Genomic DNA, 242,480 nt, shown 5'->3' on the forward strand with positions numbered 1-242,480 from the left:
TTTGGTGTTCGCTATGAGTGAAAGGAATATATGGCATGGTAGAACGTTTCATCAAAATGTCCTGGTCGTTGGTAGGTCCCTGTAGCGCAGGGGATAACTCGCTGGACTTCTAATCCAGAGGCCGTGGGTTCGTATCCCACCAGGGATGCAGCAACGTTTCAAGCACTTTATTTTGGAAACGGATTTCTTGACCAAATGCCTTCACTTTGTGTTTTAATGACCATCCTCTTTATATCATCACTGACACTGAGAAATGAGGGTCCCCTGCCATTTCCTCCTACGGCCTTTACCTACTTACTGCTGTAACATCAGTATCCACAAGTGTTTTGGTGTTCACTATGAGTGAAAGGAATATATGGCATTGTAGAACGTTTCATCAAAATGTCCTGGTCGTTGGTAGGTCCCTGTAGCGCAGGGGATAGCGCGCTGGACTTCTAGTCCAGAGGCCGTGGGTTCGAATCCCACCAGGGATGCAGCAACGTTTTTAGCACTTTATTTTGGAAACGGATTTCTTGACCAAATGCCTTCACTTTGTGTTTTAATGACCATCCTCTTTATATCATCACTGACACTGAGAAATGAGGGTCCCCTGCCATTTCCTCCTACGGCCTTTACCTACTTTGTGGTATAATATCACTATCCACAAGTGTTTTGGTGTTCGCTATGAGTGAAAGGAATATATGGCATTGTAGAACGTTTCATCAAAATGTCCTGTTCGTTGGTAGGTCCCTGTAGCGCAGGGGATAGCGCGCTGGACTTCTAATCCAGAGGCCGTGGGTTCGAATCCCACCAGGGATGCAGCAACGTTTTTAGCACTTTATTTTGGAAACGGATTTCTTGACCAAATGCCTTCACTTTGTGTTTTAATGACCATCCTCTTTATATCATTACTGACACTGAGAAATGAGGGTCCCCTGCCATTTCCTCCTACGGCCTTTACCTACTTTGTGGTATAATATCACTATCCACAAGTGTTTTGGTGTTCGCTATGAGTGAAAGGAATATATGGCATTGTAGAACGTTTCATCAAAATGTCCTGGTCGTTGGTAGGTCCCTGTAGCGCAGGGGATAGCGCGCTGGACTTCTAATCCAGATGCCGTGGGTTCGAATCCCACCAGGGATGCAGCAACGTTTTTAGCACTTTATTTTGGAAACGGATTTCTTGACCAAATGCCTTCACTTTGTGTTTTAATGACCATCCTCTTTATATCATCACTGACACTGACAAATGAGGGTCCCCTGCCATTTCCTCCTACGGCTTCTACCTACTTTGTGGTATAATATCACTATCCACAAGTGTTTTGGTGTTCGCTATGAGTGAAAGGAATATATGGCATGGTAGAACGTTTCATCAAAATGTCCTGGTCGTTGGTAGGTCCCTGTAGCGCAGGGGATAGCGCGCTGGACTTCTGTTCCAGAAGCCGTGGGTTCGAATCCCACCAGGGATGCAGCAACGTTTTTAGCACTTTATTTTGGAAACGGATTTCTTGACCAAATGCCTTCACTTTGTGTTTTAATGACCATCCTCTTTATATCATCACTGACACTGAGAAATGAGGGTCCCCTGCCATTTCCTCCTACGGCCTTTACCTACTTTGTGGTATAATATCACTATCCACATGTGTTTTGGTGTTCGCTATGAGTGAAAGGAATATATGGCATGGTAGAACGTTTCATCAAAATGTCCTGGTCGTTGGTAGGTCCCTGTAGCGCAGGGGATAGCGCGCTGGACTTCTAATCCAGAGGCCGTGGGTTCGAATCCCACCAGGGATGCAGCAACGTTTTTAGCACTTTATTTTGGAAACGGATTTCTTGACCAAATGCCTTCACTTTGTGTTTTAATGACCATCCTCTTTATATCATCACTGACACTGAGAAATGGGGGTCCCCTGCCATTTCCTCCTACGGCTTTTACCTACTTTGTGATATAATATCACTATCCACAAGTGTTTTGGTGTTCGCTATGAGTGAAAGGAATATATGGCATGGTAGAACGTTTCATCAAAATGTCCTGGTCGTTGGTAGGTCCCTGTAGCGCAGGGGATAGCGCGCTGGACTTCTAATCCAGAGGCCGTGGGTTCGAATCCCACCAGGGATGCAGCAACGTTTTTAGCACTTTATTTTGGAAACGGATTTCTTGACCAAATGCCTTCACTTTGTGTTTTAATGACCATCCTCTTTATATCATCACTGACACTGAGAAATGAGGGTCCCCTGCCATTTCCTCCTACGGCCTTTACCTACTTTGTGGTATAATATCACTATCCACAAGTGTTTTGGTGTTCGCTATGAGTGAAAGGAATATATGGCATTGTAGAACGTTTCATCAAAATGTCCTGGTCGTTGGTAGGTCCCTGTAGCGCAGGGGATAGCGCGCTGGACTTCTAATCCAGAGGCCGTGGGTTCGAATCCCACCAGGGATGCAGCAACGTTTTTAGCACTTTATTTTGGAAACGGATTTCTTGACCAAATGCCTTCACTTTGTGTTTTAATGACCATCCTCTTTATATCATCACTGACACTGAGAAATGAGGGTCCCCTGCCATTTCCTCCTACGGCCTTTACCTACTTTGTGGTATAATATCACTATCCACAAGTGTTTTGGTGTTCGCTATGAGTGAAAGGAATATATGGCATTGTAGAACGTTTCATCAAAATGTCCTGTTCGTTGGTAGGTCCCTGTAGCGCAGGGGATAGCGCGCTGGACTTCTAATCCAGAGGCCGTGGGTTCGAATCCCACCAGGGATGCAGCAACGTTTTTAGCACTTTATTTTGGAAACGGATTTCTTGACCAAATGCCTTCACTTTGTGTTTTAATGACCATCCTCTTTATATCATCACTGACACTGAGAAATGAGGGTCCCCTGCCATTTCCTCCTACGGCCTTTACCTACTTTGTGGTATAATATCACTATCCACAAGTGTTTTGGTGTTCGCTATGAGTGAAAGGAATATATGGCATTGTAGAACGTTTCATCAAAATGTCCTGGTCGTTGGTAGGTCCCTGTAGCGCAGGGGATAGCGCGCTGGACTTCTAATCCAGAGGCCGTGGGTTCGAATCCCACCAGGGATGCAGCAACGTTTTTAGCACTTTATTTTGGAAACGGATTTCTTGACCAAATGCCTTCACTTTGTGTTTTAATGACCATCCTCTTTATATCATCACTGACACTGAGAAATGAGGGTCCCCTGCCATTTCCTCCTACGGCTTCTACCTACTTTGTGGTATAATATCACTATCCAGAAGTGTTTTGGTGTTCGCTATGAGTGAAAGGAATATATGGCATGGTAGAACGTTTCATCAAAATGTCCTGGTCGTTGGTAGGTCCCTGTAGCGCAGGGGATAGCGCGCTGGACTTCTGTTCCAGAGGCCGTGGGTTCGAATCCCACCAGGGATGCAGCAACGTTTTTAGCACTTTATTTTGGAAACGGATTTCTTGACCAAATGCCTTCACTTTGTGTTTTAATGACCATCCTCTTTATATCATCACTGACACTGAGAAATGAGGGTCCCCTGCCATTTCCTCCTACGGCCTTTACCTACTTTGTGGTATAATATCACTATCCACATGTGTTTTGGTGTTCGCTATGAGTGAAAGGAATATATGGCATGGTAGAATGTTTCATCAAAATGTCCTGGTCGTTGGTAGGTCCCTGTAGCGCAGGGGATAGCGCGCTGGACTTCTAATCCAGAGGCCGTGGGTTCGAATCCCACCAGGGATGCAGCAACGTTTATAGCACTTTATTTTGGAAACGGATTTCTTGACCAAATGCCTTCACTTTGTGTTTTAATGACCATCCTCTTTATATCATCACTGACACTGAGAAATGGGGGTCCCCTGCCATTTCCTCCTACGGCTTTTACCTACTTTGTGATATAATATCACTATCCACAAGTGTTTTGGTGTTCGCTATGAGTGAAAGGAATATATGGCATGGTAGAACGTTTCATCAAAATGTCCTGGTCGTTGGTAGGTCCCTGTAGCGCAGGGGATAGCGCGCTGGACTTCTAATCCAGAGGCCGTGGGTTCGAATCCCACCAGGGATGCAGCAACGTTTTTAGCACTTTATTTTGGAAACGGATTTCTTGACCAAATGCCTTCACTTTGTGTTTTAATGACCATCCTCTTTATATCATCACTGACACTGAGAAATGAGGGTCCCCTGCCATTTCCTCCTACGGCCTTTACCTACTTTGTGGTATAATATCACTATCCACAAGTGTTTTGGTGTTCGCTATGAGTGAAAGGAATATATGGCATGGTAGAACGTTTCATCAAAATGTCCTGGTCGTTGGTAGGTCCCTGTAGCGCAGGGGATAGCGCGCTGGACTTCTAATCCAGAGGCCGTGGGTTCGAATCCCACCAGGGATGCAGCAACGTTTTTAGCACTTTATTTTGGAAACGGATTTCTTGACCAAATGCCTTCACTTTGTGTTTTAATGACCATCCTCTTTATATCATCACTGACACTGAGAAATGAGGGTCCCCTGCCATTTCCTCCTACGGCCTTTACCTACTTTGTGGTATAATATCACTATCCACAAGTGTTTTGGTGTTCGCTATGAGTGAAAGGAATATATGGCATTGTAGAACGTTTCATCAAAACAGATTTTTTGACCAAATGCCTTCACTTTGTGTTTTAATGACCATCCTCTTCATATCATCACTTAAACTGACAAATGAGGGTCCCCTGCCATTTCGTTATGAGTGAAAGGAATATATGACATGGTAGAACGTTTCATCAAAATGTCCTGGTCGTTGGTAGGTCCCTGTAGCGCAGGGGATAGCGCGCTGGACTTCTGTTCCAGAGGCCGTGGGTTCGAATCCCACCAGGGATGCAGCAACGTTTTTAGCACTTTATTTTGGAAACGGATTTCTTGACCAAATGCCTTCACTTTGTGTTTTAATGACCATCCTCTTTATATCATCACTGACACTGAGAAATGAGGGTCCCCTGCCATTTCCTCCTACGGCTTCTACCTACTTTGTGGTATAATATCACTATCCACAAGTGTTTTGGTGTTCGCTATGAGTGAAAGGAATATATGGCATGGTAGAACGTTTCATCAAAATGTCCTGGTCGTTGGTAGGTCCCTGTAGCGCAGGGGATAGCGCGCTGGACTTCTGTTCCAGAGGCCGTGGGTTCGAATCCCACCAGGGATGCAGCAACGTTTTTAGCACTTTATTTTGGAAACGGATTTCTTGACCAAATGCCTTCACTTTGTGTTTTAATGACCATCCTCTTTATATCATCACTGACACTGAGAAATGAGGGTCCCCTGCCATTTCCTCCTACGGCCTTTACCTACTTTGTGGTATAATATCACTATCCACATGTGTTTTGGTGTTCGCTATGAGTGAAAGGAATATATGGCATGGTAGAACGTTTCATCAAAATGTCCTGGTCGTTGGTAGGTCCCTGTAGCGCAGGGGATAGCGCGCTGGACTTCTAATCCAGAGGCCGTGGGTTCGAATCCCACCAGGGATGCAGCAACGTTTTTAGCACTTTATTTTGGAAACGGATTTCTTGACCAAATGCCTTCACTTTGTGTTTTAATGACCATCCTCTTTATATCATCACTGACACTGAGAAATGGGGGTCCCCTGCCATTTCCTCCTACGGCTTTTACCTACTTTGTGATATAATATCACTATCCACAAGTGTTTTGGTGTTCGCTATGAGTGAAAGGAATATATGGCATGGTAGAACGTTTCATCAAAATGTCCTGGTCGTTGGTAGGTCCCTGTAGCGCAGGGGATAGCGCGCTGGACTTCTAATCCAGAGGCCGTGGGTTCGAATCCCACCAGGGATGCAGCAACGTTTTTAGCACTTTATTTTGGAAACGGATTTCTTGACCAAATGCCTTCACTTTGTGTTTTAATGACCATCCTCTTTATATCATCACTGACACTGACAAATGAGGGTCCCCTGCCATTTCCTCCTACGGCCTTTACCTACTTTGTGGTATAATATCACTATCCACAAGTGTTTTGGTGTTCGCTATGAGTGAAAGGAATATATGGCATGGTAGAACGTTTCATCAAAATGTCCTGGTCGTTGGTAGGTCCCTGTAGCGCAGGGGATAGCGCGCTGGACTTCTAATCCAGAGGCCGTGGGTTCGAATCCCACCAGGGATGCAGCAACGTTTTTAGCACTTTATTTTGGAAACGGATTTTTTGACCAAATGCCTTCACTTTGTGTTTTAATGACCATCCTCTTTATATCATCACTGACACTGAGAAATGAGGGTCCCCTGCCATTTCCTCCTACGGCCTTTACCTACTTTGTGGTATAATATCACTATCCACATGTGTTTTGGTGTTCGCTATGAGTGAAAGGAATATATGGCATGGTAGAACGTTTCATCAAAATGTCCTGGTCGTTGGTAGGTCCCTGTAGCGCAGGGGATAGCGCGCTGGACTTCTAATCCAGAGGCCGTGGGTTCGAATCCCACCAGGGATGCAGCAACGTTTTTAGCACTTTATTTTGGAAACGGATTTCTTGACCAAATGCCTTCACTTTGTGTTTTAATGACCATCCTCTTTATATCATCACTGACACTGAGAAATGGGGGTCCCCTGCCATTTCCTCCTACGGCTTTTACCTACTTTGTGATATAATATCACTATCCACAAGTGTTTTGGTGTTCGCTATGAGTGAAAGGAATATATGGCATTGTAGAACGTTTCATCAAAATGTCCTGTTCGTTGGTAGGTCCCTGTAGCGCAGGGGATAGCGCGCTGGACTTCTAATCCAGAGGCCGTGGGTTCGAATCCCACCAGGGATGCAGCAACGTTTATAGCACTTTATTTTGGAAACGGATTTCTTGACCAAATGCCTTCACTTTGTGTTTTAATGACCATCCTCTTTATATCATCACTGACACTGAGAAATGGGGGTCCCCTGCCATTTCCTCCTACGGCTTTTACCTACTTTGTGATATAATATCACTATCCACAAGTGTTTTGGTGTTCGCTATGAGTGAAAGGAATATATGGCATGGTAGAACGTTTCATCAAAATGTCCTGGTCGTTGGTAGGTCCCTGTAGCGCAGGGGATAGCGCGCTGGACTTCTAATCCAGAGGCCGTGGGTTCGAATCCCACCAGGGATGCAGCAACGTTTTTAGCACTTTATTTTGGAAACGGATTTCTTGACCAAATGCCTTCACTTTGTGTTTTAATGACCATCCTCTTTATATCATCACTGACACTGAGAAATGAGGGTCCCCTGCCATTTCCTCCTACGGCCTTTACCTACTTTGTGGTATAATATCACTATCCACAAGTGTTTTGGTGTTCGCTATGAGTGAAAGGAATATATGGCATGGTAGAACGTTTCATCAAAATGTCCTGGTCGTTGGTAGGTCCCTGTAGCGCAGGGGATAGCGCGCTGGACTTCTAATCCAGAGGCCGTGGGTTCGAATCCCACCAGGGATGCAGCAACGTTTTTAGCACTTTATTTTGGAAACGGATTTCTTGACCAAATGCCTTCACTTTGTGTTTTAATGACCATCCTCTTTATATCATCACTGACACTGAGAAATGAGGGTCCCCTGCCATTTCCTCCTACGGCCTTTACCTACTTTGTGGTATAATATCACTATCCACAAGTGTTTTGGTGTTCGCTATGAGTGAAAGGAATATATGGCATTGTAGAACGTTTCATCAAAACAGATTTTTTGACCAAATGCCTTCACTTTGTGTTTTAATGACCATCCTCTTCATATCATCACTTAAACTGACAAATGAGGGTAGCCTGCCATTTCGTTATGAGTGAAAGGAATATATGACATGGTTGAACGTTTCATCAAAATGTCCTGGTCGTTGGTAGGTCCCTGTAGCGCAGGGGATAGCGCGCTGGACTTCTAATCCAGAGGCCGTGGGTTCGAATCCCACCAGGGATGCAGCAACGTTTTTAGCACTTTATTTTGGAAACGGATTTCTTGACCAAATGCCTTCACTTTGTGTTTTAATGACCATCCTCTTTATATCATCACTGACACTGAGAAATGAGGGTCCCCTGCCATTTCCTCCTACGGCTTCTACCTACTTTGTGGTATAATATCACTATCCACAAGTGTTTTGGTGTTCGCTATGAGTGAAAGGAATATATGGCATGGTAGAACGTTTCATCAAAATGTCCTGGTCGTTGGTAGGTCCCTGTAGCGCAGGGGATAGCGCGCTGGACTTCTGTTCCAGAGGCCGTGGGTTCGAATCCCACCAGGGATGCAGCAACGTTTTTAGCACTTTATTTTGGAAACGGATTTCTTGACCAAATGCCTTCACTTTGTGTTTTAATGACCATCCTCTTTATATCATCACTGACACTGAGAAATGAGGGTCCCCTGCCATTTCCTCCTACGGCCTTTACCTACTTTGTGGTATAATATCACTATCCACATGTGTTTTGGTGTTCGCTATGAGTGAAAGGAATATATGGCATGGTAGAACGTTTCATCAAAATGTCCTGGTCGTTGGTAGGTCCCTGTAGCGCAGGGGATAGCGCGCTGGACTTCTAATCCAGAGGCCGTGGGTTCGAATCCCACCAGGGATGCAGCAACGTTTTTAGCACTTTATTTTGGAAACGGATTTCTTGACCAAATGCCTTCACTTTGTGTTTTAATGACCATCCTCTTTATATCATCACTGACACTGAGAAATGGGGGTCCCCTGCCATTTCCTCCTACGGCTTTTACCTACTTTGTGATATAATATCACTATCCACAAGTGTTTTGGTGTTCGCTATGAGTGAAAGGAATATATGGCATGGTAGAACGTTTCATCAAAATGTCCTGGTCGTTGGTAGGTCCCTGTAGCGCAGGGGATAGCGCGCTGGACTTCTAATCCAGAGGCCGTGGGTTCGAATCCCACCAGGGATGCAGCAACGTTTTTAGCACTTTATTTTGGAAACGGATTTCTTGACCAAATGCCTTCACTTTGTGTTTTAATGACCATCCTCTTTATATCATCACTGACACTGAGAAATGAGGGTCCCCTGCCATTTCCTCCTACGGCCTTTACCTACTTTGTGGTATAATATCACTATCCACAAGTGTTTTGGTGTTCGCTATGAGTGAAAGGAATATATGGCATGGTAGAACGTTTCATCAAAATGTCCTGGTCGTTGGTAGGTCCCTGTAGCGCAGGGGATAGCGCGCTGGACTTCTAATCCAGAGGCCGTGGGTTCGAATCCCACCAGGGATGCAGCAACGTTTTTAGCACTTTATTTTGGAAACGGATTTTTTGACCAAATGCCTTCACTTTGTGTTTTAATGACCATCCTCTTTATATCATCACTGACACTGAGAAATGAGGGTCCCCTGCCATTTCCTCCTACGGCCTTTACCTACTTTGTGGTATAATATCACTATCCACATGTGTTTTGGTGTTCGCTATGAGTGAAAGGAATATATGGCATGGTAGAACGTTTCATCAAAATGTCCTGGTCGTTGGTAGGTCCCTGTAGCGCAGGGGATAGCGCGCTGGACTTCTAATCCAGAGGCCGTGGGTTCGAATCCCACCAGGGATGCAGCAACGTTTTTAGCACTTTATTTTGGAAACGGATTTCTTGACCAAATGCCTTCACTTTGTGTTTTAATGACCATCCTCTTTATATCATCACTGACACTGAGAAATGAGGGTCCCCTGCCATTTCCTCCTACGGCCTTTACCTACTTTGTGGTATAATATCACTATCCACAAGTGTTTTGGTGTTCGCTATGAGTGAAAGGAATATATGGCATGGTAGAACGTTTCATCAAAATGTCCTGGTCGTTGGTAGGTCCCTGTAGCGCAGGGGATAGCGCGCTGGACTTCTAATCCAGAGGCCGTGGGTTCGAATCCCACCAGGGATGCAGCAACGTTTTTAGCACTTTATTTTGGAAACGGATTTCTTGACCAAATGCCTTCACTTTGTGTTTTAATGACCATCCTCTTTATATCATCACTGACACTGACAAATGAGGGTCCCCTGCCATTTCCTCCTACGGCTTCTACCTACTTTGTGGTATAATATCACTATCCACAAGTGTTTTGGTGTTCGCTATGAGTGAAAGGAATATATGGCATGGTAGAACGTTTCATCAAAATGTCCTGGTCGTTGGTAGGTCCCTGTAGCGCAGGGGATAGCGCGCTGGACTTCTGTTCCAGAGGCCGTGGGTTCGAATCCCACCAGGGATGCAGCAACGTTTTTAGCACTTTATTTTGGAAACGGATTTCTTGACCAAATGCCTTCACTTTGTGTTTTAATGACCATCCTCTTTATATCATCACTGACACTGAGAAATGAAGGTCCCCTGCCATTTCCTCCTACGGCCTTTACCTACTTTGTGGTATAATATCACTATCCACATGTGTTTTGGTGTTCGCTATGAGTGAAAGGAATATATGGCATGGTAGAATGTTTCATCAAAATGTCCTGGTCGTTGGTAGGTCCCTGTAGCGCAGGGGATAGCGCGCTGGACTTCTAATCCAGAGGCCGTGGGTTCGAATCCCACCAGGGATGCAGCAACGTTTTTAGCACTTTATTTTGGAAACGGATTTCTTGACCAAATGCCTTCACTTTGTGTTTTAATGACCATCCTCTTCATATCATCACTTAAACTGACAAATGAGGGTAGCCTGCCATTTCGTTATGAGTGAAAGGAATATATGACATGGTTGAACGTTTCATCAAAATGTCCTGGTCGTTGGTAGGTCCCTGTAGCGCAGGGGATAGCGCGCTGGACTTCTAATCCAGAGGCCGTGGGTTCGAATCCCACCAGGGATGCAGCAACGTTTTTAGCACTTTATTTTGGAAACGGATTTCTTGACCAAATGCCTTCACTTTGTGTTTTAATGACCATCCTCTTTATATCATCACTGACACTGACAAATGAGGGTCCCCTGCCATTTCCTCCTACGGCTTCTACCTACTTTGTGGTATAATATCACTATCCACAAGTGTTTTGGTGTTCGCTATGAGTGAAAGGAATATATGGCATGGTAGAACGTTTCATCAAAATGTCCTGGTCGTTGGTAGGTCCCTGTAGCGCAGGGGATAGCGCGCTGGACTTCTGTTCCAGAGGCCGTGGGTTCGAATCCCACCAGGGATGCAGCAACGTTTTTAGCACTTTATTTTGGAAACGGATTTCTTGACCAAATGCCTTCACTTTGTGTTTTAATGACCATCCTCTTTATATCATCACTGACACTGAGAAATGAGGGTCCCCTGCCATTTCCTCCTACGGCCTTTACCTACTTTGTGGTATAATATCACTATCCACATGTGTTTTGGTGTTCGCTATGAGTGAAAGGAATATATGGCATGGTAGAACGTTTCATCAAAATGTCCTGGTCGTTGGTAGGTCCCTGTAGCGCAGGGGATAGCGCGCTGGACTTCTAATCCAGAGGCCGTGGGTTCGAATCCCACCAGGGATGCAGCAACGTTTTTAGCACTTTATTTTGGAAACGGATTTCTTGACCAAATGCCTTCACTTTGTGTTTTAATGACCATCCTCTTTATATCATCACTGACACTGAGAAATGGGGGTCCCCTGCCATTTCCTCCTACGGCTTTTACCTACTTTGTGATATAATATCACTATCCACAAGTGTTTTGGTGTTCGCTATGAGTGAAAGGAATATATGGCATGGTAGAACGTTTCATCAAAATGTCCTGGTCGTTGGTAGGTCCCTGTAGCGCAGGGGATAGCGCGCTGGACTTCTAATCCAGAGGCCGTGGGTTCGAATCCCACCAGGGATGCAGCAACGTTTTTAGCACTTTATTTTGGAAACGGATTTCTTGACCAAATGCCTTCACTTTGTGTTTTAATGACCATCCTCTTTATATCATCACTGACACTGAGAAATGAGGGTCCCCTGCCATTTCCTCCTACGGCCTTTACCTACTTTGTGGTATAATATCACTATCCACAAGTGTTTTGGTGTTCGCTATGAGTGAAAGGAATATATGGCATGGTAGAACGTTTCATCAAAATGTCCTGGTCGTTGGTAGGTCCCTGTAGCGCAGGGGATAGCGCGCTGGACTTCTAATCCAGAGGCCGTGGGTTCGAATCCCACCAGGGATGCAGCAACGTTTTTAGCACTTTATTTTGGAAACGGATTTTTTGACCAAATGCCTTCACTTTGTGTTTTAATGACCATCCTCTTTATATCATCACTGACACTGAGAAATGAGGGTCCCCTGCCATTTCCTCCTACGGCCTTTACCTACTTTGTGGTATAATATCACTATCCACATGTGTTTTGGTGTTCGCTATGAGTGAAAGGAATATATGGCATGGTAGAACGTTTCATCAAAATGTCCTGGTCGTTGGTAGGTCCCTGTAGCGCAGGGGATAGCGCGCTGGACTTCTAATCCAGAGGCCGTGGGTTCGAATCCCACCAGGGATGCAGCAACGTTTTTAGCACTTTATTTTGGAAACGGATTTCTTGACCAAATGCCTTCACTTTGTGTTTTAATGACCATCCTCTTTATATCATCACTGACACTGAGAAATGAGGGTCCCCTGCCATTTCCTCCTACGGCCTTTACCTACTTTGTGGTATAATATCACTATCCACAAGTGTTTTGGTGTTCGCTATGAGTGAAAGGAATATATGGCATGGTAGAACGTTTCATCAAAATGTCCTGGTCGTTGGTAGGTCCCTGTAGCGCAGGGGATAGCGCGCTGGACTTCTAATCCAGAGGCCGTGGGTTCGAATCCCACCAGGGATGCAGCAACGTTTTTAGCACTTTATTTTGGAAACGGATTTCTTGACCAAATGCCTTCACTTTGTGTTTTAATGACCATCCTCTTTATATCATCACTGACACTGACAAATGAGGGTCCCCTGCCATTTCCTCCTACGGCTTCTACCTACTTTGTGGTATAATATCACTATCCACAAGTGTTTTGGTGTTCGCTATGAGTGAAAGGAATATATGGCATGGTAGAACGTTTCATCAAAATGTCCTGGTCGTTGGTAGGTCCCTGTAGCGCAGGGGATAGCGCGCTGGACTTCTGTTCCAGAGGCCGTGGGTTCGAATCCCACCAGGGATGCAGCAACGTTTTTAGCACTTTATTTTGGAAACGGATTTCTTGACCAAATGCCTTCACTTTGTGTTTTAATGACCATCCTCTTTATATCATCACTGACACTGAGAAATGAAGGTCCCCTGCCATTTCCTCCTACGGCCTTTACCTACTTTGTGGTATAATATCACTATCCACATGTGTTTTGGTGTTCGCTATGAGTGAAAGGAATATATGGCATGGTAGAATGTTTCATCAAAATGTCCTGGTCGTTGGTAGGTCCCTGTAGCGCAGGGGATAGCGCGCTGGACTTCTAATCCAGAGGCCGTGGGTTCGAATCCCACCAGGGATGCAGCAACGTTTTTAGCACTTTATTTTGGAAACGGATTTCTTGACCAAATGCCTTCACTTTGTGTTTTAATGACCATCCTCTTTATATCATCACTGACACTGAGAAATGAGGGTCCCCTGCCATTTCCTCCTACGGCCTTTACCTACTTTGTGGTATAATATCACTATCCACATGTGTTTTGGTGTTCGCTATGAGTGAAAGGAATATATGGCATGGTAGAATGTTTCATCAAAATGTCCTGGTCGTTGGTAGGTCCCTGTAGCGCAGGGGATAGCGCGCTGGACTTCTAATCCAGAGGCCGTGGGTTCGAATCCCACCAGGGATGCAGCAACGTTTATAGCACTTTATTTTGGAAACGGATTTCTTGACCAAATGCCTTCACTTTGTGTTTTAATGACCATCCTCTTTATATCATCACTGACACTGAGAAATGGGGGTCCCCTGCCATTTCCTCCTACGGCTTTTACCTACTTTGTGATATAATATCACTATCCACAAGTGTTTTGGTGTTCGCTATGAGTGAAAGGAATATATGGCATGGTAGAACGTTTCATCAAAATGTCCTGGTCGTTGGTAGGTCCCTGTAGCGCAGGGGATAGCGCGCTGGACTTCTAATCCAGAGGCCGTGGGTTCGAATCCCACCAGGGATGCAGCAACGTTTTTAGCACTTTATTTTGGAAACGGATTTCTTGACCAAATGCCTTCACTTTGTGTTTTAATGACCATCCTCTTTATATCATCACTGACACTGAGAAATGAGGGTCCCCTGCCATTTCCTCCTACGGCCTTTACCTACTTTGTGGTATAATATCACTATCCACAAGTGTTTTGGTGTTCGCTATGAGTGAAAGGAATATATGGCATGGTAGAACGTTTCATCAAAATGTCCTGGTCGTTGGTAGGTCCCTGTAGCGCAGGGGATAGCGCGCTGGACTTCTAATCCAGAGGCCGTGGGTTCGAATCCCACCAGGGATGCAGCAACGTTTTTAGCACTTTATTTTGGAAACGGATTTCTTGACCAAATGCCTTCACTTTGTGTTTTAATGACCATCCTCTTTATATCATCACTGACACTGACAAATGAGGGTCCCCTGCCATTTCCTCCTACGGCCTTTACCTACTTTGTGGTATAATATCACTATCCACAAGTGTTTTGGTGTTCGCTATGAGTGAAAGGAATATATGGCATTGTAGAACGTTTCATCAAAACAGATTTTTTGACCAAATGCCTTCACTTTGTGTTTTAATGACCATCCTCTTCATATCATCACTTAAACTGACAAATGAGGGTAGCCTGCCATTTCGTTATGAGTGAAAGGAATATATGACATGGTAGAACGTTTCATCAAAATGTCCTGGTCGTTGGTAGGTCCCTGTAGCGCAGGGGATAGCGCGCTGGACTTCTGTTCCAGAGGCCGTGGGTTCGAATCCCACCAGGGATGCAGCAACGTTTTTAGCACTTTATTTTGGAAACGGATTTCTTGACCAAATGCCTTCACTTTGTGTTTTAATGACCATCCTCTTTATATCATCACTGACACTGAGAAATGAGGGTCCCCTGCCATTTCCTCCTACGGCTTCTACCTACTTTGTGGTATAATATCACTATCCACAAGTGTTTTGGTGTTCGCTATGAGTGAAAGGAATATATGGCATGGTAGAACGTTTCATCAAAATGTCCTGGTCGTTGGTAGGTCCCTGTAGCGCAGGGGATAGCGCGCTGGACTTCTGTTCCAGAGGCCGTGGGTTCGAATCCCACCAGGGATGCAGCAACGTTTTTAGCACTTTATTTTGGAAACGGATTTCTTGACCAAATGCCTTCACTTTGTGTTTTAATGACCATCCTCTTTATATCATCACTGACACTGACAAATGAGGGTCCCCTGCCATTTCCTCCTACGGCCTTTACCTACTTTGTGGTATAATATCACTATCCACATGTGTTTTGGTGTTCGCTATGAGTGAAAGGAATATATGGCATGGTAGAACGTTTCATCAAAATGTCCTGGTCGTTGGTAGGTCCCTGTAGCGCAGGGGATAGCGCGCTGGACTTCTAATCCAGAGGCCGTGGGTTCGAATCCCACCAGGGATGCAGCAACGTTTTTAGCACTTTATTTTGGAAACGGATTTCTTGACCAAATGCCTTCACTTTGTGTTTTAATGACCATCCTCTTTATATCATCACTGACACTGAGAAATGGGGGTCCCCTGCCATTTCCTCCTACGGCTTTTACCTACTTTGTGATATAATATCACTATCCACAAGTGTTTTGGTGTTCGCTATGAGTGAAAGGAATATATGGCATGGTAGAACGTTTCATCAAAATGTCCTGGTCGTTGGTAGGTCCCTGTAGCGCAGGGGATAGCGCGCTGGACTTCTAATCCAGAGGCCGTGGGTTCGAATCCCACCAGGGATGCAGCAACGTTTTTAGCACTTTATTTTGGAAACGGATTTCTTGACCAAATGCCTTCACTTTGTGTTTTAATGACCATCCTCTTTATATCATCACTGACACTGAGAAATGAGGGTCCCCTGCCATTTCCTCCTACGGCCTTTACCTACTTTGTGGTATAATATCACTATCCACAAGTGTTTTGGTGTTCGCTATGAGTGAAAGGAATATATGGCATGGTAGAACGTTTCATCAAAATGTCCTGGTCGTTGGTAGGTCCCTGTAGCGCAGGGGATAGCGCGCTGGACTTCTAATCCAGAGGCCGTGGGTTCGAATCCCACCAGGGATGCAGCAACGTTTTTAGCACTTTATTTTGGAAACGGATTTCTTGACCAAATGCCTTCACTTTGTGTTTTAATGACCATCCTCTTTATATCATCACTGACACTGACAAATGAGGGTCCCCTGCCATTTCCTCCTACGGCCTTTACCTACTTTGTGGTATAATATCACTATCCACAAGTGTTTTGGTGTTCGCTATGAGTGAAAGGAATATATGGCATTGTAGAACGTTTCATCAAAACAGATTTTTTGACCAAATGCCTTCACTTTGTGTTTTAATGACCATCCTCTTCATATCATCACTTAAACTGACAAATGAGGGTAGCCTGCCATTTCGTTATGAGTGAAAGGAATATATGACATGGTAGAACGTTTCATCAAAATGTCCTGGTCGTTGGTAGGTCCCTGTAGCGCAGGGGATAGCGCGCTGGACTTCTGTTCCAGAGGCCGTGGGTTCGAATCCCACCAGGGATGCAGCAACGTTTTTAGCACTTTATTTTGGAAACGGATTTCTTGACCAAATGCCTTCACTTTGTGTTTTAATGACCATCCTCTTTATATCATCACTGACACTGAGAAATGAGGGTCCCCTGCCATTTCCTCCTACGGCTTCTACCTACTTTGTGGTATAATATCACTATCCACAAGTGTTTTGGTGTTCGCTATGAGTGAAAGGAATATATGGCATGGTAGAACGTTTCATCAAAATGTCCTGGTCGTTGGTAGGTCCCTGTAGCGCAGGGGATAGCGCGCTGGACTTCTGTTCCAGAGGCCGTGGGTTCGAATCCCACCAGGGATGCAGCAACGTTTTTAGCACTTTATTTTGGAAACGGATTTCTTGACCAAATGCCTTCACTTTGTGTTTTAATGACCATCCTCTTTATATCATCACTGACACTGACAAATGAGGGTCCCCTGCCATTTCCTCCTACGGCCTTTACCTACTTTGTGGTATAATATCACTATCCACATGTGTTTTGGTGTTCGCTATGAGTGAAAGGAATATATGGCATGGTAGAACGTTTCATCAAAATGTCCTGGTCGTTGGTAGGTCCCTGTAGCGCAGGGGATAGCGCGCTGGACTTCTAATCCAGAGGCCGTGGGTTCGAATCCCACCAGGGATGCAGCAACGTTTTTAGCACTTTATTTTGGAAACGGATTTCTTGACCAAATGCCTTCACTTTGTGTTTTAATGACCATCCTCTTTATATCATCACTGACACTGAGAAATGGGGGTCCCCTGCCATTTCCTCCTACGGCTTTTACCTACTTTGTGATATAATATCACTATCCACAAGTGTTTTGGTGTTCGCTATGAGTGAAAGGAATATATGGCATGGTAGAACGTTTCATCAAAATGTCCTGGTCGTTGGTAGGTCCCTGTAGCGCAGGGGATAGCGCGCTGGACTTCTAATCCAGAGGCCGTGGGTTCGAATCCCACCAGGGATGCAGCAACGTTTTTAGCACTTTATTTTGGAAACGGATTTCTTGACCAAATGCCTTCACTTTGTGTTTTAATGACCATCCTCTTTATATCATCACTGACACTGAGAAATGAGGGTCCCCTGCCATTTCCTCCTACTGCCTTTACCTACTTTGTGGTATAATATCACTATCCACAAGTGTTTTGGTGTTCGCTATGAGTGAAAGGAATATATGGCATGGTAGAACGTTTCATCAAAATGTCCTGGTCGTTGGTAGGTCCCTGTAGCGCAGGGGATAGCGCGCTGGACTTCTAATCCAGAGGCCGTGGGTTCGAATCCCACCAGGGATGCAGCAACGTTTTTAGCACTTTATTTTGGAAACGGATTTTTTGACCAAATGCCTTCACTTTGTGTTTTAATGACCATCCTCTTTATATCATCACTGACACTGAGAAATGAGGGTCCCCTGCCATTTCCTCCTACGGCCTTTACCTACTTTGTGGTATAATATCACTATCCACATGTGTTTTGGTGTTCGCTATGAGTGAAAGGAATATATGGCATGGTAGAACGTTTCATCAAAATGTCCTGGTCGTTGGTAGGTCCCTGTAGCGCAGGGGATAGCGCGCTGGACTTCTAATCCAGAGGCCGTGGGTTCGAATCCCACCAGGGATGCAGCAACGTTTTTAGCACTTTATTTTGGAAACGGATTTCTTGACCAAATGCCTTCACTTTGTGTTTTAATGACCATCCTCTTTATATCATCACTGACACTGAGAAATGGGGGTCCCCTGCCATTTCCTCCTACGGCTTTTACCTACTTTGTGATATAATATCACTATCCACAAGTGTTTTGGTGTTCGCTATGAGTGAAAGGAATATATGGCATGGTAGAACGTTTCATCAAAATGTCCTGGTCGTTGGTAGGTCCCTGTAGCGCAGGGGATAGCGCGCTGGACTTCTAATCCAGAGGCCGTGGGTTCGAATCCCACCAGGGATGCAGCAACGTTTTTAGCACTTTATTTTGGAAACGGATTTCTTGACCAAATGCCTTCACTTTGTGTTTTAATGACCATCCTCTTTATATCATCACTGACACTGAGAAATGAGGGTCCCCTGCCATTTCCTCCTACGGCCTTTACCTACTTTGTGGTATAATATCACTATCCACAAGTGTTTTGGTGTTCGCTATGAGTGAAAGGAATATATGGCATGGTAGAACGTTTCATCAAAATGTCCTGGTCGTTGGTAGGTCCCTGTAGCGCAGGGGATAGCGCGCTGGACTTCTAATCCAGAGGCCGTGGGTTCGAATCCCACCAGGGATGCAGCAACGTTTTTAGCACTTTATTTTGGAAACGGATTTCTTGACCAAATGCCTTCACTTTGTGTTTTAATGACCATCCTCTTTATATCATCACTGACACTGACAAATGAGGGTCCCCTGCCATTTCCTCCTACGGCCTTTACCTACTTTGTGGTATAATATCACTATCCACAAGTGTTTTGGTGTTCGCTATGAGTGAAAGGAATATATGGCATGGTAGAACGTTTCATCAAAATGTCCTGGTCGTTGGTAGGTCCCTGTAGCGCAGGGGATAGCGCGCTGGACTTCTAATCCAGAGGCCGTGGGTTCGAATCCCACCAGGGATGCAGCAACGTTTTTAGCACTTTATTTTGGAAACGGATTTCTTGACCAAATGCCTTCACTTTGTGTTTTAATGACCATCCTCTTTATATCATCACTGACACTGACAAATGAGGGTCCCCTGCCATTTCCTCCTACGGCTTCTACCTACTTTGTGGTATAATATCACTATCCACAAGTGTTTTGGTGTTCGCTATGAGTGAAAGGAATATATGGCATGGTAGAACGTTTCATCAAAATGTCCTGGTCGTTGGTAGGTCCCTGTAGCGCAGGGGATAGCGCGCTGGACTTCTGTTCCAGAGGCCGTGGGTTCGAATCCCACCAGGGATGCAGCAACGTTTTTAGCACTTTATTTTGGAAACGGATTTCTTGACCAAATGCCTTCACTTTGTGTTTTAATGACCATCCTCTTTATATCATCACTGACACTGAGAAATGAGGGTCCCCTGCCATTTCCTCCTACGGCCTTTACCTACTTTGTGGTATAATATCACTATCCACATGTGTTTTGGTGTTCGCTATGAGTGAAAGGAATATATGGCATGGTAGAATGTTTCATCAAAATGTCCTGGTCGTTGGTAGGTCCCTGTAGCGCAGGGGATAGCGCGCTGGACTTCTAATCCAGAGGCCGTGGGTTCGAATCCCACCAGGGATGCAGCAACGTTTTTAGCACTTTATTTTGGAAACGGATTTTTTGACCAAATGCCTTCACTTTGTGTTTTAATGACCATCCTCTTTATATCATCACTGACACTGAGAAATGAGGGTCCCCTGCCATTTCCTCCTACGGCCTTTACCTACTTTGTGGTATAATATCACTATCCACATGTGTTTTGGTGTTCGCTATGAGTGAAAGGAATATATGGCATGGTAGAACGTTTCATCAAAATGTCCTGGTCGTTGGTAGGTCCCTGTAGCGCAGGGGATAGCGCGCTGGACTTCTAATCCAGAGGCCGTGGGTTCGAATCCCACCAGGGATGCAGCAACGTTTTTAGCACTTTATTTTGGAAACGGATTTCTTGACCAAATGCCTTCACTTTGTGTTTTAATGACCATCCTCTTTATATCATCACTGACACTGAGAAATGGGGGTCCCCTGCCATTTCCTCCTACGGCTTTTACCTACTTTGTGATATAATATCACTATCCACAAGTGTTTTGGTGTTCGCTATGAGTGAAAGGAATATATGGCATGGTAGAACGTTTCATCAAAATGTCCTGGTCGTTGGTAGGTCCCTGTAGCGCAGGGGATAGCGCGCTGGACTTCTAATCCAGAGGCCGTGGGTTCGAATCCCACCAGGGATGCAGCAACGTTTTTAGCACTTTATTTTGGAAACGGATTTCTTGACCAAATGCCTTCACTTTGTGTTTTAATGACCATCCTCTTTATATCATCACTGACACTGAGAAATGAGGGTCCCCTGCCATTTCCTCCTACGGCCTTTACCTACTTTGTGGTATAATATCACTATCCACAAGTGTTTTGGTGTTCGCTATGAGTGAAAGGAATATATGGCATGGTAGAACGTTTCATCAAAATGTCCTGGTCGTTGGTAGGTCCCTGTAGCGCAGGGGATAGCGCGCTGGACTTCTAATCCAGAGGCCGTGGGTTCGAATCCCACCAGGGATGCAGCAACGTTTTTAGCACTTTATTTTGGAAACGGATTTCTTGACCAAATGCCTTCACTTTGTGTTTTAATGACCATCCTCTTTATATCATCACTGACACTGAGAAATGAGGGTCCCCTGCCATTTCCTCCTACGGCCTTTACCTACTTTGTGGTATAATATCACTATCCACAAGTGTTTTGGTGTTCGCTATGAGTGAAAGGAATATATGGCATGGTAGAACGTTTCATCAAAATGTCCTGGTCGTTGGTAGGTCCCTGTAGCGCAGGGGATAGCGCGCTGGACTTCTAATCCAGAGGCCGTGGGTTCGAATCCCACCAGGGATGCAGCAACGTTTTTAGCACTTTATTTTGGAAACGGATTTCTTGACCAAATGCCTTCACTTTGTGTTTTAATGACCATCCTCTTTATATCATCACTGACACTGACAAATGAGGGTCCCCTGCCATTTCCTCCTACGGCTTCTACCTACTTTGTGGTATAATATCACTATCCACAAGTGTTTTGGTGTTCGCTATGAGTGAAAGGAATATATGGCATGGTAGAACGTTTCATCAAAATGTCCTGGTCGTTGGTAGGTCCCTGTAGCGCAGGGGATAGCGCGCTGGACTTCTGTTCCAGAGGCCGTGGGTTCGAATCCCACCAGGGATGCAGCAACGTTTTTAGCACTTTATTTTGGAAACGGATTTCTTGACCAAATGCCTTCACTTTGTGTTTTAATGACCATCCTCTTTATATCATCACTGACACTGAGAAATGAGGGTCCCCTGCCATTTCCTCCTACGGCCTTTACCTACTTTGTGGTATAATATCACTATCCACATGTGTTTTGGTGTTCGCTATGAGTGAAAGGAATATATGGCATGGTAGAATGTTTCATCAAAATGTCCTGGTCGTTGGTAGGTCCCTGTAGCGCAGGGGATAGCGCGCTGGACTTCTAATCCAGAGGCCGTGGGTTCGAATCCCACCAGGGATGCAGCAACGTTTTTAGCACTTTATTTTGGAAACGGATTTCTTGACCAAATGCCTTCACTTTGTGTTTTAATGACCATCCTCTTTATATCATCACTGACACTGAGAAATGGGGGTCCCCTGCCATTTCCTCCTACGGCCTTTACCTACTTTGTGATATAATATCACTATCCACAAGTGTTTTGGTGTTCGCTATGAGTGAAAGGAATATATGGCATGGTAGAACGTTTCATCAAAATGTCCTGGTCGTTGGTAGGTCCCTGTAGCGCAGGGGATAGCGCGCTGGACTTCTAATCCAGAGGCCGTGGGTTCGAATCCCACCAGGGATGCAGCAACGTTTTTAGCACTTTATTTTGGAAACGGATTTCTTGACCAAATGCCTTCACTTTGTGTTTTAATGACCATCCTCTTTATATCATCACTGACACTGAGAAATGAGGGTCCCCTGCCATTTCCTCCTACGGCCTTTACCTACTTTGTGGTATAATATCACTATCCACAAGTGTTTTGGTGTTCGCTATGAGTGAAAGGAATATATGGCATGGTAGAACGTTTCATCAAAATGTCCTGGTCGTTGGTAGGTCCCTGTAGCGCAGGGGATAGCGCGCTGGACTTCTAATCCAGAGGCCGTGGGTTCGAATCCCACCAGGGATGCAGCAACGTTTTTAGCACTTTATTTTGGAAACGGATTTCTTGACCAAATGCCTTCACTTTGTGTTTTAATGACCATCCTCTTTATATCATCACTGACACTGAGAAATGAGGGTCCCCTGCCATTTCCTCCTACGGCCTTTACCTACTTTGTGGTATAATATCACTATCCACAAGTGTTTTGGTGTTCGCTATGAGTGAAAGGAATATATGGCATTGTAGAACGTTTCATCAAAACAGATTTTTTGACCAAATGCCTTCACTTTGTGTTTTAATGACCATCCTCCTCATATCATCACTTAAACTGACAAATGAGGGTCCCCTGCCATTTCGTTATGAGTGAAAGGAATATATGACATGGTAGAACGTTTCATCAAAATGTCCTGGTCGTTGGTAGGTCCCTGTAGCGCAGGGGATAGCGCGCTGGACTTCTAATCCAGAGGCCGTGGGTTCGAATCCCACCAGGGATGCAGCAAGGTTTTTAGCACTTTATTTTGGAAACGGATTTCTTGACCAAATGCCTTCACTTTGTGTTTTAATGACCATCCTCTTTATATCATCACTGACACTGACAAATGAGGGTCCCCTGCCATTTCCTCCTACGGCTTCTACCTACTTTGTGGTATAATATCACTATCCACAAGTGTTTTGGTGTTCGCTATGAGTGAAAGGAATATATGGCATGGTAGAACGTTTCATCAAAATGTCCTGGTCGTTGGTAGGTCCCTGTAGCGCAGGGGATAGCGCGCTGGACTTCTGTTCCAGAGGCCGTGGGTTCGAATCCCACCAGGGATGCAGCAACGTTTTTAGCACTTTATTTTGGAAACGGATTTCTTGACCAAATGCCTTCACTTTGTGTTTTAATGACCATCCTCTTTATATCATCACTGACACTGAGAAATGAGGGTCCCCTGCCATTTCCTCCTACGGCCTTTACCTACTTTGTGGTATAATATCACTATCCACATGTGTTTTGGTGTTCGCTATGAGTGAAAGGAATATATGGCATGGTAGAACGTTTCATCAAAATGTCCTGGTCGTTGGTAGGTCCCTGTAGCGCAGGGGATAGCGCGCTGGACTTCTAATCCAGAGGCCGTGGGTTCGAATCCCACCAGGGATGCAGCAACGTTTTTAGCACTTTATTTTGGAAACGGATTTCTTGACCAAATGCCTTCACTTTGTGTTTTAATGACCATCCTCTTTATATCATCACTGACACTGAGAAATGGGGGTCCCCTGCCATTTCCTCCTACGGCTTTTACCTACTTTGTGATATAATATCACTATCCACAAGTGTTTTGGTGTTCGCTATGAGTGAAAGGAATATATGGCATGGTAGAACGTTTCATCAAAATGTCCTGGTCGTTGGTAGGTCCCTGTAGCGCAGGGGATAGCGCGCTGGACTTCTAATCCAGAGGCCGTGGGTTCGAATCCCACCAGGGATGCAGCAACGTTTTTAGCACTTTATTTTGGAAACGGATTTCTTGACCAAATGCCTTCACTTTGTGTTTTAATGACCATCCTCTTTATATCATCACTGACACTGAGAAATGAGGGTCCCCTGCCATTTCCTCCTACGGCCTTTACCTACTTTGTGGTATAATATCACTATCCACAAGTGTTTTGGTGTTCGCTATGAGTGAAAGGAATATATGGCATGGTAGAACGTTTCATCAAAATGTCCTGGTCGTTGGTAGGTCCCTGTAGCGCAGGGGATAGCGCGCTGGACTTCTAATCCAGAGGCCGTGGGTTCGAATCCCACCAGGGATGCAGCAACGTTTTTAGCACTTTATTTTGGAAACGGATTTTTTGACCAAATGCCTTCACTTTGTGTTTTAATGACCATCCTCTTCATATCATCACTGACACTGAGAAATGAGGGTCCCCTGCCATTTCCTCCTACGGCCTTTACCTACTTTGTGGTATAATATCACTATCCACAAGTGTTTTGGTGTTCGCTATGAGTGAAAGGAATATATGGCATTGTAGAACGTTTCATCAAAACAGATTTTTTGACCAAATGCCTTCACTTTGTGTTTTAATGACCATCCTCTTCATATCATCACTTAAACTGACAAATGAGGGTCCCCCGCCATTTCGTTATGAGTGAAAGGAATATATGACATGGTAGAACGTTTCATCAAAATGTCCTGGTCGTTGGTAGGTCCCTGTAGCGCAGGGGATAGCGCGCTGGACTTCTAATCCAGAGGCCGTGGGTTCGAATCCCACCAGGGATGCAGCAACGTTTTTAGCACTTTATTTTGGAAACGGATTTTTTTACCAAATGCCTTCACTTTGTGTTTTAATGACCATCCTCTTTATATCATCACTGACACTGAGAAATGAGGGTCCCCTGCCATTTCCTCCTACGGCCTTTACCTACTTTGTGGTATAATATCACTATCCACAAGTGTTTTGGTGTTCGCTATGAGTGAAAGGAATATATGGCATGGTAGAACGTTTCATCAAAATGTCCTGTTCGTTGGTAGGTCCCTGTAGCGCAGGGGATAGCGCGCTGGACTTCTAATCCAGAGGCCGTGGGTTCGAATCCCACCAGGGATGCAGCAACGTTTTTAGCACTTTATTTTGGAAACGGATTTCTTGACCAAATGCCTTCACTTTGTGTTTTAATGACCATCCTCTTTATATCATCACTGACACTGAGAAATGAGGGTCCCCTGCCATTTCCTCCTACGGCTTTTACGTACTTTGTGGTATAATATCACTATCCACAAGTGTTTTGGTGTTCGCTATGAGTGAAAGGAATATATGGCATGGTAGAACGTTTCATCAAAATGTCCTGGTCGTTGGTAGGTCCCTGTAGCGCAGGGGATAGCTCGCTGGACTTCTAATCCAGAGGCCGTGGGTTCGAATCCCACCAGGGATGCAGCAACGTTTTTAGCACTTTATTTTGGAAACGGATTTCTTGACCAAATGCCTTCACTTTGTGTTTTAATGACCATCCTCTTTATATCATCACTGACACTGAGAAATGAGGGTCCCCTGCCATTTCCTCCTACGGCCTTTACCTACTTTGTGGTATAATATCACTATCCACAAGTGTTTTGGTGTTCGCTATGAGTGAAAGGAATATATGGCATGGTAGAACGTTTCATCAAAATGTCCTGGTCGTTGGTAGGTCCCTGTAGCGCAGGGGATAGCGCGCTGGACTTCTAATCCAGAGGCCGTGGGTTCGAATCCCACCAGGGATGCAGCAACGTTTATAGCACTTTATTTTCGAAACGGATTTCTTGACCAAATGCCTTCACTTTGTGTTTTAATGACCATCCTCTTTATATCATCACTGACACTGAGAAATGAGGGTCCCCTGCCATTTCCTCCTACGGCCTTTACCTACTTTGTGGTATAATATCACTACCCACAAGTGTTTTGGTGTTCGCTATGAGTGAAAGGAATATATGGCATGGTAGAACGTTTCATCAAAATGTCCTGGTCGTTGGTAGGTCCCTGTAGCGCAGGGGATAGCGCGCTGGACTTCTAATCCAGAGGCCGTGGGTTCGAATCCCACCAGGGATGCAGCAACGTTTTTAGCACTTTATTTTGGAAACGGATTTCTTGACCAAATGCCTTCACTTTGTGTTTTAATGACCATCCTCTTTATATCATCACTGACACTGAGAAATGAGGGTCCCCTGCCATTTCCTCCTACGGCTTTTACGTACTTTGTGGTATAATATCACTATCCACAAGTGTTTTGGTGTTCGCTATGAGTGAAAGGAATATATGGCATGGTAGAACGTTTCATCAAAATGTCCTGGTCGTTGGTAGGTCCCTGTAGCGCAGGGGATAGCTCGCTGGACTTCTAATCCAGAGGCCGTGGGTTCGAATCCCACCAGGGATGCAGCAACGTTTTTAGCACTTTATTTTGGAAACGGATTTCTTGACCAAATGCCTTCACTTTGTGTTTTAATGACCATCCTCTTTATATCATCACTGACACTGAGAAATGAGGGTCCCCTGCCATTTCCTCCTACGGCCTTTACCTACTTTGTGGTATAATATCACTATCCACAAGTGTTTTGGTGTTCGCTATGAGTGAAAGGAATATATGGCATGGTAGAACGTTTCATCAAAATGTCCTGGTCGTTGGTAGGTCCCTGTAGCGCAGGGGATAGCGCGCTGGACTTCTAATCCAGAGGCCGTGGGTTCGAATCCCACCAGGGATGCAGCAACGTTTATAGCACTTTATTTTCGAAACGGATTTCTTGACCAAATGCCTTCACTTTGTGTTTTAATGACCATCCTCTTTATATCATCACTGACACTGAGAAATGAGGGTCCCCTGCCATTTCCTCCTACGGCCTTTACCTACTTTGTGGTATAATATCACTACCCACAAGTGTTTTGGTGTTCGCTATGAGTGAAAGGAATATATGGCATGGTAGAACGTTTCATCAAAATGTCCTGGTCGTTGGTAGGTCCCTGTAGCGCAGGGGATAGCGCGCTGGACTTCTAATCCAGAGGCCGTGGGTTCGAATCCCACCAGGGATGCAGCAACGTTTTTAGCACTTTATTTTGGAAACGGATTTCTTGACCAAATGCCTTCACTTTGTGTTTTAATGACCATCCTCTTTATATCATCACTGACACTGAGAAATGAGGGTCCCCTGCCATTTCCTCCTACGGCCTTTACCTACTTTGTGGTATAATATCACTATCCACAAGTGTTTTGGTGTTCGCTATGAGTGAAAGGAATATATGGCATTGTAGAACGTTTCATCAAAATGTCCTGGTCGTTGGTAGGTCCCTGTAGCGCAGGGGATAGCGCGCTGGACTTCTAATCCAGAGGCCGTGGGTTCGAATCCCACCAGGGATGCAGCAACGTTTTTAGCACTTTATTTTGGAAACGGATTTCTTGACCAAATGCCTTCACTTTGTGTTTTAATGACCATCCTCTTTATATCATCACTGACACTGAGAAATGAGGGTCCCCTGCCATTTCCTCCTACGGCCTTTACCTACTTTGTGGTATAATATCACTATCCACAAGTGTTTTGGTGTTCGCTATGAGTGAAAGGAATATATGGCATTGTAGAACGTTTCATCAAAACAGATTTTTTGACCAAATGCCTTCACTTTGTGTTTTAATGACCATCCTACTCATATCATCACTTAAACTGACAAATGAGGGTCCCCTGCCATTTCGTTATGAGTGAAAGGAATATATGACATGGTAGAACGTTTCATCAAAATGTCCTGGTCGTTGGTAGGTCCCTGTAGCGCAGGGGATAGCGCGCTGGACTTCTAATCCAGAGGCCGTGGGTTCGAATCCCACCAGGGATGCAGCAACGTTTTTAGCACTTTATTTTGGAAACGGATTTCTTGACCAAATGCCTTCACTTTGTGTTTTAATGACCATCCTCTTTATATCATCACTGACACTGACAAATGAGGGTCCCCTGCCATTTCCTCCTACGGCTTCTACCTACTTTGTGGTATAATATCACTATCCACAAGTGTTTTGGTGTTCGCTATGAGTGAAAGGAATATATGGCATGGTAGAACGTTTCATCAAAATGTCCTGGTCGTTGGTAGGTCCCTGTAGCGCAGGGGATAGCGCGCTGGACTTCTGTTCCAGAGGCCGTGGGTTCGAATCCCACCAGGGATGCAGCAACGTTTTTAGCACTTTATTTTGGAAACGGATTTCTTGACCAAATGCCTTCACTTTGTGTTTTAATGACCATCCTCTTTATATCATCACTGACACTGAGAAATGAGGGTCCCCTGCCATTTCCTCCTACGGCCTTTACCTACTTTGTGGTATAATATCACTATCCACATGTGTTTTGGTGTTCGCTATGAGTGAAAGGAATATATGGCATGGTAGAACGTTTCATCAAAATGTCCTGGTCGTTGGTAGGTCCCTGTAGCGCAGGGGATAGCGCGCTGGACTTCTAATCCAGAGGCCGTGGGTTCGAATCCCACCAGGGATGCAGCAACGTTTTTAGCACTTTATTTTGGAAACGGATTTCTTGACCAAATGCTTTCACTTTGTGTTTTAATGACCATCCTCTTTATATCATCACTGACACTGAGAAATGGGGGTCCCCTGCCATTTCCTCCTACGGCTTTTACCTACTTTGTGATATAATATCACTATCCACAAGTGTTTTGGTGTTCGCTATGAGTGAAAGGAATATATGGCATGGTAGAACGTTTCATCAAAATGTCCTGGTCGTTGGTAGGTCCCTGTAGCGCAGGGGATAGCGCGCTGGACTTCTAATCCAGAGGCCGTGGGTTCGAATCCCACCAGGGATGCAGCAACGTTTTTAGCACTTTATTTTGGAAACGGATTTCTTGACCAAATGCCTTCACTTTGTGTTTTAATGACCATCCTCTTTATATCATCACTGACACTGAGAAATGAGGGTCCCCTGCCATTTCCTCCTACGGCCTTTACCTACTTTGTGGTATAATATCACTATCCACAAGTGTTTTGGTGTTCGCTATGAGTGAAAGGAATATATGGCATGGTAGAACGTTTCATCAAAATGTCCTGGTCGTTGGTAGGTCCCTGTAGCGCAGGGGATAGCGCGCTGGACTTCTAATCCAGAGGCCGTGGGTTCGAATCCCACCAGGGATGCAGCAACGTTTTTAGCACTTTATTTTGGAAACGGATTTTTTGACCAAATGCCTTCACTTTGTGTTTTAATGACCATCCTCTTTATATCATCACTGACACTGAGAAATGAGGGTCCCCTGCCATTTCCTCCTACGGCCTTTACCTACTTTGTGGTATAATATCACTATCCACAAGTGTTTTGGTGTTCGCTATGAGTGAAAGGAATATATGGCATTGTAGAACGTTTCATCAAAACAGATTTTTTGACCAAATGCCTTCACTTTGTGTTTTAATGACCATCCTCTTCATATCATCACTTAAACTGACAAATGAGGGTCCCCCGCCATTTCGTTATGAGTGAAAGGAATATATGACATGGTAGAACGTTTCATCAAAATGTCCTGGTCGTTGGTAGGTCCCTGTAGCGCAGGGGATAGCGCGCTGGACTTCTAATCCAGAGGCCGTGGGTTCGAATCCCACCAGGGATGCAGCAACGTTTTTAGCACTTTATTTTGGAAACGGATTTTTTTACCAAATGCCTTCACTTTGTGTTTTAATGACCATCCTCTTTATATCATCACTGACACTGAGAAATGAGGGTCCCCTGCCATTTCCTCCTACGGCCTTTACCTACTTTGTGGTATAATATCACTATCCACAAGTGTTTTGGTGTTCGCTATGAGTGAAAGGAATATATGGCATGGTAGAACGTTTCATCAAAATGTCCTGTTCGTTGGTAGGTCCCTGTAGCGCAGGGGATAGCGCGCTGGACTTCTAATCCAGAGGCCGTGGGTTCGAATCCCACCAGGGATGCAGCAACGTTTTTAGCACTTTATTTTGGAAACGGATTTCTTGACCAAATGCCTTCACTTTGTGTTTTAATGACCATCCTCTTTATATCATCACTGACACTGAGAAATGAGGGTCCCCTGCCATTTCCTCCTACGGCTTTTACGTACTTTGTGGTATAATATCACTATCCACAAGTGTTTTGGTGTTCGCTATGAGTGAAAGGAATATATGGCATGGCAGAACGTTTCATCAAAATGTCCTGGTCGTTGGTAGGTCCCTGTAGCGCAGGGGATAGCGCGCTGGACTTCTGATCCAGATGCCGTGGGTTCGAATCCCACCAGGGATGCAGCAACGTTTTTAGCACTTTATTTTGGAAACGGATTTCTTGACCAAATGTCTTCACTTTGTGTTTTAATGACCATCCTCTTTATATCATCACTGACACTGAGAAATGAGGGTCCCCTGCCATTTCCTCCTACGACCTTTACCTACTTTGTGGTATAATATCACTATCCACAAGTGTTTTGGTGTTCGCTATGAGTGAAAGGAATATATGGCATGGTAGAACGTTTCATCAAAATGTCCTGGTCGTTGGTAGGTCCCTGTAGCGCAGGGGATAGCTCGCTGGACTTCTAATCCAGAGGCCGTGGGTTCGAATCCCACCAGGGATGCAGCAACGTTTTTAGCACTTTATTTTGGAAACGGATTTCTTGACCAAATGCCTTCACTTTGTGTTTTAATGACCATCCTCTTTATATCATCACTGACACTGAGAAATGAGGGTCCTCTGCCATTTCCTCCTATGGCTTCTACCTACTTTGTGGTATAATATCACTATCCACAAGTGTTTTGGTGTTCGCTATGAGTGAAAGGAATATATGGCATGGTAGAACGTTTCATCAAAATGTCCTGGTCGTTGGTAGGTCCCTGTAGCGCAGGGGATAGCGCGCTGGACTTCTAATCCAGAGGCCGTGGGTTCGAATCCCACCAGGGATGCAGCAACGTTTATAGCACTTTATTTTCGAAACGGATTTCTTGACCAAATGCCTTCACTTTGTGTTTTAATGACCATCCTCTTTATATCATCACTGACACTGAGAAATGAGGGTCCCCTGCCATTTCCTCCTACGGCCTTTACCTACTTTGTGGTATAATATCACTACCCACAAGTGTTTTGGTGTTCGCTATGAGTGAAAGGAATATATGGCATGGTAGAACGTTTCATCAAAATGTCCTGGTCGTTGGTAGGTCCCTGTAGCGCAGGGGATAGCGCGCTGGACTTCTAATCCAGAGGCCGTGGGTTCGAATCCCACCAGGGATGCAGCAACGTTTTTAGCACTTTATTTTGGAAACGGATTTCTTGACCAAATGCCTTCACTTTGTGTTTTAATGACCATCCTCTTTATATCATCACTGACACTGAGAAATGAGGGTCCCCTGCCATTTCCTCCTACGGCCTTTACCTACTTTGTGGTATAATATCACTATCCACAAGTGTTTTGGTGTTCGCTATGAGTGAAAGGAATATATGGCATGGTAGAACGTTTCATCAAAATGTCCTGGTCGTTGGTAGGTCCCTGTAGCGCAGGGGATAGCGCGCTGGACTTCTAATCCAGAGGCCGTGGGTTCGAATCCCACCAGGGATGCAGCAACGTTTTTAGCACTTTATTTTGGAAACGGATTTCTTGACCAAATGCCTTCACTTTGTGTTTTAATGACCATCCTCTTTATATAATCACTGACACTGAGAAATGAGGGTCCCCTGCCATTTCCTCCTACGGCCTTTACCTACTTTGTGGTATAATATCACTATCCACAAGTGTTTTGGTGTTCGCTATGAGTGAAAGGAATATATGGCATTGTAGAACGTTTCATCAAAACAGATTTTTTGACCAAATGCCTTCACTTTGTGTTTTAATGACCATCCTCTTCATATCATCACTTAAACTGACAAATGAGGGTCCCCTGCCATTTCGTTATGAGTGAAAGGAATATATGACATGGTAGAACGTTTCATCAAAATGTCCTGGTCGTTGGTAGGTCCCTGTAGCGCAGGGGATAGCGCGCTGGACTTCTAATCCAGAGGCCGTGGGTTCGAATCCCACCAGGGATGCAGCAACGTTTTTAGCACTTTATTTTAGAAACGGATTTTTTTACCAAATGCCTTCACTTTGTGTTTTAATGACCATCCTCTTTATATCATCACTGACACTGAGAAATGAGGGTCCCCTGCCATTTCCTCCTACGGCCTTTACCTACTTTGTGGTATAATATCACTATCCACAAGTGTTTTGGTGTTCGCTATGAGTGAAAGGAATATATGGCATGGTAGAACGTTTCATCAAAATGTCCTGTTCGTTGGTAGGTCCCTGTAGCGCATGGGATAGCGCGCTGGACTTCTAATCCAGAGGCCGTGGGTTCGAATCCCACCAGGGATGCAGCAACGTTTTTAGCACTTTATTTTGGAAACGGATTTCTTGACCAAATGCCTTCACTTTGTGTTTTAATGACCATCCTCTTTATATCATCACTGACACTGAGAAATGAGGGTCCCCTGCCATTTCCTCCTACGGCTTTTACGTACTTTGTGGTATAATATCACTATCCACAAGTGTTTTGGTGTTCGCTATGAGTGAAAGGAATATATGGCATGGCAGAACGTTTCATCAAAATGTCCTGGTCGTTGGTAGGTCCCTGTAGCGCAGGGGATAGCGCGCTGGACTTCTGATCCAGATGCCGTGGGTTCGAATCCCACCAGGGATGCAGCAACGTTTTTAGCACTTTATTTTGGAAACGGATTTCTTGACCAAATGCCTTCACTTTGTGTTTTAATGACCATCCTCTTTATATCATCACTGACACTGAGAAATGATGGTCCCCTGCCACTTCCTCCTACGACCTTTACCTACTTTGTGGTATAATATCACTATCCACAAGTGTTTTGGTGTTCGCTATGAGTGAAAGGAATATATGGCATGGTAGAACGTTTCATCAAAATGTCCTGGTCGTTGGTAGGTCCCTGTAGCGCAGGGGATAGCGCGCTGGACTTCTAATCCAGAGGCCGTGGGTTCGAATCCCACCAGGGATGCAGCAACGTTTTTAGCACTTTATTTTGGAAACGGATTTCTTGGCCAAATGCCTTCACTTTGTGTTTTAATGACCATCCTCTTTATATCATCACTGACACTGAGAAATGAGGGTCCCCTGCCATTTCCTCCTACGGCTTTTACCTACTTTGTGGTATAATATCACTATCCACAAGTGTTTTGGTGTTCGCTATGAGTGAAAGGAATATATGGCATGGTAGAACGTTTCATCAAAATGTCCTGGTCGTTGGTAGGTCCCTGTAGCGCAGGGGATAGCGCGCTGGACTTCTAATCCAGAGGCCGTGGGTTCGAATCCCACCTGGGATGCAGCAACGTTTATAGCACTTTATTTTCCAAACGGATTTCTTGACCAAATGCCTTCACTTTGTGTTTTAATGACCATCCTCTTTATATCATCACTGACACTGAGAAATGAGGGTCCCCTGCCATTTCCTCCTACGGCCTTTACCTACTTTGTGGTATAATATCACTATCCACAAGTGTTTTGGTGTTCGCTATGAGTGAAAGGAATATATGGCATGGTAGAACGTTTCATCAAAATGTCCTGGTCGTTGGTAGGTCCCTGTAGCGCAGGGGATAGCGCGCTGGACTTCTAATCCAGAGGCCGTGGGTTCGAATCCCACCAGGGATGCAGCAACGTTTTTAGCACTTTATTTTGGAAACGGATTTTTTGACCAAATGCCTTCACTTTGTGTTTTAATGACCATCCTCTTTATATCATCACTGACACTGACAAATGAGGGTCCCCTGCCATTTCCTCCTACGGCTTTTACCTACTTTGTGGTATAATATCACTATCCACAAGTGTTTTGGTGTTCGCTATGAGTGAAAGGAATATATGGTATGGCAAAACGTTTCATCAAAATGTCCTGGTCGTTGGTAGGTCCCTGTAGCGCAGGGGATAGGGCGCTGGACTTCTGATCCAGATGCCGTGGGTTCGAATCCCACCAGGGATGCAGCAACGTTTTTAGCACTTTATTTTGGAAACGGATTTCTTGACCAAATGCCTTCACTTTGTGTTTTAATGACCATCCTCTTTATATCATCACTGACACTGAGAAATGAGGGTCCCCTGCCATTTGCTCCTACGACCTTTACCTACTTTGTGGTATAATATCACTATCCACAAGTGTTTTGGTGTTCGCTATGAGTGAAAGGAATATATGGCATGGTAGAACGTTTCATCAAAATGTCCTGGTCGTTGGTAGGTCCCTGTAGCGCAGGGGATAGCGCGCTGGACTTCTAATCCAGAGGCCGTGGGTTCGAATCCCACCAGGGATGCAGCAACGTTTTTAGCACTTTATTTTGGAAACGGATTTCTTGACCAAATGCCTTCACTTTGTGTTTTAATGACCATCCTCTTTATATCATCACTGACACTGAGAAATGAGGGTCCCCTGCCATTTCCTCCTACGGCTTTTACCTACTTTGTGGTATAATATCACTATCCACAAGTGTTTTGGTGTTCGCTATGAGTGAAAGGAATATATGGCATGGTAGAACGTTTCATCAAAATGTCCTGGTCGTTGGTAGGTCCCTGTAGCGCAGGGGATAGCGCGCTGGACTTCTAATCCAGAGGCCGTGGGTTCGAATCCCACCAGGGATGCAGCAACGTTTTTAGCACTTTATTTTGGAAACGGATTTTTTGACCAAATGCCTTCACTTTGTGTTTTAATGACCATCCTCTTCATATCATCACTTAAACTGACAAATGAGGGTCCCCTGCCATTTCCTCCTACGGCCGTTACCTACTTTGTGGTATAATATCACTATCCACAAGTGTTTTGGTGTTCGCTATGAGTGAAAGGAATATATGGCATGGTAGAACGTTTCATCAAAATGTCCTGGTCGTTGGTAGGTCCCTGTAGCGCAGGGGATAGCGCGCTGGACTTCTAATCCAGAGGCCGTGGGTTCGAATCCCACCACGGATGCAGCAACGTTTTTAGCACTTTATTTTGGAAACGGATTTTTTGACCAAATGCCTTCACTTTGTGTTTTAATGACCATCCTCTTTATATCATCACTGACACTGACAAATGAGGGTCCCCTGCCATTTCCTCCTACGGCCTTTTACATACATTGTGGTATAATATCACTATCCACAAGTGTTTTGGTGTTCGCTATGAGTGAAAGGAATATATGGCATGGTAGAACGTTTCATCAAAATGTCCTGGTCGTTGGTAGGTCCCTGTAGCGCAGGGGATAGCGCGCTGGACTTCTAATCCAGAGGCCGTGGGTTCGAATCCCACCAGGGATGCAGCAACGTTTTTAGCACTTTATTTTGGAAACGGATTTCTTGACCAAATGCCTTCACTTTGTGTTTTAATGACCATCCTCTTTATATCATCACTGACACTGACAAATGATGGTCCCCTGCCATTTCCTCCTAAGGCCTTTACCTACTTTGTGGTATAATATCACTATCCACAAGTGATTTGGTGTTCGCTATGAGTGAAAGGAATATATGGCATGGTAGAACGTTTCATCAAAATGTCCTGGTCGTTGGTAGGTCCCTGTAGCGCAGGGGATAGCTCGCTGGACTTCTAATCCAGAGGCCGTGGGTTCGAATCCCACCAGAGATGCAGCAACGTTTTTAGCACTTTATTTTGGAAACGGATTTCTTGACCAAATGCCTTCACTTTGTGTTTTAATGACCATCCTCTTTATATCATCACTGACACTGAGAAATGAGGGTCCCCTGCCATTTCCTCCTACGGCCTTTACCTACTTTGTGGTATAATATCACTATCCACAAGTGTTTTGGTGTTCGCTATGAGTGAAAGGAATATATGGCATGGTAGAACGTTTCATCAAAATGTCCTGGTCGTTGGTAGGTCCCTGTAGCGCAGGGGATAGCGCGCTGGACTTCTAATCCAGAGGCCGTGGGTTCGAATCCCACCAGGGATGCAGCAACGATTTTAGCACTTTATTTTGGAAACGGATTTCTTGATCAAATGCCTTCACTTTGTGTTTTTTTGACCATCCTCTTTATATCATCACTGACACTGAGAAATGAGGGTCCCCTGCCATTTCCTCCTACGGCCTTTACCTACTTTGTGGTATAATATCACTATCCACAAGTGTTTTGGTGTTCGCTATGAGTGAAAGGAATATATGGCATGGTAGAACGTTTCATCAAAATGTCCTGGTCGTTGGTAGGTCCCTGTAGCGCAGGGGATAGCTCGCTGGACTTCTAATCCAGAGGCCGTGGGTTCGAATCCCACCAGAGATGCAGCAACGTTTTTAGGACTTTATTTTGGAAACGGATTTCTTGACCAAATGCCTTCACTTTGTGTTTTAATGACCATCCTCTTTATATCATCACTGACACTGAGAAATGAGGGTTCCCTGCCATTTCCTCCTACGGCCTTTACCTACTTACTGCTGTAACATCAGTATCCACAAGTGTTTTGGTGTTCGCTATGAGTGAAAGGAATATATGGCATGGTAGAACGTTTCATCAAAATGTCCTAGTCGTTGGTAGGTCCCTGTAGCGCAGGGGATAGCGCGCTGGACTTCTAGTCCAGAGGCCGTGGGTTCGAATCCCACCAGGGATGCAGCAACGTTTTTAGCACTTTATTTTGGAAACGGATTTCTTGACCAAATGCCTTCACTTTGTGTTTTAATGACCATCCTCTTTATATCATCACTGACACTGAGAAATGAGGGTCCCCTGCCATTTCCTCCTACGGCCTTTACCTACTTTGTGGTATAATATCACTATCCACAAGTGTTTTGGTGTTCGCTATGAGTGAAAGGAATATATGGCATTGTAGAACGTTTCATCAAAATGTCCTGGTCGTTGGTAGGTCCCTGTAGCGCAGGGGATAGCGCGCTGGACTTCTAATCCAGAGGCCGTGGGTTCGAATCCCACCAGGGATGCAGCAACGTTTTTAGCACTTTATTTTGGAAACGGATTTCTTGACCAAATGCCTTCACTTTGTGTTTTAATGACCATCCTCTTTATATCATCACTGACACTGAGAAATGAGGGTCCCCTGCCATTTCCTCCTACGGCCTTTACCTACTTTGTGGTATAATATCACTATCCACAAGTGTTTTGGTGTTCGCTATGAGTGAAAGGAATATATGGCATGGTAGAACGTTTCATCAAAATGTCCTGGTCGTTGGTAGGTCCCTGTAGCGCAGGGGATAGCGCGCTGGACTTCTAATCCAGAGGCCGTGGGTTCGAATCCCACCAGGGATGCAGCAACGTTTTTAGCACTTTATTTTGGAAACGGATTTTTTGATCAAATGCCTTCACTTTGTGTTTTAATGACCATCCTCTTTATATCATCACTGACACTGAGAAATGAGGGTCCCCTGCCATTTCCTCCTACGGCCTTTACCTACTTTGTGGTATAATATCACTATCCACAAGTGTTTTGGTGTTCGCTATGAGTGAAAGGAATATATGGCATTGTAGAACGTTTCATCAAAATGTCCTGGTCGTTGGTAGGTCCCTGTAGCGCAGGGGATAGCTCGCTGGACTTCTAATCCAGAGGCCGTGGGTTCGAATCCTACCAGGGATGCAGCAACGTTTATAGCACTTTATTTTGGAAACGGATTTCCAAATGCCTTCACTTTGTGTTTTAATGACCATCCTCTTTATATCATCACTGACACTGAGAAATGAGGGTCCCTGCCATTTCCTCCTACGGCCTTTACCTACTTACTGCTGTAACATCACTATCCACAAGTGTTTTGGTGTTCGCTATGAGTGAAAGGAATATATCGCATTGTAGAACGTTTCATCAAAATGTCCTGGTCGTTGGTAGGTCCCTGTAGCGCAGGGGATAGCGCGCTGGACTTCTAATCCAGAGGCCGTGGGTTCGAATCCCACCAGGGATGCAGCAACGTTTTTAGCACTTTATTTTGGAAACGGATTTCTTGACCAAATGCCTTCACTTTGTGTTTTAATGACCATCCTCTTTATATCATGACTGACACTGGGAAATGAGGGTCCCCTGCCATTTCCTCCTACGGCCTTTACCTACTTTGTGGTATAATATCACTATCCACAAGTGTTTTGGTGTTCGCTATGAGTGAAAGGAATATATGGCATGGTAGAACGTTTCATCAAAATGTCCTGGTCGTTGGTAGGTCCCTGTAGCGCAGGGGATAGCGCGCTGGACTTCTAATCCAGAGGCCGTGGGTTCGAATCCCACCAGGGATGCAGCAACGTTTTTAGGACTTTATTTTGGAAACGGATTTCTTGACCAAATGCCTTCACTTTGTGTTTTAATGACCATCCTCTTTATATCATCACTGACACTGACAAATGAGGGTCCCCTGCCATTTCCTCCTACGGCCTTTACCTACTTTGTGGTATAATATCACTATCCACAAGTGATTTGGTGTTCGCTATGAGTGAAAGGAATATATGGCATGGTAGAACGTTTCATCAAAATGTCCTGGTCGTTGGTAGGTCCCTGTAGCGCAGGGGATAGCTCGCTGGACTTCTAATCCAGAGGCCGTGGGTTCGAATACCACCAGGGATGCAACAACGTTTTTACCACTTTATTTTGGAAACGGATTTCTTGACCAAATGCCTTCACTTTCTGTTTTAATGACCATCCTCTTTATATCATCACTGACACTGAGAAATGAGGGTCCCCTGCCATTTCCTCCTACGGCCTTTACCTACTTTGTGGTATAATATCACTATCCACAAGTGTTTTGGTGTTCGCTATGAGTGAAAGGAATATATGGCATGGTAGAACGTTTCATCAAAATGTCCTGGTCGTTGGTAGGTCCCTGTAGCGCAGGGGATAGCGCGCTGGACTTCTAGTCCAGAGGCCGTGGGTTCGAATCCCACCAGGGATGCAGCAACGTTTTTAGCACTTTATTTTGGAAACGGATTTCTTGACCAAATGCCTTCACTTTGTGTTTTAATGACCATCCTCTTTATATCATCACTGACACTGACAAATGAGGGTCCCCTGCCATTTCCTCCTACGGCCTTTACCTACTTTGTGGTATAATATCACTATCCACAAGTGTTTTGGTGTTCGCTATGAGTGAAAGGAATATATGGCATGGTAGAACGTTTCATCAAAATGTCCTGGTCGTTGGTAGGTCCCTGTAGCGCAGGGGATAGCGCGCTGGACTTCTAGTCCAGAGGCCGTGGGTTCGAATCCCACCAGGGATGCAGCAACGTTTTTAGCACTTTATTTTGGAAACGGATTTCTTGACCAAATGCCTTCACTTTGTGTTTTAATGACCATCCTCTTTATATCATCACTGACACTGACAAATGAGGGTCCCCTGCCATTTCCTCCTACGGCCTTTACCTACTTTGTGGTATAATATCACTATCCACAAGTGTTTTGGTGTTCGCTATGAGTGAAAGGAATATATGGCATTGTAGAACGTTTCATCAAAATGTCCTGTTCGTTGGTAGGTCCCTGTAGCGCAGGGGATAGCGCGCTGGACTTCTAATCCAGAGGCCGTGGGTTCGAATCCCACCAGGGATGCAGCAACGTTTTTAGCACTTTATTTTGGAAACGGATTTCTTGACCAAATGCCTTCACTTTGTGTTTTAATGACCATCCTCTTTATATCATCACTGACACTGAGAAATGAGGGTCCCCTGCCATTTCCTCCTACGGCCTTTACCTACTTTGTGGTATAATATCACTATCCACAAGTGTTTTGGTGTTCGCTATGAGTGAAAGGAATATATGGCATGGTAGAACGTTTCATCAAAATGTCCTGGTCGTTGGTAGGTCCCTGTAGCGCAGGGGATAGCGCGCTGGACTTCTAATCCAGAGGCCGTGGGTTCGAATCCCACCAGGGATGCAGCAACGTTTTTAGCACTTTATTTTGGAAACGGATTTCTTGACCAAATGCCTTCACTTTGTGTTTTAATGACCATCCTCTTTATATCATCACTGACACTGACAAATGAGGGTCCCCTGCCATTTCCTCCTACGGCTTCTACCTACTTTGTGGTATAATATCACTATCCACAAGTGTTTTGGTGTTCGCTATGAGTGAAAGGAATATATGGCATGGTAGAACGTTTCATCAAAATGTCCTGGTCGTTGGTAGGTCCCTGTAGCGCAGGGGATAACTCGCTGGACTTCTAATCCAGAGGCCGTGGGTTCGTATCCCACCAGGGATGCAGCAACGTTTTAAGCACTTTATTTTGGAAACGGATTTCTTGACCAAATGCCTTCACTTTGTGTTTTAATGACCATCCTCTTTATATCATCACTGACACTGAGAAATGAGGGTTCCCTGCCATTTCCTCCTACGGCCTCTACCTACTTACTGCTGTAACATCAGTATCCACAAGTGTTTTGGTGTTCGCTATGAGTGAAAGGAATATATGGCATGGTAGAACGTTTCATCAAAATGTCCTAGTCGTTGGTAGGTCCCTGTAGCGCAGGGGATAGCGCGCTGGACTTCTAGTCCAGAGGCCGTGGGTTCGAATCCCACCAGGGATGCAGCAACGTTTTTAGCACTTTATTTTGGAAACGGATTTCTTGACCAAATGCCTTCACTTTGTGTTTTAATGACCATCCTCTTTATATCATCACTGACACTGAGAAATGAGGGTCCCCTGCCATTTCCTCCTACGGCCTTTACCTACTTTGTGGTATAATATCACTATCCACAAGTGTTTTGGTGTTCGCTATGAGTGAAAGGAATATATGGCATTGTAGAACGTTTCATCAAAATGTCCTGGTCGTTGGTAGGTCCCTGTAGCGCAGGGGATAGCGCGCTGGACTTCTAATCCAGAGGCCGTGGGTTCGAATCCCACCAGGGATGCAGCAACGTTTTTAGCACTTTATTTTGGAAACGGATTTCTTGACCAAATGCCTTCACTTTGTGTTTTAATGACCATCCTCTTTATATCATCACTGACACTGAGAAATGAGGGTCCCCTGCCATTTCCTCCTACGGCCTTTACCTACTTTGTGGTATAATATCACTATCCACAAGTGTTTTGGTGTTCGCTATGAGTGAAAGGAATATATGGCATGGTAGAACGTTTCATCAAAATGTCCTGGTCGTTGGTAGGTCCCTGTAGCGCAGGGGATAGCGCGCTGGACTTCTAGTCCAGAGGCCGTGGGTTCGAATCCCACCAGGGATGCAGCAACGTTTTTAGCACTTTATTTTGGAAACGGATTTCTTGACCAAATGCCTTCACTTTGTGTTTTAATGACCATCCTCTTTATATCATCACTGACACTGAGAAATGAGGGTCCCCTGCCATTTCCTCCTACGGCCTTTACCTACTTTGTGGTATAATATCACTATCCACAAGTGTTTTGGTGTTCGCTATGAGTGAAAGGAATATATGGCATTGTAGAACGTTTCATCAAAATGTCCTGTTCGTTGGTAGGTCCCTGTAGCGCAGGGGATAGCGCGCTGGACTTCTAGTCCAGAGGCCGTGGGTTCGAATCCCACCAGGGATGCAGCAACGTTTTTAGCACTTTATTTTGGAAACGGATTTCTTGACCAAATGCCTTCACTTTGTGTTTTAATGACCATCCTCTTTATATCATCACTGACACTGAGAAATGAGGGTCCCCTGCCATTTCCTCCTACGGCCTTTACCTACTTTGTGGTATAATATCACTATCCACAAGTGTTTTGGTGTTCGCTATGAGTGAAAGGAATATATGGCATGGTAGAACGTTTCATCAAAATGTCCTGGTCGTTGGTAGGTCCCTGTAGCGCAGGGGATAGCGCGCTGGACTTCTAATCCAGAGGCCGTGGGTTCGAATCCCACCAGGGATGCAGCAACGTTTTTAGCACTTTATTTTGGAAACGGATTTTTTTACCAAATGCCTTCACTTTGCGTTTTAATGACCATCCTCTTTATATCATCACTGACACTGACAAATGAGGGTCCCCTGCCATTTCCTCCTACGGCTTCTACCTACTTTGTGGTATAACATCACTATCCACAAGTGTTTTGGTGTTCGCTATGAGTGAAAGGAATATATGGCATGGTAGAACGTTTCATCAAAATGTCCTGGTCGTTGGTAGGTCCCTGTAGCGCAGGGGATAGCTCGCTGGACTTCTAATCCAGAGGCCGTGGATTCGTATCCCACCAGGGATGCAGCAACGTTTTAAGCACTTTATTTTGGAAACGGATTTCTTGACCAAATGCCTTCACTTTGTGTTTTAATGACCATCCTCTTTATATCATCACTGACACTGAGAAATGAGGGTCCCCTGCCATTTCCTCCTACGGCCTTTACCTACTTTGTGGTATAATATCACTATCCACAAGTGTTTTGGTGTTCGCTATGAGTGAAAGGAATATATGGCATTGTAGAACGTTTCATCAAAACAGATTTTTTGACCAAATGCCTTCACTTTGTGTTTTAATGACCATTCTCTTCATATCATCACTTAAACTGACAAATGAGGGTCCCCTGCCATTTCGTTATGAGTGAAAGGAATATATGACATAGTAGAACGTTTCATCAAAATGTCCTGGTCGTTGGTAGGTCCCTGTAGCGCAGGGGATAGCGCGCTGGACTTCTAATCCAGATGCCGTGGGTTCGAATCCCACCAGGGATGCAGCAACGTTTTTAGCACTTTATTTTAGAAACGGATTTTTTTACCAAATGCCTTCACTTTGTGTTTTAATGACCATCCTCTTTATATCATCACTGACACTGAGAAATGAGGGTCCCCTGCCATTTCCTCCTACGGCCTTTACCTACTTTGTGGTATAATATCACTATCCACAAGTGTTTTGGTGTTCGCTATGAGTGAAAGGAATATATGGCATGGTAGAACGTTTCATCAAAATGTCCTGTTCGTTGGTAGGTCCCTGTAGCGCATGGGATAGCGCGCTGGACTTCTAATCCAGAGGCCGTGGGTTCGAATCCCACCAGGGATGCAGCAACGTTTTTAGCACTTTATTTTGGAAACGGATTTCTTGACCAAATGCCTTCACTTTGTGTTTTAATGACCATCCTCTTTATATCATCACTGACACTGAGAAATGAGGGTCCCCTGCCATTTCCTCCTACGGCTTTTACCTACTTTGTGGTATAATATCACTATCCACAAGTGTTTTGGTGTTCGCTATGAGTGAAAGGAATATATGGCATGGTAGAACGTTTCATCAAAATGTCCTGGTCGTTGGTAGGTCCCTGTAGCGCAGGGGATAGCGCGCTGGACTTCTGATCCAGATGCCGTGGGTTCGAATCCCACCAGGGATGCAGCAACGTTTTTAGCACTTTATTTTGGAAACGGATTTCTTGACCAAATGCCTTCACTTTGTGTTTTAATGACCATCCTCTTTATATCATCACTGACACTGAGAAATGAGGGTCCCCTGCCATTTCCTCCTACGGCTTTTACCTACTTTGTGGTATAATATCACTATCCACAAGTGTTTTGGTGTTCGCTATGAGTGAAAGGAATATATGGCATTGTAGAACGTTTCATCAAAATGTCCTGGTCGTTGGTAGGTCCCTGTAGCGCAGGGGATAGCGCGCTGGACTTCTAATCCAGAGGCCGTGGGTTCGAATCCCACCAGGGATGCAGCAACGTTTTTAGCACTTTATTTTGGAAACAGATTTTTTGACCAAATGCCTTCACTTTGTGTTTTAATGACCATCCTCTTCATATCATCACTGACACTGACAAATGAGGGTCCCCTGCCATTTCCTCCTACGGCCTTTACCTACATTGTGGTATAATATCACTATCCACAAGTGTTTTGGTATTCGCTATGAGTGAAAGGAATATATGGCATGGTAGAAAGTTTCATCAAAATGTCCTGGTCGTTGGTAGGTCCCTGTAGCGCAGGGGATAGCGCGCTGGACTTCTAATCCAGAGGCCGTGGGTTCGAATCCCACCAGGGATGCAGCAACGTTTTTAGCACTTTATTTTGGAAACGGATTTTTTGACCAAATGCCTTCACTTTGTGTTTTAATGACCATCCTCTTCATATCATCACTTAAACTGACAAATGAGGGTCCCCTGCCATTTCCTCCTACGGCCGTTACCTACTTTGTGGTATAATATCACTATCCACAAGTGTTTTGGTGTTCGCTATGAGTGAAAGGAATATATGGCATGGTAGAACGTTTCATCAAAATGTCCTGGTCGTTGGTAGGTCCCTGTAGCGCAGGGGATAGCGCGCTGGACTTCTAATCCAGAGGCCGTGGGTTCGAATCCCACCAGGGATGCAGCAACGTTTTTAGCACTTTATTTTGGAAACGGATTTTTTGACCAAATGCCTTCACTTTGTGTTTTAATGACCATCCTCTTCATATCATCACTTAGACTGACAAATGATGGTCCCCTGCCATTTCCTCCTACGGCCTTTTACCTATTTTGTGGTATAATATCACTATCCACAAGTGTTTTGGTGTTCGCTATGAGTGAAAGGAATATTTGACATGGTAGAACGTTTCATCAAAATGTCCTGGTCGTTGGTAGGTCCCTGTAGCGCAGGGGATAGCGCGCTGGACTTCTAATCCAGAGGCCGTGGGTTCGTATCCCACCAGGGATGCAGCAACGTTTTTAGCACTTTATTTTGGAAACGGATTTTTTGACCAAATGTCTTCACTTTGTGTTTTAATGACCATCCTCTTCACATCATCACTTAAACTGACAAATGAGGGTCCCCTGCCATTTCCTCCTACGGCCTTTACCTACTTTGTGGTATAATATCACTATCCAGAAGTGTTTTGGTGTTCGCTATGAGTGAAAGGAATATATGGCATGGTAGAACGTTTCATCAAAATGTCCTGGTCGTTGGTAGGTCCCTGTAGCGCAGGGGATAGCGCGCTGGACTTCTAATCCAGAGGCCGTGGGTTCGAATCCCACCACGGATGCAGCAACGTTTTTAGCACTTTATTTTGGAAACGGATTTTTTGACCAAATGCCTTCACTTTGTGTTTCAATGACCATCCTCTTTATATCATCACTGACACTGACAAATGAGGGTCCCCTGCCATTTCCTCCTACGGCCTTTTACATACATTGTGGTATAATATCACTATCCACAAGTGTTTTGGTGTTCGCTATGAGTGAAAGGAATATATGGCATGGTAGAACGTTTCATCAAAATGTCCTGGTCGTTGGTAGGTCCCTGTAGCGCAGGGGATAGCGCGCTGGACTTCTAATCCAGAGGCCGTGGGTTCGAATCCCACCAGGGATGCAGCAACGTTTTTAGCACTTTATTTTGGAAACGGATTTTTTGACCAAATGCCTTCACTTTGTGTTTTAATGACCATCCTCTTCACATCATCACTTAAACTGACAAATGAGGGTCCCCTGCCATTTCCTCCTACGGCCTTTACCTACTTTGTGGTATAATATCACTATCCACAAGTGTTTTGGTGTTCGCTATGAGTGAAAGGAATATATGGCATGGTAGAACGTTTCATCAAAATGTCCTGTTCGTTGGTAGGTCCCTGTAGCGCAGGGGATAGCGCGCTGGACTTCTAATCCAGAGGCCGTGGGTTCGAATCCCACCAGGGATGCAGCAACGTTTTTAGCACTTTATTTTGGAAACAGATTTCTTGACCAAATGCCTTCACTTTGTGTTTTAATGACCATCCTCTTTTTATGATCACTGACACTGACAAATGAGGGTCCCCTGCCATTTCCTCCTACGGCCTTTTACCTACTTTGTGGTATAATATCACTATCCACAAGTGTTTTGGTGTTCGCTATGAGTGAAAGGAATATATGGCATTTTAGAACGTTTCATCAAAATGTCCTGGTCGTTGGTAGGTCCCTGTAGCGCAGGGGATAGCGCGCTGGACTTCTAATCCAGAGGCCGTGGGTTCGAATCCCACCAGGGATGCAGCAACGTTTTTAGCACTTTATTTTGGAAACGGATTTTTTGACCAAATGCCTTCACTTTGTGTTTTAATGACCATCCTCTTCATATCATCACTTAAACTGACAAATGAGGGTCCCCTGCCATTTCCTCCTACGGCCTTTACCTACTTTGTGGTATAATATCACTATCCACAAGTGTTTTGGTGTTCGCTATGAGTGAAAGGAATATATGGCATGGTAGAACGTTTCATCAAAATGTCCTGGTCGTTGGTAGGTCCCTGTAGCGCAGGGGATAGCGCGCTGGACTTCTAATCCAGAGACCGTGGGTTCGAATCCCACCAGGGATGCAGCAACTTTTTTAGCACTTTATTTTGGAAACGGATTTTTTGACCAAATGCCTTCACTTTGTGTTTTAATGACCATCCTCTTCATATCATCACTTAAACTGACAAATGAGAGTCCCCTGCCATTTCCTCCTACGGCTTTTTACCTATTATGTGGTATAATATCACTATCCACAAGTGTTTTGGTGTTCGCTATGAGTGAAAGGAATATATGACATGGTAGAACGTTTCATCAAAATGTCCTGGTCGTTGGTAGGTCCCTGTAGCGCAGGGGATAGCGCGCTGGACTTCTAATCCAGAGGCCGTGGGTTCGAGTCCCACCAGGGATGCAGCAACGTTTCTAGCACTTTATTTTGGAAACGGATTTTTTGACCAAATGGCTTCACTTTGTGTTTTAATGACCATCCTCTTCATATCATCACTTAAACTGACAAATGAGGGTCCCCTGCCATTTCCTCCTACGGCCTTTACCTACTTTGTGGTATAATGTCACTATCCACAAGTGTTTTGGTGTTCGCTATGAGTGAAAGGAATATATGTCATGGTAGAACGTTTAATCAAAATGTCCTGGTCGTTGGTAGGTCCCTGTAGCGCAGGGGATAGCGCGCTGGACTTCTAATCCAGAGGCCGTGGGTTCGAATCCCACCAGGGATGCAGCAACGTTTTTAGCACTTTATTTTGGAAACGGATTTTTTTACCAAATGCCTTCACTTTGCGTTTTAATGACCATCCTCTTTATATCATCACAGACACTGACAAATGAGGGTCCCCTGCCATTTCCTCCTACGGCTTTTACATACATTGTGGTATAATATCACTATCCACAAGTGTTTTGGTGTTCGCTATGAGTGAAAGGAATATATGGCATGGTAGAACTTTTCATCAAAATGTCCTGGTCGTTGGTAGGTCCCTGTAGCGCAGGGGATAGCGCGCTGGACTTCTAATCCAGAGGCCGTGGGTTCGAATCCCACCAGGGATGCAGCAACATTTTTAGCACTTTATTTTGGAAACAGATTTTTTGACCAAATGCCTTCACTTTGTGTTTTAATGACCATCCTCTTCATATCATCACTGACACTGACAAATGAGGGTCCCCTGCCATTTCCTCCTACGGCCTTTACCTACATTGTCGTATAATATCACTATCCACAAGTGTTTTGGTGTTCGCTATGAGTGAAAGGAATATATGACATGGTAGAAAGTTTCATCAAAATGTCCTGGTCGTTGGTAGGTCCCTGTAGCGCAGGGGATAGCGCGCTGGACTTCTAATCCAGAGGCCGTGGGTTCGAATCCCACCAGGGATGCAGCAACGTTTTTAGCACTTTATTTTGGAAACGGATTTTTTGACCAAATGCCTTCACTTTGTGTTTTAATGACCATCCTCTTCATATCATCACTGACACTGACAAATGAGGGTCCCCTGCCATTTCCTCCTACGGCCTTTACCTACTTTGTGGTATAATATCACTATCCACAAGTGTTTTGGTGTTCGCTATGAGTGAAAGGAATATATGACATGGTAGAACGTTTCATCAAAATGTCCTGGTCGTTGGTAGGTTCCTGTAGCGCAGGGGATAGCGCGCTGGACTTCTAATCCAGACACAGTGGGTTCGAATCCCACCAGGGATGCACCAACGTTTTTAGCACTTTATTTTGGAAACGGATTTTTTGACCAAATGCCTTCACTTTGTGTTTTAATGACTATCCTCTTCATATCATCACTTAAGCTGACAAATGAGGGTCCCCTGCCATTTCCTCCTACGGCCTTTTACCTACTTTGTGGTATAATATCACTATCCAGAAGTGTTTTGGTGTTCGCTATGAGTGAAAGGAATATATGGCATGGTAGAACGTTTCATCAAAATGTCCTGGTCGTTGGTAGGTCCCTGTAGCGCAGTGCATAGGGCGCTGGACTTCTAATCCAGAGGCCGTGGGTTCGAGTCCCACCACGGATGCAGCAACGTTTTTAGCACTTTATTTTGGAAACGGATGTTTTGACCAAATGCCTTCACTTTGCGTTTTAATGACCATCCTCTTTATATCATCACTTCAACTGAGAAATGAGGGTCCCCTGCCATTTCCTCCTACGGCTTTTACCTACTTTGTGGTATAATATCACTATCCACAAGTGTTTTGGTGTTCGCTATGAGTGAAAGGAATATATGTCATGGTAGAACGTTTCATCAAAATGTCCTAGTCGTTGTTAGGTCCCTGTAGCGCAGGGGATAGCGCGCTGGACTTCTAATCCAGAGGCCATGGGTTCGAATCCCACCAGGGATGCAGCAACGTTTTTAGCACTTTATTTTGGAAACAGATTTTTTGACCAAATGCCTTCACTTTGTGTTTTAATGACCATCCTCTTCATATCATCACTTAAACTGACAAATGTGGGTCCCCTGCCATTTCCTCCTACGGCCTTTTACCTACTTTGTGGTATAATATCACTATCCACAAGTGTTTTGGTGTTCGCTATGAGTGAAAGGAATATATGGCATTTTAGAACGTTTCATCAAAATGTCCTGGTCGTTGGTAGGTCCCTGTAGCGCAGGGGATAGCGCGCTGGACTTCTAATCCAGAGGCCGTGGGTTCGAATCCCACCAGGGATGCAGCAACGTTTTTAGCACTTTATTTTGGAAACGGATTTTTTGACCAAATGCCTTCACTTTGTGTTTTAATGACCATCCTCTTCATATCATCACTTAAACTGACAAATGAGAGTCCCCTGCCATTTCCTCCTACGGCTTTTTACCTATTATGTGGTATAATATCACTATCCACAAGTGTTTTGGTGTTCGCTATGAGTGAAAGGAATATATGACATGGTAGAACGTTTCATCAAAATGTCCTGGTCGTTGGTAGGTCCCTGTAGCGCAGGGGATAGCGCGCTGGACTTCTAATCCAGAGGCCGTGGGTTCGAGTCCCACCAGGGATGCAGCAACGTTTCTAGCACTTTATTTTGGAAACGGATTTTTTGACCAAATGCCTTCACTTTGTGTTTTAATGACCATCCTCTTCATATCATCACTTAAACTGACAAATGAGGGTCCCCTGCCATTTCCTCCTACGGCCTTTACCTACTTTGTGGTATAATGTCACTATCCACAAGTGTTTTGGTGTTCGCTATGAGTGAAAGGAATATATGTCATGGTAGAACGTTTAATCAAAATGTCCTGGTCGTTGGTAGGTCCCTGTAGCGCAGGGGATAGCGCGCTGGACTTCTAATCCAGAGGCCGTGGGTTCGAATCCCACCAGGGATGCAGCAACGTTTTTAGCACTTTATTTTGGAAACGGATTTTTTTACCAAATGCCTTCACTTTGCGTTTTAATGACCATCCTCTTTATATCATCACAGACACTGACAAATGAGGGTCCCCTGCCATTTCCTCCTACGGCTTTTACATACATTGTGGTATAATATCACTATCCACAAGTGTTTTGGTGTTCGCTATGAGTGAAAGGAATATATGACATGGTAGAACGTTTCATCAAAATGTCCTGGTCGTTGGTAGGTTCCTGTAGCGCAGGGGATAGCGCGCTGGACTTCTAATCCAGACACAGTGGGTTCGAATCCCACCAGGGATGCAGCAACGTTTTTAGCACTTTATTTTGGAAACGGATTTTTTGACCAAATGCCTTCACTTTGTGTTTTAATGACTATCCTCTTCATATCATCACTTAAGCTGACAAATGAGGGTCCCCTGCCATTTCCTCCTACGGCCTTTTACCTACTTTGTGGTATAATATCACTATCCAGAAGTGTTTTGGTGTTCGCTATGAGTGAAAGGAATATATGGCATGGTAGAACGTTTCATCAAAATGTCCTGGTCGTTGGTAGGTCCCTGTAGCGCAGTGCATAGGGCGCTGGACTTCTAATCCAGAGGCCGTGGGTTCGAGTCCCACCACGGATGCACCAACGTTTTTAGCACTTTATTTTGGAAACGGATGTTTTGACCAAATGCCTTCACTTTGCGTTTTAATGACCATCCTCTTTATATCATCACTTCAACTGAGAAATGAGGGTCCCCTGCCATTTCCTCCTACGGCTTTTACCTACTTTGTGGTATAATATCACTATCCACAAGTGTTTTGGTGTTCGCTATGAGTGAAAGGAATATATGTCATGGTAGAACGTTTCATCAAAATGTCCTAGTCCTTGTTAGGTCCCTGTAGCGCAGGGGATAGCGCGCTGGACTTCTAATCCAGAGGCCATGGGTTCGAATCCCACCAGGGATGCAGCAACGTTTTTAGCACTTTATTTTGGAAACAGATTTTTTGACCAAATGCCTTCACTTTGTGTTTTAATGACCATCCTCTTCATATCATCACTTAAACTGACAAATGTGGGTCCCCTGCCATTTCCTCCTACGGCCTTTTACCTACTTTGTGGTATAATATCACTATCCACAAGTGTTTTGGTGTTCGCTATGAGTGAAAGGAATATATGGCATTTTAGAACGTTTCATCAAAATGTCCTGGTCGTTGGTAGGTCCCTGTAGCGCAGGGGATAGCGCGCTGGACTTCTAATCCAGAGGCCGTGGGTTCGAATCCCACCAGGGATGCAGCAACGTTTTTAGCACTTTATTTTGGAAACGGATTTTTTGACCAAATGCCTTCACTTTGTGTTTTAATGACCATCCTCTTCATATCATCACTTAAACTGACAAATGAGAGTCCCCTGCCATTTCCTCCTACGGCTTTTTACCTATTATGTGGTATAATATCACTATCCACAAGTGTTTTGGTGTTCGCTATGAGTGAAAGGAATATATGACATGGTAGAACGTTTCATCAAAATGTCCTGGTCGTTGGTAGGTCCCTGTAGCGCAGGGGATAGCGCGCTGGACTTCTAATCCAGAGGCCGTGGGTTCGAGTCCCACCAGGGATGCAGCAACGTTTCTAGCACTTTATTTTGGAAACGGATTTTTTGACCAAATGCCTTCACTTTGTGTTTTAATGACCATCCTCTTCATATCATCACTTAAACTGACAAATGAGGGTCCCCTGCCATTTCCTCCTACGGCCTTTACCTACTTTGTGGTATAATGTCACTATCCACAAGTGTTTTGGTGTTCGCTATGAGTGAAAGGAATATATGTCATGGTAGAACGTTTAATCAAAATGTCCTGGTCGTTGGTAGGTCCCTGTAGCGCAGGGGATAGCGCGCTGGACTTCTAATCCAGAGGCCGTGGGTTCGAATCCCACCAGGGATGCAGCAACGTTTTTAGCACTTTATTTTGGAAACGGATTTTTTTACCAAATGCCTTCACTTTGCGTTTTAATGACCATCCTCTTTATATCATCACAGACACTGACAAATGAGGGTCCCCTGCCATTTCCTCCTACGGCTTTTACATACATTGTGGTATAATATCACTATCCACAAGTGTTTTGGTGTTCGCTATGAGTGAAAGGAATATATGGCATGGTAGAACGTTTCATCAAAATGTCCTGGTCGTTGGTAGGTCCCTGTAGCGCAGGGGATAGCGCGCTGGACTTCTAATCCAGAGGCCGTGGGTTCGAATCCCACCAGGGATGCAGCAACATTTTTAGCACTTTATTTTGGAAACAGATTTTTTGACCAAATGCCTTCACTTTGTGTTTTAATGACCATCCTCTTCATATCATCACTGACACTGACAAATGAGGGTCCCCTGCCATTTCCTCCTACGGCCTTTACCTACATTGTCGTATAATATCACTATCCACAAGTGTTTTGGTGTTCGCTATGAGTGAAAGGAATATATGACATGGTAGAAAGTTTCATCAAAATGTCCTGGTCGTTGGTAGGTCCCTGTAGCGCAGGGGATAGCGCGCTGGACTTCTAATCCAGAGGCCGTGGGTTCGAATCCCACCAGGGATGCAGCAACGTTTTTAGCACTTTATTTTGGAAACGGATTTTTTGACCAAATGCCTTCACTTTGTGTTTTAATGACCATCCTCTTCATATCATCACTGACACTGACAAATGAGGGTCCCCTGCCATTTCCTCCTACGGCCTTTACCTACTTTGTGGTATAATATCACTATCCACAAGTGTTTTGGTGTTCGCTATGAGTGAAAGGAATATATGACATGGTAGAACGTTTCATCAAAATGTCCTGGTCGTTGGTAGGTTCCTGTAGCGCAGGGGATAGCGCGCTGGACTTCTAATCCAGACACAGTGGGTTCGAATCCCACCAGGGATGCAGCAACGTTTTTAGCACTTTATTTTGGAAACGGATTTTTTGACCAAATGCCTTCACTTTGTGTTTTAATGACTATCCTCTTCATATCATCACTTAAGCTGACAAATGAGGGTCCCCTGCCATTTCCTCCTACGGCCTTTTACCTACTTTGTGGTATAATATCACTATCCACAAGTGTTTTGGTGTTCGCTATGAGTGAAAGGAATATATGGCATGGTAGAACGTTTCATCAAAATGTCCTGGTCGTTGGTAGGTCCCTGTAGCGCAGTGCATAGGGCGCTGGACTTCTAATCCAGAGGCCGTGGGTTCGAGTCCCACCACGGATGCAGCAACGTTTTTAGCACTTTATTTTGGAAACGGATGTTTTGACCAAATGCCTTCACTTTGCGTTTTAATGACCATCCTCTTTATATCATCACTTCAACTGAGAAATGAGGGTCCCCTGCCATTTCCTCCTACGGCTTTTACCTACTTTGTGGTATAATATCACTATCCACAAGTGTTTTGGTGTTCGCTATGAGTGAAAGGAATATATGTCATGGTAGAACGTTTCATCAAAATGTCCTAGTCGTTGTTAGGTCCCTGTAGCGCAGGGGATAGCGCGCTGGACTTCTAATCCAGAGGCCATGGGTTCGAATCCCACCAGGGATGCAGCAACGTTTTTAGCACTTTATTTTGGAAACAGATTTTTTGACCAAATGCCTTCACTTTGTGTTTTAATGACCATCCTCTTCATATCATCACTTAAACTGACAAATGTGGGTCCCCTGCCATTTCCTCCTACGGCCTTTTACCTACTTTGTGGTATAATATCACTATCCACAAGTGTTTTGGTGTTCGCTATGAGTGAAAGGAATATATGACATGGTAGAACGTTTCATCAAAATGTCCTGGTCGTTGGTAGGTTCCTGTAGCGCAGGGGATAGCGCGCTGGACTTCTAATCCAGACACAGTGGGTTCGAATCCCACCAGGGATGCAGCAACGTTTTTAGCACTTTATTTTGGAAACGGATTTTTTGACCAAATGCCTTCACTTTGTGTTTTAATGACTATCCTCTTCATATCATCACTTAAGCTGACAAATGAGGGTCCCCTGCCATTTCCTCCTACGGCCTTTTACCTACTTTGTGGTATAATATCACTATCCACAAGTGTTTTGGTGTTCGCTATGAGTGAAAGGAATATATGGCATGGTAGAACGTTTCATCAAAATGTCCTGGTCGTTGGTAGGTCCCTGTAGCGCAGGGCATAGCGCGCTGGACTTCTAATCCAGAGGCCGTGGGTTCGAGTCCCACCACGGATGCAGCAACGTTTTTAGCACTTTATTTTGGAAACGGATGTTTTGACCAAATGCCTTCACTTTGCGTTTTAATGACCATCCTCTTTATATCATCACTTCAACTGAGAAATGAGGGTCCCCTGCCATTTCCTCCTACGGCTTTTACCTACTTTGTGGTATAATATCACTATCCACAAGTGTTTTGGTGTTCGCTATGAGTGAAAGGAATATATGTCATGGTATAACGTTTCATCAAAATGTCCTAGTCGTTGGTAGGTCCCTGTAGCGCAGGGGATAGCGCGCTGGACTTCTAATCCAGAGGCCATGGGTTCGAATCCCACCAGGGATGCAGCAACGTTTTTAGCACTTTATTTTGGAAACAGATTTTTTGACCAAATGCCTTCACTTTGTGTTTTAATGACCATCCTCTTCATATCATCACTGACACTGACAAATGAGGGTCCCCTGCCATTTCCTCCTACGGCCTTTACCTACTTTGTGGTATAATATCACTATCCACAAGTGTTTTGGTGTTCGCTATGAGTGAAAGGAATATATGGCATGGTAGAACGTTTCATCAAAATGTCCTGGTCGTTGGTAGGTCCCTGTAGCGCAGGGAATAGCGCGCTGGACTTCTAATCCAGACGCCGTGGGTTCGAATCCCACCAGGGATGCAGCAACGTTTTTAGCACTTTACTTTGGAAACGGATTTTTTGACCAAATGCCTTCACTTTGTGTTTTAATGACCATCCTCTTCATATCATCACTTAAACTGACAAATGAGGGTCCCCTGCCATTTCCTCCTACGGCCTTTACCTACTTTGTGGTATAATATCACTATCCACAGGTGTTTTGGTGTTCGCTATGAGTGAAAGGAATATATGCCATGGAAGACCGTTTCATCAAAATGTCCTGGTCGTTGGTAGGTCCCTGTAGCGCAGGGGATAGCGCGCTGGACTTCTAATCCAGAGGCCGTGGGTTCGAATCCCACCAGGGATGCAGCAACTTTTTTGGCACTTTATTTTGGAAACGGATTTTTTGACCAAATGCCTTCACTTTGTGTTTTAATGACCATCCTCTTCATATCATCACTTAAACTGACAAATGAGGGTCCCCTGCCATTTCCTCCTACGGCCTTTTACCTATTATGTGGTATAATATCACTATCCACAAGTGTTTTGGTGTTCGCTATGAGTGAAAGGAATATATGACATGGTAGAACGTTTCATCAAAATGTCCTGGTCGTTGGTAGGTCCCTGTAGCGCAGGGCATAGCGCGCTGGACTTCTAATCCAGAGGCCGTGGGTTCGAGTCCCACCAGGGATGCAGCAACGTTTCTAGCACTTTATTTTGGAAACGGATTTTTTGACCAAATGCCTTCACTTTGTGTTTTAATGACCATCCTCTTCATATCATCACTTAAACTGACAAATGAGGGTCCCCTGCCATTTCCTCCTACGGCCTTTACCTACTTTGTGGTATAATATCACTATCCACAAGTGTTTTGGTGTTCGCTATGAGTGAAAGGAATATATGTCATGGTAGAACGTTTCATCAAAATGTCCTAGTCGTTGTTAGGTCCCTGTAGCGCAGGGGATAGCGCGCTGGACTTCTAATCCAGAGGCCATGGGTTCGAATCCCACCAGGGATGCAGCAACGTTTTTAGCACTTTACTTTGGAAACGGATTTTTTGACCAAATGCCTTCACTTTGTGTTTTAATGACCATCCTCTTCATATCATCACTTAAACTGACAAATGAGGGTCCCCTGCCATTTCCTCCTACGGCCTTTACCTACTTTGTGGTATAATATCACTATCCACAGGTGTTTTGGTGTTCGCTATGAGTGAAAGGAATATATGCCATGGAAGACCGTTTCATCAAAATGTCCTGGTCGTTGGTAGGTCCCTGTAGCGCAGGGGATAGCGCGCTGGACTTCTAATCCAGAGGCCGTGGGTTCGAATCCCACCAGGGATGCAGCAACTTTTTTGGCACTTTATTTTGGAAACGGATTTTTTGACCAAATGCCTTCACTTTGTGTTTTAATGACCATCCTCTTCATATCATCACTTAAACTGACAAATGAGGGTCCCCTGCCATTTCCTCCTACGGCCTTTTACCTATTATGTGGTATAATATCACTATCCACAAGTGTTTTGGTGTTCGCTATGAGTGAAAGGAATATATGACATGGTAGAACGTTTCATCAAAATGTCCTGGTCGTTGGTAGGTCCCTGTAGCGCAGGGCATAGCGCGCTGGACTTCTAATCCAGAGGCCGTGGGTTCGAGTCCCACCAGGGATGCAGCAACGTTTCTAGCACTTTATTTTGGAAACGGATTTTTTGACCAAATGCCTTCACTTTGTGTTTTAATGACCATCCTCTTCATATCATCACTTAAACTGACAAATGAGGGTCCCCTGCCATTTCCTCCTACGGCCTTTACCTACTTTGTGGTATAATATCACTATCCACAAGTGTTTTGGTGTTCGCTATGAGTGAAAGGAATATATGTCATGGTAGAACGTTTCATCAAAATGTCCTAGTCGTTGTTAGGTCCCTGTAGCGCAGGGGATAGCGCGCTGGACTTCTAATCCAGAGGCCATGGGTTCGAATCCCACCAGGGATGCAGCAACGTTTTTAGCACTTTATTTTGGAAACAGATTTTTTGACCAAATGCCTTCACTTTGTGTTTTAATGACCATCCTCTTCATATCATCACTTAAACTGACAAATGTGGGTCCCCTGCCATTTCCTCCTACGGCCTTTTACCTATTTTGTGGTATAATATCACTATCCACAAGTGTTTTGGTGTTCGCTATGAGTGAAAGGAATATATGACATGGTAGAACGTTTCATCAAAATGTCCTGGTCGTTGGTAGGTTCCTGTAGCGCAGGGGATAGCGCGCTGGACTTCTAATCCAGACACAGTGGGTTCGAATCCCACCAGGGATGCAGCAACGTTTTTAGCACTTTATTTTGGAAACGGACTTTTTGACCAAATGCCTTCACTTTGTGTTTTAATGACTATCCTCTTCATATCATCACTTAAGCTGACAAATGAGGGTCCCCTGCCATTTCCTCCTACGGCCTTTTACCTACTTTGTGGTATAATATCACTATCCACAAGTGTTTTGGTGTTCGCTATGAGTGAAAGGAATATATGGCATGGTAGAACGTTTCATCAAAATGTCCTGGTCGTTGGTAGGTCCCTGTAGCGCAGGGCATAGCGCGCTGGACTTCTAATCCAGAGGCCGTGGGTTCGAGTCCCACCAGGGATGCAGCAACGTTTTTAGCACTTTATTTTGGAAACGGATGTTTTGACCAAATGCCTTCACTTTGCGTTTTAATGACCATCCTCTTTATATCATCACTTCAACTGAGAAATGAGGGTCCCCTGCCATTTCCTCCTACGGCTTTTACCTACTTTGTGGTATAATATCACTATCCACAAGTGTTTTGGTGTTCGCTATGAGTGAAAGGAATATATGTCATGGTATAACGTTTCATCAAAATGTCCTAGTCGTTGGTAGGTCCCTGTAGCGCAGGGGATAGCGCGCTGGACTTCTAATCCAGAGGCCATGGGTTCGAATCCCACCAGGGATGCAGCAACGTTTTTAGCACTTTATTTTGGAAACAGATTTTTTGACCAAATGCCTTCACTTTGTGTTTTAATGACCATCCTCTTCATATCATCACTGACACTGACAAATGAGGGTCCCCTGCCATTTCCTCCTACGGCCTTTACCTACTTTGTGGTATAATATCACTATCCACAAGTGTTTTGGTGTTCGCTATGAGTGAAAGGAATATATGGCATGGTAGAACGTTTCATCAAAATGTCCTGGTCGTTGGTAGGTCCCTGTAGCGCAGGGAATAGCGCGCTGGACTTCTAATCCAGAGGCCGTGGGTTCGAATCCCACCAGGGATGCAGCAACGTTTTTAGCACTTTACTTTGGAAACGGATTTTTTGACCAAATGCCTTCACTTTGTGTTTTAATGACCATCCTCTTCATATCATCACTTAAACTGACAAATGTGGGTCCCCTGCCATTTCCTCCTACGGCCTTTACCTACTTTGTGGTATAATATCACTATCCACAGGTGTTTTGGTGTTCGCTATGAGTGAAAGGAATATATGGCATGGAAGACCGTTTCATCAAAATGTCCTGGTCGTTGGTAGGTCCCTGTAGCGCAGGGGATAGCGCGCTGGACTTCTAATCCAGAGGCCGTGGGTTCGAATCCCACCAGGGATGCAGCAACTTTTTTGGCACTTTATTTTGGAAACGGATTTTTTGACCAAATGCCTTCACTTTGTGTTTTAATGACCATCCTCTTCATATCATCACTTAAACTGACAAATGAGGGTCCCCTGCCATTTCCTCCTACGGCCTTTTACCTATTATGTGGTATAATATCACTATCCACAAGTGTTTTGGTGTTCGCTATGAGTGAAAGGAATATATGACATGGTAGAACGTTTCATCAAAATGTCCTGGTCGTTGGTAGGTCCCTGTAGCGCAGGGCATAGCGCGCTGGACTTCTAATCCAGAGGCCGTGGGTTCGAGTCCCACCAGGGATGCAGCAACGTTTCTAGCACTTTATTTTGGAAACGGATTTTTTGACCAAATGCCTTCACTTTGTGTTTTAATGACCATCCTCTTCATATCATCACTTAAACTGACAAATGAGGGTCCCCTGCCATTTCCTCCTACGGCCTTTACCTACTTTGTGGTATAATGTCACTATCCACAAGTGTTTTGGTGTTCGCTATGAGTGAAAGGAATATATGTCATGGTAGAACGTTTCATCAAAATGTCCTGGTCGTTGGTAGGTCCCTGTAGCGCAGGGCATAGCGCGCTGGACTTCTAATCCAGAGGCCGTGGGTTCGAATCTCACCAGGGATGCAGCAACGTTTTTAGCACTTTATTTTGGAAACGGATTTTTTGACCAAATGCCTTCACTTTGTGTTTTAATGACCATCCTCTTTATATCATCACTGACACTGACAAATGAGGGTCCCCTGCCATTTCCTCCTACGGCCTTTACCTACTTTGTGGCATAATATCACTATCCACAAGTGTTTTGGTGTTCGCTATGAGTGACAGGAATATATGGCATGGTAGAACGTTTCATCAAAATGTCCTGGTCGTTGGTAGGTCCCTGTAGCGCAGGGGATAGCGCGCTGGACTTCTAATCCAGAGGCCGTGGGTTCGAATCCCACCAGGGATGCAGCAACGTTTTTAGCACTTTATTTTGGAAACGGATTTTTTGACCAAATGCCTTCACTTTGTGTTTTAATGACCATCCTCTTTATATCATCACTGACACTGACAAATGAGGGTCCCCTGCCATTTCCTCCTACGGCCTCTACCTACATTGTGGTATAATATCACTATCCACAAGTGTTTTGGTGTTCACTATGAGTGAAAGGAATATATGTCATGGTAGAACGTTTCATCAAAATGTCCTAGTCGTTGTTAGGTCCCTGTAGCGCAGGGGATAGCGCGCTGGACTTCTAATCCAGAGGCCATGGGTTCGAATCCCACCAGGGATGCAGCAACGTTTTTAGCACTTTATTTTGGAAACAGATTTTTTGACCAAATGCCTTCACTTTGTGTTTTAATGACCATCCTCTTCATATCATCACTTAAACTGACAAATGTGGGTCCCCTGCCATTTCCTCCTACGGCCTTTTACCTATTTTGTGGTATAATATCACTATCCACAAGTGTTTTGGTGTTCGCTATGAGTGAAAGGAATATATGACATGGTAGAACGTTTCATCAAAATGTCCTGGTCGTTGGTAGGTTCCTGTAGCGCAGGGGATAGCGCGCTGGACTTCTAATCCAGACACAGTGGGTTCGAATCCCACCAGGGATGCAGCAACGTTTTTAGCACTTTATTTTGGAAACGGATTTTTTGACCAAATGCCTTCACTTTGTGTTTTAATGACCATCCTCTTTATATCATCACTGACACTGACAAATGAGGGTCCCCTGCCATTTCCTCCTACGGCCTCTACCTACATTGTGGTATAATATCACTATCCACAAGTGTTTTGGTGTTCACTATGAGTGAAAGGAATATATGTCATGGTAGAACGTTTCATCAAAATGTCCTGGTCGTTGGTAGGTCCCTGTAGCGCAGAGGATAGCGCGCTGGACTTCTAATCCAGAGGCCGTGGGTTCGAATCCCACCAGGGATGCAGCAACGTTTTTAGCACTTTGTTTTGGAAACGGATTTTTTGACCAAATGCCTTCACTTTGTGTTTTAATGACCATCCTCTTTATATCATCACTGACACTGACAAATGAGGGTCCCCTGCCATTTCCTCCTACGGCCTCTACCTACATTGTGGTATAATATCACTATCCACAAGTGTTTTGGTGTTCGCTATGAGTGAAAGGAATATATGTCATGGAAGAACTTTTCATCAAAATGTCCTGGTCGTTGGTAGGTCCCTGTAGCGCAGGGGATAGTGCGCTGGACTTCTAATCCAGAGGCCGTGGGTTCGAATCCCACCAGGGATGCAGCAACGTTTTTAGCACTTTATTTTGGAAACGGATTTTTTGACCAAATGCCTTCACTTTGTGTTTTAATGACCATCCTCTTTATATCATCACTGACACTGACAAATGAGGGTCCCCTGCCATTTCCTCCTACGGCCTCTACCTACACTGTGGTATAATATCACTATCCACAAGTGTTTTGGTGTTCACTATGAGTGACAGGAATATATGGCATGGTAGAACGTTTCATCAAAATGTCCTGGTCGTTGGTAGGTCCCTGTAGCGCAGGGGATAGCGCGCTGGACTTCTAATCCAGAGGCCGTGGGTTCGAATCCCACCAGGGATGCAGCAACGTTTTTAGCACTTTATTTTGGAAACGGATTTTTTGACCAAATGCCTTCACTTTGTGTTTTAATGACCATCCTCTTTATATCATCACTGACACTGACAAATGAGGGTCCCCTGCCATTTCCTCCTACGGCCTTTACCTACTTTGTGGTATAATATCAGTATCCACAAGTGTTTTGGTGTTCACTATGAGTGAAAGGAATATATGGCATGGTAGAACGTTTCATCAAAATGTCCTGGTCGTTGGTAGGTCCCTGTAGAGAAGAGGATAGCGCGCTGGACTTCTAATCCAGAGGCCGTGGGTTCGAATCCCACCAGGGATTCAGCAACGTTTTTAGCACTTTATTTTGGAAACGGATTTTTTGACCAAATGCCTTCACTCTGTGTTTTAATGACCATCCTCTTTATGTCATCACTGACACTGACAAATGATGGTCCCCTGCCATTTCCTCCTACGGCCTTTACCTACTTTGTGGTATAATATCACTATCCACAAGTGTTTTGGTGTTCGCTATGAGTGACAGGAATATATGGCATGGTAGAACGTTTCATCAAAATGTCCTGGTCGTTGGTAGGTCCCTGTAGCGCAGAGGATAGCGCGCTGGACTTTTAATCCAGAGGCCGTGGGTTCGAATCCCACCAGGGATGCAGCAACGTTTTTAGCACTTTGTTTTGGAAACGGATTTTTTGACCAAATGCCTTCACTTTGTGTTTTAATGACCATCCTCTTTATATCATCACTGACACTGACAAATGATGGTCCCCTGCCATTTCCTCCTACGGCCTCTACCTACATTCTGGTATAACATCAGTGTCCACAAGTGTTTTGGTGTTCACTATGAGTGAAAGGAATATATGGCATGGTAGAACGTTTCATCAAAATGTCCTGGTCGTTGGTAGGTCCCTGTAGCGCAGGGGATAGCGCGCTGGACTTCTAATCCAGAGGCCGTGGGTTCGAATCCCACCAGGGATGCAGCAACGTTTTTAGCACTTTATTTTGGAAACGGACTTTTCGACCAAATGCCTTCACTTTACGTTTTAATGACCATCCTATTTATATCATCACTTAAACTGACAAATGAGGGTCCCCTGCCATTTCCTCCTACGGCTTTTACCTACTTTGTGGTATAATATCACTATCCACAAGTGTTTTGGTGTTCGCTATGAGTGAAAGGAATATATGTCATGGAAGAACTTTTCATCAAAATGTCCTGGTCGTTGGTAGGTCCCTGTAGCGCAGGGGATAGTGCGCTGGACTTCTAATCCAGAGGCCGTGGGTTCGAATCCCACCAGGGATGCAGCAACGTTTTTAGCACTTTATTTTGGAAACGGATTTTTTGACCAAATGCCTTCACTTTGTGTTTTAATGACCATCCTCTTTATATCATCACTGACACTGACAAATGAGGGTCCCCTGCCATTTCCTCCTACGGCCTCTACCTACATTGTGGTATAATATCACTATCCACAAGTGTTTTGGTGTTCACTATGAGTGACAGGAATATATGGCATGGTAGAACGTTTCATCAAAATGTCCTGGTCGTTGGTAGGTCCCTGTAGCGCAGGGGATAGCGCGCTGGACTTCTAATCCAGAGGCCGTGGGTTCGAATCCCACCAGGGATGCAGCAACGTTTTTAGCACTTTATTTTGGAAACGGATTTTTTGACCAAATGCCTTCACTTTGTGTTTTAATGACCATCCTCTTTATATCATCACTGACACTGACAAATGAGGGTCCCCTGCCATTTCCTCCTACGGCCTTTACCTACTTTGTGGTATAATATCAGTATCCACAAGTGTTTTGGTGTTCACTATGAGTGAAAGGAATATATGGCATGGTAGAACGTTTCATCAAAATGTCCTGGTCGTTGGTAGGTCCCTGTAGAGAAGAGGATAGCGCGCTGGACTTCTAATCCAGAGGCCGTGGGTTCGAATCCCACCAGGGATGCAGCAACGTTTTTAGCACTTTATTTTGGAAACGGATTTTTTGACCAAATGCCTTCACTCTGTGTTTTAATGACCATCCTCTTTATGTCATCACTGACACTGACAAATGATGGTCCCCTGCCATTTCCTCCTACGGCCTTTACCTACTTTGTGGTATAATATCACTATCCACAAGTGTTTTGGTGTTCGCTATGAGTGACAGGAATATATGGCATGGTAGAACGTTTCATCAAAATGTCCTGGTCGTTGGTAGGTCCCTGTAGCGCAGGGGATAGCGCGCTGGCCTTCTAATCCAGAGGCCGTGGGTTCGAATCCCACCAGGGATGCAGCAACGTTTTTAGCACTTTATTTTGGAAACGGATTTTTTGACCAAATGCCTTCACTTTACGTTTTAATGACCATCCTATTTATATCATCACTTAAACTGACAAATGAGGGTCCCCTGCCATTTCCTCCTACGGCCTTTACCTACTTTGTGGTATAATATCAGTATCCACCAGTGTTTTGGTGTTCACTATGAGTGAAAGGAATATATGGCATGGTAGAACGTTTCATCAAAATGTCCTGGTCGTTGGTAGGTCCCTGTAGAGAAGAGGATAGCGCGCTGGACTTCTAATCCAGAGGCCGTGGGTTCGAATCCCACCAGGGATGCAGCAACGTTTTTAGCACTTTATTTTGGAAACGGATTTTTTGACCAAATGCCTTCACTTTGTGTTTTAATGACCATCCTCTTTATATCATCACTGACACTGACAAATGATGGTCCCCTGCCATTTCCTCCTACGGCCTTTACCTACTTTGTGGTATAATATCACTATCCACAAGTGTTTTGGTGTTCGCTATGAGTGACAGGAATATATGGCATGGTAGAACGTTTCATCAAAATGTCCTGGTCGTTGGTAGGTCCCTGTAGCGCAGGGGATAGCGCGCTGGCCTTCTAATCCAGAGGCCGTGGGTTCGAATCCCACCAGGGATGCAGCAACGTTTTTAGCACTTTGTTTTGGAAACGGATTTTTTGACCAAATGCCTTCACTTTGTGTTTTAATGACCATCCTCTTTATGTCATCACTGACACTGACAAATGATGGTCCCCTGCCATTTCCTCCTACGGCCTTTACCTACTTTGTGGTATAATATCACTATCCACAAGTGTTTTGGTGTTCGCTATGAGTGACAGGAATATATGGCATGGTAGAACGTTTCATCAAAATGTCCTGGTCGTTGGTAGGTCCCTGTAGCGCAGGGGATAGCGCCCTGGCCTTCTAATCCAGAGGCCGTGGGTTCGAATCCCACCAGGGATGCAGCAACGTTTTTAGCACTTTATTTTGGAAACGGATTTTTTGACCAAATGCCTTCACTTTGTGTTTTAATGACCATCCTCTTTATATCATCACTGACACTGACAAATGAGGGTCCCCTGCCATTTCCTCCTACGGCCTTTACCTACTTTGTGGTATAATATCAGTATCCACAAGTGTTTTGGTGTTCACTATGAGTGAAAGGAATATATGGCATGGTAGAACGTTTCATCAAAATGTCCTGGTCGTTGGTAGGTCCCTGTAGAGAAGAGGATAGCGCGCTGGACTTCTAATCCAGAGGCCGTGGGTTCGAATCCCACCAGGGATGCAGCAACGTTTTTAGCACTTTATTTTGGAAACGGATTTTTTGACCAAATGCCTTCACTCTGTGTTTTAATGACCATCCTCTTTATGTCATCACTGACACTGACAAATGATGGTCCCCTGCCATTTCCTCCTACGGCCTTTACCTACTTTGTGGTATAATATCACTATCCACAAGTGTTTTGGTGTTCGCTATGAGTGACAGGAATATATGGCATGGTAGAACGTTTCATCAAAATGTCCTGGTCGTTGGTAGGTCCCTGTAGCGCAGGGGATAGCGCGCTGGCCTTCTAATCCAGAGGCCGTGGGTTCGAATCCCACCAGGGATGCAGCAACGTTTTTAGCACTTTATTTTGGAAACGGATTTTTTGACCAAATGCCTTCACTTTACGTTTTAATGACCATCCTATTTATATCATCACTTAAACTGACAAATGAGGGTCCCCTGCCATTTCCTCCTACGGCCTTTACCTACTTTGTGGTATAATATCAGTATCCACCAGTGTTTTGGTGTTCACTATGAGTGAAAGGAATATATGGCATGGTAGAACGTTTCATCAAAATGTCCTGGTCGTTGGTAGGTCCCTGTAGAGAAGAGGATAGCGCGCTGGACTTCTAATCCAGAGGCCGTGGGTTCGAATCCCACCAGGGATGCAGCAACGTTTTTAGCACTTTATTTTGGAAACGGATTTTTTGACCAAATGCCTTCACTTTGTGTTTTAATGACCATCCTCTTTATATCATCACTGACACTGACAAATGATGGTCCCCTGCCATTTCCTCCTACGGCCTTTACCTACTTTGTGGTATAATATCACTATCCACAAGTGTTTTGGTGTTCGCTATGAGTGACAGGAATATATGGCATGGTAGAACGTTTCATCAAAATGTCCTGGTCGTTGGTAGGTCCCTGTAGCGCAGGGGATAGCGCGCTGGCCTTCTAATCCAGAGGCCGTGGGTTCGAATCCCACCAGGGATGCAGCAACGTTTTTAGCACTTTGTTTTGGAAACGGATTTTTTGACCAAATGCCTTCACTTTGTGTTTTAATGACCATCCTCTTTATGTCATCACTGACACTGACAAATGATGGTCCCCTGCCATTTCCTCCTACGGCCTTTACCTACTTTGTGGTATAATATCACTATCCACAAGTGTTTTGGTGTTCGCTATGAGTGACAGGAATATATGGCATGGTAGAACGTTTCATCAAAATGTCCTGGTCGTTGGTAGGTCCCTGTAGCGCAGGGGATAGCGCCCTGGCCTTCTAATCCAGAGGCCGTGGGTTCGAATCCCACCAGGGATGCAGCAACGTTTTTAGCACTTTATTTTGGAAACGGATTTTTTGACCAAATGCCTTCACTTTGTGTTTTAATGACCATCCTCTTTATATCATCACTGACACTGACAAATGAGGGTCCCCTGCCATTTCCTCCTACGGCCTTTACCTACTTTGTGGTATAATATCAGTATCCACAAGTGTTTTGGTGTTCACTATGAGTGAAAGGAATATATGGCATGGTAGAACGTTTCATCAAAATGTCCTGGTCGTTGGTAGGTCCCTGTAGAGAAGAGGATAGCGCGCTGGACTTCTAATCCAGAGGCCGTGGGTTCGAATCCCACCAGGGATGCAGCAACGTTTTTAGCACTTTATTTTGGAAACGGATTTTTTGACCAAATGCCTTCACTCTGTGTTTTAATGACCATCCTCTTTATGTCATCACTGACACTGACAAATGATGGTCCCCTGCCATTTCCTCCTACGGCCTTTACCTACTTTGTGGTATAATATCACTATCCACAAGTGTTTTGGTGTTCGCTATGAGTGACAGGAATATATGGCATGGTAGAACGTTTCATCAAAATGTCCTGGTCGTTGGTAGGTCCCTGTAGCGCAGGGGATAGCGCGCTGGCCTTCTAATCCAGAGGCCGTGGGTTCGAATCCCACCAGGGATGCAGCAACGTTTTTAGCACTTTATTTTGGAAACGGATTTTTTGACCAAATGCCTTCACTTTACGTTTTAATGACCATCCTATTTATATCATCACTTAAACTGACAAATGAGGGTCCCCTGCCATTTCCTCCTACGGCCTTTACCTACTTTGTGGTATAATATCACTATCCACAAGTGTTTTGGTGTTCGCTATGAGTGAAAGGAATATATGGCATGGTAGAACTTTTCATCAAAATGTCCTGGTCGTTGGTAGGTCCCTGTAGCGCAGGGGATAGCGCGCTGGGACTTCTAATCCAGAGGCCGTGGGTTCGAATCCCACCAGGGATGCAGCAACGTTTTTAGCACTTTATTTTGGAAACGGATTTTTTGACCAAATGCCTTCACTTTGTGTTTTAATGACCATCCTATTTATATCATCACTTAAACTGACAAATGAGGGTCGCTTGCCATTTCCTCCTACGGCTTTTACCTACTTTGTGGTATAATATCACTATCCACAAGTATTTTGGTGTTCGCTATGAGTGAAAGGAATATATGTCATGGTAGAACTTTTCATCAAAATGTCCTGGTCGTTGGTAGGTCCCTGTAACGCAGGGGATAGCGCGCTGGACTTCTAATCCAGAGGCCGTGGGTTCGAATCCCACCAGGGATGCAGCAACGTTTTTAGCACTTTATTTTGGAAACGGATTTTTTGACCAAATGCCTTCACTTTGTGTTTTAATGACCATCCTCTTTATATCATCACTGACACTGACAAATGATGGTCCCCTGCCATTTCCTCCTACGGCCTTTACCTACTTTGTGGTATAATATCACTATCCACAAGTGTTTTGGTGTTCGCTATGAGTGACAGGAATATATGGCATGGTAGAACGTTTCATCAAAATGTCCTGGTCGTTGGTAGGTCCCTGTAGCGCAGGGGATAGCGCGCTGGCCTTCTAATCCAGAGGCCGTGGGTTCGAATCCCACCAGGGATGCAGCAACGTTTTTAGCACTTTGTTTTGGAAACGGATTTTTTGACCAAATGCCTTCACTTTGTGTTTTAATGAGCATCCTCTTTATATCATCACTGACACTGACAAATGATGGTCCCCTGCCATTTCCTCCTACGGCCTTTACCTACTTTGTGGTATAATATCACTATCCACAAGTGTTTTGGTGTTCGCTATGAGTGACAGGAATATATGGCATGGTAGAACGTTTCATCAAAATGTCCTGGTCGTTGGTAGGTCCCTGTAGCGCAGGGGATAGCGCCCTGGCCTTCTAATCCAGAGGCCGTGGGTTCGAATCCCACCAGGGATGCAGCAACGTTTTTAGCACTTTATTTTGGAAACGGATTTTTTGACCAAATGCCTTCACTTTACGTTTTAATGACCATCCTCTTTATGTCATCACTGACACTGACAAATGATGGTCCCCGGCCATTTCCTCCTACGGCTTCTACCTACTTTGTGGTATAATATCACTATCCACAAGTGTTTTGGTGTTCGCTATGAGTGAAAGGAATATATGTCATGGTAGAACTTTTCATCAAAATGTCCTGGTCGTTGGTAGGTCCCTGTAGCGCAGGGGATAGCGCGCTGGACTTCTAATCCAGAGGCCGTGGGTTCGAATCCCACCAGGGATGCAGCAACGTTTTTAGCACTTTATTTTGGAAACGGATTTTTTGACCAAATGCCTTCACTCTGTGTTTTAATGACCATCCTCTTTATGTCATCACTGACACTGACAAATGATGGTCCCCTGCCATTTCCTCCTACGGCCTTTACCTACTTTGTGGTATAATATCACTATCCACAAGTGTTTTGGTGTTCGCTATGAGTGACAGGAATATATGGCATGGTAGAACGTTTCATCAAAATGTCCTGGTGGTTGGTAGGTCCCTGTAGCGCAGGGGATAGCCCGCTGGACTTCTAATCCAGAGGCCGTGGATTCGAATCCCACCAGGGATGCAGCAACGTTTTTAGCACTTTATTTTGGAAACGGATTTTTTGACCAAATGCCTTCACTTTACGTTTTAATGACCATCCTATTTATATCATCACCTAAACTGACAAATGAGGGTCCCCTGCCATTTCCTCCTACGGCCTTTACCTACTTTGTGGCATAATATCACTATCCACAAGTGTTTTGGTGTTCGCTATGAGTGACAGGAATATATGGCATGGTAGAACGTTTCATCAAAATGTCCTGGTCGTTGGTAGGTCCCTGTAGCGCAGGGGATAGCGCGCTGGACTTCTAATCCAGAGGCCGTGTGTTCGAATCCCACCAGGGATGCAGCAACCTTTTTAGCACTGTATTTTGGAAACGGATTTTTTGACCAAATGCCTTCACTTTACGTTTTAATGACCATCCTATTTATATCATCACTTAAACTGACAAATGAGGGTCCCCTGCCATTTCCTCCTACGGCCTTTACCTACTTTGTGGTATAATATCACTATCCACAAGTGTTTTGGTGTTCGCTATGAGTGAAAGGAATATATGTCATGGTAGAACTTTTCATCAAAATGTCCTGGTCGTTGGTAGGTCCCTGTAGCGCAGGGGATAGCGCGCTGGGACTTCTAATCCAGAGGCCGTGGGTTCGAATCCCACCAGGGATGCAGCAACGTTTTTAGCACTTTATTTTGGAAACGGATTTTTTGACCAAATGCCTTCACTTTGTGTTTTAATGACCATCCTATTTATATCATCACTTAAACTGACAAATGAGGGTCGCTTGCCATTTCCTCCTACGGCTTTTACCTACTTTGTGGTATAATATCACTATCCACAAGTATTTTGGTGTTCGCTATGAGTGAAAGGAATATATGTCATGGTAGAACTTTTCATCAAAATGTCCTGGTCGTTGGTAGGTCCCTGTAACGCAGGGGATAGCGCGCTGGACTTCTAATCCAGAGGCCGTGGGTTCGAATCCCACCAGGGATGCAGCAACGTTTTTAGCACTTTATTTTGGAAACGGATTTTTTGACCAAATGCCTTCACTTTGTGTTTTAATGACCATCCTCTTTATATCATCACTGACACTGACAAATGATGGTCCCCTGCCATTTCCTCCTACGGCCTTTACCTACTTTGTGGTATAATATCACTATCCACAAGTGTTTTGGTGTTCGCTATGAGTGACAGGAATATATGGCATGGTAGAACGTTTCATCAAAATGTCCTGGTCGTTGGTAGGTCCCTGTAGCGCAGGGGATAGCGCGCTGGCCTTCTAATCCAGAGGCCGTGGGTTCGAATCCCACCAGGGATGCAGCAACGTTTTTAGCACTTTATTTTGGAAACGGATTTTTTGACCAAATGCCTTCACTTTACGTTTTAATGACCATCCTATTTATATCATCACTTAAACTGACAAATGAGGGTCCCCTGCCATTTCCTCCTACGGCTTTTACCTACTTTGTGGTATAATATCACTATCCACAAGTGTTTTGGTGTTCGCTATGAGTGACAGGAATATATGGCATGGTAGAACGTTTCATCAAAATGTCCTGGTCGTTGGTAGGTCCCTGTAGCGCAGGGGATAGCGCGCTGGACTTCTAATCCAGAGGCCGTGGGTTCGAATCCCACCAGGGATGCAGCAACGTTTTTAGCACTTTGTTTTGGAAACGGATTTTTTGACCAAATGCCTTCACTTTGTGTTTTAATGACCATCCTCTTTATATCATCACTGACACTGACAAATGATGGTCCCCTGCCATTTCCTCCTACGGCCTTTACCTACTTTGTGGTATAATATCACTATCCACAAGTGTTTTGGTGTTCGCTATGAGTGACAGGAATATATGGCATGGTAGAACGTTTCATCAAAATGTCCTGGTCGTTGGTAGGTCCCTGTAGCGCAGGGGATAGCGCCCTGGCCTTCTAATCCAGAGGCCGTGGGTTCGAATCCCACCAGGGATGCAGCAACGTTTTTAGCACTTTATTTTGAAAACGGATTTTTTGACCAAATGCCTTCACTTTACGTTTTAATGACCATCCTCTTTATATCATCACTGACACTGACAAATGATGGTCCCCGGCCATTTCCTCCTACGGCCTTTACCTACTTTGTGGTATAATATCACTATCCACAAGTGTCTTGGTGTTCGCTATGAGTGAAAGGAATATATGTCATGGTAGAACTTTTCATCAAAATGTCCTGGTCGTTGGTAGGTCCCTGTAGCGCAGGGGATAGCGCGCTGGACTTCTAATCCAGAGGCCGTGGGTTCGAATCCCACCAGGGATGCAGCAACGTTTTTAGCACTTTATTTTGGAAACGGATTTTTTGACCAAATGCCTTCACTCTGTGTTTTAATGACCATCCTCTTTATGTCATCACTGACACTGACAAATGATGGTCCCCTGCCATTTCCTCCTACGGCCTTTACCTACTTTGTGGTATAATATCACTATCCACAAGTGTTTTGGTGTTCGCTATGAGTGACAGGAATATATGGCATGGTAGAACGTTTCATCAAAATGTCATGGTGGTTGGTAGGTCCCTGTGGCGCAGGGGATAGCCCGCTGGACTTCTAATCCAGAGGCCGTGGATTCGAATCCCACCAGGGATGCAGCAACGTTTTTAGCACTTTATTTTGGAAACGGATTTTTTTACCAAATGCCTTCACTTTACGTTTTAATGACCATCCTATTTATATCATCACCTAAACTGACAAATGAGGGTCCCCTGCCATTTCCTCCTACGGCCTTTACCTACTTTGTGGTATAATATCACTATCCACAAGTGTTTTGGTGTTCGCTATGAGTGACAGGAATATATGGCATGGTAGAACGTTTCATCAAAATGTCCTGGTCGTTGGTAGGTCCCTGTAGCGCAGGGGATAGCGCGCTGGACTTCTAATCCAGAGGCCGTGGGTTCGAATCCCACCAGGGATGCAGCAACGTTTTTAGCACTTTATTTTGGAAACGGATTTTTTGACCAAATGCCTTCACTTTACGTTTTAATGACCATCCTATTTATATCATCACTTAAACTGACAAATGAGGGTCCCCTGCCATTTCCTCCTACGGCCTTTACCTACTTTGTGGTATAATATCACTATCCAGAAGTGTTTTGGTGTTCGCTATGAGTGAAAGGAATATATGTCATGGTAGAACTTTTCATCAAAATGTCCTGGTCGTTGGTAGGTCCCTGTAGCGCAGGGGATTGCGCGCTGGGACTTCTAATCCAGAGGCCGTGGGTTCGAATCCCACCAGGGATGCAGCAACGTTTTTAGCACTTTATTTTGGAAACGGATTTTTTGACCAAATGCCTTCACTTTGTGTTTTAATGACCATCCTATTTATATCATCACTTAAACTGACAAATGAGGGTCGCTTGCCATTTCCTCCTACGGCTTTTACCTACTTTGTGGTATAATATCACTATCCACAAGTATTTTGGTGTTCGCTATGAGTGAAAGGAATATATGTCATGGTAGAACTTTTCATCAAAATGTCCTGGTCGTTGGTAGGTCCCTGTAACGCAGGGGATAGCGCGCTGGACTTCTAATCCAGAGGCCGTGGGTTCGAATCCCACCAGGGATGCAGCAACGTTTTTAGCACTTTATTTTGGAAACGGATTTTTTGACCAAATGCCTTCACTTTGTGTTTTAATGACCATCCTCTTTATGTCATCACTGACACTGACAAATGATGGTCCCCTGCCATTTCCTCCTACGGCCTTTACCTACTTTTTGGTATAATATCACTATCCACAAGTGTTTTGGTGTTCGCTATGAGTGACAGGAACATATGGCATGGTAGAACGTTTCATCAAAATGTCCTGGTCGTTGGTAGGTCCCTGTAGCGCAGGGGATAACGCGCTGGACTTCTATTTCAGAGGCCGTGGGTTCGAATCCCACCAGGGATGCAGCAACGTTTTTAGCACTTTGTTTTGGAAACGGATTTTTTGACCAAATGCCTTCACTTTACGTTTTAATGACCATCCTATTTATATCATCACTGACACTGACAAATGATGGTCCCCTGCCATTTCCTCCTACGGCCTTTACCTACTTTGTGGTATAATATCACTATCCACAAGTGTTTTGGTGTTCGCTATGAGTGACAGGAATATATGGCATTGTAGAACGTTTCATCAAAATGTCCTGGTCGTTGGTAGGTCCCTGTAGCGCAGGGGATAGCGCGCTGGACTTCTAATCCAGAGGCCGTGGGTTCGAATCCCACCAGGGATGCAGCAACCTTTTTAGCACTTTATTTTGGAAACGGATTTTTTGACCAAATGCCTTCACTTTGCGTTTTAATGACCATCCTCTTTATGTCATCACTGACACTGACAAATGATGGTCCCCTGCCATTTCCTCCTACGGCCTTTACCTACATTGTGGTATAATATCACTATCCACAAGTGTTTTGGTGTTCACTATGAGTGAAAGGAATATATGGCATGGTAGAACGTTTCATCAAAATGTCCTGGTCGTTGGTAGGTCCCTGTAGCGCAGGGGATAGCGCGCTGGACTTCTAATCCAGAGGCCGTGGGTTCGAATCCCACCAGGGATGCAGCAACGTTTTTAGCACTTTATTTTGGAAACGGATTTTTTGACCAAATGCCTTCACTTTGTGTTTTAATGACCATCCTCTTTATGTCATCACTGACACTGACAAATGATGGTCCCCTGCCATTTCCTCCTACGGCCTTTACCTACTTTGTGGTATAATATCACTATCCACAAGTGTTTTGGTGTTCGCTATGAGTGACAGGAATATATGGCATGGTAGAACGTTTCATCAAAATGTCCTGGTCGTTGGTAGGTCCCTGTAGCGCAGGGGATAGCGCGCTGGACTTCTAATCCAGAGGCCGTGGGTTCGAATCCCACCAGGGATGCAGCAACGTTTCTAGCACTTTATTTTGGAAACGGATTTTTTGACCAAATGCCTTCACTTTGTGTTTTAATGACCATCCTCTTTATGTCATCACTGACACTGACAAATGATGGTCCCCTGCCATTTCCTCCTACGGCCTTTACCTACTTTGTGGTATAATATCACTATCCACAAGTGTTTTGGTGTTCGCTATGAGTGACAGGAACATATGGCATGGTAGAACGTTTCATCAAAATGTCCTGGTCGTTGGTAGGTCCCTGTAGCGCAGGGGATAGCGTGCTGGACTTCTAATCCAGAGGCCGTGGGTTCGAATCCCACCAGGGATGCAGCAACGTTTTTAGCACTTTATTTTGGAAACGGATTTTTTGACCAAATGCCTTCACTTTACGTTTTAATGACCATCCTATTTATATCATCACTTAAACTGACAAATGATGGTCCCCTGCCATTTCCTCCTACGGCCTTTACCTACTTTGTGGTATAATATCACTATCCACAAGTGTTTTGGTGTTCGCTATGAGTGACAGGAATATATGGCATGGTAGAACGTTTCATCAAAATGTCCTGGTCGTTGGTAGGTCCCTGTAGCGCAGGGGATAGCGCGCTGGACTTCTAATCCAGAGGCCGTGGGTTCGAATCCCACCAGGGATGCAGCAACCTTTTTAGCACTTTATTTTGGAAACGGATTTTTTGACCAAATGCCTTCACTTTGTGTTTTAATGACCATCCTATTTATATCATCACTTAAACTGACAAATGAGGGTCCCCTGCCATTTCCTCCTACGGCCTTTACCTACTTTGTGGTATAATATCACTATCCACAAGTGTTTTGGTGTTCGCTATGAGTGAAAGGAATATATGGCATGGTAGAACGTTTCATCAAAATGTCCTGGTCGTTGGTAGGTCCCTGTAGCGCAGGGGATAGCGCGCTGGACTTCTAATCCAGAGGCCGTGGGTTCGAATCCCACCAGGGATGCAGGAACCTTTGTAGCACTTTATTTTGGAAACGGATTTTTTGACCAAATGCCTTCACTTTGTGTTTCAATGACCATCCTCTTGATGTCATCACTGACACTGACAAATGATGGTCCCCTGCCATTTCCTCCTACGGCCTTTACCTACTTTGTGGCATAATGTCACTATCCACAAGTGTTTTGGTGTTCGCTATGAGTGACAGGAATATATGGCATGGTAGAACGTTTCATCAAAATGTCCTGGTCGTTGGTAGGTCCCTGTAGCGCAGGGGATAGCGCGCTGGACTTCTAATCCAGAGGCCGTGGGTTCGAATCCCACCAGGGATGCAGCAACCTTTTTAGCACTTTATTTTGGAAACGGATTTTTTGACCAAATGCCTTCACTTTACGTTTTAATGACCATCCTCTTTATATCATCACTTAAACTGACAAATGAGGGTCCCCTGCCATTTCCTCCTACGGCCTTTACCTACTTTGTGGTATAATATCACTATCCACAAGTGTTTTGGTGTTCGCTATGAGTGACAGGAATATATGGCATGGTAGAACGTTTCATCAAAATGTCCTGGTCGTTGGTAGGTCCCTGTAGCGCAGGGGATAGCGCGCTGGACTTCTAATCCAGACGCCGTGGGTTCGAATCCCACCAGGGATGCAGCAACCTTTTTAGCACTTTATTTTGGAAACGGATTTTTTGACCAAATGCCTTCACTTTGTGTTTCAATGACCATCCTCTTGATGTCATCACTGACACTGACAAATGATGGTCCCCTGCCATTTCCTCCTACGGCCTTTACCTACTTTGTGGTATAATATCACTATCCACAAGTGTTTTGGTGTTCGCTATGAGTGACAGGAATATATGGCATGGTAGAACGTTTCATCAAAATGTCCTGGTCGTTGGTAGGTCCCTGTAGCGCAGGGGATAGCGCGCTGGACTTCTAATCCAGAGGCCGTGGGTTCGAATCCCACCAGGGATGCAGCAACGTTTTTAGCACTTTATTTTGGAAACGGATTTTTTGACCAAATGCCTTCACTTTACGTTTTAATGACCATCCTATTTATATCATCACTTAAACTGACAAATGAGGGTCCCCTGCCATTTCCTCCTACGGCCTTTACCTACTTTGTGGTATAATATCACTATCCACAAGTGTTTTGGTGTTCGCTATGAGTGACAGGAATATATGGCATGGTAGAACGTTTCATCAAAATGTCCTGGTCGTTGGTAGGTCCCTGTAGCGCAGGGGATAGCGCGCTGGACTTCTAATCCAGAGGCCGTGGGTTCGAATCCCACCAGGGATGCAGCAACCTTTTTAGCACTTTATTTTGGAAACGGATTTTTTGACCAAATGCCTTCACTTTGTGTTTCAATGACCATCCTATTTATATCATCACTTAAACTGACAAATGAGGGTCCCCTGCCATTTCCTCCTACGGCCTTTACCTACTTTGTGGTATAATATCACTATCCACAAGTGTTTTGGTGTTCGCTATGAGTGACAGGAATATATGGCATGGTAGAACGTTTCATCAAAATGTCCTGGTCGTTGGTAGGTCCCTGTAGCGCAGGGGATAGCGCGCTGGACTTCTAATCCAGATCCCGTGGGTTCGAATCCCACCAGGGATGCAGCAACGTTTTTAGCACTTTATTTTGGAAACGGATTTTTTGACCAAATGCCTTCACTTTGTGTTTTAATGACCATCCTATTTATATCATCACTTAAACTGACAAATGATGGTCCCCTGCCATTTCCTCCTACGGCCTTTACCTACTTTGTGGTATAATATCACTATCCACAAGTGTTTTGGTGTTCGCTATGAGTGACAGGAAAATATGTCATGGTAGAACTTTTCATCAAAATGTCCTGGTCGTTGGTAGGTCCCTGTAGCGCAGGGGATAGCGCGCTGGACTTCTAATCCAGAGGCCGTGGGTTCGAATCCCACCAGGGATGCAGCAACCTTTTTAGCACTTTATTTTGGAAACGGATTTTTTGACCAAATGCCTTCACTTTGTGTTTCAATGACCATCCTCTTGATGTCATCACTGACACTGACAAATGATGGTCCCCTGCCATTTCCTCCTACGGCCTTTACCTACTTCGTGGTATAATATCACTATCCACAAGTGTTTTGGTGTTCGCTATGAGTGACAGGAATATATGGCATGGTAGAACGTTTCATCAAAATGTCCTGGTCGTTGGTAGGTCCCTGTAGCGCAGGGGATAGCGCGCTGGACTTCTAATCCAGAGGCCGTGGGTTCGAATCCCACCAGGGATGCAGCAACGTTTTTAGCACTTTATTTTGGAAACGGATTTTTTGACCAAATGCCTTCACTTTACGTTTTAATGACCATCCTATTTATATCATCACTTAAACTGACAAAGGAGGGTCCCCTGCCATTTCCTCCTACGGCCTTTACCTACTTCGTGGTATAATATCACTATCCACAAGTGTTTTGGTGTTCGCTATGAGTGACAGGAATATATGGCATGGTAGAACGTTTCATCAAAATGTCCTGGTCGTTGGTAGGTCCCTGTAGCGCAGGGGATAGCGCGCTGGACTTCTAATCCAGATCCCGTGGGTTCGAATCCCACCAGGGATGCAGCAACGTTTTTAGCACTTTATTTTGGAAACGGATTTTTTGACCAAATGCCTTCACTTTGTGTTTTAATGACCATCCTATTTATATCATGACTTAAACTGACAAATGATGGTCCCCTGCCATTTCCTCCTACGGCCTTTACCTACTTTGTGGTATAATATCACTATCCACAAGTGTTTTGGTGTTCGCTATGAGTGACAGGAAAATATGTCATGGTAGAACTTTTCATCAAAATGTCCTGGTCGTTGGTAGGTCCCTGTAGCGCAGGGGATAGCGCGCTGGACTTCTAATCCAGAGGCCGTGGGTTCGAATCCCACCAGGGATGCAGCAACCTTTTTAGCACTTTATTTTGGAAACGGATTTTTTGACCAAATGCCTTCACTTTACGTTTTAATGACCATCCTCTTTATGTCATCACTGACACTGACAAATGATGGTCCCCTGCCATTTCCTCCTACGGCCTTTACCTACATTGTGGTATAATATCACTATCCACAAGTGTTTTGGTGTTCACTATGAGTGAAAGGAATATATGGCATGGTAGAACGTTTCATCAAAATGTCCTGGTCGTTGGTAGGTCCCTGTAGCGCAGGGGATAGCGCGCTGGACTTCTAATCCAGAGGCCGTGGGTTCGAATCCCACCAGGGATGCAGCAACGTTTTTAGCACTTTATTTTGGAAACGGATTTTTTGACCAAATGCCTTCACTTTGTGTTTTAATGACCATCCTCTTTATGTCATCACTGACACTGACAAATGATGGTCCCCTGCAATTTCCTCCTACGGCCTTTACCTACTTTGTGGTATAATATCACTATCCACAAGTGTTTTGGTGTTCGCTATGAGTGACAGGAATATATGGCATGGTAGAACGTTTCATCAAAATGTCCTGGTCGTTGGTAGGTCCCTGTAGCGCAGGGGATAGCGCGCTGGACTTCTAATCCAGAGGCCGTGGGTTCGAATCCCACCAGGGATGCAGCAACGTTTCTAGCACTTTATTTTGGAAACGGATTTTTTGACCAAATGCCTTCACTTTGTGTTTTAATGACCATCCTCTTTATGTCATCACTGACACTGAGAAATGAGGGTCCCCTGCCATTTCCTCCTACGGCCTTTACCTACTTTGTGGTATAATATCACTATCCAAAAGTGTTTTGGTGTTCGCTATGAGTGACAGGAATATATGGCATGGTAGAACGTTTCATCAAAATGTCCTGGTCGTTGGTAGGTCCCTGTAGCGCAGGGGATAGCGCGCTGGACTTCTAATCCAGAGGCCGTGGGTTCGAATCCCACCAGGGATGCAGCAACGTTTTTAGCACTTTATTTTGGAAACGGATTTTTTGACCAAATGCCTTCACTTTGTGTTTCAATGACCATCCTCTTGATGTCATCACTGACACTGACAAATGATGGTCCCCTGCCATTTCCTCCTACGGCCTTTACCTACTTTGTGGTATAATATCACTATCCACAAGTGTTTTGGTGTTCGCTATGAGTGACAGGAATATATGGCATGGTAGAACGTTTCATCAAAATGTCCTGGTCGTTGGTAGGTCCCTGTAGCGCAGGGGATAGCGCGCTGGACTTCTAATCCAGAGGCCGTGGGTTCGAATCCCACCAGGGATGCAGCAACGTTTTTAGCACTTTATTTTGGAAACGGATTTTTTGACCAAATGCCTTCACTTTACGTTTTAATGACCATCCTATTTATATCATCACTTAAACTGACAAATGAGGGTCCCCTGCCATTTCCTCCTACGGCCTTTACCTACTTTGTGGTATAATATCACTATCCACAAGTGTTTTGGTGTTCGCTATGAGTGACAGGAATATATGGCATGGTAGAACGTTTCATCAAAATGTCCTGGTCGTTGGTAGGTCCCTGTAGCGCAGGGGATAGCGCGCTGGACTTCTAATCCAGAGGCCGTGGGTTCGAATCCCACCAGGGATGCAGCAACCTTTTTAGCACTTTATTTTGGAAACGGATTTTTTGACCAAATGCCTTCACTTTGTGTTTCAATGACCATCCTATTTATATCATCACTTAAACTGACAAATGAGGGTCCCCTGCCATTTCCTCCTACGGCCTTTACCTACTTTGTGGTATAATATCACTATCCACAAGTGTTTTGGTGTTCGCTATGAGTGACAGGAATATATGGCATGGTAGAACGTTTCATCAAAATGTCCTGGTCGTTGGTAGGTCCCTGTAGCGCAGGGGATAGCGCGCTGGACTTCTAATCCAGATCCCGTGGGTTCGAATCCCACCAGGGATGCAGCAACGTTTTTAGCACTTTATTTTGGAAACGGATTTTTTGACCAAATGCCTTCACTTTGTGTTTTAATGACCATCCTATTTATATCATCACTTAAACTGACAAATGATGGTCCCCTGCCATTTCCTCCTACGGCCTTTACCTACTTTGTGGTATAATATCACTATCCACAAGTGTTTTGGTGTTCGCTATGAGTGACAGGAAAATATGTCATGGTAGAACTTTTCATCAAAATGTCCTGGTCGTTGGTAGGTCCCTGTAGCGCAGGGGATAGCGCGCTGGACTTCTAATCCAGAGGCCGTGGGTTCGAATCCCACCAGGGATGCAGCAACCTTTTTAGCACTTTATTTTGGAAACGGATTTTTTGACCAAATGCCTTCACTTTGTGTTTCAATGACCATCCTCTTTATGTCATCACTGACACTGACAAATGATGGTCCCCTGCCATTTCCTCCTACGGCCTTTACCTACTTCGTGGTATAATATCACTATCCACAAGTGTTTTGGTGTTCGCTATGAGTGACAGGAATATATGGCATGGTAGAACGTTTCATCAAAATGTCCTGGTCGTTGGTAGGTCCCTGTAGCGCAGGGGATAGCGCGCTGGACTTCTAATCCAGAGGCCGTGGGTTCGAATCCCACCAGGGATGCAGCAACGTTTTTAGCACTTTATTTTGGAAACGGATTTTTTGACCAAATGCCTTCACTTTACGTTTTAATGACCATCCTATTTATATCATCACTTAAACTGACAAATGAGGGTCCCCTGCCATTTCCTCCTACGGCCTTTACCTACTTTGTGGTATAATATCACTATCCACAAGTGTTTTGGTGTTCGCTATGAGTGACAGGAATATATGGCATGGTAGAACGTTTCATCAAAATGTCCTGGTCGTTGGTAGGTCCCTGTAGCGCAGGGGATAGCGCGCTGGACTTCTAATCCAGACGCCGTGGGTTCGAATCCCACCAGGGATGCAGCAACCTTTTTAGCACTTTATTTTGGAAACGGATTTTTTGACCAAATGCCTTCACTTTGTGTTTCAATGACCATCCTATTTATATCATCACTTAAACTGACAAAGGAGGGTCCCCTGCCATTTCCTCCTACGGCCTTTACCTACTTCGTGGTATAATATCACTATCCACAAGTGTTTTGGTGTTCGCTATGAGTGACAGGAATATATGGCATGGTAGAACGTTTCATCAAAATGTCCTGGTCGTTGGTAGGTCCCTGTAGCGCAGGGGATAGCGCGCTGGAGTTCTAATCCAGATCCCGTGGGTTCGAATCCCACCAGGGATGCAGCAACGTTTTTAGCACTTTATTTTGGAAACGGATTTTTTGACCAAATGCCTTCACTTTGTGTTTTAATGACCATCCTATTTATATCATGACTTAAACTGACAAATGATGGTCCCCTGCCATTTCCTCCTACGGCCTTTACCTACTTTGTGGTATAATATCACTATCCACAAGTGTTTTGGTGTTCGCTATGAGTGACAGGAAAATATGTCATGGTAGAACTTTTCATCAAAATGTCCTGGTCGTTGGTAGGTCCCTGTAGCGCAGGGGATAGCGCGCTGGACTTCTAATCCAGAGGCCGTGGGTTCGAATCCCACCAGGGATGCAGCAACCTTTTTAGCACTTTATTTTGGAAACGGATTTTTTGACCAAATGCCTTCACTTTACGTTTTAATGACCATCCTCTTTATGTCATCACTGACACTGACAAATGATGGTCCCCTGCCATTTCCTCCTACGGCCTTTACCTACATTGTGGTATAATATCACTATCCACAAGTGTTTTGGTGTTCACTATGAGTGAAAGGAATATATGGCATGGTAGAACGTTTCATCAAAATGTCCTGGTCGTTGGTAGGTCCCTGTAGCGCAGGGGATAGCGCGCTGGACTTCTAATCCAGAGGCCGTGGGTTCGAATCCCACCAGGGATGCAGCAACGTTTTTAGCACTTTATTTTGGAAACGGATTTTTTGACCAAATGCCTTCACTTTGTGTTTTAATGACCATCCTCTTTATGTCATCACTGACACTGACAAATGATGGTCCCCTGCCATTTCCTCCTACGGCCTTTACCTACTTTGTGGTATAATATCACTATCCACAAGTGTTTTGGTGTTCGCTATGAGTGACAGGAATATATGGCATGGTAGAACGTTTCATCAAAATGTCCTGGTCGTTGGTAGGTCCCTGTAGCGCAGGGGATAGCGCGCTGGACTTCTAATCCAGAGGCCGTGGGTTCGAATCCCACCAGGGATGCAGCAACGTTTCTAGCACTTTATTTTGGAAACGGATTTTTTGACCAAATGCCTTCACTTTGTGTTTTAATGACCATCCTCTTTATGTCATCACTGACACTGAGAAATGAGGGTCCCCTGCCATTTCCTCCTACGGCCTTTACCTACTTTGTGGTATAATATCACTATCCACAAGTGTTTTGGTGTTCGCTATGAGTGACAGGAATATATGGCATGGTAGAACGTTTCATCAAAATGTCCTGGTCGTTGGTAGGTCCCTGTAGCGCAGGGGATAGCGCGCTGGACTTCTAATCCAGAGGCCGTGGGTTCGAATCCCACCAGGGATGCAGCAACGTTTTTAGCACTTTATTTTGGAAACGGATTTTTTGACCAAATGCCTTCACTTTGTGTTTCAATGACCATCCTCTTGATGTCATCACTGACACTGACAAATGATGGTCCCCTGCCATTTCCTCCTACGGCCTTTACCTACTTTGTGGTATAATATCACTATCCACAAGTGTTTTGGTGTTCGCTATGAGTGACAGGAATATATGGCATGGTAGAACGTTTCATCAAAATGTCCTGGTCGTTGGTAGGTCCCTGTAGCGCAGGGGATAGCGCGCTGGACTTCTAATCCAGAGGCCGTGGGTTCGAATCCCACCAGGGATGCAGCAACGTTTTTAGCACTTTATTTTGGAAACGGATTTTTTGACCAAATGCCTTCACTTTGTGTTTTAATGACCATCCTCTTTATGTCATCACTGACACTGACAAATGATGGTCCCCTGCCATTTCCTCCTACGGCCTTTACCTACTTTGTGGTATAATATCACTATCCACAAGTGTTTTGGTGTTCGCTATGAGTGACAGGAATATATGGCATGGTAGAACGTTTCATCAAAATGTCCTGGTCGTTGGTAGGTCCCTGTAGCGCAGGGGATAGCGCGCTGGACTTCTAATCCAGAGGCCGTGGGTTCGAATCCCACCAGGGATGCAGCAACGTTTTTAGCACTTTATTTTGGAAACGGATTTTTTGACCAAATGCCTTCACTTTGTGTTTTAATGACCATCCTCTTTATGTCATCACTGACACTGACAAATGATGGTCCCCTGCCATTTCCTCCTACGGCCTTTACCTACTTTGTGGTATAATATCACTATCCACAAGTGTTTTGGTGTTCGCTATGAGTGACAGGAATATATGGCATGGTAGAACGTTTCATCAAAATGTCCTGGTCGTTGGTAGGTCCCTGTAGCGCAGGGGATAGCGCGCTGGACTTCTAATCCAGAGGCCGTGGGTTCGAATCCCACCAGGGATGCAGCAACGTTTCTAGCACTTTATTTTGGAAACGGATTTTTTGACCAAATGCCTTCACTTTGTGTTTTAATGACCATCCTCTTTATGTCATCACTGACACTGAGAAATGAGGGTCCCCTGCCATTTCCTCCTACGGCCTTTACCTACTTTGTGGTATAATATCACTATCCACAAGTGTTTTGGTGTTCGCTATGAGTGACAGGAATATATGGCATGGTAGAACGTTTCATCAAAATGTCCTGGTCGTTGGTAGGTCCCTGTAGCGCAGGGGATAGCGCGCTGGACTTCTAATCCAGAGGCCGTGGGTTCGAATCCCACCAGGGATGCAGCAACGTTTTTAGCACTTTATTTTGGAAACGGATTTTTTGACCAAATGCCTTCACTTTGTGTTTCAATGACCATCCTCTTGATGTCATCACTGACACTGACAAATGATGGTCCCCTGCCATTTCCTCCTACGGCCTTTACCTACTTTGTGGTATAATATCACTATCCACAAGTGTTTTGGTGTTCGCTATGAGTGACAGGAATATATGGCATGGTAGAACGTTTCATCAAAATGTCCTGGTCGTTGGTAGGTCCCTGTAGCGCAGGGGATAGCGCGCTGGACTTCTAATCCAGAGGCCGTGGGTTCGAATCCCACCAGGGATGCAGCAACGTTTTTAGCACTTTATTTTGGAAACGGATTTTTTGACCAAATGCCTTCACTTTGTGTTTTAATGACCATCCTCTTTATGTCATCACTGACACTGACAAATGATGGTCCCCTGCCATTTCCTCCTACGGCCTTTACCTACTTTGTGGTATAATATCACTATCCACAAGTGTTTTGGTGTTCGCTATGAGTGACAGGAATATATGGCATGGTAGAACGTTTCATCAAAATGTCCTGGTCGTTGGTAGGTCCCTGTAGCGCAGGGGATAGCGCGCTGGACTTCTAATCCAGATGCCGTGGGTTCGAATCCCACCAGGGATGCAGCAACGTTTTTAGCACTTTATTTTGGAAACGGATTTTTTGACCAAATGCCTTCACTTTGTGTTTTAATGACCATCCTCTTTATGTCATCACTGACACTGACAAATGATGGTCCCCTGCCATTTCCTCCTACGGCCTTTACCTACTTTGTGGTATAATATCACTATCCACAAGTGTTTTGGTGTTCGCTATGAGTGACAGGAAAATATGTCATGGTAGAACTTTTCATCAAAATGTCCTGGTCGTTGGTAGGTCCCTGTAGCGCAGGGGATAGCGCGCTGGACTTCTAATCCAGAGGCCGTGGGTTCGAATCCCACCAGGGATGCAGCAACCTTTTTAGCACTTTATTTTGGAAACGGATTTTTTGACCAAATGCCTTCACTTTACGTTTTAATGACCATCCTATTTATATCATCACTTAAACTGACAAATGAGGGTCCCCTGCCATTTCCTCCTACGGCCTTTACCTACTTTGTGGTATAATATCACTATCCACAAGTGTTTTGGTGTTCGCTATGAGTGACAGGAATATATGGCATGGTAGAACGTTTCATCAAAATGTCCTGGTCGTTGGTAGGTCCCTGTAGCGCAGGGGATAGCGCGCTGGACTTCTAATCCAGAGGCCGTGGGTTCGAATCCCACCAGGGATGCAGCAACCTTTTTAGCACTTTATTTTGGAAACGGATTTTTTGACCAAATGCCTTCACTTTGTGTTTCAATGACCATCCTCTTGATGTCATCACTGACACTGACAAATGATGGTCCCCTGCCATTTCCTCCTACGGCCTTTACCTACTTTGTGGTATAATATCACTATCCACAAGTGTTTTGGTGTTCGCTATGAGTGACAGGAATATATGGCATGGTAGAACGTTTCATCAAAATGTCCTGGTCGTTGGTAGGTCCCTGTAGCGCAGGGGATAGCGCGCTGGACTTCTAATCCAGAGGCCGTGGGTTCGAATCCCACCAGGGATGCAGCAACGTTTTTAGCACTTTATTTTGGAAACGGATTTTTTGACCAAATGCCTTCACTTTGTGTTTTAATGACCATCCTCTTTATGTCATCACTGACACTGACAAATGATGGTCCCCTGCCATTTCCTCCTACGGCCTTTACCTACTTTGTGGTATAATATCACTATCCACAAGTGTTTTGGTGTTCGCTATGAGTGACAGGAAAATATGTCATGGTAGAACTTTTCATCAAAATGTCCTGGTCGTTGGTAGGTCCCTGTAGCGCAGGGGATAGCGCGCTGGACTTCTAATCCAGAGGCCGTGGGTTCGAATCCCACCAGGGATGCAGCAACCTTTTTAGCACTTTATTTTGGAAACGGATTTTTTGACCAAATGCCTTCACTTTACGTTTTAATGACCATCCTATTTATATCATCACTTAAACTGACAAATGAGGGTCCCCTGCCATTTCCTCCTACGGCCTTTACCTACTTTGTGGTATAATATCACTATCCACAAGTGTTTTGGTGTTCGCTATGAGTGACAGGAATATATGGCATGGTAGAACGTTTCATCAAAATGTCCTGGTCGTTGGTAGGTCCCTGTAGCGCAGGGGATAGCGCGCTGGACTTCTAATCCAGAGGCCGTGGGTTCGAATCCCACCAGGGATGCAGCAACCTTTTTAGCACTTTATTTTGGAAACGGATTTTTTGACCAAATGCCTTCACTTTGTGTTTCAATGACCATCCTCTTGATGTCATCACTGACACTGACAAATGATGGTCCCCTGCCATTTCCTCCTACGGCCTTTACCTACTTTGTGGTATAATATCACTATCCACAAGTGTTTTGGTGTTCGCTATGAGTGACAGGAATATATGGCATGGTAGAACGTTTCATCAAAATGTCCTGGTCGTTGGTAGGTCCCTGTAGCGCAGGGGATAGCGCGCTGGACGTCTAATCCAGAGGCCGTGGGTTCGAATCCCACCAGGGATGCAGCAACGTTTTTAGCACTTTATTTTGGAAACGGATTTTTTGACCAAATGCCTTCACTTTACGTTTTAATGACCATCCTATTTATATCATCACTTAAACTGACAAATGAGGGTCCCCTGCCATTTCCTCCTACGGCCTTTACCTACTTTGTGGTATAATATCACTATCCACAAGTGTTTTGGTGTTCGCTATGAGTGACAGGAATATATGGCATGGTAGAACGTTTCATCAAAATGTCCTGGTCGTTGGTAGGTCCCTGTAGCGCAGGGGATAGCGCGCTGGACTTCTAATCCAGAGGCCGTGGGTTCGAATCCCACCAGGGATGCAGCAACGTTTTTAGCACTTTATTTTGGAAACGGATTTTTTGACCAAATGCCTTCACTTTGTGTTTCAATGACCATCCTATTTATATCATCACTTAAACTGACAAATGAGGGTCCCCTGCCATTTCCTCCTACGGCCTTTACCTACTTTGTGGTATAATATCACTATCCACAAGTGTTTTGGTGTTCGCTATGAGTGACAGGAATATATGGCATGGTAGAACGTTTCATCAAAATGTCCTGGTCGTTGGTAGGTCCCTGTAGCGCAGGGGATAGCGCGCTGGACTTCTAATCCAGATCCCGTGGGTTCGAATCCCACCAGGGATGCAGCAACGTTTTTAGCACTTTATTTTGGAAACGGATTTTTTGACCAAATGCCTTCACTTTGTGTTTTAATGACCATCCTATTTATATCATCACTTAAACTGACAAATGATGGTCCCCTGCCATTTCCTCCTACGGCCTTTACCTACTTTGTGGTATAATATCACTATCCACAAGTGTTTTGGTGTTCGCTATGAGTGACAGGAAAATATGTCATGGTAGAACTTTTCATCAAAATGTCCTGGTCGTTGGTAGGTCCCTGTAGCGCAGGGGATAGCGCGCTGGACTTCTAATCCAGAGGCCGTGGGTTCGAATCCCACCAGGGATGCAGCAACCTTTTTAGCACTTTATTTTGGAAACGGATTTTTTGACCAAATGCCTTCACTTTGTGTTTCAATGACCATCCTCTTGATGTCATCACTGACACTGACAAATGATGGTCCCCTGCCATTTCCTCCTACGGCCTTTACCTACTTCGTGGTATAATATCACTATCCACAAGTGTTTTGGTGTTCGCTATGAGTGACAGGAATATATGGCATGGTAGAACGTTTCATCAAAATGTCCTGGTCGTTGGTAGGTCCCTGTAGCGCAGGGGATAGCGCGCTGGACTTCTAATCCAGAGGCCGTGGGTTCGAATCCCACCAGGGATGCAGCAACGTTTTTAGCACTTTATTTTGGAAACGGATTTTTTGACCAAATGCCTTCACTTTGTGTTTTAATGACCATCCTATTTATATCATCACTTAAACTGAGAAATGAGGGTCCCCTGCCATTTCCTCCTACGGCATTTACCTACTTTGTGGTATAATATCACTATCCACAAGTGTTTTGGTGTTCGCTATGAGTGACAGGAATATATGGCATGGTAGAACGTTTCATCAAAATGTCCTGGTCGTTGGTAGGTCCCTGTAGCGCAGGGGATAGCGCGCTGGACTTCTAATCCAGATCCCGTGGGTTCGAATCCCACCAGGGATGCAGCAACGTTTTTAGCACTTTATTTTGGAAACGGATTTTTTGACCAAATGCCTTCACTTTGTGTTTTAATGACCATCCTATTTATATCATCACTTAAACTGACAAATGATGGTCCCCTGCCATTTCCTCCTACGGCCTTTACCTACTTTGTGGTATAATATCACTATCCACAAGTGTTTTGGTGTTCGCTATGAGTGACAGGAAAATATGTCATGGTAGAACTTTTCATCAAAATGTCCTGGTCGTTGGTAGGTCCCTGTAGCGCAGGGGATAGCGCGCTGGACTTCTAATCCAGAGGCCGTGGGTTCGAATCCCACCAGGGATGCAGCAACCTTTTTAGCACTTTATTTTGGAAACGGATTTTTTGACCAAATGCCTTCACTTTGTGTTTCAATGACCATCCTCTTGATGTCATCACTGACACTGACAAATGATGGTCCCCTGCCATTTCCTCCTACGGCCTTTACCTACTTCGTGGTATAATATCACTATCCACAAGTGTTTTGGTGTTCGCTATGAGTGACAGGAATATATGGCATGGTAGAACGTTTCATCAAAATGTCCTGGTCGTTGGTAGGTCCCTGTAGCGCAGGGGATAGCGCGCTGGACTTCTAATCCAGAGGCCGTGGGTTCGAATCCCACCAGGGATGCAGCAACGTTTTTAGCACTTTATTTTGGAAACGGATTTTTTGACCAAATGCCTTCACTTTACGTTTTAATGACCATCCTATTTATATCATCACTTAAACTGACAAATGAGGGTCCCCTGCCATTTCCTCCTACGGCCTTTACCTACTTTGTGGTATAATATCACTATCCACAAGTGTTTTGGTGTTCGCTATGAGTGACAGGAATATATGGCATGGTAGAACGTTTCATCAAAATGTCCTGGTCGTTGGTAGGTCCCTGTAGCGCAGGGGATAGCGCGCTGGACTTCTAATCCAGACGCCGTGGGTTCGAATCCCACCAGGGATGCAGCAGCCTTTTTAGCACTTTATTTTGGAAACGGATTTTTTGACCAAATGCCTTCACTTTGTGTTTCAATGACCATCCTATTTATATCATCACTTAAACTGACAAAGGAGGGTCCCCTGCCATTTCCTCCTACGGCCTTTACCTACTTCGTGGTATAATATCACTATCCACAAGTGTTTTGGTGTTCGCTATGAGTGACAGGAATATATGGCATGGTAGAACGTTTCATCAAAATGTCCTGGTCGTTGGTAGGTCCCTGTAGCGCAGGGGATAGCGCGCTGGACTTCTAATCCAGATCCCGTGGGTTCGAATCCCACCAGGGATGCAGCAACGTTTTTAGCACTTTATTTTGGAAACGGATTTTTTGACCAAATGCCTTCACTTTGTGTTTTAATGACCATCCTATTTATATCATGACTTAAACTGACAAATGATGGTCCCCTGCCATTTCCTCCTACGGCCTTTACCTACTTTGTGGTATAATATCACTATCCACAAGTGTTTTGGTGTTCGCTATGAGTGACAGGAAAGTATGTCATGGTAGAACTTTTCATCAAAATGTCCTGGTCGTTGGTAGGTCCCTGTAGCGCAGGGGATAGCGCGCTGGACTTCTAATCCAGAGGCCGTGGGTTCGAAACCCACCAGGGATGCAGCAACGTTTCTAGCACTTTATTTTGGAAACGGATTTTTTGACCAAATGCCTTCACTTTGTGTTTTAATGACCATCCTCTTTATGTCATCACTGACACTGAGAAATGAGGGTCCCCTGCCATTTCCTCCTACGGCCTTTACCTACTTTGTGGTATAATATCACTATCCACAAGTGTTTTGGTGTTCGCTATGAGTGACAGGAATATATGGCATGGTAGAACGTTTCATCAAAATGTCCTGGTCGTTGGTAGGTCCCTGTAGCGCAGGGAATAGCGCGCTGGACTTCTAATCCAGAGGCCGTGGGTTCGAATCCCACCAGGGATGCAGCAACGTTTTTAGCACTTTATTTTGGAAACGGATTTTTTGACCAAATGCCTTCACTTTGTGTTTCAATGACCATCCTCTTGATGTCATCACTGACACTGACAAATGATGGTCCCCTGCCATTTCCTCCTACGGCCTTTACCTACTTTGTGGTATAATATCACTATCCACAAGTGTTTTGGTGTTCGCTATGAGTGACAGGAATATATGGCATGGTAGAACGTTTCATCAAAATGTCCTGGTCGTTGGTAGGTCCCTGTAGCGCAGGGGATAGCGCGCTGGACTTCTAATCCAGAGGCCGTGGGTTCGAATCCCACCAAGGATGCAGCAACGTTTTTAGCACTTTATTTTGGAAACGGATTTTTTGACCAAATGCCTTCACTTTGTGTTTTAATGACCATCCTCTTTATGTCATCACTGACACTGACAAATGATGGTCCCCTGCCATTTCCTCCTACGGCCTTTACCTACTTTGTGGTATAATATCACTATCCACAAGTGTTTTGGTGTTCGCTATGAGTGACAGGAATATATGGCATGGTAGAACGTTTCATCAAAATGTCCTGGTCGTTGGTAGGTCCCTGTAGCGCAGGGGATAGCGCGCTAGACTTCTAATCCAGATGCCGTGGGTTCGAATCCCACCAGGGATGCAGCAACGTTTTTAGCACTTTATTTTGGAAACGGATTTTTTGACCAAATGCCTTCACTTTGTGTTTTAATGACCATCCTCTTTATGTCATCACTGACACTGACAAATGATGGTCCCCTGCCATTTCCTCCTACGGCCTTTACCTACTTTGTGGTATAATATCACTATCCACAAGTGTTTTGGTGTTCGCTATGAGTGACAGGAACATATGGCATTGTAGAACGTTTCATCAAAATGTCCTGGTCGTTGGTAGGTCCCTGTAGCGCAGGGATAGCGTGCTGGACTTCTAATCCAGAGGCCGTGGGTTCGAATCCCACCAGGGATGCAGCAACGTTTTTAGCACTTTATTTTGGAAACGGATTTTTTGACCAAATGCCTTCACTTTACGTTTTAATGACCATCCTATTTATATCATCACTTAAACTGACAAATGAGGGTCCCCTGCCATTTCCTCCTACGGCCTTTACCTACTTTGTGGTATAATATCACTATCCACAAGTGTTTTGGTGTTCGCTATGAGTGACAGGAATATATGGCATGGTAGAACGTTTCATCAAAATGTCCTGGTCGTTGGTAGGTCCCTGTAGCGCAGGGGATAGCGCGCTGGACTTCTAATCCAGAGGCCGTGGGTTCGAATCCCACCAGGGATGCAGCAACCTTTTTAGCACTTTATTTTGGAAACGGATTTTTTGACCAAATGCCTTCACTTTGTGCTTCAATGACCATCCTCTTGATGTCATCACTGACACTGACAAATGATGGTCCCCTGCCATTTCCTCCTTCGGCCTTTACCTACTTTGTGGTATAATATCACTATCCACAAGTGTTTTGGTGTTCGCTATGAGTGACAGGAATATATGGCATGGTAGAACGTTTCATCAAAATGTCCTGGTCGTTGGTAGGTCCCTGTAGCGCAGGGGATAGCGCGCTGGACTTCTAATCCAGAGGCCGTGGGTTCGAATCCCACCAGGGATGCAGCAACGTTTTTAGCACTTTATTTTGGAAACGGATTTTTTGACCAAATGCCTTCACTTTGTGTTTTATTGACCATCCTCTTTATATCATCACTTAAACTGACAAATGATGGTCCCCTGCCATTTCCTCCTACGGCCTTTACCTACTTTGTGGTATAATATCACTATCCACAAGTGTTTTGGTGTTCGCTATGAGTGACAGGAATATATGGCATGGTAGAACGTTTCATCAAAATGTCCTGGTCGTTGGTAGGTCCCTGTAGCGCAGGGGATAGCGCGCTGGACTTCTAATCCAGAGGCCGTGGGTTCGAATCCCACCAAGGATGCAGCAACGTTTTTAGCACTTTATTTTGGAAACGGATTTTTTGACCAAATGCCTTCACTTTGTGTTTTAATGACCATCCTCTTTATGTCATCACTGACACTGACAAATGATGGTCCCCTGCCATTTCCTCCTACGGCCTTTACCTACTTTGTGGTATAATATCACTATCCACAAGTGTTTTGGTGTTCGCTATGAGTGACAGGAATATATGGCATGGTAGAACGTTTCATCAAAATGTCCTGGTCGTTGGTAGGTCCCTGTAGCGCAGGGGATAGCGCGCTAGACTTCTAATCCAGATGCCGTGGGTTCGAATCCCACCAGGGATGCAGCAACGTTTTTAGCACTTTATTTTGGAAACGGATTTTTTGACCAAATGCCTTCACTTTGTGTTTTAATGACCATCCTCTTTATGTCATCACTGACACTGACAAATGATGGTCCCCTGCCATTTCCTCCTACGGCCTTTACCTACTTTGTGGTATAATATCACTATCCACAAGTGTTTTGGTGTTCGCTATGAGTGACAGGAACATATGGCATTGTAGAACGTTTCATCAAAATGTCCTGGTCGTTGGTAGGTCCCTGTAGCGCAGGGATAGCGTGCTGGACTTCTAATCCAGAGGCCGTGGGTTCGAATCCCACCAGGGATGCAGCAACGTTTTTAGCACTTTATTTTGGAAACGGATTTTTTGACCAAATGCCTTCACTTTACGTTTTAATGACCATCCTATTTATATCATCACTTAAACTGACAAATGAGGGTCCCCTGCCATTTCCTCCTACGGCCTTTACCTACTTTGTGGTATAATATCACTATCCACAAGTGTTTTGGTGTTCGCTATGAGTGACAGGAATATATGGCATGGTAGAACGTTTCATCAAAATGTCCTGGTCGTTGGTAGGTCCCTGTAGCGCAGGGGATAGCGCGCTGGACTTCTAATCCAGAGGCCGTGGGTTCGAATCCCACCAGGGATGCAGCAACCTTTTTAGCACTTTATTTTGGAAACGGATTTTTTGACCAAATGCCTTCACTTTGTGCTTCAATGACCATCCTCTTGATGTCATCACTGACACTGACAAATGATGGTCCCCTGCCATTTCCTCCTTCGGCCTTTACCTACTTTGTGGTATAATATCACTATCCACAAGTGTTTTGGTGTTCGCTATGAGTGACAGGAATATATGGCATGGTAGAACGTTTCATCAAAATGTCCTGGTCGTTGGTAGGTCCCTGTAGCGCAGGGATAGCGTGCTGGACTTCTAATCCAGAGGCCGTGGGTTCGAATCCCACCAGGGATGCAGCAACGTTTTTAGCACTTTATTTTGGAAACGGATTTTTTGACCAAATGCCTTCACTTTGTGTTTTATTGACCATCCTCTTTATATCATCACTTAAACTGACAAATGATGGTCCCCTGCCATTTCCTCCTACGGCCTTTACCTACTTTGTGGTATAATATCACTATTAACAAGTGTTTTGGTGTTCGCTATGAGTGACAGGAATATATGGCATGGTAGAACGTTTCATCAAAATGTCCTGGTCGTTGGTAGGTCCCTGTAGCGCAGGGGATAGCGCGCTGGACTTCTAATCCAGAGGCCGTGGGTTCGAATCCCACCAGGGATGCAGCAACGTTTTTAGCACTTTATTTTGGAAACGGATTTTTTGACCAAATGCCTTCACTTTGTGTTTCAATGACCATCCTCTTGATGTCATCACTGACACTGACAAATGAGGGTCCCCTGCCATTTCCTCCTACGGCATTTACCTACTTTGTGGCATAATATCACTATCCACAAGTGTTTTGGTGTTCGCTATGAGTGACAGGAATATATGGCATGGTAGAACGTTTCATCAAAATGTCCTGGTCGTTGGTAGGTCCCTGTAGCGCAGGGGATAGCGCGCTGGACTTCTAATCCAGATCCCGTGGGTTCGAATCCCACCAGGGATGCAGCAACGTTTTTAGCACTTTATTTTGGAAACGGATTTTTTGACCAAATGCCTTCACTTTGTGTTTTAATGACCATCCTATTTATATCATCACTTAAACTGACAAATGATGGTCCCCTGCCATTTCCTCCTACGGCCTTTACCTACTTTGTGGTATAATATCACTATCCACAAGTGTTTTGGTGTTCGCTATGAGTGACAGGAATATATGGCATGGTAGAACGTTTCATCAAAATGTCCTGGTCGTTGGTAGGTCCCTGTAGCGCAGGGGATAGCGCGCTGGACTTCTAATCCAGAGGCCGTGGGTTCGAATCCCACCAGGGATGCAGCAACCTTTTTAGCACTTTATTTTGGAAACGGATTTTTTGACCAAATGCCTTCACTTTGTGTTTCAATGACCATCCTCTTGATGTCATCACTGACACTGACAAATGATGGTCCCCTGCCATTTCCTCCTACGGCCTTTACCTACTTTGTGGTATAATATCACTATCCACAAGTGTTTTGGTGTTCGCTATGAGTGACAGGAATATATGGCATGGTAGAACTTTTCATGAAAATGTCCTGGTCGTTGGTAGGTCCCTGTAGCGGAGGGGATAGCGCGCTGGACTTCTAATCCAGAGGCCGTGGGTTCGAATCCCACCAGGGATGCAGCAACCTTTTTAGCACTTTATTTTGGAAACGGATTTTTTGACCAAATGCCTTCACTTTGTGTTTCAATGACCATCCTCTTGATGTCATCACTGACACTGACAAATGATGGTCCCCTGCCATTTCCTCCTACGGCCTTTACCTACTTTGTGGTATAATATCACTATCCACAAGTGTTTTGGTGTTCGCTATGAGTGACAGGAACATATGGCATGGTAGAACTTTTCATCAAAATGTCCTGGTCGTTGGTAGGTCCCTGTAGCGCAGGGGATAGCGCGCTGGACTTCTAATCCAGAGGCCGTGGGTTCGAATCCCATCAGGGATGCAGCAACGTTTTTAGCACTTTATTTTGGAAGCGGATTTTTTGACCAAATGCATTCACTTTACGTTTTAATGACCATCCTATTTATATCATCACTTAAACTGACAATTGAGGGTCCCCTGCCATTTCCTCCTACGGCTTTTACCTACTTTGTGGCATAATATCACTATCCACAAGTGTTTTGGTGTTCGCTATGAGTGAAAGGAATATATGTCATGGTAGAACTTTTCATCAAATGTCCTGGTCGTTGGTAGGTCCCTGTAGCGCAGGGGATAGCGCGCTGGACTTCTAATCCAGAGGCCGTGGGTTCGAATCCCATCAGGGATGCAGCAACGTTTTTAGCACTTTATTTTGGAAACGGATTTTTTGACCAAATGCCTTCACTTTGTGTTTTAATGACCATCCTCTTTATGTCATCACTGACACTGACAAATGATGGTCCCCTGCCATTTCCTCCTACGGCCTTTACCTACTTTGTGGTATAATATCACTATCCACAAGTGTTTTGGTGTTCGCTATGAGTGACAGGAATATATGGCATGGTAGAACGTTTCATCAAAATGTCCTGGTCGTTGGTAGGTCCCTGTAGCGCAGGGGATAGCGCGCTAGACTTCTAATCCAGATGCCGTGGGTTCGAATCCCACCAGGGATGCAGCAACGTTTTTAGCACTTTATTTTGGAAACGGATTTTTTGACCAAATGCCTTCACTTTGTGTTTTAATGACCATCCTCTTTATGTCATCACTGACACTGACAAATGATGGTCCCCTGCCATTTCCTCCTACGGCCTTTACCTACTTTGTGGTATAATATCACTATCCACAAGTGTTTTGGTGTTCGCTATGAGTGACAGGAACATATGGCATTGTAGAACGTTTCATCAAAATGTCCTGGTCGTTGGTAGGTCCCTGTAGCGCAGGGATAGCGTGCTGGACTTCTAATCCAGAGGCCGTGGGTTCGAATCCCACCAGGGATGCAGCAACGTTTTTAGCACTTTATTTTGGAAACGGATTTTTTGACCAAATGCCTTCACTTTACGTTTTAATGACCATCCTATTTATATCATCACTTAAACTGACAAATGAGGGTCCCCTGCCATTTCCTCCTACGGCCTTTACCTACTTTGTGGTATAATATCACTATCCACAAGTGTTTTGGTGTTCGCTATGAGTGACAGGAATATATGGCATGGTAGAACGTTTCATCAAAATGTCCTGGTCGTTGGTAGGTCCCTGTAGCGCAGGGGATAGCGCGCTGGACTTCTAATCCAGAGGCCGTGGGTTCGAATCCCACCAGGGATGCAGCAACCTTTTTAGCACTTTATTTTGGAAACGGATTTTTTGACCAAATGCCTTCACTTTGTGCTTCAATGACCATCCTCTTGATGTCATCACTGACACTGACAAATGATGGTCCCCTGCCATTTCCTCCTTCGGCCTTTACCTACTTTGTGGTATAATATCACTATCCACAAGTGTTTTGGTGTTCGCTATGAGTGACAGGAATATATGGCATGGTAGAACGTTTCATCAAAATGTCCTGGTCGTTGGTAGGTCCCTGTAGCGCAGGGGATAGCGCGCTGGACTTCTAATCCAGAGGCCGTGGGTTCGAATCCCACCAGGGATGCAGCAACGTTTTTAGCACTTTATTTTGGAAACGGATTTTTTGACCAAATGCCTTCACTTTGTGTTTTATTGACCATCCTCTTTATATCATCACTTAAACTGACAAATGATGGTCCCCTGCCATTTCCTCCTACGGCCTTTACCTACTTTGTGGTATAATATCACTATTAACAAGTGTTTTGGTGTTCGCTATGAGTGACAGGAATATATGGCATGGTAGAACGTTTCATCAAAATGTCCTGGTCGTTGGTAGGTCCCTGTAGCGGAGGGGATAGCGCGCTGGACTTCTAATCCAGAGGCCGTGGGTTCGAATCCCACCAGGGATGCAGCAACGTTTTTAGCACTTTATTTTGGAAACGGATTTTTTGACCAAATGCCTTCACTTTGTGTTTCAATGACCATCCTCTTGATGTCATCACTGACACTGACAAATGAGGGTCCCCTGCCATTTCCTCCTACGGCATCTACCTACTTTGTGGCATAATATCACTATCCACAAGTGTTTTGGTGTTCGCTATGAGTGACAGGAATATATGGCATGGTAGAACGTTTTTATCAAAATGTCCTGGTCGTTGGTAGGTCCCTGTAGCGCAGGGGATAGCGCGCTGGACTTCTAATCCAGATCCCGTGGGTTCGAATCCCACCAGGGATGCAGCAACGTTTTTAGCACTTTATTTTGGAAACGGATTTTTTGACCAAATGCCTTCACTTTGTGTTTTAATGACCATCCTATTTATATCATCACTTAAACTGACAAATGATGGTCCCCTGCCATTTCCTCCTACGGCCTTTACCTACTTTGTGGTATAATATCACTATCCACAAGTGTTTTGGTGTTCGCTATGAGTGACAGGAATATATGGCATGGTAGAACGTTTCATCAAAATGTCCTGGTCGTTGGTAGGTCCCTGTAGCGCAGGGGATAGCGCGCTGGACTTCTAATCCAGAGGCCGTGGGTTCGAATCCCACCAGGGATGCAGCAACGTTTTTAGCACTTTATTTTGGAAACGGATTTTTTGACCAAATGCCTTCACTTTGTGTTTTATTGACCATCCTCTTTATATCATCACTTAAACTGACAAATGATGGTCCCCTGCCATTTCCTCCTACGGCCTTTACCTACTTTGTGGTATAATATCACTATTAACAAGTGTTTTGGTGTTCGCTATGAGTGACAGGAATATATGGCATGGTAGAACGTTTCATCAAAATGTCCTGGTCGTTGGTAGGTCCCTGTAGCGCAGGGGATAGCGCGCTGGACTTCTAATCCAGAGGCCGTGGGTTCGAATCCCACCAGGGATGCAGCAACGTTTTTAGCACTTTATTTTGGAAACGGATTTTTTGACCAAATGCCTTCACTTTGTGTTTTATTGACCATCCTCTTTATATCATCACTTAAACTGACAAATGATGGTCCCCTGCCATTTCCTCCTACGGCCTTTACCTACTTTGTGGTATAATATCACTATTAACAAGTGTTTTGGTGTTCGCTATGAGTGACAGGAATATATGGCATGGTAGAACGTTTCATCAAAATGTCCTGGTCGTTGGTAGGTCCCTGTAGCGGAGGGGATAGCGCGCTGGACTTCTAATCCAGAGGCCGTGGGTTCGAATCCCACCAGGGATGCAGCAACGTTTTTAGCACTTTATTTTGGAAACGGATTTTTTGACCAAATGCCTTCACTTTGTGTTTCAATGACCATCCTCTTGATGTCATCACTGACACTGACAAATGAGGGTCCCCTGCCATTTCCTCCTACGGCATTTACCTACTTTGTGGCATAATATCACTATCCACAAGTGTTTTGGTGTTCGCTATGAGTGACAGGAATATATGGCATGGTAGAACGTTTCATCAAAATGTCCTGGTCGTTGGTAGGTCCCTGTAGCGCAGGGGATAGCGCGCTGGACTTCTAATCCAGATCCCGTGGGTTCGAATCCCACCAGGGATGCAGCAACGTTTTTAGCACTTTATTTTGGAAACGGATTTTTTGACCAAATGCCTTCACTTTGTGTTTTAATGACCATCCTATTTATATCATCACTTAAACTGACAAATGATGGTCCCCTGCCATTTCCTCCTACGGCCTTTACCTACTTTGTGGTATAATATCACTATCCACAAGTGTTTTGGTGTTCGCTATGAGTGACAGGAATATATGGCATGGTAGAACGTTTCATCAAAATGTCCTGGTCGTTGGTAGGTCCCTGTAGCGCAGGGGATAGCGCGCTGGACTTCTAATCCAGAGGCCGTGGGTTCGAATCCCACCAGGGATGCAGCAACCTTTTTAGCACTTTATTTTGGAAACGGATTTTTTGACCAAATGCCTTCACTTTGTGTTTCAATGACCATCCTCTTGATGTCATCACTGACACTGACAAATGATGGTCCCCTGCCATTTCCTCCTACGGCCTTTACCTACTTTGTGGTATAATATCACTATCCACAAGTGTTTTGGTGTTCGCTATGAGTGACAGGAATATATGGCATGGTAGAACTTTTCATGAAAATGTCCTGGTCGTTGGTAGGTCCCTGTAGCGGAGGGGATAGCGCGCTGGACTTCTAATCCAGAGGCCGTGGGTTCGAATCCCACCAGGGATGCAGCAACCTTTTTAGCACTTTATTTTGGAAACGGATTTTTTGACCAAATGCCTTCACTTTGTGTTTCAATGACCATCCTCTTGATGTCATCACTGACACTGACAAATGATGGTCCCCTGCCATTTCCTCCTACGGCCTTTACCTACTTTGTGGTATAATATCACTATCCACAAGTGTTTTGGTGTTCGCTATGAGTGACAGGAACATATGGCATGGTAGAACTTTTCATCAAAATGTCCTGGTCGTTGGTAGGTCCCTGTAGCGCAGGGGATAGCGCGCTGGACTTCTAATCCAGAGGCCGTGGGTTCGAATCCCATCAGGGATGCAGCAACGTTTTTAGCACTTTATTTTGGAAGCGGATTTTTTGACCAAATGCATTCACTTTACGTTTTAATGACCATCCTATTTATATCATCACTTAAACTGACAATTGAGGGTCCCCTGCCATTTCCTCCTACGGCTTTTACCTACTTTGTGGCATAATATCACTATCCACAAGTGTTTTGGTGTTCGCTATGAGTGAAAGGAATATATGTCATGGTAGAACTTTTCATCAAATGTCCTGGTCGTTGGTAGGTCCCTGTAGCGCAGGGGATAGCGCGCTGGACTTCTAATCCAGAGGCCGTGGGTTCGAATCCCATCAGGGATGCAGCAACGTTTTTAGCACTTTATTTTGGAAACGGATTTTTTGACCAAATGCCTTCACTTTGTGTTTTAATGACCATCCTCTTTATGTCATCACTGACACTGACAAATGATGGTCCCCTGCCATTTCCTCCTACGGCCTTTACCTACTTTGTGGTATAATATCACTATCCACAAGTGTTTTGGTGTTCGCTATGAGTGACAGGAATATATGGCATGGTAGAACGTTTCATCAAAATGTCCTGGTCGTTGGTAGGTCCCTGTAGCGCAGGGGATAGCGCGCTAGACTTCTAATCCAGATGCCGTGGGTTCGAATCCCACCAGGGATGCAGCAACGTTTTTAGCACTTTATTTTGGAAACGGATTTTTTGACCAAATGCCTTCACTTTGTGTTTTAATGACCATCCTCTTTATGTCATCACTGACACTGACAAATGATGGTCCCCTGCCATTTCCTCCTACGGCCTTTACCTACTTTGTGGTATAATATCACTATCCACAAGTGTTTTGGTGTTCGCTATGAGTGACAGGAACATATGGCATTGTAGAACGTTTCATCAAAATGTCCTGGTCGTTGGTAGGTCCCTGTAGCGCAGGGATAGCGTGCTGGACTTCTAATCCAGAGGCCGTGGGTTCGAATCCCACCAGGGATGCAGCAACGTTTTTAGCACTTTATTTTGGAAACGGATTTTTTGACCAAATGCCTTCACTTTACGTTTTAATGACCATCCTATTTATATCATCACTTAAACTGACAAATGAGGGTCCCCTGCCATTTCCTCCTACGGCCTTTACCTACTTTGTGGTATAATATCACTATCCACAAGTGTTTTGGTGTTCGCTATGAGTGACAGGAATATATGGCATGGTAGAACGTTTCATCAAAATGTCCTGGTCGTTGGTAGGTCCCTGTAGCGGAGGGGATAGCGCGCTGGACTTCTAATCCAGAGGCCGTGGGTTCGAATCCCACCAGGGATGCAGCAACCTTTTTAGCACTTTATTTTGGAAACGGATTTTTTGACCAAATGCCTTCACTTTGTGCTTCAATGACCATCCTCTTGATGTCATCACTGACACTGACAAATGATGGTCCCCTGCCATTTCCTCCTTCGGCCTTTACCTACTTTGTGGTATAATATCACTATCCACAAGTGTTTTGGTGTTCGCTATGAGTGACAGGAATATATGGCATGGTAGAACGTTTCATCAAAATGTCCTGGTCGTTGGTAGGTCCCTGTAGCGCAGGGATAGCGTGCTGGACTTCTAATCCAGAGGCCGTGGGTTCGAATCCCACCAGGGATGCAGCAACGTTTTTAGCACTTTATTTTGGAAACGGATTTTTTGACCAAATGCCTTCACTTTGTGTTTTATTGACCATCCTCTTTATATCATCACTTAAACTGACAAATGATGGTCCCCTGCCATTTCCTCCTACGGCCTTTACCTACTTTGTGGTATAATATCACTATTAACAAGTGTTTTGGTGTTCGCTATGAGTGACAGGAATATATGGCATGGTAGAACGTTTCATCAAAATGTCCTGGTCGTTGGTAGGTCCCTGTAGCGCAGGGGATAGCGCGCTGGACTTCTAATCCAGAGGCCGTGGGTTCGAATCCCACCAGGGATGCAGCAACGTTTTTAGCACTTTATTTTGGAAACGGATTTTTTGACCAAATGCCTTCACTTTGTGTTTCAATGACCATCCTCTTGATGTCATCACTGACACTGACAAATGAGGGTCCCCTGCCATTTCCTCCTACGGCATTTACCTACTTTGTGGCATAATATCACTATCCACAAGTGTTTTGGTGTTCGCTATGAGTGACAGGAATATATGGCATGGTAGAACGTTTCATCAAAATGTCCTGGTCGTTGGTAGGTCCCTGTAGCGCAGGGGATAGCGCGCTGGACTTCTAATCCAGATCCCGTGGGTTCGAATCCCACCAGGGATGCAGCAACGTTTTTAGCACTTTATTTTGGAAACGGATTTTTTGACCAAATGCCTTCACTTTGTGTTTTAATGACCATCCTATTTATATCATCACTTAAACTGACAAATGATGGTCCCCTGCCATTTCCTCCTACGGCCTTTACCTACTTTGTGGTATAATATCACTATCCACAAGTGTTTTGGTGTTCGCTATGAGTGACAGGAATATATGGCATGGTAGAACGTTTCATCAAAATGTCCTGGTCGTTGGTAGGTCCCTGTAGCGCAGGGGATAGCGCGCTGGACTTCTAATCCAGAGGCCGTGGGTTCGAATCCCACCAGGGATGCAGCAACCTTTTTAGCACTTTATTTTGGAAACGGATTTTTTGACCAAATGCCTTCACTTTGTGTTTCAATGACCATCCTCTTGATGTCATCACTGACACTGACAAATGATGGTCCCCTGCCATTTCCTCCTACGGCCTTTACCTACTTTGTGGTATAATATCACTATCCACAAGTGTTTTGGTGTTCGCTATGAGTGACAGGAATATATAGCATGGTAGAACTTTTCATGAAAATGTCCTGGTCGTTGGTAGGTCCCTGTAGCGGAGGGGATAGCGCGCTGGACTTCTAATCCAGAGGCCGTGGGTTCGAATCCCACCAGGGATGCAGCAACCTTTTTAGCACTTTATTTTGGAAACGGATTTTTTGACCAAATGCCTTCACTTTGTGTTTCAATGACCATCCTCTTGATGTCATCACTGACACTGACAAATGATGGTCCCCTGCCATTTCCTCCTACGGCCTTTACCTACTTTGTGGTATAATATCACTATCCACAAGTGTTTTGGTGTTCGCTATGAGTGACAGGAACATATGGCATGGTAGAACTTTTCATCAAAATGTCCTGGTCGTTGGTAGGTCCCTGTAGCGCAGGGGATAGCGCGCTGGACTTCTAATCCAGAGGCCGTGGGTTCGAATCCCATCAGGGATGCAGCAACGTTTTTAGCACTTTATTTTGGAAGCGGATTTTTTGACCAAATGCATTCACTTTACGTTTTAATGACCATCCTCTTTATATCATCACTTAAACTGACAATTGAGGGTCCCCTGCCATTTCCTCCTACGGCTTTTACCTACTTTGTGGCATAATATCACTATCCACAAGTGTTTTGGTGTTCGCTATGAGTGAAAGGAATATATGTCATGGTAGAACTTTTCATCAAATGTCCTGGTCGTTGGTAGGTCCCTGTAGCGCAGGGGATAGCGCGCTGGACTTCTAATCCAGAGGCCGTGGGTTCGAATCCCATCAGGGATGCAGCAACGTTTTTAGCACTTTATTTTGGAAACGGATTTTTTGACCAAATGCCTTCACTTTGTGTTTTAATGACCATCCTCTTTATGTCATCACTGACACTGACAAATGATGGTCCCCTGCCATTTCCTCCTACGGCCTTTACCTACTTTGTGGTATAATATCACTATCCACAAGTGTTTTGGTGTTCGCTATGAGTGACAGGAATATATGGCATGGTAGAACGTTTCATCAAAATGTCCTGGTCGTTGGTAGGTCCCTGTAGCGCAGGGGATAGCGCGCTAGACTTCTAATCCAGATGCCGTGGGTTCGAATCCCACCAGGGATGCAGCAACGTTTTTAGCACTTTATTTTGGAAACGGATTTTTTGACCAAATGCCTTCACTTTGTGTTTTAATGACCATCCTCTTTATGTCATCACTGACACTGACAAATGATGGTCCCCTGCCATTTCCTCCTACGGCCTTTACCTACTTTGTGGTATAATATCACTATCCACAAGTGTTTTGGTGTTCGCTATGAGTGACAGGAACATATGGCATTGTAGAACGTTTCATCAAAATGTCCTGGTCGTTGGTAGGTCCCTGTAGCGCAGGGATAGCGTGCTGGACTTCTAATCCAGAGGCCGTGGGTTCGAATCCCACCAGGGATGCAGCAACGTTTTTAGCACTTTATTTTGGAAACGGATTTTTTGACCAAATGCCTTCACTTTACGTTTTAATGACCATCCTATTTATATCATCACTTAAACTGACAAATGAGGGTCCCCTGCCATTTCCTCCTACGGCCTTTACCTACTTTGTGGTATAATATCACTATCCACAAGTGTTTTGGTGTTCGCTATGAGTGACAGGAATATATGGCATGGTAGAACGTTTCATCAAAATGTCCTGGTCGTTGGTAGGTCCCTGTAGCGCAGGGGATAGCGCGCTGGACTTCTAATCCAGAGGCCGTGGGTTCGAATCCCACCAGGGATGCAGCAACCTTTTTAGCACTTTATTTTGGAAACGGATTTTTTGACCAAATGCCTTCACTTTGTGCTTCAATGACCATCCTCTTGATGTCATCACTGACACTGACAAATGATGGTCCCCTGCCATTTCCTCCTTCGGCCTTTACCTACTTTGTTGTATAATATCACTATCCACAAGTGTTTTGGTGTTCGCTATGAGTGACAGGAATATATGGCATGGTAGAACGTTTCATCAAAATGTCCTGGTCGTTGGTAGGTCCCTGTAGCGCAGGGGATAGCGCGCTGGACTTCTAATCCAGAGGCCGTGGGTTCGAATCCCACCAGGGATGCAGCAACGTTTTTAGCACTTTATTTTGGAAACGGATTTTTTGACCAAATGCCTTCACTTTGTGTTTTAATGACCATCCTCTTTATGTCATCACTGACACTGACAAATGATGGTCCCCTGCCATTTCCTCCTACGGCCTTTACCTACTTTGTGGTATAATATCACTATCCACAAGTGTTTTGGTGTTCGCTATGAGTGACAGGAATATATGGCATGGTAGAACGTTTCATCAAAATGTCCTGGTCGTTGGTAGGTCCCTGTAGCGCAGGGGATAGCGCGCTAGACTTCTAATCCAGATGCCGTGGGTTCGAATCCCACCAGGGATGCAGCAACGTTTTTAGCACTTTATTTTGGAAACGGATTTTTTGACCAAATGCCTTCACTTTGTGTTTTAATGACCATCCTCTTTATGTCATCACTGACACTGACAAATGATGGTCCCCTGCCATTTCCTCCTACGGCCTTTACCTACTTTGTGGTATAATATCACTATCCACAAGTGTTTTGGTGTTCGCTATGAGTGACAGGAACATATGGCATTGTAGAACGTTTCATCAAAATGTCCTGGTCGTTGGTAGGTCCCTGTAGCGCAGGGATAGCGTGCTGGACTTCTAATCCAGAGGCCGTGGGTTCGAATCCCACCAGGGATGCAGCAACGTTTTTAGCACTTTATTTTGGAAACGGATTTTTTGACCAAATGCCTTCACTTTACGTTTTAATGACCATCCTATTTATATCATCACTTAAACTGACAAATGAGGGTCCCCTGCCATTTCCTCCTACGGCCTTTACCTACTTTGTGGTATAATATCACTATCCACAAGTGTTTTGGTGTTCGCTATGAGTGACAGGAATATATGGCATGGTAGAACGTTTCATCAAAATGTCCTGGTCGTTGGTAGGTCCCTGTAGCGCAGGGGATAGCGCGCTGGACTTCTAATCCAGAGGCCGTGGGTTCGAATCCCACCAGGGATGCAGCAACCTTTTTAGCACTTTATTTTGGAAACGGATTTTTTGACCAAATGCCTTCACTTTGTGCTTCAATGACCATCCTCTTGATGTCATCACTGACACTGACAAATGATGGTCCCCTGCCATTTCCTCCTTCGGCCTTTACCTACTTTGTGGTATAATATCACTATCCACAAGTGTTTTGGTGTTCGCTATGAGTGACAGGAATATATGGCATGGTAGAACGTTTCATCAAAATGTCCTGGTCGTTGGTAGGTCCCTGTAGCGCAGGGGATAGCGCGCTGGACTTCTAATCCAGAGGCCGTGGGTTCGAATCCCACCAGGGATGCAGCAACGTTTTTAGCACTTTATTTTGGAAACGGATTTTTTGACCAAATGCCTTCACTTTGTGTTTTATTGACCATCCTCTTTATATCATCACTTAAACTGACAAATGATGGTCCCCTGCCATTTCCTCCTACGGCCTTTACCTACTTTGTGGTATAATATCACTATTAACAAGTGTTTTGGTGTTCGCTATGAGTGACAGGAATATATGGCATGGTAGAACGTTTCATCAAAATGTCCTGGTCGTTGGTAGGTCCCTGTAGCGCAGGGGATAGCGCGCTGGACTTCTAATCCAGAGGCCGTGGGTTCGAATCCCACCAGGGATGCAGCAACGTTTTTAGCACTTTATTTTGGAAACGGATTTTTTGACCAAATGCCTTCACTTTGTGTTTCAATGACCATCCTCTTGATGTCATCACTGACACTGACAAATGAGGGTCCCCTGCCATTTCCTCCTACGGCATTTACCTACTTTGTGGCATAATATCACTATCCACAAGTGTTTTGGTGTTCGCTATGAGTGACAGGAATATATGGCATGGTAGAACGTTTCATCAAAATGTCCTGGTCGTTGGTAGGTCCCTGTAGCGCAGGGGATAGCGCGCTGGACTTCTAATCCAGATCCCGTGGGTTCGAATCCCACCAGGGATGCAGCAACGTTTTTAGCACTTTATTTTGGAAACGGATTTTTTGACCAAATGCCTTCACTTTGTGTTTTAATGACCATCCTATTTATATCATCACTTAAACTGACAAATGATGGTCCCCTGCCATTTCCTCCTACGGCCTTTACCTACTTTGTGGTATAATATCACTATCCACAAGTGTTTTGGTGTTCGCTATGAGTGACAGGAATATATGGCATGGTAGAACGTTTCATCAAAATGTCCTGGTCGTTGGTAGGTCCCTGTAGCGCAGGGGATAGCGCGCTGGACTTCTAATCCAGAGGCCGTGGGTTCGAATCCCACCAGGGATGCAGCAACCTTTTTAGCACTTTATTTTGGAAACGGATTTTTTGACCAAATGCCTTCACTTTGTGTTTCAATGACCATCCTCTTGATGTCATCACTGACACTGACAAATGATGGTCCCCTGCCATTTCCTCCTACGGCCTTTACCTACTTTGTGGTATAATATCACTATCCACAAGTGTTTTGGTGTTCGCTATGAGTGACAGGAATATATGGCATGGTAGAACTTTTCATGAAAATGTCCTGGTCGTTGGTAGGTCCCTGTAGCGGAGGGGATAGCGCGCTGGACTTCTAATCCAGAGGCCGTGGGTTCGAATCCCACCAGGGATGCAGCAACCTTTTTAGCACTTTATTTTGGAAACGGATTTTTTGACCAAATGCCTTCACTTTGTGTTTCAATGACCATCCTCTTGATGTCATCACTGACACTGACAAATGATGGTCCCCTGCCATTTCCTCCTACGGCCTTTACCTACTTTGTGGTATAATATCACTATCCACAAGTGTTTTGGTGTTCGCTATGAGTGACAGGAACATATGGCATGGTAGAACTTTTCATCAAAATGTCCTGGTCGTTGGTAGGTCCCTGTAGCGCAGGGGATAGCGCGCTGGACTTCTAATCCAGAGGCCGTGGGTTCGAATCCCATCAGGGATGCAGCAACGTTTTTAGCACTTTATTTTGGAAGCGGATTTTTTGACCAAATGCATTCACTTTACGTTTTAATGACCATCCTATTTATATCATCACTTAAACTGACAATTGAGGGTCCCCTGCCATTTCCTCCTACGGCTTTTACCTACTTTGTGGCATAATATCACTATCCACAAGTGTTTTGGTGTTCGCTATGAGTGAAAGGAATATATGTCATGGTAGAACTTTTCATCAAATGTCCTGGTCGTTGGTAGGTCCCTGTAGCGCAGGGGATAGCGCGCTGGACTTCTAATCCAGAGGCCGTGGGTTCGAATCCCACCAGGGATGCAGCAACGTTTTTAGCACTTTATTTTGGATACGGATTTTTTGACCAAATGCCTTCACTTTACGTTTTAATGACCATCCTATTTATATCATCACTTAAACTGACAAATGAGGGTCCCCTGCCATTTCCTCCTACGGCCTTTACCTACTTTGTGGTATAATATCACTATCCACAAGTGTTTTGGTGTTCGCTATGAGTGACAGGAATATATGGCATGGTAGAACGTTTCATCAAAATGTCCTGGTCGTTGGTAGGTCCCTGTAGCGCAGGGGATAGCGCGCTGGACTTCTAATCCAGAGGCCGTGGGTTCGAATCCCACCAGGGATGCAGCAACGTTTTTAGCACTTTATTTTGGAAACGGATTTTTTGACCAAATGCCTTCACTTTGTGTTTTAATGACCATCCTCTTTATATCATCACTGACACTGACAAATGATGGTCCCCTGCCATTTCCTCCTACGGCCTTTACCTACTTTGTGGTATAATATCACTATCCACAAGTGTTTTGGTGTTCGCTATGAGTGACAGGAATATATGGCATGGTAGAACGTTTCATCAAAATGTCCTGGTCGTTGGTAGGTCCCTGTAGCGCAGGGGATAGCGCGCTGGACTTCTAATCCAGAGGCCGTGGGTTCGAATCCCACCAGGGATGCAGGAACGTTTTTAGCACTTTATTTTGGAAACGGATTTTTTGACCAAATGCCTTCACTTTACGTTTTAATGACCATCCTATTTATATCATCACTTAAACTGACAAATGAGGGTCCCCTGCCATTTCCTCCTACGGCCTTTACCTACTTTGTGGTATAATATCACTATCCACAAGTGTTTTGGTGTTCGCTATGAGTGACAGGAACATATGGCATGGTAGAACGTTTCATCAAAATGTCCTGGTCGTTGGTAGGTCCCTGTAGCGCAGGGGATAGCGCGCTGGACTTCTAGTCCAGAGGCCGTGGGTTCGAATCCCACCAAGGATGCAGCAACGTTTTTAGCACTTTATTTTGGAAACGGATTTTTTGACCAAATGCCTTGACTTTACGTTTTAATGACCATCCTATTTATATCATCACTTAAACTGACAAATGAGGGTCCCCTGCCATTTCCTCCTACGGCCTTTACCTACTTTGTGGTATAATATCACTATCCACAAGTGTTTTGGTGTTCGCTATGAGTGACAGGAATATATGGCATGGTAGAACTTTTCATCAAAATGTCCTGGTCGTTGGTAGGTCCCTGTAGCGCAGGGGATAGCGCGCTGGACTTCTAATCCAGAGGCCGTGGGTTCGAATCCCACCAGGGATGCAGCAACCTTTTTAGCACTTTATTTTGGAAACGGATTTTTTGACCAAATGCCTTCACTTTGTGTTTCAATGACCATCCTCTTGATGTCATCACTGACACTGACAAATGATGGTCCCCTGCCATTTCCTCCTACGGCCTTTACCTACTTTGTGGTATAATATCACTATCCACAAGTGTTTTAGTGTTCGCTATGAGTGACAGGAATATATGGCATGGTAGAACTTTTCATGAAAATGTCCTGGTCGTTGGTAGGTCCCTGTAGCGCAGGGGATAGCGCGCTGGACTTCTAATCCAGAGGCCGTGGGTTCGAATCCCACCAGGGATGCAGCAACCTTTTTAGCACTTTATTTTGGAAACGGATTTTTTGACCAAATGCCTTCACTTTGTGTTTTAATGACCATCCTCTTGATGTCATCACTGACACTGACAAATGATGGTCCCCTGCCATTTCCTCCTACGGCCTTTACCTACTTTGTGGTATAATATCACTATCCACAAGTGTTTTGGTGTTCGCTATGAGTGACAGGAACATATGGCATGGTAGAACTTTTCATCAAAATGTCCTGGTCGTTGGTAGGTCCCTGTAGCGCAGGGGATAGCGCGCTGGACTTCTAATCCAGAGGCCGTGGGTTCGAATCCCATCAGGGATGCAGCAACGTTTTTAGCACTTTATTTTGGAAGCGGATTTTTTGACCAAATGCCTTCACTTTACGTTTTAATGACCATCCTATTTATATCATCACTTAAACTGACAATTGAGGGTCCCCTGCCATTTCCTCCTACGGCCTTTACCTACTTTGTGGTATAATATCACTATCCACAAGTGTTTTGGTGTTCGCTATGAGTGACAGGAATATATGGCATGGTAGAACGTTTCATCAAAATGTCCTGGTCGTTGGTAGGTCCCTGTAGCGCAGGGGATAGCGCGCTGGACTTCTAGTCCAGAGGCCGTGGGTTCGAATCCCACCAAGGATGCAGCAACGTTTTTAGCACTTTATTTTGGAAACGGATTTTTTGACCAAATGCCTTGACTTTACGTTTTAATGACCATCCTATTTATATCATCACTTAAACTGACAATTGAGGGTCCCCTGCCATTTCCTCCTACGGCTTTTACCTACTTTGTGGCATAATATCACTATCCACAAGTGTTTTGGTGTTCGCTATGAGTGAAAGGAATATATGTCATGGTAGAACTTTTCATCAAAATGTCCTGGTCGTTGGTAGGTCCCTGTAGCGCAGGGGATAGCGCGCTGGACTTCTAATCCAGAGGCCGTGGGTTCGAATCCCACCAGGGATGCAGCAACGTTTTTAGCACTTTATTTTGGATACGGATTTTTTGACCAAATGCCTTCACTTTACGTTTTAATGACCATCCTATTTATATCATCACTTAAACTGACAAATGAGGGTCCCCTGCCATTTCCTCCTACGGCCTTTACCTACTTTGTGGTATAATATCACTATCCACAAGTGTTTTGGTGTTCGCTATGAGTGACAGGAATATATGGCATGGTAGAACGTTTCATCAAAATGTCCTGGTCGTTGGTAGGTCCCTGTAGCGCAGGGGATAGCGCGCTGGACTTCTAATCCAGAGGCCGTGGGTTCGAATCCCATCAGGGATGCAGCAACGTTTTTAGCACTTTATTTTGGAAACGGATTTTTTGACCAAATGCCTTCACTTTGTGTTTTAATGACCATCCTCTTTATATCATCACTGACACTGACAAATGATGGTCCCCTGCCATTTCCTCCTACGGCCTTTACCTACTTTGTGGTATAATATCACTATCCACAAGTGTTTTGGTGTTCGCTATGAGTGACAGGAATATATGGCATGGTAGAACGTTTCATCAAAATGTCCTGGTCGTTGGTAGGTCCCTGTAGCGCAGGGGAGAGCGCGCTGGACTTCTAATCCAGAGGCCGTGGGTTCGAATCCCACCAGGGATGCAGGAACGTATTTAGCACTTTGTTTTGGAAACGGATTTTTTGACCAAATGCCTTCACTTTACGTTTTAATGACCATCCTATTTATATCATCACTTAAACTGACAAATGAGGGTCCCCTGCCATTTCCTCCTACGGCCTTTACCTACTTTGTGGTATAATATCACTATCCACAAGTGTTTTGGTGTTCGCTATGAGTGACAGGAATATATGGCATGGTAGAACGTTTCATCAAAATGTCCTGGTCGTTGGTAGGTCCCTGTAGCGCAGGGGATAGCGCGCTGGACTTCTAATCCAGAGGCCGTGGGTTCGAATCCCACCAGGGATGCAGCAACGTTTTTAGCACTTTATTTTGGAAACGGATTTTTTGACCAAATGCCTTCACTTTGTGTTTTAATGACCATCCTCTTTATATCATCACTGACACTGACAAATGATGGTCCCCTGCCATTTCCTCCTACGGCCTTTACCTACTTTGTGGTATAATATCACTATCCACAAGTGTTTTGGTGTTCGCTATGAGTGACAGGAATATATGGCATGGTAGAACGTTTCATCAAAATGTCCTGGTCGTTGGTAGGTCCCTGTAGCGCAGGGGATAGCGCGCTGGACTTCTAATCCAGAGGCCGTGGGTTCGAATCCCACCAGGGATGCAGGAACGTTTTTAGCACTTTATTTTGGAAACGGATTTTTTGACCAAATGCCTTCACTTTACGTTTTAATGACCATCCTATTTATATCATCACTTAAACTGACAAATGAGGGTCCCCTGCCATTTCCTCCTACGGCCTTTACCTACTTTGTGGTATAATATCACTATCCACAAGTGTTTTGGTGTTCGCTATGAGTGACAGGAATATATGGCATGGTAGAACGTTTCATCAAAATGTCCTGGTCGTTGGTAGGTCCCTGTAGCGCAGGGGATAGCGCGCTGGACTTCTAATCCAGAGGCCGTGGGTTCGAATCCCACCAGGGATGCAGCAACGTTTTTAGCACTTTATTTTGGAAACGGATTTTTTGACCAAATGCCTTCACTTTGTGTTTCAATGACCATCCTCTTGATGTCATCACTGACACTGAGAAATGAGGGTCCCCTGCCATTTCCTCCTACGGCCTTTACCTACTTTGTGGTATAATATCACTATCCACAAGTGTTTTGGTGTTCGCTATGAGTGACAGGAATATATGGCATGGTAGAACGTTTCATCAAAATGTCCTGGTCGTTGGTAGGTCCCTGTAGCGCAGGGGATAGCGCGCTGGACTTCTAATCCAGAGGCCGTGGGTTCGAATCCCACCAGGGATGCAGCAACCTTTTTAGCACTTTATTTTGGAAACGGATTTTTTGACCAAATGCCTTCACTTTGTGTTTCAATGACCATCCTCTTGATGTCATCACTGACACTGACAAATGATGGTCCCCTGCCATTTCCTCCTACGGCCTTTACCTACTTTGTGGTATAATATCACTATCCACAAGTGTTTTGGTGTTCGCTATGAGTGACAGGAATATATGGCATGGTAGAACTTTTCATCAAAATGTCCTGGTCGTTGGTAGGTCCCTGTAGCGCAGGGGATAGCGCGCTGGACTTCTAATCCAGAGGCCGTGGGTTCGAATCCCATCAGGGATGCAGCAACGTTTTTAGCACTTTATTTTGGATACGGATTTTTTGACCAAATGCCTTCACTTTACGTTTTAATGACCATCCTATTTATATCATCACTTAAACTGACAAATGAGGGTCCCCTGCCATTTCCTCCTACGGCCTTTACCTACTTTGTGGTATAATATCACTATCCACAAGTGTTTTGGTGTTCGCTATGAGTGACAGGAATATATGGCATGGTAGAACGTTTCATCAAAATGTCCTGGTCGTTGGTAGGTCCCTGTAGCGCAGGGGATAGCGCGCTGGACTTCTAATCCAGAGGCCGTGGGTTCGAATCCCACCAGGGATGCAGCAACGTTTTTAGCACTTTATTTTGGAAACGGATTTTTTGACCAAATGCCTTCACTTTGTGTTTTAATGACCATCCTCTTTATATCATCACTGACACTGACAAATGATGGTCCCCTGCCATTTCCTCCTACGGCCTTTACCTACTTTGTGGTATAATATCACTATCCACAAGTGTTTTGGTGTTCGCTATGAGTGACAGGAATATATGGCATGGTAGAACGTTTCATCAAAATGTCCTGGTCGTTGGTAGGTCCCTGTAGCGCAGGGGATAGCGCGCTGGACTTCTAATCCAGAGGCCGTGGGTTCGAATCCCACCAGGGATGCAGGAACGTTTTTAGCACTTTATTTTGGAAACGGATTTTTTGACCAAATGCCTTCACTTTACGTTTTAATGACCATCCTATTTATATCATCACTTAAACTGACAAATGAGGGTCCCCTGCCATTTCCTCCTACGGCCTTTACCTACTTTGTGGTATAATATCACTATCCACAAGTGTTTTGGTGTTCGCTATGAGTGACAGGAACATATGGCATGGTAGAACGTTTCATCAAAATGTCCTGGTCGTTGGTAGGTCCCTGTAGCGCAGGGGATAGCGCGCTGGACTTCTAGTCCAGAGGCCGTGGGTTCGAATCCCACCAAGGATGCAGCAACGTTTTTAGCACTTTATTTTGGAAACGGATTTTTTGACCAAATGCCTTGACTTTACGTTTTAATGACCATCCTATTTATATCATCACTTAAACTGACAAATGAGGGTCCCCTGCCATTTCCTCCTTCGGCCTTTACCTACTTTGTGGTATAATATCACTATCCACAAGTGTTTTGGTGTTCGCTATGAGTGACAGGAATATATGGCATGGTAGAACGTTTCATCAAAATGTCCTGGTCGTTGGTAGGTCCCTGTAGCGCAGGGGATAGCGCGCTGGACTTCTAATCCAGAGGCCGTGGGTTCGAATCCCACCAGGGATGCAGCAACCTTTTTAGCACTTTATTTTGGAAACGGATTTTTTGACCAAATGCCTTCACTTTGTGTTTCAATGACCATCCTCTTTATGTCATCACTGACACTGACAAATGATGGTCCCCTGCCATTTCCTCCTACGGCCTTTACCTACTTTGTGGTATAATATCACTATCCACAAGTGTTTTGGTGTTCGCTATGAGTGACAGGAATATATGGCATGGTAGAACTTTTCATCAAAATGTCCTGGTCGTTGGTAGGTCCCTGTAGCGCAGGGGATAGCGCGCTGGACTTCTAATCCAGAGGCCGTGGGTTCGAATCCCACCAGGGATGCAGCAACCTTTTTAGCACTTTATTTTGGAAACGGATTTTTTGACCAAATGCCTTCACTTTGTGTTTCAATGACCATCCTCTTGATGTCATCACTGACACTGACAAATGATGGTCCCCTGCCATTTCCTCCTACGGCCTTTACCTACTTTGTGGTATAATATCACTATCCACAAGTGTTTTGGTGTTCGCTATGAGTGACAGGAATATATGGCATGGTAGAACTTTTCATCAAAATGTCCTGGTCGTTGGTAGGTCCCTGTAGCGCAGGGGATAGCGCGCTGGACTTCTAATCCAGAGGCCGTGGGTTCGAATCCCACCAGGGATGCAGCAACGTTTTTAGCACTTTATTTTGGATACGGATTTTTTGACCAAATGCCTTCACTTTACGTTTTAATGACCATCCTATTTATATCATCACTTAAACTGACAAATGATGGTCCCCTGCCATTTCCTCCTACGGCCTTTACCTACTTTGTGGTATAATATCACTATCCACAAGTGTTTTGGTGTTCGCTATGAGTGACAGGAATATATGGCATGGTAGAACGTTTCATCAAAATGTCCTGGTCGTTGGTAGGTCCCTGTAGCGCAGGGGATAGCGCGCTGGACTTCTAATCCAGAGGCCGTGGGTTCGAATCCCATCAGGGATGCAGGAACGTTTTTAGCACTTTATTTTGGAAACGGATTTTTTGACCAAATGCCTTCACTTTGTGTTTTAATGACCATCCTCTTTATATCATCACTGACACTGACAAATGATGGTCCCCTGCCATTTCCTCCTACGGCCTTTACCTACTTTGTGGTATAATATCACTATCCACAAGTGTTTTGGTGTTCGCTATGAGTGACAGGAATATATGGCATGGTAGAACGTTTCATCAAAATGTCCTGGTCGTTGGTAGGTCCCTGTAGCGCAGGGGAGAGCGCGCTGGACTTCTAATCCAGAGGCCGTGGGTTCGAATCCCACCAGGGATGCAGGAACGTTTTTAGCACTTTATTTTGGAAACGGATTTTTTGACCAAATGCCTTCACTTTACGTTTTAATGACCATCCTATTTATATCATCACTTAAACTGACAAATGAGGGTCCCCTGCCATTTCCTCCTACGGCCTTTACCTACTTTGTGGTATAATATCACTATCCACAAGTGTTTTGGTGTTCGCTATGAGTGACAGGAATATATGGCATGGTAGAACGTTTCATCAAAATGTCCTGGTCGTTGGTAGGTCCCTGTAGCGCAGGGGATAGCGCGCTGGACTTCTAATCCAGAGGCCGTGGGTTCGAATCCCACCAGGGATGCAGCAACCTTTTTAGCACTTTATTTTGGAAACGGATTTTTTGACCAAATGCCTTCACTTTGTGTTTCAATGACCATCCTCTTGATGTCATCACTGACACTGAGAAATGAGGGTCCCCTGCCATTTCCTCCTACGGCCTTTACCTACTTTGTGGTATAATATCACTATCCACAAGTGTTTTGGTGTTCGCTATGAGTGACAGGAATATATGGCATGGTAGAACTTTTCATCAAAATGTCCTGGTCGTTGGTAGGTCCCTGTAGCGCAGGGGATAGCGCGCTGGACTTCTAATCCAGAGGCCGTGGGTTCGAATCCCACCAGGGATGCAGCAACGTTTTTAGCACTTTATTTTGGAAACGGATTTTTTGACCAAATGCCTTCACTTTGTGTTTTAATGACCATCCTCTTTATGTCATCACTGACACTGAGAAATGATGGTCCCCTGCCATTTCCTCCTACGGCCTTTACCTACTTTGTGGTATAATATCACTATCCACAAGTGTTTTGGTGTTCGCTATGAGTGACAGGAATATATGGCATGGTAGAACGTTTCATCAAAATGTCCTGGTCGTTGGTAGGTCCCTGTAGCGCAGGGGATAGCGCGCTGGACTTCTAATCCAGAGGCCGTGGGTTCGAATCCCACCAGGGATGCAACAACGTTTTTAGCACTTTATTTTGGAAACGGATTTTTTGACCAAATGCCTTCACTTTGTGTTTCAATGACCATCCTCTTGATGTCATCACTGACACTGACAAATGATGGTCCCCTGCCATTTCCTCCTACGGCCTTTACCTACTTTGTGGTATAATATCACTATCCACAAGTGTTTTGGTGTTCGCTATGAGTGACAGGAATATATGGCATGGTAGAACGTTTCATCAAAATGTCCTGGTCGTTGGTAGGTCCCTGTAGCGCAGGGGATAGCGCGCTGGACTTCTAATCCAGAGGCCGTGGGTTCGAATCCCACCAGGGATGCAGCAACGTTTTTAGCACTTTATTTTGGAAACGGATTTTTTGACCAAATGCCTTCACTTTGTGTTTTGATGACCATCCTCTTTATGTCATCACTGACACTGACAAATGATGGTCCCCTGCCATTTCCTCCTACGGCCTTTACCTACTTTGTGGTATAATATCACTATCCACAAGTGTTTTGGTGTTCGCTATGAGTGACAGGAATATATGGCATGGTAGAACGTTTCATCAAAATGTCCTGGTCGTTGGTAGGTCCCTGTAGCGCAGGGGATAGCGCGCTGGACTTCTAATCCAGAGGCCGTGGGTTCGAATCCCACCAGGGATGCAGCAACGTTTTTAGCACTTTATTTTGGAAACGGATTTTTTGACCAAATGCCTTGACTTTACGTTTTAATGACCATCCTATTTATATCATCACTTAAACTGACAAATGAGGGTCCCCTGCCATTTCCTCCTACGGCCTTTACCTACTTTGTGGTATAATATCACTATCCACAAGTGTTTTGGTGTTCGCTATGAGTGACAGGAATATATGGCATTGTAGAACGTTTCATCAAAATGTCCTGGTCGTTGGTAGGTCCCTGTAGCACAGGGGATAGCGCGCTGGACTTCTAATCCAGAGGCCGTGGGTTCGAATCCCACCAGGGATGCAGCAACCTTTTTAGCACTTTATTTTGGAAACGGATTTTTTGACCAAATGCCTTCACTTTGTGTTTCAATGACCATCCTCTTGATGTCATCACTGACACTGACACATGATGGTCCCCTGCCATTTCCTCCTTCGGCCTTTACCTACTTTGTGGTATAATATCACTATCCACAAGTGTTTTGGTGTTCGCTATGAGTGACAGGAATATATGGCATGGTAGAACGTTTCATCAAAATGTCCTGGTCGTTGGTAGGTCCCTGTAGCGCAGGGGATAGCGCGCTGGACTTCTAATCCAGAGGCCGTGGGTTCGAATCCCACCAGGGATGCAGCAACGTTTTTAGCACTTTATTTTGGAAACGGATTTTTTGACCAAATGCCTTCACTTTGTGTTTTAATGACCATCCTATTTATATCATCACTTAAACTGACAAATGATGGTCCCCTGCCATTTCCTCCTACGGCCTTTACCTACTTTGTGGTATAATATCACTATCCACAAGTGTTTTGGTGTTCGCTATGAGTGACAGGAATATATGGCATGGTAGAACGTTTCATCAAAATGTCCTGGTCGTTGGTAGGTCCCTGTAGCGGAGGGGATAGCGCGCTGGACTTCTAATCCAGAGGCCGTGGGTTCGAATCCCACCAGGGATGCAGCAACCTTTTTAGCACTTTATTTTGGAAACGGATTTTTTGACCAAATGCCTTCACTTTGTGTTTCAATGACCATCCTCTTGATGTCATCACTGACACTGACAAATGATGGTCCCCTGCCATTTCCTCCTACGGCCTTTACCTACTTTGTGGTATAATATCACTATCCACAAGTGTTTTGGTGTTCGCTATGAGTGACAGGAATATATGGCATGGTAGAACTTTTCATGAAAATGTCCTGGTCGTTGGTAGGTCCCTGTAGCGGAGGGGATAGCGCGCTGGACTTCTAATCCAGAGGCCGTGGGTTCGAATCCCACCAGGGATGCAGCAACGTTTTTAGCACTTTATTTTGGAAACGGATTTTTTCACCAAATGCCTTCACTTTGTGTTTCAATGACCATCCTCTTGATGTCATCACTGACACTGACAAATGATGGTCCCCTGCCATTTCCTCCTACGGCCTTTACCTACTTTGTGGTATAATATCACTATCCACAAGTGTTTTGGTGTTCGCTATGAGTGACAGGAATATATGACATGGTAGAACTTTTCATCAAAATGTCCTGGTCGTTGGTAGGTCCCTGTAGCGCAGGGGATAGCGCGCTGGACTTCTAATCCAGAGGCCGTGGGTTCGAATCCCATCAGGGATGCAGCAACGTTTTTAGCACTTTATTTTGGAAGCGGATTTTTTGACCAAATGCCTTCACTTTACGTTTTAATGACCATCCTATTTATATCATCACTTAAACTGACAATTGAGGGTCCCCTGCCATTTCCTCCTACGGCTTTTACCTACTTTGTGGCATAATATCACTATCCACAAGTGTTTTGGTGTTCGCTATGAGTGACAGGAATATATGTCATGGTAGAACTTTTCATCAAAATGTCCTGGTCGTTGGTAGGTCCCTGTAGCGCAGGGGATAGCGCGCTGGACTTCTAATCCAGAGGCCGTGGGTTCGAATCCCACCAGGGATGCAGCAACGTTTTTAGCACTTTATTTTGGATACGGATTTTTTGACCAAATGCCTTCACTTTACGTTTTAATGACCATCCTATTTATATCATCACTTAAACTGACAAATGAGGGTCCCCTGCCATTTCCTCCTACGGCCTTTACCTACTTTGTGGTATAATATCACTATCCACAAGTGTTTTGGTGTTCGCTATGAGTGACAGGAATATATGGCATGGTAGAACGTTTCATCAAAATGTCCTGGTCGTTGGTAGGTCCCTGTAGCGCAGGGGATAGCGCGCTGGACTTCTAATCCAGAGGCCGTGGGTTCGAATCCCACCAGGGATGCAGCAACGTTTTTAGCACTTTATTTTGGAAACGGATTTTTTGACCAAATGCCTTCACTTTGTGTTTTAATGACCATCCTCTTTATATCATCACTGACACTGACAAATGATGGTCCCCTGCCATTTCCTCCTACGGCCTTTACCTACTTTGTGGTATAATATCACTATCCACAAGTGTTTTGGTGTTCGCTATGAGTGACAGGAACATATGGCATGGTAGAACGTTTCATCAAAATGTCCTGGTCGTTGGTAGGTCCCTGTAGCGCAGGGGATAGCGCGCTGGACTTCTAGTCCAGAGGCCGTGGGTTCGAATCCCACCAAGGATGCAGCAACGTTTTTAGCACTTTATTTTGGAAACGGATTTTTTGACCAAATGCCTTGACTTTACGTTTTAATGACCATCCTCTTGATGTCATCACTGACACTGACAAATGATGGTCCCCTGCCATTTCCTCCTACGGCCTTTACCTACTTTGTGGTATAATATCACTATCCACAAGTGTTTTGGTGTTCGCTATGAGTGACAGGAATATATGGCATGGTAGAACTTTTCATGAAAATGTCCTGGTCGTTGGTAGGTCCCTGTAGCGCAGGGGATAGCGCGCTGGACTTCTAATCCAGAGGCCGTGGGTTCGAATCCCACCAGGGATGCAGCAACCTTTTTAGCACTTTATTTTGGAAACGGATTTTTTGACCAAATGCCTTCACTTTGTGTTTTAATGACCATCCTCTTGATGTCATCACTGACACTGACAAATGATGGTCCCCTGCCATTTCCTCCTACGGCCTTTACCTACTTTGTGGTATAATATCACTATCCACAAGTGTTTTGGTGTTCGCTATGAGTGACAGGAATATATGGCATGGTAGAACGTTTCATCAAAATGTCCTGGTCGTTGGTAGGTCCCTGTAGCGCAGGGGATAGCGCGCTGGACTTCTAGTCCAGAGGCCGTGGGTTCGAATCCCATCAGGGATGCAGCAACGTTTTTAGCACTTTATTTTGGAAGCGGATTTTTTGACCAAATGCCTTCACTTTACGTTTTAATGACCATCCTATTTATATCATCACTTAAACTGACAATTGAGGGTCCCCTGCCATTTCCTCCTACGGCTTTTACCTACTTTGTGGCATAATATCACTATCCACAAGTGTTTTGGTGTTCGCTATGAGTGAAAGGAATATATGTCATGGTAGAACTTTTCATCAAAATGTCCTGGTCGTTGGTAGGTCCCTGTAGCGCAGGGGATAGCGCGCTGGACTTCTAATCCAGAGGCCGTGGGTTCGAATCCCACCAGGGATGCAGCAACGTTTTTAGCACTTTATTTTGGATACGGATTTTTTGACCAAATGCCTTCACTTTACGTTTTAATGACCATCCTATTTATATCATCACTTAAACTGACAAATGAGGGTCCCCTGCCATTTCCTCCTACGGCCTTTACCTACTTTGTGGTATAATATCACTATCCACAAGTGTTTTGGTGTTCGCTATGAGTGACAGGAATATATGGCATGGTAGAACGTTTCATCAAAATGTCCTGGTCGTTGGTAGGTCCCTGTAGCGCAGGGGATAGCGCGCTGGACTTCTAATCCAGAGGCCGTGGGTTCGAATCCCATCAGGGATGCAGCAACGTTTTTAGCACTTTATTTTGGAAACGGATTTTTTGACCAAATGCCTTCACTTTGTGTTTTAATGACCATCCTCTTTATATCATCACTGACACTGACAAATGATGGTCCCCTGCCATTTCCTCCTACGGCCTTTACCTACTTTGTGGTATAATATCACTATCCACAAGTGTTTTGGTGTTCGCTATGAGTGACAGGAATATATGGCATGGTAGAACGTTTCATCAAAATGTCCTGGTCGTTGGTAGGTCCCTGTAGCGCAGGGGATTGCGCGCTGGACTTCTAATCCAGAGGCCGTGGGTTCGAATCCCACCAGGGATGCAGCAACGTTTTTAGCACTTTATTTTGGAAACGGATTTTTTGACCAAATGCCTTCACTTTGTGTTTTAATGACCATCCTCTTTATATCATCACTGACACTGACAAATGATGGTCCCCTGCCATTTCCTCCTACGGCCTTTACCTACTTTGTGGTATAATATCACTATCCACAAGTGTTTTGGTGTTCGCTATGAGTGACAGGAATATATGGCATGGTAGAACGTTTCATCAAAATGTCCTGGTCGTTGGTAGGTCCCTGTAGCGCAGGGGATAGCGCGCTGGACTTCTAATCCAGAGGCCGTGGGTTCGAATCCCACCAGGGATGCAGGAACGTTTTTAGCACTTTATTTTGGAAACGGATTTTTTGACCAAATGCCTTCACTTTACGTTTTAATGACCATCCTATTTATATCATCACTTAAACTGACAAATGAGGGTCCCCTGCCATTTCCTCCTACGGCCTTTACCTACTTTGTGGTATAATATCACTATCCACAAGTGTTTTGGTGTTCGCTATGAGTGACAGGAATATATGGCATGGTAGAACGTTTCATCAAAATGTCCTGGTCGTTGGTAGGTCCCTGTAGCGCAGGGGATAGCGCGCTGGACTTCTAATCCAGAGGCCGTGGGTTCGAATCCCACCAGGGATGCAGCAACCTTTTTAGCACTTTATTTTGGAAACGGATTTTTTGACCAAATGCCTTCACTTTGTGTTTCAATGACCATCCTCTTGATGTCATCACTGACACTGAGAAATGAGGGTCCCCTGCCATTTCCTCCTACGGCCTTTACCTACTTTGTGGTATAATATCACTATCCACAAGTGTTTTGGTGTTCGCTATGAGTGACAGGAATATATGGCATGGTAGAACGTTTCATCAAAATGTCCTGGTCGTTGGTAGGTCCCTGTAGCGCAGGGGATAGCGCGCTGGACTTCTAATCCAGAGGCCGTGGGTTCGAATCCCACCAGGGATGCAGCAACCTTTTTAGCACTTTATTTTGGAAACGGATTTTTTGACCAAATGCCTTCACTTTGTGTTTCAATGACCATCCTCTTGATGTCATCACTGACACTGACAAATGATGGTCCCCTGCCATTTCCTCCTACGGCCTTTACCTACTTTGTGGTATAATATCACTATCCACAAGTGTTTTGGTGTTCGCTATGAGTGACAGGAATATATGGCATGGTAGAACTTTTCATCAAAATGTCCTGGTCGTTGGTAGGTCCCTGTAGCGCAGGGGATAGCGCGCTGGACTTCTAATCCAGAGGCCGTGGGTTCGAATCCCACCAGGGATGCAGCAACGTTTTTAGCACTTTATTTTGGATACGGATTTTTTGACCAAATGCCTTCACTTTACGTTTTAATGACCATCCTATTTATATCATCACTTAAACTGACAAATGAGGGTCCCCTGCCATTTCCTCCTACGGCCTTTACCTACTTTGTGGTATAATATCACTATCCACAAGTGTTTTGGTGTTCGCTATGAGTGACAGGAATATATGGCATGGTAGAACGTTTCATCAAAATGTCCTGGTCGTTGGTAGGTCCCTGTAGCGCAGGGGATAGCGCGCTGGACTTCTAATCCAGAGGCCGTGGGTTCGAATCCCACCAGGGATGCAGCAACGTTTTTAGCACTTTATTTTGGAAACGGATTTTTTGACCAAATGCCTTCACTTTACGTTTTAATGACCATCCTATTTATATCATCACTTAAACTGACAAATGAGGGTCCCCTGCCATTTCCTCCTACGGCCTTTACCTACTTTGTGGTATAATATCACTATCCACAAGTGTTTTGGTGTTCGCTATGAGTGACAGGAACATATGGCATGGTAGAACGTTTCATCAAAATGTCCTGGTCGTTGGTAGGTCCCTGTAGCGCAGGGGATAGCGCGCTGGACTTCTAGTCCAGAGGCCGTGGGTTCGAATCCCACCAAGGATGCAGCAACGTTTTTAGCACTTTATTTTGGAAACGGATTTTTTGACCAAATGCCTTGACTTTACGTTTTAATGACCATCCTATTTATATCATCACTTAAACTGACAAATGAGGGTCCCCTGCCATTTCCTCCTACGGCCTTTACCTACTTTGTGGTATAATATCACTATCCACAAGTGTTTTGGTGTTCGCTATGAGTGACAGGAATATATGGCATGGTAGAACGTTTCATCAAAATGTCCTGGTCGTTGGTAGGTCCCTGTAGCGCAGGGGATAGCGCGCTGGACTTCTAATCCAGAGGCCGTGGGTTCGAATCCCACCAGGGATGCAGCAACCTTTTTAGCACTTTATTTTGGAAACGGATTTTTTGACCAAATGCCTTCACTTTGTGTTTCAATGACCATCCTCTTTATGTCATCACTGACACTGACAAATGATGGTCCCCTGCCATTTCCTCCTACGGCCTTTACCTACTTTGTGGTATAATATCACTATCCACAAGTGTTTTGGTGTTCGCTATGAGTGACAGGAATATATGGCATGGTAGAACTTTTCATCAAAATGTCCTGGTCGTTGGTAGGTCCCTGTAGCGCAGGGGATAGCGCGCTGGACTTCTAATCCAGAGGCCGTGGGTTCGAATCCCACCAGGGATGCAGCAACCTTTTTAGCACTTTATTTTGGAAACGGATTTTTTGACCAAATGCCTTCACTTTGTGTTTCAATGACCATCCTCTTGATGTCATCACTGACACTGACAAATGATGGTCCCCTGCCATTTCCTCCTACGGCCTTTACCTACTTTGTGGTATAATATCACTATCCACAAGTGTTTTGGTGTTCGCTATGAGTGACAGGAATATATGGCATGGTAGAACTTTTCATCAAAATGTCCTGGTCGTTGGTAGGTCCCTGTAGCGCAGGGGATAGCGCGCTGGACTTCTAATCCAGAGGCCGTGGGTTCGAATCCCATCAGGGATGCAGCAACGTTTTTAGCACTTTATTTTGGAAACGGATTTTTTGACCAAATGCCTTCACTCTACGTTTTAATGACCATCCTATTTATATCATCACTTAAACTGACAATTGAGGGTCCCCTGCCATTTCCTCCTACGGCTTTTACCTACTTTGTGGCATAATATCACTATCCACAAGTGTTTTGGTGTTCGCTATGAGTGAAAGGAATATATGTCATGGTAGAACTTTTCATCAAAATGTCCTGGTCGTTGGTAGGTCCCTGTAGCGCAGGGGATAGCGCGCTGGACTTCTAATCCAGAGGCCGTGGGTTCGAATCCCACCAGGGATGCAGCAACGTTTTTAGCACTTTATTTTGGATACGGATTTTTTGACCAAATGCCTTCACTTTACGTTTTAATGACCATCCTATTTATATCATCACTTAAACTGACAAATGAGGGTCCCCTGCCATTTCCTCCTACGGCCTTTACCTACTTTGTGGTATAATATCACTATCCACAAGTGTTTTGGTGTTCGCTATGAGTGACAGGAATATATGGCATGGTAGAACGTTTCATCAAAATGTCCTGGTCGTTGGTAGGTCCCTGTAGCGCAGGGGATAGCGCGCTGGACTTCTAATCCAGAGGCCGTGGGTTCGAATCCCATCAGGGATGCAGCAACGTTTTTAGCACTTTATTTTGGAAACGGATTTTTTGACCAAATGCCTTCACTTTGTGTTTTAATGACCATCCTCTTTATATCATCACTGACACTGACAAATGATGGTCCCCTGCCATTTCCTCCTACGGCCTTTACCTACTTTGTGGTATAATATCACTATCCACAAGTGTTTTGGTGTTCGCTATGAGTGACAGGAATATATGGCATGGTAGAACGTTTCATCAAAATGTCCTGGTCGTTGGTAGGTCCCTGTAGCGCAGGGGAGAGGGCGCTGGACTTCTAATCCAGAGGCCGTGGGTTCGAATCCCACCAGGGATGCAGGAACGTTTTTAGCACTTTATTTTGGAAACGGATTTTTTGACCAAATGCCTTCACTTTACGTTTTAATGACCATCCTATTTATATCATCACTTAAACTGACAAATGAGGGTCCCCTGCCATTTCCTCCTACGGCCTTTACCTACTTTGTGGTTTAATATCACTATCCACAAGTGTTTTGGTGTTCGCTATGAGTGACAGGAATATATGGCATGGTAGAACTTTTCATCAAAATGTCCTGGTCGTTGGTAGGTCCCTGTAGCGCAGGGGATTGCGCGCTGGACTTCTAATCCAGAGGCCGTGGGTTCGAATCCCACCAGGGATGCAGCAACCTTTTTAGCACTTTATTTTGGAAACGGATTTTTTGACCAAATGCCTTCACTTTGTGTTTCAATGACCATCCTCTTGATGTCATCACTGACACTGACAAATGATGGTCCCCTGCCATTTCCTCCTACGGCCTTTACCTACTTTGTGGTATAATATCACTATCCACAAGTGTTTTGGTGTTCGCTATGAGTGACAGGAATATATGGCATGGTAGAACTTTTCATCAAAATGTCCTGGTCGTTGGTAGGTCCCTGTAGCGCAGGGGATAGCGCGCTGGACTTCTAATCCAGAGGCCGTGGGTTCGAATCCCATCAGGGATGCAGCAACGTTTTTAGCACTTTATTTTGGAAACGGATTTTTTGACCAAATGCCTTCACTCTACGTTTTAATGACCATCCTATTTATATCATCACTTAAACTGACAATTGAGGGTCCCCTGCCATTTCCTCCTACGGCTTTTACCTACTTTGTGGCATAATATCACTATCCACAAGTGTTTTGGTGTTCGCTATGAGTGAAAGGAATATATGTCATGGTAGAACTTTTCATCAAAATGTCCTGGTCGTTGGTAGGTCCCTGTAGCGCAGGGGATAGCGCGCTGGACTTCTAATCCAGAGGCCGTGGGTTCGAATCCCACCAGGGATGCAGCAACGTTTTTAGCACTTTATTTTGGATACGGATTTTTTGACCAAATGCCTTCACTTTACGTTTTAATGACCATCCTATTTATATCATCACTTAAACTGACAAATGAGGGTCCCCTGCCATTTCCTCCTACGGCCTTTACCTACTTTGTGGTATAATATCACTATCCACAAGTGTTTTGGTGTTCGCTATGAGTGACAGGAATATATGGCATGGTAGAACGTTTCATCAAAATGTCCTGGTCGTTGGTAGGTCCCTGTAGCGCAGGGGATAGCGCGCTGGACTTCTAATCCAGAGGCCGTGGGTTCGAATCCCATCAGGGATGCAGCAACGTTTTTAGCACTTTATTTTGGAAACGGATTTTTTGACCAAATGCCTTCACTTTGTGTTTTAATGACCATCCTCTTTATATCATCACTGACACTGACAAATGATGGTCCCCTGCCATTTCCTCCTACGGCCTTTACCTACTTTGTGGTATAATATCACTATCCACAAGTGTTTTGGTGTTCGCTATGAGTGACAGGAATATATGGCATGGTAGAACGTTTCATCAAAATGTCCTGGTCGTTGGTAGGTCCCTGTAGCGCAGGGGAGAGGGCGCTGGACTTCTAATCCAGAGGCCGTGGGTTCGAATCCCACCAGGGATGCAGGAACGTTTTTAGCACTTTATTTTGGAAACGGATTTTTTGACCAAATGCCTTCACTTTACGTTTTAATGACCATCCTATTTATATCATCACTTAAACTGACAAATGAGGGTCCCCTGCCATTTCCTCCTACGGCCTTTACCTACTTTGTGGTTTAATATCACTATCCACAAGTGTTTTGGTGTTCGCTATGAGTGACAGGAATATATGGCATGGTAGAACGTTTCATCAAAATGTCCTGGTCGTTGGTAGGTCCCTGTAGCGCAGGGGATTGCGCGCTGGACTTCTAATCCAGAGGCCGTGGGTTCGAATCCCACCAGGGATGCAGCAACGTTTTTAGCACTTTATTTTGGAAACGGATTTTTTGACCAAATGCCTTCACTTTGTGTTTTAATGACCATCCTCTTTATATCATCACTGACACTGACAAATGATGGTCCCCTGCCATTTCCTCCTACGGCCTTTACCTACTTTGTGGTATAATATCACTATCCACAAGTGTTTTGGTGTTCGCTATGAGTGACAGGAATATATGGCATGGTAGAACGTTTCATCAAAATGTCCTGGTCGTTGGTAGGTCCCTGTAGCGCAGGGGATAGCGCGCTGGACTTCTAATCCAGAGGCCGTGGGTTCGAATCCCACCAGGGATGCAGGAACGTTTTTAGCACTTTATTTTGGATACGGATTTTTTGACCAAATGCCTTCACTTTACGTTTTAATGACCATCCTATTTATATCATCACTTAAACTGACAAATGAGGGTCCCCTGCCATTTCCTCCTACGGCCTTTACCTACTTTGTGGTATAATATCACTATCCACAAGTGTTTTGGTGTTCGCTATGAGTGACAGGAATATATGGCATGGTAGAACTTTTCATCAAAATGTCCTGGTCGTTGGTAGGTCCCTGTAGCGCAGGGGATAGCGCGCTGGACTTCTAATCCAGAGGCCGTGGGTTCGAATCCCATCAGGGATGCAGCAACGTTTTTAGCACTTTATTTTGGAAACGGATTTTTTGACCAAATGCCTTCACTTTACGTTTTAATGACCATCCTATTTATATCATCACTTAAACTGACAATTGAGGGTCCCCTGCCATTTCCTCCTACGGCTTTTACCTACTTTGTGGCATAATATCACTATCCACAAGTGTTTTGGTGTTCGCTATGAGTGAAAGGAATATATGTCATGGTAGAACTTTTCATCAAAATGTCCTGGTCGTTGGTAGGTCCCTGTAGCGCAGGGGATAGCGCGCTGGACTTCTAATCCAGAGGCCGTGGGTTCGAATCCCACCAGGGATGCAGCAACGTTTTTAGCACTTTATTTTGGATACGGATTTTTTGACCAAATGCCTTCACTTTACGTTTTAATGACCATCCTATTTATATCATCACTTAAACTGACAAATGAGGGTCCCCTGCCATTTCCTCCTACGGCCTTTACCTACTTTGTGGTATAATATCACTATCCACAAGTGTTTTGGTGTTCGCTATGAGTGACAGGAATATATGGCATGGTAGAACGTTTCATCAAAATGTCCTGGTCGTTGGTAGGTCCCTGTAGCGCAGGGGATAGCGCGCTGGACTTCTAATCCAGAGGCCGTGGGTTCGAATCCCACCAGGGATGCAGCAACGTTTTTAGCACTCTATTTTGGAAACGGATTTTTTGACCAAATGCCTTCACTTTGTGTTTTAATGACCATCCTCTTTATATCATCACTGACACTGACAAATGATGGTCCCCTGCCATTTCCTCCTACGGCCTTTACCTACTTTGTGGTATAATATCACTATCCACAAGTGTTTTGGTGTTCGCTATGAGTGACAGGAATATATGGCATGGTAGAACGTTTCATCAAAATGTCCTGGTCGTTGGTAGGTCCCTGTAGCGCAGGGGATAGCGCGCTGGACTTCTAATCCAGAGGCCGTGGGTTCGAATCCCACCAGGGATGCAGCAACGTTTTTAGCACTTTATTTTGGAAACGGATTTTTTGACCAAATGCCTTCACTTTACGTTTTAATGACCATCCTATTTACATCATCACTTAAACTGACAAATGAGGGTCCCCTGCCATTTCCTCCTACGGCTTTTACCTACTTTGTGGTATAATATCACTATCCACAAGTGTTTTGGTGTTCGCTATGAGTGAAAGGAATATATGTCATGGTAGAACTTTTCATCAAAATGTCCTGGTCGTTGGTAGGTCCCTGTAGCGCAGGGGATAGCGCGCTGGACTTCTAATCCAGAGGCCGTGGGTTCGAATCCCACCAGGGATGCAGCAACGTTTTTAGCACTTTATTTTGGAAACGGATTTTTTGACCAAATGCCTTCACTTTGTGTTTTAATGACCACCCTCTTTATGTCATCACTGACACTGACAAATGATGGTCCCCTGCCATTTCCTCCTACGGCCTTTACCTACTTTGTGGTATAATATCACTATCCACAAGTGTTTTGGTGTTCGCTATGAGTGACAGGAATATATGGCATGGTAGAACGTTTCATCAAAATGTCCTGGTCGTTGGTAGGTCCCTGTAGCGCAGGGGATAGCGCGCTGGACTTCTAATCCAGAGGCCGTGGGTTCGAATCCCACCAGGGATGCAGCAACGTTTTTAGCACTTTATTTTGGATACGGATTTTTTGACCAAATGCCTTCACTTTACGTTTTAATGACCATCCTATTTATATCATCACTTAAACTGACAAATGAGGGTCCCCTGCCATTTCCTCCTACGGCCTTTACCTACTTTGTGGTATAATATCACTATCCACAAGTGTTTTGGTGTTCGCTATGAGTGACAGGAATATATGGCATGGTAGAACGTTTCATCAAAATGTCCTGGTCGTTGGTAGGTCCCTGTAGCGCAGGGGATAGCGCGCTGGACTTCTAATCCAGAGGCCGTGGGTTCGAATCCCACCAGGGATGCAGCAACGTTTTTAGCACTTTATTTTGGAAACGGATTTTTTGACCAAATGCCTTCACTTTGTGTTTTAATGACCACCCTCTTTATGTCATCACTGACACTGACAAATGATGGTCCCCTGCCATTTCCTCCTACGGCCTTTACCTACTTTGTGGTATAATATCACTATCCACAAGTGTTTTGGTGTTCGCTATGAGTGAAAGGAATATATGTCATGGTAGAACTTTTCATCAAAATGTCCTGGTCGTTGGTAGGTCCCTGTAGCGCAGGGGATAGCGCGCTGGACTTCTAATCCAGAGGCCGTGGGTTCGAATCCCACCAGGGATGCAGCAACGTTTTTAGCACTTTATTTTGGAAACGGATTTTTTGACCAAATGCCTTCACTTTACGTTTTAATGACCATCCTATTTATATCATCACTTAAACTGACAAATGAGGGTCCCCTGCCATTTCCTCCTACGGCCTTTACCTACTTTGTGGTATAATATCACTATCCACAAGTGTTTTGGTGTTCGCTATGAGTGACAGGAATATATGGCATGGTAGAACTTTTCATCAAAATGTCCTGGTCGTTGGTAGGTCCCTGTAGCGCAGGGGATAGCGCGCTGGACTTCTAATCCAGAGGCCGTGGGTTCGAATCCCACCAGGGATGCAGCAACGTTTCTAGCACTTTATTTTGGAAACGGATTTTTTTACCAAATGCCTTCACTTTGTGTTTTAATGACCATCCTCTTTATGTCATCACTGACACTGACAAATGATGGTCCCCTGCCATTTCCTCCTACGGCCTTTACCTACTTTGTGGTATAATATCACTATCCACAAGTGTTTGGGTGTTCGCTATGAGTGACAGGAATATATGGCATGGTAGAACTTTTCATCAAAATGTCCTGGTCGTTGGTAGGTCCCTGTAGCGCAGGGGATAGCGCGCTGGACTTCTAATCCAGAGGCCGTGGGTTCGAATCCCACCAGGGATGCAGCAACGTTTTTAGCACTTTATTTTGGAAACGGATTTTTTGACCAAATGCCTTCACTTTACGTTTTAATGACCATCCTATTTATATCATCACTTAAACTGACAAATGAGGGTCCCCTGCCATTTCCTCCTACGGCCTTTACCTACTTTGTGGTATAATATCACTATCCACAGGTGTTTTGGTGTTCGCTATGAGTGACAGGAATATATGGCATGGTAGAACGTTTCATCAAAATGTCCTGGTCGTTGGTAGGTCCCTGTAGCGCAGGGGATAGCGCGCTGGACTTCTAATCCAGAGGCCGTGGGTTCGAATCCCACCAGGGATGCAGCAACGTTTTTAGCACTTTATTTTGGAAACGGATTTTTTGACCAAATGCCTTCACTTTACGTTTTAATGATCATCCTATTTATATCATCACTTAAACTGACAAATGAGGGTCCCCTGCCATTTCCTCCTACGGCCTTTACCTACTTTGTGGTATAATATCACTATCCACAAGTGTTTTGGTGTTCGCTATGAGTGACAGGAATATATGGCATGGTAGAACGTTTCATCAAAATGTCCTGGTCGTTGGTAGGTCCCTGTAGCGCAGGGGATAGCGCGCTGGACTTCTAATCCAGAGGCCGTGGGTTCGAATCCCACCAGGGATGCAGCAACGTTTTTAGCACTTTATTTTGGAAACGGATTTTTTGACCAAATGCCTTCACTTTACGTTTTAATGACCATCCTATTTATATCATCACTTAAACTGACAAATGATGGTCCCCTGCCATTTCCTCCTACGGCCTTTACCTACTTTGTGGTATAATATCACTATCCACAAGTGTTTTGGTGTTCGCTATGAGTGACAGGAATATATGGCATGGTAGAACGTTTCATCAAAATGTCCTGGTCGTTGATAGGTCCCTGTAGCGCAGGGGATAGCGCGCTGGACTTCTAATCCAGAGGCCGTGGGTTCGAATCCCACCAGGGATGCAGCAACGTTTTTAGCACTTTATTTTGGAAACGGATTTTTTGACCAAATGCCTTCACTTTACGTTTTAATGACCATCCTATTTATATCATCACTTAAACTGACAAATGAGGGTCCCCTGCCATTTCCTCCTACGGCCTTTACCTACTTTGTGGTATAATATCACTATCCACAAGTGTTTTGGTGTTCGCTATGAGTGAAAGGAATATATGTCATGGTAGAACTTTTCATCAAAATGTCCTGGTCGTTGGTAGGTCCCTGTAGCGCAGGGGATAGCGCGCTGGACTTCTAATCCAGAGGCCGTGGGTTCGAATCCCACCAGGGATGCAGCAACGTTTTTAGCACTTTATTTTGGAAACGGATTTTTTGACCAAATGCCTTCACTTTGTGTTTTAATGACCATCCTATTTATATCATCACTTAAACTGACAAATGAGGGTCCCCTGCCATTTCCTCCTACGGCTTTTACCTACTTTGTGGTATAATATCACTATCCACAAGTGTTTTGGTGTTCGCTATGAGTGAAAGGAATATATGTCATGGTAGAACTTTTCATCAAAATGTCCTGGTCGTTGGTAGGTCCCTGTAGCGCAGGGGATAGCGCGCTGGACTTCTAATCCAGAGGCCGTGGGTTCGAATCCCACCAGGGATGCAGCAACGTTTTTAGCACTTTATTTTGGAAACGGATTTTTTGACCAAATGCCTTCACTTTACGTTTTAATGACCATCCTATTTATATCATCACTTAAACTGACAAATAAGGGTCCCCTGCCATTTCCTCCTACGGCCTTTACCTACTTTGTGGTATAATATCACTATCCACAAGTGTTTTGGTGTTCGCTATGAGTGACAGGAATATATGGCATGGTAGAACTTTTCATCAAAATGTCCTGGTCGGTGGTAGGTCCCTGTAGCGCAGGGGATAGCGCGCTGGACTTCTAATCCAGAGGCCGTGGGTTCGAATCCCACCAGGGATGCAGCAACGTTTCTAGCACTTTATTTTGGAAACGGATTTTTTGACCAAATGCCTTCACTTTGTGTTTTAATGACCATCCTCTTTATGTCATCACTGACACTGACAAATGATGGTCCCCTGCCATTTCCTCCTACGGCCTTTACCTACTTTGTGGTATAATATCACTATCCACAAGTGTTTGGGTGTTCGCTATGAGTGACAGGAATATATGGCATGGTAGAACTTTTCATCAAAATGTCCTGGTCGTTGGTAGGTCCCTGTAGCGCAGGGAATAGCGCGCTGGACTTCTAATCCAGAGGCCGTGGGTTCGAATCCCACCAGGGATGCAACAACGTTTTTAGCACTTTATTTTGGAAACGGATTTTTTGACCAAATGCCTTCACTTTACGTTTTAATGACCATCCTATTTATATCATCACTTAAACTGACAAATGAGGGTCCCCTGCCATTTCCTCCTACGGCCTTTACCTACTTTGTGGTATAATATCACTATCCACAAGTGTTTTGGTGTTCGCTATGAGTGACAGGAATATATGGCATGGTAGAACGTTTCATCAAAATGTCCTGGTCGTTGGTAGGTCCCTGTAGCGCAGGGGATAGCGCGCTGGACTTCTAATCCAGAGGCCGTGGGTTCGAATCCCACCAGGGATGCAGCAACGTTTTTAGCACTTTATTTTGGAAACGGATTTTTTGACCAAATGCCTTCACTTTACGTTTTAATGACCATCCTATTTATATCATCACTTAAACTGACAAATGAGGGTCCCCTGCCATTTCCTCCTACGGCCTTTACCTACTTTGTGGTATAATATCACTATCCACAAGTGTTTTGGTGTTCGCTATGAGTGACAGGAATATATGGCATGGTAGAACGTTTCATCAAAATGTCCTGGTCGTTGGTAGGTCCCTGTAGCGCAGGGAATAGCGCGCTGGACTTCTAATCCAGAGGCCGTGGGTTCGAATCCCACCAGGGATGCAGCAACGTTTCTAGCACTTTATTTTGGAAACGGATTTTTTGACCAAATGCCTTCACTTTGTGTTTTAATGACCATCCTCTTTATGTCATCACTGACACTGACAAATGATGGTCCCCTGCCATTTCCTCCTACGGCCTTTACCTACTTTGTGGCATAATATCACTATCCACAAGTGTTTTGGTGTTCGCTATGAGTGACAGGAATATATGGCATGGTAGAACGTTTCATCAAAATGTCCTGGTCGTTGGTAGGTCCCTGTAGCGCAGGGGATAGCGCGCTGGACTTCTAATCCAGGGGCCGTGGGTTCGAATCCCACCAGGGATGCAGCAACGTTTTTAGCACTTTATTTTGGAAACGGATTTTTTGACCAAATGCCTTCACTTTACGTTTTAATGACCATCCTATTTATATCATCACTTAAACTGACAAATAAGGGTCCCCTGCCATTTCCTCCTACGGCCTTTACCTACTTTGTGGTATAATATCACTATCCACAAGTGTTTTGGTGTTCGCTATGAGTGACAGGAATATATGGCATGGTAGAACGTTTCATCAAAATGTCCTGGTCGTTGGTAGGTCCCTGTAGCGCAGGGGATAGCGCGCTGGACTTCTAATCCAGAGGCCGTGGGTTCGAATCCCACCAGGGATGCAGCAACGTTTTTAGCACTTTATTTTGGAAACGGATTTTTTGACCAAATGCCTTCACTTTACGTTTTAATGACCATCCTATTTATATCATCACTTAAACTGACAAATGAGGGTCCCCTGCCATTTCCTCCTACGGCCTTTACCTACTTTGTGGTATAATATCACTATCCACAAGTGTTTTGGTGTTCGCTATGAGTGAAAGGAATATATGTCATGGTAGAACTTTTCATCAAAATGTCCTGGTCGTTGGTAGGTCCCTGTAGCGCAGGGGATAGCGCGCTGGACTTCTAATCCAGAGGCCGTGGGTTCGAATCCCACCAGGGATGCAGCAACGTTTTTAGCACTTTATTTTGGAAACGGAGTTTTTGACCAAATGCCTTCACTTTACGTTTTAATGACCATCCTATTTATATCATCACTTAAACTGACAAATGAGGGTCCCCTGCCATTTCCTCCTACGGCCTTTACCTACTTTGTGGTATAATATCACTATCCACAAGTGTTTTGGTGTTCGCTATGAGTGACAGGAATATATGGCATGGTAGAACGTTTCATCAAAATGTCCTGGTCGTTGGTAGGTCCCTGTAGCGCAGGGGATAGCGCGCTGGACTTCTAATCCAGAGGCCGTGGGTTCGAATCCCACCAGGGATGCAGCAACGTTTCTAGCACTTTATTTTGGAAACGGATTTTTTGACCAAATGCCTTCACTTTGTGTTTTAATGACCATCCTCTTTATGTCATCACTGACACTGACAAATGATGGTCCCCTGCCATTTCCTCCTACGGCCTTTACCTACTTTGTGGTATAATATCACTATCCACAAGTGTTTTGGTGTTCGCTATGAGTGACAGGAATATATGGCATGGTAGAACGTTTCATCAAACTGTCCTGGTCGTTGGTAGGTCCCTGTAGCGCAGGGGATAGCGCGCTGGAATTCTAATCCAGAGGCCGTGGGTTCGAATCCCACCAGGGATGCAGCAACGTTTTTAGCACTTTATTTTGGAAACGGATTTTTTGACCAAATGCCTTCACTTTACGTTTTAATGACCATCCTATTTATATCATCACTTAAACTGACAAATGAGGGTCCCCTGCCATTTCCTCCTACGGCCTTTACCTACGTTGTGGTATAATATCACTATCCACAAGTGTTTTGGTGTTCGCTATGAGTGAAAGGAATATATGTCATGGTAGAACTTTTCATCAAAATGTCCTGGTCTTTGGTAGGTCCCTGTAGCGCAGGGGATAGCGCGCTGGACTTCTAATCCAGAGGCCGTGGGTTCGAATCCCATCAGGGATGCAGCAACGTTTTTAGCACTTTATTTTGGAAACGGATTTTTTGACCAAATGCCTTCACTTTACGTTTTAATGACCATCCTATTTATATCATCACTTAAACTGACAAATGAGGGTCCCCTGCCATTTCCTCCTACGGCTTCTACCTACTTTGTGGTATAATATCACTATCCACAAGTGTTTTGGTGTTCGCTATGAGTGAAAGGAATATATGTCATGGTAGAACTTTTCATCAAAATGTCCTGGTCGTTGGTACGTCCCTGTAGCGCAGGGGATAGCGCGCTGGACTTCTAATCCAGAGGCCGTGGGTTCGAATCCCACCAGGGATGCAGCAACGTTTTTAGCACTTTATTTTGGAAACGGATTTTTTGACCAAATGCCTTCACTTTACGTTTTAATGACCATCCTATTTATATCATCACTTAAACTGACAAATGAGGGTCCCCTGCCATTTCCTCCTACGGCCTTTACCTACTTTGTGGTATAATATCACTATCCACAAGTGTTTTGGTGTTCGCTATGAGTGACAGGAATATATGGCATGGTAGAACGTTTCATCAAAATGTCCTGGTCGTTGGTAGGTCCCTGTAGCGCAGGGAATAGCGCGCTGGACTTCTAATCCAGAGGCCGTGGGTTCGAATCCCACCAGGGATGCAGCAACGTTTTTAGCACTTTATTTTGGAAACGGATTTTTTGACCAAATGCCTTCACTTTACGTTTTAATGACCATCCTATTTATATCATCACTTAAACTGACAAATGAGGGTCCCCTGCCATTTCCTCCTACGGCTTTTACCTACTTTGTGGTATAATATCACTATCCACAAGTGTTTTGGTGTTCGCTATGAGTGAAAGGAATATATGTCATGGTAGAACTTTTCATCAAAATGTCCTGGTCGTTGGTAGGTCCCTGTAGCGCAGGGGATAGCGCGCTGGACTTCTAATCCAGAGGCCGTGGGTTCGAATCCCATCAGGGATGCAGCAACGTTTTTAGCACTTTATTTTGGAAACGGATTTTTTGACCAAATGCCTTCACTTTACGTTTTAATGACCATCCTATTTATATCATCACTTAAACTGACAAATGAGGGTCCCCTGCCATTTCCTCCTACGGCTTTTACCTACTTTGTGGTATAATATCACTATCCACAAGTGTTTTGGTGTTCGCTATGAGTGAAAGGAATATATGTCATGGTAGAACTTTTCATCAAAATGTCCTGGTCGTTGGTAGGTCCCTGTAGCGCAGGGGATAGCGCGCTGGACTTCTAATCCAGAGGCCGTGGGTTCGAATCCCACCAGGGATGCAGCAACGTTTTTAGCACTTTATTTTGGAAACGGATTTTTTGACCAAATGCCTTCACTTTACGTTTTAATGACCATCCTATTTATATCATCACTTAAACTGACAAATGAGGGTCCCCTGCCATTTCCTCCTACGGCCTCTACCTACTTTGTGGGATAATATCACTATCCACAAGTGTTTTGGTGTTCGCTATGAGTGACAGGAATATATGGCATGGTAGAACGTTTCATCAAAATGTCCTGGTCGTTGGTAGGTCCCTGTAGCGCAGGGGATAGAGCGCTGGACTTCTAATCCAGAGGCCGTGGGTTCGAATCCCACTAGGGATGCAGCAACGTTTTTAGCACTTTATTTTGGAAACGGATTTTTTGACCAAATGCCTTCACTTTGTGTTTTAATGACCATCCTCTTTATGTCATCACTGACACTGACAAATGAGGGTCCCCTGCCATTTCCTCCTACGGCCTTTACCTACTTTGTGGTATAATATCACTATCCACAAGTGTTTTGGTGTTCGCTATGAGTGACAGGAATATATGGCATGGTAGAACGTTTCATCAAACTGTCCTGGTCGTTGGTAGGTCCCTGTAGCGCAGGGGATAGCGCGCTGGACTTCTAATCCAGAGGCCGTGGGTTCGAATCCCACCAGGGATGCAGCAACGTTTTTAGCACTTTATTTTGGAAACGGATTTTTTGACCAAATGCCTTCACTTTACGTTTTAATGACCATCCTATTTATATCATCACTTAAACTGACAAATGAGGGTCCCCTGCCATTTCCTCCTACGGCCTTTACCTACTTTGTGGTATAATATCACTATCCACAAGTGTTTTGGTGTTCGCTATGAGTGAAAGGAATATATGGCATGGTAGAACTTTTCATCAAAATGTCCTGGTCGTTGGTAGGTCCCTGTAGCGCAGGGGATAGCGCGCTGGACTTCTAATCCAGAGGCCGTGGGTTCGAATCCCATCAGGGATGCAGCAACGTTTTTAGCACTTTATTTTGGAAACGGATTTTTTGACCAAATGCCTTCACTTTACGTTTTAATGACCATCCTATTTATATCATCACTTAAACTGACAAATGATGGTCCCCTGCCATTTCCTCCTACGGCTTCTACCTACTTTGTGGTATAATATCACTATCCACAAGTGTTTTGGTGTTCGCGATGAGTGAAAGGAATATATGTCATGGTAGAACTTTTCATCAAAATGTCCTGGTCGTTGGTAGGTCCCTGTAGCGCAGGGGATAGCGCGCTGGACTTCTAATCCAGAGGCCGTGGGTTCGAATCCCATCAGGGATGCAGCAACGTTTTTAGCACTTTATTTTGGAAACGGATTTTTTGACCAAATGCCTTCACTTTACGTTTTAATGACCATCCTATTTATATCATCACTTAAACTGACAAATGAGGGTCCCCTGCCATTTCCTCCTACGGCTTCTACCTACTTTGTGGTATAATATCACTATCCACAAGTGTTTTGGTGTTCGCTATGAGTGAAAGGAATATATGTCATGGTAGAACTTTTCATCAAAATGTCCTGGTCGTTGGTAGGTCCCTGTAGCGCAGGGGATAGCGCGATGGACTTCTAATCCAGAGGCCGTGGGTTCGAATCCCACCAGGGATGCAGCAACGTTTCTAGCACTTTATTTTGGAAACGGATTTTTTGACCAAATGCCTTCACTTTACGTTTTAATGACCATCCTATTTATATCATCACTGACACTGAGAAATGAGGGTCCCCTGCCATTTCCTCCTACGGCCTTTACCTACTTTGTGGTATAATATCACTATCCACAAGTGTTTTGGTGTTCGCTATGAGTGACAGGAATATATGGCATGGTAGAACGTTTCATCAAAATGTCCTGGTCCTTGGTAGGTCCCTGTAGCGCAGGGGATAGCGCGCTGGACTTCTAATCCAGAGGCCGTGGGTTCGAATCCCACCAGGGATGCAGCAACGTTTTTAGCACTTTATTTTGGAAACGGATTTTTTGACCAAATGCCTTCACTTTGTGTTTTAATGACCATCCTCTTTATGTCATCACTGACACTGACAAATGATGGTCCCCTGCCATTTCCTCCTACGGCCTTTACCTACTTTGTGGTATAATATCACTATCCACAAGTGTTTTGGTGTTCGCTATGAGTGACAGGAATATATGGCATGGTAGAACGTTTCATCAAAATGTCCTGGTCGTTGGTAGGTCCCTGTAGCGCAGGGGATAGCGCACTGGACTTCTAATCCAGAGGCCGTGGGTTCGAATCCCACCAGGGATGCAGCAACGTTTTTAGCACTTTATTTTGGAAACGGATTTTTTGACCAAATGCCTTCACTTTACGTTTTAATGACCATCCTATTTATATCATCACTTAAACTGACAAATGAGGGTCCCCTGCCATTTCCTCCTAGGGCCTTTACCTACTTTGTGGTATAATATCACTATCCACAAGTGTTTTGGTGTTCGCTATGAGTGACAGGAATATATGGCATGGTAGAACGTTTCATCAAAATGTCCTGGTCGTTGGTAGGTCCCTGTAGCGCAGGGGATAGCGCGCTGGACTTCTAATCCAGAGGCCGTGGGTTCGAATCCCACCAGGGATGCAGCAACGTTTTTAGCACTTTATTTTGGAAACGGATTTTTTGACCAAATGCCTTCACTTTGTGTTTTAATGACCATCCTCTTTATGTCATCACTGACACTGACAAATGATGGTCCCCTGCCATTTCCTCCTACGGCCTTTACCTACTTTGTGGTATAATATCACTATCCACAAGTGTTTTGGTGTTCGCTATGAGTGACAGGAATATATGGCATGGTAGAACGTTTCATCAAAATTCCTGGTCGTTGGTAGGTCCCTGTAGCGCAGGGGATAGCGCGCTGGACTTCTAATCCAGAGGCCGTGGGTTCGAATCCCACCAGGGATGCAGCAACGTTTTTAGCACTTTATTTTGGAAACGGATTTTTTGACCAAATGCCTTCACTTTACGTTTTAATGACCATCCTATTTATATCATCACTTAAACTGACAAATGAGGGTCCCCTGCCATTTCCTCCTACGGCCTTTACCTACTTTGTGGTATAATATCACTATCCACAAGTGTTTTGGTGTTCGCTATGAGTGAAAGGAATATATGTCATGGTAGAACTTTTCATCAAAATGTCCTGGTCGTTGGTAGGTCCCTGTAGCGCAGGGGATAGCGCGCTGGACTTCTAATCCAGAGGCCGTGGGTTCGAATCCCACCAGGGATGCAGCAACGTTTTTAGCACTTTATTTTGGAAACGGATTTTTTGACCAAATGCCTTCACTTTGTGTTTTAATGACCATCCTCTTTATGTCATCACTGACACTGACAAATGATGGTCCCCTGCCATTTCCTCCTACGGCCTTTACCTACTTTGTGGTATAATATCACTATCCACAAGTGTTTTGGTGTTCGCTATGAGTGACAGGAATATATGGCATGGTAGAACGTTTCATCAAAATGTCCTGGTCGTTGGTAGGTCCCTGTAGCGCAGGGGATAGCGCGCTGGACTTCTAATCCAGAGGCCGTGGGTTCGAATCCCACCGGGAATGCAGCAACGTTTTTAGCACTTTATTTTGGAAACGGATTTTTTGACCAAATGCCTTCACTTTACGTTTTAATGACCATCCTATTTATATCATCACTTAAACTGACAAATGAGGGTCCCCTGCCATTTCCTCCTACGGCTTTTACCTACTTTGTGGTATAATATCACTATCCACAAGTGTTTTGGTGTTCACTATGAGTGAAAGGAATATATGTCATGGTAGAACTTTTCATCAAAATGTCCTGGTCGTTGGTAGGTCCCTGTAGCGCAGGGGATAGCGCGCTGGACTTCTAATCCAGAGGCCGTGGGTTCGAATCCCACCAGGGATGCAGCAACGTTTTTAGCACTTTATTTTGGAAACGGATTTTTTGACCAAATGCCTTCACTTTGTGTTTCAATGACCATCCTCTTTATGTCATCACTGACACTGACAAATGATGGTCCCCTGCCATTTCCTCCTACGGCCTTTACCTACTTTGTGGTATAATATCACTATCCACAAGTGTTTTGGTGTTCGCTATGAGTGACAGGAATATATGGCATGGTAGAACGTTTCATCAAAATGTCCTGGTCGTTGGTAGGTCCCTGTAGCGCAGGGGATAGCGCGCTGGACTTCTAATCCAGAGGCCGTGGGTTCGAATCCCACCAGGGATGCAGCAACGTTTTTAGCACTTTATTTTGGAAACGGATTTTTTGACCAAATGCCTTCACTTTACGTTTTAATGACCATCCTATTTATATCATCACTTAAACTGACAAATGAGGGTCCCCTGCCATTTCCTCCTACGGCCTTTACCTACATTGTGGTATAATATCACTATCCACAAGTGTTTTGGTGTTCGCTATGAGTGACAGGAATATATGACATGGTAGAACGTTTCATCAAAATGTCCTGGTCGTTGGTAGGTCCCTGTAGCGCAGGGGATAGCGCGCTGGACTTCTAATCCAGAGGCCGTGGGTTCGAATCCCACCAGGGATGCAGCAACGTTTCTAGCACTTTATTTTGGAAACGGATTTTTTGACCAAATGCCTTCACTTTGTGTTTTAATGACCATCCTCTTTATGTCATCACTGACACTGACAAATGATGGTCCCCTGCCATTTCCTCCTACGGCCTTTACCTACTTTGTGGTATAATATCACTATCCACAAGTGTTTTGGTGTTCGCTATGAGTGACAGGAATATATGGCATGGTAGAACGTTTCATCAAAATGTCCTGGTCGTTGGTAGGTCCCTGTAGCGCAGGGGATAGCGCGATGGACTTCTAATCCAGAGGCCGTGGGTTCGAATCCCACCAGGGATGCAGCAACGTTTTTAGCACTTTATTTTGGAAACGGATTTCTTGACCAAATGCCTTCACTTTACGTTTTAATGACCATCCTATTTATATCATCACTTAAACTGGCAAATGAGGGTCCCCTGCCATTTCCTCCTACGGCCTTTACCTACTTTGTGGTATAATATCACTATCCACAAGTGTTTTGGTGTTCGCTATGAGTGACAGGAATATATGTCATGGTAGAACGTTTCATCAAAATGTCCTGGTCGTTGGTAGGTCCCTGTAGCGCAGGGGATAGCGCGCTGGACTTCTAATCCAGAGGCCGTGGGTTCGAATCCCACCAGGGATGCAGCAACGTTTTTAGCACTTTATTTTGGAAACGGATTTTTTGACCAAATGCCTTCACTTTACGTTTTAATGACCATCCTCTTTATATCATCACTTAAACTGACAAATGAGGGTCCCCTGCCATTTCCTCCTAGGGCCTTTACCTACTTTGTGGTATAATATCACTATCCACAAGTGTTTTGGTGTTCGCTATGAGTGACAGGAATATATGGCATGGTAGAACGTTTCATCAAAATGTCCTGGTCGTTGGTAGGTCCCTGTAGCGCAGGGGATAGCGCGCTGGACTTCTAATCCAGAGGCCGTGGGTTCGAATCCCACCAGGGATGCAGCAACGTTTTTAGCACTTTATTTTGGAAACGGATTTTTTGACCAAATGCCTTCACTTTGTGTTTTAATGACCATCCTCTTTATATCATCACTTAAACTGACAAATGAGGGTCCCCTGCCATTTCCTCCTACGGCCTTTACCTACTTTGTGGTATAATATCACTATCCACAAGTGTTTTGGTGTTCGCTATGAGTGAAAGGAATATATGTCATGGTAGAACTTTTCATCAAAATGTCCTGGTCGTTGGTAGGTCCCTGTAGCGCAGGGGATAGCGCGCTGGACTTCTAATCCAGAGGCCGTGGGTTCGAATCCCACCAGGGATGCAGCAACGTTTTTAGCACTTTATTTTGGAAACGGATTTTTTGACCAAATGCCTTCACTTTGTGTTTTAATGACCATCCTCTTTATGTCATCACTGACACTGACAAATGATGGTCCCCTGCCATTTCCTCCTACGGCCTTTACCTACTTTGTGGTATAATATCACTATCCACAAGTGTTTTGGTGTTCGCTATGAGTGACAGGAATATATGGCATGGTAGAACGTTTCATCAAAATGTCCTGGTCGTTGGTAGGTCCCTGTAGCGCAGGGGATAGCGCGCTGGACTTCTAATCCAGAGGCCGTGGGTTCGAATCCCACCAGGGATGCAGCAACGTTTTTAGCACTTTATTTTGGAAACGGATTTTTTGACCAAATGCCTTCACTTTACGTTTTAATGACCATCCTATTTATATCATCACTTAAACTGACAAATGAGGGTCCCCTGCCATTTCCTCCTACGGCTTTTACCTACTTTGTGGTATAATATCACTATCCACAAGTGTTTTGGTGTTCACTATGAGTGAAAGGAATATATGTCATGGTAGAACTTTTCATCAAAATGTCCTGGTCGTTGGTAGGTCCCTGTAGCGCAGGGGATAGCGCGCTGGACTTCTAATCCAGAGGCCGTGGGTTCGAATCACACCAGGGATGCAGCGACGTTTTTAGCACTTTATTTTGGAAACGGATTTTTTGACCAAATGCCTTCACTTTACGTTTTTATGACCATCCTATTTATATCATCACTTAAACTGACAAATGAGGGTCCCCTGCCATTTCCTCCTACGGCTTTTACCTACTTTGTGGTATAATATCACTATCCACAAGTGTTTTGGTGTTCGCTATGAGTGAAAGGAATATATGTCATGGTAGAACTTTTCATCAAAATGTCCTGGTCGTTGGTAGGTCCCTGTAGCGCAGGGGATAGCGCGCTGGACTTCTAATCCAGAGGCCGTGGGTTCGAATCCCACCAGGGATGCAGCAACGTTTTTAGCACTTTATTTTGGAAACGGATTTTTTGACCAAATGCCTTCACTTTACGTTTTAATGACCATCCTATTTATATCATCACTTAAACTGACAAATGAGGGTCCCCTGCCATTTCCTCCTACGGCCTTTACCTACATTGTGGTATAATATCACTATCCACAAGTGTTTTGGTGTTCGCTATGAGTGACAGGAATATATGACATGGTAGAACGTTTCATCAAAATGTCCTGGTCGTTGGTAGGTCCCTGTAGCGCAGGGGATAGCGCGATGGACTTCTAATCCAGAGGCCGTGGGTTCGAATCCCACCAGGGATGCAGCAACGTTTCTAGCACTTTATTTTGGAAACGGATTTTTTGACCAAATGCCTTCACTTTGTGTTTTAATGACCATCCTCTTTATGTCATCACTGACACTGACAAATGATGGTCCCCTGCCATTTCCTCCTACGGCCTTTACCTACTTTGTGGTATAATATCACTATCCACAAGTGTTTTGGTGTTCGCTATGAGTGACAGGAATATATGGCATGGTAGAACGTTTCATCAAAATGTCCTGGCCGTTGGTAGGTCCCTGTAGCGCAGGGGATAGCGCGCTGGACTTCTAATCCAGAGGCCGTGGGTTCGAATCCCACCAGGGATGCAGCAACGTTTTTAGCACTTTATTTTGGAAACGGATTTCTTGACCAAATGCCTTCACTTTACGTTTTAATGACCATCCTATTTATATCATCACTTAAACTGACAAATGAGGGTCCCCTGCCATTTCCTCCTACGGCCTTTACCTACATTGTGGTATAATATCACTATCCACAAGTGTTTTGGTGTTCGCTATGAGTGACAGGAATATATGACATGGTAGAACGTTTCATCAAAATGTCCTGGTCGTTGGTAGGTCCCTGTAGCGCAGGGGATAGCGCGCTGGACTTCTAATCCAGAGGCCGTGGGTTCGAATCCCACCAGGGATGCAGCAACGTTTCTAGCACTTTATTTTGGAAACGGATTTTTTGACCAAATGCCTTCACTTTGTGTTTTAATGACCATCCTCTTTATGTCATCACTGACACTGACAAATGATGGTCCCCTGCCATTTCCTCCTACGGCCTTTACCTACTTTGTGGTATAATATCACTATCCACAAGTGTTTTGGTGTTCGCTATGAGTGACAGGAATATATGGCATGGTAGAACGTTTCATCAAAATGTCCTGGTCGTTGGTAGGTCCCTGTAGCGCAGGGGATAGCGCGCTGGACTTCTAATCCAGAGGCCGTGGGTTCGAATCCCACCAGGGATGCAGCAACGTTTTTAGCACTTTAGTTTGGAAACGGATTTCTTGACCAAATGCCTTCACTTTACGTTTTAATGACCATCCTATTTATATCATCACTTAAACTGACAAATGAGGGTCCCCTGCCATTTCCTCCTACGGCTTCTACCTACTTTGTGGTATAATATCACTATCCACAAGTGTTTTGGTGTTCGCTATCAGTGAAAGGAATATATGTCATGTTAGAACTTTTCATCAAAATGTCCTGGTCGTTGGTAGGTCCCTGTAGCGCAGGGGATAGCGCGCTGGACTTCTAATCCAGAGGCCGTGGGTTCGAATCCCACCAGGGATGCAGCAACGTTTTTAGCACTTTAGTTTGGAAACGGATTTTTTGACCAAATGCCTTCACTTTACGTTTTAATGACCATCCTATTTATATCATCACTTAAACTGACAAATGAGGGTCCCCTGCCATTTCCTCCTACGGCCTTTACCTACTTTGTGGTATAATATCACTATCCACAAGTGTTTTGGTGTTCGCTATGAGTGACAGGAATATATGGCATGGTAGAACGTTTCATCAAAATGTCCTGGTCGTTGGTAGGTCCCTGTAGCGCAGGGGATAGCGCGCTGGACTTCTAATCCAGAGGCCGTGGGTTCGAATCCCACCAGGGATGCAGCAACGTTTTTAGCACTTTATTTTGGAAACGGATTTTTTGACCAAATGCCTTCACTTTACGTTTTAATGACCATCCTATTTATATCATCACTTAAACTGACAAATGATGGTCCCCTGCCATTTCCTCCTACGGCCTTTACCTACATTGTGGTATAATATCACTATCCACAAGTGTTTTGGTGTTCGCTATGAGTGACAGGAATATATGGCATGGTAGAACGTTTCATCAAAATGTCCTGGTCGTTGGTAGGTCCCTGTAGCGCAGGGGATAGCGCGCTGGACTTCTAATCCAGAGGCCGTGGGTTCGAATCCCACCAGGGATGCAGCAACGTTTCTAGCACTTTATTTTGGAAACGGATTTTTTGACCAATGCCTTCACTTTGTGTTTTAATGACCATCCTATTTATGTCATCACTGACACTGACAAATGATGGTCCCCTGCCATTTCCTCCTACGGCCTTTACCTACTTTGTGGTATAATATCACTATCCACAAGTGTTTTGGTGTTCGCTATGAGTGACAGGAATATATGGCATGGTAGAACGTTTCATCAAAATGTCCTGGTCGTTGGTAGGTCCCTGTAGCGCAGGGGATAGCGCGCTGGACTTCTAATCCAGAGGCCGTGGGTTCGAATCCCACCAGGGATGCAGCAACGTTTATAGCTCTTTATTTTGGAAACGGATTTCTTGACCAAATGCCTTCACTTTACGTTTTAATGACCATCCTATTTATATCATCACTTAAACTGACAAATGATGGTCCCCTGCCATTTCCTCCTACGGCTTTTACCTACTTTGTGGTATAATATCACTATCCACAAGTGTTTTGGTGTTCGCTATGAGTGAAAGGAATATATGTCATGGTAGAACTTTTCATCAAAATGTCCTGGTCGTTGGTAGGTCCCTGTAGCGCAGGGGATAGCGCGCTGGACTTCTAATCCAGAGGCCGTGGGTTCGAATCCCACCAGGGATGCAGCAACGTTTTTAGCACTTTATTTTGGAAACGGATTTTTTGACCAAATCCCTTCACTTTACGTTTTAATGACCATCCTATTTATATCATCACTTAAACTGACAAATGAGGGTCCCCTGCCATTTCCTCCTACGGCCTTTACCTACTTTGTGGTATAATATCACTATCCACAAGTGTTTTGGTGTTCGCTATGAGTGACAGGAATATATGGCATGGTAGAACGTTTCATCAAAATGTCCTGGTCGTTGGTAGGTCCCTGTAGCGCAGGGGATAGCGCGCTGGACTTCTAATCCAGAGGCCGTGGGTTCGAATCCCACCAGGGATGCAGCAACGTTTTTAGCACTTTATTTTGGAAACGGATTTTTTGACCAAATGCCTTCACTTTACGTTTTAATGACCATCCTATTTATATCATCACTTAAACTGACAAATGATGGTCCCCTGCCATTTCCTCCTACGTCTTTTACCTACTTTGTGGTATAATATCACTATCCACAAGTGTTTTGGTGTTCGCTATGAGTGACAGGAATATATGTCATGGTAGAACTTTTCATCAAAATGTCCTGGTCGTTGGTAGGTCCCTGTAGCGCAGGGGATAGCGCGCTGGACTTCTAATCCAGAGGCCGTGGGTTCGAATCCCACCAGGGATGCAGCAACGTTTTTAGCACTTTATTTTGGAAACGGATTTTTTGACCAAATGCCTTCACTTTACGTTTTAATGACCATCCTATTTATATCATCACTTAAACTGACAAATGATGGTCCCCTGCCATTTCCTCCTACGGCCTTTACCTACATTGTGGTATAATATCACTATCCACAAGTGTTTTGGTGTTCGCTATGAGTGACAGGAATATATGGCATGGTAGAACGTTTCATCAAAATGTCCTGGTCGTTGGTAGGTCCCTGTAGCGCAGGGGATAGCGCGCTGGACTTCTAATTCAGAGGCCGTGGGTTCGAATCCCACCAGGGATGCAGCAACGTTTCTAGCACTTTATTTTGGAAACGGATTTTTTGACCAAATGCCTTCACTTTGTGTTTTAATGACCATCCTCTTTATGTCATCACTGACACTGACAAATGATGGTCCCCTGCCATTTCCTCCTACGGCCTTTACCTACTTTGTGGTATAATATCACTATCCACAAGTGTTTTGGTGTTCGCTATGAGTGACAGGAATATATGGCATGGTAGAACGTTTCATCAAAATGTCCTGGTCGTTGGTAGGTCCCTGTAGCGCAGGGGATAGCGCGCTGGACTTTGGGTTACCTCCCTTGAATTGGAGGTGTATGGACGGATTTACGAGAGAGTGACAAGTTTTCTCGGAGATCGTCATTTAAAGGGACGTCTGAACTTGAATTTGGTGCCCAAAGGTAGGATAACATTTACAATGTAATTGTATGTGAACCTACCTCGTTAGCAAGCACTTAGGTGCGTGCTATATACGGTCGCTGTATTGTTGACATCTTGCTGACTGGAGACAAAATGGCGGACTCCTATTCAAAAAGAAAATATCAGAAGGATTGCACAATTGAAGTTCATGTAGGAGACAACAGAGTTGTAACCGCAAGCACGCTTTGCAGTGTTTTGTTGGAATATGTATCTGATGTGTGGGCATGTGTGTTGAAAGGCACAGATTGCTTTGATGTAACAGTCCCTGACAGCACCGAGGCAAGGATTCTTGCTGAAACAAATGACCTAGTTATAGAAGATCAGAAGATCTCATTCAGACTGCTTCAGAGTGACAGTGTAGTGGTGTCATTTCTTCATCTCCCACCGTACATCGATGATGAAGAAATAGAAAAAGTTCTCAGTAAGAGAGGAATAACTATGAAAAGTGACATCAAGCACAGAACTCTTAAAGGCACACACATTTTTGATGGTACAAGATATGTGAGGGTGGTATTTCCCCCTGAATGTAACTCATTACCGTATTCAATGGGGTTTAACACCCTGGATGGATACAGGTATTTTAGAGTTATACACAATAACCAAGAACGGTTATGCTTCAAGTGCAATTCTGGAGGTCACGTGGTGAAAGATTGTCCTAACACCAAATGTTATAAATGCAGTGGAAGTGGACACATTGCCAGAAATTGCAAAGCAGAAGAAAATCAGCAACGTAGTTGTCATATCTGTTTTCGTTCAATTGAAATCTGCAACTGTTTCTCCGATATAGAGGATGAGGAAAGGTTTAGCGATTCTGATTCGGATTTGGAGAGGGAGTTATGTTAGCCCCAACAAAATCCTGGGATGAGGTTCCTCTGGAACATATTTCCGCGTCAAAGGAGAATCATACAGATGGATCAGAAGAAACCAAGAGAAATAAAAAAGAAGAGTCAAAATTACAAGGAACTGAAAAAATGGCGAAGGAAGATAATACGCAAGCAATTCCATTTGCTGAGGATATTTCTGATTGCGAGAAGGAGGACAAGGACACCACAGACAAGAACGCTTTGCTTCAGGAGAGCCTGGACACAAGAGAAGAGGATAAAGACATTCAAAAACCAACCGGTGTATCATCTGCAAAGTGCGCAATTGCGTCGCGTAAACGTGCAAGAAGGCACAAACTGCAGCCTAAATTATCAGAGACGGTATTACAAAACAATGACTTGAAAAATAAAGTGAGAGAAAGTAAAAAAGACCAACAAAAGAAAAAGAAAGCAGAAAAGGTCAATGACAGAAGAGAATTATCAGGTGTGTTGGAAAATGTTATGGAAACTCCATAATGTTGCCTAGTAAGCATCTATTTCTCTTTTCTGCAATGGTCACAGTATGGTCATGGAATGTAAATGGACTCCGGGATATAGCCAAAATGCAAAATGTATTTGCACTAATTAGGAATTCTCAAGTCAATATTGCTTTTTTGCAGGAAACTTTTTGGTCGGATGAATATATAGAAAAATATAAACATTTATGGCCAGGAACTATTTTATATTCTAATGCAGAAAATAATAGAAGAGGTGTAGCTATATTAGTCTCAGATGGTTTTGAGCAAAATGTTAAGCTGCTTAGAAAAGATGAAGAAGGAAGATTAATAAAGGCTTCCCTAGCTATTGAAGATAGATCAGTTGCTTTATTAAACGTGTATGCCCCAAATGAGAGCAAAGAGAGAATAGATTTTTTCAAGAATTTGACAACATGGATTGAGAAAGAACACATAATTTGTGCTGGGGATTTTAATGAGATATTAAATCCTTTACTTGATAAAGGCATCAACAATATATCGTTTAATATTCAAAGTAGCAATGTTTTAAACGATTTTCTCTCTGACAACAGCCTAGTTGATATATGGAGATATAAAAACTATGACAAAAAAGAATTTACCAGAATACAGTCTGTGTTAGGAAGTATGAAACAATCTAGAATTGATCTGATAATTGTTTCAAGAGATCTCATTACAAGTGCTGTAAATAGTTACATTAGATATTCCTCTGTGAGTGATCACAGTATAGTAGCCCTCAGATTGGACTTTTCTTCAGTAGAAAGAGGTCCTGGGGTATGGATTTTTAATAATCAGCTTCTGGAAGATTTCACATTCTACTTACGAATTATTGCATTAATAGAGGAGGCAAAACAATGCCCTTTACTTAAAACTGATCCATTGATATGGTGGGATAACTTAAAATACAAATTTAAAACATTTTCCAGACTTTATGCATCTAAGAAAAACAGGGAAGCAAAAGCTGATTATTATAAAATTCAAAATAAACTTAGAATTGAATATCATAAAATATCCTCCATTCCTGGCTATAAATCTACCGATTTACGATTATTGGAAAGTGAACTAGAGGTGTATGAGAATAATAAATGCAAGGGTGCTATTCTCAGGTCAAAAGCTCAGTGCACGCTGGAGTCAGATAGAAACACCACTTACTTTTTGAACCTTGAAAAAAGTAAACAACAGGCTAATTCAATAAAATCACTGTACAAGGAAGATGGTACTATAGCCAGGAATACAGAGGATATTTTAGATACTGCTCAGCAATTTTACTCATCCTTATTTACTGCTGAGCAATGTGATTTCGTAAAACAACAAAGTCTCATTGATAATATTGGGAAAAAACTTTCTGAAGAAGAAAAACAATCATGTGACGTACCTATTTCTCAGAGTGAGCTTACAAAAGCACTCAAAGGAATGAAAAAGAATAAATCACCGGGTCCGGACGGCCTAACTGTTGAGTTTTATTTAAAGTTTTGGAATATTTTATGTCCCTTCTTTTTAGAAGTTGTAGATGGTATATACAAAGAGCAGAATCTTTCTCGCTCCATGAAAAAGAGTATTATTAGTTTATTTTATAAAAAGAAAGGTGACAAAAGGGACATTAAGTGTTACAGACCTATCTCATTGATTAATGTAGACTCTAAGCTCATTTCTAGAGTGTTGTCGTTGAGATTGAGAAATGTGATGGCTTCAGTTGTCTCCCCTGAACAATCTTGTTGCATACCAGGAAGAGACATAGCCAGTAACCTACATTCTGTTAGAGATGTCATTGATGTTGTCAGTAATCATAATGATGACTCCTATCTCATTAAAATAGATCAAGAAAAAGCCTTTGATAGGGTATCGCACCAATATTTATTTCAAATTCTTAGGAAATTTAACTTTGGAGATTTTTTCATTTCATGGATTAAGATCCTATATACTGATATAAAGAGTTCTGTGAAATACAATGGTCATTTGACACCATACTTCACTTTAACTCGTGGAGTTAGGCAGGGGGATCCAATGAGCTCTATGCTATATGTGTTGGTGTCAGAGCCACTGAATTTAATAATAAAAAACAATCCTGATATTCATGGAATTAACATCAGTAATGATATTAATTCTTTGATATACCAACATGCTGATGACACAACAGTTACTGTCTCAGATGTTAACTCTGTCCTTGAAACATTTAGTACAGTTAACTTCTATTGTGAGGCAACGGGTGCAAAAATCAATATTGAAAAATCGGAAATTTTGTTATTGGGTAAAACAAGGTTTAGAGATTTTTCAATCAACATTCCGGTTAAAGTGAAAAGAGATTGTATAGAAGTATTGGGCATTTATTTCGGCATCGACAAAGCGATGTGTGAAACTTTAAACTGGAGGAAGAAAATGGACAAAATACAAGCACTGTTAAATTCATGGCTGCGTAGACAGTTAACCTTACAAGGCAGAGCCATTGTTATTAATATCCTTATGAGCTCTCGTTTGTGGTATATGTTCACTGTACTACCTGTTCCATATTGGGTGGAGAATAAATTTACACAAATGTTTAGAGACTTTTTATGGCATAACAAACCTGCCAAAATAGCACACGGTACATGCATTGGTGTTTGTTTAGATGGAGGTCTTAATATACCAGATTTACGTTTAAAAAAATATGCTTTAAGGCTGAAATTACTGAGAGCCTATGTCAATTGTCAGCTCAGTTGTATTTGGAAACAAACATTTGTATATTTTATGTCACATCTTCTGAAAATGAACTTAGGAATTGATGCTTTAAGCCTTGAATATGATAAAGCCTATTTACAGAATATAAGTCCATTTTATGCAGAGTTACTAGCTGCATGGAATGAATTGAATGAAGGAAAAAGACCATTACTTAAAAAGGTAGATGATATCATGAATCAGCCAATATTTAAGAATCCATTGATTACATTCAATGGAAAAACTCTTATGTTTCAGTCATTTATTTCAAGTGGAATTATTTGCATCAAGCATATTTGTTTTGAAGTTATTCCAAAATTCATGTCTGGACACATTATTGTTAATATAATCCATGACACCTTACCTGAGATGGATGTAAGTACCATACAACAATGTTATGCCATTATTTTATTAGCGCTTCCGTCAGAGTGGAAAAAGATCATTTTGTCAGAGGTTGCCACTAACTCCCCATCAAGAGACATAACATGCACTGTTCAAAACCAGGATCTGTCTGTTGATTTATTCACAACAAAATTTTGTTATGAAGTTCTCAGGAAAAAACATTTCAAGGAACCAGTAGCTATCGCTTGGTGGAATCAGCTTGCGCTGGATATTAATTGGAAAGATATTTGGATGAATGTATGGGAAAAAGATAAATCAACAGACTCCATACAGTTAGATTTTAAAATTGCACATAATATTGTTTTCACATATGATAAACTTCTAAAAATTGGACTGTCAAACACTGATGTTTGTCCAGTGTGTCACATACAAACAGAAGACATTTTACATCTGTTCGTCTTCTGCAAGGAGTTATCGCCCTTGCAAGACCTCATCATTGAAATGTTGACAGATGTGTGCCAGGACACAGGCTTTAGTTTTGGACAGTTATCTATCTGGTTATTGTTTGGGTTCTTACCGGAAAAGAAGTTGTCGTCTAAAGCATTCATGGACATTGTATTCTCAATTTATCGTCTAGCTGTATTTAAAAGGAGGGTGATATTGAGCCAAAACATGATTTCATTTCACATGAAGGCATTTTTCAAATCATTGATAAGACGTCATTTTAGCCTGTTGTTCTTTAAATATTCCAAAGCAAATCAATCACACATTTTCATTCAAAAATATGTCATGAGCAATACATTCATATCGTTGGATGGAAATGAGATTGTTCTACACTCACCGTTAGATTAGAATATTACATAATGCTTTATAAATACTGGGGTACTCAGATTAGCTACATTAAATATATTATACATTTATTCGTGTATATTTCTTCATTGTAACCTATAAAAAACTTCTGAACATTTCCATGAAAATATACTTCCTCTCTTTTCAATTGAAATGTTAGGCACTGCCACCACAAATCTGTGATACATATTTTATTTATGAGGTGGTAGTGTAAGCACTGTCTGCGACTGTAATTCTACAATTTTGTGAATAAATATTTCAATGAAAAAAAAAGAAAAAAAGAAAAAAAAGCGCGCTGGACTTCTAATCCAGAGGCCGTGGGTTCGAATCCCATCAGGGATGCAGCAACGTTTTTAGCACTTTATTTTGGAAACGGATTTTTTGACCAAATGCCTTCACTCTACGTTTTAATGACCATCCTATTTATATCATCACTTAAACTGACAAATGAGGGTCCCCTGCCATTTCCTCCTACGGCCTTTACCTACTTTGTGGTATAATATCACTATCCACAAGTGTTTTGGTGTTCGCTATGAGTGACAGGAATATATGGCATGGTAGAACGTTTCATCAAAATGTCCTGGTCGTTGGTAGGTCCCTGTAGCGCATGGGATAGCGCGCTGGACTTCTAATCCAGAGGCCGTGGGTTCGAATCCCACCAGGGATGCAGCAACGTTTTTAGCACTTTATTTTGGAAACGGATTTTTTGACCAAATGCCTTCACTTTGTGTTTTAATGACCATCCTCTTTATGTCATCACTGACACTGACAAATGATGGTCCCCTGCCATTTCCTCCTACGGCCTTTACCTACTTTGTGGTATAATATCACTATCCACAAGTGTTTTGGTGTTCGCTATGAGTGACAGGAATATATGTCATGGTAGAACGTTTCATCAAAATGTCCTGGTCGTTGGTAGGTCCCTGTAGCGCAGGGGATAGCGCGCTGGACGTCTAATCCAGAGGCCGTGGGTTCGAATCCCACCAGGGATGCAGCAACGTTTTTAGCACTTTATTTTGGAAACGGATTTTTTGACCAAATGCCTTCACTTTACGTTTTAATGACCATCCTATTTATATCATCACTTAAACTGACAAATGAGGGTCCCCTGCCATTTCCTCCTACGGCTTTTACCTACTTTGTGGTATAATATCACTATCCACAAGTGTTTTGGTGTTCGCTGAGTGAAAGGAATATATGTCATGGTAGAACTTTTCATCAAAATGTCCTGGTCGTTGGTAGGTCCCTGTAGCGCAGGGGATAGCGCGCTGGACTTCTAATCCAGACACAGTGGGTTCGAATCCCACCAGGGATGCAGCAACGTTTTTAGCACTTTATTTTGGAAACGGATTTTTTGACCAAATGCCTTCACTTTACGTTTTAATGACCATCCTATTTATATCATCACTTAAACTGACAAATGAGGGTCCCCTGCCATTTCCTCCTACGGCCTTTACCTACTTTGTGGTATAATATCACTATCCACAAGTGTTTTGGTGTTCGCTATGAGTGACAGGAATATATGGCATGGTAGAACGTTTCATCAAAATGTCCTGGTCGTTGGTAGGTCCCTGTAGCGCAGGGGATAGCGCGCTGGACTTCTAATCCAGAGGCCGTGGGTTCGAATCCCACCAGGGATGCAGCAACGTTTTTAGCACTTTATTTTGGAAACGGATTTTTTGACCAAATGCCTTCACTTTGTGTTTTAATGACCATCCTCTTTATGTCATCACTGACACTGACAAATGATGGTCCCCTGCCATTTCCTCCTACGGCCTTTACCTACTTTGTGGTATAATATCACTATCCACAAGTGTTTTGGTGTTCGCTATGAGTGACAGGAATATATGGCATGGTAGAACGTTTCATCAAAATGTCCTGGTCGTTGGTAGGTCCCTGTAGCGCAGGGGATAGCGCGCTGGACTTCTAATCCAGAGGCCGTGGGTTCGAATCCCACCAGGGATGCAGCAACGTTTTTAGCACTTTATTTTGGAAACGGATTTTTTGACCAAATGCCTTCACTTTACGTTTTAATGACCATCCTATTTATATCATCACTTCAACTGACAAATGAGGGTCCCCTGCCATTTCCTCCTACGGCCTTTACCTACTTTGTGGTATAATATCACTATCCACAAGTGTTTTGGTGTTCGCTATGAGTGAAAGGAATATATGGCATGGTAGAACTTTTCATCAAAATGTCTTGGTCGTTGGTAGGTCCCTGTAGCGCAGGGGATAGCGCGCTGGACTTCTAATCCAGAGGCCGTGGGTTCGAATCCCACCAGGGATGCAGCAACGTTTTTAGCACTTTATTTTGGAAACGGATTTTTTGACCAAATGCCTTCACTTTGTGTTTTAATGACCATCTTCTTTATGTCATCACTGACACTGACAAATGATGGTCCCCTGCCATTTCCTCCTACGGCCTTTACCTACTTTGTGGTATAATATCACTATCCACAAGTGTTTTGGTGTTCGCCATCAGTGACAGGAATATATGTCATGGTAGAACTTTTCATCAAAATGTCCTGGTCGTTGGTAGGTCCCTGTAGCGCAGGGGATAGCGCGCTGGACTTCTAATCCAGAGGCCGTGGGTTCGAATCCCACCAGGGATGCAGCAACGTTTTTAGCACTTTATTTTGGAAACGGATTTTTTGACCAAATGCCTTCACTTTGTGTTTTAATTACCATCCTCTTTATGTCATCACTGACACTGACAAATGATGGTCCCCTGCCATTTCCTCCTACGGCCTTTACCTACTTTGTGGTATAATATCACTATCCACAAGTGTTTTGGTGTTCGCTATGAGTGACAGGAATATATGGCATGGTAGAACGTTTCATCAAAATGTCCTGGTCGTTGGTAGGTCCCTGTAGCGCAGGGGATAGCGCGCTGGACTTCTAATCCAGAGGCCGTGGGTTCGAATCCCACCAGGGATGCAGCAACGTTTTTAGCACTTTATTTTGGAAACGGATTTTTTGATCAAATGCCTTCACTTTACGTTTTAATGACCATCCTATTTATATCATCACTTAAACTGACAAATGAGGGTCCCCTGCCATTTCCTCCTACGGCCTTTACCTACTTTGTGGTATAATATCACTATCCACAAGTGTTTTGGTGTTCGCTATGAGTGACAGGAATATATGGCATGGTAGAACGTTTCATCAAAATGTCCTGGTCGTTGGTAGGTCCCTGTAGCGCAGGGAATAGCGCGCTGGACTTCTAATCCAGACACAGTGGGTTCGAATCCCACCAGGGATGCAGCAACGTTTCTAGCACTTTATTTTGGAAACGGATTTTTTGACCAAATGCCTTCACTTTGTGTTTTAATGACCATCCTCTTTATGTCATCACTGACACTGACAAATGATGGTCCCCTGCCATTTCCTCCTACGGCCTTTACCTACTTTGTGGTATAATATCACTATCCACAAGTGTTTTGGTGTTCGCTATGAGTGACAGGAATATATGGCATGGTAGAACGTTTCATCAAAATGTCCTGGTCGTTGGTAGGTCCCTGTAGCGCAGGGGATAGCGCGCTGGACTTCTAATCCAGAGGCCGTGGGTTCGAATCCCACCAGGGATGCACCAACGTTTTTAGCACTTTATTTTGGAAACGGATTTTTTGACCAAATGCCTTCACTTTACGTTTTAATGACCATCCTATTTATATCATCACTTAAACTGACAAATGAGGGTCCCCTGCCATTTCCTCCTACGGCTTTTACCTACTTTGTGGTATAATATCACTATCCACAAGTGTTTTGGTGTTCGCTATGAGTGAAAGGAATATATGTCATGGTAGAACTTTTCATCAAAATGTCCTGGTCGTTGGTAGGTCCCTGTAGCGCAGGGGATAGCGCGCTGGACTTCTAATCCAGACACAGTGGGTTCGAATCCCACCAGGGATGCAGCAACGTTTTTAGCACTTTATTTTGGAAACGGATTTTTTGACCAAATGCCTTCACTTTACGTTTTAATGACCATCCTATTTATATCATCACTTAAACTGACAAATGAGGGTCCCCTGCCATTTCCTCCTACGGCCTTTACCTACTTTGTGGTATAATATCACTATCCACAAGTGTTTTGGTGTTCGCTATGAGTGACAGGAATATATGGCATGGTAGAACGTTTCATCAAAATGTCCTGGTCGTTGGTAGGTCCCTGTAGCGCAGGGGATAGCGCGCTGGACTTCTAATCCAGAGGCCGTGGGTTCGAATCCCACCAGGGATGCAGCAACGTTTTTAGCACTTTATTTTGGAAACGGATTTTTTGACCAAATGCCTTCACTTTGTGTTTTAATGACCATCCTCTTTATGTCATCACTGACACTGACAAATGATGGTCCCCTGCCATTTCCTCCTACGGCCTTTACCTACTTTGTGGTATAATATCACTATCCACAAGTGTTTTGGTGTTCGCTATGAGTGACAGGAATATATGGCATGGTAGAACGTTTCATCAAAATGTCCTGGTCGTTGGTAGGTCCCTGTAGCGCAGGGGATAGCGCGCTGGACTTCTAATCCAGAGGCCGTGGGTTCGAATCCCACCAGGGATGCAGCAACGTTTTTAGCACTTTATTTTGGAAACGGATTTTTTGACCAAATGCCTTCACTTTACGTTTTAATGACCATCCTATTTATATCATCACTTAAACTGACAAATGAGGGTCCCCTGCCATTTCCTCCTACGGCCTTTACCTACTTTGTGGTATAATATCACTATCCACAAGTGTTTTGGTGTTCGCTATGAGTGAAAGGAATATATGGCATGGTAGAACTTTTCATCAAAATGTCTTGGTCGTTGGTAGGTCCCTGTAGCGCAGGGGATAGCGCGCTGGACTTCTAATCCAGAGGCCGTGGGTTCGAATCCCACCAGGGATGCAGCAACGTTTTTAGCACTTTATTTTGGAAACGGATTTTTTGACCAAATGCCTTCACTTTGTGTTTTAATGACCATCTTCTTTATGTCATCACTGACACTGACAAATGATGGTCCCCTGCCATTTCCTCCTACGGCCTTTACCTACTTTGTGGTATAATATCACTATCCACAAGTGTTTTGGTGTTCGCCATCAGTGACAGGAATATATGTCATGGTAGAACTTTTCATCAAAATGTCCTGGTCGTTGGTAGGTCCCTGTAGCGCAGGGGATAGCGCGCTGGACTTCTAATCCAGAGGCCGTGGGTTCGAATCCCACCAGGGATGCAGCAACGTTTTTAGCACTTTATTTTGGAAACGGATTTTTTGACCAAATGCCTTCACTTTGTGTTTTAATTACCATCCTCTTTATGTCATCACTGACACTGACAAATGATGGTCCCCTGCCATTTCCTCCTACGGCCTTTACCTACTTTGTGGTATAATATCACTATCCACAAGTGTTTTGGTGTTCGCTATGAGTGACAGGAATATATGGCATGGTAGAACGTTTCATCAAAATGTCCTGGTCGTTGGTAGGTCCCTGTAGCGCAGGGGATAGCGCGCTGGACTTCTAATCCAGAGGCCGTGGGTTCGAATCCCACCAGGGATGCAGCAACGTTTTTAGCACTTTATTTTGGAAACGGATTTTTTGATCAAATGCCTTCACTTTACGTTTTAATGACCATCCTATTTATATCATCACTTAAACTGACAAATGAGGGTCCCCTGCCATTTCCTCCTACGGCCTTTACCTACTTTGTGGTATAATATCACTATCCACAAGTGTTTTGGTGTTCGCTATGAGTGACAGGAATATATGGCATGGTAGAACGTTTCATCAAAATGTCCTGGTCGTTGGTAGGTCCCTGTAGCGCAGGGAATAGCGCGCTGGACTTCTAATCCAGACACAGTGGGTTCGAATCCCACCAGGGATGCAGCAACGTTTCTAGCACTTTATTTTGGAAACGGATTTTTTGACCAAATGCCTTCACTTTGTGTTTTAATGACCATCCTCTTTATGTCATCACTGACACTGACAAATGATGGTCCCCTGCCATTTCCTCCTACGGCCTTTACCTACTTTGTGGTATAATATCACTATCCACAAGTGTTTTGGTGTTCGCTATGAGTGACAGGAATATATGGCATGGTAGAACGTTTCATCAAAATGTCCTGGTCGTTGGTAGGTCCCTGTAGCGCAGGGGATAGCGCGCTGGACTTCTAATCCAGAGGCCGTGGGTTCGAATCCCACCAGGGATGCACCAACGTTTTTAGCACTTTATTTTGGAAACGGATTTTTTGACCAAATGCCTTCACTTTACGTTTTAATGACCATCCTATTTATATCATCACTTAAACTGACAAATGAGGGTCCCCTGCCATTTCCTCCTACGGCTTTTACCTACTTTGTGGTATAATATCACTATCCACAAGTGTTTTGGTGTTCGCTATGAGTGAAAGGAATATATGTCATGGTAGAACTTTTCATCAAAATGTCCTGGTCGTTGGTAGGTCCCTGTAGCGCAGGGGATAGCGCGCTGGACTTCTAATCCAGACACAGTGGGTTCGAATCCCACCAGGGATGCAGCAACGTTTTTAGCACTTTATTTTGGAAACGGATTTTTTGACCAAATGCCTTCACTTTACGTTTTAATGACCATCCTATTTATATCATCACTTAAACTGACAAATGAGGGTCCCCTGCCATTTCCTCCTACGGCCTTTACCTACTTTGTGGTATAATATCACTATCCACAAGTGTTTTGGTGTTCGCTATGAGTGACAGGAATATATGGCATGGTAGAACGTTTCATCAAAATGTCCTGGTCGTTGGTAGGTCCCTGTAGCGCAGGGGATAGCGCGCTGGACTTCTAATCCAGAGGCCGTGGGTTCGAATCCCACCAGGGATGCAGCAACGTTTTTAGCACTTTATTTTGGAAACGGATTTTTTTACCAAATGCCTTCACTTTGTGTTTTAATGACCATCCTCTTTATGTCATCACTGACACTGACAAATGATGGTCCCCTGCCATTTCCTCCTACGGCCTTTACCTACTTTGTGGTATAATATCACTATCCACAAGTGTTTTGGTGTTCGCTATGAGTGACAGGAATATATGGCATGGTAGAACGTTTCATCAAAATGTCCTGGTCGTTGGTAGGTCCCTGTAGCGCAGGGGATAGCGCGCTGGACTTCTAATCCAGAGGCCGTGGGTTCGAATCCCACCAGGGATGCACCAACGTTTTTAGCACTTTATTTTGGAAACGGATTTTTTGACCAAATGCCTTCACTTTACGTTTTAATGACCATCCTATTTATATCATCACTTAAACTGACAAATGAGGGTCCCCTGCCATTTCCTCCTACGGCCTTTACCTACTTTGTGGTATAATATCACTATCCACAAGTGTTTTGGTGTTCGCTATGAGTGAAAGGAATATATGGCATGGTAGAACTTTTCATCAAAATGTCTTGGTCGTTGGTAGGTCCCTGTAGCGCAGGGGATAGCGCGCTGGACTTCTAATCCAGAGGCCGTGGGTTCGAATCCCACCAGGGATGCAGCAACGTTTTTAGCACTTTATTTTGGAAACGGATTTTTTGACCAAATGCCTTCACTTTGTGTTTTAATGACCATCCTCTTTATGTCATCACTGACACTGACAAATGATGGTCCCCTGCCATTTCCTCCTACGGCCTTTACCTACTTTGTGGTATAATATCACTATCCACAAGTGTTTTGGTGTTCGCTATGAGTGACAGGAATATATGTCATGGTAGAACGTTTCATCAAAATGTCCTGGTCGTTGGTAGGTCCCTGTAGCGCAGGGGATAGCGCGCTGGACTTCTAATCCAGAGGCCGTGGGTTCGAATCCCACCAGGGATGCACCAACGTTTTTAGCACTTTATTTTGGAAACGGATTTTTTGACCAAATGCCTTCACTTTACGTTTTAATGACCATCCTATTTATATCATCACTTAAACTGACAAATGAGGGTCCCCTGCCATTTCCTCCTACGGCCTTTACCTACTTTGTGGTATAATATCACTATCCACAAGTGTTTTGGTGTTCGCTATGAGTGACAGGAATATATGGCATGGTAGAACGTTTCATCAAAATGTCCTGGTCGTTGGTAGGTCCCTGTAGCGCAGGGGATAGCGCGCTGGACTTCTAATCCAGAGGCCGTGGGTTCGAATCCCACCAGGGATGCACCAACGTTTTTAGCACTTTATTTTGGAAACGGATTTTTTGACCAAATGCCTTCACTTTGTGTTTTAATGACCATCCTCTTTATGTCATCACTGACACTGACAAATGATGGTCCCCTGCCATTTCCTCCTACGGCCTTTACCTACTTTGTGGTATAATATCACTATCCACAAGTGTTTTGGTGTTCGCTATGAGTGACAGGAATATATGGCATGGTAGAACGTTTCATCAAAATGTCCTGGTCGTTGGTAGGTCCCTGTAGCGCAGGGGATAGCGCGCTGGACTTCTAATCCAGAGGCCGTGGGTTCGAATCCCACCAGGGATGCAGCAACGTTTTTAGCACTTTATTTTGGAAACGGATTTTTTGACCAAATGCCTTCACTTTGTGTTTTAATGACCATCCTCTTTATGTCATCACTGACACTGACAAATGATGGTCCCCTGCCATTTCCTCCTACGGCCTTTACCTACTTTGTGGTATAATATCACTATCCACAAGTGTTTTGGTGTTCGCTATGAGTGACAGGAATATATGGCATGGTAGAACGTTTCATCAAAATGTCCTGGTCGTTGGTAGGTCCCTGTAGCGCAGGGGATAGCGCGCTGGACTTCTAATCCAGAGGCCGTGGGTTCGAATCCCACCAGGGATGCACCAACGTTTTTAGCACTTTATTTTGGAAACGGATTTTTTGACCAAATGCCTTCACTTTACGTTTTAATGACCATCCTATTTATATCATCACTTAAACTGACAAATGAGGGTCCCCTGCCATTTCCTCCTACGGCTTTTACCTACTTTGTGGTATAATATCACTATCCACAAGTGTTTTGGTGTTCGCTATGAGTGAAAGGAATATATGTCATGGTAGAACTTTTCATCAAAATGTCCTGGTCGTTGGTAGGTCCCTGTAGCGCAGGGGATAGCGCGCTGGACTTCTAATCCAGACACAGTGGGTTCGAATCCCACCAGGGATGCAGCAACGTTTTTAGCACTTTATTTTGGAAACGGATTTTTTGACCAAATGCCTTCACTTTACGTTTTAATGACCATCCTATTTATATCATCACTTAAACTGACAAATGAGGGTCCCCTGCCATTTCCTCCTACGGCCTTTACCTACTTTGTGGTATAATATCACTATCCACAAGTGTTTTGGTGTTCGCTATGAGTGACAGGAATATATGGCATGGTAGAACGTTTCATCAAAATGTCCTGGTCGTTGGTAGGTCCCTGTAGCGCAGGGGATAGCGCGCTGGACTTCTAATCCAGAGGCCGTGGGTTCGAATCCCACCAGGGATGCAGCAACGTTTTTAGCACTTTATTTTGGAAACGGATTTTTTTACCAAATGCCTTCACTTTGTGTTTTAATGACCATCCTCTTTATGTCATCACTGACACTGACAAATGATGGTCCCCTGCCATTTCCTCCTACGGCCTTTACCTACTTTGTGGTATAATATCACTATCCACAAGTGTTTTGGTGTTCGCTATGAGTGACAGGAATATATGGCATGGTAGAACGTTTCATCAAAATGTCCTGGTCGTTGGTAGGTCCCTGTAGCGCAGGGGATAGCGCGCTGGACTTCTAATCCAGAGGCCGTGGGTTCGAATCCCACCAGGGATGCACCAACGTTTTTAGCACTTTATTTTGGAAACGGATTTTTTGACCAAATGCCTTCACTTTACGTTTTAATGACCATCCTATTTATATCATCACTTAAACTGACAAATGAGGGTCCCCTGCCATTTCCTCCTACGGCCTTTACCTACTTTGTGGTATAATATCACTATCCACAAGTGTTTTGGTGTTCGCTATGAGTGAAAGGAATATATGGCATGGTAGAACTTTTCATCAAAATGTCTTGGTCGTTGGTAGGTCCCTGTAGCGCAGGGGATAGCGCGCTGGACTTCTAATCCAGAGGCCGTGGGTTCGAATCCCACCAGGGATGCAGCAACGTTTTTAGCACTTTATTTTGGAAACGGATTTTTTGACCAAATGCCTTCACTTTGTGTTTTAATGACCATCCTCTTTATGTCATCACTGACACTGACAAATGATGGTCCCCTGCCATTTCCTCCTACGGCCTTTACCTACTTTGTGGTATAATATCACTATCCACAAGTGTTTTGGTGTTCGCTATGAGTGACAGGAATATATGGCATGGTAGAACGTTTCATCAAAATGTCCTGGTCGTTGGTAGGTCCCTGTAGCGCAGGGGATAGCGCGCTGGACTTCTAATCCAGAGGCCGTGGGTTCGAATCCCACCAGGGATGCACCAACGTTTTTAGCACTTTATTTTGGAAACGGATTTTTTGACCAAATGCCTTCACTTTACGTTTTAATGACCATCCTATTTATATCATCACTTAAACTGACAAATGAGGGTCCCCTGCCATTTCCTCCTACGGCCTTTACCTACTTTGTGGTATAATATCACTATCCACAAGTGTTTTGGTGTTCGCTATGAGTGACAGGAATATATGGCATGGTAGAACGTTTCATCAAAATGTCCTGGTCGTTGGTAGGTCCCTGTAGCGCAGGGGATAGCGCGCTGGACTTCTAATCCAGAGGCCGTGGGTTCGAATCCCACCAGGGATGCAGCAACGTTTTTAGCACTTTATTTTGGAAACGGATTTTTTGACCAAATGCCTTCACTTTGTGTTTTAATGACCATCCTCTTTATGTCATCACTGACACTGACAAATGATGGTCCCCTGCCATTTCCTCCTACGGCCTTTACCTACTTTGTGGTATAATATCACTATCCACAAGTGTTTTGGTGTTCGCTATGAGTGACAGGAATATATGGCATGGTAGAACGTTTCATCAAAATGTCCTGGTCGTTGGTAGGTCCCTGTAGCGCAGGGGATAGCGCGCTGGACTTCTAATCCAGAGGCCGTGGGTTCGAATCCCACCAGGGATGCAGCAACGTTTTTAGCACTTTATTTTGGAAACGGATTTTTTGACCAAATGCCTTCACTTTGTGTTTTAATGACCATCCTCTTTATGTCATCACTGACACTGACAAATGATGGTCCCCTGCCATTTCCTCCTACGGCCTTTACCTACTTTGTGGTATAATATCACTATCCACAAGTGTTTTGGTGTTCGCTATGAGTGACAGGAATATATGGCATGGTAGAACGTTTCATCAAAATGTCCTGGTCGTTGGTAGGTCCCTGTAGCGCAGGGGATAGCGCGCTGGACTTCTAATCCAGAGGCCGTGGGTTCGAATCCCACCAGGGATGCACCAACGTTTTTAGCACTTTATTTTGGAAACGGATTTTTTGACCAAATGCCTTCACTTTACGTTTTAATGACCATCCTATTTATATCATCACTTAAACTGACAAATGAGGGTCCCCTGCCATTTCCTCCTACGGCCTTTACCTACTTTGTGGTATAATATCACTATCCACAAGTGTTTTGGTGTTCGCTATGAGTGAAAGGAATATATGTCATGGTAGAACTTTTCATCAAAATGTCTTGGTCGTTGGTAGGTCCCTGTAGCGCAGGGGATAGCGCGCTGGACTTCTAATCCAGAGGCCGTGGGTTCGAATCCCACCAGGGATGCAGCAACGTTTTTAGCACTTTATTTTGGAAACGGATTTTTTGACCAAATGCCTTCACTTTGTGTTTTAATGACCATCCTCTTTATGTCATCACTGACACTGACAAATGATGGTCCCCTGCCATTTCCTCCTACGGCCTTTACCTACTTTGTGGTATAATATCACTATCCACAAGTGTTTTGGTGTTCGCTATGAGTGACAGGAATATATGGCATGGTAGAACGTTTCATCAAAATGTCCTGGTCGTTGGTAGGTCCCTGTAGCGCAGGGGATAGCGCGCTGGACTTCTAATCCAGAGGCCGTGGGTTCGAATCCCACCAGGGATGCAGCAACGTTTTTAGCACTTTATTTTGGAAACGGATTTTTTGACCAAATGCCTTCACTTTACGTTTTAATGACCATCCTATTTATATCATCACTTAAACTGACAAATGAGGGTCCCCTGCCATTTCCTCCTACGGCCTTTACCTACTTTGTGGTATAATATCACTATCCACAAGTGTTTTGGTGTTCGCTATGAGTGAAAGGAATATATGGCATGGTAGAACTTTTCATCAAAATGTCTTGGTCGTTGGTAGGTCCCTGTAGCGCAGGGGATAGCGCGCTGGACTTCTAATCCAGAGGCCGTGGGTTCGAATCCCACCAGGGATGCAGCAACGTTTTTAGCACTTTATTTTGGAAACGGATTTTTTGACCAAATGCCTTCACTTTGTGTTTTAATGACCATCTTCTTTATGTCATCACTGACACTGACAAATGATGGTCCCCTGCCATTTCCTCCTACGGCCTTTACCTACTTTGTGGTATAATATCACTATCCACAAGTGTTTTGGTGTTCGCCATCAGTGACAGGAATATATGTCATGGTAGAACTTTTCATCAAAATGTCCTGGTCGTTGGTAGGTCCCTGTAGCGCAGGGGATAGCGCGCTGGACTTCTAATCCAGAGGCCGTGGGTTCGAATCCCACCAGGGATGCAGCAACGTTTTTAGCACTTTATTTTGGAAACGGATTTTTTGACCAAATGCCTTCACTTTGTGTTTTAATGACCATCCTCTTTATGTCATCACTGACACTGACAAATGATGGTCCCCTGCCATTTCCTCCTACGGCCTTTACCTACTTTGTGGTATAATATCACTATCCACAAGTGTTTTGGTGTTCGCTATGAGTGACAGGAATATATGGCATGGTAGAACGTTTCATCAAAATGTCCTGGTCGTTGGTAGGTCCCTGTAGCGCAGGGGATAGCGCGCTGGACTTCTAATCCAGAGGCCGTGGGTTCGAATCCCACCAGGGATGCAGCAACGTTTTTAGCACTTTATTTTGGAAACGGATTTTTTGATCAAATGCCTTCACTTTACGTTTTAATGACCATCCTCTTTATATCATCACTTAAACTGACAAATGAGGGTCCCCTGCCATTTCCTCCTACGGCCTTTACCTACTTTGTGGTATAATATCACTATCCACAAGTGTTTTGGTGTTCGCTATGAGTGACAGGAATATATGGCATGGTAGAACGTTTCATCAAAATGTCCTGGTCGTTGGTAGGTCCCTGTAGCGCAGGGAATAGCGCGCTGGACTTCTAATCCAGACACAGTGGGTTCGAATCCCACCAGGGATGCAGCAACGTTTCTAGCACTTTATTTTGGAAACGGATTTTTTGACCAAATGCCTTCACTTTGTGTTTTAATGACCATCCTCTTTATGTCATCACTGACACTGACAAATGATGGTCCCCTGCCATTTCCTCCTACGGCCTTTACCTACTTTGTGGTATAATATCACTATCCACAAGTGTTTTGGTGTTCGCTATGAGTGACAGGAATATATGGCATGGTAGAACGTTTCATCAAAATGTCCTGGTCGTTGGTAGGTCCCTGTAGCGCAGGGGATAGCGCGCTGGACTTCTAATCCAGAGGCCGTGGGTTCGAATCCCACCAGGGATGCACCAACGTTTTTAGCACTTTATTTTGGAAACGGATTTTTTGACCAAATGCCTTCACTTTACGTTTTAATGACCATCCTATTTATATCATCACTTAAACTGACAAATGAGGGTCCCCTGCCATTTCCTCCTACGGCTTTTACCTACTTTGTGGTATAATATCACTATCCACAAGTGTTTTGGTGTTCGCTATGAGTGAAAGGAATATATGTCATGGTAGAACTTTTCATCAAAATGTCCTGGTCGTTGGTAGGTCCCTGTAGCGCAGGGGATAGCGCGCTGGACTTCTAATCCAGAGGCCGTGGGTTCGAATCCCACCAGGGATGCAGCAACGTTTTTAGCACTTTATTTTGGAAACGGATTTTTTTACCAAATGCCTTCACTTTGTGTTTTAATGACCATCCTCTTTATGTCATCACTGACACTGACAAATGATGGTCCCCTGCCATTTCCTCCTACGGCCTTTACCTACTTTGTGGTATAATATCACTATCCACAAGTGTTTTGGTGTTCGCTATGAGTGACAGGAATATATGGCATGGTAGAACGTTTCATCAAAATGTCCTGGTCGTTGGTAGGTCCCTGTAGCGCAGGGGATAGCGCGCTGGACTTCTAATCCAGAGGCCGTGGGTTCGAATCCCACCAGGGATGCAGCAACGTTTTTAGCACTTTATTTTGGAAACGGATTTTTTGACCAAATGCCTTCACTTTACGTTTTAATGACCATCCTATTTATATCATCACTTAAACTGACAAATGAGGGTCCCCTGCCATTTCCTCCTACGGCCTTTACCTACTTTGTGGTATAATATCACTATCCACAAGTGTTTTGGTGTTCGCTATGAGTGAAAGGAATATATGTCATGGTAGAAGTTTTCATCAAAATGTCTTGGTCGTTGGTAGGTCCCTGTAGCGCAGGGGATAGCGCGCTGGACTTCTAATCCAGAGGCCGTGGGTTCGAATCCCACCAGGGATGCAGCAACGTTTTTAGCACTTTATTTTGGAAACGGATTTTTTGACCAAATGCCTTCACTTTGTGTTTTAATGACCATCCTCTTTATGTCATCACTGACACTGACAAATGATGGTCCCCTGCCATTTCCTCCTACGGCCTTTACCTACTTTGTGGTATAATATCACTATCCACAAGTGTTTTGGTGTTCGCTATGAGTGACAGGAATATATGGCATGGTAGAACGTTTCATCAAAATGTCCTGGTCGTTGGTAGGTCCCTGTAGCGCAGGGGATAGCGCGCTGGACTTCTAATCCAGAGGCCGTGGGTTCGAATCCCACCAGGGATGCAGCAACGTTTTTAGCACTTTATTTTGGAAACGGATTTTTTGACCAAATGCCTTCACTTTACGTTTTAATGACCATCCTATTTATATCATCACTTAAACTGACAAATGAGGGTCCCCTGCCATTTCCTCCTACGGCCTTTACCTACTTTGTGGTATAATATCACTATCCACAAGTGTTTTGGTGTTCGCTATGAGTGAAAGGAATATATGTCATGGTAGAACTTTTCATCAAAATGTCTTGGTCGTTGGTAGGTCCCTGTAGCGCAGGGGATAGCGCGCTGGACTTCTAATCCAGAGGCTGTGGGTTCGAATCCCACCAGGGATGCAGCAACGTTTTTAGCACTTTATTTTGGAAACGGATTTTTTGACCAAATGCCTTCACTTTGTGTTTTAATGACCATCCTCTTTATGTCATCACTGACACTGACAAATGATGGTCCCCTGCCATTTCCTCCTACGGCCTTTACCTACTTTGTGGTATAATATCACTATCCACAAGTGTTTTGGTGTTCGCCATCAGTGACAGGAATATATGTCATGGTAGAACTTTTCATCAAAATGTCCTGGTCGTTGGTAGGTCCCTGTAGCGCAGGGGATAGCGCGCTGGAGTTCTAATCCAGAGGCCGTGGGTTCGAATCCCACCAGGGATGCAGCAACGTTTTTAGCACTTTATTTTGGAAACGGATTTTTTGACCAAATGCCTTCACTTTACGTTTTAATGACCATCCTATTTATATCATCACTTAAACTGACAAATGAGGGTCCCCTGCCATTTCCTCCTACGGCTTTTACCTACTTTGTGGTATAATATCACTATCCACAAGTGTTTTGGTGTTCGCTATGAGTGACAGGAATATATGGCATGGTAGAACGTTTCATCAAAATGTCCTGGTCGTTGGTAGGTCCCTGTAGCGCAGGGGATAGCGCGCTGGACTTCTAATCCAGAGGCCGTGGGTTCGAATCCCACCAGGGATGCAGCAACGTTTTTAGCACTTTATTTTGGAAACGGATTTTTTGACCAAATGCCTTCACTTTGTGTTTTAATGACCATCCTCTTTATATCATCACTGACACTGACAAATGAGGGTCCCCTGCCATTTCCTCCTACGGCCTTTACCTACTTTGTGGTATAATATCACTATCCACAAGTGTTTTGGTGTTCGCTATGAGTGAAAGGAATATATGGCATGGTAGAACGTTTCATCAAAATGTCCTGGTCGTTGGTAGGTCCCTGTAGCGCAGGGGATAGCGCGCTGGACTTCTAGTCCAGAGGCCGTGGGTTCGAATCCCACCAGGGATGCACCAACGTTTTTAGCACTTTATTTTGGAAACGGATTTTTTGACCAAATGCCTTCACTTTACGTTTTAATGACCATCCTATTTATATCATCACTTAAACTGACAAATGAGGGTCCCCTGCCATTTCCTCCTACGGCTTTTACCTACTTTGTGGTATAATATCACTATCCACAAGTGTTTTGGTGTTCGCTATGAGTGAAAGGAATATATGTCATGGTAGAACTTTTCATCAAAATGTCCTGGTCGTTGGTAGGTCCCTGTAGCGCAGGGGATAGCGCGCTGGACTTCTAATCCAGAGGCCGTGGGTTCGAATCCCACCAGGGATGCACCAACGTTTTTAGCACTTTATTTTGGAAACGGATTTTTTGACCAAATGCCTTCACTTTGTGTTTTAATGACCATCCTCTTTATGTCATCACTGACACTGACAAATGATGGTCCCCTGCCATTTCCTCCTACGGCCTTTACCTACTTTGTGGTATAATATCACTATCCACAAGTGTTTTGGTGTTCGCTATGAGTGACAGGAATATATGGCATGGTAGAACGTTTCATCAAAATGTCCTGGTCGTTGGTAGGTCCCTGTAGCGCAGGGGATAGCGCGCTGGACTTCTAATCCAGAGGCCGTGGGTTCGAATCCCACCAGGGATGCAGCAACGTTTTTAGCACTTTATTTTGGAAACGGATTTTTTGACCAAATGCCTTCACTTTGTGTTTTAATGACCATCCTCTTTATGTCATCACTGACACTGACAAATGATGGTCCCCTGCCATTTCCTCCTACGGCCTTTACCTACTTTGTGGTTTAATATCACTATCCACAAGTGTTTTGGTGTTCGCTATGAGTGACAGGAACATATGGCATGGTAGAACGTTTCATCAAAATGTCCTGGTCGTTGGTAGGTCCCTGTAGCGCAGGGGATAGCGCGCTGGACTTCTAATCCAGGGGCCGTGGGTTAGAATCCCACCAGGGATGCAGCAACGTTTTTAGCACTTTATTTTGGAAACGGATTTTTTGACCAAATGCCTTCACTTTACGTTTTAATGACCATCCTATTTATATCATCACTTAAACTGACAAATGAGGGTCCCCTGCCATTTCCTCCTACGGCTTTTACCTACTTTGTGGTATAATATCACTATCCACAAGTGTTTTGGTGTTCGCTATGAGTGAAAGGAATATATGTCATGGTAGAACTTTTCATCAAAATGTCCTGGTCGTTGGTAGGTCCCTGTAGCGCAGGGGATAGCGCGCTGGACTTCTAATCCAGAGGCCGTGGGTTCGAATCCCACCAGGGATGCAGCAACGTTTTTAGCACTTTATTTTGGAAACGGATTTTTTGACCAAATGCCTTCACTTTGTGTTTTAATGACCATCCTCTTTATGTCATCACTGACACTGACAAATGATGGTCCCCTGCCATTTCCTCCTACGGCCTTTACCTACTTTGTGGTATAATATCACTATCCACAAGTGTTTTGGTGTTCGCTATGAGTGACAGGAATATATGGCATGGTAGAACGTTTCATCAAAATGTCCTGGTCGTTGGTAGGTCCCTGTAGCGCATGGGATAGCGCGCTGGACTTCTAATCCAGAGGCCGTGGGTTCGAATCCCACCAGGGATGCAGCAACGTTTTTAGCACTTTATTTTGGAAACGGATTTTTTGACCAAATGCCTTCACTTTGTGTTTTAATGACCATCCTCTTTATGTCATCACTGACACTGACAAATGATGGTCCCCTGCCATTTCCTCCTACGGCCTTTACCTACTTTGTGGTTTAATATCACTATCCACAAGTGTTTTGGTGTTCGCTATGAGTGACAGGAACATATGGCATGGTAGAACGTTTCATCAAAATGTCCTGGTCGTTGGTAGGTCCCTGTAGCGCCGGGGATAGCGCGCTGGACTTCTAATCCAGGTTCCGTGGGTTCGAATCCCACCAGGGATGCAGCAACGTTTTTAGCACTTTATTTTGGAAACGGATTTTTTGACCAAATGCCTTCACTTTACGTTTTAATGACCATCCTATTTATATCATCACTTAAACTGACAAATGAGGGTCCCCTGCCATTTCCTCCTACGGCTTTTACCTACTTTGTGGTATAATATCACTATCCACAAGTGTTTTGGTGTTCGCTATGAGTGAAAGGAATATATGTCATGGTAGAACTTTTCATCAAAATGTCCTGGTCGTTGGTAGGTCCCTGTAGCGCAGGGGATAGCGCGCTGGACTTCTAATCCAGAGGCCGTGGGTTCGAATCCCACCAGGGATGCAGCAACGTTTTTAGCACTTTATTTTGGAAACGGATTTTTTGACCAAATGCCTTCACTTTGTGTTTTAATGACCATCCTCTTTATGTCATCACTGACACTGACAAATGATGGTCCCCTGCCATTTCCTCCTACGGCCTTTACCTACTTTGTGGTATAATATCACTATCCACAAGTGTTTTGGTGTTCGCTATGAGTGACAGGAATATATGGCATGGTAGAACGTTTCATCAAAATGTCCTGGTCGTTGGTAGGTCCCTGTAGCGCAGGGTATAGCGCGCTGGACTTCTAATCCAGAGGCAGTGGGTTCGAATCCCACCAGGGATGCAGCAACGTTTTTAGCACTTTATTTTGGAAACGGATTTTTTGACCAAATGCATTCACTTTACGTTTTAATGACCATCCTATTTATATCATCACTTAAACTGACAAATGAGGGTCCCCTGCCATTTCCTCCTACGGCTTTTACCTACTTTGTGGTATAATATCACTATCCACAAGTGTTTTGGTGTTCGCTATGAGTGAAAGGAATATATGTCATGGTAGAACTTTTCATCAAAATGTCTTGGTCGTTGGTAGGTCCCTGTAGCGCAGGGGATAGCGCCCTGGACTTCTAATCCAGAGGCCGTGGGTTCGAATCCCACCAGGGATGCAGCAACGTTTTTAGCACTTTATTTTGGAAACGGATTTTTTGACCAAATGCCTTCGCTTTGTGTTTTAATGACCATCCTCTTTATGTCATCACTGACACTGACAAATGATGGTCCCCTGCCATTTCCTCCTACGGCCTTTACCTACATTGTGGTATAATATCACTATCCACAAGTGTTTTGGTGTTCGCTATGAGTGACAGGAATATATGGCATGGTAGAACGTTTCATCAAAATGTCCTGGTCGTTGGTAGGTCCCTGTAGCGCAGGGGATAGCGCGCTGGACTTCTAATCCAGAGGCCGTGGGTTCGAATCCCACCAGGGATGCAGCAACGTTTTTAGCACTTTATTTTGGAAACGGATTTTTTGACCAAATGCCTTCACTTTACGTTTTCATGACCATCCTATTTATATCATCACTTAAACTGACAAATGAGGGTCCCCTGCCATTTCCTCCTACGGCTTTTACCTACTTTGTGGTATAATATCACTATCCACAAGTGTTTTGGTGTTCGCTATGAGTGAAAGGAATATATGTCATGGTAGAACTTTTCATCAAAATGTCCTGGTCGTTGGTAGGTCCCTGTAGCGCAGGGGATAGCGCGCTGGACTTCTAATCCAGAGGCCGTGGGTTCGATTCCCACCAGGGATGCAGCAACGTTTTTAGCACTTTATTTTGGAAACGGATTTTTTGACCAAATGCCTTCACTTTGTGTTTTAATGACCATCCTCTTTATGTCATCACTGACACTGACAAATGATGGTCCCCTGCCATTTCCTCCTACGGCCTCTACCTACATTGTGGTATAATATCACTATCCACAAGTGTTTTGGTGTTCACTATGAGTGAAAGGAATATATGGCATGGTAGAACGTTTCATCAAAATGTCCTGGTCGTTGGTAGGTCCCTGTAGCGCAGGGGATAGCGCGCTGGACTTCTAATCCAGAGGCCGTGGGTTCGAATCCCACCAGGGATGCACCAACGTTTTTAGCACTTTATTTTGGAAACGGATTTTTTGACCAAATGCCTTCACTTTACGTTTTAATGACCATCCTATTTATATCATCACTTAAACTGACAAATGAGGGTCCCCTGCCATTTCCTCCTACGGCTTTTACCTACTTTGTGGTATAATATCACTATCCACAAGTGTTTTGGTGTTCGCTATGAGTGAAAGGAATATATGTCATGGTAGAACTTTTCATCAAAATGTCCTGGTCGTTGGTAGGTCCCTGTAGCGCAGGGGATAGCGCGCTGGACTTCTAATCCAGAGGCCGTGGGTTCGAATCCCACCAGGGATGCAGCAACGTTTTTAGCACTTTATTTTGGAAACGGATTTTTTGACCAAATGCCTTCACTTTGTGTTTTAATGACCATCCTCTTTATGTCATCACTGACACTGACAAATGATGGTCCCCTGCCATTTCCTCCTACGGCCTTTACCTACTTTGTGGTATAATATCACTATCCACAAGTGTTTTGGTGTTCGCTATGAGTGACAGGAATATATGGCATGGTAGAACGTTTCATCAAAATGTCCTGGTCGTTGGTATGTCCCTGTAGCGCAGGGGATAGCGCGCTGGACTTCTAATCCAGAGGCCGTGGGTTCGAATCCCACCAGGGATGCACCAACGTTTTTAGCACTTTATTTTGGAAACGGATTTTTTGACCAAATGCCTTCACTTTACGTTTTAATGACCATCCTATTTATATCATCACTTAAACTGACAAATGAGGGTCCCCTGCCATTTCCTCCTACGGCTTTTACCTACTTTGTGGTATAATATCACTATCCACAAGTGTTTTGGTGTTCGCTATGAGTGAAAGGAATATATGTCATGGTAGAACTTTTCATCAAAATGTCCTGGTCGTTGGTAGGTCCCTGTAGCGCAGGGGATAGCGCGCTGGACTTCTAATCCAGAGGCCGTGGGTTCGAATCCCACCAGGGATGCAGCAACGTTTTTAGCACTTTATTTTGGAAACGGATTTTTTGACCAAATGCCTTCACTTTGTGTTTTAATGACCATCCTCTTTATGTCATCACTGACACTGACAAATGATGGTCCCCTGCCATTTCCTCCTACGGCCTTTACCTACTTTGTGGTATAATATCACTATCCACAAGTGTTTTGGTGTTCGCTATGAGTGACAGGAATATATGGCATGGTAGAACGTTTCATCAAAATGTCCTGGTCGTTGGTATGTCCCTGTAGCGCAGGGGATAGCGCGCTGGACTTCTAATCCAGAGGCCGTGGGTTCGAATCCCACCAGGGATGCAGCAACGTTTTTAGCACTTTATTTTGGAAACGGATTTTTTGACCAAATGCCTTCACTTTACGTTTTAATGACCATCCTATTTATATCATCACTTAAACTGACAAATGAGGGTCCCCTGCCATTTCCTCCTACGGCTTTTACCTACTTTGTGGTATAATATCACTATCCACAAGTGTTTTGGTGTTCGCTATGAGTGAAAGGAATATATGTCATGGTAGAACTTTTCATCAAAATGTCTTGGTCGTTGGTAGGTCCCTGTAGCGCAGGGGATAGCGCGCTGGACTTCTAATCCAGAGGCCGTGGGTTCGAATCCCACCAGGGATGCACCAACGTTTTTAGCACTTTATTTTGGAAACGGATTTTTTGACCAAATGCCTTCACTTTGTGTTGTAATGACCATCCTCTTTATGTCATCACTGACACTGACAAATGAGGGTCCCCTGCCATTTCCTCCTACGGCTTTTACCTACTTTGTGGTATAATATCACTATCCACAAGTGTTTTGGTGTTCGCTATGAGTGAAAGGAATATATGGCATGGTAGAACTTTTCATCAAAATGTCCTGGTCGTTGGTAGGTCCCTGTAGCGCAGGGGATAGCGCGCTGGACTTCTAATCCAGAGGCCGTGGGTTCGAATCCAACCAGGGATGCAGCAACGTTTCTAGCACTTTATTTTGGAAACGGATTTTTTGACCAAATGCCTTCACTTTGTGTTTTAATGACCATCCTCTTTATGTCATCACTGACACTGACAAATGATGGTCCCCTGCCATTTCCTCCTACGGCCTTTACCTACTTTGTGGTATAATATCACTATCCACAAGTGTTTTGGTGTTCGCTATGAGTGACAGGAATATATGGCATGGTAGAACGTTTCATCAAAATGTCCTGGTCGTTGGTAGGTCCCTGTAGCGCAGGGGATAGCGCGCTGGACTTCTAATCCAGAGGCCGTGGGTTCGAATCCCACCAGGGATGCACCAACGTTTTTAGCACTTTATTTTGGAAACGTATTTTTTGACCAAATGCCTTCACTTTACGTTTTAATGACCATCCTATTTATATCATCACTTAAACTGACAAATGAGGGTCCCCTGCCATTTCCTCCTACGGCTTTTACCTACTTTGTGGTATAATATCACTATCCACAAGTGTTTTGGTGTTCGCTATGAGTGAAAGGAATATATGTCATGGTAGAACTTTTCATCAAAATGTCTTGGTCGTTGGTAGGTCCCTGTAGCGCAGGGGATAGCGCGCTGGACTTCTAATCCAGAGGCCGTGAGTTCGAATCCCACCAGGGATGCAGCAACGTTTTTAGCACTTTATTTTGGAAACGGATTTTTTGACCAAATGCCTTCACTTTGTGTTGTAATGACCATCCTCTTTATGTCATCACTGACACTGACAAATGATGGTCCCCTGCCATTTCCTCCTACGGCCTTTACCTACTTTGTGGTATAATATCACTATCCACAAGTGTTTTGGTGTTCGCTATGAGTGACAGGAATATATGGCATGGTAGAACGTTTCATCAAAATGTCCTGGTCGTTGGTAGGTCCCTGTAGCGCAGGGGATAGCGCGCTGGACTTCTAATCCAGAGGCCGTGGGTTCGAATCCCACCAGGGATGCAGCAACGTTTTTAGCACTTTATTTTGGAAACGGATTTTTTGACCAAATGCCTTCACTTTGTGTTTTAATGACCATCCTCTTTATGTCATCACTGACACTGACAAATGATGGTCCCCTGCCATTTCCTCCTACGGCCTTTACCTACTTTGTGGTTTAATATCACTATCCACAAGTGTTTTGGTGTTCGCTATGAGTGACAGGAACATATGGCATGGTAGAACGTTTCATCAAAATGTCCTGGTCGTTGGTAGGTCCCTGTAGCGCAGGGGATAGCGCGCTGGACTTCTAATCCAGAGGCCGTGGGTTCGAATCCCACCAGGGATGCACCAACGTTTTTAGCACTTTATTTTGGAAACGGATTTTTTGACCAAATGCCTTCACTTTACGTTTTAATGACCATCCTATTTATATCATCACTTAAACTGACAAATGAGGGTCCCCTGCCATTTCCTCCTACGGCTTTTACCTACTTTGTGGTATAATATCACTATCCACAAGTGTTTTGGTGTTCGCTATGAGTGAAAGGAATATATGTCATGGTAGAACTTTTCATCAAAATGTCCTGGTCGTTGGTAGGTCCCTGTAGCGCATGGGATAGCGCGCTGGACTTCTAATCCAGAGGCCGTGGGTTCGAATCCCACCAGGGATGCAGCAACGTTTTTAGCACTTTATTTTGGAAACGGATTTTTTGACCAAATGCCTTCACTTTGTGTTTTAATGACCATCCTCTTTATGTCATCACTGACACTGACAAATGATGGTCCCCTGCCATTTCCTCCTACGGCCTTTACCTACTTTGTGGTATAATATCACTATCCACAAGTGTTTTGGTGTTCGCTATGAGTGACAGGAATATATGGCATGGTAGAACGTTTCATCAAAATGTCCTGGTCGTTGGTAGGTCCCTGTAGCGCAGGGTATAGCGCGTTGGACTTCTAATCCAGAGGCAGTGGGTTCGAATCCCACCAGGGATGCAGCAACGTTTTTAGCACTTTATTTTGGAAACGGATTTTTTGACCAAATGCCTTCACTTTACGTTTTAATGACCATCCTATTTATATCATCACTTAAACTGACAAATGAGGGTCCCCTGCCATTTCCTCCTACGGCTTTTACCTACTTTGTGGTATAATATCACTATCCACAAGTGTTTTGGTGTTCGCTATGAGTGAAAGGAATATATGTCATGGTAGAACTTTTCATCAAAATGTCTTGGTCGTTGGTAGGTCCCTGTAGCGCAGGGGATAGCGCGCTGGACTTCTAATCCAGAGGCCGTGGGTTCGAATCCCACCAGGGATGCAGCAACGTTTTTAGCACTTTATTTTGGAAACGGATTTTTTGACCAAATGCCTTCACTTTGTGTTGTAATGACCATCCTCTTTATGTCATCACTGACACTGACAAATGATGGTCCCCTGCCATTTCCTCCTACGGCCTTTACCTACTTTGTGGTATAATATCACTATCCACAAGTGTTTTGGTGTTCGCTATGAGTGACAGGAATATATGGCATGGTAGAACGTTTCATCAAAATGTCCTGGTCGTTGGTAGGTCCCTGTAGCGCAGGGGATAGCGCGCTGGACTTCTAATCCAGAGGCCGTGGGTTCGAATCCCACCAGGGATGCAGCAACGTTTTTAGCACTTTATTTTGGAAACGGATTTTTTGACCAAATGCCTTCACTTTGTGTTTTAATGACCATCCTCTTTATGTCATCACTGACACTGACAAATGATGGTCCCCTGCCATTTCCTCCTACGGCCTTTACCTACATTGTGGTATAATATCACTATCCACAAGTGTTTTGGTGTTCGCTATGAGTGACAGGAATATATGGCATGGTAGAACGTTTCATCAAAATGTCCTGGTCGTTGGTAGGTCCCTGTAGCGCAGGGGATAGCGCGCTGGACTTCTAATCCAGAGGCCGTGGGTTCGAATCCCACCAGGGATGCAGCAACGTTTTTAGCACTTTATTTTGGAAACGGATTTTTTGACCAAATGCCTTCACTTTACGTTTTAATGACCATCCTATTTATATCATCACTTAAACTGACAAATGAGGGTCCCCTGCCATTTCCTCCTACGGCTTTTACCTACTTTGTGGTATAATATCACTATCCACAAGTGTTTTGGTGTTCGCTATGAGTGAAAGGAATATATGTCATGGTAGAACTTTTCATCAAAATGTCCTGGTCGTTGGTAGGTCCCTGTAGCGCAGGGGATAGCGCGCTGGACTTCTAATCCAGAGGCCGTGGGTTCGATTCCCACCAGGGATGCAGCAACGTTTTTAGCACTTTATTTTGGAAACGGATTTTTTGACCAAATGCCTTCACTTTGTGTTTTAATGACCATCCTCTTTATGTCATCACTGACACTGACAAATGATGGTCCCCTGCCATTTCCTCCTACGGCCTCTACCTACTTTGTGGTATAATATCACTATCCACAAGTGTTTTGGTGTTCACTATGAGTGAAAGGAATATATGGCATGGTAGAACGTTTCATCAAAATGTCCTGGTCGTTGGTAGGTCCCTGTAGCGCAGGGGATAGCGCGCTGGACTTCTAATCCAGAGGCCGTGGGTTCGAATCCCACCAGGGATGCACCAACGTTTTTAGCACTTTATTTTGGAAACGGATTTTTTGACCAAATGCCTTCACTTTACGTTTTAATGACCATCCTATTTATATCATCACTTAAACTGACAAATGAGGGTCCCCTGCCATTTCCTCCTACGGCTTTTACCTACTTTGTGGTATAATATCACTATCCACAAGTGTTTTGGTGTTCGCTATGAGTGAAAGGAATATATGTCATGGTAGAACTTTTCATCAAAATGTCCTGGTCGTTGGTAGGTCCCTGTAGCGCAGGGGATAGCGCGCTGGACTTCTAATCCAGAGGCCGTGGGTTCGAATCCCACCAGGGATGCAGCAACGTTTTTAGCACTTTATTTTGGAAACGGATTTTTTGACCAAATGCCTTCACTTTGTGTTTTAATGACCATCCTCTTTATGTCATCACTGACACTGACAAATGATGGTCCCCTGCCATTTCCTCCTACGGCCTTTACCTACTTTGTGGTATAATATCACTATCCACAAGTGTTTTGGTGTTCGCTATGAGTGACAGGAATATATGGCATGGTAGAACGTTTCATCAAAATGTCCTGGTCGTTGGTAGGTCCCTGTAGCGCAGGGGATAGCGCGCTGGACTTCTAATCCAGAGGCCGTGGGTTCGAATCCCACCAGGGATGCAGCAACGTTTTTAGCACTTTATTTTGGAAACGGATTTTTTGACCAAATGCCTTCACTTTGTGTTTTAATGACCATCCTCTTTATGTCATCACTGACACTGACAAATGATGGTCCCCTGCCATTTCCTCCTACGGCCTTTACCTACTTTGTGGTATAATATCACTATCCACAAGTGTTTTGGTGTTCGCTATGAGTGACAGGAATATATGGCATGGTAGAACGTTTCATCAAAATGTCCTGGTCGTTGGTAGGTCCCTGTAGCGCAGGGTATAGCGCGTTGGACTTCTAATCCAGAGGCAGTGGGTTCGAATCCCACCAGGGATGCAGCAACGTTTTTAGCACTTTATTTTGGAAACGGATTTTTTGACCAAATGCCTTCACTTTACGTTTTAATGACCATCCTATTTATATCATCACTTAAACTGACAAATGAGGGTCCCCTGCCATTTCCTCCTACGGCTTTTACCTACTTTGTGGTATAATATCACTATCCACAAGTGTTTTGGTGTTCGCTATGAGTGAAAGGAATATATGTCATGGTAGAACTTTTCATCAAAATGTCTTGGTCGTTGGTAGGTCCCTGTAGCGCAGGGGATAGCGCGCTGGACTTCTAATCCAGAGGCCGTGGGTTCGAATCCCACCAGGGATGCACCAACGTTTTTAGCACTTTATTTTGGAAACGGATTTTTTGACCAAATGCCTTCACTTTGTGTTGTAATGACCATCCTCTTTATGTCATCACTGACACTGACAAATGATGGTCCCCTGCCATTTCCTCCTACGGCCTTTACCTACTTTGTGGTATAATATCACTATCCACAAGTGTTTTGGTGTTCGCTATGAGTGACAGGAATATATGGCATGGTAGAACGTTTCATCAAAATGTCCTGGTCGTTGGTAGGTCCCTGTAGCGCAGGGGATAGCGCGCTGGACTTCTAATCCAGAGGCCGTGGGTTCGAATCCCACCAGGGATGCAGCAACGTTTTTAGCACTTTATTTTGGAAACGGATTTTTTGACCAAATGCCTTCACTTTGTATTTTAATGACCATCCTCTTTATGTCATCACTGACACTGACAAATGATGGTCCCCTGCCATTTCCTCCTACGGCCTTTACCTACATTGTGGTATAATATCACTATCCACAAGTGTTTTGGTGTTCGCTATGAGTGACAGGAATATATGGCATGGTAGAACGTTTCATCAAAATGTCCTGGTCGTTGGTAGGTCCCTGTAGCGCAGGGGATAGCGCGCTGGACTTCTAATCCAGAGGCCGTGGGTTCGAATCCCACCAGGGATGCAGCAACGTTTTTAGCACTTTATTTTGGAAACGGATTTTTTGACCAAATGCCTTCACTTTACGTTTTAATGACCATCCTATTTATATCATCACTTAAACTGACAAATGAGGGTCCCCTGCCATTTCCTCCTACGGCTTTTACCTACTTTGTGGTATAATATCACTATCCACAAGTGTTTTGGTGTTCGCTATGAGTGAAAGGAATATATGTCATGGTAGAACTTTTCATCAAAATGTCCTGGTCGTTGGTAGGTCCCTGTAGCGCAGGGGATAGCGCGCTGGACTTCTAATCCAGAGGCCGTGGGTTCGATTCCCACCAGGGATGCAGCAACGTTTTTAGCACTTTATTTTGGAAACGGATTTTTTGACCAAATGCCTTCACTTTGTGTTTTAATGACCATCCTCTTTATGTCATCACTGACACTGACAAATGAGGGTCCCCTGCCATTTCCTCCTACGGCCTCTACCTACTTTGTGGTATAATATCACTATCCACAAGTGTTTTGGTGTTCACTATGAGTGAAAGGAATATATGGCATGGTAGAACGTTTCATCAAAATGTCCTGGTCGTTGGTAGGTCCCTGTAGCGCAGGGGATAGCGCGCTGGACTTCTAATCCAGAGGCCGTGGGTTCGAATCCCACCAGGGATGCACCAACGTTTTTAGCACTTTATTTTGGAAACGGATTTTTTGACCAAATGCCTTCACTTTACGTTTTAATGACCATCCTATTTATATCATCACTTAAACTGACAAATGAGGGTCCCCTGCCATTTCCTCCTACGGCTTTTACCTACTTTGTGGTATAATATCACTATCCACAAGTGTTTTGGTGTTCGCTATGAGTGAAAGGAATATATGTCATGGTAGAACTTTTCATCAAAATGTCCTGGTCGTTGGTAGGTCCCTGTAGCGCAGGGGATAGCGCGCTGGACTTCTAATCCAGAGGCCGTGGGTTCGAATCCCACCAGGGATGCAGCAACGTTTTTAGCACTTTATTTTGGAAACGGATTTTTTGACCAAATGCCTTCGCTTTGTGTTTTAATGACCATCCTCTTTATGTCATCACTGACACTGACAAATGATGGTCCCCTGCCATTTCCTCCTACGGCCTTTACCTACTTTGTGGTATAATATCACTATCCACAAGTGTTTTGGTGTTCGCTATGAGTGACAGGAATATATGGCATGGTAGAACGTTTCATCAAAATGTCCTGGTCGTTGGTAGGTCCCTGTAGCGCAGGGGATAGCGCGCTGGACTTCTAATCCAGAGGCCGTGGGTTCGAATCCCACCAGGGATGCAGCAACGTTTTTAGCACTTTATTTTGGAAACGGATTTTTTGACCAAATGCCTTCACTTTACGTTTTAATGACCATCCTATTTATATCATCACTTAAACTGACAAATGAGGGTCCCCTGCCATTTCCTCCTACGGCTTTTACCTACTTTGTGGTATAATATCACTATCCACAAGTGTTTTGGTGTTCGCTATGAGTGAAAGGAATATATGTCATGGTAGAACTTTTCATCAAAATGTCTTGGTCGTTGGTAGGTCCCTGTAGCGCAGGGGATAGCGCGCTGGACTTCTAATCCAGAGGCCGTGGGTTCGAATCCCACCAGGGATGCAGCAACGTTTTTAGCACTTTATTTTGGAAACAGATTTTTTGACCAAATGCCTTCACTTTGTGTTGTAATGACCATCCTCTTTATGTCATCACTGACACTGACAAATGAGGGTCCCCTGCCATTTCCTCCTACGGCCTTTACCTACTTTGTGGTATAATATCACTATCCACAAGTGTTTTGGTGTTCGCTATGAGTGAAAGGAATATATGGCATGGTAGAACGTTTCATCAAAATGTCCTGGTCGTTGGTAGGTCCCTGTAGCGCAGGGGATAGCGCGCTGGACTTCTAATCCAGAGGCCGTGGGTTCGATTCCCACCAGGGATGCAGCAACGTTTTTAGCACTTTATTTTGGAAACGGATTTTTTGACCAAATGCCTTCACTTTGTGTTTTAATGACCATCCTCTTTATGTCATCACTGACACTGACAAATGATGGTCCCCTGCCATTTCCTCCTACGGCCTTTACCTACTTTGTGGTATAATATCACTATCCACAAGTGTTTTGGTGTTCGCTATGAGTGACAGGAATATATGGCATGGTAGAACGTTTCATCAAAATGTCCTGGTCGTTGGTAGGTCCCTGTAGCGCAGGGGATAGCGCGCTGGACTTCTAATCCAGAGGCCGTGGGTTCGAATCCCACCAGGGATGCAGCAACGTTTTTAGCACTTTATTTTGGAAACGGATTTTTTGACCAAATGCCTTCACTTTACGTTTTAATGACCATCCTATTTATATCATCACTTAAACTGACAAATGAGGGTCCCCTGCCATTTCCTCCTACGGCTTTTACCTACTTTGTGGTATAATATCACTATCCACAAGTGTTTTGGTGTTCGCTATGAGTGAAAGGAATATATGTCATGGTAGAACTTTTCATCAAAATGTCCTGGTCGTTGGTAGGTCCCTGTAGCGCAGGGGATAGCGCGCTGGACTTCTAATCCAGAGGCCGTGGGTTCGATTCCCACCAGGGATGCAGCAACGTTTTTAGCACTTTATTTTGGAAACGGATTTTTTGACCAAATGCCTTCACTTTGTGTTTTAATGACCATCCTCTTTATGTCATCACTGACACTGACAAATGATGGTCCCCTGCCATTTCCTCCTACGGCCTCTACCTACTTTGTGGTATAATATCACTATCCACAAGTGTTTTGGTGTTCACTATGAGTGAAAGGAATATATGGCATGGTAGAACGTTTCATCAAAATGTCCTGGTCGTTGGTAGGTCCCTGTAGCGCAGGGGATAGCGCGCTGGACTTCTAATCCAGAGGCCGTGGGTTCGAATCCCACCAGGGATGCACCAACGTTTTTAGCACTTTATTTTGGAAACGGATTTTTTGACCAAATGCCTTCACTTTACGTTTTAATGACCATCCTATTTATATCATCACTTAAACTGACAAATGAGGGTCCCCTGCCATTTCCTCCTACGGCTTTTACCTACTTTGTGGTATAATATCACTATCCACAAGTGTTTTGGTGTTCGCTATGAGTGAAAGGAATATATGTCATGGTAGAACTTTTCATCAAAATGTCCTGGTCGTTGGTAGGTCCCTGTAGCGCAGGGGATAGCGCGCTGGACTTCTAATCCAGAGGCCGTGGGTTCGAATCCCACCAGGGATGCAGCAACGTTTTTAGCACTTTATTTTGGAAACGGATTTTTTGACCAAATGCCTTCACTTTGTGTTTTAATGACCATCCTCTTTATGTCATCACTGACACTGACAAATGATGGTCCCCTGCCATTTCCTCCTACGGCCTTTACCTACTTTGTGGTATAATATCACTATCCACAAGTGTTTTGGTGTTCGCTATGAGTGACAGGAATATATGGCATGGTAGAACGTTTCATCAAAATGTCCTGGTCGTTGGTAGGTCCCTGTAGCGCAGGGGATAGCGCGCTGGACTTCTAATCCAGAGGCCGTGGGTTCGAATCCCACCAGGGATGCACCAACGTTTTTAGCACTTTATTTTGGAAACGGATTTTTTGACCAAATGCCTTCACTTTACGTTTTAATGACCATCCTATTTATATCATCACTTAAACTGACAAATGAGGGTCCCCTGCCATTTCCTCCTACGGCTTTTACCTACTTTGTGGTATAATATCACTATCCACAAGTGTTTTGGTGTTCGCTATGAGTGAAAGGAATATATGTCATGGTAGAACTTTTCATCAAAATGTCTTGGTCGTTGGTAGGTCCCTGTAGCGCAGGGGATAGCGCGCTGGACTTCTAATCCAGAGGCCGTGGGTTCGAATCCCACCAGGGATGCAGCAACGTTTTTAGCACTTTATTTTGGAAACAGATTTTTTGACCAAATGCCTTCACTTTGTGTTGTAATGACCATCCTCTTTATGTCATCACTGACACTGACAAATGAGGGTCCCCTGCCATTTCCTCCTACGGCCTTTACCTACTTTGTGGTATAATATCACTATCCACAAGTGTTTTGGTGTTCGCTATGAGTGAAAGGAATATATGGCATGGTAGAACGTTTCATCAAAATGTCCTGGTCGTTGGTAGGTCCCTGTAGCGCAGGGGATAGCGCGCTGGACTTCTAATCCAGAGGCCGTGGGTTCGAATCCCACCAGGGATGCAGCAACGTTTTTAGCACTTTATTTTGGAAACGGATTTTTTGACCAAATGCCTTCACTTTACGTTTTAATGACCATCCTATTTATATCATCACTTAAACTGACAAATGAGGGTCCCCTGCCATTTCCTCCTACGGCTTTTACCTACTTTGTGGTATAATATCACTATCCACAAGTGTTTTGGTGTTCGCTATGAGTGAAAGGAATATATGTCATGGTAGAACTTTTCATCAAAATGTCCTGGTCGTTGGTAGGTCCCTGTAGCGCAGGGGATAGCGCGCTGGACTTCTAATCCAGAGGCCGTGGGTTCGATTCCCACCAGGGATGCAGCAACGTTTTTAGCACTTTATTTTGGAAACGGATTTTTTGACCAAATGCCTTCACTTTGTGTTTTAATGACCATCCTCTTTATGTCATCACTGACACTGACAAATGATGGTCCCCTGCCATTTCCTCCTACGGCCTCTACCTACTTTGTGGTATAATATCACTATCCACAAGTGTTTTGGTGTTCACTATGAGTGAAAGGAATATATGGCATGGTAGAACGTTTCATCAAAATGTCCTGGTCGTTGGTAGGTCCCTGTAGCGCAGGGGATAGCGCGCTGGACTTCTAATCCAGAGGCCGTGGGTTCGAATCCCACCAGGGATGCACCAACGTTTTTAGCACTTTATTTTGGAAACGGATTTTTTGACCAAATGCCTTCACTTTACGTTTTAATGACCATCCTATTTATATCATCACTTAAACTGACAAATGAGGGTCCCCTGCCATTTCCTCCTACGGCTTTTACCTACTTTGTGGTATAATATCACTATCCACAAGTGTTTTGGTGTTCGCTATGAGTGAAAGGAATATATGTCATGGTAGAACTTTTCATCAAAATGTCCTGGTCGTTGGTAGGTCCCTGTAGCGCAGGGGATAGCGCGCTGGACTTCTAATCCAGAGGCCGTGGGTTCGAATCCCACCAGGGATGCAGCAACGTTTTTAGCACTTTATTTTGGAAACGGATTTTTTGACCAAATGCCTTCACTTTGTGTTTTAATGACCATCCTCTTTATGTCATCACTGACACTGACAAATGATGGTCCCCTGCCATTTCCTCCTACGGCCTTTACCTACTTTGTGGTATAATATCACTATCCACAAGTGTTTTGGTGTTCGCTATGAGTGACAGGAATATATGGCATGGTAGAACGTTTCATCAAAATGTCCTGGTCGTTGGTAGGTCCCTGTAGCGCAGGGGATAGCGCGCTGGACTTCTAATCCAGAGGCCGTGGGTTCGAATCCCACCAGGGATGCAGCAACGTTTTTAGCACTTTATTTTGGAAACGGATTTTTTGACCAAATGCCTTCACTTTACGTTTTAATGACCATCCTATTTATATCATCACTTAAACTGACAAATGAGGGTCCCCTGCCATTTCCTCCTACGGCTTTTACCTACTTTGTGGTATAATATCACTATCCACAAGTGTTTTGGTGTTCGCTATGAGTGAAAGGAATATATGTCATGGTAGAACTTTTCATCAAAATGTCTTGGTCGTTGGTAGGTCCCTGTAGCGCAGGGGATAGCGCGCTGGACTTCTAATCCAGAGGCCGTGGGTTCGAATCCCACCAGGGATGCAGCAACGTTTTTAGCACTTTATTTTGGAAACAGATTTTTTGACCAAATGCCTTCACTTTGTGTTGTAATGACCATCCTCTTTATGTCATCACTGACACTGACAAATGAGGGTCCCCTGCCATTTCCTCCTACGGCCTTTACCTACTTTGTGGTATAATATCACTATCCACAAGTGTTTTGGTGTTCGCTATGAGTGAAAGGAATATATGGCATGGTAGAACGTTTCATCAAAATGTCCTGGTCGTTGGTAGGTCCCTGTAGCGCAGGGGATAGCGCGCTGGACTTCTAATCCAGAGGCCGTGGGTTCGAATCCCACCAGGGATGCAGCAACGTTTTTAGCACTTTATTTTGGAAACGGATTTTTTGACCAAATGCCTTCACTTTGTGTTTTAATGACCATCCTCTTTATGTCATCACTGACACTGACAAATGATGGTCCCCTGCCATTTCCTCCTACGGCCTTTACCTACTTTGTGGTATAATATCACTATCCACAAGTGTTTTGGTGTTCGCTATGAGTGACAGGAATATATGGCATGGTAGAACGTTTCATCAAAATGTCCTAGTCGTTGGTAGGTCCCTGTAGCGCAGGGGATAGCGCGCTGGACTTCTAATCCAGAGGCCGTGGGTTCGAATCCCACCAGGGATGCACCAACGTTTTTAGCACTTTATTTTGGAAACGGATTTTTTGACCAAATGCCTTCACTTTACGTTTTAATGACCATCCTATTTATATCATCACTGACACTGACAAATGATGGTCCCCTGCCATTTCCTCCTACGGCTTTTACCTACTTTCTGCTATAATATCAGTATCCATAAGTGTTTTGGTGTTCGCTATGAGTGACAGGAATATATGGCATGGTAGAACTTTTCATCAAAATGTCCTAGTCGTTGGTAGGTCCCTGTAGCGCAGGGGATAGCGCGCTCGACTCCTAATCCAGAGGCCGTGGGTTCGAATCCCACCAGGGATGCAGCAAAGTATTTAGCACTTTATTTTGGAAACGGATTTTTTGACCAAATGCCTTCACTTTGTGTTTTAATGACCATCCTCTTTATATCATCACTGACACTGACAAATGATGGTCCCCTGCCATTTCCTCCTACGGCCTTTACCTACTTTGTGGTATAATATCACTATCCACAAGTGTTTTGGTGTTCACTTTGAGTGAAAGGAATATATGGCATGGTAGAACTTTTCATCAAAATGTCCTGGTCGTTGGTAGGTCCCTGTAGCGCAGGGGATAGCGCGCTGGACTTCTAATCCAGAGGCCGTGGGTTCGAATCCCACCAGGGATGCAGCAACGTTTTTAGCACTTTATTTTGGAAACGGATTTTTTGACCAAATGCCTTCACTTTGTGCTTTAATGACCATCCTCTTTATATCATCACTGACACTGACAAATGAGGGTCCTCTGCCATTTCCTCCTACGGCCTTTACCTACATTGTGGTATAATATCACTATCCACAAGTGTTTTGGTGTTCGCTATGAGTGAAAGGAATATATGGCATGGTAGAACTTTTCATCAAAATGTCCTGGTCGTTGGTAGGTCCCTGTAGCGCAGGGGATAGCGCGCTGGACTTCTAATCCAGAGGCCGTGGGTTCGAATCCCACCAGGGATGCACCAACGTTTTTAGCACTTTATTTTGGAAACGGATTTTTTGACCAAATGCCTTCACTTTGCGTTTTAATGACCATCCTCTTTATATCATCACTGACACTGACAAATGATGGTCCCCTGCCATTTCCTCCTACGGCCTCTACCTACTTTGTGGTATAATATCACTATCCACAAGTGTTTTGGTGTTCGCTATGAGTGACAGGAATATATGGCATGGTAGAACGTTTCATCAAAATGTCCTGGTCGTTGGTAGGTCCCTGTAGCGCAGGGGATAGCGCGCTGGACTTCTAATCCAGAGGCCGTGGGTTCGAATCCCACCAGGGATGCAGCAACGTTTTTAGCACTTTATTTTGGAAACGGATTTTTTGACCAAATGCCTTCACTTTGTGTTTTAATGACCATCCTCTTTATGTCATCACTGACACTGACAAATGATGGTCCCCTGCCATTTCCTCCTACGGCCTTTACCTACTTTGTGGTATAATATCACTATCCACAAGTGTTTTGGTGTTCACTATGAGTGACAGGAATATAAAGCATGGTAGAACGTTTCATCAAAATGTCCTGGTCGTTGGTAGGTCCCTGTAGCGCAGGGGATAGCGCGCTGGACTTCTAATCCAGAGGCCGTGGGTTCGAATCCCACCAGGGATGCAGCAACGTTTTTAGCACTTTATTTTGGAAACGGATTTTTTGACCAAATGCCTTCACTTTACGTTTTAATGACCATCCTATTTATATCATCACTTAAACTGACAAATGAGGGTCCCCTGCCATTTCCTCCTACGGCTTTTACCTACTTTGTGGTATAATATCACTATCCACAAGTGTTTTGGTGTTCACTATGAGTGAAAGGAATATATGGCATGGTAGAACGTTTCATCAAAATGTCCTGGTCGTTGGTAGGTCCCTGTAGCGCAGGGGATAGCGCGCTGGACTTCTAATCCAGAGGCCGTGGGTTCGAATCCCACCAGGGATGCACCAACGTTTTTAGCACTTTATTTTGGAAACGGATTTTTTGACCAAATGCCTTCACTTTGCGTTTTAATGACCATCCTCTTTATATCATCACTGACACTGACAAATGATGGTCCCCTGCCATTTCCTCCTACGGCTTTTACCTACTTTGTGGTATAATATCACTATCCACAAGTGTTTTGGTGTTCGCTATGAGTGAAAGGAATATATGGCATGGTAGAACGTTTCATCAAAATGTCCTGGTCGTTGGTAGGTCCCTGTAGCGCAGGGGATAGCGCGCTGGACTTCTAATCCAGAGGCCGTGGGTTCGAATCCCACCAGGGATGCAGCAACGTTTTTAGCACTTTATTTTGGAAACGGATTTTTTGACCAAATGCCTTCACTTTACGTTTTAATGACCATCCTATTTATATCATCACTTAAACTGACAAATGAGGGTCCCCTGCCATTTCCTCCTACGGCTTTTACCTACTTTGTGGTATAATATCACTATCCACAAGTGTTTTGGTGTTCGCTATGAGTGAAAGGAATATATGGCATGGTAGAACTTTTCATCAAAATGTCCTGGTCGTTGGTAGGTCCCTGTAGCGCAGGGGATAGCGCGCTGGACTTCTAATCCAGAGGCCGTGGGTTCGAATCCCACCAGGGATGCAGCAACGTTTTTAGCACTTTATTTTGGAAACGGATTTTTTGACCAAATGCCTTCACTTTACGTTTTAATGACCATCCTCTTTATGTCATCACTTAAACTGACAAATGATGGTCCCCTGCCATTTCCTCCTACGGCCTCTACCTACATTGTGGTATAATATCACTATCCACAAGTGTTTTGGTGTTCACTATGAGTGAAAGGAATATATGGCATGGTAGAACGTTTCATCAAAATGTCCTGGTCGTTGGTAGGTCCCTGTAGCGCAGGGGATAGCGCGCTGGACTTCTAATCCAGAGGCCGTGGGTTCGAATCCCACCAGGGATGCAGCAACGTTTTTAGCACTTTATTTTGGAAACGGATTTTTTGACCAAATGCCTTCACTTTGTGTTTTAATGACCATCCTCTTTATATCATCACTGACACTGACAAATGATGGTCCCCTGCCATTTCCTCCTACGGCCTCTACCTACTTTGTGGTATAATATCACTATCCACAAGTGTTTTGGTGTTCGCTATGAGTGACAGGAATATATGGCATGGTAGAACGTTTCATCAAAATGTCCTGGTCGTTGGTAGGTCCCTGTAGCGCAGGGGATAGCGCGCTGGACTTCTAATCCAGAGGCCGTGGGTTCGAATCCCACCAGGGATGCACCAACGTTTTTAGCACTTTATTTTGGAAACGGATTTTTTGACCAAATGCCTTCACTTTACGTTTCAATGACCATCCTCTTTATATCATCACTTAAACTGACAAATGAGGGTCCCCTGCCATTTCCTCCTACGGCTTTTACCTACTTTGTGGTATAATATCACTATCCACAAGTGTTTTGGTGTTCGCTATGAGTGAAAGGAATATATGGCATGGTAGAACGTTTCATCAAAATGTCCTGGTCGTTGGTAGGTCCCTGTAGCGCAGGGGATAGCGCGCTGGACTTCTAATCCAGAGGCCGTGGGTTCGAATCCCACCAGGGATGCAGCAACGTTTTTAGCACTTTATTTTGGAAACGGATTTTTTGACCAAATGCCTTCACTTTACGTTTTAATGACCATCCTCTTTATGTCATCACTTAAACTGACAAATGATGGTCCCATGCCATTTCCTCCTACGGCCTCTACCTACATTGTGGTATAATATCACTATCCACAAGTGTTTTGGTGTTCACTATGAGTGAAAGGAATATATGGCATGGTAGAACGTTTCATCAAAATGTCCTGGTCGTTGGTAGGTCCCTGTAGCGCAGGGGATAGCGCGCTGGACTTCTAATCCAGAGGCCGTGGGTTCGAATCCCACCAGGGATGCAGCAACGTTTTTAGCACTTTATTTTGGAATCGGATTTTTTGACCAAATGCCTTCACTTTACGTTTTAATGACCATCCTATTTATATCATCACTGACACTGACAAATGATGGTCCCCTGCCATTTCCTCCTACGGCTTTTACCTACTTTCTGCTATAATATCAGTATCCATAAGTGTTTTGGTGTTCGCTATGAGTGACAGGAATATATGGCATGGTAGAACTTTTCATCAAAATGTCCTAGTCGTTGGTAGGTCCCTGTAGCGCAGGGGATAGCGCGCTCGACTCCTAATCCAGAGGCCGTGGGTTCGAATCCCACCAGGGATGCAGCAACGTTTTTAGCACTTTATTTTGGAAACGGATTTTTTGACCAAATGCCTTCACTTTGTGTTTTAATGACCATCCTCTTTATATCATCACTGACACTGACAAATGATGGTCCCCTGCCATTTCCTCCTACGGCTTTTACCTACTTTCTGCTATAATATCAGTATCCATAAGTGTTTTGGTGTTCGCTATGAGTGACAGGAATATATGGCATGGTAGAACTTTTCATCAAAATGTCCTAGTCGTTGGTAGGTCCCTGTAGCGCAGGGGATAGCGTGCTGGACTTCTAATCCAGAGGCCGTGGGTTCGAATCCCACCAGGGATGCAGCAACGTTTTTAGCACTTTATTTTGGAAACGGATTTTTTGACCAAATGCCTTCACTTTGTGTTTTAATGACCATCCTCTTTATATCATCACTGACACTGACAAATGATGGTCCCCTGCCATTTCCTCCTACGGCCTTTACCTACTTTGTGGTATAATATCACTATCCACAAGTGTTTTGGTGTTCACTTTGAGTGAAAGGAATATATGGCATGGTAGAACGTTTCATCAAAATGTCCTGGTCGTTGGTAGGTCCCTGTAGCGCAGGGGATAGCGCGCTGGACTTCTAATCCAGAGGCCGTGGGTTCGAATCCCACCAGGGATGCAGCAACGTTTTTAGCACTTTATTTTGGAAACGGATTTTTTGACCAAATGCCTTCACTTTGTGCTTTCATGACCATCCTCTTTATATCATCACTGACACTGACAAATGAGGGTCCTCTGCCATTTCCTCCTACGGCCTCTACCTACTTTGTGGTATAGTATCACTATCCACAAGTGTTTTGGTGTTCGCTATGAGTGACAGGAATATATGGCATGGTAGAACGTTTCATCAAAATGTCCTGGTCGTTGGTAGGTCCCTGTAGCGCAGGGTATAGCGCGCTGGACTTCTAATCCAGAGGCCGTGGGTTCGAATCCCACCAGGGATGCAGCAACGTTTTTAGCACTTTATTTTGGAAACAGATTTTTTGACCAAATGCCTTCACTTTACGTTTTAATGACCATCCTATTTATATCATCACTGACACTGACAAATGATGGTCCCCTGCCATTTCCTCCTACGGCTTTTACCTACTTTCTGCTATAATATCAGTGTCCATAAGTGTTTTGGTGTTCGCTATGAGTGACAGGAATATATGGCATGGTAGAACTTTTCATCAAAATGTCCTAGTCGTTGGTAGGTCCCTGTAGCGCAGGGGATAGCGCGCTCGACTCCTAATCCAGAGGCCGTGGGTTCGAATCCCACCAGGGATGCACCAACGTTTTTAGCACTTTATTTTGGAAACGGATTTTTTGACCAAATGCCTTCACTTTGTGTTTTAATGACCATCCTCTTTATATCATCACTGACACTGACAAATGATGGTCCCCTGCCATTTCCTCCTACGGCTTTTACCTACTTTCTGCTATAATATCAGTATCCATAAGTGTTTTGGTGTTCGCTATGAGTGACAAGAATATATGGCATGGTAGAACGTTTCATCAAAATGTCCTAGTCGTTGGTAGGTCCCTGTAGCGCAGGGGATAGCGTGCTGGACTCCTAATCCAGAGGCCGTGGGTTCGAATCCCACCAGGGATGCAGCAACGTTTTTAGCACTTTATTTTGGAAACGGATTTTTTGACCAAATGCCTTCACTTTGTGTTTTAATGACCATCCTCTTTATATCATCACTGACACTGACAAATGATGGTCCCCTGCCATTTCCTCCTACGGCCTTTACCTACTTTGTGGTATAATATCACTATCCACAAGTGTTTTGGTGATCACTTTGAGTGAAAGGAATATATGGCATGGTAGAACGTTTCATCAAAATGTCCTGGTCGTTGGTAGGTCCCTGTAGCGCAGGGGATAGCGCGCTGGACTTCTAATCCAGAGGCCGTGGGTTCGAATCCCACCAGGGATGCACCAACGTTTTTAGCACTTTATTTTGGAAACGGATTTTTTGACCAAATGCCTTCACTTTGTGCTTTAATGACCATCCTCTTTATATCATCACTGACACTGACAAATGATGGTCCCCTGCCATTTCCTCCTACGGCCTTTACCTACTTTGTGGTATAATATCACTATCCACAAGTGTTTTGGTGTTCACTTTGAGTGAAAGGAATATATGGCATGGTAGAACGTTTCATCAAAATGTCCTGGTCGTTGGTAGGTCCCTGTAGCGCAGGGGATAGCGCGCTGGACTTCTAATCCAGAGGCCGTGGGTTCGAATCCCACCAGGGATGCACCAACGTTTTTAGCACTTTATTTTGGAAACGGATTTTTTGACCAAATGCCTTCACTTTGTGCTTTAATGACCATCCTCTTTATATCATCACTGACACTGACAAATGAGGGTCCTCTGCCATTTCCTCCTACGGCCTCTACCTACTTTGTGGTATAGTATCACTATCCACAAGTGTTTTGGTGTTCGCTATGAGTGACAGGAATATATGGCATGGTAGAACGTTTCATCAAAATGTCCTGGTCGTTGGTAGGTCCCTGTAGCGCAGGGGATAGCGCGCTGGACTTCTAATCCAGAGGCCGTGGGTTCGAATCCCACCAGGGATGCACCAACGTTTTTAGCACTTTATTTTGGAAACGGATTTTTTGACCAAATGCCTTCACTTTGTGTTTTAATGACCATCCTCTTTATATCATCACTGACACTGACAAATGATGGTCCCCTGCCATTTCCTCCTGCGGCTTTTACCTACTTTCTGCTATAATATCAGTATCCACAAGTGTTTTGGTGTTCGCTATGAGTGACAGGAATATATGGCATGGTAGAACTTTTCATCAAAATGTCCTAGTCGTTGGTAGGTCCCTGTAGCGCAGGGGATAGCGCGCTCGACTCCTAATCCAGAGGCCGTGGGTTCGAATCCCACCAGGGATGCAGCAACGTTTTTAGCACTTTATTTTGGAAACGGATTTTTTGACCAAATGCCTTCACTTTGTGTTTTAATGACCATCCTCTTTATATCATCACTGACACTGACAAATGATGGTACCCTGCCATTTCCTCCTACGGCCTTTACCTACTTTGTGGTATAATATCACTATCCACAAGTGTTTTGGTGTTCACTTTGAGTGAAAGGAATATATGGCATGGTAGAACGTTTCATCAAAATGTCCTGGTCGTTGGTAGGTCCCTGTAGCGCAGGGGATAGCGCGCTGGACTTCTAATCCAGAGGCCGTGGGTTCGAATCCCACCAGGGATGCAGCAACGTTTTTAGCACTTTATTTTGGAAACGGATTTTTTGACCAAATGCCTTCACTTTGTGTTTTAATGACCATCCTCTTTATGTCATCACTGACACTGACAAATGATGGTCCCCTGCCATTTCCTCCTACGGCCTTTACCTACTTTGTGGTATAATATCACTATCCACAAGTGTTTTGGTGTTCGCTATGAGTGACAGGAATATATGGCATGGTAGAACGTTTCATCAAAATGTCCTGGTCGTTGGTAGGTCCCTGTAGCGCAGGGGATAGCGCGCTCGACTTCTAATCCAGAGGCCGTGGGTTCGAATCCCACCAGGGATGCAGCAACGTTTTTAGCACTTTATTTTGGAAACGGATTTTTTGACCAAATGCCTTCACTTTACGTTTTAATGACCATCCTATTTATATCATCACTGACACTGACAAATGATGGTCCCCTGCCATTTCCTCCTACGGCTTTTACCTACTTTCTGCTATAATATCAGTGTCCATAAGTGTTTTGGTGTTCGCTATGAGTGACAGGAATATATGGCATGGTAGAACTTTTCATCAAAATGTCCTAGTCGTTGGTAGGTCCCTGTAGCGCAGGGGATAGCGCGCTCGACTCCTAATCCAGAGGCCGTGGGTTCGAATCCCACCAGGGATGCACCAACGTTTTTAGCACTTTATTTTGGAAACGGATTTTTTGACCAAATGCCTTCACTTTGTGTTTTAATGACCATCCTCTTTATATCATCACTGACACTGACAAATGATGGTCCCCTGCCATTTCCTCCTACGGCTTTTACCTACTTTCTGCTATAATATCAGTATCCATAAGTGTTTTGGTGTTCGCTATGAGTGACAGGAATATATGGCATGGTAGAACGTTTCATCAAAATGTCCTAGTCGTTGGTAGGTCCCTGTAGCGCAGGGGATAGCGTGCTGGACTCCTAATCCAGAGGCCGTGGGTTCGAATCCCACCAGGGATGCAGCAACGTTTTTAGCACTTTATTTTGGAAACAGATTTTTTGACCAAATGCCTTCACTTTACGTTTTAATGACCATCCTATTTATATCATCACTGACACTGACAAATGATGGTCCCCTGCCATTTCCTCCTACGGCTTTTACCTACTTTCTGCTATAATATCAGTGTCCATAAGTGTTTTGGTGTTCGCTATGAGTGACAGGAATATATGGCATGGTAGAACTTTTCATCAAAATGTCCTAGTCGTTGGTAGGTCCCTGTAGCGCAGGGGATAGCGCGCTCGACTCCTAATCCAGAGGCCGTGGGTTCGAATCCCACCAGGGATGCACCAACGTTTTTAGCACTTTATTTTGGAAACGGATTTTTTGACCAAATGCCTTCACTTTGTGTTTTAATGACCATCCTCTTTATATCATCACTGACACTGACAAATGATGGTCCCCTGCCATTTCCTCCTACGGCTTTTACCTACTTTCTGCTATAATATCAGTATCCATAAGTGTTTTGGTGTTCGCTATGAGTGACAGGAATATATGGCATGGTAGAACGTTTCATCAAAATGTCCTAGTCGTTGGTAGGTCCCTGTAGCGCAGGGGATAGCGTGCTGGACTCCTAATCCAGAGGCCGTGGGTTCGAATCCCACCAGGGATGCAGCAACGTTTTTAGCACTTTATTTTGGAAACGGATTTTTTGACCAAATGCCTTCACTTTGTGTTTTAATGACCATCCTCTTTATATCATCACTGACACTGACAAATGATGGTCCCCTGCCATTTCCTCCTACGGCCTTTACCTACTTTGTGGTATAATATCACTATCCACAAGTGTTTTGGTGATCACTTTGAGTGAAAGGAATATATGGCATGGTAGAACGTTTCATCAAAATGTCCTGGTCGTTGGTAGGTCCCTGTAGCGCAGGGGATAGCGCGCTGGACTTCTAATCCAGAGGCCGTGGGTTCGAATCCCACCAGGGATGCACCAACGTTTTTAGCACTTTATTTTGGAAACGGATTTTTTGACCAAATGCCTTCACTTTGTGCTTTAATGACCATCCTCTTTATATCATCACTGACACTGACAAATGATGGTCCCCTGCCATTTCCTCCTACGGCCTTTACCTACTTTGTGGTATAATATCACTATCCACAAGTGTTTTGGTGTTCACTTTGAGTGAAAGGAATATATGGCATGGTAGAACGTTTCATCAAAATGTCCTGGTCGTTGGTAGGTCCCTGTAGCGCAGGGGATAGCGCGCTGGACTTCTAATCCAGAGGCCGTGGGTTCGAATCCCACCAGGGATGCACCAACGTTTTTAGCACTTTATTTTGGAAACGGATTTTTTGACCAAATGCCTTCACTTTGTGCTTTAATGACCATCCTCTTTATATCATCACTGACACTGACAAATGAGGGTCCTCTGCCATTTCCTCCTACGGCCTCTACCTACTTTGTGGTATAGTATCACTATCCACAAGTGTTTTGGTGTTCGCTATGAGTGACAGGAATATATGGCATGGTAGAACGTTTCATCAAAATGTCCTGGTCGTTGGTAGGTCCCTGTAGCGCAGGGGATAGCGCGCTGGACTTCTAATCCAGAGGCCGTGGGTTCGAATCCCACCAGGGATGCACCAACGTTTTTAGCACTTTATTTTGGAAACGGATTTTTTGACCAAATGCCTTCACTTTGTGTTTTAATGACCATCCTCTTTATATCATCACTGACACTGACAAATGATGGTCCCCTGCCATTTCCTCCTACGGCTTTTACCTACTTTCTGCTATAATATCAGTATCCACAAGTGTTTTGGTGTTCGCTATGAGTGACAGGAATATATGGCATGGTAGAACTTTTCATCAAAATGTCCTAGTCGTTGGTAGGTCCCTGTAGCGCAGGGGATAGCGCGCTCGACTCCTAATCCAGAGGCCGTGGGTTCGAATCCCACCAGGGATGCAGCAACGTTTTTAGCACTTTATTTTGGAAACGGATTTTTTGACCAAATGCCTTCACTTTGTGTTTTAATGACCATCCTCTTTATATCATCACTGACACTGACAAATGATGGTACCCTGCCATTTCCTCCTACGGCCTTTACCTACTTTGTGGTATAATATCACTATCCACAAGTGTTTTGGTGTTCACTTTGAGTGAAAGGAATATATGGCATGGTAGAACGTTTCATCAAAATGTCCTGGTCGTTGGTAGGTCCCTGTAGCGCAGGGGATAGCGCGCTGGACTTCTAATCCAGAGGCCGTGGGTTCGAATCCCACCAGGGATGCAGCAACGTTTTTAGCACTTTATTTTGGAAACGGATTTTTTGACCAAATGCCTTCACTTTGTGTTTTAATGACCATCCTCTTTATGTCATCACTGACACTGACAAATGATGGTCCCCTGCCATTTCCTCCTACGGCCTTTACCTACTTTGTGGTATAATATCACTATCCACAAGTGTTTTGGTGTTCGCTATGAGTGACAGGAATATATGGCATGGTAGAACGTTTCATCAAAATGTCCTGGTCGTTGGTAGGTCCCTGTAGCGCAGGGGATAGCGCGCTCGACTTCTAATCCAGAGGCCGTGGGTTCGAATCCCACCAGGGATGCAGCAACGTTTTTAGCACTTTATTTTGGAAACGGATTTTTTGACCAAATGCCTTCACTTTACGTTTTAATGACCATCCTATTTATATCATCACTTAAACTGACAAATGATGGTCCCCTGCCATTTCCTCCTACGGCTTTTACCTACTTTGTGGTATAATATCACTATCCACAAGTGTTTTGGTGTTCACTATGAGTGAAAGGAATATATGGCATGGTAGAACGTTTCATCAAAATGTCCTAGTCGTTGGTAGGTCCCTGTAGCGCAGGGGATAGCGTGCTGGACTCCTAATCCAGAGGCCGTGGGTTCGAATCCCACCAGGGATGCAGCAACGTTTTTAGCACTTTATTTTGGAAACGGATTTTTTGACCAAATGCCTTCACTTTGTGTTTTAATGACCATCCTCTTTATATCATCACTGACACTGACAAATGATGGTCCCCTGCCATTTCCTCCTACGGCCTTTACCTACTTTGTGGTATAATATCACTATCCACAAGTGTTTTGGTGATCACTTTGAGTGAAAGGAATATATGGCATGGTAGAACGTTTCATCAAAATGTCCTGGTCGTTGGTAGGTCCCTGTAGCGCAGGGGATAGCGCGCTGGACTTCTAATCCAGAGGCCGTGGGTTCGAATCCCACCAGGGATGCACCAACGTTTTTAGCACTTTATTTTGGAAACGGATTTTTTGACCAAATGCCTTCACTTTGTGCTTTAATGACCATCCTATTTATATCATCACTGACACTGACAAATGATGGTCCCCTGCCATTTCCTCCTACGGCCTTTACCTACTTTGTGGTATAATATCACTATCCACAAGTGTTTTGGTGTTCACTTTGAGTGAAAGGAATATATGGCATGGTAGAACGTTTCATCAAAATGTCCTGGTCGTTGGTAGGTCCCTGTAGCGCAGGGGATAGCGCGCTGGACTTCTAATCCAGAGGCCGTGGGTTCGAATCCCACCAGGGATGCACCAACGTTTTTAGCACTTTATTTTGGAAACGGATTTTTTGACCAAATGCCTTCACTTTGTGCTTTAATGACCATCCTCTTTATATCATCACTGACACTGACAAATGAGGGTCCTCTGCCATTTCCTCCTACGGCCTCTACCTACTTTGTGGTATAGTATCACTATCCACAAGTGTTTTGGTGTTCGCTATGAGTGACAGGAATATATGGCATGGTAGAACGTTTCATCAAAATGTCCTGGTCGTTGGTAGGTCCCTGTAGCGCAGGGTATAGCGCGCTGGACTTCTAATCCAGAGGCCGTGGGTTCGAATCCCACCAGGGATGCAGCAACGTTTTTAGCACTTTATTTTGGAAACGGATTTTTTGACCAAATGCCTTCACTTTGTGTTTTAATGACCATCCTCTTTATATCATCACTGACACTGACAAATGATGGTCCCCTGCCATTTCCTCCTACGGCTTTTACCTACTTTCTGCTATAATATCAGTATCCATAAGTGTTTTGGTGTTCGCTATGAGTGACAGGAATATATGGCATGGTAGAACGTTTCATCAAAATGTCCTAGTCGTTGGTAGGTCCCTGTAGCGCAGGGGATAGCGTGCTGGACTCCTAATCCAGAGGCCGTGGGTTCGAATCCCACCAGGGATGCAGCAACGTTTTTAGCACTTTATTTTGGAAACAGATTTTTTGACCAAATGCCTTCACTTTACGTTTTAATGACCATCCTATTTATATCATCACTGACACTGACAAATGATGGTCCCCTGCCATTTCCTCCTACGGCTTTTACCTACTTTCTGCTATAATATCAGTGTCCATAAGTGTTTTGGTGTTCGCTATGAGTGACAGGAATATATGGCATGGTAGAACTTTTCATCAAAATGTCCTAGTCGTTGGTAGGTCCCTGTAGCGCAGGGGATAGCGCGCTCGACTCCTAATCCAGAGGCCGTGGGTTCGAATCCCACCAGGGATGCACCAACGTTTTTAGCACTTTATTTTGGAAACGGATTTTTTGACCAAATGCCTTCACTTTGTGTTTTAATGACCATCCTCTTTATATCATCACTGACACTGACAAATGATGGTCCCCTGCCATTTCCTCCTACGGCTTTTACCTACTTTCTGCTATAATATCAGTATCCATAAGTGTTTTGGTGTTCGCTATGAGTGACAGGAATATATGGCATGGTAGAACGTTTCATCAAAATGTCCTAGTCGTTGGTAGGTCCCTGTAGCGCAGGGGATAGCGTGCTGGACTCCTAATCCAGAGGCCGTGGGTTCGAATCCCACCAGGGATGCAGCAACGTTTTTAGCACTTTATTTTGGAAACGGATTTTTTGACCAAATGCCTTCACTTTGTGTTTTAATGACCATCCTCTTTATATCATCACTGACACTGACAAATGATGGTCCCCTGCCATTTCCTCCTACGGCCTTTACCTACTTTGTGGTATAATATCACTATCCACAAGTGTTTTGGTGATCACTTTGAGTGAAAGGAATATATGGCATGGTAGAACGTTTCATCAAAATGTCCTGGTCGTTGGTAGGTCCCTGTAGCGCAGGGGATAGCGCGCTGGACTTCTAATCCAGAGGCCGTGGGTTCGAATCCCACCAGGGATGCACCAACGTTTTTAGCACTTTATTTTGGAAACGGATTTTTTGACCAAATGCCTTCACTTTGTGCTTTAATGACCATCCTCTTTATATCATCACTGACACTGACAAATGATGGTCCCCTGCCATTTCCTCCTACGGCCTTTACCTACTTTGTGGTATAATATCACTATCCACAAGTGTTTTGGTGTTCACTTTGAGTGAAAGGAATATATGGCATGGTAGAACGTTTCATCAAAATGTCCTGGTCGTTGGTAGGTCCCTGTAGCGCAGGGGATAGCGCGCTGGACTTCTAATCCAGAGGCCGTGGGTTCGAATCCCACCAGGGATGCACCAACGTTTTTAGCACTTTATTTTGGAAACGGATTTTTTGACCAAATGCCTTCACTTTGTGCTTTAATGACCATCCTCTTTATATCATCACTGACACTGACAAATGAGGGTCCTCTGCCATTTCCTCCTACGGCCTCTACCTACTTTGTGGTATAGTATCACTATCCACAAGTGTTTTGGTGTTCGCTATGAGTGACAGGAATATATGGCATGGTAGAACGTTTCATCAAAATGTCCTGGTCGTTGGTAGGTCCCTGTAGCGCAGGGGATAGCGCGCTGGACTTCTAATCCAGAGGCCGTGGGTTCGAATCCCACCAGGGATGCACCAACGTTTTTAGCACTTTATTTTGGAAACGGATTTTTTGACCAAATGCCTTCACTTTGTGTTTTAATGACCATCCTCTTTATATCATCACTGACACTGACAAATGATGGTCCCCTGCCATTTCCTCCTACGGCTTTTACCTACTTTCTGCTATAATATCAGTATCCACAAGTGTTTTGGTGTTCGCTATGAGTGACAGGAATATATGGCATGGTAGAACTTTTCATCAAAATGTCCTAGTCGTTGGTAGGTCCCTGTAGCGCAGGGGATAGCGCGCTCGACTCCTAATCCAGAGGCCGTGGGTTCGAATCCCACCAGGGATGCAGCAACGTTTTTAGCACTTTATTTTGGAAACGGATTTTTTGACCAAATGCCTTCACTTTGTGTTTTAATGACCATCCTCTTTATATCATCACTGACACTGACAAATGATGGTACCCTGCCATTTCCTCCTACGGCCTTTACCTACTTTGTGGTATAATATCACTATCCACAAGTGTTTTGGTGTTCACTTTGAGTGAAAGGAATATATGGCATGGTAGAACGTTTCATCAAAATGTCCTGGTCGTTGGTAGGTCCCTGTAGCGCAGGGGATAGCGCGCTGGACTTCTAATCCAGAGGCCGTGGGTTCGAATCCCACCAGGGATGCAGCAACGTTTTTAGCACTTTATTTTGGAAACGGATTTTTTGACCAAATGCCTTCACTTTGTGTTTTAATGACCATCCTCTTTATGTCATCACTGACACTGACAAATGATGGTCCCCTGCCATTTCCTCCTACGGCCTTTACCTACTTTGTGGTATAATATCACTATCCACAAGTGTTTTGGTGTTCGCTATGAGTGACAGGAATATATGGCATGGTAGAACGTTTCATCAAAATGTCCTGGTCGTTGGTAGGTCCCTGTAGCGCAGGGGATAGCGCGCTCGACTTCTAATCCAGAGGCCGTGGGTTCGAATCCCACCAGGGATGCAGCAACGTTTTTAGCACTTTATTTTGGAAACGGATTTTTTGACCAAATGCCTTCACTTTACGTTTTAATGACCATCCTATTTATATCATCACTTAAACTGACAAATGATGGTCCCCTGCCATTTCCTCCTACGGCTTTTACCTACTTTGTGGTATAATATCACTATCCACAAGTGTTTTGGTGTTCACTATGAGTGAAAGGAATATATGGCATGGTAGAACGTTTCATCAAAATGTCCTAGTCGTTGGTAGGTCCCTGTAGCGCAGGGGATAGCGTGCTGGACTCCTAATCCAGAGGCCGTGGGTTCGAATCCCACCAGGGATGCAGCAACGTTTTTAGCACTTTATTTTGGAAACGGATTTTTTGACCAAATGCCTTCACTTTGTGTTTTAATGACCATCCTCTTTATATCATCACTGACACTGACAAATGATGGTCCCCTGCCATTTCCTCCTACGGCCTTTACCTACTTTGTGGTATAATATCACTATCCACAAGTGTTTTGGTGATCACTTTGAGTGAAAGGAATATATGGCATGGTAGAACGTTTCATCAAAATGTCCTGGTCGTTGGTAGGTCCCTGTAGCGCAGGGGATAGCGCGCTGGACTTCTAATCCAGAGGCCGTGGGTTCGAATCCCACCAGGGATGCACCAACGTTTTTAGCACTTTATTTTGGAAACGGATTTTTTGACCAAATGCCTTCACTTTGTGCTTTAATGACCATCCTATTTATATCATCACTGACACTGACAAATGATGGTCCCCTGCCATTTCCTCCTACGGCCTTTACCTACTTTGTGGTATAATATCACTATCCACAAGTGTTTTGGTGTTCACTTTGAGTGAAAGGAATATATGGCATGGTAGAACGTTTCATCAAAATGTCCTGGTCGTTGGTAGGTCCCTGTAGCGCAGGGGATAGCGCGCTGGACTTCTAATCCAGAGGCCGTGGGTTCGAATCCCACCAGGGATGCACCAACGTTTTTAGCACTTTATTTTGGAAACGGATTTTTTGACCAAATGCCTTCACTTTGTGCTTTAATGACCATCCTCTTTATATCATCACTGACACTGACAAATGAGGGTCCTCTGCCATTTCCTCCTACGGCCTCTACCTACTTTGTGGTATAGTATCACTATCCACAAGTGTTTTGGTGTTCGCTATGAGTGACAGGAATATATGGCATGGTAGAACGTTTCATCAAAATGTCCTGGTCGTTGGTAGGTCCCTGTAGCGCAGGGTATAGCGCGCTGGACTTCTAATCCAGAGGCCGTGGGTTCGAATCCCACCAGGGATGCAGCAACGTTTTTAGCACTTTATTTTGGAAACGGATTTTTTGACCAAATGCCTTCACTTTGTGTTTTAATGACCATCCTCTTTATATCATCACTGACACTGACAAATGATGGTCCCCTGCCATTTCCTCCTACGGCTTTTACCTACTTTCTGCTATAATATCAGTATCCATAAGTGTTTTGGTGTTCGCTATGAGTGACAGGAATATATGGCATGGTAGAACTTTTCATCAAAATGTCCTAGTCGTTGGTAGGTCCCTGTAGCGCAGGGGATAGCGCGCTCGACTCCTAATCCAGAGGCCGTGGGTTCGAATCCCACCAGGGATGCAGCAACGTTTTTAGCACTTTATTTTGGAAACGGATTTTTTGACCAAATGCCTTCACTTTGTGTTTTAATGACCATCCTCTTTATATCATCACTGACACTGACAAATGATGGTACCCTGCCATTTCCTCCTACGGCCTTTACCTACTTTGTGGTATAATATCACTATCCACAAGTGTTTTGGTGTTCACTTTGAGTGAAAGGAATATATGGCATGGTAGAACGTTTCATCAAAATGTCCTGGTCGTTGGTAGGTCCCTGTAGCGCAGGGGATAGCGCGCTGGACTTCTAATCCAGAGGCCGTGGGTTCGAATCCCACCAGGGATGCACCAACGTTTTTAGCACTTTATTTTGGAAACGGATTTTTTGACCAAATGCCTTCACTTTGTGCTTTAATGACCATCCTCTTTATATCATCACTGACACTGACAAATGAGGGTCCTCTGCCATTTCCTCCTACGGCCTCTACCTACTTTGTGGTATAGTATCACTATCCACAAGTGTTTTGGTGTTCGCTATGAGTGACAGGAATATATGGCATGGTAGAACGTTTCATCAAAATGTCCTGGTCGTTGGTAGGTCCCTGTAGCGCAGGGGATAGCGCGCTCGACTCCTAATCCAGAGGCCGTGGGTTCGAATCCCACCAGGGATGCAGCAACGTTTCTAGCACTTTATTTTGGAAACGGATTTTTTGACCAAATGCCTTCACTTTGTGTTTTAATGACCATCCTCTTTATATCATCACTGACACTGACAAATGATGGTCCCCTGCCATTTCCTCCTACGGCCTTTACCTACTTTGTGGTATAATATCACTATCCACAAGTGTTTTGGTGATCACTTTGAGTGAAAGGAATATATGGCATGGTAGAACGTTTCATCAAAATGTCCTGGTCGTTGGTAGGTCCCTGTAGCGCAGGGGATAGCGCGCTGGACTTCTAATCCAGAGGCCGTGGGTTCGAATCCCACCAGGGATGCACCAACGTTTTTAGCACTTTATTTTGGAAACGGATTTTTTGACCAAATGCCTTCACTTTGTGCTTTAATGACCATCCTATTTATATCATCACTGACACTGACAAATGATGGTCCCCTGCCATTTCCTCCTACGGCCTTTACCTACTTTGTGGTATAATATCACTATCCACAAGTGTTTTGGTGTTCACTTTGAGTGAAAGGAATATATGGCATGGTAGAACGTTTCATCAAAATGTCCTGGTCGTTGGTAGGTCCCTGTAGCGCAGGGGATAGCGCGCTGGACTTCTAATCCAGAGGCCGTGGGTTCGAATCCCACCAGGGATGCAGCAACGTTTTTAGCACTTTATTTTGGAAACGGATTTTTTGACCAAATGCCTTCACTTTGTGCTTTAATGACCATCCTCTTTATATCATCACTGACACTGACAAATGAGGGTCCTCTGCCATTTCCTCCTACGGCCTCTACCTACTTTGTGGTATAGTATCACTATCCACAAGTGTTTTGGTGTTCGCTATGAGTGACAGGAATATATGGCATGGTAGAACGTTTCATCAAAATGTCCTGGTCGTTGGTAGGTCCCTGTAGCGCAGGGGATAGCGCGCTGGACTTCTAATCCAGAGGCCGTGGGTTCGAATCCCACCAGGGATGCACCAACGTTTTTAGCACTTTATTTTGGAAACGGATTTTTTGACCAAATGCCTTCACTTTGTGTTTTAATGACCATCCTCTTTATATCATCACTGACACTGACAAATGATGGTCCCCTGCCATTTCCTCCTACGGCTTTTACCTACTTTCTGCTATAATATCAGTATCCATAAGTGTTTTGGTGTTCGCTATGAGTGACAGGAATATATGGCATGGTAGAACTTTTCATCAAAATGTCCTAGTCGTTGGTAGGTCCCTGTAGCGCAGGGGATAGCGCGCTCGACTCCTAATCCAGAGGCCGTGGGTTCGAATCCCACCAGGGATGCAGCAACGTTTTTAGCACTTTATTTTGGAAACGGATTTTTTGACCAAATGCCTTCACTTTGTGTTTTAATGACCATCCTCTTTATATCATCACTGACACTGACAAATGATGGTACCCTGCCATTTCCTCCTACGGCCTTTACCTACTTTGTGGTATAATATCACTATCCACAAGTGTTTTGGTGTTCACTTTGAGTGAAAGGAATATATGGCATGGTAGAACGTTTCATCAAAATGTCCTGGTCGTTGGTAGGTCCCTGTAGCGCAGGGGATAGCGCGCTGGACTTCTAATCCAGAGGCCGTGGGTTCGAATCCCACCAGGGATGCAGCAACGTTTTTAGCACTTTATTTTGGAAACGGATTTTTTGACCAAATGCCTTCACTTTGTGTTTTAATGACCATCCTCTTTATGTCATCACTGACACTGACAAATGATGGTCCCCTGCCATTTCCTCCTACGGCCTTTACCTACTTTGTGGTATAATATCACTATCCACAAGTGTTTTGGTGTTCGCTATGAGTGACAGGAATATATGGCATGGTAGAACGTTTCATCAAAATGTCCTGGTCGTTGGTAGGTCCCTGTAGCGCAGGGGATAGCGCGCTGGACTTCTAATCCAGAGGCCGTGGGTTCGAATCCCACCAGGGATGCAGCAACGTTTTTAGCACTTTATTTTGGAAACGGATTTTTTGACCAAATGCCTTCACTTTACGTTTTAATGACCATCCTATTTATATCATCACTTAAACTGACAAATGATGGTCCCCTGCCATTTCCTCCTACGGCTTTTACCTACTTTGTGGTATAATATCACTATCCACAAGTGTTTTGGTGTTCACTATGAGTGAAAGGAATATATGGCATGGTAGAACGTTTCATCAAAATGTCCTAGTCGTTGGTAGGTCCCTGTAGCGCAGGGGATAGCGTGCTGGACTCCTAATCCAGAGGCCGTGGGTTCGAATCCCACCAGGGATGCAGCAACGTTTTTAGCACTTTATTTTGGAAACGGATTTTTTGACCAAATGCCTTCACTTTGTGTTTTAATGACCATCCTCTTTATGTCATCACTGACACTGACAAATGATGGTCCCCTGCCATTTCCTCCTACGGCCTTTACCTACTTTGTGGTATAATATCACTATCCACAAGTGTTTTGGTGATCACTTTGAGTGAAAGGAATATATGGCATGGTAGAACGTTTCATCAAAATGTCCTGGTCGTTGGTAGGTCCCTGTAGCGCAGGGGATAGCGCGCTGGACTTCTAATCCAGAGGCCGTGGGTTCGAATCCCACCAGGGATGCACCAACGTTTTTAGCACTTTATTTTGGAAACGGATTTTTTGACCAAATGCCTTCACTTTGTGCTTTAATGACCATCCTATTTATATCATCACTGACACTGACAAATGATGGTCCCCTGCCATTTCCTCCTACGGCCTTTACCTACTTTGTGGTATAATATCACTATCCACAAGTGTTTTGGTGTTCACTTTGAGTGAAAGGAATATATGGCATGGTAGAACGTTTCATCAAAATGTCCTGGTCGTTGGTAGGTCCCTGTAGCGCAGGGGATAGCGCGCTGGACTTCTAATCCAGAGGCCGTGGGTTCGAATCCCACCAGGGATGCACCAACGTTTTTAGCACTTTATTTTGGAAACGGATTTTTTGACCAAATGCCTTCACTTTGTGCTTTAATGACCATCCTCTTTATATCATCACTGACACTGACAAATGAGGGTCCTCTGCCATTTCCTCCTACGGCCTCTACCTACTTTGTGGTATAGTATCACTATCCACAAGTGTTTTGGTGTTCGCTATGAGTGACAGGAATATATGGCATGGTAGAACGTTTCATCAAAATGTCCTGGTCGTTGGTAGGTCCCTGTAGCGCAGGGTATAGCGCGCTGGACTTCTAATCCAGAGGCCGTGGGTTCGAATCCCACCAGGGATGCAGCAACGTTTTTAGCACTTTATTTTGGAAACGGATTTTTTGACCAAATGCCTTCACTTTGTGTTTTAATGACCATCCTCTTTATATCATCACTGACACTGACAAATGATGGTCCCCTGCCATTTCCTCCTACGGCTTTTACCTACTTTCTGCTATAATATCAGTATCCATAAGTGTTTTGGTGTTCGCTATGAGTGACAGGAATATATGGCATGGTAGAACTTTTCATCAAAATGTCCTAGTCGTTGGTAGGTCCCTGTAGCGCAGGGGATAGCGCGCTCGACTCCTAATCCAGAGGCCGTGGGTTCGAATCCCACCAGGGATGCAGCAACGTTTTTAGCACTTTATTTTGGAAACGGATTTTTTGACCAAATGCCTTCACTTTGTGTTTTAATGACCATCCTCTTTATATCATCACTGACACTGACAAATGATGGTACCCTGCCATTTCCTCCTACGGCCTTTACCTACTTTGTGGTATAACATCACTATCCACAAGTGTTTTGGTGTTCACTTTGAGTGAAAGGAATATATGGCATGGTAGAACGTTTCATCAAAATGTCCTGGTCGTTGGTAGGTCCCTGTAGCGCAGGGGATAGCGCGCTGGACTTCTAATCCAGAGGCCGTGGGTTCGAATCCCACCAGGGATGCACCAACGTTTTTAGCACTTTATTTTGGAAACGGATTTTTTGACCAAATGCCTTCACTTTGTGCTTTAATGACCATCCTATTTATATCATCACTGACACTGACAAATGATGGTCCCCTGCCATTTCCTCCTACGGCCTTTACCTACTTTGTGGTATAATATCACTATCCACAAGTGTTTTGGTGTTCACTTTGAGTGAAAGGAATATATGGCATGGTAGAACGTTTCATCAAAATGTCCTGGTCGTTGGTAGGTCCCTGTAGCGCAGGGGATAGCGCGCTGGACTTCTAATCCAGAGGCCGTGGGTTCGAATCCCACCAGGGATGCACCAACGTTTTTAGCACTTTATTTTGGAAACGGATTTTTTGACCAAATGCCTTCACTTTGTGCTTTAATGACCATCCTCTTTATATCATCACTGACACTGACAAATGAGGGTCCTCTGCCATTTCCTCCTACGGCCTCTACCTACTTTGTGGTATAGTATCACTATCCACAAGTGTTTTGGTGTTCGCTATGAGTGACAGGAATATATGGCATGGTAGAACGTTTCATCAAAATGTCCTGGTCGTTGGTAGGTCCCTGTAGCGCAGGGTATAGCGCGCTGGACTTCTAATCCAGAGGCCGTGGGTTCGAATCCCACCAGGGATGCAGCAACGTTTTTAGCACTTTATTTTGGAAACGGATTTTTTGACCAAATGCCTTCACTTTGTGTTTTAATGACCATCCTCTTTATATCATCACTGACACTGACAAATGATGGTCCCCTGCCATTTCCTCCTACGGCTTTTACCTACTTTCTGCTATAATATCAGTATCCATAAGTGTTTTGGTGTTCGCTATGAGTGACAGGAATATATGGCATGGTAGAACTTTTCATCAAAATGTCCTAGTCGTTGGTAGGTCCCTGTAGCGCAGGGGATAGCGCGCTCGACTCCTAATCCAGAGGCCGTGGGTTCGAATCCCACCAGGGATGCAGCAACGTTTTTAGCACTTTATTTTGGAAACGGATTTTTTGACCAAATGCCTTCACTTTGTGTTTTAATGACCATCCTCTTTATATCATCACTGACACTGACAAATGATGGTACCCTGCCATTTCCTCCTACGGCCTTTACCTACTTTGTGGTATAACATCACTATCCACAAGTGTTTTGGTGTTCACTTTGAGTGAAAGGAATATATGGCATGGTAGAACGTTTCATCAAAATGTCCTGGTCGTTGGTAGGTCCCTGTAGCGCAGGGGATAGCGCGCTGGACTTCTAATCCAGAGGCCGTGGGTTCGAATCCCACCAGGGATGCACCAACGTTTTTAGCACTTTATTTTGGAAACGGATTTTTTGACCAAATGCCTTCACTTTGTGCTTTAATGACCATCCTCTTTATATCATCACTGACACTGACAAATGAGGGTCCTCTGCCATTTCCTCCTACGGCCTCTACCTACTTTGTGGTATAGTATCACTATCCACAAGTGTTTTGGTGTTCGCTATGAGTGACAGGAATATATGGCATGGTAGAACGTTTCATCAAAATGTCCTGGTCGTTGGTAGGTCCCTGTAGCGCAGGGGATAGCGCGCTCGACTCCTAATCCAGAGGCCGTGGGTTCGAATCCCACCAGGGATGCAGCAACGTTTCTAGCACTTTATTTTGGAAACGGATTTTTTGACCAAATGCCTTCACTTTGTGTTTTAATGACCATCCTCTTTATATCATCACTGACACTGACAAATGATGGTACCCTGCCATTTCCTCCTACGGCCTTTACCTACTTTGTGGTATAATATCACTATCCACAAGTGTTTTGGTGTTCACTTTGAGTGAAAGGAATATATGGCATGGTAGAACGTTTCATCAAAATGTCCTGGTCGTTGGTAGGTCCCTGTAGCGCAGGGGATAGCGCGCTGGACTTCTAATCCAGAGGCCGTGGGTTCGAATCCCACCAGGGATGCAGCAACGTTTTTAGCACTTTATTTTGGAAACGGATTTTTTGACCAAATGCCTTCACTTTGTGTTTTAATGACCATCCTCTTTATGTCATCACTGACACTGACAAATGATGGTCCCCTGCCATTTCCTCCTACGGCCTTTACCTACTTTGTGGTATAATATCACTATCCACAAGTGTTTTGGTGTTCACTTTGAGTGAAAGGAATATATGGCATGGTAGAACGTTTCATCAAAATGTCCTGGTCGTTGGTAGGTCCCTGTAGCGCAGGGGATAGCGCGCTGGACTTCTAATCCAGAGGCCGTGGGTTCGAATCCCACCAGGGATGCACCAACGTTTTTAGCACTTTATTTTGGAAACGGATTTTTTGACCAAATGCCTTCACTTTACGTTTTAATGACCATCCTATTTATATCATCACTTAAACTGACAAATGAGGGTCCCCTGCCATTTCCTCCTACGGCCTTTACCTACTTTGTGGTATAATATCACTATCCACAAGTGTTTTGGTGTTCACTTTGAGTGAAAGGAATATATGGCATGGTAGAACGTTTCATCAAAATGTCCTGGTCGTTGGTAGGTCCCTGTAGCGCAGGGGATAGCGCGCTGGACTTCTAATCCAGAGGCCGTGGGTTCGAATCCCACCAGGGATGCAGCAACGTTTTTAGCACTTTATTTTGGAAACGGATTTTTTGACCAAATGCCTTCACTTTGTGTTTTAATGACCATCCTCTTTATGTCATCACTGACACTGACAAATGATGGTCCCCTGCCATTTCCTCCTACGGCCTTTACCTACTTTGTGGTATAATATCACTATCCACAAGTGTTTTGGTGTTCACTTTGAGTGAAAGGAATATATGGCATGGTAGAACGTTTCATCAAAATGTCCTGGTCGTTGGTAGGTCCCTGTAGCGCAGGGGATAGCGCGCTGGACTTCTAATCCAGAGGCCGTGGGTTCGAATCCCACCAGGGATGCAGCAACGTTTTTAGCACTTTATTTTGGAAACGGATTTTTTGACCAAATGCCTTCACTTTACGTTTTAATGACCATCCTATTTATATCATCACTTAAACTGACAAATGAGGGTCCCCTGCCATTTCCTCCTACGGCTTTTACCTACTTTGTGGTATAATATCACTATCCACAAGTGTTTTGGTGTTCACTTTGAGTGAAAGGAATATATGGCATGGTAGAACGTTTCATCAAAATGTCCTGGTCGTTGGTAGGTCCCTGTAGCGCAGGGGATAGCGCGCTGGACTTCTAATCCAGAGGCCGTGGGTTCGAATCCCACCACGGATGCACCAACGTTTTTAGCACTTTATTTTGGAAACGGATTTTTTGACCAAATGCCTTCACTTTGCGTTTTAATGACCATCCTCTTTATATCATCACTGACACTGACAAATGAGGGTCCCCTGCCATTTCCTCCTACGGCTTTTACCTACTTTGTGGTATAATATCACTATCCACAAGTGTTTTGGTGTTCGCTATGAGTGACAGGAATATATGGCATGGTAGAACGTTTCATCAAAATGTCCTGGTCGTTGGTAGGTCCCTGTAGCGCAGGGTATAGCGCGCTGGACTTCTAATCCAGAGGCCGTGGGTTCGAATCCCACCAGGGATGCAGCAACGTTTTTAGCACTTTATTTTGGAAACGGATTTTTTGACCAAATGCCTTCACTTTACGTTTTAATGACCATCCTATTTATATCATCACTTAAACTGACAAATGAGGGTCCCCTGCCATTTCCTCCTACGGCTTTTACCTACTTTGTGGTATAATATCACTATCCACAAGTGTTTTGGTGTTCGCTATGAGTGAAAGGAATATATGGCATGGTAGAACTTTTCATCAAAATGTCCTGGTCGTTGGTAGGTCCCTGTAGCGCAGGGGATAGCGCGCTGGACTTCTAATCCAGAGGCCGTGGGTTCGAATCCCACCAGGGATGCAGCAACGTTTTTAGCACTTTATTTTGGAAACGGATTTTTTGACCAAATGCCTTCACTTTACGTTTTAATGACCATCCTCTTTATGTCATCACTTAAACTGACAAATGATGGTCCCCTGCCATTTCCTCCTACGGCCTCTACCTACATTGTGGTATAATATCACTATCCACAAGTGTTTTGGTGTTCACTATGAGTGAAAGGAATATATGGCATGGTAGAACGTTTCATCAAAATGTCCTGGTCGTTGGTAGGTCCCTGTAGCGCAGGGGATAGCGCGCTGGACTTCTAATCCAGAGGCCGTGGGTTCGAATCCCACCAGGGATGCAGCAACGTTTTTAGCACTTTATTTTGGAAACGGATTTTTTGACCAAATGCCTTCACTTTGTGTTTTAATGACCATCCTCTTTATATCATCACTGACACTGACAAATGATGGTCCCCTGCCATTTCCTCCTACGGCCTTTACCTACTTTGTGGTATAATATCACTATCCACAAGTGTTTTGGTGTTCGCTATGAGTGACAGGAATATATGGCATGGTAGAACGTTTCATCAAAATGTCCTGGTCGTTGGTAGGTCCCTGTAGCGCAGGGGATAGCGCGCTGGACTTCTAATCCAGAGGCCGTGGGTTCGAATCCCACCAGGGATGCACCAACGTTTTTAGCACTTTATTTTGGAAACGGATTTTTTGACCAAATGCCTTCACTTTACGTTTCAATGACCATCCTCTTTATATCATCACTTAAACTGACAAATGAGGGTCCCCTGCCATTTCCTCCTACGGCTTTTACCTACTTTGTGGTATAATATCACTATCCACAAGTGTTTTGGTGTTCGCTATGAGTGAAAGGAATATATGGCATGGTAGAACGTTTCATCAAAATGTCCTGGTCGTTGGTAGGTCCCTGTAGCGCAGGGGATAGCGCGCTGGACTTCTAATCCAGAGGCCGTGGGTTCGAATCCCACCAGGGATGCAGCAACGTTTTTAGCACTTTATTTTGGAAACGGATTTTTTGACAAAATGCCTTCACTTTACGTTTTAATGACCATCCTCTTTATGTCATCACTTAAACTGACAAATGATGGTCCCATGCCATTTCCTCCTACGGCCTCTACCTACATTGTGGTATAATATCACTATCCACAAGTGTTTTGGTGTTCGCTATGAGTGACAGGAATATATGGCATGGTAGAACTTTTCATCAAAATGTCCTAGTCGTTGGTAGGTCCCTGTAGCGCAGGGGATAGCGCGCTGGACTCCTAATCCAGAGGCCGTGGGTTCGAATCCCACCAGGGATGCAGCAACGTTTTTAGCACTTTATTTTGGAAACGGATTTTTTGACCAAATGCCTTCACTTTGTGTTTTAATGACCATCCTCTTTATATCATCACTGACACTGACAAATGATGGTCCCCTGCCATTTCCTCCTACGGCTTTTACCTACTTTCTGCTATAATATCAGTATCCATAAGTGTTTTGGTGTTCGCTATGAGTGAAAGGAATATATGGCATGGTAGAACTTTTCATCAAAATGTCCTAGTCGTTGGTAGGTCCCTGTAGCGCAGGGGATAGCGTGCTGGACTCCTAATCCAGAGGCCGTGGGTTCGAATCCCACCAGGGATGCAGCAACGTTTTTAGCACTTTATTTTGGAAACGGATTTTTTGACCAAATGCCTTCACTTTACGTTTTAATGACCATCCTATTTATATCATCACTTAAACTGACAAATGAGGGTCCCCTGCCATTTCCTCCTACGGCTTTTACCTACTTTGTGGTATAATATCACTATCCACAAGTGTTTTGGTGTTCACTATGAGTGAAAGGAATATATGGCATGGTAGAACGTTTCATCAAAATGTCCTGGTCGTTGGTAGGTCCCTGTAGCGCAGGGTATAGCGCGCTGGACTTCTAATCCAGAGGCCGTGGGTTCGAATCCCACCAGGGATGCAGCAACGTTTTTAGCACTTTATTTTGGAAACGGATTTTTTGACCAAATGCCTTCACTTTACGTTTTAATGACCATCCTATTTATATCATCACTGACACTGACAAATGATGGTCCTCTGCCATTTCCTCCTACGGCTTTTACCTACTTTCTGCTATAATATCAGTATCCATAAGTGTTTTGGTGTTCGCTATGAGTGACAGGAATATATGGCATGGTAGAACTTTTCATCAAAATGTCCTAGTCGTTGGTAGGTCCCTGTAGCGCAGGGGATAGCGCGCTCGACTCCTAATCCAGAGGCCGTGGGTTCGAATCCCACCAGGGATGCAGCAACGTTTTTAGCACTTTATTTTGGAAACGGATTTTTTGACCAAATGCCTTCACTTTGTGTTTTAATGACCATCCTCTTTATATCATCACTGACACTGACAAATGATGGTCCCCTGCCATTTCCTCCTACGGCTTTTACCTACTTTCTGCTATAATATCAGTATCCATAAGTGTTTTGGTGTTCGCTATGAGTGACAGGAATATATGGCATGGTAGAACTTTTCATCAAAATGTCCTAGTCGTTGGTAGGTCCCTGTAGCGCAGGGGATAGCGTGCTGGACTTCTAATCCAGAGGCCGTGGGTTCGAATCCCACCAGGGATGCAGCAACGTTTTTAGCACTTTATTTTGGAAACGGATTTTTTGACCAAATGCCTTCACTTTGTGTTTTAATGACCATCCTCTTTATATCATCACTGACACTGACAAATGATGGTCCCCTGCCATTTCCTCCTACGGCCTTTACCTACTTTGTGGTATAATATCACTATCCACAAGTGTTTTGGTGTTCACTTTGAGTGAAAGGAATATATGGCATGGTAGAACGTTTCATCAAAATGTCCTGGTCGTTGGTAGGTCCCTGTAGCGCAGGGGATAGCGCGCTGGACTTCTAATCCAGAGGCCGTGGGTTCGAATCCCACCAGGGATGCACCAACGTTTTTAGCACTTTATTTTGGAAACGGATTTTTTGACCAAATGCCTTCACTTTGTGCTTTCATGACCATCCTCTTTATATCATCACTGACACTGACAAATGAGGGTCCTCTGCCATTTCCTCCTACGGCCTCTACCTACTTTGTGGTATAGTATCACTATCCACAAGTGTTTTGGTGTTCGCTATGAGTGACAGGAATATATGGCATGGTAGAACGTTTCATCAAAATGTCCTGGTCGTTGGTAGGTCCCTGTAGCGCAGGGTATAGCGCGCTGGACTTCTAATCCAGAGGCCGTGGGTTCGAATCCCACCAGGGATGCAGCAACGTTTTTAGCACTTTATTTTGGAAACAGATTTTTTGACCAAATGCCTTCACTTTACGTTTTAATGACCATCCTATTTATATCATCACTGACACTGACAAATGATGGTCCCCTGCCATTTCCTCCTACGGCTTTTACCTACTTTCTGCTATAATATCAGTGTCCATAAGTGTTTTGGTGTTCGCTATGAGTGACAGGAATATATGGCATGGTAGAACTTTTCATCAAAATGTCCTAGTCGTTGGTACGTCCCTGTAGCGCAGGGGATAGCGCGCTCGACTCCTAATCCAGAGGCCGTGGGTTCGAATCCCACCAGGGATGCACCAACGTTTTTAGCACTTTATTTTGGAAACGGATTTTTTGACCAAATGCCTTCACTTTGTGTTTTAATGACCATCCTCTTTATATCATCACTGACACTGACAAATGATGGTCCCCTGCCATTTCCTCCTACGGCTTTTACCTACTTTCTGCTATAATATCAGTATCCATAAGTGTTTTGGTGTTCGCTATGAGTGACAGGAATATATGGCATGGTAGAACGTTTCATCAAAATGTCCTGGTCGTTGGTAGGTCCCTGTAGCGCAGGGGATAGCGTGCTGGACTCCTAATCCAGAGGCCGTGGGTTCGAATCCCACCAGGGATGCAGCAACGTTTTTAGCACTTTATTTTGGAAACGGATTTTTTGACCAAATGCCTTCACTTTGTGTTTTAATGACCATCCTCTTTATATCATCACTGACACTGACAAATGATGGTCCCCTGCCATTTCCTCCTACGGCCTTTACCTACTTTGTGGTATAATATCACTATCCACAAGTGTTTTGGTGATCACTTTGAGTGAAAGGAATATATGGCATGGTAGAACGTTTCATCAAAATGTCCTGGTCGTTGGTAGGTCCCTGTAGCGCAGGGGATAGCGCGCTGGACTTCTAATCCAGAGGCCGTGGGTTCGAATCCCACCAGGGATGCAGCAACGTTTTTAGCACTTTATTTTGGAAACGGATTTTTTGACCAAATGCCTTCACTTTGTGCTTTAATGACCATCCTATTTATATCATCACTGACACTGACAAATGATGGTCCCCTGCCATTTCCTCCTACGGCCTTTACCTACTTTGTGGTATAATATCACTATCCACAAGTGTTTTGGTGTTCACTTTGAGTGAAAGGAATATATGGCATGGTAGAACGTTTCATCAAAATGTCCTGGTCGTTGGTAGGTCCCTGTAGCGCAGGGGATAGCGCGCTGGACTTCTAATCCAGAGGCCGTGGGTTCGAATCCCACCAGGGATGCACCAACGTTTTTAGCACTTTATTTTGGAAACGGATTTTTTGACCAAATGCCTTCACTTTGTGCTTTAATGACCATCCTCTTTATATCATCACTGACACTGACAAATGAGGGTCCCCTGCCATTTCCTCCTACGGCCTTTACCTACTTTGTGGTATAGTATCACTATCCACAAGTGTTTTGGTGTTCGCTATGAGTGACAGGAATATATGGCATGGTAGAACGTTTCATCAAAATGTCCTGGTCGTTGGTAGGTCCCTGTAGCGCAGGGTATAGCGCGCTGGACTTCTAATCCAGAGGCCGTGGGTTCGAATCCCACCAGGGATGCAGCAACGTTTTTAGCACTTTATTTTGGAAACGGATTTTTTGACCAAATGCCTTCACTTTGTGTTTTAATGACCATCCTCTTTATATCATCACTGACACTGACAAATGATGGTCCCCTGCCATTTCCTCCTACGGCTTTTACCTACTTTCTGCTATAATATCAGTATCCATAAGTGTTTTGGTGTTCGCTATGAGTGACAGGAATATATGGCATGGTAGAACTTTTCATCAAAATGTCCTAGTCGTTGGTAGGTCCCTGTAGCGCAGGGGATAGCGCGCTCGACTCCTAATCCAGAGGCCGTGGGTTCGAATCCCACCAGGGATGCAGCAACGTTTTTAGCACTTTATTTTGGAAACGGATTTTTTGACCAAATGCCTTCACTTTGTGTTTTAATGACCATCCTCTTTATATCATCACTGACACTGACAAATGATGGTACCCTGCCATTTCCTCCTACGGCCTTTACCTACTTTGTGGTATAATATCACTATCCACAAGTGTTTTGGTGTTCACTTTGAGTGAAAGGAATATATGGCATGGTAGAACGTTTCATCAAAATGTCCTGGTCGTTGGTAGGTCCCTGTAGCGCAGGGGATAGCGCGCTGGACTTCTAATCCAGAGGCCGTGGGTTCGAATCCCACCAGGGATGCACCAACGTTTTTAGCACTTTATTTTTTGGAAACGGATTTTTTGACCAAATGCCTTCACTTTGTGCTTTAATGACCATCCTCTTTATATCATCACTGACACTGACAAATGAGGGTCCTCTGCCATTTCCTCCTACGGCCTTTACCTACATTGTGGTATAATATCACTATCCACAAGTGTTTTGGTGTTCGCTATGAGTGACAGGAATATATGGCATGGTAGAACGTTTCATCAAAATGTCCTGGTCGTTGGTAGGTCCCTGTAGCGCAGGGGATAGCGCGCTGGACTTCTAATCCAGAGGCCGTGGGTTCGAATCCCACCAGGGATGCAGCAACGTTTTTAGCACTTTATTTTGGAAACGGATTTTTTGACCAAATGCCTTCACTTTGTGTTTTAATGACCATCCTATTTATATCATCACTGACACTGACAAATGAGGGTCCCCTGCCATTTCCTCCTACGGCCTTTACCTACTTACATAGCGCTCTGGACTTCTAATCCATAGGCCGTGGGTTCGAATCCCACCAGGGATGCTTCTGATCATGTGATGGAAATGTCCTGGCCGCATGTAGGTCCCGGGTATATTATGACGTAAAGTCAGGATGACGTAACCAATAAGCGGCTCTAGATGCTACCATGTGAACTAGCTGAAACGGACAGTTGATGACACTTAACTGCTGTACCCGATGTAAATGCGTGCAGACAGTTAGACCCTTTGGTTTACATTTTTGTTTACAATGTCGATAAGCATCATGTGTTGGCCGATTTCCGAGTGTTGTTGAGTATTTGAAGCATGAGAATATTTCATTTGAAACCATCGTGTTTATATCATCGCTGACAGTGACAGATGAGGGTGCCCTATCAATTTCTCCTACGGCGTTTGCCTAGTTCCTAATATAATATCACTATCCACCAGTGTTTTGTAGCTTGCTTAAAATTGCCCTTGTCGTTGGCAGGTCCCTATAGTGTTGTGCTGCTTGTTATGAGTGAAATGGATATCTCGCATGATGAATCTTGTGGTCTTATTTGTAAAACTCTTGAAAACGACCATCCTTGTTATGTCATCAGATTGAATATAGGCCCTGAACATGTCGTCCATTGTGTGGATTGTCTTTCTGAATGGACCTGGAACTCAGGTATCCTGGACTATCTTCGGTTCTGTGCCAGCTACGATGAAAGGTATTGATAAACAGTATAAAAAGTACTGTTTAAGTCTATCTATTTTGCTGATCAAATATTTTATAGAGAAACTAAATTTCAATATTTTTCAGTTTGATATTGGGGTTAGTTTTCTTGGAATTCTAATTGATGATATAGCAATTTTACTTGCATTGCACTTCAAGAAACGTCTATGCATTCTGATATTAAGTAGTTAGTTTAAAATATGTAGTGCCTCTTTCACGTTCCCACGTAACAAAGTTGTATCATCTTTAAGGAGTATTGTTTCCATGGAAGATTGCGCCTGTGAACAGAGTTGTTTAGTTATACTGAGTAAAAAATAAACTTCACATTCTTTCTTCAGGGCACTATAAAAGAATAAGATATGGTAATGTTACCATGGCCGTTCTGACTTGTCGGGGGTGATGTAAGCTCTGGTTGCATACTCGCTTGGTCCGTCCGGGCTGCTACATCTAGGAATGAGTGGTCTGACGACCGGTACTCCTAACTAACACATAGCATTCATGTACTGGTCCTCTGGCATACCAGGAATCACTCAATTCAAGGTTCTATACTCACATAGGTTTACTCGATCCTTTTCTTCATTACACAATATCGTGGCCTGGACAGGATGGAGCAAGGTATGTCCCAACTTTGGAAATGTACAATCCTAGAGTTCGAACGTTCTGCCAAATCTGTCACATGTGTCACAATCAGTTCCATTAGCTCTGAGGTTCCACGGATGACCACAGAAAGCACCCACACTATGCAACATCACCCCACCCCCGTCCGCGAATGCGTGGGTAAACCTGGATTCATCACTAAAGACGACTCGATTCCAATCTCTCTGGGTCCATCGGAGGTGACATATGTGACATTGGGCAAACAACAGACGTTGACGTATCCCATTTCGGATACACAGATGTATCATCAGAGAAAGATCATTCATTATTTTTAGAAAATTTTGTGAAGTTTCTATTTGTTTGACTCAGTATAGTAGATCATAAATATAGAGCGAAAAGAGACATGGCGTTCGGCCAATACCATAAAGAAATACTTGAAACTTAAAGTCAACATGCCTCAGTGAGTGAGTGAGCGAGTGGAGTCTTTCGTTACTTTTAGCAATATTCCAGCAATATCACCTTTCTACGTTTCTACGTTGATGGCGATGGTAGCAAAGGGCTCGAATGTTCAGGAATCAGTGACTTTGTATATAAAGGCTGGTTGTCTTGTTGATGACACGATTAACCGGAGTATATTAAACTGCCTACTTTCGTCAACGCTTGACATACATAACCGTTGCCTGACTGCTCGCGGTGGTACATTCATAGCTGTTTCTCACTCTCTATCCAAGACATTGGTGAGCTGATATTGTATTTGTGACCCATTACGTTAGATCTGACTCAGTTGCATTGTACATGAACCCTCTGTTGTGAATCTTTTTATCTTGCCTTTGGTTTTGCTCAATACAACATAAGTGAAAATTTTAGACTTGTCTGTGTTATATTTTGCGGGTTCAGATGGGATTTTGTACACCTTTTGTCACGGCAATTTTTAACCGTAACAAAAATTTCGGAACATCGAAAATAGGTTTCACACACTCTACTCATGTAGAGGAACACCCGGTGTTCAGCGTGACGAGCGACTTATCACACTGCCATCCACCCCTCCCATAATCGCGTGTACAGAACAGAACTTGTCCTTGATGAATATTTGACATATATCCCTTTCTCCATGGCTCTTAAAGCCCTCCTGTTTACAGATTCCCGTCACCGTTTACCCATAGAAGTAGGCTAAAAGTAGGCCGTCTTGTTTACAGATTCTCGTCATCGTTTACCCGTAGATGTAGGCACAAAATTCCACCTGAAGAAATAATGTGTAACCTCTGCAACACATGCGATGTATTCGTTTTATGTTTCTCTGTCCTCTCTCCAACATCGAAAAATACACGCCAAATCATTATGTTAAAAACAAAAGGATTGAAATTGAACGAATTGTTTAACTATATATGTTCTGTATGTATATTCTGTAATACCATGAAAACTGTACAATCTTCCATGTAAGCCATCCCGCCATACTACGTTCGTATGAGCGAGCGAATTGAAAACTTCTGTTCTGTTCTTTTTTGTCCTTGTATTCAGGCGAATGGTTCACGTGTATCCTTACAAATAATGGATAATAAAATTACGCCAAGTATCTATGCATAGATAAAATAGAGTGAGTGCTTTTAAGTCGGAAGAGAACTCTCTTGGACATGTATGGTTTGAGCAGAGGTTATCCAATCAAAACGTATGTCATATATATGGTAGGAGATCGGTATATCCGCCGTATACTGCCTGAGCAGCACTTATCAGTCAGCGAGACAGAAGCAGTGAAAACACAGCGCTGCAAAAGACTTTCCTCGGTGTCTTCCAAACTACGTCTTCGCGATCTCAACATTACGAGTTCATCATGAAGCTTTATCGGGTAAGGAAAAAGTCGGGAACCATTCTTTTGATATTTTTACTTTTTGAACGGTCCATCGAGGCTAATATATTCTCGTTTTACGACGACTTCAAAGAGCGTCATACGTCTCAACTTTTAGGCTGTTCGATCAACTTCTTTGAGTGTCATTATGAACTTGGTGTGATGAGCGAGTGCCTGATAACTCAAGAGTGATCTTAAAATGGATCAAATCTGTTATCATTCCCGTTTATTTTCTGCTGTATTTACACAAAGCGGCGCCTTCCCAATTCCTTTTCCAAACCTTACACATTTTAAGTGCCTCATTACCACCTCAATGTGTCACAGAAGAATCATGCGCTAACTTAAAACCGCTTTTAAATATTATATTATTTGCTATCCATACACATATAAATATTATCCCCTCTCAGTCTACTCTACTAAGATCCTGGTTAGAACAGAACAGAACGGGGACATGGCATGCGTTTTACATTCCGGGGTATGTCACCCATTGATTTGGCTGTGAATATAAGGACACTGACGTGTCCTTCTTGTAAGACTATCTCAGCTGATCGACAGGGATCATATACTGACATGGCACCTACTGTGTAAAGCATCGTGGTAGACAGATGCTGAGGTGAGAATTGATCTTCGATTACTGATGCTGTCGGTGGTCAGGATAGCTGACTTGGTTGACACATGCCATCAGTTCCCAATTGTGCAGATCGATGCTCATGCTGTTGATCACTGGATTGCCTGGTCCAGACTCGATTATTTACAGACAGCCACCATATAGGTGGAATATTACTGAGTGTGGCGTTCAATGATCAACACTGTTGTACTTCCAAGTCAAATACCATAGAAGCCCACAAATGTATCCATATTGATGTACTTTATGCTTTTTCGATTGTTGATTATTAAACGTTGCCCTCGGCAATATTCCAGTTGTATGGGGGCGGTCTGTGAAAAATCAGGTCTGGACACTCCAGTGATCAACAGCATGAACATCGATCTATACAATTACGATGCGATTGCATGTGTCGACCAAGTTTGCGAGTCTGACCGCCCGACCCCATCAGTCACCTCTTAGGACCAGCATTGGTTACTGAAGATCAATTCTAACCCGTATCTTGCTGGGTCACAATGAAAGACGATGACAAAGTCCCTCTGTTGAAAATACAGAGAGACTACTCTTGATCCTAATTAATTTCCTTGTAGGTTCTTGCCGATTTGTTTTCCCAAAACATGATGCACTCTGTGAACAAACCGGAAACGTGGTGTGGCTGGGCAAGGAAATGCCCTAGTTGTTATGTACGATCAGTGACAAGATTCGCTTGTACAGATCCTCTCCGGAAAAGAAAACAAAAAAAAAACATTCATGCCCACTATAATACCATTGTAAGTTGTATTGTACATTCACATGGAGCCTGTATATACATAAATATAAATATAAATATAAATCCCCATACAGAAACAGAAATTTTATCACACCTGAAACACACAAAGCTTTCATTTCCTTGTATTTTCAGCCCCTTCTTATTACCCTGCTTCTTCTCATCTCGGACTTCGCAACTTCTGAGGATAGAGTGAAAACTGCGTGCGAACCATGCGACTGTTACACATCTGAAGGCGTCATCGAGGCTGACTGTTCACAGAGAAACCTACATGAGATCCCCACACAACTGCCACCTAATATTACCGACCTTAATCTTTCGGGAAATAAGATTATTCGTTTAAAAACTGGATATCTTAATTACACAGCAATGCTTACGTTGAATTTTTCGTCAAACAGAATAAGAAGTATTGAGCTTGATACTTTCAAGAACCTGAGCAACCTGGTAACTTTGGATCTTCATGACAATAAATTACCTCCAACAAAGAAGAGTTTTCATGATGGGGTATTCAGGTATCAGAAAAAGCTGAAAAAACTTTATATTCACAATAACGTTGAATCACCCCCTGACTCCGGTAGTGTCATTGGAGGTTTTTCAAGTTCCTATCCCGATGGAGCATTCAGAGATCTTTTGGCTTTGGAAGAACTGATCATTGATGGGATGAGAGAGATATATTTTGGAACTGGATTCCAATTCCTGGAGCAACTAAAGAGTCTGTCACTTGGTGGAGGAGATGGTGGGACATGTCAAACCCGTAACCTGCGGAATAAAACGTTTGAGAATCTACATAGCCTAAAGACTCTGGATGTGTCGCACTGTCTGTTGCTTAACATTGAACTGTCGTCTTTTGAAAAGCTTAAAAATCTCCATAGTCTTGATCTATCATTTAACAGGTATTTAGGATTATCGAAGGCTGGAGAAGCTATGTACGGACTGCAGAATTCCTCACTCAAGATACTAGATGTCAGTGCATTAAGTCGGACCCTAGGGCCCAGTATAACTTTGCAAACACACCATATGGAATATTTTAGGAACATAGAAATAGAAGAATTAAATATTACAGGAAACAGAATTGAACTGATTGATCGAAATGCAATGTTATATCTTCCAAGATCTCTTAAAAAAATTTGTATCCGAGATAATCACATTAGCTTTGGGTTATACATGCTTGAATTGTCTATATTGACGAATTTGGTATGGTTTGATGCCTCTCATCAGGGATCGTCATCTTTGTCCTTTGACAGTGAAAAACAGAATTCTAGAGATCGGCGTCACTCAGGTCAGAACTCACAACCTGTAAAATGGAGTATTACCTTAACCGTGCCCCCAAATGCCACGTATGCGGATTTTAGTTATTGCAAAATGACTTATAATATTGAAAATTTTCATTTCAGTAGGAACAAACTTCGTGAGTTAAATTTATCACACAATTTTTTCAGTAAATGGATAGGGCCCATTTCGGGATTAACGCATCTGGAGATTGTTGATTTATCGCACAATTTCTGTGATTTCATAGGAAACGAATTTGGGAAACATTTTCCATCCATCAGAAAGCTGAACCTTGGTTATAATTATCTAGGCTACACACTTCATAATGGGACCAGTACTATTTTGGATGACTTCCCTTTGCTTGAGGATTTGGATATTTCAAATAATAAAGTACGTGTTTTTCCAAAGACAATCCTAAAAAATCTAACGCTTATCAAAAGAGTAAATTTAAGTAGTAATTATTTGATGACATGGAATTCAGATATTGTCAACTTCAACATGAGAACGCTGGACCTATCAAGAAACCTGTTTGAGGATGTTCCATCTCTGTTGAGATATCAAGTAGCTGCCATGAATACGAAGGCCTTCAGATTGTACTTCGAAGGAAATCCTTTGAGGTGCAGCTGTGCAACTCTGACTTCCTTGATATGGATGACGGAACATGCTTCTAGAATACACAATTATGCAGAAATGCAATGTGTTGATGACGGCAACAGGAAAATTGTAATGAAAAACATCCATCCAGTCATACTTGGTCTCAGGAAAAGATGTGCATCGTATATAGGATTGACTCTAGGGATCATGAGCTTGATTATGCTGGTTCTGTGTTTAGGGATAGCAGGAATTGTATACAGGTGCAGATGGAAACTGAGATATCTTTTCTATCTGGCACGGATGAAAAACAGCGGCTATGCTGCTGCAGAGGAAGAAGGTGATGGGCCATCGTTTGAATTCGATGCCTTCATCTCCTACGCTGACGAAGACCGTAGGTTTGTAGTTGAGGACGTGAGGCAGATACTAGAGGGGAGACTCGGTTTACGTCTCTGTATCCACCATCGAGACTTTCTCGTGGGGGAAGCCATCGCTGCTAATATCCTGAACGCTGTCAAATCAAGCAGGAAAACAGTGATCGTCCTGTCAAGACACTTCTTGAGGAGCTACTGGTGTAAGTACGAAGTGGAGATGGCCAAGATGGAGAGTATCTATTCTGGACGGAACACTCTTCTGGTTGTTGTATTGGAGAGCATCCCTGTGAAGGACCTGCCATCTGATATTGTGCAGTTAATGCGCGACGACTCCTATGTGGAGTATACGAATGATCGGGAGGGTCGTGAGTTGTTCTGGCAAAATATTGAAAGAGCTATTCGTTCTGTGTAGCTGTTTCGATACAGAAGTATGTCATTTATATAGATATGTCCTAACTAGCCATATCCTTACTTTTCACTTAAATGAACTAGATTGAATACACTCTTACCATATGTTGTATTTTCTTTTCCTGAGATCGATGTGTATTGTGCAAGTTTGATCTCCCCAGCTGGTGTTTATCCTTCATAATCTTCTCTCTCTCAGTTTCGCCGCGAATTGCTACAATATTGCTGATGCGGCGTTAAGCAACATTCATTCATTCTCTCTCTCACTTAACGCTCTTCTTGGGGATTAGCATTGAGTAATGTTATTTGGTTGGTTCTTGAACGTTTGACGTGTGGCTTCCTTTTGTGTAGATTTAGTTCCCGCTTAATGCTGTTCTCGGGGATAAGTTACTGTACTGGCTACATACAAAGATCGATGTTAGACTTCCTCATACAAAAGGGGAAGCATGGCATATACTACACGTTAAACGTTTAGACTCTCTAGTGTAAATATAGCCACTTACTTCAGTCAACTGTTCTAAACTAGATTTTGCAAAATAGTTGACAGTTTAAAGGTACTGTTTACGCATGAACTGATGTATTTTAAAACAAATTCGTAAAGTTGACAAGATTATTGGCATGAGTTCAATAAATGATGAAACTCAGAGAAAATTGGTTAATTCTTAACAAAACTTTACACCAATTTACAGAAAGTCGATACATGATCCTCCTTGTTCCATGGATAGTATAGTTTCAATGGCGCCTTAATACATGTATATCACTTTGTCAAGTGTTGGTCACATATACCGTTGTGATGAAAATAAGGTGTTCTGGTGGATGCTTGAGAGTTTGATGTACGATTTCCTATTGTGTAGATATAATTCCTGGCGTTCAACATATAACCCGACATAAATGTTTGGCACTTGCATGTATCACCAGTATCGTAGTGACTGCTTTTTGCTAAAGTTGTAAATAAATATATTTGCTTTTGTCTGTTGTTAATATTTGTTTTCGTGGCATGAAGAAACGTTAAATCTTCATAAAGTCCTGAGTTATTCGAACTTTTACACACTACAATTTAGTAATCATTCACAGTTAAGACCAACAAATCTGGGACAAACCATGGCTATTCTTGTTCCATCAGTTAGCAGCGACTGGTGTGATCCGGTTTAGTACACTAGATGTTCGGGACTCGACTGATTGTTCGTGGCACAAAAATTAAGCCGTCTAAGGCGAGCAGAGTTGCGTCTCTTCACTGTGCAAGCGTTGAGTTGAGTTGGTTATGTCCATTTGAACTTGGTCGTGAGTTCAGTCATTCTATATTCGGTAAGTAAAAGGCCACATGCCTATAGTACATTTATATACACATTTACAACTGAGTCATGTAAAGTCATGTAAAGTCATTACAGAAAGTCATGTCACATATTCATACATTACAGAGATGGATTGCAAGGCCGTAAAACGGCGTACAATCCAACTCACCCACTATTTTGAACATTAAATCAGATGAATACATCGTTTCTAATAACTGGGAATTACCTATTCTACGGGGGAAACCTCATAAACTGCCTGGCAGCAGAATGTAGATATATATACCCGCATATGTAATGGTCGCTAAAAATGAAACTTTGGATAGCACATGCATCATATGTGGTTGGATTTTTAAAAATCTTTAGTCTCGAATGCTTCGACCACTGATTTCAGACAATTCCATGTCCGTATGCATATATGAAAAACGACACAAGAAAATATAGCGTATCATCCAAACCCTGTTGACTGTCCCTTGCAACTATGCCAACACGTCCCACAAGACGTTCCACGGTCCAAGGGAGCTAACTCCAATTAACTAGTTTTAAGTTACTCAGCTGATCAATGGCGTAGTTCCAAAGCACATCGAGTTACGCGGGAGGAAATTGTGTGTAGTTTCGTTTACAGACGAAACAACACAAATAAATGTGCACAGCAAGACATAATTCAAGCGCTTTAATATGATTTGTATGATTTTCAGACTTCAATTGGGGTCATCAACATAGCAGAAATTACGCCGTGACAGCTACATTTGAAGTAAGTAAGTAAGTAAGTAAGTGTTTCCGGTGTATACATTTTTCTGTAGGCGGCTTACATTCATGTGTCTCTCTAAGCTGTTATTTAGCTAGTATACTTTGAAATTCCAAAGGCGTTTACAGAATGAGGAAAGATAACAACTAAGTAGTAGTTTTGATAAACATTGATCAGACTCCAGATTTAAATAACGTTGTGCACGCCCATGTCTCCGAACTGAACAGAACGTTTCTCAAACTGATTGGAAGCAGAAAGGGGGGATACACATTTCCGGGACTGGAGCTTGAAACATGTCCTCCAAGCAAACTGTTGAACTTCGTCATTTGTTTTACAACGACGTTTGGAATGTGTTGTTTTACCTACTTACGGCCAACCAGTGGCGGATCCAGAGTGGGTTTCAGTGGGTTCGAACCCCTGAATCCAACAGCAAACCCCGTTCAAAATTCCTGGATCTGTCCATGCCAACATTCAAACGAAACTATGTTTGTTTAGATAAGTTGTATGTGTTTAAAATCCTAGAGACAAACGGCTGTGCTTTCTGTGTAAATCACTGGATGGTTTATTGTGATAGAAATAGATTACAGTGTTGAGTGTGATAGGTATAGCACCGAAAAACTTCTAAACGATCGTTTAACGACATGGAGATAGTCTTTTAAACTGCCCTACAGTTAATATAACCGTCAACACTAAGCACTAGCTTCTCTTCTTTGACAATGAACAAATACCAAGTAAAAGTCGCCCTGTGAATATTTCGGTATTGGGCAGATGCATCGTGGAATCAGCGGTGATTCATTTTCCTCTGGTGTATTACGTGTGCTAAGTGAAATACTAGTCTGCCGCACAGACCCTGAAGCAAATATATCCAAGAAAGCCCACACAAGTCTAGTAAATGTGGCAAGTCTAGATTTTCTTAGCTACTGAAAATGAAGAAGGTCACAGGGCTCCATTTCATTATATTATTTTGTTCACTGTGAATTTTTTTTTCAGTAAAATATGTTCATTTCAGAGAATAGTTGTAAGTCTAGTGAAATACCACAGACATAGTCTTGACATGGTGTTGTTAGAACATCGCTTTAATGTAGTTAATATTAATGAGAATATTTATAACGCGCCTTTCCCAAACTATGTAACCTGCTGAAAGCGCACAGTGTGATCATTATTACCCCGGATAACCCAAGTTGCCTGTTAGGCGAAAGAAGCTAAATAGTCTCACGATTTTTTCCACCGGGTACCCATTTTCTGCTCATTTGCCTATATGCTGTGGCCACATGTATATCACATGTGCTTCGTTGTTGGACAGGACTGAAGATACTCTCAGGAGTCAATTTCTCACACGCGATCTCACCTCAATTCCCCAAAAGTTATTTATTTATGATTCTGAAAGTTTATTAAATGCTGTCTCCTTTACTACAACATGTACAAATTCATTATCATCGTTTAATTCAAATTTATCTGAAAAATGACAAGATTCCAAGATATGTCAAATTTGGTGAAAGAAAGACAAATATACTATACACAAAGTTGTAGTTCATTGCACCAGGGAGCCTATATAGAGAGGGAGAACAAACTCCTCGAAAAGCCACTGAACGTATGTCACGCCTCGTCACGTGACCAGCGTAGACAATATGGCAGCAGCTTAGTATTTAATATTGAACCAGGTTTATTTCACATTCGTTGAGTGTTGTAAGAACTGAAAACCTATATGTAGAAGATAAGTTAACTATTTGTGGCACTTCGGTTTAAGTCAAATAATTGGTATTAGTGTCAGTATTTGGACAGTAGATCTGTAGTTAAGTTTCAAGTCGGTATGTTATAACTCACTGGCTTCCATTCTCGATTCTCGATATCTTCGAAGATAGACTAAATTAAATCGATAAAAACTTCTTTCACACGATCGTTTAATTTTTAGAAGGGAAACATACCTTTAGTTGGAAGGTATTTGCAAGCAGTAGTGATAGTTTTATGACTTAAAAACTGATCACGATGTATTTGAGGTGTGTGAAAAATATGACATATCGCCCATCTGTTCTGACCCGCCATTGAAATACTACACGACGTTGTTTGAGTGTTCCTAGTCATTGCTTCAAAACATCTTTCCATACACCTTTCATTCTTATGAGCGGAATATACTATTAGATGAAGTGTGTTTGCAAGTAATAGTGATAGCTTCATCATCTGCCAAACAATATTAACGGAAATATCTTTAGTCATGTGCATAAATACATTGCACAAAGTAAATGAATAATATGCCTTAATATTATTTTTGTCCATTCATTACGTCCATTCATTATTACTCATGTTTCTGATGGGTGCGGGCGGTAATAAGTTACATAACTTGTTGTTTCAACTTTGAATAAAATATGTTAAAAAAAACACGATCATTCAGTTAGGACGCTCCGCGCACAACGTTGTTAAACTTCAACTGATTTTTGACCTGAGCTCGACAGGACCACACATGGTCACCACTTAACTGCCACATTTAACATGAACCAGGGATAATCTACAACATATATATAATATATAGTCTCCCTGCATGAACAAAGAGCGATCCTGGTCGATCACTTATTACATTGTTCCTTCTCTTTGTTGAAAATGGACACGTGACGACGCCGGAAACCAGAAATTGTAACAGGATCCTCCCGTAATTCTGAATGTTTGTATTGTTAACGAAACCGTGCCAGTGATGTACTGACGTTTTTCAATGAAATCGGATGTTAAGGTGATATGAATTTTGAAAGAAAATGAGTCAAAAACTTGAATGCAAAGCCAACATTGTGTTCTCTTTAATTGGATACGCACAGAATTGCCCAGTCTACAAAATGCACAGGCACATTTGGTCAAATTGACCAGGAAGTTTGGTCAGATCGCCTCAGGGCTGGTCAGTTCCCCCAAGTGGGAAGTCAAAATGCCCCAATTTATTTAAATTGATTAAATGTATGCCATAAATGCATAGTTTTTTGTCAACTTTGATATTATATATTTCATATGTATGTAATTAGGAAGTAATAGTTCTGATATGTGCATCAATTTAAACCAGGGATGATGTACAAATTCTAGTCTCCACTGTTTAAACGAACTATTGCTTTAAGATACACGTTTTTAGCTTGTACTGTGTGGAGGGGTGGCCCAGTGATATCCCGTTCGTTTGCTAAATCATCGCGTATGCATATGTTTTGTTCGTCCGTGAAGTGGCTTTAAACGATGTGTAGGAATATTATGCCTGTGATACATCTATTGAATGGCTTCTGTTTGACTGTTTTCATAGCGGTAAGCGCGCTTGCGTCGGAACAAACCATGAAACAAGAGAAGACTACGAAATTAATATTTATAGATCAACTTGTATCATATATGAATGAATAAACTCATTTTCAATCTGGATGATAGTATCATAATTTCAACTATAAGAATCCAGAATATGTTCTCTTTGTTTCCATGGACACGTGCAAGATTACATTCACAAATAAGCGATATGTTCCCAGCTTTGGTTGTGTTTGGACTCGTCCGCGCGACTCCAATGTGCTGTACTACTCTCACTGACTATTGAAAACCTGAAAAAGAAGTACCGTAATCAACAACAACAAGACGATTGCAGGCTGGATAGTGACAGGGAAAAGTGTGTTTGTCGACGATTTTAGTTCATGTATGTGTGGAAAAGAGGTCATTATGTTCTGGATCTTTAAATAACAACTCTTCGCTGTTAGCCTATGACCGTGAAACATGAATGCGATGTAAAATCATCCGATTTGCATTGGTGTTGCTTTTGCAGGAAAATATGTCCATCGCTGTTTTCATCAGTAAGCTAAGGCTGTAACACGAAGAACTGGACCTACGTTGTTTTTGTTGTAATGTAAAGACTTAATGCCAGGACAGCTCTGGCTATTTGACTTCAGACAAACACTAGTTTTCTTTCTTCGTAACCTGTAATGACATGACGTTCAACTAATAGTTGAAATCAATCTTTTAGTGTTCTGCAGTTGAGCTAGTAACTTGCCTCTTGAAACTCATACAGCAAATTATCACCCTTGATCCATTCCACCATCAAGGTTTTGCAGAAGTCCTCGTCAAAAATAGATTATTGTTACCAGAACTATTCAGTAGACACACAAGTCAATCTTGAATTGGAGTAGAAATTCACAAGAAAATTTACTGTGTAATCTTTCATTGAAATCACTACAAATCCTACACACACACACACACACATATATATATATATATATATATATATATATATCATATGCACATGGTACATGGCTACATATCACAACTGTGTATAAAACAACACAGGTTGCTGTACAGAGTTGTGTTTCTTTGACATGCTTGTATCTGCTGATTTGGGTGGACTGTATTGTTGGAGGTTTGAGGAAACTTCTTAAAAAAGAGGTCTGGCTCAGACTTGGTTATATCAGGGAGCCTATGTAGAGGGTGAGAAGAAACTCCTCGAAAAGCAGCTGAACATATGTCTCGGGTCGTTACGTAACCAGTGTCGCCAATATGGTGGCAGTGTAGTATTTAATGTTGAGCCAGGTTTATTTTCAACAGCTGATTACGTTCGCTGAGTGTTGTAACAACTGAAATCCAACATGTAGAAGACAGGTTAGCTATTTTGTCACTTCAGTTTAAGTCAAATAATTGGTATTAGTGTCCGTATTAGAACAGTAGATTTGTAGTAAAGTTTCAAGTCGGTAAGTTATAGCTCACTGGCTTCTATTCTCGATTCACCGCGAAGATAACCTAAATTGTGCCGATAAAAACTTCTTTCACATATTCGTTAAATTTTTAGAAGGAGAACATACCTTTTGTTGAAAGGTATTTGCAAGTAATAGTGACAGTTTTATGACTGTTAGGGTGTTTCTAGTCATTACTTCAAATACATCTTTCACATACACCATTAATTCTTATGAGGGGAATATACTATCAGGTGAAATGTGTTTGCAAGTAATAGTGACAGTTCCATAATCTAAAACAAAATGTTAGGGTGTATTTGAGGTGTGTGAAAAATATGACATATTGCCAATCTGATCTGATTCACCATTGATGCTTGAGGGTTATGGTTCCATAACTTCTTCCTTTCTTGTTGATCTTATTATTTGACAAAACTGGAGAGGTGTTTTAGAACAGTTTGTGAGAGTTTTACACTTTATTTTTGAGGGCAGTGTGACAGTGTCAGTTAACATTTTGTTAATGTTCATTCCTTTTCCCACATGCAATAAGACATCTGAATTAATTATTAGTGTAAACAAAAATGTTTCAAAGTAGATTTTTTAAAAGGACAGCTGATGTTAACACATGTTCTCGCGATACTTTTACCTTCTTTAACATGTTTTGGGAGGGAAGGCTGCGTGTATCATTTATTCTTTCATTCATTCACATATAGACTTCTTTTATTCTATTTTATTTATTTCTTTCACTCATTCACATAATTCTTGGTCTTAATTCTTATTATAATTCATTCATTCATTGTAAAATTCTGACCGATACAATAAACTGGCTGAAGTTCAGTTAAACCAGGGTTAATCTACAATGTATATACACTGTATGGTCTTCCTGGTTAAACACAACTGAAGTTGCACTGGGAACAAGACAAGTCACTGTGTGTGTTGGAGCATGACGAGGCACATGTTAATTAGTACAAATGGTTAAGAAAGCGAGTGACCTGTCCCTGTTGTAGAGTATCCCTGGTTATATACAGGTGTCATAGAAACACCATCTAAACATTCATGTGCAAATACTTGAAACTCCTGTCTTTTGTTAAATGTTAAGATGGCATTAATACAATTTACATCAATTTCAGTGTTATTGGGTGCGATGTGTATCTCTGTTATCAGTTGTAGTTGCTTGGCTGAGCAGAATTTTGCTATACTCTGGTTCTGGACCAGTGGCTTGTTTCACTGTGTTCAGATTTTCTCTCCTTCAGTCTTTCCTTGAGGGGTTTGTGAGGCAGCCTTATGGTGTCAGTGGCCACTTGTAACACTGATGACCTGGGTTTGATTCCCCATATGGGCACATTGTGTGAAACCCATCCATGTGTTACACTGTGAAATCGCTAAGAGTATAAATATAGTATAAATCCACCCTCACTCAATCTTTTGCTGATGCATGTTTTATCTTTATTTCTTTACTTCCATTTCAGTTTGAGTTATGGCAGAGAATACAGTTAATAAGCCTGAAACAAATTCAAATGAACAGGATACCAAAGGTAAGACAAATAATCACACACTTACTCTAAAGAGAATTTTGTACCTAGTTGCTGCAGTAATATGTCGCAAATCAGCACAAAGTTGCATTGTGTCCTTTTTCTGAAGCATTGATTTTGTTTCAGATTCAGGTATTGGCATCTCCAGTGAAAATCTGATATCATTATTAATTCATTTAGCCCACAATAAGGTTTTACTGTTGTCATGAGCACTGTTTTCAGCTGAGCTTACTGGAACTGACTGACATTTACTTCTCTGGCTTCAAACTAGTGGCTAAGTTGACAGATTGGTCAAGTACATGAAACAAAGGGTTTTATTGTTTATTGCAGTTTCAAGAAGCTAATCTTACTGCTGGCAATTAGGAGATAAACATACTGTGCTGGAAAATCTGAGGGATATAACGTGATTATAAACCTCTGAATGACTTTGATTAACCAATCACAATCCAGTATTTACTGAAGTCATGGTAGATTATGGATTGTTTCTTTGACTTTCAATAGCCTGGTTCAGACTTGGTTATTAAACAGACCATGTAACTAGCTGAATTACTTGTGACTTCTTTGAGTGGTATGTTGAAGTTTGGAAGTACAATTTAGAGCAAATGTTATGGATAACAACGTCTTTTATTCATGAGTGCAGTGTTTCAATACAGATTGTTATACCATACCAAGCAGGAGTACAATTTTCACATGAACAGTACAAGAATCTGTATCGTAATGTGACACTCAGGAATAAAACAAGTTGTTATCCATAAAGTTTGTTTTATATTGTATTACTTATGTATTCTGATTTTGCTGAGGACAAAAAATTGCTGACTAAAATGTATTATCTATAAGAAGCCTCAGATAGAGATCAATTTCTTCTCTTTACTAGATGTTAACGGTCACCGAGATGTGATTAACCATTGGATGACATCATATGGTACCATGGAAACCGAACAAGCTAGTGAGTAGAAACCACATCAGTGAAGCTTGTAACTTTAAAATAATTTTGTACATGAAGAATACAGTATTCGCATGGTAAGGTTCTCTCAATCATGATATTATTGCAAACACTGAAACAATCAAATTCTAGCACAGAGTTGAGCAGATCCTGTTTTTTTTTTTAAATTGGGGGTGCACATAAATCATGAAGTCCAAAGGGTATGAGGACATGCTCTTAGGGAAAAAATTACAGGTGTGCAGACAGGCACATGTATATATAGTTTTGATGAAATTGTACAACCCAGACATTCCTTTTCTGAATAGTTTTGAAAATGACATCCAGCTTTGGAATCTATTCAACAAGAATATCAAATATATTTTAGTAGAATAAATACCCTAAAACTATGATATTCCTGCTGAAAGTTACTGAACAGGACATACACACTGATTAAGCTTGACATTTCCTTTGAAGATTTTTTAACAGTGGTTTGGTTTGGATTAATCTGTGGTTCCTTGTGTATCTGTTTTTGCTGTCATTTAAAAATGAATTATTCTCAAAATAGAAGACCTGTACATTCTGTGACAAGTTGTCAAAACGTATTGTCATGAACAACTGAGGATTGTGACTGAAAGGCTGTTAGAAAAGTAGTCTTTTGTTTAAAGATCACATGCAACGCAAAGCAAATCTTTGCAGATTCTGATACCTTTCAGTATGGACTTACAGTAACAAATTATTGACAATGCATATTCAACTTATAAAGTTGGAAAAAGTAGGGAAGTAATTTATTGGGAAGTAAACCCCAGTACAAAATATTGTACATTTGACATGCAATTGTACGCCTGTAATTTTGTTTATTTGTTTTGTTTATTTGTTTTGTTTATTTGACCTTTTTAGTAGACCTTGTCTTATATATAAGCTGACCCACGATTTTCAAAGTGCTAGATAACTGTCTTCCTCTGAGAAATCCAAGAATAACTTTACTCAAACACATATTTTCTTGAGTCTTCAACACTATTCATTCGAGTAGGCACAACTTATTGTAAGTATGTTAATACATAGAGGATACTAAACGACCTTCGGTGTAATACCATTTTTATTAAACGAGTTAATGATTTGGTATCAAACAGGCGAAAGTGAGTTTGATACTAAATCTTGAACGAGTTAAATAAAAATGATATTTCACGGAAGTGAGTTTAGTATTCTGTTTACTACTAGCCAACATAAATTGACAGAAACTGCCGTGAAATTCCATACAGTGTGAGGACTCTCAGCTTTCCGCGAGTCAAGCAAGGGCTAGTAAAATTGCGACATCGGTATTTGCATTGTGACGTCACAACTTTAAACCATTTTGACGCCATACGTCAAGCGGTATCACCATGATTACACTTGTGCAATATTGCCGTAGAAATATTACACTGCAGTATCTTCAACGGGCGAGTAATAAAATTCGTTTCAGTAAGCACAACTTATCATTGTGCATGTGTGGTAAGTCCTAAAGTGTTAACACTATCTGTTCCAGTAAGCTCAAATTATTACAGTGTATATGTGTCAACACTAATATCTATGGCAAAACGAGTTCAGCTTCTTGACTGGCAAACACTGCAATATTAAAGGTCACATGCAACATAAAACACAACTTTGCAGATTCTGGTACCTTTCGGTATGCACTTACCGAAACAAATCATAAAAAATGCCAATTCAACCTATAAAGTTGAAAAAAAACGCAATGAAAAAAAAGCCCGCGAAATCGGAGTTCAAACGTTTCACTAAATTCCCCCCAGCGCTGGGGGGAAAACTGGTTTCAACTGCTGTGCTGCGTACATAACGCATGCGCAGTGAATAGGTTCACGGAGCATGAAACAGTATGCATGCCCAGCGTCTGAGGTCGTGAGCAGTAGTCCATTCTTGGTTGTGTACACAAACAAGTAATTAATCTACTCGTTACGTAAAACAACTTGTTGATTGTGGTAAGCAGTCTCTGTCACAGAGAAAGCTCAATGTCTGTTTTATTCACACCTATATGTCTGTCTGCCTGTCTGCTAAAGACAACATGCAATACACAGCTTCAGTCATTGACCACGTGCAATTTGAACTTAACACCTATCAGACTATACGACATAAAGAAAATAAGTTGATTTATGACTCGTGCACCCGAGTCCCGTGTCTGCCACATTATGTAATTAGGCACGTGTGATACATATGATGTTTTTATGTCTGTGGGTTGCAAACAAACTACATTCATTTTTTTCGGATGACTGGATCTGACGGAAACTGGTGCAAACTCTTGTCAGTTTCAAGTCCTGCTTTGTACTTGGACGAATGACAGATTCCAGCCACGCAGTAGTTTACCATCTCTGCTGACATGATTTTTGATTGGATCGAGCGGAAATTCAGAGAACATGTATTTTCCAAACCCAACATCTCTATATACATTCTTCATGGATAACGACTTCTTTTCGTGTATATGATTTTGTTTGACAACAGTATATGAATCCATACTGAAACGACGCATCAAGTACACAAAAAGAAGTTGTTATCCATAAAGAATCTTACTTTCTTGTGACTGGCTATACTTCTAAAATGCCCATCAAACAGATCATCTTTCTGTACACACAATGAACCCTCAGCATATCAGCAAATGAACCAGCCAATCGGAAGCCGTCGTTACACTTGAATGCATATCCACCCGCTATGACTGGGTTCGGTCTCCCGAGGTCTTCGTTTCGGGGGAAGTAAGCCCAAGTACAAAATATTGCACTTTTGAACCGCGATTGTACGCTTATAATTGTGTTTATTTGTTTTCTTAAAAGCAGCAATGTATATTATATGTCATGAATAAGTGATAAATGTGTTTTAATTATGTTTGATTTTTTGGTTGCATGTGACCTTTAACGAATGCTTATTAGTTCATACCTGTGGTATTATTATCAATAAATTTCAGAAGGGGAGAACCTGGAAGATCTGCTGTCAACACTTCAGAAACAGATCAAGGGATCTGATTGGTTGAAAGAGAACACGGCAGAGAAGTGGGTAGCTGAAAACAAGGATTTAGCAGAAGAATTCATGAAAGCTAGGGAAAACAAGGAGAAGAAGGAAGACTCTTGACCAAAACTGAAATTTTCAGGAAAGACAGTATGGAATTAAGTATTGAGGACTCATGGAAACTAGGCCCAGCTTCATGGTTGTGTTCATAAACCAGTACATATCAGTTACCACAGTGATATAATCACTGAAATTTCTTCTACCTCTGATGCTGGTCAGAAGAAATAAGCTATATGGGTTTCATGATACAGGTGCCTCACCATACGATATGTATCTCGCTACTAAGGTCTCTGTACAATACATATTGCAATTCGGCATTGTGGACATTTTGCGCATATGAAGCAGCAAGTAACTTAATGAGAAATTGTCATATGTTGAAACAATAGTTCACTGAAAATCTCTTAACAAAAATTAAAAATCCAAGGCAGAGCTGTAGGTAGAGATGAATAGAAAAATGACAACTACCCATCAGCCAGGTACCCATCACTCATTCCCAACAAGTCATGTTTGCTGTTCTATGTAATAAATACAATAGACAAATCTGTTAAGACTCGAAATAGTATAGTATTCCCAGAAATTATTGAGAATCATGTTGCGTCATGTAACTCATTACGTTTATTAACCTCTGGCGTTTTACTTACATAAACATGTTAAAACATCATCCTTTTACTGTCTCAGTCTTGTTTTAGTACTTTGTTAGACCTCCTCGCTCAGCAATGCATGCCTGAATACGCCTAGGCACACTACCCATCAAAGTTTGTAGGTAATCGTGTGACAGGGTATCCCAATATTGGACCACCTCGGCCTTCATATCTTCAATATTTCTCAATCCCTTTTGGTTTATTCTGTCCTTCATGACTCCCCACACATTCTCAATTGGGTTTAGGTCTGGGCAGTAACTGGGCCAGTCTAAAACTTGAACATTTTCGCCCGACAACCACTGTTTTGTGTAGCGTGCAGTGTGTTTTGGGTCATTATCATGCTGGAAAATCCAGTCATCTTCATGCAATGTTTGTGCTGTCGGAAGAAGGTGACCATTTAGAATGTCAATGTATCTTTCTTTTGTCAAGTTTCCCGTGAAAACACACAATGGTGTCACTCCGCAAGCCGATATGCCACCCCACTGTGAAACTTCGGGCTATGTTTTGGTCGCTGGTAGATAGGTTTGACAGTATCTTTGGTCCAAATTTTCACACAATTAGGGAAAAGCCAAACAGAACTTTCATCCAAAAAGAAAACATGATCCCAATCTTGATTTTCATGAGCCCGACACCAGTTTAAACGTTTTTCCTTTTGTGCATCTTTCATCAACGGCGAGGGAATTCCACGTTTTTTCACCCAATTAAGTCTCTAACTGTTTCATTGCATACCTGAGGACTTCCTCTGCTAATCATTTCATTTCTGATGTTCTCAACACTTTTCAATTTGCCCCTACTCACAATCTGCCCATGTCTTCGGCGATCCACAACACTGAATTTCCTAGGCCGACCTGCCCCTGCTTTGTGCTCTATCCCGGTTCCTGTTTGAATATTCTTCAAAGTTCTGTATACTGTAGACAGAGGAATACCATGTCTACAAGCTAACACTTTAGCATCAGCCTCACCCCTTTCAAAATCATCTAGAATGAGCTTTCTTTTCTCTCTTGCTGTAAATTCTGCCATGTCAACACAGGAAGCCGTCTGCTCAGACAAGGGAGATAACTCTTGACGTAATGAGCTGCCTTCTAAGCCTTCAAGAGTTGTCTCCCTTATTTAGTATGCTTAGTGCATAGTGAAAGCCGTTTTTCCAATCTTAGCATCATTAGAAAAAAAAACAAAGATTTTCTCAATAATTTCTGGGAACACTGTAATTGATATGTGTAAAAAAGAATTGGAATTGATATGAAATCACATGTATCGTATAAAGCAATGCTTGCCGATGATGCACTGGTGCATCAGTGAATTGTGACATCCCAACCATGAGTCAGTTTACCTTATTTAATTTAAATGGAACAAAATGTTAAGGAATATTATTGACATTAATCACACTCATGGTGATGGAAACGGTAATGCTATAATACCTGTGCAGAATTGATGCAAGAGTTGACTGAATGTAAACTTATTACACAGTATGGTATAGTTTAAATTTTTGTACTGGTGTCATGCAATCGAATTAGAGCTGATGATTGGGTAAACACAGAGCCCTGTTGAGAAAAAGATGGTCCAAGGGAGATGATTAGCACGTTGATTTCAGATTACCTCCCTTTGACAACCATGCCAAAGCAATGCGCATTTTCATGGCTGTGGCAAGTTTTCCAGAGTAGCAAACTGAAGATGCAACAAGAAATTCAAATGTTCCTTTGAGTTTTTTCAGCATTTTGATTCCTTTTGCTCATGTTTTGTGAAATGTATGGGTGACAGAGTGAAAATGATAATGTGAGGGTTGATTCAAGGATAATTAATGAAAATGTAGTATAGGTTATTATATAATTATGATGTGGAATAAAGATTTTGTTCATTTAAACATTCTTATCTTTGTTTACAATTTTCAGAATTCATGACAGGTTGCTAAGGCATAGTTATAAATACTGTATAACATGACAAACAGCATATTACATGGAGTATGAAATGGTCAAAATGAATGGTGTCATTGTATAAGACACTGTGTGTGTCTGTGAATGCTGATGCCCTCATTGCCAACCTCTGGCAAGTCTGGCCTTTTGGAACTGTGCAGTCCTACAGTCAAAGATCTCGGTTCCACTCTTGACATGCACATCTGTAACATCAGCAAAATCTGCTAGCTGATCTCAAAAGATGCTTCAATCAAGCGGGTGAGCACATGGGTATTATCACATATTGACCATTGCAATGTTCTACTAGCGGGATCTCCCAAGGGATTAATAAACAAATTACAGCTTGTACAAAACACAGCAAGAATTGCAGCCATGTGCCCCATGCAAGAACATACCACTACCACTACCACTACCACTACCACTACCACTACCACTACCACTACCACTACTACTGCTACTGCTACTGCTAGTTCATGTATCAAGTGCATTTCTCCATGCACTATTCATGCTGCAAGCGCCCAAACAATCTGATTATTATTATCCCTGTTAACCCAAACTGCCTGTTCGGCCCTAGGTTATAGTCACATGACTTATCCCACATATAACACCAATACTCTGTTGTATGCACTCTTTATTCAAAGGAGGATTACATGCAAAACATTGTGTATAACATTCCAGTGCATCCATGGTACCACGCCACTCTATCTGCAAGAGCTTCTCCATCTACATCTCTGAGAACAAGAACAAAGGCCTATGGTGAATGGTCTTTCACACAGCAACACTCCAGTGGAACCAAATGCCAGAAAATCTGAAATCATGTGACAATTTGTCTAGTTTTAAACTCTACTCAAGACCTGTCTCTCCTGGCTGGCATATCTATAAAACACTTCTCCACCTACCTCTAAGCGCTCTAGGCATGTCATTCAGTGTGGATATTACGCTACAGAAGTTGACTTTATTATATTATTATTATTATTATCTTTTTCCATTTTTTTATTTTCCTTCATGCCTTTTTTCTGATGACAAAAATCAAAACAAGAAACAAAATTGGTCTGGCCTGTTCTCAAAACGGCATTTTTATTTTAATAATATACACTTATGTCTGTATTCACATGTCTTCAGAAATTATATACATTACTTTTGGCATGTATTTTCACTGGACAACAGACCAACTTAAAAAAAATCAGTTTAGATTATTTCTAATCCAGAATGAACACTTTCATGTAACCAGTGACAAGTTTACAGTGTCGATGACTAACAACAAATAGCTCAGTTCATGACACATAAAATTCAACAAGACCACTTGTCACATGACAACAATACACGCCCAGTCATCCATGGCGATCATTTGTAGTTGTGAACAGACAAGTGAGAACTGACAACACGGTTCAACGCCTGCAGTAAAGTGAGCGTACGTGTGGTACAGCTTGTCTTTGGAATATACAACCTGAATCCCAGGTTCTACAATGACTGGGTGGGGGAAGTTGTGTAGCAGGTAGAATATGGCTTTATTATAACTTGCAAGTGTCAAGCTGAACTTGGAAAGTACCTATAATTTCTTGAGATAACATAGCAATTCTTCTCGTTTTGAATATGTCTGTGTTAAATGAATTGATTGAGTGGTCGTGCAGATGGACTTGCTTGACGAGTCAACACATGATCCCCTGATAGCGGTTATCAAATCAATAAGCCGACTAAGTATGTAGAAGATTATCAAAAGATGGGTGATTCAGTTTCTTAATTATAAACACGCTATTTCAACTACTTCTGCTCACTCTAAGGTGCTTTGCAAGATAAATGCAACACTGAACATCAATTGAGTGCTGTTTCGGGACGCTGTGTCTGCCATTACGAGATGCTGTGTCTGCCGTTTCGAGACGCTGTGTCTGCCGTTTCGAGATGTTGTGCCTGCCGTTTCGAGCGCTCGGCGACCGTTCTCAGCCGCACTTGTAGCCGATACGCGAGTTTTGTTTCTATTTCAAACGATTAATTAGTTACCAATTACAGAGGCGTTCGTTTCATTTATGGAGGATATTGTTGCAATTTCTGAAGTTTATCTTCTTATGTTGATGATATGTGGTATGTTTTGGTGTATATGAGTTCAGTTTTGATGATTTGTTCACCGTTTGTGCGATAGGCCTGAACATCTGAAAGAGACGTGCTTTGAGCCTTTTCTCTGAAGGTGCTGATTGTTGCAGACTCTCTCAGACTAGATGGTATCCGAGAGCTGCGATGCGGTCCTATACAGTCAAGACGCGTCATGTCTTGATTGCATAGGACCGCATCGCGGCTTTCGGCTAACTAGATGGAAGCTTGTCCAAAAGTGTTGCGACTGCCTTGTCAGAGCACTTGTCCCCTTACATTTCAGTCATTGATCATATTCGTATAATAAGGCTGATTCAGAGAGACATAGTTGGTTTATATGGGATACAGGTGCATGCAAATATGATGGTGCTGTGTGCTGTATTGCCTTGAATGTGTACAGTAGGATCTTATATAGGCATCCGAGATGCACCAGCAACCAGTGCAAGGATTCCATATTGGTGTTATGTGATCCTGTAGAGAACATACCATTTGAAGCTGATTGTAAGGATCGAGTTAAGACCTCAGTTTATCTAGTCAGAAATCTCTGAGGTGTCAAGCTGTCAAACAAGATCAACCAATATCAACCATCAAAATACTCTGTGATCCATACTGCCTAACTTCTACCGTTTCCACACTGCTTAACTTCAACTGTTAAAATCATTCATTTCCTTGATTAATTTCCGCGACTAGCAAACCTGTTGATTATGCTCTGTCATGTTACTTCAGTCTGGGGACGAGGAGTGAAATTATTAATTCTGCATGAACTGCATGTTAATTAGTTTTATGCAGTAGTGATATAGAAAGGATTGTGAGCCAGATGAGAGTGAGTGAGTTTAGTTTTACGCCACTTTTAGCAATATTCTAGCAATATCGTGGTGGGGGGACACCAGAAAAGGGAGAGGGGAGGCATGCTGATGTGTATGTTTGCGGATATATGAACTTGTGTATACGTATACCCTGGAGATATCGAGGATGACAGCATGCATGCTCTCTGATGTCCTCACATGTACCTCATAACCCCAGCCTCCTCAAGGGTGAGGCGAAGCTGGGTTTACGTTGTACTTGAGAATACTTTACTCATATGACGATGTGTATGCATGTGTATGTGTGGCTGCTTGTACTTAAGCTGGTTTATAATGTTAGCTCATTGAGATACCACGCTGCAGTTAAGGAGGAATACCCCACTCAGATATTATCCTGACTCTGAGCTGACCAGTCCTTGTTGTACCCACCAATGCTAAGTGCCAGGAAGGGACCGTCAAGTACCATCTCCGAGTAGATGCTCTAACCACTACCCCACGGAGGCGGCACATCATACTCAGAAGGCCAACTCCAAGCTGACCAGTCCAGGTATTATCTCCTTAATAACAATGACATATAGAGTTGGTTGGCCGTTGTTTAAGACTGCTCTCAGAAATATTCCAGCTACATGGCAGCAGTCTAAACAATCGAATTAGAACCAATGACATCGACCTACACGAATGGGGTGAGCGAGTTTAGTTTTACGCCACACTCAGCAATATTCCAGCTATATGGCCGTGGTCTGCAAATAAT

General features: G+C 43.7%; 3 protein-coding genes and 375 non-coding genes across 379 annotated transcripts; all 378 read left to right on the forward strand.

Annotated features, from left to right (window-relative positions):
* The first annotated feature begins 17,482 nt into the window (after positions 1-17,482).
* Positions 17,483-17,555, forward strand: Trnar-ucu (transfer RNA arginine (anticodon UCU)). Its single transcript has one exon. It is a non-coding gene; the product is annotated as a tRNA-Arg (tRNA).
* A 252-nt stretch (positions 17,556-17,807) lies between these two features.
* Positions 17,808-17,880, forward strand: Trnar-ucu (transfer RNA arginine (anticodon UCU)). Its single transcript has one exon. It is a non-coding gene; the product is annotated as a tRNA-Arg (tRNA).
* Positions 17,881-18,132: 252 nt separating this feature from the next.
* Trnar-ucu (transfer RNA arginine (anticodon UCU)) lies at positions 18,133-18,205 on the forward strand. Its single transcript has one exon. It is a non-coding gene; the product is annotated as a tRNA-Arg (tRNA).
* A 252-nt stretch (positions 18,206-18,457) lies between these two features.
* On the forward strand, positions 18,458-18,530 carry Trnar-ucu (transfer RNA arginine (anticodon UCU)). The gene has a single exon. It is a non-coding gene; the product is annotated as a tRNA-Arg (tRNA).
* Positions 18,531-18,782: 252 nt separating this feature from the next.
* Trnar-ucu (transfer RNA arginine (anticodon UCU)) lies at positions 18,783-18,855 on the forward strand. The gene has a single exon. It is a non-coding gene; the product is annotated as a tRNA-Arg (tRNA).
* A 252-nt stretch (positions 18,856-19,107) lies between these two features.
* Trnar-ucu (transfer RNA arginine (anticodon UCU)) lies at positions 19,108-19,180 on the forward strand. The gene has a single exon. It is a non-coding gene; the product is annotated as a tRNA-Arg (tRNA).
* A 577-nt stretch (positions 19,181-19,757) lies between these two features.
* Trnar-ucu (transfer RNA arginine (anticodon UCU)) lies at positions 19,758-19,830 on the forward strand. The gene has a single exon. It is a non-coding gene; the product is annotated as a tRNA-Arg (tRNA).
* Positions 19,831-20,082: 252 nt separating this feature from the next.
* Trnar-ucu (transfer RNA arginine (anticodon UCU)) lies at positions 20,083-20,155 on the forward strand. The gene has a single exon. It is a non-coding gene; the product is annotated as a tRNA-Arg (tRNA).
* Positions 20,156-20,407: 252 nt separating this feature from the next.
* Trnar-ucu (transfer RNA arginine (anticodon UCU)) lies at positions 20,408-20,480 on the forward strand. The gene has a single exon. It is a non-coding gene; the product is annotated as a tRNA-Arg (tRNA).
* Positions 20,481-20,732: 252 nt separating this feature from the next.
* Trnar-ucu (transfer RNA arginine (anticodon UCU)) lies at positions 20,733-20,805 on the forward strand. The gene has a single exon. It is a non-coding gene; the product is annotated as a tRNA-Arg (tRNA).
* A 252-nt stretch (positions 20,806-21,057) lies between these two features.
* Trnar-ucu (transfer RNA arginine (anticodon UCU)) lies at positions 21,058-21,130 on the forward strand. Its single transcript has one exon. It is a non-coding gene; the product is annotated as a tRNA-Arg (tRNA).
* Positions 21,131-21,707: 577 nt separating this feature from the next.
* On the forward strand, positions 21,708-21,780 carry Trnar-ucu (transfer RNA arginine (anticodon UCU)). Its single transcript has one exon. It is a non-coding gene; the product is annotated as a tRNA-Arg (tRNA).
* A 252-nt stretch (positions 21,781-22,032) lies between these two features.
* Trnar-ucu (transfer RNA arginine (anticodon UCU)) lies at positions 22,033-22,105 on the forward strand. Its single transcript has one exon. It is a non-coding gene; the product is annotated as a tRNA-Arg (tRNA).
* A 252-nt stretch (positions 22,106-22,357) lies between these two features.
* On the forward strand, positions 22,358-22,430 carry Trnar-ucu (transfer RNA arginine (anticodon UCU)). Its single transcript has one exon. It is a non-coding gene; the product is annotated as a tRNA-Arg (tRNA).
* Positions 22,431-22,824: 394 nt separating this feature from the next.
* On the forward strand, positions 22,825-22,897 carry Trnar-ucu (transfer RNA arginine (anticodon UCU)). The gene has a single exon. It is a non-coding gene; the product is annotated as a tRNA-Arg (tRNA).
* Positions 22,898-23,474: 577 nt separating this feature from the next.
* Trnar-ucu (transfer RNA arginine (anticodon UCU)) lies at positions 23,475-23,547 on the forward strand. The gene has a single exon. It is a non-coding gene; the product is annotated as a tRNA-Arg (tRNA).
* A 252-nt stretch (positions 23,548-23,799) lies between these two features.
* On the forward strand, positions 23,800-23,872 carry Trnar-ucu (transfer RNA arginine (anticodon UCU)). The gene has a single exon. It is a non-coding gene; the product is annotated as a tRNA-Arg (tRNA).
* Positions 23,873-24,124: 252 nt separating this feature from the next.
* Trnar-ucu (transfer RNA arginine (anticodon UCU)) lies at positions 24,125-24,197 on the forward strand. The gene has a single exon. It is a non-coding gene; the product is annotated as a tRNA-Arg (tRNA).
* Positions 24,198-24,591: 394 nt separating this feature from the next.
* Trnar-ucu (transfer RNA arginine (anticodon UCU)) lies at positions 24,592-24,664 on the forward strand. Its single transcript has one exon. It is a non-coding gene; the product is annotated as a tRNA-Arg (tRNA).
* A 252-nt stretch (positions 24,665-24,916) lies between these two features.
* Trnar-ucu (transfer RNA arginine (anticodon UCU)) lies at positions 24,917-24,989 on the forward strand. Its single transcript has one exon. It is a non-coding gene; the product is annotated as a tRNA-Arg (tRNA).
* Positions 24,990-25,566: 577 nt separating this feature from the next.
* Trnar-ucu (transfer RNA arginine (anticodon UCU)) lies at positions 25,567-25,639 on the forward strand. Its single transcript has one exon. It is a non-coding gene; the product is annotated as a tRNA-Arg (tRNA).
* A 252-nt stretch (positions 25,640-25,891) lies between these two features.
* Positions 25,892-25,964, forward strand: Trnar-ucu (transfer RNA arginine (anticodon UCU)). The gene has a single exon. It is a non-coding gene; the product is annotated as a tRNA-Arg (tRNA).
* Positions 25,965-26,541: 577 nt separating this feature from the next.
* Trnar-ucu (transfer RNA arginine (anticodon UCU)) lies at positions 26,542-26,614 on the forward strand. The gene has a single exon. It is a non-coding gene; the product is annotated as a tRNA-Arg (tRNA).
* Positions 26,615-26,866: 252 nt separating this feature from the next.
* Positions 26,867-26,939, forward strand: Trnar-ucu (transfer RNA arginine (anticodon UCU)). Its single transcript has one exon. It is a non-coding gene; the product is annotated as a tRNA-Arg (tRNA).
* Positions 26,940-27,191: 252 nt separating this feature from the next.
* Positions 27,192-27,264, forward strand: Trnar-ucu (transfer RNA arginine (anticodon UCU)). Its single transcript has one exon. It is a non-coding gene; the product is annotated as a tRNA-Arg (tRNA).
* A 394-nt stretch (positions 27,265-27,658) lies between these two features.
* Positions 27,659-27,731, forward strand: Trnar-ucu (transfer RNA arginine (anticodon UCU)). Its single transcript has one exon. It is a non-coding gene; the product is annotated as a tRNA-Arg (tRNA).
* Positions 27,732-28,308: 577 nt separating this feature from the next.
* Positions 28,309-28,381, forward strand: Trnar-ucu (transfer RNA arginine (anticodon UCU)). Its single transcript has one exon. It is a non-coding gene; the product is annotated as a tRNA-Arg (tRNA).
* Positions 28,382-28,633: 252 nt separating this feature from the next.
* On the forward strand, positions 28,634-28,706 carry Trnar-ucu (transfer RNA arginine (anticodon UCU)). The gene has a single exon. It is a non-coding gene; the product is annotated as a tRNA-Arg (tRNA).
* A 252-nt stretch (positions 28,707-28,958) lies between these two features.
* Positions 28,959-29,031, forward strand: Trnar-ucu (transfer RNA arginine (anticodon UCU)). The gene has a single exon. It is a non-coding gene; the product is annotated as a tRNA-Arg (tRNA).
* A 394-nt stretch (positions 29,032-29,425) lies between these two features.
* Trnar-ucu (transfer RNA arginine (anticodon UCU)) lies at positions 29,426-29,498 on the forward strand. The gene has a single exon. It is a non-coding gene; the product is annotated as a tRNA-Arg (tRNA).
* Positions 29,499-29,750: 252 nt separating this feature from the next.
* Trnar-ucu (transfer RNA arginine (anticodon UCU)) lies at positions 29,751-29,823 on the forward strand. The gene has a single exon. It is a non-coding gene; the product is annotated as a tRNA-Arg (tRNA).
* A 902-nt stretch (positions 29,824-30,725) lies between these two features.
* Positions 30,726-30,798, forward strand: Trnar-ucu (transfer RNA arginine (anticodon UCU)). Its single transcript has one exon. It is a non-coding gene; the product is annotated as a tRNA-Arg (tRNA).
* Positions 30,799-31,050: 252 nt separating this feature from the next.
* On the forward strand, positions 31,051-31,123 carry Trnar-ucu (transfer RNA arginine (anticodon UCU)). The gene has a single exon. It is a non-coding gene; the product is annotated as a tRNA-Arg (tRNA).
* Positions 31,124-31,375: 252 nt separating this feature from the next.
* On the forward strand, positions 31,376-31,448 carry Trnar-ucu (transfer RNA arginine (anticodon UCU)). Its single transcript has one exon. It is a non-coding gene; the product is annotated as a tRNA-Arg (tRNA).
* A 394-nt stretch (positions 31,449-31,842) lies between these two features.
* Positions 31,843-31,915, forward strand: Trnar-ucu (transfer RNA arginine (anticodon UCU)). Its single transcript has one exon. It is a non-coding gene; the product is annotated as a tRNA-Arg (tRNA).
* A 902-nt stretch (positions 31,916-32,817) lies between these two features.
* Positions 32,818-32,890, forward strand: Trnar-ucu (transfer RNA arginine (anticodon UCU)). Its single transcript has one exon. It is a non-coding gene; the product is annotated as a tRNA-Arg (tRNA).
* A 577-nt stretch (positions 32,891-33,467) lies between these two features.
* Positions 33,468-33,540, forward strand: Trnar-ucu (transfer RNA arginine (anticodon UCU)). Its single transcript has one exon. It is a non-coding gene; the product is annotated as a tRNA-Arg (tRNA).
* Positions 33,541-34,117: 577 nt separating this feature from the next.
* Positions 34,118-34,190, forward strand: Trnar-ucu (transfer RNA arginine (anticodon UCU)). The gene has a single exon. It is a non-coding gene; the product is annotated as a tRNA-Arg (tRNA).
* A 252-nt stretch (positions 34,191-34,442) lies between these two features.
* Positions 34,443-34,515, forward strand: Trnar-ucu (transfer RNA arginine (anticodon UCU)). The gene has a single exon. It is a non-coding gene; the product is annotated as a tRNA-Arg (tRNA).
* Positions 34,516-35,093: 578 nt separating this feature from the next.
* On the forward strand, positions 35,094-35,166 carry Trnar-ucu (transfer RNA arginine (anticodon UCU)). Its single transcript has one exon. It is a non-coding gene; the product is annotated as a tRNA-Arg (tRNA).
* A 577-nt stretch (positions 35,167-35,743) lies between these two features.
* Positions 35,744-35,816, forward strand: Trnar-ucu (transfer RNA arginine (anticodon UCU)). The gene has a single exon. It is a non-coding gene; the product is annotated as a tRNA-Arg (tRNA).
* Positions 35,817-36,718: 902 nt separating this feature from the next.
* Trnar-ucu (transfer RNA arginine (anticodon UCU)) lies at positions 36,719-36,791 on the forward strand. Its single transcript has one exon. It is a non-coding gene; the product is annotated as a tRNA-Arg (tRNA).
* Positions 36,792-37,043: 252 nt separating this feature from the next.
* On the forward strand, positions 37,044-37,116 carry Trnar-ucu (transfer RNA arginine (anticodon UCU)). The gene has a single exon. It is a non-coding gene; the product is annotated as a tRNA-Arg (tRNA).
* A 571-nt stretch (positions 37,117-37,687) lies between these two features.
* Positions 37,688-37,760, forward strand: Trnar-ucu (transfer RNA arginine (anticodon UCU)). The gene has a single exon. It is a non-coding gene; the product is annotated as a tRNA-Arg (tRNA).
* Positions 37,761-38,012: 252 nt separating this feature from the next.
* Trnar-ucu (transfer RNA arginine (anticodon UCU)) lies at positions 38,013-38,085 on the forward strand. The gene has a single exon. It is a non-coding gene; the product is annotated as a tRNA-Arg (tRNA).
* Positions 38,086-39,312: 1,227 nt separating this feature from the next.
* Trnar-ucu (transfer RNA arginine (anticodon UCU)) lies at positions 39,313-39,385 on the forward strand. The gene has a single exon. It is a non-coding gene; the product is annotated as a tRNA-Arg (tRNA).
* Positions 39,386-39,637: 252 nt separating this feature from the next.
* Positions 39,638-39,710, forward strand: Trnar-ucu (transfer RNA arginine (anticodon UCU)). The gene has a single exon. It is a non-coding gene; the product is annotated as a tRNA-Arg (tRNA).
* Positions 39,711-40,612: 902 nt separating this feature from the next.
* On the forward strand, positions 40,613-40,685 carry Trnar-ucu (transfer RNA arginine (anticodon UCU)). Its single transcript has one exon. It is a non-coding gene; the product is annotated as a tRNA-Arg (tRNA).
* A 902-nt stretch (positions 40,686-41,587) lies between these two features.
* On the forward strand, positions 41,588-41,660 carry Trnar-ucu (transfer RNA arginine (anticodon UCU)). The gene has a single exon. It is a non-coding gene; the product is annotated as a tRNA-Arg (tRNA).
* A 1,694-nt stretch (positions 41,661-43,354) lies between these two features.
* Positions 43,355-43,427, forward strand: Trnar-ucu (transfer RNA arginine (anticodon UCU)). Its single transcript has one exon. It is a non-coding gene; the product is annotated as a tRNA-Arg (tRNA).
* A 252-nt stretch (positions 43,428-43,679) lies between these two features.
* On the forward strand, positions 43,680-43,752 carry Trnar-ucu (transfer RNA arginine (anticodon UCU)). Its single transcript has one exon. It is a non-coding gene; the product is annotated as a tRNA-Arg (tRNA).
* Positions 43,753-44,004: 252 nt separating this feature from the next.
* Trnar-ucu (transfer RNA arginine (anticodon UCU)) lies at positions 44,005-44,077 on the forward strand. The gene has a single exon. It is a non-coding gene; the product is annotated as a tRNA-Arg (tRNA).
* A 904-nt stretch (positions 44,078-44,981) lies between these two features.
* On the forward strand, positions 44,982-45,054 carry Trnar-ucu (transfer RNA arginine (anticodon UCU)). The gene has a single exon. It is a non-coding gene; the product is annotated as a tRNA-Arg (tRNA).
* Positions 45,055-45,306: 252 nt separating this feature from the next.
* Trnar-ucu (transfer RNA arginine (anticodon UCU)) lies at positions 45,307-45,379 on the forward strand. Its single transcript has one exon. It is a non-coding gene; the product is annotated as a tRNA-Arg (tRNA).
* A 253-nt stretch (positions 45,380-45,632) lies between these two features.
* Trnar-ucu (transfer RNA arginine (anticodon UCU)) lies at positions 45,633-45,705 on the forward strand. Its single transcript has one exon. It is a non-coding gene; the product is annotated as a tRNA-Arg (tRNA).
* Positions 45,706-46,608: 903 nt separating this feature from the next.
* Trnar-ucu (transfer RNA arginine (anticodon UCU)) lies at positions 46,609-46,681 on the forward strand. The gene has a single exon. It is a non-coding gene; the product is annotated as a tRNA-Arg (tRNA).
* Positions 46,682-46,933: 252 nt separating this feature from the next.
* Positions 46,934-47,006, forward strand: Trnar-ucu (transfer RNA arginine (anticodon UCU)). The gene has a single exon. It is a non-coding gene; the product is annotated as a tRNA-Arg (tRNA).
* A 252-nt stretch (positions 47,007-47,258) lies between these two features.
* Positions 47,259-47,331, forward strand: Trnar-ucu (transfer RNA arginine (anticodon UCU)). Its single transcript has one exon. It is a non-coding gene; the product is annotated as a tRNA-Arg (tRNA).
* A 1,229-nt stretch (positions 47,332-48,560) lies between these two features.
* Positions 48,561-48,633, forward strand: Trnar-ucu (transfer RNA arginine (anticodon UCU)). Its single transcript has one exon. It is a non-coding gene; the product is annotated as a tRNA-Arg (tRNA).
* Positions 48,634-49,211: 578 nt separating this feature from the next.
* Positions 49,212-49,284, forward strand: Trnar-ucu (transfer RNA arginine (anticodon UCU)). Its single transcript has one exon. It is a non-coding gene; the product is annotated as a tRNA-Arg (tRNA).
* Positions 49,285-50,513: 1,229 nt separating this feature from the next.
* On the forward strand, positions 50,514-50,586 carry Trnar-ucu (transfer RNA arginine (anticodon UCU)). Its single transcript has one exon. It is a non-coding gene; the product is annotated as a tRNA-Arg (tRNA).
* A 578-nt stretch (positions 50,587-51,164) lies between these two features.
* On the forward strand, positions 51,165-51,237 carry Trnar-ucu (transfer RNA arginine (anticodon UCU)). Its single transcript has one exon. It is a non-coding gene; the product is annotated as a tRNA-Arg (tRNA).
* Positions 51,238-51,489: 252 nt separating this feature from the next.
* Trnar-ucu (transfer RNA arginine (anticodon UCU)) lies at positions 51,490-51,562 on the forward strand. Its single transcript has one exon. It is a non-coding gene; the product is annotated as a tRNA-Arg (tRNA).
* Positions 51,563-51,814: 252 nt separating this feature from the next.
* Trnar-ucu (transfer RNA arginine (anticodon UCU)) lies at positions 51,815-51,887 on the forward strand. Its single transcript has one exon. It is a non-coding gene; the product is annotated as a tRNA-Arg (tRNA).
* A 2,530-nt stretch (positions 51,888-54,417) lies between these two features.
* On the forward strand, positions 54,418-54,490 carry Trnar-ucu (transfer RNA arginine (anticodon UCU)). The gene has a single exon. It is a non-coding gene; the product is annotated as a tRNA-Arg (tRNA).
* Positions 54,491-55,393: 903 nt separating this feature from the next.
* On the forward strand, positions 55,394-55,466 carry Trnar-ucu (transfer RNA arginine (anticodon UCU)). Its single transcript has one exon. It is a non-coding gene; the product is annotated as a tRNA-Arg (tRNA).
* Positions 55,467-57,671: 2,205 nt separating this feature from the next.
* Positions 57,672-57,744, forward strand: Trnar-ucu (transfer RNA arginine (anticodon UCU)). Its single transcript has one exon. It is a non-coding gene; the product is annotated as a tRNA-Arg (tRNA).
* Positions 57,745-58,647: 903 nt separating this feature from the next.
* Positions 58,648-58,720, forward strand: Trnar-ucu (transfer RNA arginine (anticodon UCU)). Its single transcript has one exon. It is a non-coding gene; the product is annotated as a tRNA-Arg (tRNA).
* A 1,553-nt stretch (positions 58,721-60,273) lies between these two features.
* On the forward strand, positions 60,274-60,346 carry Trnar-ucu (transfer RNA arginine (anticodon UCU)). The gene has a single exon. It is a non-coding gene; the product is annotated as a tRNA-Arg (tRNA).
* Positions 60,347-60,923: 577 nt separating this feature from the next.
* Trnak-uuu (transfer RNA lysine (anticodon UUU)) lies at positions 60,924-60,996 on the forward strand. The gene has a single exon. It is a non-coding gene; the product is annotated as a tRNA-Lys (tRNA).
* Positions 60,997-61,248: 252 nt separating this feature from the next.
* On the forward strand, positions 61,249-61,321 carry Trnar-ucu (transfer RNA arginine (anticodon UCU)). Its single transcript has one exon. It is a non-coding gene; the product is annotated as a tRNA-Arg (tRNA).
* Positions 61,322-61,898: 577 nt separating this feature from the next.
* Trnar-ucu (transfer RNA arginine (anticodon UCU)) lies at positions 61,899-61,971 on the forward strand. Its single transcript has one exon. It is a non-coding gene; the product is annotated as a tRNA-Arg (tRNA).
* A 5,453-nt stretch (positions 61,972-67,424) lies between these two features.
* Trnar-ucu (transfer RNA arginine (anticodon UCU)) lies at positions 67,425-67,497 on the forward strand. Its single transcript has one exon. It is a non-coding gene; the product is annotated as a tRNA-Arg (tRNA).
* A 1,878-nt stretch (positions 67,498-69,375) lies between these two features.
* On the forward strand, positions 69,376-69,448 carry Trnar-ucu (transfer RNA arginine (anticodon UCU)). The gene has a single exon. It is a non-coding gene; the product is annotated as a tRNA-Arg (tRNA).
* Positions 69,449-70,025: 577 nt separating this feature from the next.
* Trnar-ucu (transfer RNA arginine (anticodon UCU)) lies at positions 70,026-70,098 on the forward strand. Its single transcript has one exon. It is a non-coding gene; the product is annotated as a tRNA-Arg (tRNA).
* A 577-nt stretch (positions 70,099-70,675) lies between these two features.
* Trnar-ucu (transfer RNA arginine (anticodon UCU)) lies at positions 70,676-70,748 on the forward strand. Its single transcript has one exon. It is a non-coding gene; the product is annotated as a tRNA-Arg (tRNA).
* A 1,228-nt stretch (positions 70,749-71,976) lies between these two features.
* On the forward strand, positions 71,977-72,049 carry Trnar-ucu (transfer RNA arginine (anticodon UCU)). Its single transcript has one exon. It is a non-coding gene; the product is annotated as a tRNA-Arg (tRNA).
* Positions 72,050-72,301: 252 nt separating this feature from the next.
* Positions 72,302-72,374, forward strand: Trnar-ucu (transfer RNA arginine (anticodon UCU)). Its single transcript has one exon. It is a non-coding gene; the product is annotated as a tRNA-Arg (tRNA).
* Positions 72,375-72,626: 252 nt separating this feature from the next.
* Positions 72,627-72,699, forward strand: Trnar-ucu (transfer RNA arginine (anticodon UCU)). Its single transcript has one exon. It is a non-coding gene; the product is annotated as a tRNA-Arg (tRNA).
* A 577-nt stretch (positions 72,700-73,276) lies between these two features.
* Trnar-ucu (transfer RNA arginine (anticodon UCU)) lies at positions 73,277-73,349 on the forward strand. Its single transcript has one exon. It is a non-coding gene; the product is annotated as a tRNA-Arg (tRNA).
* A 252-nt stretch (positions 73,350-73,601) lies between these two features.
* Trnar-ucu (transfer RNA arginine (anticodon UCU)) lies at positions 73,602-73,674 on the forward strand. The gene has a single exon. It is a non-coding gene; the product is annotated as a tRNA-Arg (tRNA).
* A 252-nt stretch (positions 73,675-73,926) lies between these two features.
* Positions 73,927-73,999, forward strand: Trnar-ucu (transfer RNA arginine (anticodon UCU)). The gene has a single exon. It is a non-coding gene; the product is annotated as a tRNA-Arg (tRNA).
* Positions 74,000-74,576: 577 nt separating this feature from the next.
* Positions 74,577-74,649, forward strand: Trnar-ucu (transfer RNA arginine (anticodon UCU)). Its single transcript has one exon. It is a non-coding gene; the product is annotated as a tRNA-Arg (tRNA).
* Positions 74,650-74,901: 252 nt separating this feature from the next.
* Trnar-ucu (transfer RNA arginine (anticodon UCU)) lies at positions 74,902-74,974 on the forward strand. Its single transcript has one exon. It is a non-coding gene; the product is annotated as a tRNA-Arg (tRNA).
* A 577-nt stretch (positions 74,975-75,551) lies between these two features.
* On the forward strand, positions 75,552-75,624 carry Trnar-ucu (transfer RNA arginine (anticodon UCU)). The gene has a single exon. It is a non-coding gene; the product is annotated as a tRNA-Arg (tRNA).
* Positions 75,625-75,876: 252 nt separating this feature from the next.
* On the forward strand, positions 75,877-75,949 carry Trnar-ucu (transfer RNA arginine (anticodon UCU)). Its single transcript has one exon. It is a non-coding gene; the product is annotated as a tRNA-Arg (tRNA).
* A 577-nt stretch (positions 75,950-76,526) lies between these two features.
* Positions 76,527-76,599, forward strand: Trnar-ucu (transfer RNA arginine (anticodon UCU)). Its single transcript has one exon. It is a non-coding gene; the product is annotated as a tRNA-Arg (tRNA).
* A 252-nt stretch (positions 76,600-76,851) lies between these two features.
* Positions 76,852-76,924, forward strand: Trnar-ucu (transfer RNA arginine (anticodon UCU)). Its single transcript has one exon. It is a non-coding gene; the product is annotated as a tRNA-Arg (tRNA).
* A 252-nt stretch (positions 76,925-77,176) lies between these two features.
* On the forward strand, positions 77,177-77,249 carry Trnar-ucu (transfer RNA arginine (anticodon UCU)). Its single transcript has one exon. It is a non-coding gene; the product is annotated as a tRNA-Arg (tRNA).
* A 252-nt stretch (positions 77,250-77,501) lies between these two features.
* Trnar-ucu (transfer RNA arginine (anticodon UCU)) lies at positions 77,502-77,574 on the forward strand. The gene has a single exon. It is a non-coding gene; the product is annotated as a tRNA-Arg (tRNA).
* A 252-nt stretch (positions 77,575-77,826) lies between these two features.
* Positions 77,827-77,899, forward strand: Trnar-ucu (transfer RNA arginine (anticodon UCU)). Its single transcript has one exon. It is a non-coding gene; the product is annotated as a tRNA-Arg (tRNA).
* A 252-nt stretch (positions 77,900-78,151) lies between these two features.
* Trnar-ucu (transfer RNA arginine (anticodon UCU)) lies at positions 78,152-78,224 on the forward strand. Its single transcript has one exon. It is a non-coding gene; the product is annotated as a tRNA-Arg (tRNA).
* Positions 78,225-78,801: 577 nt separating this feature from the next.
* On the forward strand, positions 78,802-78,874 carry Trnar-ucu (transfer RNA arginine (anticodon UCU)). Its single transcript has one exon. It is a non-coding gene; the product is annotated as a tRNA-Arg (tRNA).
* A 252-nt stretch (positions 78,875-79,126) lies between these two features.
* Positions 79,127-79,199, forward strand: Trnar-ucu (transfer RNA arginine (anticodon UCU)). Its single transcript has one exon. It is a non-coding gene; the product is annotated as a tRNA-Arg (tRNA).
* A 902-nt stretch (positions 79,200-80,101) lies between these two features.
* On the forward strand, positions 80,102-80,174 carry Trnar-ucu (transfer RNA arginine (anticodon UCU)). Its single transcript has one exon. It is a non-coding gene; the product is annotated as a tRNA-Arg (tRNA).
* A 252-nt stretch (positions 80,175-80,426) lies between these two features.
* Positions 80,427-80,499, forward strand: Trnar-ucu (transfer RNA arginine (anticodon UCU)). The gene has a single exon. It is a non-coding gene; the product is annotated as a tRNA-Arg (tRNA).
* A 252-nt stretch (positions 80,500-80,751) lies between these two features.
* Trnar-ucu (transfer RNA arginine (anticodon UCU)) lies at positions 80,752-80,824 on the forward strand. The gene has a single exon. It is a non-coding gene; the product is annotated as a tRNA-Arg (tRNA).
* Positions 80,825-81,076: 252 nt separating this feature from the next.
* Positions 81,077-81,149, forward strand: Trnar-ucu (transfer RNA arginine (anticodon UCU)). Its single transcript has one exon. It is a non-coding gene; the product is annotated as a tRNA-Arg (tRNA).
* Positions 81,150-81,401: 252 nt separating this feature from the next.
* Trnar-ucu (transfer RNA arginine (anticodon UCU)) lies at positions 81,402-81,474 on the forward strand. Its single transcript has one exon. It is a non-coding gene; the product is annotated as a tRNA-Arg (tRNA).
* A 252-nt stretch (positions 81,475-81,726) lies between these two features.
* On the forward strand, positions 81,727-81,799 carry Trnar-ucu (transfer RNA arginine (anticodon UCU)). Its single transcript has one exon. It is a non-coding gene; the product is annotated as a tRNA-Arg (tRNA).
* A 252-nt stretch (positions 81,800-82,051) lies between these two features.
* Trnar-ucu (transfer RNA arginine (anticodon UCU)) lies at positions 82,052-82,124 on the forward strand. The gene has a single exon. It is a non-coding gene; the product is annotated as a tRNA-Arg (tRNA).
* Positions 82,125-82,376: 252 nt separating this feature from the next.
* Positions 82,377-82,449, forward strand: Trnar-ucu (transfer RNA arginine (anticodon UCU)). The gene has a single exon. It is a non-coding gene; the product is annotated as a tRNA-Arg (tRNA).
* Positions 82,450-82,701: 252 nt separating this feature from the next.
* Positions 82,702-82,774, forward strand: Trnar-ucu (transfer RNA arginine (anticodon UCU)). Its single transcript has one exon. It is a non-coding gene; the product is annotated as a tRNA-Arg (tRNA).
* Positions 82,775-83,351: 577 nt separating this feature from the next.
* Trnar-ucu (transfer RNA arginine (anticodon UCU)) lies at positions 83,352-83,424 on the forward strand. Its single transcript has one exon. It is a non-coding gene; the product is annotated as a tRNA-Arg (tRNA).
* Positions 83,425-83,676: 252 nt separating this feature from the next.
* Positions 83,677-83,749, forward strand: Trnar-ucu (transfer RNA arginine (anticodon UCU)). The gene has a single exon. It is a non-coding gene; the product is annotated as a tRNA-Arg (tRNA).
* A 252-nt stretch (positions 83,750-84,001) lies between these two features.
* Trnar-ucu (transfer RNA arginine (anticodon UCU)) lies at positions 84,002-84,074 on the forward strand. Its single transcript has one exon. It is a non-coding gene; the product is annotated as a tRNA-Arg (tRNA).
* A 252-nt stretch (positions 84,075-84,326) lies between these two features.
* Positions 84,327-84,399, forward strand: Trnar-ucu (transfer RNA arginine (anticodon UCU)). The gene has a single exon. It is a non-coding gene; the product is annotated as a tRNA-Arg (tRNA).
* Positions 84,400-84,651: 252 nt separating this feature from the next.
* Trnar-ucu (transfer RNA arginine (anticodon UCU)) lies at positions 84,652-84,724 on the forward strand. The gene has a single exon. It is a non-coding gene; the product is annotated as a tRNA-Arg (tRNA).
* Positions 84,725-85,301: 577 nt separating this feature from the next.
* Positions 85,302-85,374, forward strand: Trnar-ucu (transfer RNA arginine (anticodon UCU)). Its single transcript has one exon. It is a non-coding gene; the product is annotated as a tRNA-Arg (tRNA).
* A 577-nt stretch (positions 85,375-85,951) lies between these two features.
* On the forward strand, positions 85,952-86,024 carry Trnar-ucu (transfer RNA arginine (anticodon UCU)). The gene has a single exon. It is a non-coding gene; the product is annotated as a tRNA-Arg (tRNA).
* Positions 86,025-86,276: 252 nt separating this feature from the next.
* Trnar-ucu (transfer RNA arginine (anticodon UCU)) lies at positions 86,277-86,349 on the forward strand. Its single transcript has one exon. It is a non-coding gene; the product is annotated as a tRNA-Arg (tRNA).
* Positions 86,350-86,926: 577 nt separating this feature from the next.
* Positions 86,927-86,999, forward strand: Trnar-ucu (transfer RNA arginine (anticodon UCU)). The gene has a single exon. It is a non-coding gene; the product is annotated as a tRNA-Arg (tRNA).
* A 252-nt stretch (positions 87,000-87,251) lies between these two features.
* Positions 87,252-87,324, forward strand: Trnar-ucu (transfer RNA arginine (anticodon UCU)). The gene has a single exon. It is a non-coding gene; the product is annotated as a tRNA-Arg (tRNA).
* A 2,526-nt stretch (positions 87,325-89,850) lies between these two features.
* On the forward strand, positions 89,851-89,923 carry Trnar-ucu (transfer RNA arginine (anticodon UCU)). Its single transcript has one exon. It is a non-coding gene; the product is annotated as a tRNA-Arg (tRNA).
* Positions 89,924-90,175: 252 nt separating this feature from the next.
* Positions 90,176-90,248, forward strand: Trnar-ucu (transfer RNA arginine (anticodon UCU)). Its single transcript has one exon. It is a non-coding gene; the product is annotated as a tRNA-Arg (tRNA).
* A 1,226-nt stretch (positions 90,249-91,474) lies between these two features.
* Trnar-ucu (transfer RNA arginine (anticodon UCU)) lies at positions 91,475-91,547 on the forward strand. The gene has a single exon. It is a non-coding gene; the product is annotated as a tRNA-Arg (tRNA).
* Positions 91,548-92,123: 576 nt separating this feature from the next.
* On the forward strand, positions 92,124-92,196 carry Trnar-ucu (transfer RNA arginine (anticodon UCU)). Its single transcript has one exon. It is a non-coding gene; the product is annotated as a tRNA-Arg (tRNA).
* A 577-nt stretch (positions 92,197-92,773) lies between these two features.
* On the forward strand, positions 92,774-92,846 carry Trnar-ucu (transfer RNA arginine (anticodon UCU)). Its single transcript has one exon. It is a non-coding gene; the product is annotated as a tRNA-Arg (tRNA).
* Positions 92,847-94,721: 1,875 nt separating this feature from the next.
* On the forward strand, positions 94,722-94,794 carry Trnar-ucu (transfer RNA arginine (anticodon UCU)). Its single transcript has one exon. It is a non-coding gene; the product is annotated as a tRNA-Arg (tRNA).
* A 252-nt stretch (positions 94,795-95,046) lies between these two features.
* On the forward strand, positions 95,047-95,119 carry Trnar-ucu (transfer RNA arginine (anticodon UCU)). The gene has a single exon. It is a non-coding gene; the product is annotated as a tRNA-Arg (tRNA).
* Positions 95,120-96,022: 903 nt separating this feature from the next.
* Positions 96,023-96,095, forward strand: Trnar-ucu (transfer RNA arginine (anticodon UCU)). Its single transcript has one exon. It is a non-coding gene; the product is annotated as a tRNA-Arg (tRNA).
* Positions 96,096-96,347: 252 nt separating this feature from the next.
* Trnar-ucu (transfer RNA arginine (anticodon UCU)) lies at positions 96,348-96,420 on the forward strand. The gene has a single exon. It is a non-coding gene; the product is annotated as a tRNA-Arg (tRNA).
* A 902-nt stretch (positions 96,421-97,322) lies between these two features.
* Positions 97,323-97,395, forward strand: Trnar-ucu (transfer RNA arginine (anticodon UCU)). Its single transcript has one exon. It is a non-coding gene; the product is annotated as a tRNA-Arg (tRNA).
* Positions 97,396-99,919: 2,524 nt separating this feature from the next.
* Trnar-ucu (transfer RNA arginine (anticodon UCU)) lies at positions 99,920-99,992 on the forward strand. The gene has a single exon. It is a non-coding gene; the product is annotated as a tRNA-Arg (tRNA).
* A 577-nt stretch (positions 99,993-100,569) lies between these two features.
* On the forward strand, positions 100,570-100,642 carry Trnar-ucu (transfer RNA arginine (anticodon UCU)). Its single transcript has one exon. It is a non-coding gene; the product is annotated as a tRNA-Arg (tRNA).
* A 1,875-nt stretch (positions 100,643-102,517) lies between these two features.
* Positions 102,518-102,590, forward strand: Trnar-ucu (transfer RNA arginine (anticodon UCU)). The gene has a single exon. It is a non-coding gene; the product is annotated as a tRNA-Arg (tRNA).
* Positions 102,591-102,842: 252 nt separating this feature from the next.
* Positions 102,843-102,915, forward strand: Trnar-ucu (transfer RNA arginine (anticodon UCU)). Its single transcript has one exon. It is a non-coding gene; the product is annotated as a tRNA-Arg (tRNA).
* A 901-nt stretch (positions 102,916-103,816) lies between these two features.
* On the forward strand, positions 103,817-103,889 carry Trnar-ucu (transfer RNA arginine (anticodon UCU)). The gene has a single exon. It is a non-coding gene; the product is annotated as a tRNA-Arg (tRNA).
* A 252-nt stretch (positions 103,890-104,141) lies between these two features.
* Positions 104,142-104,214, forward strand: Trnar-ucu (transfer RNA arginine (anticodon UCU)). The gene has a single exon. It is a non-coding gene; the product is annotated as a tRNA-Arg (tRNA).
* A 252-nt stretch (positions 104,215-104,466) lies between these two features.
* Trnar-ucu (transfer RNA arginine (anticodon UCU)) lies at positions 104,467-104,539 on the forward strand. Its single transcript has one exon. It is a non-coding gene; the product is annotated as a tRNA-Arg (tRNA).
* A 577-nt stretch (positions 104,540-105,116) lies between these two features.
* Trnar-ucu (transfer RNA arginine (anticodon UCU)) lies at positions 105,117-105,189 on the forward strand. Its single transcript has one exon. It is a non-coding gene; the product is annotated as a tRNA-Arg (tRNA).
* A 901-nt stretch (positions 105,190-106,090) lies between these two features.
* On the forward strand, positions 106,091-106,163 carry Trnar-ucu (transfer RNA arginine (anticodon UCU)). Its single transcript has one exon. It is a non-coding gene; the product is annotated as a tRNA-Arg (tRNA).
* A 252-nt stretch (positions 106,164-106,415) lies between these two features.
* Trnar-ucu (transfer RNA arginine (anticodon UCU)) lies at positions 106,416-106,488 on the forward strand. The gene has a single exon. It is a non-coding gene; the product is annotated as a tRNA-Arg (tRNA).
* A 252-nt stretch (positions 106,489-106,740) lies between these two features.
* On the forward strand, positions 106,741-106,813 carry Trnar-ucu (transfer RNA arginine (anticodon UCU)). Its single transcript has one exon. It is a non-coding gene; the product is annotated as a tRNA-Arg (tRNA).
* A 577-nt stretch (positions 106,814-107,390) lies between these two features.
* Positions 107,391-107,463, forward strand: Trnar-ucu (transfer RNA arginine (anticodon UCU)). Its single transcript has one exon. It is a non-coding gene; the product is annotated as a tRNA-Arg (tRNA).
* Positions 107,464-107,715: 252 nt separating this feature from the next.
* Positions 107,716-107,788, forward strand: Trnar-ucu (transfer RNA arginine (anticodon UCU)). Its single transcript has one exon. It is a non-coding gene; the product is annotated as a tRNA-Arg (tRNA).
* Positions 107,789-108,690: 902 nt separating this feature from the next.
* Trnar-ucu (transfer RNA arginine (anticodon UCU)) lies at positions 108,691-108,763 on the forward strand. Its single transcript has one exon. It is a non-coding gene; the product is annotated as a tRNA-Arg (tRNA).
* A 577-nt stretch (positions 108,764-109,340) lies between these two features.
* Trnar-ucu (transfer RNA arginine (anticodon UCU)) lies at positions 109,341-109,413 on the forward strand. Its single transcript has one exon. It is a non-coding gene; the product is annotated as a tRNA-Arg (tRNA).
* Positions 109,414-109,665: 252 nt separating this feature from the next.
* Positions 109,666-109,738, forward strand: Trnar-ucu (transfer RNA arginine (anticodon UCU)). Its single transcript has one exon. It is a non-coding gene; the product is annotated as a tRNA-Arg (tRNA).
* Positions 109,739-109,990: 252 nt separating this feature from the next.
* On the forward strand, positions 109,991-110,063 carry Trnar-ucu (transfer RNA arginine (anticodon UCU)). Its single transcript has one exon. It is a non-coding gene; the product is annotated as a tRNA-Arg (tRNA).
* A 252-nt stretch (positions 110,064-110,315) lies between these two features.
* Trnar-ucu (transfer RNA arginine (anticodon UCU)) lies at positions 110,316-110,388 on the forward strand. The gene has a single exon. It is a non-coding gene; the product is annotated as a tRNA-Arg (tRNA).
* A 252-nt stretch (positions 110,389-110,640) lies between these two features.
* Trnar-ucu (transfer RNA arginine (anticodon UCU)) lies at positions 110,641-110,713 on the forward strand. Its single transcript has one exon. It is a non-coding gene; the product is annotated as a tRNA-Arg (tRNA).
* A 577-nt stretch (positions 110,714-111,290) lies between these two features.
* On the forward strand, positions 111,291-111,363 carry Trnar-ucu (transfer RNA arginine (anticodon UCU)). The gene has a single exon. It is a non-coding gene; the product is annotated as a tRNA-Arg (tRNA).
* Positions 111,364-111,615: 252 nt separating this feature from the next.
* Positions 111,616-111,688, forward strand: Trnar-ucu (transfer RNA arginine (anticodon UCU)). Its single transcript has one exon. It is a non-coding gene; the product is annotated as a tRNA-Arg (tRNA).
* Positions 111,689-112,265: 577 nt separating this feature from the next.
* On the forward strand, positions 112,266-112,338 carry Trnar-ucu (transfer RNA arginine (anticodon UCU)). Its single transcript has one exon. It is a non-coding gene; the product is annotated as a tRNA-Arg (tRNA).
* A 252-nt stretch (positions 112,339-112,590) lies between these two features.
* On the forward strand, positions 112,591-112,663 carry Trnar-ucu (transfer RNA arginine (anticodon UCU)). Its single transcript has one exon. It is a non-coding gene; the product is annotated as a tRNA-Arg (tRNA).
* A 252-nt stretch (positions 112,664-112,915) lies between these two features.
* On the forward strand, positions 112,916-112,988 carry Trnar-ucu (transfer RNA arginine (anticodon UCU)). Its single transcript has one exon. It is a non-coding gene; the product is annotated as a tRNA-Arg (tRNA).
* Positions 112,989-113,565: 577 nt separating this feature from the next.
* On the forward strand, positions 113,566-113,638 carry Trnar-ucu (transfer RNA arginine (anticodon UCU)). Its single transcript has one exon. It is a non-coding gene; the product is annotated as a tRNA-Arg (tRNA).
* A 252-nt stretch (positions 113,639-113,890) lies between these two features.
* Positions 113,891-113,963, forward strand: Trnar-ucu (transfer RNA arginine (anticodon UCU)). The gene has a single exon. It is a non-coding gene; the product is annotated as a tRNA-Arg (tRNA).
* Positions 113,964-114,215: 252 nt separating this feature from the next.
* On the forward strand, positions 114,216-114,288 carry Trnar-ucu (transfer RNA arginine (anticodon UCU)). Its single transcript has one exon. It is a non-coding gene; the product is annotated as a tRNA-Arg (tRNA).
* A 252-nt stretch (positions 114,289-114,540) lies between these two features.
* Positions 114,541-114,613, forward strand: Trnar-ucu (transfer RNA arginine (anticodon UCU)). Its single transcript has one exon. It is a non-coding gene; the product is annotated as a tRNA-Arg (tRNA).
* Positions 114,614-114,865: 252 nt separating this feature from the next.
* On the forward strand, positions 114,866-114,938 carry Trnar-ucu (transfer RNA arginine (anticodon UCU)). The gene has a single exon. It is a non-coding gene; the product is annotated as a tRNA-Arg (tRNA).
* A 252-nt stretch (positions 114,939-115,190) lies between these two features.
* Trnar-ucu (transfer RNA arginine (anticodon UCU)) lies at positions 115,191-115,263 on the forward strand. The gene has a single exon. It is a non-coding gene; the product is annotated as a tRNA-Arg (tRNA).
* A 577-nt stretch (positions 115,264-115,840) lies between these two features.
* Positions 115,841-115,913, forward strand: Trnar-ucu (transfer RNA arginine (anticodon UCU)). The gene has a single exon. It is a non-coding gene; the product is annotated as a tRNA-Arg (tRNA).
* A 1,227-nt stretch (positions 115,914-117,140) lies between these two features.
* Positions 117,141-117,213, forward strand: Trnar-ucu (transfer RNA arginine (anticodon UCU)). The gene has a single exon. It is a non-coding gene; the product is annotated as a tRNA-Arg (tRNA).
* A 252-nt stretch (positions 117,214-117,465) lies between these two features.
* Trnar-ucu (transfer RNA arginine (anticodon UCU)) lies at positions 117,466-117,538 on the forward strand. Its single transcript has one exon. It is a non-coding gene; the product is annotated as a tRNA-Arg (tRNA).
* A 577-nt stretch (positions 117,539-118,115) lies between these two features.
* Positions 118,116-118,188, forward strand: Trnar-ucu (transfer RNA arginine (anticodon UCU)). Its single transcript has one exon. It is a non-coding gene; the product is annotated as a tRNA-Arg (tRNA).
* Positions 118,189-118,765: 577 nt separating this feature from the next.
* On the forward strand, positions 118,766-118,838 carry Trnar-ucu (transfer RNA arginine (anticodon UCU)). The gene has a single exon. It is a non-coding gene; the product is annotated as a tRNA-Arg (tRNA).
* A 902-nt stretch (positions 118,839-119,740) lies between these two features.
* Trnar-ucu (transfer RNA arginine (anticodon UCU)) lies at positions 119,741-119,813 on the forward strand. Its single transcript has one exon. It is a non-coding gene; the product is annotated as a tRNA-Arg (tRNA).
* Positions 119,814-120,065: 252 nt separating this feature from the next.
* Trnar-ucu (transfer RNA arginine (anticodon UCU)) lies at positions 120,066-120,138 on the forward strand. Its single transcript has one exon. It is a non-coding gene; the product is annotated as a tRNA-Arg (tRNA).
* A 252-nt stretch (positions 120,139-120,390) lies between these two features.
* Positions 120,391-120,463, forward strand: Trnar-ucu (transfer RNA arginine (anticodon UCU)). The gene has a single exon. It is a non-coding gene; the product is annotated as a tRNA-Arg (tRNA).
* Positions 120,464-120,715: 252 nt separating this feature from the next.
* On the forward strand, positions 120,716-120,788 carry Trnar-ucu (transfer RNA arginine (anticodon UCU)). The gene has a single exon. It is a non-coding gene; the product is annotated as a tRNA-Arg (tRNA).
* Positions 120,789-121,040: 252 nt separating this feature from the next.
* Positions 121,041-121,113, forward strand: Trnar-ucu (transfer RNA arginine (anticodon UCU)). Its single transcript has one exon. It is a non-coding gene; the product is annotated as a tRNA-Arg (tRNA).
* A 577-nt stretch (positions 121,114-121,690) lies between these two features.
* Positions 121,691-121,763, forward strand: Trnar-ucu (transfer RNA arginine (anticodon UCU)). Its single transcript has one exon. It is a non-coding gene; the product is annotated as a tRNA-Arg (tRNA).
* A 252-nt stretch (positions 121,764-122,015) lies between these two features.
* Trnar-ucu (transfer RNA arginine (anticodon UCU)) lies at positions 122,016-122,088 on the forward strand. The gene has a single exon. It is a non-coding gene; the product is annotated as a tRNA-Arg (tRNA).
* A 577-nt stretch (positions 122,089-122,665) lies between these two features.
* On the forward strand, positions 122,666-122,738 carry Trnar-ucu (transfer RNA arginine (anticodon UCU)). Its single transcript has one exon. It is a non-coding gene; the product is annotated as a tRNA-Arg (tRNA).
* Positions 122,739-124,290: 1,552 nt separating this feature from the next.
* Trnar-ucu (transfer RNA arginine (anticodon UCU)) lies at positions 124,291-124,363 on the forward strand. The gene has a single exon. It is a non-coding gene; the product is annotated as a tRNA-Arg (tRNA).
* A 1,227-nt stretch (positions 124,364-125,590) lies between these two features.
* Positions 125,591-125,663, forward strand: Trnar-ucu (transfer RNA arginine (anticodon UCU)). Its single transcript has one exon. It is a non-coding gene; the product is annotated as a tRNA-Arg (tRNA).
* A 577-nt stretch (positions 125,664-126,240) lies between these two features.
* On the forward strand, positions 126,241-126,313 carry Trnar-ucu (transfer RNA arginine (anticodon UCU)). The gene has a single exon. It is a non-coding gene; the product is annotated as a tRNA-Arg (tRNA).
* A 252-nt stretch (positions 126,314-126,565) lies between these two features.
* Trnar-ucu (transfer RNA arginine (anticodon UCU)) lies at positions 126,566-126,638 on the forward strand. The gene has a single exon. It is a non-coding gene; the product is annotated as a tRNA-Arg (tRNA).
* Positions 126,639-126,890: 252 nt separating this feature from the next.
* Trnar-ucu (transfer RNA arginine (anticodon UCU)) lies at positions 126,891-126,963 on the forward strand. Its single transcript has one exon. It is a non-coding gene; the product is annotated as a tRNA-Arg (tRNA).
* A 252-nt stretch (positions 126,964-127,215) lies between these two features.
* Positions 127,216-127,288, forward strand: Trnar-ucu (transfer RNA arginine (anticodon UCU)). The gene has a single exon. It is a non-coding gene; the product is annotated as a tRNA-Arg (tRNA).
* Positions 127,289-127,540: 252 nt separating this feature from the next.
* Positions 127,541-127,613, forward strand: Trnar-ucu (transfer RNA arginine (anticodon UCU)). Its single transcript has one exon. It is a non-coding gene; the product is annotated as a tRNA-Arg (tRNA).
* A 252-nt stretch (positions 127,614-127,865) lies between these two features.
* Positions 127,866-127,938, forward strand: Trnar-ucu (transfer RNA arginine (anticodon UCU)). The gene has a single exon. It is a non-coding gene; the product is annotated as a tRNA-Arg (tRNA).
* Positions 127,939-128,190: 252 nt separating this feature from the next.
* Positions 128,191-128,263, forward strand: Trnar-ucu (transfer RNA arginine (anticodon UCU)). Its single transcript has one exon. It is a non-coding gene; the product is annotated as a tRNA-Arg (tRNA).
* Positions 128,264-128,515: 252 nt separating this feature from the next.
* Positions 128,516-128,588, forward strand: Trnar-ucu (transfer RNA arginine (anticodon UCU)). Its single transcript has one exon. It is a non-coding gene; the product is annotated as a tRNA-Arg (tRNA).
* Positions 128,589-128,840: 252 nt separating this feature from the next.
* On the forward strand, positions 128,841-128,913 carry Trnar-ucu (transfer RNA arginine (anticodon UCU)). The gene has a single exon. It is a non-coding gene; the product is annotated as a tRNA-Arg (tRNA).
* A 252-nt stretch (positions 128,914-129,165) lies between these two features.
* Trnar-ucu (transfer RNA arginine (anticodon UCU)) lies at positions 129,166-129,238 on the forward strand. The gene has a single exon. It is a non-coding gene; the product is annotated as a tRNA-Arg (tRNA).
* Positions 129,239-129,490: 252 nt separating this feature from the next.
* On the forward strand, positions 129,491-129,563 carry Trnar-ucu (transfer RNA arginine (anticodon UCU)). The gene has a single exon. It is a non-coding gene; the product is annotated as a tRNA-Arg (tRNA).
* A 252-nt stretch (positions 129,564-129,815) lies between these two features.
* Trnar-ucu (transfer RNA arginine (anticodon UCU)) lies at positions 129,816-129,888 on the forward strand. Its single transcript has one exon. It is a non-coding gene; the product is annotated as a tRNA-Arg (tRNA).
* A 252-nt stretch (positions 129,889-130,140) lies between these two features.
* Positions 130,141-130,213, forward strand: Trnar-ucu (transfer RNA arginine (anticodon UCU)). The gene has a single exon. It is a non-coding gene; the product is annotated as a tRNA-Arg (tRNA).
* Positions 130,214-130,465: 252 nt separating this feature from the next.
* On the forward strand, positions 130,466-130,538 carry Trnar-ucu (transfer RNA arginine (anticodon UCU)). The gene has a single exon. It is a non-coding gene; the product is annotated as a tRNA-Arg (tRNA).
* Positions 130,539-130,790: 252 nt separating this feature from the next.
* On the forward strand, positions 130,791-130,863 carry Trnar-ucu (transfer RNA arginine (anticodon UCU)). Its single transcript has one exon. It is a non-coding gene; the product is annotated as a tRNA-Arg (tRNA).
* A 577-nt stretch (positions 130,864-131,440) lies between these two features.
* On the forward strand, positions 131,441-131,513 carry Trnar-ucu (transfer RNA arginine (anticodon UCU)). Its single transcript has one exon. It is a non-coding gene; the product is annotated as a tRNA-Arg (tRNA).
* Positions 131,514-132,415: 902 nt separating this feature from the next.
* Positions 132,416-132,488, forward strand: Trnar-ucu (transfer RNA arginine (anticodon UCU)). The gene has a single exon. It is a non-coding gene; the product is annotated as a tRNA-Arg (tRNA).
* Positions 132,489-132,740: 252 nt separating this feature from the next.
* Positions 132,741-132,813, forward strand: Trnar-ucu (transfer RNA arginine (anticodon UCU)). Its single transcript has one exon. It is a non-coding gene; the product is annotated as a tRNA-Arg (tRNA).
* A 252-nt stretch (positions 132,814-133,065) lies between these two features.
* On the forward strand, positions 133,066-133,138 carry Trnar-ucu (transfer RNA arginine (anticodon UCU)). The gene has a single exon. It is a non-coding gene; the product is annotated as a tRNA-Arg (tRNA).
* A 902-nt stretch (positions 133,139-134,040) lies between these two features.
* Positions 134,041-134,113, forward strand: Trnar-ucu (transfer RNA arginine (anticodon UCU)). The gene has a single exon. It is a non-coding gene; the product is annotated as a tRNA-Arg (tRNA).
* A 902-nt stretch (positions 134,114-135,015) lies between these two features.
* On the forward strand, positions 135,016-135,088 carry Trnar-ucu (transfer RNA arginine (anticodon UCU)). Its single transcript has one exon. It is a non-coding gene; the product is annotated as a tRNA-Arg (tRNA).
* Positions 135,089-135,665: 577 nt separating this feature from the next.
* Positions 135,666-135,738, forward strand: Trnar-ucu (transfer RNA arginine (anticodon UCU)). The gene has a single exon. It is a non-coding gene; the product is annotated as a tRNA-Arg (tRNA).
* A 1,227-nt stretch (positions 135,739-136,965) lies between these two features.
* Trnar-ucu (transfer RNA arginine (anticodon UCU)) lies at positions 136,966-137,038 on the forward strand. Its single transcript has one exon. It is a non-coding gene; the product is annotated as a tRNA-Arg (tRNA).
* A 577-nt stretch (positions 137,039-137,615) lies between these two features.
* Trnar-ucu (transfer RNA arginine (anticodon UCU)) lies at positions 137,616-137,688 on the forward strand. Its single transcript has one exon. It is a non-coding gene; the product is annotated as a tRNA-Arg (tRNA).
* Positions 137,689-137,939: 251 nt separating this feature from the next.
* Trnar-ucu (transfer RNA arginine (anticodon UCU)) lies at positions 137,940-138,012 on the forward strand. The gene has a single exon. It is a non-coding gene; the product is annotated as a tRNA-Arg (tRNA).
* Positions 138,013-138,264: 252 nt separating this feature from the next.
* On the forward strand, positions 138,265-138,337 carry Trnar-ucu (transfer RNA arginine (anticodon UCU)). The gene has a single exon. It is a non-coding gene; the product is annotated as a tRNA-Arg (tRNA).
* A 577-nt stretch (positions 138,338-138,914) lies between these two features.
* Positions 138,915-138,987, forward strand: Trnar-ucu (transfer RNA arginine (anticodon UCU)). The gene has a single exon. It is a non-coding gene; the product is annotated as a tRNA-Arg (tRNA).
* Positions 138,988-139,239: 252 nt separating this feature from the next.
* On the forward strand, positions 139,240-139,312 carry Trnar-ucu (transfer RNA arginine (anticodon UCU)). Its single transcript has one exon. It is a non-coding gene; the product is annotated as a tRNA-Arg (tRNA).
* Positions 139,313-139,564: 252 nt separating this feature from the next.
* Trnar-ucu (transfer RNA arginine (anticodon UCU)) lies at positions 139,565-139,637 on the forward strand. The gene has a single exon. It is a non-coding gene; the product is annotated as a tRNA-Arg (tRNA).
* A 577-nt stretch (positions 139,638-140,214) lies between these two features.
* On the forward strand, positions 140,215-140,287 carry Trnar-ucu (transfer RNA arginine (anticodon UCU)). The gene has a single exon. It is a non-coding gene; the product is annotated as a tRNA-Arg (tRNA).
* A 252-nt stretch (positions 140,288-140,539) lies between these two features.
* On the forward strand, positions 140,540-140,612 carry Trnar-ucu (transfer RNA arginine (anticodon UCU)). The gene has a single exon. It is a non-coding gene; the product is annotated as a tRNA-Arg (tRNA).
* Positions 140,613-140,864: 252 nt separating this feature from the next.
* On the forward strand, positions 140,865-140,937 carry Trnar-ucu (transfer RNA arginine (anticodon UCU)). Its single transcript has one exon. It is a non-coding gene; the product is annotated as a tRNA-Arg (tRNA).
* A 252-nt stretch (positions 140,938-141,189) lies between these two features.
* Positions 141,190-141,262, forward strand: Trnar-ucu (transfer RNA arginine (anticodon UCU)). The gene has a single exon. It is a non-coding gene; the product is annotated as a tRNA-Arg (tRNA).
* A 577-nt stretch (positions 141,263-141,839) lies between these two features.
* On the forward strand, positions 141,840-141,912 carry Trnar-ucu (transfer RNA arginine (anticodon UCU)). The gene has a single exon. It is a non-coding gene; the product is annotated as a tRNA-Arg (tRNA).
* Positions 141,913-142,489: 577 nt separating this feature from the next.
* On the forward strand, positions 142,490-142,562 carry Trnar-ucu (transfer RNA arginine (anticodon UCU)). Its single transcript has one exon. It is a non-coding gene; the product is annotated as a tRNA-Arg (tRNA).
* Positions 142,563-142,814: 252 nt separating this feature from the next.
* On the forward strand, positions 142,815-142,887 carry Trnar-ucu (transfer RNA arginine (anticodon UCU)). Its single transcript has one exon. It is a non-coding gene; the product is annotated as a tRNA-Arg (tRNA).
* Positions 142,888-143,139: 252 nt separating this feature from the next.
* Trnar-ucu (transfer RNA arginine (anticodon UCU)) lies at positions 143,140-143,212 on the forward strand. The gene has a single exon. It is a non-coding gene; the product is annotated as a tRNA-Arg (tRNA).
* Positions 143,213-143,464: 252 nt separating this feature from the next.
* On the forward strand, positions 143,465-143,537 carry Trnar-ucu (transfer RNA arginine (anticodon UCU)). Its single transcript has one exon. It is a non-coding gene; the product is annotated as a tRNA-Arg (tRNA).
* Positions 143,538-143,789: 252 nt separating this feature from the next.
* Trnar-ucu (transfer RNA arginine (anticodon UCU)) lies at positions 143,790-143,862 on the forward strand. The gene has a single exon. It is a non-coding gene; the product is annotated as a tRNA-Arg (tRNA).
* A 252-nt stretch (positions 143,863-144,114) lies between these two features.
* On the forward strand, positions 144,115-144,187 carry Trnar-ucu (transfer RNA arginine (anticodon UCU)). The gene has a single exon. It is a non-coding gene; the product is annotated as a tRNA-Arg (tRNA).
* A 251-nt stretch (positions 144,188-144,438) lies between these two features.
* Positions 144,439-144,511, forward strand: Trnar-ucu (transfer RNA arginine (anticodon UCU)). Its single transcript has one exon. It is a non-coding gene; the product is annotated as a tRNA-Arg (tRNA).
* Positions 144,512-144,763: 252 nt separating this feature from the next.
* Positions 144,764-144,836, forward strand: Trnar-ucu (transfer RNA arginine (anticodon UCU)). The gene has a single exon. It is a non-coding gene; the product is annotated as a tRNA-Arg (tRNA).
* Positions 144,837-145,088: 252 nt separating this feature from the next.
* Positions 145,089-145,161, forward strand: Trnar-ucu (transfer RNA arginine (anticodon UCU)). Its single transcript has one exon. It is a non-coding gene; the product is annotated as a tRNA-Arg (tRNA).
* A 252-nt stretch (positions 145,162-145,413) lies between these two features.
* Positions 145,414-145,486, forward strand: Trnar-ucu (transfer RNA arginine (anticodon UCU)). The gene has a single exon. It is a non-coding gene; the product is annotated as a tRNA-Arg (tRNA).
* Positions 145,487-147,064: 1,578 nt separating this feature from the next.
* LOC137267632 (nucleolar RNA helicase 2-like) lies at positions 147,065-147,565 on the forward strand. Its single transcript, XM_067802115.1, has one exon. It carries the CDS (start codon positions 147,065-147,067, stop codon positions 147,563-147,565), a length of 501 nt encoding a protein of 166 aa, XP_067658216.1.
* A 5,445-nt stretch (positions 147,566-153,010) lies between these two features.
* On the forward strand, positions 153,011-153,083 carry Trnar-ucu (transfer RNA arginine (anticodon UCU)). The gene has a single exon. It is a non-coding gene; the product is annotated as a tRNA-Arg (tRNA).
* A 252-nt stretch (positions 153,084-153,335) lies between these two features.
* On the forward strand, positions 153,336-153,408 carry Trnar-ucu (transfer RNA arginine (anticodon UCU)). Its single transcript has one exon. It is a non-coding gene; the product is annotated as a tRNA-Arg (tRNA).
* A 252-nt stretch (positions 153,409-153,660) lies between these two features.
* Trnar-ucu (transfer RNA arginine (anticodon UCU)) lies at positions 153,661-153,733 on the forward strand. Its single transcript has one exon. It is a non-coding gene; the product is annotated as a tRNA-Arg (tRNA).
* A 252-nt stretch (positions 153,734-153,985) lies between these two features.
* Trnar-ucu (transfer RNA arginine (anticodon UCU)) lies at positions 153,986-154,058 on the forward strand. Its single transcript has one exon. It is a non-coding gene; the product is annotated as a tRNA-Arg (tRNA).
* A 252-nt stretch (positions 154,059-154,310) lies between these two features.
* Positions 154,311-154,383, forward strand: Trnar-ucu (transfer RNA arginine (anticodon UCU)). Its single transcript has one exon. It is a non-coding gene; the product is annotated as a tRNA-Arg (tRNA).
* A 577-nt stretch (positions 154,384-154,960) lies between these two features.
* Trnar-ucu (transfer RNA arginine (anticodon UCU)) lies at positions 154,961-155,033 on the forward strand. Its single transcript has one exon. It is a non-coding gene; the product is annotated as a tRNA-Arg (tRNA).
* Positions 155,034-155,610: 577 nt separating this feature from the next.
* Positions 155,611-155,683, forward strand: Trnar-ucu (transfer RNA arginine (anticodon UCU)). Its single transcript has one exon. It is a non-coding gene; the product is annotated as a tRNA-Arg (tRNA).
* A 252-nt stretch (positions 155,684-155,935) lies between these two features.
* Trnar-ucu (transfer RNA arginine (anticodon UCU)) lies at positions 155,936-156,008 on the forward strand. Its single transcript has one exon. It is a non-coding gene; the product is annotated as a tRNA-Arg (tRNA).
* A 252-nt stretch (positions 156,009-156,260) lies between these two features.
* Positions 156,261-156,333, forward strand: Trnar-ucu (transfer RNA arginine (anticodon UCU)). Its single transcript has one exon. It is a non-coding gene; the product is annotated as a tRNA-Arg (tRNA).
* Positions 156,334-156,585: 252 nt separating this feature from the next.
* Positions 156,586-156,658, forward strand: Trnar-ucu (transfer RNA arginine (anticodon UCU)). Its single transcript has one exon. It is a non-coding gene; the product is annotated as a tRNA-Arg (tRNA).
* Positions 156,659-156,910: 252 nt separating this feature from the next.
* Trnar-ucu (transfer RNA arginine (anticodon UCU)) lies at positions 156,911-156,983 on the forward strand. Its single transcript has one exon. It is a non-coding gene; the product is annotated as a tRNA-Arg (tRNA).
* Positions 156,984-157,560: 577 nt separating this feature from the next.
* Positions 157,561-157,633, forward strand: Trnar-ucu (transfer RNA arginine (anticodon UCU)). The gene has a single exon. It is a non-coding gene; the product is annotated as a tRNA-Arg (tRNA).
* A 577-nt stretch (positions 157,634-158,210) lies between these two features.
* Positions 158,211-158,283, forward strand: Trnar-ucu (transfer RNA arginine (anticodon UCU)). The gene has a single exon. It is a non-coding gene; the product is annotated as a tRNA-Arg (tRNA).
* A 252-nt stretch (positions 158,284-158,535) lies between these two features.
* On the forward strand, positions 158,536-158,608 carry Trnar-ucu (transfer RNA arginine (anticodon UCU)). The gene has a single exon. It is a non-coding gene; the product is annotated as a tRNA-Arg (tRNA).
* A 252-nt stretch (positions 158,609-158,860) lies between these two features.
* Positions 158,861-158,933, forward strand: Trnar-ucu (transfer RNA arginine (anticodon UCU)). Its single transcript has one exon. It is a non-coding gene; the product is annotated as a tRNA-Arg (tRNA).
* Positions 158,934-159,185: 252 nt separating this feature from the next.
* On the forward strand, positions 159,186-159,258 carry Trnar-ucu (transfer RNA arginine (anticodon UCU)). Its single transcript has one exon. It is a non-coding gene; the product is annotated as a tRNA-Arg (tRNA).
* Positions 159,259-159,510: 252 nt separating this feature from the next.
* Trnar-ucu (transfer RNA arginine (anticodon UCU)) lies at positions 159,511-159,583 on the forward strand. The gene has a single exon. It is a non-coding gene; the product is annotated as a tRNA-Arg (tRNA).
* Positions 159,584-159,835: 252 nt separating this feature from the next.
* Trnar-ucu (transfer RNA arginine (anticodon UCU)) lies at positions 159,836-159,908 on the forward strand. Its single transcript has one exon. It is a non-coding gene; the product is annotated as a tRNA-Arg (tRNA).
* A 252-nt stretch (positions 159,909-160,160) lies between these two features.
* Trnar-ucu (transfer RNA arginine (anticodon UCU)) lies at positions 160,161-160,233 on the forward strand. The gene has a single exon. It is a non-coding gene; the product is annotated as a tRNA-Arg (tRNA).
* Positions 160,234-160,810: 577 nt separating this feature from the next.
* On the forward strand, positions 160,811-160,883 carry Trnar-ucu (transfer RNA arginine (anticodon UCU)). The gene has a single exon. It is a non-coding gene; the product is annotated as a tRNA-Arg (tRNA).
* Positions 160,884-161,135: 252 nt separating this feature from the next.
* Trnar-ucu (transfer RNA arginine (anticodon UCU)) lies at positions 161,136-161,208 on the forward strand. Its single transcript has one exon. It is a non-coding gene; the product is annotated as a tRNA-Arg (tRNA).
* A 252-nt stretch (positions 161,209-161,460) lies between these two features.
* Trnar-ucu (transfer RNA arginine (anticodon UCU)) lies at positions 161,461-161,533 on the forward strand. Its single transcript has one exon. It is a non-coding gene; the product is annotated as a tRNA-Arg (tRNA).
* Positions 161,534-161,785: 252 nt separating this feature from the next.
* On the forward strand, positions 161,786-161,858 carry Trnar-ucu (transfer RNA arginine (anticodon UCU)). The gene has a single exon. It is a non-coding gene; the product is annotated as a tRNA-Arg (tRNA).
* A 252-nt stretch (positions 161,859-162,110) lies between these two features.
* On the forward strand, positions 162,111-162,183 carry Trnar-ucu (transfer RNA arginine (anticodon UCU)). The gene has a single exon. It is a non-coding gene; the product is annotated as a tRNA-Arg (tRNA).
* A 252-nt stretch (positions 162,184-162,435) lies between these two features.
* On the forward strand, positions 162,436-162,508 carry Trnar-ucu (transfer RNA arginine (anticodon UCU)). The gene has a single exon. It is a non-coding gene; the product is annotated as a tRNA-Arg (tRNA).
* A 252-nt stretch (positions 162,509-162,760) lies between these two features.
* Trnar-ucu (transfer RNA arginine (anticodon UCU)) lies at positions 162,761-162,833 on the forward strand. Its single transcript has one exon. It is a non-coding gene; the product is annotated as a tRNA-Arg (tRNA).
* Positions 162,834-163,085: 252 nt separating this feature from the next.
* Trnar-ucu (transfer RNA arginine (anticodon UCU)) lies at positions 163,086-163,158 on the forward strand. The gene has a single exon. It is a non-coding gene; the product is annotated as a tRNA-Arg (tRNA).
* Positions 163,159-163,410: 252 nt separating this feature from the next.
* Trnar-ucu (transfer RNA arginine (anticodon UCU)) lies at positions 163,411-163,483 on the forward strand. Its single transcript has one exon. It is a non-coding gene; the product is annotated as a tRNA-Arg (tRNA).
* A 252-nt stretch (positions 163,484-163,735) lies between these two features.
* On the forward strand, positions 163,736-163,808 carry Trnar-ucu (transfer RNA arginine (anticodon UCU)). The gene has a single exon. It is a non-coding gene; the product is annotated as a tRNA-Arg (tRNA).
* Positions 163,809-164,060: 252 nt separating this feature from the next.
* On the forward strand, positions 164,061-164,133 carry Trnar-ucu (transfer RNA arginine (anticodon UCU)). Its single transcript has one exon. It is a non-coding gene; the product is annotated as a tRNA-Arg (tRNA).
* A 252-nt stretch (positions 164,134-164,385) lies between these two features.
* Positions 164,386-164,458, forward strand: Trnar-ucu (transfer RNA arginine (anticodon UCU)). The gene has a single exon. It is a non-coding gene; the product is annotated as a tRNA-Arg (tRNA).
* A 577-nt stretch (positions 164,459-165,035) lies between these two features.
* Trnar-ucu (transfer RNA arginine (anticodon UCU)) lies at positions 165,036-165,108 on the forward strand. The gene has a single exon. It is a non-coding gene; the product is annotated as a tRNA-Arg (tRNA).
* A 252-nt stretch (positions 165,109-165,360) lies between these two features.
* On the forward strand, positions 165,361-165,433 carry Trnar-ucu (transfer RNA arginine (anticodon UCU)). Its single transcript has one exon. It is a non-coding gene; the product is annotated as a tRNA-Arg (tRNA).
* A 252-nt stretch (positions 165,434-165,685) lies between these two features.
* On the forward strand, positions 165,686-165,758 carry Trnar-ucu (transfer RNA arginine (anticodon UCU)). The gene has a single exon. It is a non-coding gene; the product is annotated as a tRNA-Arg (tRNA).
* A 252-nt stretch (positions 165,759-166,010) lies between these two features.
* Positions 166,011-166,083, forward strand: Trnar-ucu (transfer RNA arginine (anticodon UCU)). The gene has a single exon. It is a non-coding gene; the product is annotated as a tRNA-Arg (tRNA).
* Positions 166,084-166,335: 252 nt separating this feature from the next.
* On the forward strand, positions 166,336-166,408 carry Trnar-ucu (transfer RNA arginine (anticodon UCU)). Its single transcript has one exon. It is a non-coding gene; the product is annotated as a tRNA-Arg (tRNA).
* Positions 166,409-167,310: 902 nt separating this feature from the next.
* Trnar-ucu (transfer RNA arginine (anticodon UCU)) lies at positions 167,311-167,383 on the forward strand. The gene has a single exon. It is a non-coding gene; the product is annotated as a tRNA-Arg (tRNA).
* Positions 167,384-167,960: 577 nt separating this feature from the next.
* On the forward strand, positions 167,961-168,033 carry Trnar-ucu (transfer RNA arginine (anticodon UCU)). The gene has a single exon. It is a non-coding gene; the product is annotated as a tRNA-Arg (tRNA).
* Positions 168,034-168,285: 252 nt separating this feature from the next.
* Positions 168,286-168,358, forward strand: Trnar-ucu (transfer RNA arginine (anticodon UCU)). The gene has a single exon. It is a non-coding gene; the product is annotated as a tRNA-Arg (tRNA).
* A 577-nt stretch (positions 168,359-168,935) lies between these two features.
* Positions 168,936-169,008, forward strand: Trnar-ucu (transfer RNA arginine (anticodon UCU)). The gene has a single exon. It is a non-coding gene; the product is annotated as a tRNA-Arg (tRNA).
* Positions 169,009-169,910: 902 nt separating this feature from the next.
* On the forward strand, positions 169,911-169,983 carry Trnar-ucu (transfer RNA arginine (anticodon UCU)). Its single transcript has one exon. It is a non-coding gene; the product is annotated as a tRNA-Arg (tRNA).
* A 902-nt stretch (positions 169,984-170,885) lies between these two features.
* Positions 170,886-170,958, forward strand: Trnar-ucu (transfer RNA arginine (anticodon UCU)). Its single transcript has one exon. It is a non-coding gene; the product is annotated as a tRNA-Arg (tRNA).
* A 252-nt stretch (positions 170,959-171,210) lies between these two features.
* On the forward strand, positions 171,211-171,283 carry Trnar-ucu (transfer RNA arginine (anticodon UCU)). Its single transcript has one exon. It is a non-coding gene; the product is annotated as a tRNA-Arg (tRNA).
* A 252-nt stretch (positions 171,284-171,535) lies between these two features.
* Trnar-ucu (transfer RNA arginine (anticodon UCU)) lies at positions 171,536-171,608 on the forward strand. Its single transcript has one exon. It is a non-coding gene; the product is annotated as a tRNA-Arg (tRNA).
* A 252-nt stretch (positions 171,609-171,860) lies between these two features.
* On the forward strand, positions 171,861-171,933 carry Trnar-ucu (transfer RNA arginine (anticodon UCU)). Its single transcript has one exon. It is a non-coding gene; the product is annotated as a tRNA-Arg (tRNA).
* A 252-nt stretch (positions 171,934-172,185) lies between these two features.
* Trnar-ucu (transfer RNA arginine (anticodon UCU)) lies at positions 172,186-172,258 on the forward strand. Its single transcript has one exon. It is a non-coding gene; the product is annotated as a tRNA-Arg (tRNA).
* Positions 172,259-172,510: 252 nt separating this feature from the next.
* Trnar-ucu (transfer RNA arginine (anticodon UCU)) lies at positions 172,511-172,583 on the forward strand. The gene has a single exon. It is a non-coding gene; the product is annotated as a tRNA-Arg (tRNA).
* Positions 172,584-172,835: 252 nt separating this feature from the next.
* Trnar-ucu (transfer RNA arginine (anticodon UCU)) lies at positions 172,836-172,908 on the forward strand. Its single transcript has one exon. It is a non-coding gene; the product is annotated as a tRNA-Arg (tRNA).
* A 252-nt stretch (positions 172,909-173,160) lies between these two features.
* On the forward strand, positions 173,161-173,233 carry Trnar-ucu (transfer RNA arginine (anticodon UCU)). Its single transcript has one exon. It is a non-coding gene; the product is annotated as a tRNA-Arg (tRNA).
* A 577-nt stretch (positions 173,234-173,810) lies between these two features.
* Positions 173,811-173,883, forward strand: Trnar-ucu (transfer RNA arginine (anticodon UCU)). The gene has a single exon. It is a non-coding gene; the product is annotated as a tRNA-Arg (tRNA).
* A 577-nt stretch (positions 173,884-174,460) lies between these two features.
* Positions 174,461-174,533, forward strand: Trnar-ucu (transfer RNA arginine (anticodon UCU)). The gene has a single exon. It is a non-coding gene; the product is annotated as a tRNA-Arg (tRNA).
* A 252-nt stretch (positions 174,534-174,785) lies between these two features.
* Positions 174,786-174,858, forward strand: Trnar-ucu (transfer RNA arginine (anticodon UCU)). The gene has a single exon. It is a non-coding gene; the product is annotated as a tRNA-Arg (tRNA).
* Positions 174,859-175,760: 902 nt separating this feature from the next.
* On the forward strand, positions 175,761-175,833 carry Trnar-ucu (transfer RNA arginine (anticodon UCU)). The gene has a single exon. It is a non-coding gene; the product is annotated as a tRNA-Arg (tRNA).
* A 252-nt stretch (positions 175,834-176,085) lies between these two features.
* Trnar-ucu (transfer RNA arginine (anticodon UCU)) lies at positions 176,086-176,158 on the forward strand. Its single transcript has one exon. It is a non-coding gene; the product is annotated as a tRNA-Arg (tRNA).
* Positions 176,159-176,410: 252 nt separating this feature from the next.
* Positions 176,411-176,483, forward strand: Trnar-ucu (transfer RNA arginine (anticodon UCU)). The gene has a single exon. It is a non-coding gene; the product is annotated as a tRNA-Arg (tRNA).
* Positions 176,484-176,735: 252 nt separating this feature from the next.
* Positions 176,736-176,808, forward strand: Trnar-ucu (transfer RNA arginine (anticodon UCU)). Its single transcript has one exon. It is a non-coding gene; the product is annotated as a tRNA-Arg (tRNA).
* A 252-nt stretch (positions 176,809-177,060) lies between these two features.
* Positions 177,061-177,133, forward strand: Trnar-ucu (transfer RNA arginine (anticodon UCU)). Its single transcript has one exon. It is a non-coding gene; the product is annotated as a tRNA-Arg (tRNA).
* Positions 177,134-177,385: 252 nt separating this feature from the next.
* Positions 177,386-177,458, forward strand: Trnar-ucu (transfer RNA arginine (anticodon UCU)). Its single transcript has one exon. It is a non-coding gene; the product is annotated as a tRNA-Arg (tRNA).
* A 252-nt stretch (positions 177,459-177,710) lies between these two features.
* On the forward strand, positions 177,711-177,783 carry Trnar-ucu (transfer RNA arginine (anticodon UCU)). The gene has a single exon. It is a non-coding gene; the product is annotated as a tRNA-Arg (tRNA).
* A 577-nt stretch (positions 177,784-178,360) lies between these two features.
* Trnar-ucu (transfer RNA arginine (anticodon UCU)) lies at positions 178,361-178,433 on the forward strand. The gene has a single exon. It is a non-coding gene; the product is annotated as a tRNA-Arg (tRNA).
* Positions 178,434-178,685: 252 nt separating this feature from the next.
* Positions 178,686-178,758, forward strand: Trnar-ucu (transfer RNA arginine (anticodon UCU)). The gene has a single exon. It is a non-coding gene; the product is annotated as a tRNA-Arg (tRNA).
* Positions 178,759-179,010: 252 nt separating this feature from the next.
* On the forward strand, positions 179,011-179,083 carry Trnar-ucu (transfer RNA arginine (anticodon UCU)). The gene has a single exon. It is a non-coding gene; the product is annotated as a tRNA-Arg (tRNA).
* Positions 179,084-179,335: 252 nt separating this feature from the next.
* On the forward strand, positions 179,336-179,408 carry Trnar-ucu (transfer RNA arginine (anticodon UCU)). Its single transcript has one exon. It is a non-coding gene; the product is annotated as a tRNA-Arg (tRNA).
* A 252-nt stretch (positions 179,409-179,660) lies between these two features.
* Positions 179,661-179,733, forward strand: Trnar-ucu (transfer RNA arginine (anticodon UCU)). Its single transcript has one exon. It is a non-coding gene; the product is annotated as a tRNA-Arg (tRNA).
* A 252-nt stretch (positions 179,734-179,985) lies between these two features.
* On the forward strand, positions 179,986-180,058 carry Trnar-ucu (transfer RNA arginine (anticodon UCU)). The gene has a single exon. It is a non-coding gene; the product is annotated as a tRNA-Arg (tRNA).
* A 252-nt stretch (positions 180,059-180,310) lies between these two features.
* Trnar-ucu (transfer RNA arginine (anticodon UCU)) lies at positions 180,311-180,383 on the forward strand. Its single transcript has one exon. It is a non-coding gene; the product is annotated as a tRNA-Arg (tRNA).
* Positions 180,384-180,635: 252 nt separating this feature from the next.
* On the forward strand, positions 180,636-180,708 carry Trnar-ucu (transfer RNA arginine (anticodon UCU)). Its single transcript has one exon. It is a non-coding gene; the product is annotated as a tRNA-Arg (tRNA).
* Positions 180,709-180,960: 252 nt separating this feature from the next.
* Positions 180,961-181,033, forward strand: Trnar-ucu (transfer RNA arginine (anticodon UCU)). The gene has a single exon. It is a non-coding gene; the product is annotated as a tRNA-Arg (tRNA).
* A 252-nt stretch (positions 181,034-181,285) lies between these two features.
* Trnar-ucu (transfer RNA arginine (anticodon UCU)) lies at positions 181,286-181,358 on the forward strand. Its single transcript has one exon. It is a non-coding gene; the product is annotated as a tRNA-Arg (tRNA).
* Positions 181,359-181,610: 252 nt separating this feature from the next.
* On the forward strand, positions 181,611-181,683 carry Trnar-ucu (transfer RNA arginine (anticodon UCU)). Its single transcript has one exon. It is a non-coding gene; the product is annotated as a tRNA-Arg (tRNA).
* A 252-nt stretch (positions 181,684-181,935) lies between these two features.
* Positions 181,936-182,008, forward strand: Trnar-ucu (transfer RNA arginine (anticodon UCU)). The gene has a single exon. It is a non-coding gene; the product is annotated as a tRNA-Arg (tRNA).
* A 252-nt stretch (positions 182,009-182,260) lies between these two features.
* Positions 182,261-182,333, forward strand: Trnar-ucu (transfer RNA arginine (anticodon UCU)). The gene has a single exon. It is a non-coding gene; the product is annotated as a tRNA-Arg (tRNA).
* Positions 182,334-182,585: 252 nt separating this feature from the next.
* Trnar-ucu (transfer RNA arginine (anticodon UCU)) lies at positions 182,586-182,658 on the forward strand. The gene has a single exon. It is a non-coding gene; the product is annotated as a tRNA-Arg (tRNA).
* A 252-nt stretch (positions 182,659-182,910) lies between these two features.
* On the forward strand, positions 182,911-182,983 carry Trnar-ucu (transfer RNA arginine (anticodon UCU)). Its single transcript has one exon. It is a non-coding gene; the product is annotated as a tRNA-Arg (tRNA).
* A 252-nt stretch (positions 182,984-183,235) lies between these two features.
* Trnar-ucu (transfer RNA arginine (anticodon UCU)) lies at positions 183,236-183,308 on the forward strand. The gene has a single exon. It is a non-coding gene; the product is annotated as a tRNA-Arg (tRNA).
* Positions 183,309-183,560: 252 nt separating this feature from the next.
* Trnar-ucu (transfer RNA arginine (anticodon UCU)) lies at positions 183,561-183,633 on the forward strand. The gene has a single exon. It is a non-coding gene; the product is annotated as a tRNA-Arg (tRNA).
* A 252-nt stretch (positions 183,634-183,885) lies between these two features.
* Trnar-ucu (transfer RNA arginine (anticodon UCU)) lies at positions 183,886-183,958 on the forward strand. The gene has a single exon. It is a non-coding gene; the product is annotated as a tRNA-Arg (tRNA).
* Positions 183,959-184,210: 252 nt separating this feature from the next.
* On the forward strand, positions 184,211-184,283 carry Trnar-ucu (transfer RNA arginine (anticodon UCU)). Its single transcript has one exon. It is a non-coding gene; the product is annotated as a tRNA-Arg (tRNA).
* A 252-nt stretch (positions 184,284-184,535) lies between these two features.
* Positions 184,536-184,608, forward strand: Trnar-ucu (transfer RNA arginine (anticodon UCU)). Its single transcript has one exon. It is a non-coding gene; the product is annotated as a tRNA-Arg (tRNA).
* A 252-nt stretch (positions 184,609-184,860) lies between these two features.
* On the forward strand, positions 184,861-184,933 carry Trnar-ucu (transfer RNA arginine (anticodon UCU)). The gene has a single exon. It is a non-coding gene; the product is annotated as a tRNA-Arg (tRNA).
* Positions 184,934-185,185: 252 nt separating this feature from the next.
* On the forward strand, positions 185,186-185,258 carry Trnar-ucu (transfer RNA arginine (anticodon UCU)). Its single transcript has one exon. It is a non-coding gene; the product is annotated as a tRNA-Arg (tRNA).
* A 252-nt stretch (positions 185,259-185,510) lies between these two features.
* Positions 185,511-185,583, forward strand: Trnar-ucu (transfer RNA arginine (anticodon UCU)). Its single transcript has one exon. It is a non-coding gene; the product is annotated as a tRNA-Arg (tRNA).
* Positions 185,584-185,835: 252 nt separating this feature from the next.
* On the forward strand, positions 185,836-185,908 carry Trnar-ccu (transfer RNA arginine (anticodon CCU)). Its single transcript has one exon. It is a non-coding gene; the product is annotated as a tRNA-Arg (tRNA).
* A 252-nt stretch (positions 185,909-186,160) lies between these two features.
* Trnar-ucu (transfer RNA arginine (anticodon UCU)) lies at positions 186,161-186,233 on the forward strand. Its single transcript has one exon. It is a non-coding gene; the product is annotated as a tRNA-Arg (tRNA).
* A 252-nt stretch (positions 186,234-186,485) lies between these two features.
* Trnar-ucu (transfer RNA arginine (anticodon UCU)) lies at positions 186,486-186,558 on the forward strand. The gene has a single exon. It is a non-coding gene; the product is annotated as a tRNA-Arg (tRNA).
* Positions 186,559-186,810: 252 nt separating this feature from the next.
* Positions 186,811-186,883, forward strand: Trnar-ucu (transfer RNA arginine (anticodon UCU)). The gene has a single exon. It is a non-coding gene; the product is annotated as a tRNA-Arg (tRNA).
* A 252-nt stretch (positions 186,884-187,135) lies between these two features.
* On the forward strand, positions 187,136-187,208 carry Trnar-ucu (transfer RNA arginine (anticodon UCU)). Its single transcript has one exon. It is a non-coding gene; the product is annotated as a tRNA-Arg (tRNA).
* A 252-nt stretch (positions 187,209-187,460) lies between these two features.
* Trnar-ucu (transfer RNA arginine (anticodon UCU)) lies at positions 187,461-187,533 on the forward strand. The gene has a single exon. It is a non-coding gene; the product is annotated as a tRNA-Arg (tRNA).
* A 252-nt stretch (positions 187,534-187,785) lies between these two features.
* Trnar-ucu (transfer RNA arginine (anticodon UCU)) lies at positions 187,786-187,858 on the forward strand. The gene has a single exon. It is a non-coding gene; the product is annotated as a tRNA-Arg (tRNA).
* Positions 187,859-188,110: 252 nt separating this feature from the next.
* On the forward strand, positions 188,111-188,183 carry Trnar-ucu (transfer RNA arginine (anticodon UCU)). The gene has a single exon. It is a non-coding gene; the product is annotated as a tRNA-Arg (tRNA).
* A 252-nt stretch (positions 188,184-188,435) lies between these two features.
* Positions 188,436-188,508, forward strand: Trnar-ucu (transfer RNA arginine (anticodon UCU)). Its single transcript has one exon. It is a non-coding gene; the product is annotated as a tRNA-Arg (tRNA).
* Positions 188,509-188,760: 252 nt separating this feature from the next.
* Trnar-ucu (transfer RNA arginine (anticodon UCU)) lies at positions 188,761-188,833 on the forward strand. Its single transcript has one exon. It is a non-coding gene; the product is annotated as a tRNA-Arg (tRNA).
* Positions 188,834-189,085: 252 nt separating this feature from the next.
* Positions 189,086-189,158, forward strand: Trnar-ucu (transfer RNA arginine (anticodon UCU)). The gene has a single exon. It is a non-coding gene; the product is annotated as a tRNA-Arg (tRNA).
* A 252-nt stretch (positions 189,159-189,410) lies between these two features.
* Trnar-ucu (transfer RNA arginine (anticodon UCU)) lies at positions 189,411-189,483 on the forward strand. Its single transcript has one exon. It is a non-coding gene; the product is annotated as a tRNA-Arg (tRNA).
* Positions 189,484-189,735: 252 nt separating this feature from the next.
* On the forward strand, positions 189,736-189,808 carry Trnar-ccu (transfer RNA arginine (anticodon CCU)). Its single transcript has one exon. It is a non-coding gene; the product is annotated as a tRNA-Arg (tRNA).
* Positions 189,809-190,385: 577 nt separating this feature from the next.
* Trnar-ucu (transfer RNA arginine (anticodon UCU)) lies at positions 190,386-190,458 on the forward strand. Its single transcript has one exon. It is a non-coding gene; the product is annotated as a tRNA-Arg (tRNA).
* Positions 190,459-191,035: 577 nt separating this feature from the next.
* On the forward strand, positions 191,036-191,108 carry Trnar-ccu (transfer RNA arginine (anticodon CCU)). The gene has a single exon. It is a non-coding gene; the product is annotated as a tRNA-Arg (tRNA).
* Positions 191,109-191,360: 252 nt separating this feature from the next.
* Positions 191,361-191,433, forward strand: Trnar-ccu (transfer RNA arginine (anticodon CCU)). Its single transcript has one exon. It is a non-coding gene; the product is annotated as a tRNA-Arg (tRNA).
* A 252-nt stretch (positions 191,434-191,685) lies between these two features.
* Positions 191,686-191,758, forward strand: Trnar-ucu (transfer RNA arginine (anticodon UCU)). The gene has a single exon. It is a non-coding gene; the product is annotated as a tRNA-Arg (tRNA).
* A 252-nt stretch (positions 191,759-192,010) lies between these two features.
* On the forward strand, positions 192,011-192,083 carry Trnar-ucu (transfer RNA arginine (anticodon UCU)). Its single transcript has one exon. It is a non-coding gene; the product is annotated as a tRNA-Arg (tRNA).
* A 252-nt stretch (positions 192,084-192,335) lies between these two features.
* On the forward strand, positions 192,336-192,408 carry Trnar-ucu (transfer RNA arginine (anticodon UCU)). The gene has a single exon. It is a non-coding gene; the product is annotated as a tRNA-Arg (tRNA).
* Positions 192,409-192,660: 252 nt separating this feature from the next.
* Trnar-ccu (transfer RNA arginine (anticodon CCU)) lies at positions 192,661-192,733 on the forward strand. The gene has a single exon. It is a non-coding gene; the product is annotated as a tRNA-Arg (tRNA).
* A 252-nt stretch (positions 192,734-192,985) lies between these two features.
* Trnar-ucu (transfer RNA arginine (anticodon UCU)) lies at positions 192,986-193,058 on the forward strand. Its single transcript has one exon. It is a non-coding gene; the product is annotated as a tRNA-Arg (tRNA).
* A 577-nt stretch (positions 193,059-193,635) lies between these two features.
* Positions 193,636-193,708, forward strand: Trnar-ccu (transfer RNA arginine (anticodon CCU)). The gene has a single exon. It is a non-coding gene; the product is annotated as a tRNA-Arg (tRNA).
* Positions 193,709-193,960: 252 nt separating this feature from the next.
* On the forward strand, positions 193,961-194,033 carry Trnar-ccu (transfer RNA arginine (anticodon CCU)). Its single transcript has one exon. It is a non-coding gene; the product is annotated as a tRNA-Arg (tRNA).
* Positions 194,034-194,285: 252 nt separating this feature from the next.
* Trnar-ccu (transfer RNA arginine (anticodon CCU)) lies at positions 194,286-194,358 on the forward strand. The gene has a single exon. It is a non-coding gene; the product is annotated as a tRNA-Arg (tRNA).
* A 252-nt stretch (positions 194,359-194,610) lies between these two features.
* Trnar-ccu (transfer RNA arginine (anticodon CCU)) lies at positions 194,611-194,683 on the forward strand. Its single transcript has one exon. It is a non-coding gene; the product is annotated as a tRNA-Arg (tRNA).
* Positions 194,684-194,935: 252 nt separating this feature from the next.
* Trnar-ucu (transfer RNA arginine (anticodon UCU)) lies at positions 194,936-195,008 on the forward strand. Its single transcript has one exon. It is a non-coding gene; the product is annotated as a tRNA-Arg (tRNA).
* A 252-nt stretch (positions 195,009-195,260) lies between these two features.
* On the forward strand, positions 195,261-195,333 carry Trnar-ucu (transfer RNA arginine (anticodon UCU)). Its single transcript has one exon. It is a non-coding gene; the product is annotated as a tRNA-Arg (tRNA).
* Positions 195,334-195,585: 252 nt separating this feature from the next.
* On the forward strand, positions 195,586-195,658 carry Trnar-ucu (transfer RNA arginine (anticodon UCU)). The gene has a single exon. It is a non-coding gene; the product is annotated as a tRNA-Arg (tRNA).
* A 252-nt stretch (positions 195,659-195,910) lies between these two features.
* Trnar-ccu (transfer RNA arginine (anticodon CCU)) lies at positions 195,911-195,983 on the forward strand. Its single transcript has one exon. It is a non-coding gene; the product is annotated as a tRNA-Arg (tRNA).
* Positions 195,984-196,235: 252 nt separating this feature from the next.
* Positions 196,236-196,308, forward strand: Trnar-ucu (transfer RNA arginine (anticodon UCU)). Its single transcript has one exon. It is a non-coding gene; the product is annotated as a tRNA-Arg (tRNA).
* A 577-nt stretch (positions 196,309-196,885) lies between these two features.
* Positions 196,886-196,958, forward strand: Trnar-ccu (transfer RNA arginine (anticodon CCU)). The gene has a single exon. It is a non-coding gene; the product is annotated as a tRNA-Arg (tRNA).
* Positions 196,959-197,210: 252 nt separating this feature from the next.
* Positions 197,211-197,283, forward strand: Trnar-ucu (transfer RNA arginine (anticodon UCU)). Its single transcript has one exon. It is a non-coding gene; the product is annotated as a tRNA-Arg (tRNA).
* A 252-nt stretch (positions 197,284-197,535) lies between these two features.
* Trnar-ucu (transfer RNA arginine (anticodon UCU)) lies at positions 197,536-197,608 on the forward strand. Its single transcript has one exon. It is a non-coding gene; the product is annotated as a tRNA-Arg (tRNA).
* Positions 197,609-198,185: 577 nt separating this feature from the next.
* Trnar-ccu (transfer RNA arginine (anticodon CCU)) lies at positions 198,186-198,258 on the forward strand. Its single transcript has one exon. It is a non-coding gene; the product is annotated as a tRNA-Arg (tRNA).
* A 252-nt stretch (positions 198,259-198,510) lies between these two features.
* Trnar-ccu (transfer RNA arginine (anticodon CCU)) lies at positions 198,511-198,583 on the forward strand. The gene has a single exon. It is a non-coding gene; the product is annotated as a tRNA-Arg (tRNA).
* A 252-nt stretch (positions 198,584-198,835) lies between these two features.
* Positions 198,836-198,908, forward strand: Trnar-ccu (transfer RNA arginine (anticodon CCU)). Its single transcript has one exon. It is a non-coding gene; the product is annotated as a tRNA-Arg (tRNA).
* Positions 198,909-199,160: 252 nt separating this feature from the next.
* Positions 199,161-199,233, forward strand: Trnar-ucu (transfer RNA arginine (anticodon UCU)). Its single transcript has one exon. It is a non-coding gene; the product is annotated as a tRNA-Arg (tRNA).
* A 252-nt stretch (positions 199,234-199,485) lies between these two features.
* Trnar-ucu (transfer RNA arginine (anticodon UCU)) lies at positions 199,486-199,558 on the forward strand. The gene has a single exon. It is a non-coding gene; the product is annotated as a tRNA-Arg (tRNA).
* Positions 199,559-199,810: 252 nt separating this feature from the next.
* Trnar-ucu (transfer RNA arginine (anticodon UCU)) lies at positions 199,811-199,883 on the forward strand. The gene has a single exon. It is a non-coding gene; the product is annotated as a tRNA-Arg (tRNA).
* A 252-nt stretch (positions 199,884-200,135) lies between these two features.
* Trnar-ccu (transfer RNA arginine (anticodon CCU)) lies at positions 200,136-200,208 on the forward strand. The gene has a single exon. It is a non-coding gene; the product is annotated as a tRNA-Arg (tRNA).
* A 252-nt stretch (positions 200,209-200,460) lies between these two features.
* Trnar-ucu (transfer RNA arginine (anticodon UCU)) lies at positions 200,461-200,533 on the forward strand. The gene has a single exon. It is a non-coding gene; the product is annotated as a tRNA-Arg (tRNA).
* A 577-nt stretch (positions 200,534-201,110) lies between these two features.
* Positions 201,111-201,183, forward strand: Trnar-ccu (transfer RNA arginine (anticodon CCU)). The gene has a single exon. It is a non-coding gene; the product is annotated as a tRNA-Arg (tRNA).
* A 252-nt stretch (positions 201,184-201,435) lies between these two features.
* Positions 201,436-201,508, forward strand: Trnar-ucu (transfer RNA arginine (anticodon UCU)). Its single transcript has one exon. It is a non-coding gene; the product is annotated as a tRNA-Arg (tRNA).
* A 252-nt stretch (positions 201,509-201,760) lies between these two features.
* Trnar-ucu (transfer RNA arginine (anticodon UCU)) lies at positions 201,761-201,833 on the forward strand. Its single transcript has one exon. It is a non-coding gene; the product is annotated as a tRNA-Arg (tRNA).
* Positions 201,834-202,410: 577 nt separating this feature from the next.
* On the forward strand, positions 202,411-202,483 carry Trnar-ccu (transfer RNA arginine (anticodon CCU)). The gene has a single exon. It is a non-coding gene; the product is annotated as a tRNA-Arg (tRNA).
* A 252-nt stretch (positions 202,484-202,735) lies between these two features.
* Trnar-ucu (transfer RNA arginine (anticodon UCU)) lies at positions 202,736-202,808 on the forward strand. Its single transcript has one exon. It is a non-coding gene; the product is annotated as a tRNA-Arg (tRNA).
* A 252-nt stretch (positions 202,809-203,060) lies between these two features.
* Positions 203,061-203,133, forward strand: Trnar-ccu (transfer RNA arginine (anticodon CCU)). The gene has a single exon. It is a non-coding gene; the product is annotated as a tRNA-Arg (tRNA).
* Positions 203,134-203,385: 252 nt separating this feature from the next.
* Positions 203,386-203,458, forward strand: Trnar-ucu (transfer RNA arginine (anticodon UCU)). Its single transcript has one exon. It is a non-coding gene; the product is annotated as a tRNA-Arg (tRNA).
* Positions 203,459-203,710: 252 nt separating this feature from the next.
* Trnar-ucu (transfer RNA arginine (anticodon UCU)) lies at positions 203,711-203,783 on the forward strand. The gene has a single exon. It is a non-coding gene; the product is annotated as a tRNA-Arg (tRNA).
* A 252-nt stretch (positions 203,784-204,035) lies between these two features.
* Trnar-ucu (transfer RNA arginine (anticodon UCU)) lies at positions 204,036-204,108 on the forward strand. The gene has a single exon. It is a non-coding gene; the product is annotated as a tRNA-Arg (tRNA).
* A 252-nt stretch (positions 204,109-204,360) lies between these two features.
* Positions 204,361-204,433, forward strand: Trnar-ccu (transfer RNA arginine (anticodon CCU)). The gene has a single exon. It is a non-coding gene; the product is annotated as a tRNA-Arg (tRNA).
* Positions 204,434-204,685: 252 nt separating this feature from the next.
* Positions 204,686-204,758, forward strand: Trnar-ucu (transfer RNA arginine (anticodon UCU)). The gene has a single exon. It is a non-coding gene; the product is annotated as a tRNA-Arg (tRNA).
* A 252-nt stretch (positions 204,759-205,010) lies between these two features.
* Positions 205,011-205,083, forward strand: Trnar-ucu (transfer RNA arginine (anticodon UCU)). Its single transcript has one exon. It is a non-coding gene; the product is annotated as a tRNA-Arg (tRNA).
* A 252-nt stretch (positions 205,084-205,335) lies between these two features.
* Positions 205,336-205,408, forward strand: Trnar-ccu (transfer RNA arginine (anticodon CCU)). Its single transcript has one exon. It is a non-coding gene; the product is annotated as a tRNA-Arg (tRNA).
* Positions 205,409-205,660: 252 nt separating this feature from the next.
* Positions 205,661-205,733, forward strand: Trnar-ucu (transfer RNA arginine (anticodon UCU)). The gene has a single exon. It is a non-coding gene; the product is annotated as a tRNA-Arg (tRNA).
* A 252-nt stretch (positions 205,734-205,985) lies between these two features.
* Positions 205,986-206,058, forward strand: Trnar-ucu (transfer RNA arginine (anticodon UCU)). Its single transcript has one exon. It is a non-coding gene; the product is annotated as a tRNA-Arg (tRNA).
* A 577-nt stretch (positions 206,059-206,635) lies between these two features.
* On the forward strand, positions 206,636-206,708 carry Trnar-ccu (transfer RNA arginine (anticodon CCU)). The gene has a single exon. It is a non-coding gene; the product is annotated as a tRNA-Arg (tRNA).
* A 252-nt stretch (positions 206,709-206,960) lies between these two features.
* Positions 206,961-207,033, forward strand: Trnar-ucu (transfer RNA arginine (anticodon UCU)). Its single transcript has one exon. It is a non-coding gene; the product is annotated as a tRNA-Arg (tRNA).
* Positions 207,034-207,285: 252 nt separating this feature from the next.
* Positions 207,286-207,358, forward strand: Trnar-ucu (transfer RNA arginine (anticodon UCU)). The gene has a single exon. It is a non-coding gene; the product is annotated as a tRNA-Arg (tRNA).
* A 577-nt stretch (positions 207,359-207,935) lies between these two features.
* On the forward strand, positions 207,936-208,008 carry Trnar-ccu (transfer RNA arginine (anticodon CCU)). Its single transcript has one exon. It is a non-coding gene; the product is annotated as a tRNA-Arg (tRNA).
* A 252-nt stretch (positions 208,009-208,260) lies between these two features.
* On the forward strand, positions 208,261-208,333 carry Trnar-ucu (transfer RNA arginine (anticodon UCU)). Its single transcript has one exon. It is a non-coding gene; the product is annotated as a tRNA-Arg (tRNA).
* A 252-nt stretch (positions 208,334-208,585) lies between these two features.
* Trnar-ccu (transfer RNA arginine (anticodon CCU)) lies at positions 208,586-208,658 on the forward strand. Its single transcript has one exon. It is a non-coding gene; the product is annotated as a tRNA-Arg (tRNA).
* A 252-nt stretch (positions 208,659-208,910) lies between these two features.
* On the forward strand, positions 208,911-208,983 carry Trnar-ucu (transfer RNA arginine (anticodon UCU)). Its single transcript has one exon. It is a non-coding gene; the product is annotated as a tRNA-Arg (tRNA).
* Positions 208,984-209,235: 252 nt separating this feature from the next.
* Positions 209,236-209,308, forward strand: Trnar-ucu (transfer RNA arginine (anticodon UCU)). Its single transcript has one exon. It is a non-coding gene; the product is annotated as a tRNA-Arg (tRNA).
* Positions 209,309-209,560: 252 nt separating this feature from the next.
* Positions 209,561-209,633, forward strand: Trnar-ucu (transfer RNA arginine (anticodon UCU)). Its single transcript has one exon. It is a non-coding gene; the product is annotated as a tRNA-Arg (tRNA).
* Positions 209,634-209,885: 252 nt separating this feature from the next.
* On the forward strand, positions 209,886-209,958 carry Trnar-ucu (transfer RNA arginine (anticodon UCU)). Its single transcript has one exon. It is a non-coding gene; the product is annotated as a tRNA-Arg (tRNA).
* Positions 209,959-210,860: 902 nt separating this feature from the next.
* Trnar-ucu (transfer RNA arginine (anticodon UCU)) lies at positions 210,861-210,933 on the forward strand. Its single transcript has one exon. It is a non-coding gene; the product is annotated as a tRNA-Arg (tRNA).
* Positions 210,934-211,185: 252 nt separating this feature from the next.
* Trnar-ucu (transfer RNA arginine (anticodon UCU)) lies at positions 211,186-211,258 on the forward strand. Its single transcript has one exon. It is a non-coding gene; the product is annotated as a tRNA-Arg (tRNA).
* A 252-nt stretch (positions 211,259-211,510) lies between these two features.
* Trnar-ucu (transfer RNA arginine (anticodon UCU)) lies at positions 211,511-211,583 on the forward strand. The gene has a single exon. It is a non-coding gene; the product is annotated as a tRNA-Arg (tRNA).
* A 252-nt stretch (positions 211,584-211,835) lies between these two features.
* On the forward strand, positions 211,836-211,908 carry Trnar-ucu (transfer RNA arginine (anticodon UCU)). The gene has a single exon. It is a non-coding gene; the product is annotated as a tRNA-Arg (tRNA).
* A 252-nt stretch (positions 211,909-212,160) lies between these two features.
* Positions 212,161-212,233, forward strand: Trnar-ccu (transfer RNA arginine (anticodon CCU)). Its single transcript has one exon. It is a non-coding gene; the product is annotated as a tRNA-Arg (tRNA).
* Positions 212,234-212,485: 252 nt separating this feature from the next.
* Positions 212,486-212,558, forward strand: Trnar-ccu (transfer RNA arginine (anticodon CCU)). The gene has a single exon. It is a non-coding gene; the product is annotated as a tRNA-Arg (tRNA).
* A 577-nt stretch (positions 212,559-213,135) lies between these two features.
* Positions 213,136-213,208, forward strand: Trnar-ccu (transfer RNA arginine (anticodon CCU)). The gene has a single exon. It is a non-coding gene; the product is annotated as a tRNA-Arg (tRNA).
* Positions 213,209-213,785: 577 nt separating this feature from the next.
* Positions 213,786-213,858, forward strand: Trnar-ucu (transfer RNA arginine (anticodon UCU)). The gene has a single exon. It is a non-coding gene; the product is annotated as a tRNA-Arg (tRNA).
* Positions 213,859-214,435: 577 nt separating this feature from the next.
* On the forward strand, positions 214,436-214,508 carry Trnar-ccu (transfer RNA arginine (anticodon CCU)). Its single transcript has one exon. It is a non-coding gene; the product is annotated as a tRNA-Arg (tRNA).
* A 252-nt stretch (positions 214,509-214,760) lies between these two features.
* Positions 214,761-214,833, forward strand: Trnar-ccu (transfer RNA arginine (anticodon CCU)). Its single transcript has one exon. It is a non-coding gene; the product is annotated as a tRNA-Arg (tRNA).
* Positions 214,834-215,085: 252 nt separating this feature from the next.
* On the forward strand, positions 215,086-215,158 carry Trnar-ucu (transfer RNA arginine (anticodon UCU)). Its single transcript has one exon. It is a non-coding gene; the product is annotated as a tRNA-Arg (tRNA).
* Positions 215,159-215,410: 252 nt separating this feature from the next.
* On the forward strand, positions 215,411-215,483 carry Trnar-ucu (transfer RNA arginine (anticodon UCU)). Its single transcript has one exon. It is a non-coding gene; the product is annotated as a tRNA-Arg (tRNA).
* Positions 215,484-216,060: 577 nt separating this feature from the next.
* Positions 216,061-216,133, forward strand: Trnar-ccu (transfer RNA arginine (anticodon CCU)). Its single transcript has one exon. It is a non-coding gene; the product is annotated as a tRNA-Arg (tRNA).
* Positions 216,134-216,385: 252 nt separating this feature from the next.
* Positions 216,386-216,458, forward strand: Trnar-ucu (transfer RNA arginine (anticodon UCU)). The gene has a single exon. It is a non-coding gene; the product is annotated as a tRNA-Arg (tRNA).
* A 254-nt stretch (positions 216,459-216,712) lies between these two features.
* On the forward strand, positions 216,713-216,785 carry Trnar-ucu (transfer RNA arginine (anticodon UCU)). The gene has a single exon. It is a non-coding gene; the product is annotated as a tRNA-Arg (tRNA).
* Positions 216,786-221,729: 4,944 nt separating this feature from the next.
* On the forward strand, positions 221,730-224,097 carry LOC137267607 (toll-like receptor 4). Its single transcript, XM_067802095.1, has one exon. It carries the CDS (start codon positions 221,821-221,823, stop codon positions 224,095-224,097), a length of 2,277 nt encoding a protein of 758 aa, XP_067658196.1. The 5' UTR covers positions 221,730-221,820.
* A 1,831-nt stretch (positions 224,098-225,928) lies between these two features.
* Positions 225,929-238,792, forward strand: LOC137268093 (uncharacterized). 2 transcript variants are annotated; one of them, XM_067802603.1, is made up of 4 exons: positions 225,929-226,133; positions 232,261-232,326; positions 233,198-233,269; positions 236,190-238,792. In XM_067802603.1, exons 2-4 carry the CDS (start codon positions 232,269-232,271, stop codon positions 236,351-236,353), a joined length of 294 nt encoding a protein of 97 aa, XP_067658704.1. In that variant the 5' UTR covers positions 225,929-226,133; positions 232,261-232,268; the 3' UTR covers positions 236,354-238,792. The 2 variants fall into 2 exon arrangements, with proteins under 2 accessions (XP_067658704.1, XP_067658703.1); XM_067802602.1 differs by lacking the exon at positions 225,929-226,133 and adding an exon at positions 229,674-229,770.
* Positions 238,793-242,480: the final 3,688 nt, after the last annotated feature.

Source organism: Haliotis asinina, chromosome 16 (genome assembly GCF_037392515.1).
Source record: "Haliotis asinina isolate JCU_RB_2024 chromosome 16, JCU_Hal_asi_v2, whole genome shotgun sequence".
NCBI classification, from domain to species: Eukaryota; Metazoa; Mollusca; class Gastropoda; order Lepetellida; family Haliotidae; genus Haliotis; species Haliotis asinina.

Excerpts from the sequence above, each read along its gene's own strand:
- LOC137267632 (XM_067802115.1), top strand. The coding sequence starts at position 147,065 with ATGTTAGCCCCAACAAAATCCTGGGATGAGGTTCCTCTGGAACATATT.
- LOC137267607 (XM_067802095.1), top strand. The coding sequence starts at position 221,821 with ATGCTTACGTTGAATTTTTCGTCAAACAGAATAAGAAGTATTGAGCTT.
- LOC137268093 (XM_067802603.1), top strand. The coding sequence starts at position 232,269 with ATGGCAGAGAATACAGTTAATAAGCCTGAAACAAATTCAAATGAACAG. Across the intron at positions 232,327-233,197 it reads AAATGAACAGGATACCAAAG|ATGTTAACGGTCACCGAGAT; the intron begins GTAAGACAAATA and ends TCTCTTTACTAG. Across the intron at positions 233,270-236,189 it reads CATGGAAACCGAACAAGCTA|AAGGGGAGAACCTGGAAGAT; the intron begins GTGAGTAGAAAC and ends AATAAATTTCAG.